Below are 288,358 nucleotides of genomic sequence, written 5' to 3'. Positions count from 1 at the left end.
AGACTATTATTTAAATGGGGAAAGAATTCAATGTTCGGAGATGCAATGGGACTTGGGAGTTCTCATGCAGGATACCCTTAAAGTTAACCTCCAGGTTGAGTCAGTAGTGAAGAAGGCGAATGCAATGTTGGCATTCATTTCTCGAGGAATAGAGTATAGGAGCAGGGATGTGATGTTGAGGCTCTATAAGGCGCTGGTGAGACCTCACTTGGAGTACTGTGGGAAGTTTTGGTCTCCTTATTTAAGAAAGGATATGCTGACGTTGGAGAGGGTACAGAGAAGATTCACTAGAATGATTCCGGGAATGAGAGGGTTAACATATGAGGAATGTTTGTCCGCTCTTGGACTGTATTCCTTGGAGTTTAGAAGAATGAGGGGTAACCTCATAGAAACATTTTGAATGTTGAAAGGCATGGACAGAGTGGATGTGGCAAAGTTGTTTCCCATGATGGGGGAGTCTAGTACGAGAGGGCATGACTTAAGGATTGAAGGGTGCCCATTCAGAACAGAAATATGAAGAAATTTTTTTAGTCAGAGGGTGGTGAATCTATGGAATTTGTTGCCACGGGCAGCAGTGGAGGTCAAGTCATTGGGTGTATTTAAGGCAGAGATTGATAGGTATCTGAGTAGCCAAGGCATCAAAGGTTATAGTGAGAAGGCAGGGGAGTGGGACTAAATAGGAGAATGGATCAGCTCATGATAAAATGGTGGAGCAGACTCGATGGGCCGAATGGCCGACTTCTGCTCCTTTGTCTTATGGTCTTATGGTCTTATATATCAGGGCATCCATTATACACATTTGAGTTCTGCAACTGCACATTCTGAATTGTCCAGCATAAACAGAAATTAAAAAGGCTTAAAGTGGAAAATTTTACCCTCTCAGTATCTCATGGATAGAGCTGTCTTTATCTTATGTACATCTGCCCACTCTCAAACATCTACCTATACATTGTGTTTTATAGGATTGCATTTTTAATATTTATTGTGTTTTAATGCTTATTGTGTTTTTTACATCAGATCCAGAGAAAAAAATAATTTTGTTCTCCTTTACACTCATTACTGAAGAATGACAATAAACAATAGAAACATAGAAACATAGAAAACCTATAGCGCAATACAGGCCCTTCGGCCCACAAAGCTGTGCTGAAAATGTACTTGCTTTAGAAATTACCAAGGGTTATCCATAGCCCTCTATATTTCTAAGTTCCATGCGCCTATCCAGGAGTCTCTTAAAAGACTCTATTGTATTCACCTCCACCATCATCACCGGCAGCCCATTCCACGCACTTACCGCTCTGCGTAAAAAACTTACTCCTGACATCCCCTCTGTACCTTAAACATGTGCCCTCTCATGTTAGCCATTTCAGCCCTGATAAAAAGCCTCTGACTGTCCACACAATCACTGCCTCTCATTATCTTATACACCTCTATCTGGTCACCTCTCATCCTCTCTCACTCGTAGGAGAAAAGGCCAAGTTCACTCAACCAATTGTCGTAAGGCATGCTCCCGAATCCAGGCAACATCCTTGTAAATTTCCTCTGCACCCTTTCTATAATTTCCACATCCTTCCTGTAGTAAGATGACCAGAACTGAGCACAGTACTCTAAGTGGGGTCTGGCTAGGGTCCTATGTAGCTGTAACATTACCTCTCGGCTCTTGAACTCAATCCCATGGTTGATGAAGGTTGATACACCATATGCCTTCTTAACCACAGAGTCAACCTGCGCAGCAGCTTTGAGTGCCCTATGAACACGGACCCCAAGTTTCCTCTGATCCTCCACACTGCCAAGAGTCTTACCATTAATACTATATTTTGCCATCATATTTGACCTACCAAAATGAATCACCTCACACTTATCTGGGTTGAACTCCAGCTGCCACTTTTCAGCCCAGTTTTGCACCTATCAATGTCCCACTGTAACCTCTGACAGCCCTCCACACTATCCACAACACCACCAACCTTTGTACTATCAGCAAATTTACTAACCTATCCCTCCACTTCCTCATCCAGGTCATTTATATAAATCACAAAGGGAAGGAGTCCCAGAACAGATCCCTGAGGCACACCACTGGTCACCAAACTCCATGCAGAATATGAACCATCTACAACCACTCTTTGCCTTCTGTGAGCAAGCCAATTCTGGATCCACAAAGCAAGGTCCCCTCGGATCCCATGCCTTCTTACTTTCTCAATAAGCCTTGCATGGAGTACCTTATCAAATGTCTTGCTGAAATCCATATACACTACATCTACTGCTCTACCTTCATCAATGTGTTTAGTCACATCCTCAAAAAATTCAATTAGGATCGTAAGGCACAATATGCCTTTGACAAAGCCATGCTGATATTATGCCCCTCCAAATATTCATAAATCCGGCCTCTCAGGACCTTCTCCATCAACTTACCAACCACTGAGGTAAGATTCACTGGTCTATAATTTCTTGGACTATCTCTACTCCCTTTCTTGAATATGGGAACAACATCTGCAACCCTCCAATCCTCCGGAACCTCTCCCATTCCCATTGATGATGCAAAGATCATCGCCAGAGGTTCAGCAATCTCCTCCCTTGCCTTCCACAGTAGCCTGGGGTAATCTCATCTGGTCCCGGTGACTTATCCAACTTGATGTTTTCCAAAAGCTCCAGCACATCTTCTTCCTTTTTTTTTTGGTGTGTGCCTGCGTGCGTGTGAGTCTGTGCGTCTGTGTCTGCGTCTACATCTGCATGTCCGTGCGTGCGTCCGTGTTGATGAATTTTTCATGGCTTTTTCCATGGCGCAGACTGAGAGAGAGAGACTGTGTAGCATGCCGCTCCTCACACAGACATATTCGCAGTATTTTCCCTTTTGTTTTATGAGGTCGAGTTGCGGTCTCAACCTCAACCCGGCACGGATGGAAAGCGTGCTCGGGGGCGGACCCGACTAGTTTCAAACCTAGGAACCTCCGCTCCAGGGTCCGGCGCCGATGTTGTTGCGCCACCAGTCGGCCCACATCATATCCTCTTTCTTAATGTCTATATGCTCAAGTTTTTCAATCCGTTGCAAGTCAAGGATTCGCCAAGGTCCTATTCCATAGTGATTACTGAAGCAAAGTATTCATTAAATACCTCCGCTATCTCCTTCAGTTCCACACACACTTTTCCATTGTCACACTTGATTGGTCCTATTCTCTCACACCTTATCCTCTTACTCTTCACAAACTTGCAGAATACCTTGGAGTTTTTATTAATTCTGCTCACCGAGGCCTTCTCATGGCGCCTTCTGGCTCTCCTAATTGCATTCATAAGTTCCTTCCTGCTGGTCTTATAACTTTCTAGATCTCTATCATTACCTAGTTTTTTGAACCTCTTGTAAGCTTTTCTTTTCTCCTTGACCAGATTGTCAACAGCATTTGTACACCATGGTTCCTGTACCCTACCATCCTTTCCCTGTCTCATTGGAATGTACCTATGTAGAATGCCACGTAAATATCTCCTGACCATTTGCCACAATTCTGCTGTACATTTCCCTGAGAACATCTCCTCCCGATTTATGCTTTCAAGTTCCTGTCTGATAGCTTCCTATTTCCCCTTACTCCAATTAGACGTTTTCCTAACTTGTCTGTTCCTATCCCTCTCAAATGCTGTGGTAAAGGAGATAGAATTGTGATCACTATCTCCAAAATGCTCTCCCACTGAGAGACCTGACACCTGACCAGGTTCATTTCCCAATACCAGATCAAGTACAACCTCTCCTCTTGTAGGTTTATCTACATATTGTGTCAGAAAACCTTCCTGATCACATCTAACAAACCTCACCACATCTAAACACTTTGCTTTATGGAGATGCCAATTAAAATTGGGGAAATTAAAATCTTCCATCATGACAACCCTGTTATTACTGCACCGTTCCGGAATCTGTCTCCCTATTTGCTCCTCTATGTCCCTGTTGCTTTTGGGTGGTCTATAAAAAACACCTAGTAGAGCTATTGACCCTTTCCTGTTTCTAACTTCCACCCACAGAGGCTCAGTAGACAATCCCTCCATGAATTCCTCCTTTTCTGCAACCGTGACACTATCTCTGATCAGCAGTGCCACACCCCCACCTCTTTTGCCACCCTCCTGTCCTTTCTGAAACATCTAAAGCCTGGCACTCTAAGTAGCCATTCCTGCCCCTGGGCCATCCAAGTCTCTGTAATGGCCACATCATAGCTCCAAGTTCTGATCCACACTCTAAGCTCATCCACTTTGTTCGTGATACTCCTTGTATTAAAATAGACACATCCCAAACCATCAATCTGAGCGCATCCCTTCTCTATCACCTGCCTATCCTCCCTTTCCCCGTCTACAAACTTTCTCGATTTGTGAACCAACCACCCCTTTCTATGCCTCTTCAATTTGGTTCCCACCACCCAGCAATTCTAGTTTAAACTCTCCCTAACAGCCTTAGCAAACCTCCCCACCAGGGTATAAGTTCCCCTCGGATTCAAGTGCAACCCATCCTTTTTGTACAGTTCACACCTGCCCCAAAAGAGGTCCCAATGATCTAGAAATCTGAATCCCTGCCCCCCCTGCTCCAATCCCTCAGCCACACATTTATCCTCCACCTCACTCTATTCCTATACTCACTGTCACGTGGCACAGGCAGTAATCCCGAGATTACTACTTTTGAGGTCCTGCTTTTCAACTTCCTTCTGAACGCCTTGTAGTCTGTTTTCAGGACCTCCTCCCTTTTCCTACCTATGTCATTGGTACCAATATGTACCATGACCTCTGGCTGTTCACCTTCCCACTTCAGGGTATTGTGGACATGATCAGAAACAGCCAGGACCCTGGCACCTGGGAGGCAAACTACCATTCGTGTTTCTTTCCTATGTCCACAGAATCGCCTGTCTGACCCCCTAACTATAGAGTCCCCTATTCGCTGCTGCCTTCTTCCTTTCCCTACCCTTCTGAGCCACAGGGCCGGACTCTGTACCAGTGATACGGCCACTGTTGCTTCCCCCAGATGGGCCGTTTCCCCCCCCCCAAACAGTATTCAAACAGGAGTACTTATTGTTAAGGGGGACAGCCACAGGGGTACTCTCTATTATCTGACTCTTGCCTTTCCCTCTCCTGACTGTTACTCACTTATCTGTCTCCCAAGGCCCTGTTGTGACTACCTGCCTATAGCTCCTCTCTATCACCTCCTCACTTTCCCTAACCAGACGAAGTTCATTAAACTGTATCTCCAGTTCTCTAACGAGCTGCAGCTCGACGCACCTGGTGCAGATGCGGCCGTCCCGAAGGCTAGGAGTCTCCTGGACATCCCGCATCTGGCACCCAGTACAGAACACTGGCCTCACTGACATAATTCCTGTTCCTATTTTTCACAAGTAGATCAATGAGAGGCATCGATCGTGTGGATATACAGAGGCTTTTTCCTAGGGCTGAAATGACTAGCACGAGAGGGCATAGTTTTAAGGTGCTTGGAAGTAGGTACAGAAGAGAAGTTTTTTACACAGGGTGTGTGGAGTGTGTGGAATGGGCTGCTGGCGGCATTGGTGGAGGCGGAAACGATAAGGTCTTTTAAGAGACTCCTGGATGGATACATGGAGTTTAGAAAAATAGAGGGCTCTGGGTAAGCCTAGGTAGTTCTAAGGTAAAGACATGTTCGGCACAGCTTTGTGGGCCGAAGGGCCTGTATTGTGCTGTAGGTTTTCTAAGTTTCTATATTTCTAAGTAACTTACCTTGCCTCGACCCTTTATTGCCGAAGCCTTGCCTGTTGAGCCAAAGCCCTCTATCCAACGTCCGTTCTATAAAGCTGTCTTCTTTGAAAATTCTTCCCGCTGGTCTAACTTGCTGACATCTATGCACCTGCGCAGTTGTGCTTTGATCAAACTGCTGAAGAAAAACTGTCCTCCTTTTAAATTCTTCCCACCAGTCTTACTTGCTGAGTTCTATGCTTCTTCTTGAATCTTCAATCTCTCCTAACTGTGATCGGTCGGTTGTTTGATTGCTAAGTTCTTGCTGATAATATCAGCAAGCTGGTTAAACCACGAATGTCAAGTGCATCTGAAACGATGTTCTCTGGTTTGTGGAGACCTTTGGCATCCATCGTTGTACTGGAGATCATACAGCACAGAAAGAATGGATTTGAGCCTTCACACCAGTGACAGTTCTTTGAAACTACAGTCCAATTAGTTCCAGTGTTCTGATCTTTCCTACAACACTGTATGTATTTTCTTCAAGTAAAAATCCAATTGTGGAGATAGGATATACCACAAATGCTATAATCTGAAGTAAAAAAAAACAAGCTGCTGAAGGAACTCAATGGGTCAGGCAAATGGATAGTTGCCACTTTCAGTTGAGACCCTGCAACAGGACTGAGGTCATAGAGGAGACGTAACCAGCTAACAGTATAGAGGTTAGAAGGAGGGGTGAAGCAGAGATCAGCAGACATTATGGATGATGAAGTCAGGTGTGTGAGAGGAGGGTTGGATTCCATAAGGAATAGAAGAAGAATTAAGCCATTTGGCCCATCAAATCTGTCTGTCATTCAATCATGTCTGATTTATTTTTGTCAGTCTTATTCTCCCAAGATAGCGCCACTAAGGGGCAATTGTTTGCATTGCAATGTACTGCTGTCAAAAAACAATAAATTTCATGACATGTGCCAGTGATATTAAACTTGATTCTGATTCTGATTCACCTACAACCCTGTACCCCTTTATCAATCAAAAACATACCAGTCTTTGTCTTAAGTATGTAAGGTGAATGAGGGTGACAATATTTCAGTATGTAACCCTTTTGCTGCAGGCTAGTAATGAGTCAGCTGTTAATGTGAATACAAGCTAACAGCAATATAACTCTACAATGCATGGGAATAATGATGAAAAGGCCATTTTCAATAAATAAATGTGTCTCAGATTGATATGAATTCAAACTATAAACGTTTGAATTTTTTTTCTGAAGGAAAATATGATAATTACCTGTATGAATACTGCCAAGCCCACGCAAATTTATTGTTCTCTAGGAAGCAATAATTTAGCTCACACCAGTATAAATTTAGATTGAAATTGTATTGACAAAATATTTTAAACTGTAATAAAAAAATAAAGAAAAAAGCCCATTGCATACTATATATATTAGCCTATTATGTGCATGTAATCATTGGAGCTCCTTGTTGCATTATTATTCCAGATTGCCTCATTTTGTTTACTCACAGTACCAAAATGGTTTTGCGCTAAAGAACCAGTCCAAGTAAAAAAAAACAAAAATATCAATGCAATGTTCAAGGAAAAACATGTTGAACTGTTTCCAACGCAAACACGAGGAAATTTGCAGATGCTGGAATTTCAAGCAGCACGGAAAAATATTGCTGGTGAATGCAGCAGGCCAGGCAGCATCTATAGGAAGAGGTACAGTCGACTGTACCTCTTCCTATAGATGCTGCCTAGCCTGCTGTGTACACCAGCAATTTTTATGTGTGTTGCTTGAACCTTTTCCAATATTGTATGCTAGCTGGCTAACTGAAAGTTATCCACAAATTCTCCATGAGACCACTGCCTGCATGAGGATTTCTTGACATTTGCATCTGTCCTTCTAAATTTATTTCTCTGTGTGTTTCACCATGTTCTTCCGCTATATTTGCTGTCCATTTCCATTCTCCATCTTTCTACTTCTTCTTCAATCATATGCGCCCTGTAGAAAATGGCTACCTCATTCTTTTCCCCAGTTCTTATCTGGGTATCTTATTTGCAAAATGTTCACAAAACAATTCTTAAAGATTAATTACAACAAGCCTAAATTAATCATCTGAACTTTTATTTTAAACAGCAAAAATGAAATATCTAATTGAAAAATGTAATTAAAGGATGACTTTCTTTTATATAGCTTTGCATTTTGAGAAAACCTGCAGAAAATAAAATGCCCAACAGCATAACTGTAAAGCATAGTCTTAAACCAGGGTATTGCAAGTATTTGATAGGTTTCAATGAGATCCCCCTCATCCTTTTGAACTCCATTGATTATAGGTCCAGAGTCATCAAAGGCTTCTCATATATTTAACCTTTCTTTCCTGGGATCATTCTTGTGAAACTTTTTGCACTGTCATCTAACCTAGTACATCCTTCCTTTGATATGGGGCTCAAAATAGCTCACAATATTCCAGATCTCGTATGACCTCTACCCTATAAAGCCTCAACACTGAATCTTTGCTGTTCTAGCCCTCTCAAAATTAATGCCGCCATTGCACATCCTTTCTCACTACTGACTCAAACCACAAAATAATTTTAAAGAAATCTTAAACCAGAACTCTCAAGTCCCCTAGCACCACTGATTTCTGAATTCTCTCCCCACTTAGAAAATAATCTATGCCTTTATTCTTCATACCAAAATGCACTGTCATACGCTTCCCTACACTGCATTCAATCTACCATTTTTTTGTCCACTCTACTAACCTTCCTATGTCCTTCTGCAAACTCCATGCCGCAGCAAAAATACCTGCTCCTCCACCTATCCTGATATAATCTGCACACCTGGCCACAGTATCATGAGCTTCTTCATCCAAATCATGGTGGTACAGTGATAGGATCATACAACATCAAACTGGCCCCTCAGCCCTAGTTGTCCATTCTGACCCATATTCCCATCTAATCTAGATCCATTTGCCCATATTTAGCCCATATTCCTCTAAATCAGGGGTTACCAACCTTTTTATGCCATGGACCAACACCATTAAGCAAGGGGTGCATGAACCCCAGATTGGGAACCACTGCTCTAAATCTTTTTTATCTATGTACCTGTCCAATAACATTTTAAGTGTTATTTTTATGTTCATGTCTCAACCACTTACTCTAGCAGCTCTTTCCATATACTGAGAGCTCCCTGTGAAAAAGTCACCCCTCCATACTAGCAAAACTAACAGCATGTCACAACCTTAATATCAGATGTTAACTTCTTCCTTTCAATGACGATGTTAGAGACGTAGAAAACATACAGCACAATACAGGCCCTTTGGCCCACAAAGCTGTGCCGAACATGTCCCTACCTTAGAACTACCTAGGCTTTACCCATAGCTCTTTATTTTTCTAAGCTCCATGTACCTATCCAGGAGTCTCTTAAAAGACCCTATTGTTTCCGCCTCCACCACTGCTGCCAGCAGCCCATTCCACACACTCACCACTCTCTGTGTAAAAAACTTACCCCTGACATCTCTTCTGTACCTACTTCCAAGCATTTTAAAACTATGCCCTCTTGTGCTAGCCATTTCAGCCCTGGGGAAAAGCCTCTGACTATCCATGCGATCAATGCCTCTCATTATCTTGTACAGCTCTGTCAAGTCACCTCTAATCTTCCATCGCTCCAAAGAGAAAAGGTCAAGTTCACTCAGCCTATTCTCATAAGGCACGTTCCCCAATCCAGACAACATCCTTGTAAATCTCCTCCGCACCTTCTCTATGGTTTCCACATCCTTCCTGTAGTGAGGCAACCAGAATTGAGCACAGTACTTCAAGTGGGGTCTAACCAGGGTCCTATATAGCTGCAACATTACCTCTTGACTCTTAACCTCAATCTTCACTGTAACACGCAAACACGAGGAAATGGCCAAATGCTGGAAATTCAAGCAACACACATCAACGTTGCTGGTGAACGCAGCAGGCCAGGCAGCATCTCTAGGAAGAGGTACAGTTGACGTTTCGGACCAAGACCCTTCGTCAGGACTAACTGAAAGAAGAGCTAGTAAGAGATTTGAAAGAGGGAGGCGGAGGGGGAGATCCAAAATGATAAGAGAAGACAGGAGGGGGAGGGATAGAGCCAAGAGCTGGACAGGTGATTGGCAAAAGGGATACGAGAGGATCATGGGACAGGAGGCCTAGGAAGAAAAAAAAAAACAGGGGGGGGGGAATCCAGGGGATTGGCAAGGGGTATAGTGAGAGGGACAGAAGGAGAAAAAGGAGAGAGAAAAAGAATGTGTGTATATAAATAAATAACGGATGGGGTATGAGGGGGAGGTGGGGCATTAGCAGAAGTTTGAGAAGTCAAGGTTCATGCCATCAGGTTGGAGGCTACCCAGATGGAATATAAGGTGCTGTTCCTCCAACCTGAGTGTGGTTTCATCTTTACCGTAGAGGAGACCGTGGATAGACATATCAGAATGGGAAAGGGACGTGGAAATAAAATGTGTGCCCACTGGGAGAGCCTGCTTTCTCTGGCAGACAGAGTGTAGGTGTTCAGCGAAATGATCTCCTAGTCTGCGTCGGGTCTCGCCAATATATAGAAGACCACGTCGGGAGCACCGGATGCAGTATATCACCCCAGCCGACTCACAGGTGAAGTGTCGCCTTACCTGGAAGGACAGTCTGGGGCCCTGAATGGTGATAAGGGAGGAAGTGTAAGGGCATGTGTAGCATTTGTTCCGAGACAGCTTATCTACTGATGTCTACTATAAGCCTACTGACTCTCACAGCTATCTGGACTATTCCTCTTCTCACCCTGTCTCTTGCAAAAATGCCATCCCCTTCTCGCAATTCCTCCGTCTCTGCCGCATCTGCTCTCAGGATGAGGCTTTTCATTCCAGGACGAGGGAGATGTCCTCCTTTTTTAAAGAAATGGGCTTCCCTTCCTCCACCATCAACTCTGCTCTCAAACGCATCTCCCCCATTTCATGCACATTTGCTCTCACTCCATCCTCCCGCCACCCCACTAGGAATAGGGCTCCCCTTGTCCTCACCACCCCACCAACCTCCGGGTCCAACATATTATTCTCCGTAACTTCCGCCACCTCCAACGGGATCCCACCACTAAGCACATCTTTCCCTCCCCCCCCCGGCTTTCCGCAGGGATCGCTCCCTACGCGGCTCCCTTGTCCATTCGTCCCTCCATCCCTCCCCACCGATCTCCCTCCTGGCACTTATCCTTGTAAGTGGAACAAGTGCTACACATGCCCTTACACTTCCTCCCTTACCCTCCTGTCTTCCCCTATCATTTTGGATCTCCCCCTCCTCCTCCCACTTTCAAATCTCTTACTGACTCTTCTTTTAGTTAGTCCTGACGAAGGGTCTCGGCCTGAAACGTCAACTGTACCTCTTCCTAGAGATGCTGCCTGGCCTGCTGCGTTCACCAGCAACGTTGATGTGTGTTGTTTCACTGTAACAGATTATCACTCTGTTACACTGCACCATTGGGAGTTTGCCGATGCTAGAAAAGCCCTTTCCAGCACAACGTTTTCTTTGTGTTGGCACAGTACCGCTAGAGGTATAAACTAAAGTTTTTACTTGCATTATCTTGAGAAATTTCTTCACTGAAATTCATTTCACTCTGAGAACTGGATGGTGTACTGTTTAAATTTTTAAAGACAAGGCTGGCAAGTTGCATTATGCGTGCCTTCATCTCTTGCACCCTGTGACTCATTGACCAATATGAAGTCGATGATCTCAGTTTTAGCACTGTCTCAACTGTGGACACTGTCATGGAGCCTGGCGGCTCTCATGGAAGGGCAGCTGAAAGACGATGACAATCATGCATGTGAGAATGCACACAATCCAGCCAATTAGAGTTTCTTTGTAGCTGGATTTAACTCCCATCCTTTTGTTCCAGTGCTGTAAAGTATTGATTGAAACACCGTGACAAAAGCGCTCCCACTTACCTCATACTATGTTCCAGGAAAGAAGATTAGTAATTTAGATTGATGCTGTTAGAAGAGGGGGAATAATTTAGTTTTACATTACTGCTTTTGAGCCAGAGTGACGGTGTTCGTTTTCAGTTAGTTTGAGAGCTTTAGTTAGCAGCCTTGTTAGCCCAGCATTTATTACTTACCTTTGTTCTGCACAGATCTGAGTGAACTGTTCATTCCGAGTCTGTGGCTCTCCCTCTCCCGCACTGCCCTTCAAGCCACTCTGCCCCAGCAGCCCCTGATAAACCTGCCACAGCTCTACACACCGTCCTTACACATCTGGAGAAGAAGGATGCTCATGTGAGAATGCTGTTCTTGGACTACAGTTCAGCATTCAACACCAAAACTCCATCAAGGCTTGAAAGGGAGCTCAGAGACCTCAGCCTTGACCCTGCCTTGTGTAGCTGGATTCTGGACTTCCTGTCAGATCGCCAGCAGCTGGTAAGAGTGGGATCCCTCACCTCTGCCTCTGCCCCTCTGATCCTCAACACAGGTGCTCCTCAGGACTGTGTACTAAGTCCCCTCCTTTACTCTCTGTATACCCATGACTCTGTCACCACCCACAGCTCCAATCTACTAATTAAATTTGCAGATGACACTACACTGATCAGCCTTATCTCAAACAATAATGAGGCAGCCTACAGAGAAGAACTCATCACCCTGACACGGTGGTGTCAAGAAAGCAACCTCTCCCTCAATGTCGCAAAAACAAAGGAGCTGGTTGTGGACTACAAGAGGAATGGAGACAGGCTAACCCCTATTGACATCAATGGATCTGGGGTTGAGAGGTTGGGCAGCTTTGAGTTTGTCATACATATCACTGAGGATCTCACATGGTCTGTAAATACTGGCTGTGTGGTGAAAAAGGCACAACAGTGTCCCTTCCACCTCAGACGATTGAGGAAGCTTGGTATGGGCCCCCAGATCCTAAGAACTTTCTATAAGGACACAATTGAGAGCATCCTAACTAGCTGCATCACTGCCTGGTATGGGAACTGTACTTCCCTCAATCGCAGGATTCTGCAAAGTTTGGTGCAGACAGCCCAGCACATCTGTAGATATAAGCTTCCCACTATTCAGGACATTTACAAAGACGAGTGTGTAAAAAAGGCTCAAAGGATCATTGGGGACCCGAGTCACCCCAACCACAATCTGTTCTAGTTGTTACATCCAGGAAATGGTACTGCAGCATAAAAGCCAGGACCAACAGGGTCCGGGATAGTTTCTTCCCACCAGGCCATCAGACTGACTAATTCATACAGACATAACTGTATTTCTATGTTATATTGACTGTTTATTATAAATTACTATAAATTGCACATTGCACATTTAGTTGGAGATGTAACGTAAAGATTTTTACTCCTCATGTATGTGAAGGATGTAAGAAATAAAGTCAATTCAATTCAAGTCTCACTTTCAAGGACTCAACAACTCTTGTTCTCAATATTATTTTTGCACAATTTGTCTTATTTTGCACATCGGTTGTTTGTTATTCTTTGTTTCTGTATAGTTTTTCATATATCCCACATATTTCTGTGTTTTTGCATCATGCCTTCAAGAGGGTGAACCCAAAAAAAACATCTGGCCTCGACGGGGTCCCTGGCCAAGTGCTAAAGACTTGTGCTGAATAACTAGCTGGAGATCTTTAGCCTCTCACTTCGGCAGTCTGAGCTGTCCACCGGCTTCAGGCAGGCTTCGATTACCCAAGTGCCTAAGAAGAATGTGGTGACCTGCCTCAATGATTATTGTCCAGTAACACTTACATTGACAGTGATGAATTGTCTTGACAGGTTTCTTGATGAAAGGCAGAGGAGGTGGAGTATGCTCTATGATCAACTCCTTGTGGTGTATGAACGTTGTGTGCTGTCCCAGTCTTGTTCACCCAACCTGGAATATCTCATGATGAAATGTCATCCATTTTATCTGCCACAGAAGTTTTCAGTCATTGGTCTCAGTAGTGGTGTACATCCCAGCTCAGGCCAGGTTAAAACAGGCTCCAAATGAACTGAGACATAAAAAAAACAGACATGTAACAGCCCATCCTGATACTTTCCCCATCATTTTGGGGGATTTTAACCAGGCCAGCTTGAAAAAAAAAATCTCTAAATGATTATTACCAATAAATCACTTGTAGTTCCAGAAGTACCAACACACTGGACCACTGTTACACCACCATCAAGAGCGCTTATCCTGCTATCCCACACCCACACTTTGGGAAGTCTGATCACCTGGCTGCACTTCTATTCCCTTAGTATAGGAACAGTCTGAAGACTGCAGCATCAGTAGTGAGGACCAAGAAGATATGGACAAGGGAAACACAGGAGTGCTTACAGGACTGGTTTGAATTGGTAGACTGGACTGTATTCAGGGATTCATCTTTGAGTCTGAATGAATACACTACAGCTCTCACTGACTTCATTAAAATCTGTGTGGATGAGGATGTGCCTAGGAAAACATACAGTACCCAAATCAAAAGCAATGGATAAACCAAGGAGTCTATAGTTTGTTGAGGGCATTCAAGTTTGATGACCCAGGACTCTACAAGAAAACCAGGTATGACTTACAGAAGGCGATCTCAAGACCAAAGGAACAATTCCAAATGAGATTGGAGGCAGAATCGAATGCACGTCAACTCTGGCAGGGTTTGCAGGCCATTACTTCCTACAAAGCTAAACCTAACATTATGAATGGAGGTGATGCTTCCTCACAGACGAAGAGTTCAATATGCTCACTTTGAAAGGGAGAATAAAACCACAGCCATAAAGATCCCTGCAGCAATGGTGACCCCGTGATCTCTGTCGCAGAGGCCAAAGTCAGTCTGTCTTTTCAGAGGGTGAACCCTCACAAGGAGACAGACCTCAATCAAATAGCTGGTAAGGCTCTGAAAATCTGTGGAGGTGTTCAAAGACATTTTCAATCTCTCACTGCTTCAGCTGGAAGTTTCTGCCGACTTCAAAAGGGCAAAAATTATACCAGTGCCCAATAACTTTGGAGGGGCAGAGTGAAATTATGATGGCACTAAATGGCGACTCATTTGTTTGCATCTTCAGAAAAGCTCTACTTCTATCTTTGATATTTCTTATTTTCCTTTTCAGGGTTCTTTTGAAGACCCTGACCTGGAATTACATTCTGACTTCAGTTCTTTGCAGGAATGGGACCTAGTCTCAAGGCCACATGACTGGCCGCTTTTTGATATCCTAAAGACGCAGTCTGGAATACCAGCGTGGCTTCAGGGTGCCGGATTTTCGTGGCTCTGGAGATGGGCTGATTCTAGGCCGGTGCCCCTGACTGAGGCAGTGTGAGAGAACACGGAAAATCAGGAGCAACGGGTTAGCTGCCATGAGCAGTGTGTCCAGAGACCTGAGCCTTTCTGGGGCCGACCCTCTGGGCGCAAAGAGCTCGGAAAAAGTGATGCAACAAACTTTTAACATCATAAATCAATGAGTTGTTTGTTATGTCTCCTCTCTCGCTGTGAAATGGACACATCTCTTTTCCCTTATTAGAGAGAGAGAGAGAACCTGTGGTAAGTCGAATTAGCAGGTGAACAAGTAGTCTTTGAGGTACAGTAAGTCTGTGTTTTTGTTAATGCTTTGTTGCATGCTTGAGTGCTCGGTGGGGGGTGCCGCTGCTTTTTTGCTAGTGGGGGGGGGGTCATTGCCTTGCTGCTGCTTGTGTGTGGGAGGGGGGAGCTGGGGATGCTTTGGGGGTTCTAATGTTTAATTGTCATTCATTCTTTGGGGCACTCTTCTGTTGTCAAGGATGTTTGTGAAGAAAAAGAATTTCAGGATATATGTATATTCTATACATTTCTTTGACATTAAATGTACCTATTGAAACCTATTGAAAAAGAGCTGGATGAGCTGCCTTAATGACTATTTTCCAGTACCATTCATGTCTACGATGACGAGGCTTTGGGAGATCGGTCATGTCTAGAATCAACTCCTACCTCAGCAAAGACCTGGACCCCCTGCAATTTGCCAATCGGTACAATAGGTTAGTGGCGGATGTGATCTCATTGGCTCTTCACGTGCCCTTGGATCACCTGGATAATGCTAATACCTATGTCAGTATGCTGTTTGTTGACTACAGCTTAGTGTTTAACACAATCATTCCTACAGCCCTGATTGAAAAGCTACAGAACCAAGGTCTCCGTACCTCCCTCTGCAACTGGATCATTGGCTTCCTAACTGGAAGACCACAATTTGTGGGGAGTGGAAATAATATCTCCATCTCACTGACAATCAATACTGGTGCAGCTCAGGAATGTGTGCTTAGCCCATTGCTTTACTCTTTCTACACCCATAACTAGGCACAGCTGAAATGCCATCTATAAATTCCCTCACTGTCTGTAAGGTGTTTGTATGTTCTCCCCATGACTGCATGGATTTCCTCCCAATACTCTGGTTTCCTCCCACAGTCCAAAGACATATCGGTTAGTGGGTTAATTGGTCATTGTAAATTGTCCCATGAAGAGGCTAGGTTTAAACTGGGAGATTGCTGGTCAGTGTGACTTGAAGGGCACCGCATCTCAATAAATAAATTTAAAAATTTGCTGATGACACAACTATTGTTGGCAGCATTTCATATGGAAGCAAGAAGGCGTACAGGAGTGAGGTATATCAGCTAAATGAGTGGTGGCACAGCAGCAACCTTCTGCTCTACGCCAGTAAAACCAAAGAACTGCTTGTGGACTTAAAGGGTAAGGCATACCAGTCCTCATAGAAGGATCAGAAGTGGAAAGGGTGAGCAATTTCAAGTTCCCAAATGTCAATATTTCTCAGGGCCTATACTGAGCCCAACCTATTAACCTTAATAAGCTGTAAAGAAGGTGTGACAGCGGCTATAATTCATTAGGAGTTTGAGGAAATTTGTTGTGTGGCCAAAGACACTTGCAAATTTCTACCGATGTATTGCGAAGAGCATCTTAACTGGCTGCAACACCATCTGGTATGGGGGTGGGGTGCAACTGCACAGGATCGAAATAAGCTGCCGGGACTCGTAAGCTTAGTCAGCTCCACCATGGGCAATAGCCTCGATAATATCCAGGACATCATGGAGAAGTGATGCCTTAAAAAAGGGGCAACCATCATTAAGGACCCCCATCACCCAGGACTTGCCTTTTTCTCATTGCGACCATCAGGAAGGAGGTAGAGGAGCCTGAAGGCTCACACTCAATGCTTCTGTTTCCCTCTGCCATCCAATTTCTGAATGGAAATTCAAACACTGAAAGCTATCTCATTACTTTTTTATTTTTATTTTGCACTACTTATTTCATTTAACTATTTAATCTAGATATACCTACCGCATTTCACGTTATTTTTTTCTATTATTTTGTATTGCATTGTTCTACTGCCAAAAAGACAACAAATTTCACAACGTGTGTTGGAGATAATAAACCTGATTCTGATTCTAATTCTGAAACATATGAATTCCTACCTGAGAAGCAACCTGGTTCTGTTCCAGTTTGCTTACCAGCACAACAGGTCCATTTCATTGGCTCTTCACTCAACCCTGGAACATCTGCACAGCAAAGATGCATACAGCAGTCTGCTCTTTATCAACTACAGATCAGCATTCAATACTATTATCCCCTTAAAACTAATCAATAAGCTTCTGGATCTTGGCCTCCATACTCCCTTGTGCAATTTGATCCTCTATGTCCTGAACTGCAGACCTCAGTCAGTTTGGACTGACAACAACGTCTCCTCCACAATCTCCATCTGCACGAGCACACCACAAGGCTGTGTACACAAGCCGCCTGCTCCCCTTGCTTTACACTCATGATTGTGTGGCTAAGCATAGACCCAATGCTATATACAATTTTTCTGATAACAACATTGCCATAGGCCAATCAAAGGTGGTGAAAAATCAGCACATAGGAGGGAGGTTGACAATCTGGCTGAATGGTGGCACAACAACGACCACTTACTTAATTTCAGCAAGACCAAGAAGCCGATTATTGACTTCAGGAGGAAGAAACAGGAGGTCTATGAGTCAGTTCTCATTGGGGAAATCAGAGTTGGAGAGGATCAGTAAATTTAAATTCCTTGGTGTTACCATTTCAAAGGATCTATCCTGGGTACAGCACGTAAGTGCGATTATGAAGAAAGTGCCTCTACTTTCTTAGGAGTTTGTGAAGATTCGGCATAACACAAAATCTTTGACAAACTTCTACAGATCTGTGGTGCCGAGTACACTGATTGGCTGCACCACAGCCTTGAATTGAAATACCAATACCCTTGAAAGGAAAATCCTATGAAAAATAATGGATGCGGCCCAGCACATTACAGATAAAGCCTTCCCCACCATTGAGCACACCTACACGGACTATTGTCGCGGGAAAGTGGTATCCATCGTCAGCGACCCCCACCACCCAGATCATGCTCTCTTTTTGCTGCTGCCATCAGGAAGATACAGGAGCCTCAGAACTCACACCACCAGTAGCAGTTATTATCTTTCAACCACCAGGCCCTTGAACCAAAGTGGGTAACTTTACTAACTTCACTTGTCCCATTATTGAACTGTTTCACAGCCAAAGTATTCCCTTTCAAGGATTCGCATGTTCTGGATATTTATCTCTTATTTATTTATTATTATTAGTTATTGTCTTTTGCATGTTGGTTGTCCACCCTTTTGGTGTGGCCTTTCATTCATTCTTTTACAGTATATTGGATTTACTGAACATGCCCTCAAGAAAATGCATAGGGTTTTATATGGTGACATAGCACTTTGGTAATAAATTTGCTTTAAATTTTGTAAATTAATCTCAAGGTAGTGAATGGTGACATATACATTCATAGTCTAAAGTAAATGTATTCCCAAAATATATATATGTCACTTTGTACCACCAAGAGATTCATTTTTGTGCAGACGTTCACAATAAAACAAAGAAATACAACTTTGTGATAATATAAAGATATACAAGCACGTACTTTAATAATAAATTTACTTTGACTCTGACTTTGAGAATGGTGATATCACTTTTTTTAATTTTGATAGGCAGTTTAGTAAAGCAAAGGGTGCAAATCTAGATTTTTTTAAAAAGAGAATCATGTTGGAGGAACTCAGAAAATCAGGCAGCATCTATGGAGAGGAATAAACAGTAGACATTTCAGGTTGAGACCCTTCATCAGGACTGTAAAGAAAGGAGGCAGAAGCCAAAATAAGTCGGTGAGGGAGGGGAAGGAGTACAAGCTAGAAGGTGATAGGTGAAAAAGGTAAAGGACCAAAGAAGAAGGATCTGCTAGGAAATGAGAGTGGACCATAGGATGAAGGGAAGAAGGAGGGGCACCAGGGCGAAATGATAAGCAGGTGAGAAGAGGTACCCAACATAGATAGGTGAACTGCTTTGTTGAGTACCTCCACTCCATCTGCAAAAAGCAGAATTTCTCAGTGGCCAATCACTTCAATTCCAATCTCTGTTCCCATCCCAACATTTCAGTCCATGGTCTCCTCTTCTGTCATGATGATGCCATTCTCAGGTTGGAGCAGCAGCTCCTCATTTTCTGCCCGGGTAGCCTCCAACTGATGGTATAAGCATTGATTTCTCTCATTTCTGCTGACTTCCCTCCTCCCTTCCCTCTTCTTCATTTCCTCACTTTGGCTTCTTACTACTTCTGATAGAAGTGCAATCTGATCGGAGAGGACAGTGGACCATGAGAGACAGGGCAGGAGGAACGGCAGCTGAGGGAGGTGACGGGCAGGCGAGAAGAGGAGAAGGGGTAAGAGAGTTGGCAGAAAAGGGAAGAGGAGGGAGAAAAGTTGCTGGAAGTTAGAGAAAATGATGTTGGAGGCTACCCAGAATGGAATATGAGGAGTTGCTCCTCCAACTTGAGAGTAGCACTATTGGTATGGTAGAGAAGGCCATGGACCAACATGTCAGAATGGAAATGGGAAGTTGAATTAAAATTGGTGGCCACTGTGAATTCCTACCTTTATGTGACAGACAGAGCAAAGATGATCGACAATTCAATATATCTTCTCTGTTCCTGCATTTAACTACCAATCTCAGTGTGAGTTAACTTCTAACACGCAGTTGTACAGAAGTAACTGGGTACAATCCACCTCATCGTTACACAGTTAATATTTGATCCTCAGAATGAAGCATCATGAAAGCGATTGTAAGAAAAAATTAGAGATGTGTTTCACCACCTCATGTGCAGGTTAATGATCTACTATTACTACTAGTACGTCGACTCAGGCCTAGGGGGCCGGCGTCGGGCACGATGACGGACTCTCCACTTCTCCCTCTCCCTCATCAGTGTGTTCAGTTCATCTACATTAGCCGTGCTGCTGTTAGTGATCTATCACACCCTTAACATGATGAAAGTGGAATCTCTTCCCCATATCTTTTATATGATAGAGAAATTCAAGAAAATTAAAGAACAATCCAATGGAAGGCAAGGGATACACACAAAAAGACCACATGTTTTCTTAGTGAGAACTGTGTAGGAAGTGAAATATGCTGTATACTCATTGGCCACTTTCTTAGGTACCTCCTGTATCAAATAAGGAGGCCCCTGAGTGTATGCTTGTGGCCTTCAGCTGATGTAGCCCTTTCACTTCAATGTTTGACAGAGCATTTCAGAAATGCTCTTCTGCACATCAATGTTGTAACAGATGATTATTTGAGTTACTGTTGCCTTCCTGTCAGCTTGAACCAGCCTGGCCATTCTTCTCTGACCTCTCTCATTAACAAGGCAGTTTCACCCTCAGAACTGTCACTCACCGGGTATTCTCATTTTTTCATTTTTCACGCCACTCCCTGTAAATTCTAGAGACTGCTGTGCGTGAAAATCCCAGGAGATCAGCTGTTTCTGAAATATTCAAGTCACCCTGTCTGCAACCAACAATCATTCCATGGTCAAAGTCAGTTTGATCACATGATCCCATTCTGATGTTTGATCTCAACAATAATTGAACCTCTTGACCGTGTTTGGATGCTTTTATGCATTGAGTTGCTGCCATATGATTGTCTGATTCGATATTTGCATTAATGAACTGGTATACCTAACAATGTGATCACTGAGTGTAGATATTTGAATTAGAGATGTACAAGAATTCCTTGATTTATGAATGTTCGGCTTACGAAAGATAGTGGAGTTGTGGAGAATGGGGAAGGCCTGAGAAGTGGCAGATGGAGTTCAGCCCAGAAAAGTGTGAGGTGATTCACTTTGGAAGTCATTTGATAAGATTCCTCATGATAGGCGCATTCAGAAAGCCAGGAGGCATGGAAACTTGGCTGTATGGATTCACAATTGACTTGCGGAAAGTGGTTGTAAATGGAGACTATTCTGCCTGGAGGTCGGTGACCAGTGGTATTCCACTTGGACCTGTTCTGGGACCCCCCTGCTCTTTGTGATTTTAATAAGTAACTTGGATGAGGAAGTGGAAGGGTGGGTTAGTATGTTGACAGACGACATGAAGGTTGGCAGAGGTCTGGATAGTGTCGTAGGTTGCAATGGGACATTGACATGATGCAGAGCTTGACTGAGAATCGGCAGATGGATTCAAACCAGAGAAGTACAAAGCAGTTCACTTGAAGGTCAAACCTGAAAGCAGAATACAGGATTAAAGGCAAGATTCTTAGCAGTTTGGAGGAACAGAGGGATCTTGGTGTCCATACCAAAGGTCCCTCAAAGTTGCCATGCAACTTATTTATTTATTTATTTATTTATTGAGATACAGCACAGAATAGGCCCTTCCAGCCCTTCGAGCTATGCTGCCAATAATGACACAATTTTACATGATGCAGTAAATGATAAAGTTTTGTTTAATGGAACTGTTTTTATATAGAAGTTAAAAGGCCAAGATAGAGTGGATGTGGAGAGGACATTTCCTCTAGTGGGGGTGTCTTGGACCAGAGGGCTCAGCCTCAGAGTACATGGACATCCATTTAGAATCAGAATCAGAATCAAGTTTAATATTACTGTATATGCCGTGAAATTTGTTGTCCTTGCAGCAGCAGTACAATACATGCATAATAATAGAGAGAAAAGAACGTGAACTACAGTAAATATATATATATATAAGTAGTTAACGGTTGTCCAAGGCTGTCAAGCCGAGGAATGGTAGTGGGGACAAGCTCCCACTACCTAAAAGTTCTCCTCACAGCATGCGCCTCAAATAGCTTCTGACAACCAAGTCCAAATCCTGGCCTTCTCGTGTGGCTTAGCCGAACTGTTTCTACTGACAGGAGAAGGGGCGATGGTGGGTCCTGGTGCCTTAAAACCAGTGCTTCGGGTAGATGGAGCTCGTCAGCCTGGGAAGGCAGTCCATCTAAGAAAGGGAAAACTCTGATTTCAAACCTCCACTGCCTTGCGGCCATACCCACTCATGGGAAAGGCTTTGGGAGTAAACCCTGAGGACAAATCCGGAGCTGGAGTCCCTAAGGCAGTCCGACGTTGCCTTCACCCTCATTCTGGCAACTCCTGCAACAACACTGGTGCCAAGCTGTATCGGCCCTTGCCCTTCCCTTGGACAACATCGGCGGCTTGGAGAGGGGAGACTTGCAGCATGGGCAACTGCCGGTCTTCCATACAACCTTGCCCAGGAACCGTGCCCTGGAGAGGACTTTCCAGGCGCAGATCCATGGTCTCGTGAGACTAACGGATGCCACCAAATAGTTAAATAAGTAGTGCAAAAATAAAAATTTTAAAAAGTAGTGAGGTAGTGTTCATTGTTTCACTGTCCATTCAGAAATTGTCAGTTAGATGTTTTGAACAGAGATGAAAAAGAATTTCTTTAGCCAGAGGGTTGTGAATCTGTGAAATCCATTGCCACAGATGGCTGTGGAGATCGTGTTGTTGTGTATATATCTAAGGCAGAGGTTGATAGGTTCATGTTTAGTCAAGGCATCAGAGGTTACAGGGTCAATGTAGGAAAATGGGGTTGAGAGGGATAGTAAATCAGCTATGATATAATGGTAGAGCACACTCGATGGGCCAAATGGCCTCGTTCTGCTCCTATATCTTATGGTCTTATGACCTAAAAAGAGTAAGTTAATCAGGATTTCGATGAGGTCTCAGGGTACAGGAGGCAAAGAGTGAGAATAAAGGAAGCTGCTTCTGGTTGGCTGCCAGTGATTAGTGGTTTTCCAGCAATTGGGGTCAGTATTGGGAACATTTCTTTTTACGTTATATGTCAATGATTTGGATGATGGAATTGATGGCTTTGTTGTAAGGTTTGCAGACAGTATGAAAATAGGTGGAGGGGCAGGTAGTTTTGAGGAAGTAGAGAGGCTACAGAAGGACAGGCAGAATAGGAGAATGGGCAAAGAAATGGCCAGTGGAATACAGCGTCAGGAAGTGTATAGCCATGCACTTTGGTAGAAGAAATGAAAGGGTTGATTATTTTCTAAATAAAGAGAGCATACAAAAAACTGAGTCACAAAGGGAATTAGGAGTTCTTGTGCAGTATTCTCTAAAGGTTAATTTGTAGGTTGAGTCTGTCATGAGGAAGGGAAATGCCATGTTAGCATTCATTTCAAGAGGACTAGAATATAAAAGCAAAGATGTAATGTTGAGACTTTATAAAGCACTGGTGAGGCCTCACTTGAGTATTTGGAGCAATCTTGGGCCCCTTATCTGAGAAAGGATGTTTTGAATTTGTAGAGAGTTCAAAGGAGGTTCAAGAAAATGAATTCAGAATTGAATGACTTGACGTATGAAGAGCATTTGATGGCTGTGTGCCTGTATTCACTAGAGTTCAAAAGAATGAGAGTGACCTCATTGAAACCTAGCGAATGGTGAAAGGCCTTGATAGAGTGAATGTAGAGTGGATGTAGAGAGGATGGTTCCTATGATGGGAGAGCCCAAGACCAGAGGGCACAGTCACAGAATAGAGGGATATCCTTTTAGAATAGAGATGAGGTGGAATTTCTTTAGCCAGAGAGTGGTGAATCTGTGGAATTCTCTGCCACAGGTGGCTGTGGAGGCCAATTCTTTGTCTATATTTAATCCAGAGTTTGATAGATTCTTGATTGGTCAGGGCATGAAGGGATATAGGCAAGAGACTGTGGCTGAGAGGAAAATTAGATCAGCCATGATGAAATGACAGAGCAGGCTCAATGGAACAAATGGCCTAATTCTGCTCCTATATCTGATGGTCTTATGATGTAATGGAGGACCAGATTCATTGGGCCGAATGGGCGAATTCTATGACTATGTCATCTAATTGTCCTTTAGATCCATAGTATGGTTATGAAATATAAACTTGCAGTTTGCAGAATGTGATTTATTTAAAAGCACGTTTAATATTTATTGGTGAACACAGCAGGCCAGGCAGCATCTCTAGGAAGAGGTACAGTCGACGTTTTGGGCCGAGACCCTTCGTCAGGACTAGGAGGGTCTTGGCCCGAAACGTCGATTGTACCTCTTCCTAGAGAGGCTGCCTGGCCTGCTGCGTTCACCAGCAACTTTGAAGTGTGTTGCTTGAATTTCCAGCATCTGCAGAATTCCTCGTGTTTACGTTTTTAAATCCACTACTGCGAAGCTTCTTCCGTGATGCCTACACTGAAGAAGTTTAAATCTTCCCTTCGACGGGAGTTCAGTGAATCCATCTCTCACTGCTCCCCATCTATAATTTCTTCGGCTCTTCAACTTTTCGACCATATTTTGACTCAGACTCACTATCACAGCCATATGTCCTTTCTTGGAACGTGCCTCCATCGCCAACTTACTCCAGTTGGCTTTAGGATTCATTTTCGAGCCTCCCAATTTGGACCTTCTGAGGATCCCAGGTACTCACATTTTATTGACTCTGCCTCTCGTCGCTTCTCCCGTCAAGCTCTGAAGGCGACCCTCTCCGCCATTTGGTGTCCCTATCCCGGACCCTTCCACACCTTTGAGACACTTTCTTCACCGTCTGTAATGGTCCTACCCATTATTTCATCCTCCGTCAGATCCATGCCTGCAATCGCCATTTTTTTGACTTTCTCATGTTAGGCAAAGATCACAAGGTCTTACATCTGCAGACCCCACAGCCTGCTGGCGCTGATGCTAGCAGGCATGAACTTCAGATTGCCTCTGCCATTGATCTCGCCGGCTCCAACACCTCAGGGCATATTCAAAACCCGGACTCCAGCAACAACCATGGAGACATTCAAAGCGATTGCACAACCACCAACTGCGACTCCAGCCTTGAACTCCAGTGTTAGTCCTGACGAAGGGTCTCAGCCCGAAACGTCAACTGTACCTCTTCCTAGAGATGCTGTCTGGCCTTCTGCGTTCATCAGCAACTTTGATGTGTGTCGCTTTAATATTTATTCCTGGGTTTTTGCCAAAAACAAAATGAAACTAAAGACATTCCTCAGGATTGTGTGATTGTACCTAAACCAGAACATGATAAGGTATGGTAGTTGTACGTTATATAAACTCGGCTTACATATTGGTTCAACAGGACATAAAACATAAAATAACATCAGAATTCAAATAGAACATGATATGGGCTGTTTAAAATTCAACTGTTTCTTTCAAGTCACTTTTTGGTGTGTTTTTGGTTGTAGCATCCTGCTACCCAGGAAGCGTGCAACAAATTTGCAATATTTATGTGATTGTTGTGTCTTTGAGGGTGTTTTAGCTCTATTTATTTATTTGATGCGTTTTTTTGTTTGCTTATTTATTTACTTATCGAGATATAAGCAAGAATAGGCCCTTCCGGCCCTTCAATCCATGCCACACCCAACAATCCCCGATTGACACCTAGCCTTATCATGAGGCAATTTACATTGACCATTTAATCTACCAACCAGTACGCCTTTGGACTATGGGAGGAAACCAGAGTATCAGAGGGAACCCACGTGGTCACGGGGAAAATATACAAACGTTTTACAGGCAGCAGAGGGAAATGAACCCAGACTGGATGTACTGTAAGGCATAGTGCTAACCACTAAGCTACCGTGCTTGATAATGGGGATATTTAATAAATGCAGAAAACCAAATCCTTACTGCCTGTGGTAAATGATCCATTATGGTTCAGAGCACTGGCTAATATACTGACGGCTCTGACCCTGAACTTGCTAGAGTTTAGAAGGATGAGAGGGAATCTCTATGGATTATTTAAGGACCTAGATAGAGTGGATGTGCAAAGAATGTTTCCTACAGTGTGAGAGACTCTAGGACCAGGGTACACATCCTCCGAATAGATGGAATGCCCATTTAGAACAGAGATGAGAAGAAGTTTCTTTAGGTAGTGAATCTGTGAGAATCATTGCCACAGACAGCTATAGAGGTCAAATCATTGGGTATATATAACACAGAAGTTGATAGGTACTTGATTAGTTAGGGTGTCAAAGGATATGGGGAGAAAGTAGGAGGATGAGGTTGAGAGGATAATAAATCAGCCATGATGGAATGGCAGAGCAGTGTCAATGGGACGAATGGCTTAATTCTGCTCCCATGTCTCATGATCTTACCATTTAAGGCCAATATATTCTGAAGAAACAGTCTGTAGATGATTTATATCACTGCTTGTTCATTTGCCTGTGTAAGTACCTCTTAGATGTTGCATTTGTACCTAGTCCCACCACCACCCCGGCAGAATTTTTCACACCTGCCACTCTATGTCAAAAGGCTTGCTTTGTATAATCTAATTTCCACCCCTCCCACCTCCCCAGTCATTGTAAGTTTATCCCTCTGATACTTGTCACTTCCACCTTGGGAAAATGGCTACCTGCCTTATATATGTGTCTCAACATTTTATACCCTAGATGGAGCCTTTCCTGCCACCTTTCACCTGGCTTCTCCTTCAATCTCATCCAACCGCATCCTTTAACATTCAAACACGAGGAAATCTGCAGATGCTGGAATTTCAGGCAACACACACAAAAGCTGACTGTTCCTCTTCCTGGAGATGCTGCCTGGCCTGCTGCGTTGACCTGCAACTTTTGTATGTGTCCCTTTAACATTCTATTGGTTTTGTTCTCTCTGCCCTTGCCACAGTCTCTGTGTCTTAAAATATTTTACCTCTTGCTTTCCCAAGGACTGAAGGAAATCCAAAACATTAGCCACTTCTCTCCAAAAAGGTGCTGCTTGATCTGAAAGTAATTTCTGTTTCATTAGAGATTTTATCAGAGTTTGTTATAAACGTGATCGATTCGCATGTTGCTAAAGAAACGTTCCATATAAGAAAATTGGTCTCACAATGGTCTTGCAGGGCCATTTATGTTTCAGAGAAATGCACACAAAATACTGGAGGAACTATCAGGACTCAGACAAATCAGGAGAATGGACAAAGATGTAAATAAGGTTGAAAGAGTATAGAGAAAATTTAATAGGATATTGCTGGGATTTGAAGACCTGAGTTATGAGGAAAGGTTGAGTTGGTTTGGACTTTATTCCCCAGAATGTAGAAGATTGAGAGATTTGATAGAGTTATTAAATGGTGGTTAGAATCACGGAGGAGACCTCTATTTTTTAAAGTGGAACATCACAAAGGTGCATACATCAGGATGCTCTTCATTGACTACAGTTTGGCATTCAATACGATAATCCTCTCAAAACTAATCAATAAGCTTCAGGACCTAGGCTTCAATAATTCCTTGTGCAATCAGATTCTCGACTTCCTCATGTGCGGACTGCAGTCAGTTCAGATTAACAACAACATCTTCTCCAACAATTTTCACAGCACATGTGCACCGTATGGTTGTGTGCTTAGCCCCCTGCTCTACACAATTTATACTTATGACTGTGAGGCTAAGCACAGCTCCAATGCCATATTTAAATTTGCTGATGACACTACTGTTGGTGGTCAAATCAAAGGTGGCGATGACTCAGCATATTGGAGGGAGATTGACAATCTACCTGAGTGATGTCACAACAGCAACCTCTCACTCAATGTAAGCAAAATTCAGGAACTGATTATCGATTTCAAGAGAAGGAAACCACAGCTCCATGAGACAGTTCTCAACAGGGGATTAAATGTGGCGAGATTTAGCAACTTTAAATTTTTCAGTGTTATCATTTCAGACGATTGTAACACTGGCTTCGCCAAGCGGCTTAACATAGGGGTGATTACCCCTGCCTGGCCAAACTTATGAAATCTCATTTGGGTGAATGCTGTGCGATGTGTCCCCTGTTACAAATCAGTACCCTAAGATAACAAACAGTACACAATATGTGATTAAATGATTAAGCTTTATAACTCTTACTTTGACTATATGGTTAGTAGAGAAACAAAATAGAAAAGAAAAAGGATCCAGATTGTAAGATTTAATAATAAACAGTCTGTGCACAAAGTTGGAGCTCACTCTGTTGTCCTTCTTCCACCCTCAGTCTCCTCAAGCGTCGCCGACCTTCGGACTCCTGCTCCGAGTCCACCCCGTCCGGCGATCTACCAAATCTCTCCATTCGCGTCTTCTCTCCTCATCTCTCACTCTCCCTCTGACAAAAGCCCACTAAGTCAACTGCTTCTAGAATCACAAAACAGGGCAACAAAATCCTGATTGGCTAACATGCATCCACAGTCCTGTTATCTCCAGCCATAACCCAAACATTGCTGCTACAGCGAAACCGTTACTTCAACAGTGAACATTACAAAAAAAGCTATTATATTAGCAGTGAACCCTTACAGTGTGTTACACTCTCCCCCCATCAAATTTAGTCATGTCCTCATGACATTGAGATAATTCGCTAACCCTTCCTGCAAAACAAAAAGCCCAATCCAGGTGCAAAAGGCAGTGACGTAGCTCCCCAAAACAGTAGAGATCACGTTCTGTTTCCCAGGTGCTACATAGGCCAACCTATCCGGTGGTCTCCTAACTCTCTGAGACCTCCGTACCTCCTCACCTAACTCTTCAGGCTCAGACACTACTGGGGATACTTCTGGCCTACTTGGCAAGTCCTCCCCCGATCTATCACTCGTGTCCCCCTGCAACTCAGAGCCCCCTGTCCTGTGTCCAGGCCCCACTTCCTCTCCTTCAGGGTCCTGCTGTAACCCAGGCTGCCCACAGATAGGCCCACCCCCATTTCACCTGACTCAGTAGGAGAAGGGCCAGGAGTCTCTGCCTCAATCAGTGGGGAGTTAGCGAAAGGCAGCATGTACCACACATCCAGATCATCACCCTCCGGATCAGTATCCCTCTCATGGGCGGGGCCCGGCCTAGCCTCTCCCACTGTGGGCCCTGCAGTCACCCCACGTTTTCGCAGAGTCCTCTTACAAGGTGTAGGCTCCAAGTCAGGTTCTAGATCTACCTGCACCTCTTGTCCCAGGGGGCAACAGGTGGTTCCGACGGAGAATCTTGACAGGCCCATTCCTCTCCTCTGGTTTCACCCAGAAAACTGGTAGATTTGGCATCTGACTCTCCACCACATAGGGTGTGGCCGCCCAGCAGTCAGCTAACTTGTGCTTTCCAGGCAGCCCCAAATTCCTTATGAGGACTCGGTCTCCTGGCAGGAGTTGGGAGAACCTCACTTTTTGATCATACCTTCTCTTATTTCCTCGATTCTGCTAGGCGGCTGCGACCTCAGCCAATTCATAAGCCCTTTTTAGCTCTCTCCTCAGATCAGACACTACTTCAGATAAGGCTTTGGTGGTAAGTCACCCTCGTCAGTCCCAAAACAAAGGTCAGTGGGCAACCTTGCCACATGCCAAAACATCAGATAATACGGCAAGTATCCAGTAGCTTCATTTCATGTACAGTTGTAACAACGAACCAGATGCCCAATGTGTTTACTCCATCTGCTTTTCTTGCTGATCTCCAGATGCCTTCTCCCGAGCTTGTCTAGTAAGGTCCGATTAAACCTCTCAGGCTGGAGATCGCCCTGCGGGTGATAGGGCATGGACCTCGACTTCTGCCCAGTAACTCATAGATGAGTCTGCTCTCGAAGTCCCGTCCCTGGTCACTATGTATCTGCCTGGGAAGGCCATAATAAATGAAATACTTCTCCCATAACATTTTTGCCACAGTAGTCACCCTCTGGTCCTTGGTAGCAAAAGACTGAGCATACCTGGTGTAGTGGTCCATGATGACTAAGACATTCGCTGTGTTGCTGGCATCGGGTTCTATAGACAGGAAATCCATACACACCAGGTCCAGGGGCCCTGCACTCTGCAAGTGGGACAAAGGAGCTGCCCACGTAGGCAGTGTCTTCCGCCGTATGCAGCGAATGCACGACTTGCAGTATTCTTCAACCTCTGACTTCATTCGGGGCTAGTAAAACTGGTCTCTGAGCAATCCATAGGTCTTTTCCACCCCCAAATGTCCAGAATCATCATGAAGTGACTTCAACGTATTCCTCTGATACTTCTCGGGCAGAATCAGCTGGCAACGCTGAGGTCGGTCTGGGGGTTACGTGACCCGGTATAAGATCTGGTTCTTCAACTCCAACCAAGGCCATTCTTTCAGTAATGGAGGCACCGAAGTGTGTTTTATCTTCTCCGCCTGAGCCATGTCTCGCTGAGCAGCTGCCGCTTCCCCAGAACTCAATTCCAGCAGCTGATTTGTCTTCAGAGCAGTCAGGTTACAGTAAACTTGGGGTATAGCGTCATCAGAAGTCCCCTATTGATCCAATGCTCGATCCAGCCTCTTCTTTTCTTCTGCCTTCATGGTGATGGCAAACTGACACATGGCCTTCACCCCAGGGGCAGGAACACTCTCTCACGCCTCGTCCCTGTCCAGTCCCGTCCCTCATGCACCCATCGGGACAAATCATCCGCATCAATGTTCCGGCTCCCCGGACGGTGCTTCTGGCTGAAATCATAGGCAGACAACACTGCCAACTACCAATGGCCTATGGCATCCAGTTTCGCCAAGGTCAGGATATAAGTTAGGGGTTTGTTGTCCGTCTTCACCTCAAACTTGGGCCTGTAGAGATAGTCACTCATCTTATCCACTACCGCCCATTTCAACACCAGGAATTCCAACTTGGTCGTGGGATAGTTTCACTCAGAGGGCGACAAACTCTGGCTGACAAACGCCATAGGTCTCAACCTGGTGCCATGATCCTGATACAGGACATCCCCTAAACCCTCTCGGCTGGCATCTGTGTGCAGTACATACAGCAATCGGGGGTCCGCAAAAGCCAGCACTGGCGCCAGGGTCAGCAGCTCCTTCAGTGACTGAAAGCATCCTCACATTTTACATCCCACCTCTGTCCTAAAGGCTCCAACGGGTTAAGATACTTTCCACCCTACTGTCTTTTTCCCCCTCCCTTTCTTCCTCAAGGGAGGGTAACCACACAGAAGCTGATTCAAGGGGTGACTCTCTTCACAAATCTCCGATAATAACCACAGAACCCAAGGAACAAGCACAGAGCGCTCACAGTCTGGGGCCTTGGCCAAGTGGTCACTGCTTCTATCTTAGCTGGGTCAGTAGCTACTCCATACTGTGAAACTATGTGCCCAACGTAGCTAACAGACGTTTGGCAGAACTGGCACTTGTCCAGGGAAAGTTTTAACCCTTCAGCTTTCAGGCAGCCGAGCACCTTCAGTAGCCTCGCTTCATGTTCTTCAGGTGGATCCAAACACTATGAGGTTATCCAAATACACCAACACCTCAAGCAAGTTCATATCCCCCACTGTCTTCTCCAGGACCTGCTGGAAGGTTGCTGGGGCTCCCGATATGCCCTGGGGCATCCTGTCGAACCAGAGGAATCCCAGGGGGCATATAAATGCTGTCTTCTCTTTGTCGGCCTCACTCATCGGGATCTGGTAATATCCACTCCTCAAATCCAGCACACTAAACCACTTCGCACAACTCAGACAGGCCAGCACATCTTCGACTCTCGGGACCGTATACTGGTCAGGGACAGTGCGCCTGTTCAGAGTCCTATAGTCCATACACATACGTACCATCCACTATTGGGGATGCATAGGGGCTTCTGGACTCAGTGATGATCCCAGTTTCCTTCAACTTACACAAATGCTGCCGTACGTTTTCCACATCTGCAGGGGCCAGCCGCCGCAACCTCTCTCTAAATGGGGTGTCCTCGGTCACCGAGATAGTGTGACGAATGCTCTTGGAACAACCCACATCAAACTCGCCAATGGAAAAGGCACCTTCCAATTTCAATATCTTCTCTACCAGCCTCCCTTTCCAACCCAGCGGCACTGGGGGATCCCCGAAGTTGAATGACTCAGCGGTCAACTTTCCCCCCGTTTCCAATAGTTTCTCCCCAGCGTGCCTCACGGGGACACTAGATATTACCGTCACTGGGAACAAATGTGCCAGGGGCATCCCTCCCTTGAAGGTGACCTCCCTCTTCATAGTGTTCCTGACGATCACAGCCATCCTTCTTGCCTGTACAATTGAGGGCTTCTGCAACTCGGGCCTCACCAGTACCCCAGCTGGAAATCCCAACTCCCCTCGTGGTCTTCCGGAGCATCCACTAAGAGGGCTTTGCTCCAGGAAATTTGGGGGTCCCCATCACTCTCGCTACTTCCCCGGGCTGTACCACCCTAGGCTTTGACTGGGTGATCCACACAGTCCCTCATTTAAATTCGGTATCCCGCCCACTGCTGCCACACACTTCCTCAAAAGCAGCTCAAAACACTGGGTGCACGGACAATGTTACCCAGAAAGGTCTCACCAGCCTTCTCCTTGCAGACCCCCATGAGCCTCCTCACAAGAGGGGTGTTGGTCCCTACCAGAATTGAAATACTGCCCGTCACAACAGGGTCCGGACAAACCAACTCTAATGTATCAAGAACCTCAGACACTCCCACATTGGCCTCTGAGAACTCCAGTTTCACTGACAAATAACCGTCGTGTGGATAATCACCAGACTGAGACCCCAAATCTCCAACGCATTGAATGGTGTCAAGGGTAAATGCTACAGATAACGGTTGTAAAACGAATGGTACAGTAACGTGACCTGTGACCCGGTGTCGAGTATGACTTTAACGTAAATACTCCCTATCTGTAGCGCCACACTGGAGCGTGGTCCCACTAAGCCTTCAGGAATAGAGTCTTTTGCTTTCGGGAGTTCCTTGGTACATTGCTGGGAATGTGTTCCCCCAGAGACACCAGGCCATTTCCTCACTGGGTCCCCTCTAAGTTTTCCCAGCGACTCTCCCTGCTGAGGTACCCGGGGGCTCACTCTCCTTCTGGCGTGACACCTGCTGCCAGCAGCCCTCCGCATTGTTCATCCCCTTGGCAATCTGCACCCCCCCCCCCATCAGCTCCATCATGTGCTGGGGGGTTGCACCCATTGATAACAGGTGACGTATCTCCGTTCTCAACTCTGCCGCAATCTCCTCTACCACTCCCCGAGGTAGGCTATCTGTGGTCACTTCACCGCAGGGGACTACTACTGAGGACTGTACACTGCTGACTGAGTCCTCCCGTGCATTCTTCTCTTCCCGTACCGCTCTGATCAGCTCAACAAAAGATGGAGGGGGGCGCGTCTTACGATACTGTCGGAGATTCCACGCAATCCAGTCATGGGACTGGGCGCCCCTGGTTATCTGGTCCACTCTGAACTGATCCACCTCAGCCGCCTGAATGACCCCCTCTGCGCTGCAAGCAATTTAGCTGCCTCTCTAGCCGAAAAATAAAAGCAGAAATCTTCTCCTCCATCTCCTGACGCATGCTTTGAAACCCCAGCAGGAGCTCCATTGGGCTTCAAGTCAGACCAAAAGTGTTTTCCAGTGCTTTCAGATCATTGACAGCTGTTGTTAACCCAACAGCTCTGACAATGTCAGCAGCCTGCACATTCAAACTTTCAACCAATCTCTGTCACTTTTCATCATCCGAGCACTGCCACTCATCTAACAACTGAGAGGTCCGTTCCGCCTACGTCTCAAACTCCTCCTCCCCTTTAGGGGTAGGCATTATTCCAGAGAATAGGCAGAGTCTGCCATAGCCAGGACTTTGAATCTGATTTTTCCTTTTATTTGCCAGAGAAATGAGGGTGGAGGATACAACCTCAGAATTCTCACTCTTCACCGGGAGATGTGGACTAAATAGACATTCCAAATCCGACCACTCTTTCCCCTCGCTCCTCAGAAATGATAGAACCCTGTCTTTGAAACCTCAGCGCTGGTCTGCATTAAAACGGGAGCTGCGCCCACCATCTTATCAAACCTCCGCTCACAATCGCAACTTTAACAGGACTTAACAGTGGAATTAACAATACATCCAGAGTACCACTGGTTCATTGCTCAGGGTAATCACTCAGTATCCAACGGAACCAATCCCGAACATAGCCCCCTCAGTTGTAATACTCGCTTCACCTAACGGCTTAATATAGGGGGTGATAACCCCCTGCCCAGCCAAACTTAAGAAATCTCATTTGGGTGGATGCTGTGCGATGTGTCCCCTGTTACAAATCAGTACCCCGAAATAACAAACAGTATACAATATGTGATTAAACGATTAAGCTTTATACCTCTTATTTTGACAATATGATTAGTGGAGAAACAAAATATAAAAGAAAAAGGGCCCAAATCATAAGATTTAGTAATAAACAGTCTGTGCACAAAGTTGGTGCTCACTCAGTTGTCCTTCCACCTATGGTCTCCTCCAAGCGTCGCCGATCTTTGGAGACCCGCTCCGAGTCCACCCCGTCCGGTGGTCTACCAGATCTCTCCATTCGTGTCTTCTCTCTTCATCTATTTCTTTCCCTCTGGCAAAAGCCTGCTAAATCAACTGCTTCCAGAATCACAAGACAGGGTAACAAAATCCTGATTCGCTAACATGCATCTACAGTCCTGTTATCTCCAGCCATAACCCAAATGTTGCTGCTACAGAGAAACTATTACTTCAACAGTGAACATTACAAAAAAAAAAAATTACATTAGCAGTGACCCCTTACAGCGCGTTACAGGATTAAATCATAGCGTAGAGGCAAGGCAGTGCCTCTACTTCCTTTTAAAGTGCAAAGATTCATCAGGTCGTCTAAAACTTTGACAAACTTCTATACATGTGCGATGGAGAGTATATATTGACTGGCTGCATCACAGCCTGCTATGGAAACACCAGCGTGGGTAAACTTCTCCCCACCATTGAGAACATCTACATGGAGCTCTGTCACATAAAAGCAGCATTCATCAGCAAGGTCTCCCAACATCTGGGCCATGCTCTCTTCTCATTGCTACCATCAAGTAGAAGAGACAGGAGCCTCAGGACCCACACCACCAGTATCAGGAACAGTTATTACCCCTCAGCCGTCAGGCTCTTGAACCAGAGGAGATAACTTCACTCATTCCATGACTGAACTATTCCCATAACCTATGGACTCATATAAAAGGACTCTTCATTTCATGTTCCTGGTATTTATTGCATATTTATTTATTTATTATTGTTGTTATTATTAATTTTTTCTCAGCTCAAGTTGGTATAAACTGAGGTACAGGCATAGTCAAGCATCTTCATTTGTCAATTGCTAGGAACTTTTGGACTGTTCTAGAGATGTTTAGCGTTGTGGCTTTCAGAAGGTTTACATAGATATTATTGATAGTCTTAAATGTTTAATTCTATTGTGTAGTGCTTTTGTGATGATATCAGTTGTAGATATTACTATTGGAACAATGTATACCTTGTACATGTTCCAAAGTCTTTCAATTTCCTCTTAAAATTCTGCTTATTTCTGGTGTTCTTTACTTATTGATTTCTGTAAGCTTTGGAATGGCTGTATCTATCAAATAAATTGTTCTTGCTTGTTTATCCTGTATTTTTATATCTAGACGGTTATTATGGATTGGCTTATCTGTAATAACCGATCAGTCATAATATAATCTGTGGTGTTCTGACTCTAAAACTGGATCAGGCTTGTACTTATAGTAAGGTGTGATTTCATTTATGAATTTGTATTTTAAAGCAAGATTTTGATGAATAATGTTTTCCACTTTGCTGTCTTATAAGATTATTAAGGGATTGGGCACGCTAGAGGCGGGAAACATGTTCCTGATGTTGGGGTAGTCCAGAACCAGAGGCCACAGTTTAAGAATAAGGGGTAGACCATTTAGAACGGAGTTGAGGAAACCCTTTTTCACACAGAAGGTTGTGGTTCTGTGGAATGCTCTGCCTCAGAAGGCAGTGGAGGCCAATTCTCTGGATTCTTTCAAGAAAGAGTTAGATAGAGCTCTTAAAGATAGTGGAGCCAAGGGATATGGGTAGAAGGCAGGAAAAGGGCGCTGATTGTGGATGGTCAGCCATGATCACAGTGAATGGCGTTGCTGATTCGAAGGGCTGAATGGCCTACTCCTACACCTATTGTCTATTGTCTGTTGTCCATTGTCTTTTGCACCTTGGTCTCGGCCTGAAACGTCGACTGCACCTCTTCCTACAGATGCTGCCTGGCCTGCTGCGTTCACCAGCAACTTTAATGTGTGTTGCTTGGTTTTGTGTCTGTCTTGTTTGGTGCAGTCTTTCATTCTTTCCTGTATTTACTATGAATTCCTGCAAGTAACTGAATCTCAGAGTTATATATGGTGACATAATGCACTTTGATTATGCATTTATTTTTAACTTTGAGCTACTTTCAATTTTGCAAAGCAAATGAAATGTTTGCATTTATGTAGTGCCCATCGCTACTTCATAACCTAGCATAACACATTACATCTAAAGAAACTCTGCCTGTTCTTCAGCCTCAGCACGTCAGCAAGTTACCTGATCATATGATCTTGTAAAATATTCCAACATTCTCTCATCAAAGAGCAATATTTTCCTCAGCAAGCTTTCTAAGACCTCTGGGAAAAAGCTCACATATACCATCCTGACACGCTTTTCAGCAAGTTAAAAAAATTAATCCCCAAACCCTCACAAAGTGATTATTAATTCACTGAACTAATTAAAGTCTGTCATTGACAACAGCAGGACAGTTGTATAGCTGCACCTGTTTTTTTCTAATTCCTTGATCATCCTGCTGAGCTATTACAGAGGTATTTCACCATGTTACCTACCACTGCACTGAACAGCAGAGAAAGCTGACAGATGGTGATAAGTTAATCTGAATCAGGCTTCCTCTTGACTCCCAAGGATTCCTTCTGTAATTAGAAGAGGGATGTCACTGTACAACTAACAAATTTCAAAGAAGGATATCAGATAGAAATTGGAAGGCAACTAGTCTTATCTTTTCAGAAAAATAAATAGACAGGTCCATTGATTTTCTTATTTGGTTCAGCTTACACAGCTAGTCAGACAGTTGACAGGCTTTGTCTGGCCTATCAGGTGTGCTTACTGCATTTACAGACAACTTTGGGCCTTGCATTCTCATTCCACAGGTCTACTGTTGATGTGAAACAGCTCTCGTGCTAAACTGGAATGTAAACAATTGAAAACACAAGAGATTCTGCAGATGTTGGAGATCCAGATTAAGACACACAAAATGCTGGAGGAACTCAGAACTGAAGAGCTGCAACCAGAGGTTGTGGATTAAGGGTGAAAGGTGAAAAGTTTAAGGGGAATGTGAGGGGAAACTTCTTCTCTCAGAGGATCGTGAGAGTGTGGAATGAGCTGCCAGCACACGGCGTATGCGAGTTCAACTTCAATGTTTAAGACAAGTTTGGACAGGTACCTGGATGGTAGGGATATGGAGGGCTATGTTGCTGGTGCAGGTCGATGGGAATAGGCAGTTTGAATGGTTCGGCATGGACTAGATGGGACAAAGGGCCTGCTTCTGTGCTGTACTTTTCTATGACTCAATGAAGAAGGTTCTCGGTCCAAAACGTCAACTGTTTATTCATTTCCGTTGATACTTCTGTTGTGATCTAAGTGAATCTATAAAAAAGTAAAAACTCTGAACAATTGAATCAGAATCAGATTCAATCTCACTGGCATATGGCGTGAAATTTGTTAGCTTTATAGCAACGGTACAATGAAATACATGATAAATAAATATAGAGAACAAAGCTGAGTTACATTAAGTGTATATATGTCTGTTAAATATTAAAGTTAAAATAAGTATTGCGAAAAAACAGAACTAAGAAAATAGTGTGATAATGTTCATGGGTTTGATGTCCATTTAGAAATTGGAAGACAGAGGGGAAGAAGCTGTTTCTGAATTGGTGAGTGTGTGCCTTCAGGCTTCTATAACTCCTTCCGGATGGTGATAGTGTGCAGGGGGAAGTCCTGGGTAGTGGTGATTCTTAATGGTGGACATTACCTTCCTAAGGCACCACTCCTTGTAGATGTCTTGGATACCATGGAGGCAGGTACTCATGATGGAATTCACTAATTTTACAAGTTTCTGCAACTTATTTCGATCTTCTGCAGTAGCCCCTTCATACCAGATGTTGATGCAAACAGTCAGAATGCGCTCCACGGTACATTTGTAGAAGTTTTCAAGTGTTTTAGGTGACATACCAAATCTCCTCCAACTCCTAATGAACTATAACAGTTGTCTTGCCTTCTTTATAGCTTCATTCATATGTTGGGACCAGCTTAGGTCCTCAAAAATATTGACACATGGGCACTTGAAATTGCTCACTCTCTCCACTTCCCTCGTCTTACCTTTCCTGAAGTCCACAATCAGCTCTTTCGTTTAACTGACATTGAGTGCAAGGTTGTTGCTGTGATACTACTCAACTCACTCCTGTACACTCTTTTGTCACCATCTGATATTCTGCCAACAATGGTAGGATCCTCGTCAAATTTATAGATGGCATTTGAGCTATGCCTAGTCATACAGTCATGGGTATAGTGAGAGTAGAGCAGTGGGCTAAGCACGCGTCCATCTGGTGCCCCAGTGTTGATTGTCAGCGAGGTGGAGATGTCATTTCCAATCCGCACAGACTGTGACCGTCTTGTTAGAAAGTCGAGGATTGGGTTGCAGAGAGAGGTACAGAGGCCTAGGTTCTGGAGCTTTTTGATCAGGGCTGCAGGAATGATGGTCTTAAATGTTGAACTATAGTCAATAAACAGCATCCTGACATAGATATTTGCATTGTCCAGGTGATCCAAGGCTGGATAAAGAGCCATTGAGAATACGTTTGCCGTAGACCTATTGTGGTGATAGGCAAATTGCTGTGGGTCTAGATGCTTGCTGAGCCAGGAGCTGATTCTAGCCATTACCAACCTCTCAAAGCATTTCATCACTGTCGATGTGAGTGCGAGGGAAAATTGTCTTTGACGCAACTCAAGCTGCTCTTCTTGGGCACTGCTATAATTGTCGCCCTTTTGAAACAAGTGGGAACTTCCATCCAAGGAGGTGAGAGATTGAAAGTGTCTTATTTGCTCATTTTTTTTTTGATATTTCTGATCACTCATACAGATATATTAATATGACTGAGCTTGCATTAGATTCATGAAAAAGAACTGATTCACTAGCGATCTTCCCAGATAAGTTAACTGAATAGAGGCCTGTCTCCAAAACGTTTATTGCCAATGGAATGAATTTCCGAAGCAAATTGCTATGTACTGACAATGTAGAGGAAATATTATTTGTTTTAACTGCCAGCTATAACATGAAGGATCCCACCAACCCTGCTTTTGGTGGGATACTTCATGATATAACTGTTTGTCCCACTCCCATCAAGGAAGAGGCTACATAGCATCTACACCAGGACCACCAGACTCAAAAGCGGTTACTTTCCCCAAGCCATCAACACCTGCACTTATTGAACCCAACCCACCACACTCCCACTTCCACTACTTTATCATTTCCTGTTGTTCTTATTGGTTGGCTATCATGCTGTTATTTGGTATAGTATGTTTGTTCTCTCCATGTGGGCTGTTGGGTCTTTAGATCTTGAGATGAGGGTTATGATAGTTGTGCTAGTTTTCTGACAGCCAACTGATCAAAATGACAAGTCAGACCAATATAAATTTGAGCACTTAGCGGAAACAACACTTATTGAGAAACTCAAGCTACCAATCTCCCCTCTCATTTCAGGGTCACCTTATGTATAGATACTCCTGTACTTAGCACCACTTTATTTACATACAGTCAGTTCATGTTTTTTCATTGTGTCCTTCATGCTTATTTTGCTTTTTTGTATGCTGCATCACATCCAGAGTAACAAGCATTTTGTTCTCCTTCACACTTGTGTACTGACAAATGACAATAAGCAAACTTGAATCGTGGTACATAATTCTTCATTTCAAAAAAAGGTACTTTTGTAAAATATAATTGTGTGAATTCTGAACTCCCAGATTAATCATTTGCTTGCATATTAAAAAATGAGTTTTTTGGAATAAATGGTGAAAAGACAATATGTTCAAAAACCTAAAAACACTTCTTGTATCCTCCAGCGAGTTGTGAGTATTGCTTTGACCCCAGCATCTGCAGATTATTTTGTGTTTACTTCTTGTATCTGGTTTAACAGAAATTATTGGAGTTCATCGAATGTTCAATTTAAACTGGATAATTAATATGGACGTCAAAACTGATGATAAAATACAAGCAGAATGACAGCAGGACAAAGTGAGGAACAAGGGCTGTTTTGCTGTTGTCACTTGGTATGCCCTGTTTTGTTATTTTATGTGTTGTTCTACCATGTTATGTTACCACCAGAATGTGTGGCAACACTTGCGTGCTGCCCCCAGAACATCCTTGGGGGTATTGGTTGTTTTCTCTCTCTCTGGCTATCCATCCCATAGGATGATGATGGTTCCTTTCAGTCAGTTAGTGGGGTAGACCCCACTCCTGAGGAAAGAACAGCATGTGAGTGAATGGATTTTAGGTGAGTAGGGGGTTGCACAGGTCCAGACCCACCCCCTCGACATCCCGTCCCGGATCCAGAGGCATGGTGGGGTCCAAGACGGCTGGGGGAAGTTCTGTTGCAGTGAATGGCCAGACCAAGCTTTGATGCAACGAATGCCCTTTCCGTGCTTTACGGCATGTGTTTGCTAGATGGCCGTTGACCCTACGAGGGGGTTCATCCGCCCTTTGACAGGTCTTGTTTTTCATCCTGCAGGGTGTCTAGCCACCTTCCTCAGCAGGCAAGCCTGGTGGGGGAGCCGGTTTAGTTGCCGACCACCTGACCATGCGACAGGTAGTACTGGGTTACATGATACCAGTTGCGCTCAGGCGAGTGACCTGACGCTGGTTGTTAATGCAAATGAAATTTGGCCCATTGAGTCTGCTCCACCATTTCATCAGGGCTGATTCATTTCCCTCTCAGCCCTAACTTCCTGCTTTCTCCCTGTAACTCTTTATGCCTTGCCTAAGCAAAAATCTATCACCCTCTGCTTAAAATATACCCAGCCACTTGGCCTCCACAGCCACCTGTGGCAATGAATTCCACAGATTCTCCACTCGCTGGCTAAAGCAATCCTTCCTCATTTCCATTCTGAATGGATGATCCTCTATTCCGCAGCTGTGTCCTCTTGTCTCAGACTCTCCCACTATTGGAAACATCTTCTCCACATCATGATAATGAACTGTGTAGCTGTTCAGGCAAAACTTGATCCTTTCATTTTTTAAGCTTGTTACACATGACATTTTTTATTAATTCTACCTGTCTTTCCACAAACCTGTCAATTGTGCATTGGAACATCTATTTATCCATGATCATTTTTAAGTCCTTTAGAATTCCTCAAGAAAGAATTTTATGTGATAAAAAAATAACAGAAAGCCATTGTCACATTTCACATCATAGATTCTTTTTCACAAAAAAAGAATGAAGATTCACTGTCAAGTGTGGAGTTCTTTCAATCAAGTGTTAGCGCATGTGGGTGGTCCCGAGGAGTTTAATAATACATTTTCAATCATCTCCACATCTTCACAATTGAGACATTCATTTTCTTTCCCCAGATAATGGAAACCCTTAGTTGAAATTAATTATTATATGGTTCATTTCTGCTTTGCCAGCACTGCATTAAAAATAATCAAATGAATAATCAGCAATCTCTTTTGATGCTCCAGGGAACTTGCTTTCTACTTTGACATTGACTTTGCAGATCTGGAAGTAAGATTTTTCTATGTGCGCTGCATACTGCAGCATTTTAGGTTTCCTATGGGTAAAGTTAGAAAATTGAATGTTTGCCAGTACCTGAGGGAAAGAGTGGATAAATACTGGGAGCTGGTTTCCCTGGTGAAAAATGTTATAGGATATCAGAGGACCATTTATATCCATCACACAGTCTCTTTGGTGACACCTGTGGGGGCAGGGGGTGGGGGGGTGCGCGATGATTTCACCATCAGGAAGGAGGTATCATAGCATTAGGACAACCATATAACAATTACAGCACGGAAATAGGCCATCTTGGCCCTTCTAGTCCGTGCCGAACTCCTACTCTCACCTAGTCCCACCGATCTGCACTCAGCCCATAACCCTCCATTCCTTTCCTGTCCATATATCTATCCAATTTAACTTTAAATAACAACATCGAACCTGCCTCAACCACTTCTGCTGGAAGCTCGTTCCACGCAGCTACCGTTCTCTAAGTAAAGATGTTCCCCCTCATGTTACTCCTAAACTTTTGCCCTTTAACTCTCAACTCATGTCCTCTTGTTTGAATCTCCCCCATTCTCAATGGAAAAAGCCTATCCACGTCAACTCTACCAATCCCCCTCATAATTTTAAACACCTCTATCAAATCCCCCTTCAACCTTCTACGTTCCAAAGAATAAAGTCCTAAGACAAGGACTGTTAGAATGGGAAGCAGCTTCTTCTTCTCCCTGGCCATGAGACTATTGAACTTCCTGCCACCATCCAGGTCTCAACACATGTGAAGTGCCAGCAGTGTTACAGTTTGCTTTTTAACTTGTGTCGTAAATGACCCTTCTGGTAAATTTCAATCTTCTGGAAGGTATTGTATTATTTGTTAATTTATCTGTTAGCTTATTTTATTTTATTCCCACAGTCCTAATTGAGAAGTTGCAGAACCTGGGCCTCTGTACCTCCCTCTGCAATTGGATCCTCGACATTAATCAGAAGACCACAGACTGTGCAGATTGGTGATAACATATCCTCTTCGCTGATGACCAACACTGGTGCACTTCAGGGGTGTGTGCTTAGCCCACTGCTCTACTCCCTGTATACACATGACTGTGTGGCTAGGCATAGCTCAAACACCAAATACAAATTTGCTGACGATACAACCATTGTTGGTAGAATCTCAGGTGGTGACGAGAGGGCATGCAGGAGTAAGATATGCCAGCTAGTGGAGTGGTGCCGCAGCAACCTGGCACTCAATGTCAGGAAGATGAAAGAGCTGATTGTGGACTTCAGGAAGGGTAAGATGAAGGAACACATACCAATCCTCATAGAGGGATCAGAAGTGGAGAGAGTGAGCAGCTTCAAGTTCCTGGTTGTCAAGATCTCTGAGGATCTAACCTGATCCCAACATATTAATATAGTCATAAAGAAGGCAAGACAGTGGCTATACTTTATTAGGAGTTTGAAGCGATTTGGCATGTCAACAAATATGCTCAAAAATTTCTATATTTGTACCGTGGAGAGCATTTGACAGGCTGTATCACTGTCTGGTATGGAGGGGCCACTGTACAGGACTGAAAGAAGCTGCAGAGGGTTGTAAATCTGGTCAGCTCCATCTTGGGCACTAGCCTATAAAGTACCCAGGACATCTGTAGGAAGCGATGTCTCAGAAAGGCAACGTCCATCACCCAGGGCATGAACTTTTCTCACTGTTACCATCAGGTAGCAGATACAGAAGCCTGAAGGCACACACTCAGCGATTCAGGAACAGCTTCTTCCCCTCTGCCATTCAATTCCTAAATGGACTTTCAAGCTTCGGACACTACCTCACTTTTTTAATATACAGTATTTCTGTTCTTGCACATTTTTTAATAATCTATTCAATATACATAATTGATTTACTTGTTTATCTATTTTGTTTTATTTTATTTATTATTATTATTTTTCTCTCTCTGCTAGATTATGTATTGCATTGAACTGCTGCTGTTAAGTTAACAAATTTCACATCACATGCCGGTGATAATAAACCTGATTCTGATATTTTATTTATTTATTGGGACATTGTGTGGAACAGGCCCTTCGACCCTTCAAGCCACGCTGCCGAGCATAATGCTGTGACAATTTACAATGACCAAATAACCTACCTACCAGTATGTCTTTGGACTGTGGGAGAAAACCAGAGAGCACCCAAAGGAAACCCACACAGTCACTGGGAGGATGAACTTATACGTAGTAAACCCATGTAGTCATGGGGAGAACATACATACAGGCAGCATGGGGAATGTTACGCAAACACAGGGAATTCTGCAGATGCTGGAAATTCAAGCAACACACATCAAAGTTGCTGGTGAATGCAGCAGGCCAGGCAGCATCTCTAGGAAACGGTACAGTGTCCTGACGAAGGGTCTCGGCCCGAAACGTCGACTGTACCTCTTCCTAGAGATGCTGCCTTGCCTGCTGCATTCACCAGCAACTTTGATTTGGGTTGATGGGGAATGTTAAGTTCCTCTGGGCAGTAAGGGGAAAAAAAATCAAGGGTGGACCACTGAATAATAACATTACAGTGGCTTAGGCAATAACCAGAGAAAAATCTGAGGCATGTTATCGTGGGAGACTTTAACTTGCACATAGATTGGGTGAATCAAGTTGGTTGAGGCAGTCTTGAAAAGGTATTCATAGAATGATGACCGTGATGGCTTTCTTGAACAGCATATTACTGTGCCTACAAAGGAACGTGCTATCTTAGATGTGGTCCTGTGCAATGAGACAGGTAAAATTAGTAATCTTGTAGTTAGGGATCCTCTTGGAAAGAGTGATAACAGTATGACTGAGTTTCCCATACAAATGAGGGATACAATAGTTGGAGTGAAAACCAGTGCATTATGCCTAAACAATGGAGACTACAATGGGACGAGGAAGGATTTGACAGTGCAGTGCTTGCAGTTCTGGTCTCCTTACTTGGAAGGATGTACTGGATTTGGAGATAGTGCAGAGGAGTTTCACTAGGTTGATTTCAGAGATGAGAGTGTTCAACTATGAGGAGAGATTGAGTTGCCTGGGACTGTACTCACTGGAATTCAGGAGAATGAGAGGAGATCTTATAAAAGCATATAAAATTATGAAGGGGATAGATAAGATAGAGGCAGGAAAGTTGTTTCCACTAATAGGTAAGACTAGAGCTAGGGGACATACTCTCAAAATTTGGGGGAGTAAATTTAGGACGGAGATGAGGAGGAACTGCTTTTCATAGAGGGTGGGGAATTTGTGGAATTCTCTGCCAAATGAAGCAGTGGAGGTTAGTTCAGTAAATGTATTTAAGACAAGGTTTGATAGATTTTTGCATAGTAGGGGAATTACGGGTTATGGGGAAAAGGCAGGTAGGTAGAGATGAGTCCATGGCCAGATCATCCATGATCTTATTGAATAGCGGTGCAGGCTCAATGGGATAGATGGTCTACTCCTGCTCCTATTTCTTATGTTCTTATGTTCTTATAAATTGAACTCGTGCCGCCTGTAGTGTGCTAACCACTTCGCTATGATGGTGTGTATGAGTTACATGTAACATGCTGTCCAATTTGGTGCGTTGTTTTATTTTGACAATATATACAGGGATATTGTTGAATGACAATAAACTTAAACTTGAATTTGAACTTTATCTTGACATTAGGTCAGAGTTATATTAGGAGAACCCCAATTGGAGTACTGTGCTCAGTTCTGGTCGCCTCACTACAGGAAAGATGTGGAAACCATAGAAAGGGTGCAGAGGAGATTTTCAAGGATATTGCCTGGATTGGGGAGCATGCCTTATAAGAATAGGTTGAGTGAGCTCGGCCTTTTCTCCTTGGAGCAACGGAGGATGAGAGGTGACCCGATACAGGTGTATAAGATGATGAGAGGCATTGATCGTGTGGATAGTCAGAGGCTTTTCCCCAGCACTGAAATGGCTGCCACGAGAGGGCACAGGTTTAAGGTGTTTGGAAGTAAGTACAGAGGAGATGTCAGGGGTAAGTTTTTTATGCAGAGTGGTGAGTGCGTGGAATGGGCTGCCCGCGACGGTGGTGGAGGTGGATACGATAAGGTCTTTTAAGAGACTCCTGGATAGGCACATGGAGCTTAGAAAAATAAAGGGATATAGATAACCCTAGGTAATTTCTAAGGTAAGGATATGTTCGGCACAGCTTTGTAGGACCAAAGGGCCTGTATTGTGCTGTAGGTTTTTTATGTTTCTATGAAAAAGAAGTAACATATGCTAAGTGCAGAGATATAAACTGGGGAATCCCGGCAAAGGAAAAGAGGGCATAAGGTATGAAGATTTCAAGGTATACAAAATATACATGTATACTAGGTATGCAAAATTATGAGGGGTAGAGATAGGGTAAATGCAAGCAAATATTGTGGTTGGGTAAGACTAGAATTTGAGGTTATGCGTTAAGGGTGAAAGGGGAAATTCTTAAGTGGAACGTGTGGAGGAATGTCTTCATGAATGTTGAATGACCTGCCGGGGAATTGGTGGTTACAGGTTCAATTGTGACGTTTAAGACAAATTGGGTAAGGTACATGGATGGGACAGGGTATGGAGGGCTATGGTCCAGGTGGGTGTCGATGTCAATGGAAATTGGTCGAATAGTAGTTTGGTATGGACTAAATGGGCCTAATGTCCTATTTCTGTGCGATAGTGCTCTATGACTCTATGTAAAGTTTAACTTAATATTCCACAACATTGGCAAAATATTCCACAACAGTGCATCAAAATAGATATCACTGGTTCAGTACAAAATAGATCATTTCAGTTTACCATGTCCAAGGTTGATAATGGCTTCTTCAAGGGGCATTATTGTCTTTAAATGATTTTTCTTAATCATCCATATACGCTACAACACCAAAACTGGAAACATTTATTTGCAGTAACCACTAAATGCTGGAGGAACTCAGCAGACCAGACAACATCCATGGAAAAGAGTACAGTTGAAGTTTTGGGCCCTTCTGCCTGGCCTGCTGAGGTCCTCCAGCATTTTGTGTGTGCTGCATGGATTTCCAGCATCTGCAGATTTTCTCTTGCTTGTTCATTTGCAGTTGCTGGTTTGTGTGTGTTTTTTTCTTTGAAATTTCTTTATTCTTCTCAGCTATTTTATCAAGGGAAATGAGTGTGGACACTAGAAGGCCCTCTAAAGTTCGAAGTTAAAAGTAAATTTTATTATCGAACTCGGAACTTTAGAAGGTCTTGCAGTGTCCACAGAGTCACTTTTCCTTGATGCAATGGCCGATACAATAAAGAAATTTCAAAGGAAAAAAAATCTGCTTTCACAGTTATAGGAAGTGCCTTCCTGATCGCAATCAGCTCTGTCATTTCATGATCAAACTGTTAATGTCATCTTATCTGTGAAGGACATGCCCTTTGTTCTTAGCTCTTTATTTAAATGTTTCTGGCTTTAGATGCCACTTTAAATCTTCTGAAACTCGAGTGGTGACATCTACTTATAATGTAGCAGAGCTCCTCATCTGCCATGTCAACATTTTAAATGATGGAGCTGCAGGAACGTGTTTAATTTCACAGACATTTGTTACGAGCAAGTTTCCCTTTCGGAGGAAAAGAATAATGTATAAAATCGCATACATTCAATAGATCCTGACTTCTGATAGCTGCAGAAAAGAAAGGTGCTGTGGGGGGCATCATCTACTGAGTCAGTGTGGGTGGAAGTCAGAAAGAGAAGGAGCAATCACTACTGGGAATATTATATCAGCAAGGTCACTGAGGAACAGACCAGCAGGCAGATCTTGGAAAGGTAAACAAATAATAAGGTTGAACATAGAACATAGAACATGGAAAATCTACAGCACATTACAGGCCCTTCGGCCCACAATGTTATGCCGAGCATGTAACCCTACTCTTGAAGCTGCCTAGAATTTCCCTACCACATAGCCCTCTATTTTTCTAAATTCCATGTACCTATCTAAGAGTCTCTTAAAGGACCCTATTGTATCTGCATCTATCACCTTCGCTGGCAGTGCATTCCATGCACCCACCACTCTCTAAGTGAAAAACTTACCTCTGACATCCCCTTTGTACCTACTTCCACGCACCTTAAAACAATGCCCCCTCCTGTTAGCCATTTCAGCCCTAGGAAAAAGCCTCTGGCTATCCACATGATCAATGCCTCTCATCAGCTTGTTCACCTCGATCAGATCACCTGTCATCCTCCGTCACTCCAAGGAGAACAGGCCAAGTTCACTCAACCTATTCCCATAAGGCATGCTCTCCAATCCAGGCAACGTCCTTGTAGATCTCCGCTGCACTCTCTCTATAGTATCCATTAAGTTCCTGCAATATCTCTTCCGACTCCATGCACATTTTTTCACCATCGGTCCTGATTGGTCCTATTCTCACATGACTCATCCTCCTGCTCTTCACATACTTGTAGAATGCTTTGGGATTTTCCTTAATCCTGCTCGCCAAGGCCTTTTCGCCAAGGGCTCGCCAAGCTCTACTTATTTTATTCTTGAGCTTCTTTTTGGCACCCTTGTAATTTCCTAGAGCTCTAACAGTGCCTATTTTTTAAAAAACTTTCATAGGCTTTTCTTTCCTTCTTATCTAGATTTTTTACATCCTTTGTACACCATGGTTCTTTTATCCTACCATCCTTTCACTGCCTCAATGGAATATACAGTACCTATGCAGAACACCAAGCAAATGTTTCCTGAACATTTGCCACATTCCTGTCGTGCATTTTCCTGAGAACATCTGCTCCCAGTTTACGCTCCCAAGTTCCTGCCTAATAGCATCATATTTCCCCAAACCCCATTTAAATGTTTTCCCATATTTTCTGCTCCTGTCCCTCTCCAGCGCTATAGAGTTGTGATCACTACCTCCAAAATACTCTCCCACTGAGAGACCTGACACTTGACCAGGTTCACTTCCCAATACCAGATCAAGGACAGCCTCTCCTCTCATTGGCTTATCTACATATTGTGTCAGGAAACCTTCCTGAAGCTGCCTAACAAACTCCACCCCATCTAAACCCCTTGCTTTAAGGAGATGCCAATCAATATTAGGAAAGTTAAAATCACCCATCACAACAACCCTATTATTATTATTGCACCATTCCAGAATCTACCTCCTTATCTCTGTTACTATTGGGATGTCTATAAAAAATAATCGGTAGAGTTATTGCCCCCTTCCTGTTTCTGACTTCCATCCACAGAGACTCAGTAGACAATCCCTCCATGACTTCCTCCTTTTCTGCAGCCGTGATACTATCCCTGATTAGCAGTGCCACGCCCCCACCTCTTTTGCCTTCCTCCCTGTCCTTTTTTAGACATCTGAAGCCTGGCACACTCAGCAGCCGTTCCTGCCCCTGAGTCGTCCAAGTCTCTGTAATGGCCACAACATCATAGTTCCACGTATTGATCCATGCTCTAAGTTCATCCACCTTGCTTATGATACTCCTTGCATTAAAATAGACACATCTCAAACCATCTGGCTGAGTGCTTCTTTGTTCTATCATCTGCCTATCCTTCCTCACAAACTCCCTACAAGCTGCCTCTACTTGTGTACCAACCGCCGCATCCTCTGTCTCTTCACATCGGTTCCCACCCTACTGCAGACTTAGTTTAAACCCTCCCCAGTAGCATTAGCAATCCTCTCTCCCAGCATATTGGTTCCTCTCCAGTTCAGGTGTAACCTGTCCCACTTGTACAGGTCACTCCTTCCCCAGAAAAGGTTCCAATGATCCAAGAACTTGAAACCTTGCCCCCTGCACTATCACCTCAGCCACTCATCCATCAGTGCTATCTTCCTGTTCTGACCTTCACTAGCTCATGGCACTGGAAGTGATCCAGAGATCAACACCTTGGAGGTCGTGTTCTTCAGCCTCCTCCCGAAACTTACTGCGCAGGACTTCTACCCCTCTCCTGCCTATGTCATTGGTACCAACATCTACCATGAACTCCAGCTGCTCATCCACCTGTTCAAGAATATTCTGCAACTGCTCAAGACCCTAGCACCCGGGAGGCAACACACTGTCTTGGTGTCTCTTTGGCTGCCACAAAATATCCTATCTATCCCCCTAACTATCGGGTCCCTTGTGACTATGGCTCCGCCTGATTTCACCCTTCCCTTCTGAAGCTCAGAACACTCCGCAGTGCTGTTGGTCTGGCTGCTGCTACCTTGCCCAGATAGGTCATCCCCCACAGTAGTATCCAAAGGGGTATGCCTGTTGCTGAGGGGAATGGTCACAGGGGGATCCTGCGTTGACTTCCTTCTTCCTTTACCTCTCTCAGTGTCACCCATCCACTCCCCGAATTCTGCACTCTAGGTGTAACCACCTGCTCAAAAGTCATATCTAACAATTGCTTTGCCTCCCAGATGATCTTAAGTTCATCCAGCTCCTGCTCCAGCTCCTTAATGAGGTCTTTCATGAGCTGGAGTTGGCTGCACTTCCCACAGTCATCAGGGAGAACATCAAGTTCCATAAATTCCCATATCCCACAGGAGGAGTGTTCCACTGCCATATCTGCCATCCTGCCTGCATTGTACAATGGGCAACCAAGGCCAAATCTTCTAACCTGTGTCTTTGGCCTCAGCCTCCTCCCGTCGAAGCCTCTTGAGTCAAAGCCTGACCCTCCTACTCTCACCGCTGGCCTACTCCCAACAACGGCTGCCAGGCTTGCCCCTTCTGTACTCTTATTTAATTCACAGTGCTCTGCTCCCGATGCTGATTGGTCTCTGGAATGCCCAAATGCCCGTGAAGCTCTCCATTTATACCAGCTTCGCCAACTTGCGAGTAAACTCTTCAAAGTGCTCTGCTCCCGACATTGACTGGGCCTCTGGAATGTTATCATGAATGACTTCAGCTTCCTTAATGTTGATTAGCACCTCCTTAGTTCAAGAAATTCAGATGGGACAGAATTTGTTAGGTGTGTCCAGGAATGATTCCAAGGATTTAAACTACATTCATTATCAAAGTATGTATGCAGTATACAACCTTGTGATTCATCTTCCCACAGACAGCCATGAAACAAAGAAAACCAAGATACATGTTCAAAGAAGAAAAAAATCAAATACTTGAAACAATATGTAGGCAAGCCAACGAAAGAAGAGTCTATACTAGATCTGGGCAAGCCAAAGAACCAGTTTAGGTGATGGATCCCTTGGTAGACAAGCATTTTGGAGACAGTAACCACAACTCCCTGATCTTTAGCATGGACAAGGGTAGGAGCTGACCGAATGAGAAAGTAATTTAATTGGGTGTGAGCTAATTATGATGCCATTGGGCCGGAGCTTGAGGGTATGAACTGGGAACGGCTGTACTCAGTGAAATGCACAATGGAAATGTGCCGATTGTTTCGGGAGCACTTGCATGAGGCTTTGGAAAAGTTTGTCCTATTGAGATAGGGAAAGGATGATGGGTTGAAGGAACCATGATTGACAAGAGAGATGGAACATTTGTTCAAGAGGTTGAAGGAAGCACACTCAAGGTTTAGGAAGCAAAGATCAGATAGGACACTTGGGAGTTATAAGGTAGCCATGAAGAACTTTAAGAAGAGGTTTCAGAAGGGGATATGAGAAGGCCTTTGTAAGTAGTATTAGGAAATAAAGCAAGATATTCAACATGCACATGAAGAACAGAAGGAAAGCTAGAGTGAGAGTAAGGTTGATTAGGGATATAAGAGGAAACATATACCTGGAGTTGGAGGAAGGAGGGGAAGTCCTTAATGAATGCTTTGCGTTATGGTCTTATGGAAGCTTTAGAGAGGGTGCCGAGGAGATTTACCAGGATGCCACCTGAATTAGAAGTCATGTTTTTTATGAGGAAAGATTGAAGAAGCTAGAGTTTTCATCTTTGGAGCGAGAAGGTTGAGTGACGTGATAGTGGTGTAGAGGAGTAGGTTAAAAGGTCAGCATAACATTTTCCCTGGAATAGGCTGTACTGTGGTGTACTGTTCCATGCTCCAGGCTCAAGCCGCAGTATGGTGCTCTCACATAATGGTGAGAGAAAAAGCTGGATTACTCCTCCAGAAGGTGTATTTGAAAAATAACTTTAACAAAGTGATTGTTCGCTTGTTTGTAGTGGAGTTGTGTAAGAATTATCCCCACATTAACGACGTTCTCTCTGAGCAGGCAATGAGAGAGTAAAGGAATAAATACCAGACAATAATTCATTTTGTTCAATGACTGTCACTACCATATACCTCCAGAAAAATTCTCTCCATACATTGCTATCTATGGGGTCCCCAGATGTCCGTGTTCAACTAACCAGCCAAAGGGAATGTACAGACGATGTGGACATCAAGGGAGGGATTGAAAGGTGATGATTGGCAGAGATTCTAGGATGCAAATACCTTCAAAGAATATTGGCCTTTGACATTGGAAACTGCTCCCTGTATTAGCTTGAAAGGAAAATGATTGCTGTTTTTTATAAGTTGCTCTGAAATCATATCTAACGCAAAAGCAGAAAACTAATTAGATATGAAGAACATACAGGAAACTTTATATCAAAATCAGACAGATTTCAGTCTCCCTCCTCAGCAATTAACTTAACAAAGTAATTAAGCAAGAGACTGCATGTTAGTGACCATTATTAATGCTTTTCTGCTGGAATCGTTTCACATTGACCTTTTCAATGCACAGTCTTTGACTACTCACAGTACTCTATTTTATGATCGTTAACTTTTTTATTCCTTTATATTCGGTGATAAAATACCTTTGAAAGTGTGGTTCAACTTTATGATGAAAACTTTATTTAACAACTTAGATACAGAATCAGGCATTCAAGCAAGGCAGAATAGATATCCTCTGAATGTTGCAACTGACTTACATAGGTGATAATTTCTTCCATCATCTGTAGTTTTCTTTGGGATGAAAAATATCAACTCCTGCCTGAAAAGGGACTTGAATCCACTCTAATTTACCTACTGGAGCAACCGGTCCACAGCAGATGCCATTTCATTGGCTCTTCACCCAACCCTGCAACATCTGGACAGCCATGATACATCAGGATGCTATTAATCGACTACAGCTCAGCATTCAGTTTCTTCATTCCCTCAAAGCAAATCAATAAGCTCCTAGATCTTGGCCTCAATAACTCCTTGTGCAATTGGGTACTCCAATTTCTCACTTGCAGACCCCAGTCAGTTCGAACTAGCAACAACATCTCCTCCACAATCTCCATCAGCACAGGTGCACTGCAGCGCTGTGTGCTTAGCACTCTGCTTTACTCGCTTCACGGTTATGACTGTGTGGCTAAGCCCCTGATATGGTTATTATTCTATTGATTTATTGAGTATGCCTGCAAGAAATTGAATTTGAGGACTGTATATGATAACATATATGTACTTCGATAATAAATTTCCTTTCAATTTTGAACGTCTCTTGTCTTTTGATAATCTATTACCAATTACTAGTCACTAAGATTAATATTTTTATTTATGAATTTATACATTATGTTATTACTATTAATTTTTTGTATTTGAACAGTTTGTCTTTTTCTTCTCACATTGATTGCTTGAGTGTTGTTTTTCACTTTGTTCTACTGCGAATGCCTGTAAGGAATTGAATCTCAGGGTAGCATATAGCAGACATCCCACCTCTCCCGTGAGATCCGGGAGTCTCCCACATATCGATAGCAGCTCCCTGATGCCCGCAAATTATATACAATATCCCGGAAATCTATTTTTTTAGTGAGGGAGAGGGAGAGGGAAATTTTTAAAAAAAGGAAAGAAAATGAATGAATCCTGCTTGATCTCTCTTTGTGCTAAGTAGACCTATCAGTTTTCTCTGTAGGCGGGCTTTACAGTCGACCTCTCTCTCTCCCTTCCATAGTCCATCAGTTCAGTTACTGCCGTCTGTAGTGACGCTGAAATCATCCGGACAACTGTCGTGATGAAGTGCAAAAGCCTGGCGAAGAAATTCCCAAGGCTGGCAGTGACAACCTGACTACGCGAGGCTGTTCTGTACGGGTGGGGCGCATTGGCCTCTTAAAGGGGATTAGAGCGGGGTTTAAATTGGAGCGAAATTCCAAAATCATCCGCTAAGACTTCTTTAAAAATGTGCTTGCAGCAAGCAAATTCTTCGTTTTTTTTCCCCCTGAAACGCTTCCACTTACAGATACATCAAAGCCCGCGATGGGCTGGGTTTAAGCGCAGCCGCTTTCAGAAGCAAAAACGATTTTAATAAATACCCGGCCCCCACCGAGGTCTCGTCATCAGGACAGTGAGCTGTTTACCTGTGTTGCGCACTTTATATGCAATTTGAATTACACTTTATTAAATAATATGGTAATATATTGTTTTATGTGGTGTGCGTGATGTATGTATTGTGGCTACACCATGGTCCAGACAGACCTTGTTTCGTTTGTGGACAATCAGCCAGATGACAATAAACTTGAACTTGAAGATACAGAACTTCTAAATCACTGATTTAAAATCCTCCATTTCGATTTAAAAAAGTAAGTTCTGATCCCGACTATTACAGTGTGTGTGTGTGTGTGAGAGAGAGAGAGAGGGAGAGAGAGGGAGAGACTACGAGTGTATATGCAATCGGGCGTTGTCCCAATGAACGTTAAGCGGCGCACACCTGTAATAAGGATACACTTTATGCTTCCATTTCTTTTAGGGACCACAACATATCAGGGAGGCTAGGCGCAGGGAAGGTTGCTCAAGTATTTCACAATGTAAACACGAGGAAATCTGCAGATGCCAGAATTTCAACCAACACAGATAAAAGTTGCTGGTGAATGCAGCAGGCCAGGCAGCATTTCTAGGAAGAGGTACAGTTCCGGATCAAGACACTTTGCCCGGGTCTCGGCCCAAAACGTCGACTATACCTCTTCCTAGAGATGCTGCCTGGCCTACTGCGTTCACCAGCAACTTTTATGTGTGTTGCCTCAAGTATTTCACAGGTCTTTTCAGCAGAAAACCAAAGTCTGACAGAGAAGGTCACTAGAGCTGAGGTGTACTTTACATCTTTCATCGTTGAGCATTACCTGCCATTCCAGGTGTGTAAGCACACAGGCAAGCTATTCAGGAAAATGTTTCCTGATTCAGAAATAGCAAAAAACTATGTCTGCTCATCAACCAAGACTGCAGCTATTGTGAACATGGCACATTAAGACAGAATTCAGAAGTCAGCTGTCTCACAGAACACTTGTGAATCTGATGTCTTACAAAATTAACAAATTCATTGACACAGACTGCCATGAGGTTGAGACTTCCGGTTGAGACCTCCCTGAAATGAGGTTGACACCTCTCTGAAATGAGTTTTTGCAGGGTGAGATGTCTGATATAGTGACAGAAATAAATTTACTTTGAAGGATTTAATAAATCTTTTGGTAACAAATGAATCACATACCACACAAACATGGAACAATTTTCCTCTTGTAGTAGGATTCTCCTTCACGATGTGCTCTTAAAGTGACAAAGTTGAAAATAAAATAATCAGATAAGTCAGAATATAAGAAGTGATTCAAGTCAAATCTATTCCTCCTGTTTGTGTACCTAAGGTAAGCAGTGTGCAGCAGTTTGTTCAATCAGGCATTTGAAGTAGGTTATAAATCCTGCAAAGTGTTTCTTCTGCTTCCAGTTTTCTTTTGTTATGCTTTCTTTCCTGGAGGCAATGTGTGGCTCTTACAGGTGTTTGATTTTAATGTTGAAGTTTTACAAAAAACAAAATCAACTTTTGTGTCTTTGTAGCTGACAAAGAGGAGCAGGAGTAGTTATTTGGTCCCTTGAGTCAGTTCTGCTGTTCAGTAAGGTCTGGCTGACCTTTAACCTCAATGTCATTTCTTGCAGTAACCTGTGCGGCTTGAGGGCTTCATATTTCTTAATCTGTGACTTGAAATAATCAGCAATGAGCCTCTACAGCTCTCTGTGGTAGAAAATTCAAAAGAGTTATAAACCTTTGGGCACAGAACTTTTTTTTCATCTCAGATTTAATAGCCAGTTGCTTGCTTTGAGACTGTGGCAGTTGTTTTCAGACAACCTGGCCAGAGGAAGCATCATTCCTTTCTCTATCCTGTCAAGCCTCAGAGGACTTCCCAAAATTTCAATGAATACTTCTCTAGAATGGAGGCTCAGTTTGCTCAAATCTCTGCTCCAGGGAAAACAACTCCTGTCCTAAATATCAACCTGGTGAACATTTATTGAACTTTTTCCTACATACGCAGTAATTCAGCTGCAATCTTAACAAGCTTTTGTTCAATTACAGCAATGTGTCTTTACTTCAAAGTAAATTTATTATGGAAGTACATATATGTTATCATATAGAACCATGAGAATCGTTTTCTTACAAGCATTCACAGTAAATCCAAGAAAAACAATAGAATCAATGAAAGACTGCACCTAGCAGGACGGACAAACAATCAATGTACAAAGGACAACAAACTGCAAATATGGAAGAGAAAATGAAAATAAACAACAACTAGAACATGAAATGAAGAGTCCATGAAAGTGATACCATGGCTCAGTGATGGGGTGAGTGAAGCTGAGTGAAATTATCTCCTCCAGTTCAAAAGCCTGATGGCTGAGGGTTAATAACTGTTCCTGGACTTTGTCGTGTGGGTCTTGAGGCTCCTGTACCTTTTTCCTAAAGGCAACAGTGAGAAGAGATCAATTCTTGGACAGGGAAATCCTTGATCTTTGCTGCAATAATGCTCCATGTAGATGTGCTTAATGGTGAGTAGAGCTTTACCCATGATGGACTGGGCAGTATTCATCACATTTTGTTACATTTTCTGTCCATGGGCATAGGTGTTTGCATACCAGGCTGTGAAGCAACCAGTCAATAAATTTCTAAGGAAATAGTTCCCTGTAATTACACTTACATGCGGGACACAGGACAGATCCTCTGAAATGATAGCACCATGGAATTTAAATGTGGTGACCCTCGCCAGCTCTCCACCTCTGATGCCCTAATGACTGGCTCATGGACCTCCAGTCTCCTCCTGAAATCAATAATTAGCACCTTGGTCTTGCTGACATTGAGTGAGAGGTTGTTGTGGCACCACTCAGCCAGATTTTCAATCTCCCTCCTATATGCTGATTTGTCACCACCTTTGGTTCAGTCTATGACAGTGCTGCCATCAGAAAACTTGAATATGGATTGGAGCTGTGCTTAGCCTCACAGTCATAGGTAAAATGCAATCAGAGCAGGGAATTATACACACAGCCTTGTGGTATACCTGTGCTGAGGGAGATTGTGGAGGAGATGTTGTTGCCAATTCAAACTGAGTGGGGTCTGCAGGTGAGGAAATCGAGTATTCAACTGCACAAGGAGGTATTGAGGGCAAAGTCTTGAAGCTTATTGTTTAGTCTTGAGGAGATGATAGTGTTAAATGTTGAGCTGTAGTCGATAAAGAGCATTCTGATGTATGCACCTTTGCTGTCCAGATGTTGCAAGGTCGAGTGAAGAGTCAATGAAATGGCATCTGCTAGGGATCCATGGTGCTGGTGGGCAAATTGGAGTAGATCCAAATCGCTTCTCAGACAGGAGTTGATATGTTTCCATCATCAACCTCTCAAAGCACTTCATCACAATGGATGCAAGGGCTATTGGATGTTATTCTGGTATTCAGATCCTCTTGCAATAAAGGATAACATGCCATCTGTCTTACCAATTGCTTGATGTACCTTCTCATTAACTTCTAGTGATTTGTGTACAAGGACTCTGAAATTACTCTGAACAGCAATAGTTTTCTGGAGGAACTCAACAGGCCAAGCAGCATCTATGGATACAAGTACAGTGTCTCCAAACAGTCCTTCCAGGTGAGGCAACACTTCACCTGTGAGTCTGTTGGATCCCAAACAGTCCTTCTAGGTGAGGCAACACTTCACCTGTGAGTCTTTGTGGTCATATACTGTGTCCAGTGCTCCCGGTGTCGCCTCCTGTATATTGGTGAGACCCAACGTAGATTGGGAGACCGTTTCGTCGAGCACCTACGGTCCGTCCACCAGAAGAAGCAGGATCTTCCAGTGGCCACTCATTTTAATTCCACTTCTCATTCTCATTACAATATGTCAATCCATAGCCTCCTCTACTGTCACGATGAGGAGGAACAACACCTGATATTCTGTACGGCAGCCTCCAACCTGATGGCGTGAACATCAATTTCTCAATCTTCTGATAATGGCCCCCTTTTCACCATTCCTCATCCCCTTTTCCTCTCTAATCCTATCTCCTTGCTGGCCCATCACCTCCCTCCAGTGCTCCTCTCCTTTTCTCTTTCTTCCATGGCCTTCTGTTCTTTCCTATCAGAGTCCCCCTTCTCCAGCCCTATCTCTCTCTCACCAATCAACTCCCCAGCTCTTTATTTCATTCCTCCCCCTCCTGGTTTCATCTATCATCTTTGCTCCCCCACCTTTTAAATCTACTCGTCATCTTTTTATTCTCCAGTACTGCCAAAGGGTCTCAGCCCAGAACGTTGAGTGTACTTTTTTCCATAGATGCTGCTTTTCCTGCTGAGTTCCTCCAGCATTTTGTGTGTGTTGCTTGGATTTCCAACATCTGCAGATTTTCTCTTGTTTGTGATTGGACTAGTAGTTTTCTAAAAAATTTCTGTTCTTTTTCTCTAATATTCCATCTGCAATGCCCTTGCCAAGGAGCTAATCTTCATATTCTGAAGAAATGTCCCTGCATTCTCTTCCCCATGCCCAGAATCAGCCTGTTTAGCATCATGAGCAAACTTGTTACTCATGGTCCTCACATCCTAATCCTTGATGTAGATTGTGACCAACCAACCCTGTGGGACCTCACCAGTCTTGGTCTCCCAATCAAAAAACTGTTGTTTTCATCGCTGTTCTCTGTGTTTCCTATTAAGCATTCCTGAATTCACACCAGTATAACTTCCAGACCCATGTGCCATAATTGTGATTAAAACTTCCTACATGACATTTTATTAAATGCAATCTGAATGTCCAAATAAACCTTATCCACTGGTATCTGATGCCATTTCATCTAGTGAAACCTAACACAAGATATCTCTCTGTCAATTCCTTACTTCCCATTTAATATTTCCTGTCATTGTCATTAACTGGATAACATTAATTTTTTACTTATTTTAGTAGCTTTTACAGTTTGTTTTAAAGTTCTGCATGCCATTACATAGACCATAGAACATAGAAATTTACAGCACATTACAGGCCCTTCGGCCCACAATGTTGTGCCGACCATGTAACCTACTCTAGAAACTGTCTAGAATATCATACTTGTGTATTATTTCCTATTTCCTCATCAACTTCTTGGTGAATTGGTTTGCTAAATACAGAAGTTTTCCTGGTATGCTTTATGGTAAGAATATAAACCTTTTGTTCACTCTCACATCACTTGTAACTTTTCCATGGCAGGATCGCTTTTCCTTCTGGGGCTTTCTGCTTTGAAGTGATATGCATTCAGTTGCTACTTTATTTGGTACACCTGTACGCACCGTTCTGCCACAAGAATGCCAGTCTCAGATTGGAGGTACAGCACTGATATTTTGCTGGGTGGTCTCCATTAATTTCCCCCATTCCCCCTTTCTTGCTTCCTTCATTCCACAGTTTGGCTCCCCTCTTATACCCTTCTCTTCTCCTCACCTGCCTGTCACCTACCTCTGGAGACCCTCCTCCTTCCCTGTCTCCCATGGTCCACTCTTCCTTCCTATCACATTACTTCCTCTTCAGCCCTTTACCTTTTCCACCCATCACCTTCCAGCTTTTCACTTCAGCCTCCTCTTTCATCCATCTACCTGCTGTCTCTCCCAGTTTCACCTATCACTTGTCAGCTTGTTCTACTTCCCTTCCCCACCCTCTTAATCTGGCTTCTCCCCCCTTCCATTCAGTCCTGATGAAGGTCTGAACACTTCCTCTCCATAGATGATGCCTGCGTTCATCCAGCATTTTGTGTTTATTGGCCTGGTAAATCTCCTCTTACCCCCCACAAAGTCACCTCTCATCCTCCTTCACTCCAAAGACAAAAACACAAGTCTATCCTCATAAGTCATTCTATCTATTCCAGACAGCATACTGGTAAATCTCCTCTGCACCTCCTCTAAAGTTTCCACATTTTTCCTATACTGAGGCATCTAGAACAGAATACGATACTCCAAGTGTAGTCTAACCGCAGTTTTATACAACTAGAGGTGCAATATTAGCTTATAGTTCTTGAACTCAATCTATCGACTAATGAAGGCCAACACACCGTACAAACTTCTTAACTACCTTATCAACCTGTTTGGCAACTTGAGGGATCAATGGATGTGTGCCTCCATATCCCTCTGTCCTCTCTACATTGTTATGAATCCTGCAATGAACCCTATACTCTGCCTTCAAGTTTGACCTTCCAAAGTGAATCACTTCACACTTTTCTAGAAGGAGCACTTTATGCCACTTCTCAGTCCAGCTTTATATCCCATCAATGTCCAAAGTTCAAAGTTCAAAGTAAATTTTACTATCAAAGCACATATAGTCTATAATTCATTTTCTTATGGGCATACTCAATAAATCAATAGATTAATAACCATAACAGAATCAATGAAAGACTGCAGAGTGCAGAAGGCGATGAAATGTACAAATACAAAAAGAGGAAATAATAATAATAATAATAATAAATAAATATGCAATAAATATCAAGAACAAGATGAAGAGTCCTTGAAAACAAATCCATTTGTTCTGGGAAAGTTTTGATAATAGGGCAAATAAAGTTGAATGAAGTGATCTCCTTTGGTACAAGAGCCTAATGGCTGAGGGGTAGTACCTGTTCCTGAACTTGGTGGTGTGAGTCCTGGGGCTCTTGTACCTCTTTCCTGTTGGCAGCAGCAAGAAGAGGGCATTTCCTGGGTGGTGAGGTCCCTATTGATGGATGCTGCTTTCCTGCGACAGCATTCATGTGCACGTGCTCGGTGGCTGGGAGGACTTTGCCCATGATGCACTGGGCTATATTCACTACTTACAAGCTACCCCAACCTTCTACAGTAACTACAGCGCCACCAAACTTCATGTCATCTGCAATAAATTAACTTAATTTACTTACTTAGTTCATTCAGTTATATAAAGATATAGCTACAACATTAATCTTAGTGGACCAAACACCTTTGTTCACCAGTACTGAAGTGTATCAGGAAGACGTGACTATATTTGGTAGGATTGCCAACACTGCTGTCTTAATGAAAATGACAATCAGTACATTCCTTAGAGAAATAGAGAAGGTAGGTATCAAGTGCCAAGTTGCTCACTTCACACAGATTAGGGGACCAACTTTGCTCCTTCTGCCACAAAAAGCAGGACCTCCCAATGGCCACCCATTTCAATTCTACTTCCCAGTCCCATTCCGGCATCGGTCCATGGCCTCTTCTACTGTCAGGATAAGGCCACTCTCAGGTTGAAGGAGAGCAACACCTTATATTCTGTCTGGGTAGTGTCCAACCTGATTGAATTCTCAAACATCCGGTTATGTCCCCCTCCCTCCTCTCCTTCACCATTCCCCATTCCTGTTTCCCTCTCTCACCTTGTCTCCTTATCTGCCCATCATTTTCCTCTGGTGTTCCTCCCCCTTCCCATGGCCTTCTTCTTCTCCTATCAGATTCTCTCTTCTCCAACCCTTTATCTCTTTCATCAATCGACTTCCTAGCTCTTTACTCCAGCACTCCCCCTCTCCCAGTTTCACCTATCACCTGCCACCTTGTACTTCTTCCTCCCCTCCCTCCATGTTCTTACTCTGACTCTTCCTTCTCAGTCCGGAAGAAGGGTCTCAGCCTGAGACATTGACTGATTATTCTTTCCCATAGACGCCGCCTGACCTGCTGAGTTCCTCTAGCATTTTGTGCTTTGGATTTCCAGCATCTGCAGATTTTCTCATGTTAAATCCATCCTTTTGCAGTTAGACACAAGATCAATCCCAAAACCTGACAAATAAGAGCTGGTATAAATCTGTTGACATTGACTGCTAGTGAACTGACAAAGGGAGGGAATAGTATGAGTCTCACTCACCTCTATCTGCCCTTTAGGGAAGAATCATGTCACTTACTGTTTGATAAATATTGACCTCACAGATGCAAATAGGATTAATTATACCAACTGCATAACCAAGATAAAAGGCTGAAACAAAATTAATGATAAGGTTAACTGAATGAAGAATAAGTTAAAATTAAATGAATATCATTTCTAAACCCTGAAGGATCACATACAAGAGACAATTTCAGACTCTGAATCTGTTTAAATTGTACATTCGGAACATTAATTCACAATGTGATATTTTCATTTCTCACAAGAGAACACAATCTGTGATGCCTGTAATTGCTCCTAGATGTTCATGATGGAGGTGTAACCACACATCTCATTACTGAGGGCAAATCGTTTCACAATTAAGTGCGCTTATCTCAATTCTTTGTTCATCTTTTATTTGCTCAATATCGGTTAAACCAATAGATAAGTGCAATACAAGTTAGGTTCTTCAAAGGGAAAACTTGCTAACAAGTGTACGTGTGCCATAGCTTATCCAGAGTTTCAGGAGGTCTGCTATGTCAATAAAGACACTCACAAATTTCTACAGATGTACTGCGATGAGCATTCTAACTGGTGTGACAAAAGACCAAGTTATCAGAAGATTGATGCTGATAAGAGAGACAAAGAGAGAAACATTCAAAATGCTAATATGAGAGACGAGAGAGATTAACGAAAAGAGACATAGTTCCGAGTATTGTCAGACCGGTTGCTTTGAACCTGAACTGTTTGAAGTTTGATGGACAGGCGATACCCCAGCAGGGGGATAAAAGGAACAGGTTTGCTGAGGCAAGCGACACACCACGACACCACGAGATAACGAGACCCTGGAAGTGTGTTGTGCCCCCCCACAAGTTGGTGGGAGTTTTGAAGGTCTAGTCGCGGGACCGACAGGTTGGAAAGGTATGATCGGCGGGAACCTGGTGTGTGTGTCCACCCTTGCCTGGGTGCTGGGTTCACTGCAGAAGAACAATTGTATCCGGAACGGAGGGGTCACAGTCAGTGACCTCAGTAGACATTACAAAGGGCTTGCCCAAAAGCTAACTGCGAGGAATATCAAAGGTTTGTTTGAATCCGATTTGAATATCATCATTCGCTCTCTCTCTCTCTCCCCAATGGCACAACAGTGATTACTGCGAACGGAACTAAACTGAACTGAACTCTGTGTCACTTGAGACTGATCATTTTACCCCTAGACTGCGATAAAGCTTGATTGATCCTATTATCCTAGTTCTGTGTACATGTGTGTTTTATCATTGCTAACCTGTTGCATTTATATCCTTACTATTAGAGTACTGTGTTACTTATTTCTTTAATAAAACTTTCTTAGTTCCAGTAATCCAGACTCCAACTAAGTGGTCCATTTCTGCTGATTTGGCAACCCAGTTACGGGGTACGTAACACTGGATGCACCACCATCTGGTATGATTGGTGGTGGGGGCACTGCATGGAATTGAAATAAGCTGCAGAAAATTGTCAACTCAGTTGGCTCCATCATGAGCACTAGCTTCCCTAACATCCAGGGCAACTTCAAGGAGTAATGCCTCAAAAAGGCGGCACCCAGCATTAAGGTCCCCATCACCCTCTTCTTCTTGCTCCCATTAGGAAAGAGGCACAGAAGCTTGAGAACTCACACACAATGATTCAGGGACATTTTCTTTCCCTCTGCCATCAGATTTCTGAATGGACATTGAACCCACAAACACTATTTCGTACTTTTCTCTCTCTTTTTGCAATGTTTATTTAACTTAACTTTTTAAATATATATATATATACTTACTGTAATTTACAGTTTTTATAATTCTGTATTGCATTGTGCAGCTGCCGCATAACAACAAATTTCACGGCATGTGCCAGTGATATTAAACCTGATTCCCACTCTGATTCTGAACAGAAAGGTTATAAAGGCACGTGAACGTAAAAAAAAATGATGCTGAAGGAAGTCAAAGAAATCCATCAGTTCATTCGGCTGATCCAGGCATCCTTTTCGCTTTCCTGTTTGCTTACATTTCCACACCCTAAAAGTACATCCATCCCACTCTTGCTACTACTATACTTATACTTTATACTTTATTGTCGCCAAACAATTGATAATAGAATGTACAATCATCACAGTGATATTTGACTCTGCGCTTCCCGCTCTCTGGATTACAAATTTTAAATATATGGCCCTTGTGGCTAGGGGGATCAGAGGGTATGGAGGGAAGGCTGGTGCAGGGTTCTGAGTTGGATGATCAGCCATGATCATAATAAATGGCGGTGCAGGCTCGAAGGGCCGAATGGCCTACTCCTGCACCTGTTTTCTATATTTTCTATTAAAAATATTAAACATAGTAGAATTAGTAAATATTAAAAATTTAAATTATAAATCATAAATAGAAAATAGAAAAATGGTCGTTATTCTTTTTATAACATTCGCACACTGTTAAATATTGTTTATACCCCCTCACAAAATGTTCCTGAGTGTGTTATCTCTTTAGATGCCGAGAAAGCTTTTGATAGAGTAGAGTGGCCTTACTTATTTAAGGTGCTTGAAATGTTTAATTTTAGCTCGAAATTTATATCCTGGATCAAACTATTATATCATTCTCCTGTGGCCTCGGTCCGTACTAACTCGTTAAGCTCACCTTTTTTCCCTCTTTTTCGAGGTACTGGATAAGGTTGTCCTCTTAGTCCTTTATTATTTGATATTGCATTAGAACCTCTTTCAATTGCCATTCGAGAATCTCCAAATATTACTGGGACAACTTGGGGCTTGAAATCCCATAAAATATCACTCTATGCTGATGACTTACTTTTATATATTTCTAATCCTCAAAAATCCATCCCTGCTGTTTTAGATTTATTAGCACAACTTAGTCTTTTTTCAGGTTATAAATTAAATCTTAGTAAGAGTGAACTTTTCCCGATTAATAAACAACTTCCCTTATATTATAACTTTCCGTTTAAATTGATTAATAATTATTTTTCATATCTTGGGATTAAAATTACTTGTAAACACAAAGATTTATTTAAGATTAATTTTTTACCCTTAATTGACCATATTATTCAACTTTCATCTAAATGGTTTCCATTATATTTAACTTTGATTGGTCATATTAATGCAGTTAAGATGTTTTTTCTGCCAAAATTTTTATATATATTTCAGGCATTACCGATTTTTGTTCCAAAATCTTTTTTTGATAAAGTTGACTCAAAAATTTCTTCTTTTATTTGGCAAAATAAAAACCCGAGATTGGGTAAAATACATTTACAGAAAGCTAAGAGAGATGGAGGTTTAGCATTACCTAACTTTAGATTCTATTATTGGACAATTAATATTCGACAAACGAAATTTTGGTTACTTGACCAGGATATACTATCCATTCCTAAATGGGTAGCAATGGAATTACAATCTGTTCAGGGCTATACACTTGGCTCTATTTTAGGTTCCTCTCTTCCTTTTGATTTGAAACACCTCAAACAGGTCTCTAACCCGATAGTTAAATATACTTTATGTATTTGGTTTCAATTCAGAAAATTTTTTGATCTTAACCAATTTGGGCTAGCGATTCCTATTTTAGGTAACATACTTTTTCCTCCCTCTTTTACAGATCGTGCTTTTCAAATTTGGAAGACTAAGGGTATTTCACGGTTTTTGGATTTATTTTTAGATGGTTCCCTTATGTCTCTTGAACAATTATCTAATAAATATAATTTATCAAGAATACATTTTTTTAGATATCTACAAGTTAGAAACTTCCTAAGTACTATACTTTCTTCCTTTCCAATGCTTCCTCCTACATATATTTTAGATACTATAATTAACCTTAATCCATGTCAGAAAGGTGCATCGGCTATGATTTATAATATTATCATGAAACTTAGGAAAGCTCCATTTGATAAGATTAGGGTAGATTGGGAACAGGAATTGGGTTCTATCATTTCCGTGGATGACTGGGGGCAGATTTTACAATTAGTCAATACTTCCTCTATCTGTGCTAAACATTCCCTAATTCAATTTAAAGTTGTTCATAGAGCACATATGTCCAAAGATAAATTAGCTCGCTTTTATTCTCATATTAATCCTTTTTGTGATAGATGTCCGGGGCAGATAGCCTCTTTAACTCATATGTTTTGGTCTTGTCCTACTCTGGAAACTTCTTGGAGAAACATTTTTAATATTATCTCAAAGGTATTGAATATAGATATCTCTCCTCACCCTATTACTGCTATCTTTGGTTTACCTAAAATTTCTAGTAATCTTTCTCCTTCAGCCCGTAGAATGATTGCATTTCTTACTTTAATGGCGAAAAGATGTATCTTACAACATTGGAAAGAGCTTAATGCTCTAGCTACCTTTTTTTGGTTTTCTCAGACGATATTATGCTTGAATTTGGAGAAAATTAGAAGCAATCTCTATGATTCCTCACTTAAATTTGAACAGACCTGGAGATCTTTTATTCAATATTTTCATTTAATGTAATTTTTTTTTCTTCTCTTTTTTGCTCCATATTTATATTCCCTTCTTGTTTTCTTTTACTGTTTTTAATGGAGGTCGGGTTTGAGGACGTGATTTTAAGTTCTTTAACTCTACTTGGTTCCAAGTTAGCCCATTGCTTTGCTTTGTTTTTAGTTTAGTTGCACGGTGGGTTTTTTGGGGGGGGTTTTTTTGTTTTTTTTTTCTTTTCTCTATTGATATATATATATAAAAATTAGTATACTATTATGTTACCTCATTATGTTACGTTTAAATTACATTGTATCATTTTTTTATCTGTATTAATATCCCCTGTAATTTTATTATATTCTAACAGTGTATTAGTGCCTATATGGGTTACCTTTTTGTATACTTATTCAATAAAAAGATTTAAAAAGAAAGAAAGAAAGAAAAATGGAAAGTAAGGTAGTGCAAAAAAACCGAGACGCAGGTCCGAATATTTGGAGGTTACGGCCCAGATCCGGGTCAGGATCCGTTCAGCAGTCTTATCACAGTTGGAAAGAAGCTGTTCCCAAATCTGGCTGTACGAATCTTCAAGCTCCTGAGCCTTCTCCTGGAGGGAAAAGGGATGAAAGGTGTGTTGGCCAGGTGGGTTGAGTCTTTGATTATCCTGGCAGCACTGCTTCGACAGTGTGAGGTGTAAAGTGAGTCCACAGGCGGAAGATTGGTTTGTGTGATGTGCTGCGCCGTGTTCACGATCTTCTGCAGCTTCTTTCAGTCCTCGACAGGACAACTTCCATACCAGGTTGTGATGCACCCCAGAAGTATGCTTTCTATGGTGAATCTATAAAAATTAGTGAGGGTTTTAGGGGACAGGCCAAATTTCTTTAGTTTTCTCAGGAAGTAAAGGCGCTGGTGGGCCTTCTTGGCAGTGAACTCTGCTTGGTTGGACCAAGTCAGGTCATTTGTGATATTGACCCCGTGGAACGTAAAGGTTTTGACCTGTTCCACTTGCACACCACTGATGTAAATTGGGTTGTGCAGTCCGCTACTCCTTCTGAAGTCAACAACCAATTCCTTCATCTTGCTGAGGTTGAGGGATAGGTTATTGTCTTCGCACCATGCCACCAGGTTCTTAATTTCCTCTCTGTACTCAAACTCAGCATTACCCGAGATACGGCCTACAATTGTTGGTCATCAGCAAACTTATATATTGAGTTCAATGGAAACTTGGCTACACAATCATGGGTGTACAGTGAGTACAACAAGGAACTGAGTACACAGCCTTGTGGGGCACCGGTGCTTAGAGTGATTGTAGAGCAGAGCTTGTCCTCTATTTTTACAGCCTGGGTCCAGTCTGTGAGGAAGTTGAAGATCCAGCTGCAGATCTGAGTGCTAAGGCCCAGGTTCCGGAGCTTAGGAATCAGTTTATTTGGAATAATGGTATGAAAGGCAGAGCTGAAGTCAATGAAAAGGACTACTACGTCGACTCAGGCCTAGGGGGCCGGCATCAGGCATGATGGTGGACTCTCCACTTCTCCCTCTCCCTCATCAGGGTGTTCAGTTCATTTACATTAGCCGCGTTGCTGACTTCTAGGAGCGTGTTGACCATAGTCTTGGGAGGGTGCCCAGGGTTCATCCTCCCATGCTTGGGCTCCCATATGGTGACTAGGCTGGCAGGTAGCTCGGGTTGGCGTAGACAGTGCTCCGCTAGTTGCAGTCTTCTCGCCTCAATTTTAGTAGAGAGCATCGGTAGGTTGTTATAGAGCTCGACATTTGTCATGTGCTGTTGCCAACTCACGTCAAGAGCCATCCGGAGCATTCGTGTATAGCAACCATCTAGAGACCTTCACATCGTCTTGGTGAGTGTCCATGTCTCGCATCCGTATGTGAGAATGGACTCTATAACTGCTATGAAAATCCTCTTTTTAAGCCGTCTGGTCAGATTCGACTTCCAGATTTCCTTCATGTCGTTCATAGCCCTCCACGCCAGCACTTTCCATATCTTTATGTCCTTCTCCGAACTCAATACATTGCTTCATAAGCTTTCCTTTGGACTACACCAGTGAGGCCAAGAGGGGGATCTTGACGACTGGGCATCCCAGGATCTCCATACCTTCCACCCAGGCTTATGCCCTGGAGAGGTCACTCCAGTGCTGGGATCCATTGTCCTTCAAGACAGATGGATGCCATCATCATCAGTCTGGACTTCCGGTGTCCGCAGAATTTCTTGCGTTTATTACTGACTATTTATTTTGACATATGTATATTTAACACACTGTTAATGTTCACATTGATTTGTGACCTTTTTTAGGGGACGAAACAGAATTCATATAACATGTGCATGTACCTTTAAAAGCTCTGTTTAGTATATGGTATGATTTTTAATAAATTGTCATGACAGTGACTACTTTTAGTTAAATGTTAATTACTTCCAATAAAGGATATTTTGTTAGTGACTTGCCTTGATAAAAGGTATCACAAAGGAGACCACCCACACTCCACATATCATCACTCGGTGCAGCTGAAACATCATGTACATCACCCATGTAATGATTCAGTTTTTTGGTGATTATATTCTACAATTAGCCCTTATGTAGTGTATTAGCACTTATATTACTCACTGAATTATAGGAAAGATGTCAATAAAATTGAGAGAGTACAGAGGAGGTTTACTAAAATTTTGCCTGGGCTTCATCTTCTAAGTTACAGAGAAAGGTTGAACAAGTTGGGTCTTTATTCTTTGGAGCGTAGAAGGTTCAGAGGGGACTTGATAGAGATATTTAAAATTATGAGGGGGATTGATAGAGCTGACGTAGATAGGCTTTTTTCCATTGAGAGTAAGGGAGATTCAAACAAGAGGACATGAGTTGAGAGTTAAAGGGCAAAAGTTTAGGGGCATCATGAGGGGGAACTTCTTTACTCAGAGAGTGGTAGCTGTGTGGAACGAGCTTCCAGCAGAAGTGGTTGAGGCAGGTTCGATGTTGTCGTTTAAAGTTAAATTGGACAGCTATATGGACAGGAAAGGAAGGCGGGGTTATGGGCTGAGTGCAGGATGGTGGGACTAGGTGAGAGTAAGAGTTCGGCACAGACTAGAAGGGCCAAGATGGCCTGTTCCTGTGCTGTAATTGTTATATGTTGATATGGTTATATGTAGAAATTGTATTCATTGCTATTAACATTAATGTAACAGGATGAAGTTGCATTAAAGTCGTAACAAAGTGCATGTCACTTCAGCGATTTGGAAAACACCTTTAACAAATCAAGTGAAATAAATAAATAAATATGTTTGCCGCCTATGGTTTATTTGTAAATTAAGTTGGGAAGATTATTGCCTGGACCTGAAGCATGTAATGCGTATGATAATTACGTTAATTTTCAACACTATTTTTATTTTATTGTGCACTTTAAGGCTTTCAGCAGCCTGAGCTAATAAAGCATTTCCTCTGAGAACCTTTATGTAAGGTGAGTTCCGAAAATTCATTTTTCTTCACTCAGAGGGTGGTGAGAGTGTGAAATGAGCTGCCAGCGGAAATGCAGGTTCAATTTCAACATTTAAGAGAAATTGTGGTCGGTATGTGGAGGGGAGGGTACGGAGGGCTATGGTCCCTATGCAGGTCAATGGTGCTAGGCAGATTAATAACTAGAAGGGCTGAGTGTTCTATGACTCTGTTGGTTCCTTGTTAATCAGAATCAGAATCAGGTTTATTATCACCAGCATGTGACGTCAAGTTTGTTAACTTAGTAGCTGCAGTTCAATGCAATACATAATATAGAAAAAAGCAAAATAATAATGTTAATAAATAAATAAGTTAAATCATGTTCAGTATACTTTATATAGTATACGTATATTGAATAGATTTAAAATCATGCAAAAAAACAGAAATACTATATATTAAAAAAGTGAGGTAGGGTCAAAGGGTTCAATGTCCATTTAGGAATCAGATGGCAGAGGGGAAGAAGCTGTTCCTGAATCGCTGAGTGTGTGCCTTCAGGTTTCTGTACCTCTTACCTGATGGTAACAGTGAGAAAAGGGCATACCCTGGGTGCTGGAGGTCCTTAATAATGGACGCTGTCTTTCTGAGACACCGCTCCTTGAAGATGTCCTGGGTACTTTGTAGGCTAGTACCCAAGATGGGACTGACTAAATTTACAACCTTCTGTAGCTTCTTTTGGTCCTGTGCAGTAGATCCCCGCATACCAGAGAGTGATGCAGCCTGTCAGAATACTCTCCATGGCACATCTATAGAAGTTTTTGAGTGTATTTGTTGACATAGCAAATCTCTTCAAACTCTGCATAAATATAGCCACTGTCTTGCCTTCTTTATAACTACATTGATATGTTGGGACCAGGTTAGATCCTCAGAGATCTTGACACCCAGGAACTTGAAGCTGTTCGGCATGGACTAGAAGGGCCAAGATGCCCTGTTTCTGTGCTGTAATTGTTATATGGTTATATAGTTTACTCTCTCCACTTTGATCCCTCTGTAAGGATTGCTATGTGCTCCTTTGTCTCACCCTTCCTGAAGTCCATAATTAGCTTTTTCGTCTTACTGACGTTGAGTGCCAGGTTGTTGCTGCGGCACCATTCCACTAGTTGGCATATCTCACTCCTGCACACCCTCTCATCACCACCTGAGATTCTACCAACAATGGTTGTATCGTCAGCAAATTTATAGATGGTATTTCAGCTATGCCTAGCCACATAGTCATGTGTATATAGAGAGTAGAGCAGTGGGATAAGCACACACCCCTGAGGTGCACCAGTGTTGATTGTCAGCGAGGAGGAGATGTTATTACCAATCCGCAGATTGTAGTCTTCCAGTTTGGAAGTTGAGGATCCAATTGCAGAGGGAGGTACAGAGGCCCAGGTTCTGTAACTTCTCAATCAGGATTGTGGGAATGATGGTATTAAATGCTGAGCTATAGTTGATGAACGGCATCCTGACGTAGGTGTTTGTGTTGTCCAGGTGGTCTAAAGCCACATGAAGAGCCATTGAGATTGCATCTGTCGTTGACCTACTGTGGCGATAGGCAAATTGCAGTGGGTCCAGGTCCTTGCTGAGGCAGGAGTTCAGTCTAGTCATGACCAACCTCTCAAAGCATTTCATCACTGTTGATGTGAGTGCTACCAGGCGATAGTCATTAAGGCATCTGCAGAATTCCTGTTGTTCATGTTATTCTTCTTAGGCACTGGTATACTTGTTGTCTTTTTGAAGCATGTGGGAACTTCTACTTGTAGCACTGAGAGGATGGAAATGTTCTTGAATACTCCCGCCAGTTGATTGGCACTGGTTTTCAGAGCCTTACCAGGTACTCCATCGGGACCTTCTGCCTTGCCAGGTTTACTCTCTTTAAAGACAGCCTAACATTACATTGACCTCTGAGACAGAGATCACTGGGTCATCAGGTGCAGCAGAGATCTTCTCCCTTTCAAAACGGACATAGAAGACGTTGAGTTCATCTGGTAGTGAAGCATCGCTGCCATTCATGTTATTGGATTTCACTTTGTAGGAAGTAATGTCTTGCAAACCCTGCCAGAGTTGTCGTGCATTTGATGTCGCCTCTAACCTCGTTCGAAATTGTCTCTTCGCACTTGAAATAGCCCTCCACAGACCATACCTGGTTTTCTAGTACAGGCCTAGATCGCCAGATTTGAATGCCATAGATCTAGCCTTCAGCAGATGACGTACCTCCTGGTTCACCCACAGCTTTTGGCTTGGAAATGTGCAGTAAGTCTTTGTAGGCACACACTCATCCACACAGCTTTTAATGAAGTCAGTAACAACTGCAGCATAGTCATCCAGGTTCAAAGATGAATCCCTGAATACAGTCCAATCCACCGATTCAAAACAGTTCTGTAGGCACTCCTGTGCTTCCCTTGTCCATACCTTCTTGGTTCTCACTAGTGGTGCTGCAGTATTCCGTCTCTGCCTATACTCAGTGAGTCAGCCAGGTGATCAGACTTCCCGAAGTGAGGGCGTGGAATAGCACGGTAGGCATTGCTGATGGTAGTGTAGCAATGGTCAAGTGTGCTGTTTCCTCTGTTATTGCAAGTGATCTGCTAACGGTAATTGCTTTGTGTTTTTTTTCAGACTGGCCTGATTAAAATCTCCTAAAACAATGGTGAAGGTGTTAGGGTGCGCTGTTTCATGCACGTTGATCCCATTGCTCAGATCATCTAAAGCCTGATTGACATTGGCCTGAGGTGGAATGTAAACTGCTACTAAAATGACCCCAGAGAACTCCTGTGGTAGGTAAAAAGGACAGTGCTTAACTGCTAGATATTCCAGGTCTGGTGAGCAGAATTGGGACAGCACTGATATATTTGTACACGAAGAAAGTTGATTATGAGGCAAACTCCTCCACCTCTGCTTTTGAGAGACTCTATAGATCTATCTTGATGGTGTATAGTAAACCCATCGATCTGAATCACTGCACCCGATATGGAAGGGGTTAACCAGGATTCCGTGAAACAAAGGACACACGTGGACCTAATGTCCCTCTGATTCAACACCCTAGCTCTGAGGTCATCGATTTTACTCACCAGAGACTGCGCGTTTGCCAGTAAGATAGTTGGTATTGGGAGTTTAAAACCCCGTTTCCTTATGCACACTTGTAACCCCGATCATTTAAACACATTAAGACATCTTTGTTTATTGTACTGACCTTGGGAGCAGTTGTACTTTTTAGCTGCATCAGGCTGGAATGAGAATAATCGTATCCTTTGAGAGTACTGCTGCTACTCGAGTCGCCCCCAAGGCGCCCTGGAATTGAACATGATGTATCTGTATAGTTTATCATAAACTGTATAGTATTACTTTGTTGTCTTGTAAATGCCTGCAAGAAAATGAATCTCAAGATAGTATATGGTAACGATATGAGCTTTGATAATAAATTTTACTTTGACTTTGACTGTAGAATTTAGAAAGTCATCGTCTCTGAACTTCGCTCACTGGAGACCTCACCAGGGTTTATGCTTTTCTCTGCGAGTTTTTTTCTTTCAATGTTATGTTGATCACTACATTAACTGCAGTAAATATCACACTCCTATTCTCTCTGTCACTCTAATGCAGTATTTCCTTCACTTGCAGCTCTACAGCAAAGCAAACATATGCACTCCTCTTTCTGTTAGACAGATAAATGGTTGGTACTGTTGGATCCTGGTGATTTTGTCATCCAAAGGTTCTTCAGATGTTATGAATGAGCATAAAACTTTATAGTTACAGCTGTTTATTAAGTGATATAAGAACGAAGAATGAACAAAGGAAAAGAAATAGCCAGTTTCAATGGCATTGTACCTGCTGCAGAGAAACTTCTGCAAAAAGTACAGAATCAGTTATAATACAATTTGTACTGAAAAAAAATCACTGAACAATTTCATATATGTAGGTGATTATATAAAAATATAAGCAAGTATTGAAAAATCAAACTACAAGAAAAATAACTGGTTACATGGTATTCCAACAGTACTGAAACTCATCACTTTCTAAAAAAAAATCTCCTACAATAAACCTAAAAGTTTTTGCAGATGCTGGAAATCTAGAGCAACAGACTCCATAGAGATCGTTAAAAGCACCAAATTTCTTGGTGTTCACCTGGCAGAGAATCTCACCTGGTCCCTCAACACCAGCTCCATAGCAACGAAAGCCCAGCAGTGTCCTTACTTTCTGTGAAGGCTGCGAAAATTCCATCTCCCACCCCCCATCCTCACCACATTCTACAGAGGTTGTACTGAGAGCATCCTGAGCAGCTGCATCACTGCCTGGTTCGGAAATTGCACCATCTCGGATCACAAGACTCTGCAGCGGATAGTGAGGTCAGCTGAGAAGATCATCAGGGTTCTCTTCCCGCCATTACAGATATTTACACCACACGCTGCATCCGTAAAGCAAACAGCATTATGATTTATCCCACATACCCCTCAAACAAACTCTTCTCCCTCCTGCCAGCTGGCAAAAGGCACTGAAGCATTCGGGCTCTCACGACCAGACTACGTAACGGTTTCTTACTGCCCTCTACTGTGCCTATTGTCTTGTTTATTATTTATTGTAATACCTGCACTGTTTTGTGCACTTTATGCGGTCCTCAGTAGGTCTGTAGTCTAATGTAGTTTTGTGTTATTTTTTTACATAGTTCAGTGTAGTTTTTGTATTGTTTCATGTAGCACCACGGTCCTGAAAAATGTTGTCTCATTTTTACTGTATACTGTACCAGCAATTATGGTCGAAATGACAATAAAAAGTGACTTGACTTGACAAAATACTGTAGGAACTCAACAAGTCATGCAGCACCTGTGGAAAAGAATAAACATCTGATGTTGTTGCCCAAGATTGGGTGAACCAAAGTGGTAAAGGTGCTAAGGAAGAGGATTTCTTGGAATGTATGCGAGATGGTTTTTTGAACCAACATGTCGAGGAACGAACTAGAGAGCAGGCTATTCTAGACTGGGTTTTGAGCAATGAGGAAGGGTTAATTAGCAATCTTGTCGTGAGAGGCCCCTTGGGTAAGAGTGACCATAATATGGTGGAATTCTTCATTAAGATGGAGAGTGACATAGTTAATTCAGAAACAAAGGTTCTGAACTTAAAGAAGGGTAACTTTGAAGGTATGAGACATGAATTAGCTAAGATAGACTGGCAAATGACACTTAAAGGATTGACGGTGGATATGCAATGGCAAGCATTTAAAGATCGCATGGATGAACTACAACAATTGTTCATCCCAGTTTGGCAAAAGAATGAATCAAGGAAGGTAGTGCACCCGTGGCTGACAACAGAAATTAGGGATAGTATCAATTCCAAAGAAGAAGCATACAAATTAGCCAGAAGAAGTGGCTCACCTGAGGACTGGGAGAAATTCAAGTTCAGCAGAGGAGGGCAAAGGGCTTAATTAGGAAGGGGAAAAAAGATTATGAGAGAAAACTGGCAGGGAACATAAAAACTGACTGTAAAAGCTTTTATAGATATGTGAAAAGAAAAAGATTGGTTAAGACAAACGTAGGTCCCCTACAGACAGAAACAGGTGAATTGATTATGGGGAGCAAGGACATGGCAGACCAATTGAATAATTACTTTGGGTCTGTCTTCACTAAGGAGGACATAAATAATCTTCCGGAAATAGTAGGGGACAGTGAGATGGAGGAACTGAGGGAAATACATGTTAGTAGGTAAGTGGTGTTAGGTAAATTGAAGGGATTAAAGGCAGATAAATCCCCAGGGCCACATGGTCTGCATCCCAGAGTGCTGAAGGAAGTAGCCCAAGAAATAGTGGATGCATTAGTGATAATTTTTCAAAACTCGTGAGATTCTGGACTAGTTCCTGAGGATTGGAGGGTGGTTAATGTAACCCCACTTTTTAAAAAAGGAAGGAGAGAGAAACCAGGGAATTATAGACCGGTTAGCCTAACATCGGTGGTGGGGAAACCGTTAGAGTCAGTTATCAAAGATGTGATAACAGCACATTTGGAAAGCGGTGAAATCATCGGACAAAGTCAGCATGGATTTGTGAAAGGAAAATCATGTCTGACGAATCTCATAGAATTTTTTGAGGATGTAACTAGTAGAGTGGATAGGGGAGAACCAGTGGATGTGTTATATTTGGATTTTCAGAAGGCTTTTGACAAGGTCCCACACAGGAGATTAGTGTGCAAACTTAAAGCACACAGTATTGGGGGTAAGGTATTGATGTGGATAGAGAATTGGTTGTTAGACAGGAAGCAAAGAGTGGGAATAAACGGGACCTTTTCAGAATGGCAGGCAGTGACTAGTGGGGTACCGCAAGGCTCAGTGCTGGGACCCCAGTTGTTTACAATATATATTAATGACTTGGATGAGGGAAATAAATGCAGCATCTCCAAGTTTGCGGATGACACGAAGCTGGGTGGCAGCGTTAGCTGTGAGGAGGATGCTAAGAGGATGCAGGGTGACTTGGATAGGTTAGGTGAGTGGGCAAATTCATGGCAGATGCAATTTAATGTGGATAAATGTGAAGTTATCCACTTCGGTGGCAAAAACAGGAAAACAGATTATTATCTGAATGGTGGCTGATTAGGAAAAGGGGAGGTGCAACGAGACCTGGGTGTCATTATACACCAGTCATTGAAAGTGGGCATGCAGGTACAGCAGGCGGTGAAAAAGGCGAATGGTATGCTGGCATTTATAGCAAGAGGATTCAAGTACAGGAGCAGGGAGGTACTATTGCAGTTGTACAAGGCCTAAGGCCTTGGTGAGACCACACCTGGAGTATTGTGTGCAGTTTTGGTCCCCTAATCTGAGGAAAGACATCCTTGCCATAGAGGGAGTACAAAGAAGGTTCACCAGATTGATTCCTGGGATAGCAGGACTTTCATATGATGAAAGACTGGATGAACTAGGCTTATACTCGTTGGAATTTAGAAGATTGAGAGGGGATCTGATTGAAACGTATAAAATCCTAAAGGGATTGGACAGGCTAGCGATGCAGGGAGATTGTTCCCTATGTTGGGGAAGTCCAGAACGAGGGGTCACAGTTTGAGGATAAAGGGGAAGCCTTTTAGGACCGAGATGAGGAAAAACTTCTTCACACAGGGAGTGGTGAATCTGTGGAATTCTCTGCCACAGGAAACAGTTGAGGCCAGTTCATTGGCTATATTTAAGAGGGAGTTAGATATGGCCCTTGTGGCTAAAGGGATCAGGGGGTATGGAGAGAAGGCTGGTACAGGGTTCTGAGTTGGATGATCAGCCATGATCATACTGAATGGCGGTGCAGGCTCGAAGGGCCGAATGGCCTACTCCTGCACCTATTTTCTATGTTTCTATGACTCTTCATTATGTCCCAATAAGTGAATACTTCAGTGATATTACCAGTTCAGTCTTCATCACCATAGCTCGATATAGCACCTTTTTAATCACTTCCATTCAATTTCACTCTTTGCTCAATTAAATGCAATATTTTCCTGAAATGTAGTGTGCCATCATTGCATGCACTAGGCCAACTTCTAGTTTATTTACTCCCAGAACTGTCTCAGTTTGCAGCTTAGCTACCTTTGACACTCAGAAATCACATTTCTCTTCTGACAGCTGTCATGAAACTCTGTTTGACAAAGCACCACCACATATACTTTAATCATAACACCTTCCGTTGTGAACAGAGCACCTTCTCACTATGCTTATTGAGGTCTATTTCACCAGCAAGGGAAACAGCTAGATATTAATCTCTCAATTACCACGACACACTTGAGCAGCAGGCAATGACACTGGTCTGAAAAATTTCAAAGTCTGAAGTTCAAAGTAAATTTATTATCAAACTGTGTTTATGTCACCATATACACATGAGATTCATTTTCTTATCGGCATACTCAAAAAGTCCATAATAGAATAATAGAATCAACAAAAGATTGCTCCAACTTGGGCATTAGATCACTGTGCAAAAGACAACAAAGTGTGCAAACACAAAAACAAAGAAAACACGAGAATAATAAATAAGCAACAGAGAACTGTGAAATACTATAGTCTCAATAAAAATACCCATAAAGACTGACATGTGCAAAAGACAAGCCATGCAAACACAGATAAATATAGAAATATAAACATACAAACATACACACTGAGAACATGAGTTGCAGAGTCCTTGAAAGTGAATCCGTAGGTTGTGGAATCAGTTCAGTGTTGAGGTGAGTGAAGTTAAACACACTAGTTCAGGAACATTATAACACTGTTCCTACACTTGGTGGTGTGGGATCTAAGGATTCCGTAATACTTCTCCAATGGCTGCAAATGTCACTGCCCATCACAGTGATTTTTTTGAGCAAGAATTCCTTCAGTGTGAGGGACTCAGCTTAAGCAATGGCAAAATTGCTGCTGCAGCTCTTTCACTCATAGCAGTGTAAGTTGAGCCAGCCAAACTCCCCAAAAGCCAGGAGAGTCATTCCTTCAGAGGTGAGCAAGAATAATAAAACCTGTCTAAGTAGAAACTGAGCTATTTTCATACCATAGCAGAACAACATGCAGCAATCTCAATGTGCATACCTTTTCTGACAATCTCAATTACTAAGCTTTCAATGAATAAAATGACTTGGAATATGATTTCACTGTCTTCTTCTTCGAGATGAAATTATCTCCATTCAGTAAACAAATACCCTTCCTTTCATCAGCCATGATCAGCAAGCTTGAGAAAACCTTATCGCTAACAAGAAAAAATTCTGCATATGCTGGAAATCCAAGCAACACACACACAAAATGCTGGAGGAAATCAACAGGTCAAGCAGCATCTATGGAAAAGAGTACAGGTGACATTTTGAGCCGAAACATCGACTGTACTCTTTTCCATAAATACTGTTTGGCCCGCTGAGATCTTTCAGCGTTTTGCATGCGTTGCTCAGATAAAATCCCTCTAGGACTGTTCCACACTCTTCACTTCATTGCATATGAGAAAAACAGGGACTGTCTTTACTGTATTCAGATTCTTCCAATATACCTCTTCCGGGCTATTATAGATATTAAATATAAGACCTTAAGACATAGGAGCAGACTTGGGCCATTTGGCCCATCAAGTCTGCTATGCCATTCTATCATGGCTGATCCTTTTCTCCCCTCCTCAACCCCATTTCCCAGCCTTGTCCCCATAACCTTTGATGGTGTATCCAATCTAGATAGAACCTATCAATTTCAGCCTTAAGTACACCCTGTGACCTGTCTTCCACAGCTGACCGTGGTAACAAATTCTCCAAATTCTCCAAATTCACCACTCTCTGGCTAAAGACGTTTCTCTGCATCTGTTTTAAATGGACGCTCCTCTTTCCTGAGGCTGTGTCCTCTTGTCCTAGACTTCCCAACCATGGGAAATATCATTTCTACATCTACTGGGTCCAGGACTTTCGACTTTTGAAAAATTACAATAAGATTCCTGCCCCCCCCCCCGACCCCAGCCTTCTAAATTCCAGTGAGTACAGGCCCAGAGCCATCAAACGTTCCTTGTGTGACAGTCCTTTCCTTTACGGAATCATCCTTGTGAACCTCCTCTGGACCCTCTCCAATGCCAACACATCTTTTCTAAGATGAGAGGCCCAAAACTGTTCACAATACTCAAGATAAGGTCTGACCAGTGCCTTATAAAGCCTCAGTATCACATTCTTACTCTTGAAATTAATGCTAACATTGCATTGGCCTTCCTCACCACCAACTCAACCTGCTAGTTTACCTTTAGGGTGTTCTGCACAAGGACTCCCAAGTCCCTTTGCATCTTAGATTTTGGATTTTCTCCCCCTTTAGAAAATAGTCTGCACATTTATTTCTACTACCAAAGTGCATGATCATACATTTTCCAACATTGTATTTCATATGTCACATTCTTGGCCATTCACCTAATCTGTTTAAGACCTTCTGCAGCCTATCTATTTCCTCAACACTACCTGCCCCACCAACCAATCTTTAAATCATCTTCAAACTTGGCAAAAAAAAACATCTATTCCATCATCTAAATCATTGATACACAGCATAAAAAGAAGTGGCCCCAACACTGACACCTGCGGAACACCACTAGTCACTGGCAGGTAACCAAAAAAGGATCTTTTTGTTCCCACTAGCTCTCTCCTACCAATCAGCCAATGCTCTAACCATGCTAGTGACTTGTTGTAATACCATGGGCTCTTAACTTGGTAAGCAGCCTCATGTATGCCACCTTGTCAAATGCCTTCTGAAACTCCAAATATACAACATTCACTGCATCTGCTTTATCTATCCTAACTGTAATCTCCTCAAAGAATTTCAACAGCATCGTCAGGCAAGATATTCCATTAAGGAAACCATGCTGACTTTTTTCCTGTCTTGTCCTGTGTCACCAATTACTCCATAACCTCATCCCTAACAATTGGCTCCAACATCTTCCAAACCATTGATCTCAACCGCTAAATGGTCTATAATCTCCTTTCTGCTGCCTTTCTCCTTTCTTAAAAAGTGGAGTGACATTTGAAATTTTTCAGTCCTCTGCACCATGCCAGGGACCAATGATTTTTGAAAAGACATTGCAAGTGCCTCCACAATCTCTACCGCTGCCTCTTTCGGAACCCTAGGGTGCAGTTCATCTGGTCCGGGTGACTTGTGTACTTTATTCCTTTCAGCTTTTAGATGAGATGAGATTAGATTATGAGGACATGCAGACCTCTTTTATTGTCCGTCCGAAAACTCCGAGCCTCTGACCAGCTCTCCGACACTGAGCAGCAACCATCATCTCTGCCAAGCGCTTCAACCCCGGACCCGGCAACAGGCAATAGGCAAAGCTGAGGATTTGGGGTCTTCCCCTCCGGAGATTCTTGATCGCACAGTTGCAGCGGCAGCGAAGCAGACATTTCAGAAGTTTCTCCAGATGTTCCTCCGTGCTTCTCACAGCTGTCTCCATCAAATCAGGATTGTGCACGGCCCCCTAGTTAACACATTCAATATCATTCGGAACAGCCGCGCGCGCTGCGTCGCACCCTTCACTTGTAAAAGTAACTGCACTCACTTCTCTTCCTTTTTTTCATTAAGTGCAATTGTGAACAATAGCCAGATCAGAAATGCTGATCAAGTCAACTAGTTCTCCAAAAAGAACTCTGATAGGCCAATCAGATGGTCACTGCTGCTCAGCGATAGAACACAAAAAAATCATATGTACAATTAAGAAACATTAAAAAATAGTAGAAATACTGGAGTCATGGCAATCATGATGAAGTCTTCTGGAGAGAGACATTTATACACATGCTGTCCTCCATAATTCAAAGAGATTGAAGGATAAGGTTGCAGGGTGACAAAACGCGGCAGGAGCACTTGGAACTAAAAACTAATCCGTACCGGGAGAAAACAGCACCTGTTCTTTCCACACTGTTCTCCAGCAGTTTAAGGACTAAGTCCAGCTGGAACATAACTCACAAGTGCTCTTGAAAGTCAGGAATTAACCCTACCTACCAACAACCAAGCATTGCCATCCTGGTCTTTTTCATGATAGCTTATGAAAAAGCATGTGACTTCCCTTTCAGAGATGACAGGTGTTTGTGCACTCGACTCTTGAAGACTTGGACCCCAATGTCGCAAATGTTTTCAACCACAGCATCTGGAAGGCTGTTCACACACTACAACATCTGGCATACTGCTAGTGTCTTCCACAGTGAAGACAGATGCAGAATACTCATTTAGTTCATCTGCAATCTCCTTACCCCCTCATTACAATTTCTCCAGCCTGATTTTCTAGCAGTCCTATACCCATGTTCATCTCTATTTTTTACATACTTGAAAAAGTTTTTAGTGTCCATTTTGATATTGTTTGCTAGTTTGCTTTCGTATTCATCTTTCTCCTCCTAATGATTTTTTTAGGTCCTCTCTGTAGGTTTTTAAAAGCTTTCCAATCCTCTATCTTCCTGCTAAGTTTTGCTTTGTTGTATGCCCTCGCTTTTGCTTTTACGTTAGCTTTGATTTCCCTTGTCAGTCACATTTGTACTATTTTGCCATTTGAGTATTTCTTTGTTTTTGTAACACACCTGTTATGCACTTTTCTCACTTTTCTCAGAAACTCACATCATTGCTGCTCTGCTGTCATCCTGCCAGCATCACCATCAAATTTACTTTGGCCAACTCTTCTTTCATACCACAGTAATTTCCATTACTCCACTGAAATACTGCTACATCAGACTTCACTTTTTCCTTATCAAATTTCAAGGTGAACCCAATCATGCTGTGATCACAGGTTCCTAAGGGCTCTTTTACCATCAACTCCCTAATTGCCTCTGGTTCATTACAGAATACCAAATCCAGTACAGCTGATCCCCTAGTAGGCTCAACGACAAACTGCTCTAAAAATCTATCTCAACAAACTCACTCTCTTGAGATCCAAGTCCATCCTGATTTTTCCAATCGACATGCATGTTGAAGTCTCCTATGACTATCATAACACGCCTTTTGACATGCCTTTCAATTTCCTGTTGTAACCTGTGGTCCACATTCCAGCTCCCATTGGGAGGTCTATATATAACTGCCAACAAGGTCTTTTACCCTTGTGATTTCTTAACTCAAACCACAAGGATTCAACATCTTCCGATCCTATGTAACATCTTTCTACTGATTTGATGTCATTCTTTACCAGCAGAGCCACGCCACCCCATCTATCTACTTTCCTATCCCTCAGGTACGACATTTAACCTTGAACATTCAACTTCCAACTACAACCATACTTCAGCCACGGATGATGACCGCAACATTATACTTGACAATCTGTAATTGTGCAGCAAGATTACCCACCTTATTTCTTATACCCCATTCATTGAGATATAACACTTTGAGTACTATATTTTCTACCCTTTTTGATTTTGCTAATCGGGATTTCCCTAATGCATTGATACTCACCCTGCTGGTGGCAATTTTGTCCTATCATCTGCCTGCCCTTCCTGACAGTATGACTGCACACTGTCTTTGCTTTTTTACCACCTGATTCCCTTCATTCCAGTTCCCAACCCCCTGCCAAATTAGTTTAAAACCTCCCCAACAGCTCTAACTAACCTGCCCACTAGAATATTGGTCATCCTCTGTGCAAACTATCCTTTTTGTACGGGTCATACCTCCTCCAGAAGAGATCCCAATGATCCAAGAACCTAAAGCCTTGTGGCCTGCACCAGCTTCTCAGCTACGCATTTATCTGCCAGATCATCTTGTTTCCACCTTCACTGGCGTGTGGCAAAGTTAGCATTCCAGAAATTACTATCCTGGAGATCCTGCTTCTCAACCTTCTGCCTGGCTCTCTAAATTCTCTCTTCGGACCTCATTGGTTTTCCTTCCTATGTCATTGGTACCAATATGTACCAAGAAATCTAGCTGCTCTCCCTCCCTCTCTAAAATACTGTGGACACGATCTGAGATGTACCTGACCCTGGCACCTGGGAGGCAACCACACCATCCGGGTGTCCCGTTCACATCCACAGAGTCTCCTGTCTATTCCTCTGACTATTGAATCCCTTATCAATACCACTCCCCGCTTCTCCCTCTTTACCTTCTGCACCACAGTCCCATCAGCAGAATGCAGTAGTCTGCCTGGCCTGCTGAGTCCCTCCAGCATTTTCTGTGTGATGCTTAGATTTCCAGCATCTGCAGATTTCCTCTTGTTTGTAATCAGCTAACAGCAATAGTTTATTCAACAATGTATGCATTCATTCCACATGGCACATACAATTACATTCAAGGTTCAAAATACAAAGTGAATTTGTTATCAAAGTACATATATGTCACTATATACGACCCTGAGAATAATTTTCTTGCAGGCATGTTCAATAAGTTTATTGAATAATATCTGTAACATAATCAATGAAAGACTGCACTAACTTGGGCATTCAACCAGAAAGCAGAAGACAACAAACTGTACTGTGCAAATACAAAAAGAGAGAAGTAATAATAATAAACAAATAAGCAATAAATATTGAGATCAAGAGATGAGGGGTCCTTGAAAGCGAGTCCATTGGGTGTAGGAGCATTTCAATGACGGGGCAAATGACATTGAGTGAAGTTATCCTCTTTGCTTCAAGAGCCTGATGGGTCAAGGGTAGTGACTGTTCCTGAAGCTGGTGGTGTGAGTCCTGAGACTGCTGTACTTTCCTCCTGATGGCAGAAGCAAGAAGGGAACATGTCCTGGGTGGTGGGAGTCCTTGATGATGGATGGTGTTTTCCTGTGGTAATGTTTAATGTAGATGTGCTCAGTGGTGGGGAGGGCATAACTTGTGATGGACTGGGCCATGTCCACCACTTGTTGTAGAATTTTCTGTTCAAGGGCATTAGATATTCGTATATGCTATGCTGTATATAAACGCGTTCAGCAAGGAAGCGTAAATCACGCTTCCTGATCTGATCAAAAACCTGATGAAAATTCTCACTCCATATTGTGATATGGAACACAAGAGATTCTGCAGATGCTGGAAATCCAGAGTAATGCATGCAAGTTGCTTGAGGGACTCAGCGGGTAAGACAGTGTGATGGGGAGTGCGCAGTAACCACACTCCATACACGTGCACATTTAAACACACACACATAACTTTGCAATTCTGCTTTCACTGTGCTGATCTGTTGATCTACGCACTTTAATGCCTTCCCTGGTATATTCTAATAATGGGTTGGCTTCGTGGTGCTTTCTCGCCATACATGGTGGAATATTCCATTTCTTTATCAATGGAGATTTTCTAGCCAAGGAAAGGACATGGAGGACATGCCATTACGAAGAGGACATGGACACAATCATCATGAGATACATTGGGATTGTGAAGAGAAGAGAGGCCAACTCCATCAACAAGACAGCACTTCAATGGACCCCTGAAGTGCAGAGGAAATGCAGGAGACCAAAGATAACTTGAAACTGTAAGGTTAAAGCTGAGATGAGGACCCTGAATCACACCTGGGACACAATAGAGAAGATGGCCAAGGGCAGACAGAGGTGGAAGGCCTTCATTGCTGCCCTAAACACCAGTGGTGTAACAGGCAGTAAATAACTAACTACTGTAACTCACTTATTAATGGGGATGTGTAAATGTGTATATATTTCTTTTATATGGTATTTCAGATAGATACTTCTGTTTATTGTAACTGCATTGTGGGGTGCATCATTTTCTAATTCATGTGTTGTCTTAATTGTCTTAATTAGTCTTCCTTGTCCTGTCCAAGACCGAAAGAAGCTGCAGAAGATCGTGAACACAGCGCAGCATATCACACAAACCAATCTTCCGTCCTTGGATCACTTTACACCGCACACTATCGGAGCAGTGCTGCCAGGATAATCAAGGACACGACCCACACAGCCAACACACTTTTCGTCCCTCTTCCCTCCGGGAGAAGGCTCAGGAGCTTGAAGACTCATACAGCTTCTTTCCAACTGTGATAAGACTGCTGAATGGATCCTGACCCGGATCTGGGCCGTAACCTCCAAATATCCGGACCTGCCCCGCGTTTTTTTTGCACTACCTTACTTTCTATTTTTCTATTTTCTTTTTATGATTTATAATTTGAATTTTTAATATTTACTGTTGATTTGTAATCCAGGGAGCGGGAAGCGCAGAATCAAATATCGCTATAATGATTGTACATTCTAGTATCAATTATTTGGCGACAATAAAATATAAAGTATAAAGTATAATTTAATTTTTGTGTAATGGAATTTGGTATGTCCTAGTGCCTGAAACAAAATGGGGTGGATTGCTCTGAGTAGGAAAGAAAGAAATTAGTACTGTCGTGAATTCACAATGGACATAGCATGCAGCTATAATTGTGTTCTCTGGTAGAAATCTTCTCATAAATATTAGCAGCTTTCCTTTTGCTATTTTTGCTAATTTTTGTAAGTTTGATTTTTAAAACGCCTAATAGCAAAAATAGCAAAAGGAAAGCTGCCAATATTTACGAGAAGATTGCTACCAGAGACCACAATTATAGCTGCATGCTTGTACAAAAGTGCTAAGTGATTCCAGCCATTTTTTTCCCTGTGGTCAAAACCCATGTAATGTAGCCAGCAGCATCTATGGAAAGCAATAAAGTGCCGTGACCTTGGGCTGAGACCCTTCATCAGGATAGATCCGCTATAGCGACTTTGCTGAAAAGTTGACCAATTTTTTTCAGAAACAGGTTTTATATCACCTGCGTATGTCATACAATTTGTTGACTTGTCAACAGAAGTACAATGCAATACATAACAATAGAAAAAGAACATGAATTACAGTTATTACTTATATATGTATACACACACACACACACACACACACACACACACACACATATATGTATATATATATAATGTACATATACCCAGCCTCTTCACCCTGCTTCAACAACACAGTCTCCTCTGGCTGGGCCACGTACCCCGCATGTCAGATGGGAGGATCCCGAAAGACCTGCTGTACAGGAAACTGGCTTCCGGCAAGAGAGCACAGGGGCAGCCCCATCTTCATTTCAAAGACGTTTGCAAGAGAGACATGAAGTCACTGAAAACGAACGTCGAGAGGTGGGAGGACATCGCAAGCGATTGCTCTCACTGGTGGTTGGAACTACGCAGAGGTCTAAAAAGAGGAGAAGAGAAGCTGAGGCTTGATGCTAAAGAAAAGCGCACTCATCAGAAAAACAGCACCAAGACAACACTGGAGGACAGCGCCTTCAAGTGCAGTCGCTGCAGCCGAGACTGTCACTTCCGTGTGGGCCTCCACAGCCACAACAGACGCTGCTCTAACACAGACTGAAGCAAGACTTTCCGTGCGCAGATCCATGGTCTCGCGAGACTACCGGATGCCACCACCACCACAATAAGTAGTGCCAGAATAGAAATTAAAAAGTAATAAGAAAATGTTCATGGATTTAATGTCCATTCAGAAATTGGATGGCAGAGGGGAAGAAGATGCTCTTGAATCATTGAATGTGTGCCTTCAGGCTCCTGTACCTTCTTCCTGATGGTAGCAATGAGAACAAGGCGTATCCTGGGTGATGGGGGTCCTTAATGATGGACCCCACCTTTTTGAGGCTCCGCTCCTTGAAGATGTCCTGGATGCTATGGAAGCTAGTGCCCGTGATGGAGCAGGGTTATTTACATGCTTATGGCTCAAGATATATGATACATTCTGATACCACATGTCCTGATACAGGTCCTGGCCTGAAGCATCAACAGTTCCTTCCACCCCACCACAAACCTCATGGATGCTGCTCAACCCATTGAATTCCTCCTGTGGCTTCATTTTGCTGTAGGATACTTCAAACAATTAAATAATTGACAACATATTACATGCAGAACTAAACCAAAGGCAAAAAATATGTAATTTATTCATAAACTAGTATTCATATTTACAAAAAATCCAATCTATAATTCAGTTGCTCCAAGTCTTATTCCTTAAAAGTATCAGTATTCATAAGGCAAAAGAAGACAATGTGTCATTTTGCAGTGTAGTCCTCCTATTGCAATCAATGGATAGATAGATAGATAGATAGATAGATAGATAGATAGATATATTTTATTGATCCTGAGGGAAATTGAGATATCTGCAATTCAAGCCAAGACACCAACATAATTTGAGTTTAATGAAGAGTATTTGGATAATTAAATCAGCGATGCAAATTGCGCACCTATAAAGTATGAATTTACGGAAGAATGTCTAATCTCATTTACATTGGATTTGATCATAAACAAGAGAAGATCTGAAGATGCTGGAAATACAAGCAACGCACACAAAATACCTGAGGAATTCAGCAGGCCAGGCAGCATCAATGGAAAAACGTACGGTCAACATTTCGGGACGACATACTTCAGCAGGACTGGAGAAAAAAAGATGAGGAGTCGAATTAAAAGGCAGGGGAGAGGGGAGGGAGAACCACAAGGTGATAGGTAAAGCCAAGAGGGCGAGGGCTGAGGTAAAGAGCTGGGAAATCGATTAGTGAAAGAAATACAGGGCTGGAGAAGGGGGAATCTGATAGGAAAGGACAGATGGCCATGGAAGAAAGAAAAGTGGGGGAAGAAGCACTAGAAGGGGGCAATGGGCAGGCAAGGAGAAAAGGTGAGAGAGAGAGAAAAGCAGATGGGGCATGGTGAAGGGTGGGGGGTGGTGGGCCTTACCAGAAGTTTGAAAAATCGATTTTCATGCTATCAGGTTGGAGGCTACCCAGACGGAATTTAAGATGTTTTCTTCCAACCTGAGTCTAGCCTCTTTGTGACAATAGAGGAGGGTATGGATTGACACATCAATGGATTTGATGATACTTTACAGTATGTCTTTAGTGCACCAGAAAGCCATGAAAATCCAAATATTTATTTTTTAATGAATAATAGATTTCCTCGTGCTTATTTTATTCCTTGAACATAAACTAGCACCTGGCCCAAGTATGAATGTGAACATCAGTACTGTTTGCCACATAAACGTTAACAATTTTCCGTGCAGCTGCAGTTAATTGCATCCTTACAGGCAATTAGTTTAATTGATGTTTTATTCACCAGCAATTCGATCGAGCCATCATCGAAATAAAGCATTAAGCACAGACGATAATTTTCTGCAAAACTATTAAAATCATTGACAAGTGAAACATAACTTTGCGTTTGCATGCAGTGATAACAATATTACAAATGTGGAGCTTGCAAAGTAATAGTGGTGAATTTCATAATGCCAGCAAGTTGGAGGAAGATGACGATAAAGAAATAATTTGGGCTGGAAAACAATCATTTCTATAGAGTTAAAATTAGACCCAGTCCCTCCTTTTTGAGACTCTTTGAATAAACAGTTGTGTTTGCAGTGGCCTTTCCATTTCTTGGTGGATAAGGTATATGAGAAGCAATGACTCAAATCTTGCAGGCTTCTGAATGGAAAAAAAAAGCAAGTTTCAGCCATTGCTCCTTAGGCTTTCCCCATGTGACCAAGTCTAGAAGTCAGAACTATCCTGAAAACAAGAGACCGACACGTCCAAAGCAACACACACAAAATGCTGGAGGAACTCAGTAGGTCAGGCAGCATCGATGGAAAAGAGTAAATAGTTGACCTTTGGGGCCAAGACCCTTCTGCAGAACTCTCTTCCATACATGCTGTCTGACCTGCTGAGATTTCCAGCATTTTGTCTGTGTTGCTTTGGATTTCTAGCATCTACATACTTTGTCATATGTATAAATATTTCTATATTAATTGTTTATGTGGCACTGTGCTTTTTTAAATCATGTTTTAACACTATTGTTTAATTATGTAATTACAACTTATTATTTTTTTATATGTCTAGCAAGACCAATCATTCATTTTAGGGAGTGGATCATGGAATTTGCTGCATAGACTGTGCCCAAAATACAGAATCCACTCCATCTTACTCAATGCATGTCAAGGTGGCAGCCACAATGGAAATTTAGAATTTCATCAAAGCTTTGCTGCAAATTTTAACACTGGATGAAGGAGCCACCCAATAGTTTCTCTGAAGCAGTGTTTCATAATGTCCATTGGGGACTAGCCCTGAAGAAAATACTTCAAATTGAATTTAACAAAAACAATTTCCCCCAAGGCCTTTCTGTTCAAGCCAACCCAGGTTTTTCCTGTCTTTAGTAGCACCATCTAGTTCGTGCTGTGGCCGTAGAGTAAGCAAGCAGTGAGCTACCATCAGCTTGCTCTTTCAACTTACCTTCTCTCTGAGTGTTACAGATGTGTTTGGATCATGTACATTGGGTACAAGATATGTCCTGTATTATGGTTGCTTAGATTGCCCAAATCATTTACCTTTCACAAGCGCTATCTTGACCGCAACTATACTGTTTTTTTAATTTATTGAGATACAGCGTGGAATAGGCCCTTCCAGGGGTGCTACCCCTTCCTGACGCCCCATGCAAGTCAATATGGGCAAATTCTCCATGCTTGTGACAACTTTGGACTCACCATCAACATCAAAAAGACCGAAGTCGTGCACCAGCCTGCCCCTCATGCACCGTACACAGAACCGAAAATCACAGTCAAAGGACAGAAACTACAGGCAGTGCACCAGTTTACTCACCTTGGCAGCACCCTCTCCCGAGCAGTGACTATTGATACAGAAGTTGACTGCAGAACAACGAAGGCAAATTCTGCTTTCGGTAGACTGCGCTCCTCTGTATGGGAACATCGAGGATTCAGTCCAGCAGCAAAACTGAAGGTCTACAGAGCCGTGGTACTCCCTACCCTCCTGTATGCCTGCGAAACGTGGACTGTGTATCAAAGGCATGCAAGACAGCTCAACCACTTCCACATGACTTGTCTTCGCAGAATATTAGGCATCAGATGGCAAGATAAAGTACCAGACACTGAAGTTCTCTCCAGAGCAAGTCTACCATCAGTCCACACACTGCTGGTGAGAGCACAGAACCTGGTGGGCAGGTCATGTCATCCACATGCCGGACGAGTGCATACCCAAGCAGCTCCTTTTTGGAGAACTCTCTGCTGGAAGACGCTCACATGGAGAGCAGAAGAAACATTTCAAAGGCATATTAAAAGCCTCCCTGAAGACATTTGACATAGACACGACTTCTTGGGAAATGCTGGCACAAAACCACCCTACCTGGCGTGGCCTCATCCGCAAGGACTGTCAAGCTTATGAGGCAAGGCACATTGCTGAAGCACAACATAAGCGCGAGCTGCGCAAGTCCAGAGCCACCAGCACAACAACTGCAGTGCCCACACATGTCTGCCCAACATGTGCCAGGACATTCCGTGCCCGAATTGGCCAGTCATCTTCGGACACACCGCATCCAGTCTCATAGTGACTGATGGTGTTGAGGTCTTCATCGACGACGATGGACGAACCACACAGTCCCTTCCAGCAGCTCAAGCTCACCACCCAGCAACTACCCCCTATTTAACACTAGCCTAATCATGGGACAATTTACAATGACCAATCAATCTACAAGTTGGTACACTTTTCGACAGAGGAAGGAACCAGAGCACCCGGGCGAAACCCATGTGGTCACAGAGAGAACATACAAACACCCTACTGCGGGAATTGAGCTCGAGTCACTGGTACTGCAAAGCGTTGTGGTAAGCACTATCCTACCATGTTGCGCCAAGACATGTTGATATGCTTTTTAAAAATTGACCACTAAACTAACCCCAAAAGTCCGAACTCGAACATAGCAGAATAAGCATCCTTAAGTTGACATTATAATTGTTACTGGAGTGTATGAGGTATCCAGGGAGGGGTAGAACATCTGGTGATAGGTCTTGTTGTGCCTATTCCAGGGCAGCTTGCTCACCTTTGGTCCCCAGCAGATGCTCAGCTCTCATCTTTGGCTCCAACTCGCTGTTTGCACGCAACAGTGGCCACACCGCTTCAACAGGTGGAATAAACCAGGTGAGGGTAGCCGGCAACCTCATACCCCAGTCAGTGGGGGACTTGAATGTCCTAGCATGCAAAGTCAATTCTGGCAGTCTGGGCGGATGAGATCTACAGTGAAATCCTACCGCCAGGAAGGCAGTATTGTTAAGCTCCATGGATAGTGAAGGTTGTGACAAGGTATGAAGACGTCATGGTCATTCACTGAAACCAAGAAAGACCCCAACTTCTGACACTTAGTCATACCACTGGACACAGACTTCTGAGGTCGAGAGAGTGCAACTGGCCCAGTGCAAGGGGTTTTCTACTTTAAAAACTCTCCCACACTGGTTTTCTTGTCATCATCAGACACAAAGGACAAATACCATAACTGACACACACAAAATGCTGGAGGGGCTCAGCAGGCCAGACGACATCTATGGAAAAAAGTAGTCGATGTTACGGGCTGAAACCATTCGGCAGAACTGGAGAAAAAAAGCTCCGCAGGTGACCCCGGTTCAATTCCTGCCAATGCCTGTAAGGAGTTTGAACGTTCTCCCTGTGACTGCTAAGGTTACCTCCGGGTGTTCTGGTTTCCTCCCACAGTCCAAAGACATACCAGTTGGTAGGCTAATTGCCATTGTAAATTTTCCCATGATTAAGCTAGGATTAAATCAGGGAGTTACTGGGCAGCATGGCTCGAAGGACCGGAAGGATCTATTCAGTACTGTATCATAAAGAGTAATAAAAATACTTTGAGCTTACTTAATTAAGTGGTATGAAGGTAATCCAAATAATAGGCCACACCACATGATACCCTTCTCGACCAAGCAACGGCATATGATTATTGTGTCATTTGAGACAACTATTTATTTTGCCTGAAATGATACTTAATTTAATCTATATTATGGAATTAATAAATAATTAGATTTAACTTATATGATTAATTTCTGGAGTTGTGAGACTTTACAGCGGCATTAAAATTAATGTAGACACTTAATAATAGATTATGGAATGTTAACACACTGTCTCAAAGGGAAATAGGAGCCATTACAATTTTATTTTCTCCACATGGCACATTAATCTTTAAGTCACCGAACAAATGTTCAAGTAACCTGAAACCTGATATTAGAACAGGTTTTCATTCCCCAGAAGGGAAATTCATCCAGCAAAGAATACCTGCACTATGTACTTTTACGATGTGTATGTTTCATTTGCAGTCATTGCTTTAATAGGCAATTTAGCTTTTAATTTACCTTTGGTCTTGTGTCCATTGCTGGCAAGTCCCAACTGTAATTACCCTCAAAAAAGTGGCAGAGTACCGCAGTACTGATCTATATTCTGATGCTCCTGATCCTGCCTCCTCTACGTGGGTGAGACCCATCGTAAATTGGCGCCGCTCTTTTGAGCACCTCTGCACCGTCCACTAAAACCAGAACTTCCTGGTGGCAGCCTCCCACCATGATTCCCTTGTCCATTCATCCCTTCCCACTGATCTCCCTCCCAGCATTTATCCCTGCAAGCAGCCGAAGTGCCGCACTTGCCCATTCACCTCCTCTATTCAGGGCTCCAAACAGTCCTTCCAGGTGAGGCAACAATTTTCTTGTGATTCTTTTGGGGTTGTCGCTTACGTCCAGTGCCCCCGATGCTGCCTTCTCTCCATTAGTGCGGCCCGTCGTAAATTGGGGGGGGGGGGGGCGCTTCATTGAACACCTCCACTCCTTCCGCTAAAAGCAGAACTTCCCGGTGGCCAATCATTTTAATTCCCATTCCAATTCTGACATGTCAGTCCATGGCTTCCTCCTGTGCCAAGATGAGATCACCTTCAAGATGAAGGAGAAACTCCTTATTTTTTGACAAGATAATCTCCAAACTGATGGCATGAATATCCAACTCCTCTTCCAGTAAAAAAATACCCTTGCCCACCTCTCTTATTCTATTCCCCACTCGGGCCTCTTACCTCCTCTCATGTGCCTATCACCTCCTCCTAGATCCCCTCCTCCTCCTTCCCTTTCCCCATGGTCAACTCTCCGCTCCTCTCCAATTCTTCCCTCTCAAGTCCTTTATCTTTCCTAACCATCTGGCTTCACCTATCACCTTCTAGCTATTCTCCTTCCATCCCCCCTATTTTTTTAACCTGGTGTCTTCCCCCTTCCTGTCCAGTCCTGAAGAAGGGTCTTGGCCCGATATGTCAATTGTTCACTCATTTCCATAGACGCTGCCTGAATTTTCCGAATTCCTTCGGCATTTTGTGTGTGTTGCCTCATGCTACTGGACTGCTGTAATTCTTCCAGTGGTACAAACAGATAAATCTATGACATATCTTCAGTTATGAATTGTTCTGATGCTGGGCCAGCTTAGCTTCTGTTAAGCTGTAATATATTAATATAATGGCAATTCAACAGTATTGAATTGGTAGGGGATTAATATAATGGCAATACTGTTGAATTACTTGCACTCATTACATAGAAGAAAGGTAATAGATCAGCCTTTTAATAGTGTTTACTCTATTCCACTGTTAGGTCACAGCATGGGCCAGTTCATGCATAGAATAATCAAATATATATATATAAAAAATAATTTCATTGATTTGGGAAATAGAACTGACTGAATCATTTTAAAGGCTAATACTGACCAGATGGGCTGAATGGACTTTTTCAGTTCTGCAATAATTATTGCTGCGATGATAACTCTTTTGAAGTAAAGGAAGAGGCCGAGATATGACCTCTAAGAGAAAGAAATCACTGCTAATAAATTAAAGAATCAATAATTTTTAAATAATTACATTAGACATGAAAATCATAGTGTTCATTCATCTATTTCATCCAAAATTAATTATTTTGTTAATGTGACATTAGCTATAGGGAATGCGCTAGAATCTACTAACAGGGAAGTTAGAACATTTTTAATATGCTTGGCCAGAATTGGCACAATTTCATCAAATAGAAATTATAGTTACAGATTTTTTTAGCCTTTTGTAATATAATAGCAGAATTCGTAAACGGGAACTAGTTGACATAGTATAATTGGAGTTTTATAAAGACATTCATTAATGTAGTGTAATCACTCATGGAGAGTATGATGTTCTCCTAAGGAGTTGCCTTTAATGGAGAACCCCCAAGCATGATTTTCTTTATCATGGAGTCTGCTACATGAGCAGCCACCTCACGGCCCTTGACAGATCAGTGTCAGGGGTCCAATGGCATGTGATGCAAGACAACTAGGGACCCCTCACTATTGCAGCTTTCATTTGCCTTCACTGCCATTGTGATATGTCCAGCTCCACTGCTAAAGTCTTGGTTAGTTTGTTCTTCACTCTTGACTTTACCACCATGGGTGACCCTAACAGGAGCTCCTTGCTCTTGGGATCACAAAATTTCACAATCCTCTCCATCATAACAAGGTGACGATCCTCAAAGAACATTCATTAAAGTTCCACTCCAGAGCCTGTTTCACAAAATTTGAGTTCATGTGATTGCAGATAATTTGGAATGAAATAAAATCCAGAATGTAGTGTAGAAGTTTTTTTTATGTTCATAGGTTGCAAGTGGTGAACTATTAATATATGGATTTAACCTTCTGATTTTTATAAACGACTAATTACTTGCACCAGCCAGATGATAGAATCTGTGAGGAAGGTGCCAAAGGAACTGCAAATGCAGATTAAGATGGAAAATCATGAAGAGGAATGTGATATCATCGAAGTAGGAAAAATAGAAGAAGAGTATTGTCTAAAAATTGAGATGCTGTTTAATGCATGGGCCAATGAACAGTTTCCACAAAAAATATTCTGCAGAACATTAAGTTCCAAGTCATATTCTGCCGAACAATCTCACAATCAGGGCAACCTGCACGTAATGAATGACATAGCACTGGATTGAACTGAACTGAATATGTCTGGACCCTCACATTTTTTCTTTTTGCTGTTTGTGTGAATTTTTTGTGTGGCGGGGTGGTTCATGTTTATGATGTTTTTCTTTGAACAGGTTCCAGGGTTTTCTTTGTTTCGTGGCTGGCTGTGTGAAGACAAATCTTGGGGATGTATACTGCTTACATGCATTGATAATAAATGTCCTTTGAACTTTGAAACGTGTTCCTCTACAGAACAGAAAGCGTGAAGTTAGCCACGACAAGCTGAAACATAAAAGCAGGGATAAGCCAGTGCCTGTTCCCCCATTCAACAAGATGACATCAGATCACTTATCTCAGTGTCATTTTCCTGCTTTGGGCCTATAACCACTTTATTTTCACAATACCAAAGTTTCCAGAGACCACTTGCATAGAGAATTCCAAATATTTTCCATCCTAATGAGCTTCACCAGCCAGCAACTTGACTATTTACCGCTAGCCTAGTCACTGGATGATTTACAAGGAACCAATTAACCTGATAACTGATACCTCTTTAGAATGTGGGAGGAAACCAGAGCACCAGTGACCTGGGTTCAGTTCCCACCACTGGCTGTGAGGAATTTGTACATTCTACCTGTGACCGCATGGGTTTCCCCCAGCTGTTCCGGTTTCTTCCCACGGTCCAAAGACGTACATACAGTTGGTAGGTTAATTGGTCATTGTAAATTGTCCCATGATGAGGCTCGGGACAAATCGGTGGGGGGGGGGGGGGCAGGGGTAGCAGAATGACCTATTCCGTGCTGTATCTCAATAAAAACCAATGTACAAAAGACAACTTTGCAAATACAAAAAGAAAAAGCAAACAAAGTAATAATAATAAATAAATAAGCAGTAAGTATTGAGAACATGAGGTTAAGTGAGTCTGTAGGTTATGGGAAGAGTTCAGTGTAAGGTGCACCTTCCCTCCACTGGCCTGCAGGTCACCCTTGGGAAAAGTGTAGCATCTCCTTAGCCAATACCACCGCCCCCCCCAACTGATCAGGATCATGTGAAGCTATGGGAGCCATATGAACAGCTGGTGCATAGCGCAAGTCCTGGTTATGCAACCACTGACACCAGGCAGACATTCTCTGAAGCGTGTTGATAATGGCTGGGGTCACCCATTTTGTAAAGACACTGTCCAGAAGAAGGCAATGGCAAACCACTTCTGTAGAAAAAATTTGCCAAGAACGATCAGGCTTATGGAAAGATGATCACCTACACCACACGACACAACACATAACGAAAGAACTACCCTGAGGGTCGTATTAATGCTAGCTAGTTGGATTCAGGCTGAATTTAGAAATGATAGCATTAAAAGGAAAGTGGAGTTGGCGGGGTGGGGGGGGTTGGTGGAGGAGGTCATGGGAAATAAATTGAGCCTGTAATTTCCAGAGTTCAGAGAACGAGATGGGATCTCGATGAAATATGTAATTTTTTTTACTACTTTGATAGGGCTGATGCTGAAAGACAGTTTTGTCTGTCTGGCAAACCCAAACACAATCTCAGGATTAAGGTGTTGACTTAATAGGATTGCAATGTGACAGAAATTGACCTCGATAGAGAGCTATTGTGCAAGGAATTTGGTAGAATTTTAGACATTAATGAAATCAAGGGATAAAGAGGTTGGGAAAGGAGGCTTTTAGTGTAATTAGAATTGCTGTTTAGTAAGAAGATTTGCTTCTAACAAAGTGCATTCTCAAATTGTTTGCCAAGATAAGAGTTTTGATTTTAGTTTTTTTAACAGAATTCTCCAGAATATTCTCAAGATAATGCACTTCAAACTACAATATAACCATATCTACGTATAATGGCAATAAACCAACAATTATCATTAACAGACTGAAATTATATGAGAATGTGGAACATATGCAGCCATTACACTCCAAAGCCTTGTTTTAACCATAATTGAAGATTGCACATTTCATTTTCCCTTGATGCTTTCAGCATCTGGCCGGAACATTTTCTTATCATTGGTGTGTTTCTTGCTAATAGCACCTTACAAAACCTTCCATTTTACTGAGTGTGGTTTAGCAATCCATAGCTGTGCTAATATTCATATTAACAGTCAAGTCATTAATATTTAACTTTGAAATTCTGTCCTATCTCTAATTGCATGGACGTTAGAGTGAAAGGAGGGAAGGGAAGGGTTGAGTAAATTAAGATGAGGGCGGTGTTCTGGTGTTTAGGAGTGAGAAGTGATCTCATTGAAATAAATAAAATTCCTAGTGTTCCTTGAAGGTTTGAAGCCAAACCCATTTTAAAATACATAACTCACTGGCTTTCTGCTTCAATCATTTCCTTTCCATGAGAAGGGGTTTAGTATTCTGGTTTAGTGTCCCCTGCCTACCCTCTGAACTGAGGCTGCACAGCTTTCTTTTCTGTAACACATCTGGCTGCTCTGCTCTGAGAGACATGCTGAACGATTTCACTGCAACAGTAGTAGGCTTTCCTGACAGAACTCTGACCGAAAAATATCCTCATAACAGGGAACAAGAAATCATGGGGAAATTAGTCAAGCTGACATTCAGTATAATATCCAAATCCACAGAACTAACCAGGAGAGGCATTCTGTCTGTGCTTACAGGTAGCTAAACTACAGCAAGAACAGGTGCTAGAGACCACAATGCAGGTCAAACAACTACTGACTGAACATTTAGCAAAAATATTGCTCTAGGGAAGAAGAAACAATAAAAAGGCAGAGTGAATGAAGCCTATGTTTTTTACCTTTAGCTTATCTGGAGGGTTGCTCCAAACTTTCTGTCCTTTAATGTAATGATTGGTGGTCCTACCACCTCATTATCCAATTGGTCAAGCTGAGGAAAGTTTCTGAAAGGTTACTGCAAAAGCAACTACCTCCATCAGCGATAAGGAACAGCCATGACTCTGCCCTGGTGGTCAGTGTTATGGAAGACCTTTGCAGCAGCCGACAAAATCAGTGAGGATCACACCAGCAAGGACTCCAACCAGGGTTGCAAGTATGGCAGCAGTACTCTCTGAGGAGGTCAGCAAGTTCCTAAAGGGACCCCTGGACTCCGGGAGCTCAGTGACTAGTCCCAGTATAAAATAATTGTGTTTGGGACTCAGACCGATAATTAGAGAGCTAACTGTCACAATGTGTGCAGGAGATGTCAGAACCCAAGTGCAGAAGAAAGGCAGACTCCAATGGAGAGACAGAGACCGAAGTTTATTCATAAGATTTCCAAATGAACACTTGTTGCTTGGCTGAGAGAGATGTAACATTCTCAAAGCTAGGACCCTGTGATTGGTGCTGATCAGGCACCTGCTTAAATAATACATGTAACGTGGAATCCCCAAACCTATCAAAATAAATTTAACAAATTTTAACAGAAAGCACCAGGAGACAAAGAGTAAATTGCTTGACTTAAAACCAGAATGAACTCTAAACAATTAATGACTCTCATTAAGCAACGATTAACCAATTCAGGTGCTCTGAAAACCTCAGAGCCCAATGGTCTCCGGCTCCTTGCATGAGCCTGAAGAGCTGATTATAGTTAAGTATTGCATGATTAACTCTATGTGTATATGTGTGTGAAAATAGAGTTACATATGCACTAGGATCTGACTTGAGTTCTTATGCTTGCTTCAAAGCTACAAAATACATGGGTAAAGCACACTTAAAGAGATATTAGTTGAAGTGCTCAGAAAACATACAAGTATCTCCTAATAGTAAACACAAGAAATTCTACAGATACTGGAAATCTGCTCCATCTGATGTACTGTGGAGAGCATTCTAACGTGTTGCACTACTGCAGAGGAGATTTACAAGGATGTTTCCTGGATTGGGGAGCATGGCTTATGAGAATAGGTTGAGTGAACTCGGCCTTTTCTCCTTGGAGTGACGGAGGATGAGAGGTAACCTGGCAGAGGTGTATAAGATGATGAGAGGCATTGATTGTGTGGATAGTCAGAGGCTTTTTCACAGGGCTGAAATGGCTAGCACAAGAGGTCATAGTTTTAAGGTGCTTGGAAGTAGGTACAGAGGAGATGTCAGGGGTAAGTTTTTACACAGAGAGTGGTTTGTGTGGAATGGGCACGCACACCACTCTCGGTGGCGGTGGTGGAGGCCGAAACAATAGTGTCTTTTAAGAGACTCCTGGATGGCTACATGGAGCTTAGAAAAATAGAGGGCTATGGGTAAAGCCTAGGTAGTTCTAAGGTAGGGACTCATTCGGCACAGCTTTGTTGGCCGAAGGGCCTGTATTGTGCTGTATGTTTTCTATGTTTCTATGCCTTGTATGAAGGGGCTAATGCACAGGATCAGAAATAACTGCAGAGGGATGTATTCTCAGCCAGTTCCATCATGGGCATTAGCCTCCCCTCCATCATAGAAAGCTTCAAAAGGCAATGCCTCAAAAAGGAAGCATCCATCATTAAAGACCCCCATCACCCAAGACCTGCCCTCTTTTCATTGCTACCATTGGGGAGGAGGTACAGGAGCCTGAAGATACACCATGTCTTAGAATCAAATTCTTCACGTCTTCCATCAGATTTCTGAATGGTCCGTGAATGCAGGAACTCTACTTCACAGTTTGCTTTCTTTTCACACTACTTATTTATTGTTTACATATTTCTGATTATAATTTATAGTATTTTTAATGAATTGCACTGAACTGCTGCTGCAAAACAACAAATTTGGCAACATTTGTCAGTAATAATAAACCTGATTCAGATTCTGAAATCTTGAGGAAAACACAAAGTGCTGGAGGAACTCGGCAGGTCAGGAAGCACCTATGAAAGACTGAAGAAGCGTCTCAGCTTGAAACAGCAACTGTTTATTCCTCTCCATAGGAGTGGGTCCACCATTTTAGATCATGTGCCCTTTCCATTGCTCCTGCTTCTGCCACTTTAACAAGTTAACACCAATGTGCTCTGCAGATAAAGCTCTTTGGCATTTTTAGACAGCACTTCCAGAGCAACTCTGGATGCCTTCCCAACTAGTAATTCTTGCACGTTTATAATTTGGACTGTATATGCTCATCCACCAGTTTACCTCCAGTTCACGAACAAGCCAAAGTTTCAGTGAAGGAAGTTATGACCAGGTATGTGCAAGTCCCAATGCCGCAACAGGTTATTTTTAGAATCAAGGTTTTAAAGTTTAAAGTTCAAAGTTTCTTTTTCCACTGAGGTTGGGTGGGATTACAACCAGCGGTCATGGGTTAGGATGAAAGGTGAAAAGTATCAGGGGAACATGAAGGGAAACTTCTTCACTCAGTGGGTGAGAGAGTAGAACAAGCCGCCAGTACAAGTGGTAAATGCAAGCTCGATTTCAATATTTAAGAGAAGTTTGGATTGGCACATGGATGGTAGAGGTACAGAGGGCGATAGTCCCAGTGCTGGAAGATGGGAGTAGGCTTGGCATGGACTAGAGAGGCTGAAGGGCCTGTTTCTGCGCTGTACTATGACCCTGTCAAAGTATGTGTAATTTCACCATATACTACACTGAGATTAATTTTCTTGCAGGCATTCACTGGAGTACAGATAAATAGAGTTACAAAATACACGTGGACTAAGATGTTAACTGTCCTGTGCTATCACCAGTGGGATCATCAGTTGATCTGCCACCTGTCTTCAGGAGTTTCGGCCCGCTTATGATCAAGACTCCCTCGAGGTGGTGGGCCAGCAGTGCTAAAGCACCACCTCCCACTGGTGAGATTAGAAACTTGGCATCTGCCTCTATCAGAATTGTTGGTCACTTCCATCCAACAGATAGTCTGCTCTTCATGTGTCTATGCAACTACTTGCAACTACTATACGAGATACGTTGTTGTTCGTCCATCGTTGACGTCGATGAGGACCTCGACACCATAATGATGGTGTCGAGACTAGTGCGTGATTTGGATTTAAGTGAGGGAGAGTTGCGCAGCGTCAGCCTCACTCTGTCTTCCCAATTCCCATCTGGGTCTAGTGGCAAGACAGAGTCTAGACGGCTGGAGATGGGACTAGGCGCAGTGGATGACCAGGACATCTTCTGTGTCTTGTCCTGCTCTACACGTTCCACGACGCTTGCAGAGACCACCTTCTTGACTGCTGGACCTTCCATTGGTCTCGTCCGCTCAATCCGCCGGAGTCTGTCTTCGCATGCTGGGATAGACAACTCCCTAACTCACCGAGGGTTTGAGACCTGTCGGCTACCCTCACCTGGTTTAGCCGGTTTGTCGAAGCCGTTGCCCGGGGTGTGGCCGCTGTCGCATGCAAACAGCTACGGGGAGCCACAGGTGAGAGCTGAGTGCCAGGTGGGGACCAAAGTTGGACTAACCGCCCTGAAAAGGACGCGACATGTTCCCCCACCTCAGCATATAATAGAATCAATGAAAATTAATACACAAAGACTAACAAATAACCAATGTGCAAAAGAAGACAATACATGCAAATACAGATAAATAAATAGATAGATAGATTGATAGAGAGACAGATAGATAACACTGAGAATCTGAATTACAGAGTCCGTGAAAGGGTATGCATATATTTTGGAATCATTTAACAAAGAAATAACTCACAATCCCCTCTGAATTCCACCAATAGGTTGCAAACTTAAAATACCCTACAGTCACAGACTATGTTAGATGGAAGTGGCTTTGCAGATTCACATAGATTCACAGAGTCATACAGCACACAAATAGTTTACTTGATCCTTCATTCCATTCTCAACATCAAGTACCCATCTGTGCTTTTCACATTTACTAGCACTTGCTCATTACCTGTATGCCTTGGCAGTTCAAAGTTCAAAGTAAATTTATTATAAGAGCACATATATGTCACCATATACAATCCTGAGATTTGTTTTAATATCATAAGACCATAAGATGTAGGAACAGCATTAGGCCATTTAGCCCATCGAGTCTGTTCTACCATTTCATCATGGCTGATCCATTTTCCCTCTATTCCTCAATTTTTTGTCTTCTCCCCATGTCCCTTCATGCCCTGACCAATCAAGAATCTATCAATATCTGCTTTACATATACACAATGACTTGATCTCCACAGCCACCTGTGGCAATGAATTCCACAAAAAACACTAACATTACATGCAAAAGATAAGCCCAAATCTAAAAAATGTCTACGCCCTTTAGTTTTAGAAATGACAGCTATGGGGGAGATTTTCCACATACCTACCCAGTCTAGGTCCCTCATAATTTTGTATATTTCCAAAATACCTCTCAAAACCTCCTCCACCCCAAGGAAAACATCCCAGCATATCCAATCTCTCCCTGCAACTGAAATAATGCATTCTAGGCAAAATCCTGCTGAACCTTCAGTGTAATCACATCCATCCTATAGTGAGGCCGATAGTGTGGTGATGAAGGCATGTGGATTACTTGCCTTTTTAGCCAGAGCATAGCATACAAGGCCATAAGACAATTGCACACAATACTCCAGCTGTGCCTTAACCTACATTTTATAAACTCATGGCATAGTTTTCCTGCCCTCAGAAGGATATCCCTTTAGAACAGAGATGAGGAGGAATTTCTTTAGCCAGAGGGTAGTGAATCTGTAGAATTCATTGTCATCCATTGAAATGTTCCCACAACCAATTATCTCACTTCAAGGTCCCTTTATCTAGTTATTTCGTGCTCCTATTATTTATATTTTCATTTGCACAGCTTGTTGTCTTCTGCATTCTGACTGATCTTTCATTGATTCTGTTGCAGTTACTATTCTATAGATTTGCTGAGTCTGCCTGCAGGAAAATGAATCTCAGGGTTGCATGTGGTGACGTATATATATATAATCCGATAATAAAATTTACTTTGAATTTTAAACTTTCAACACAGACATCTGTGAGTCCAAGTCATTGGGTATATTTAAAGCAGAGGTTGATAGGTTCTTCACTAGTAAGAACACCAAAGGTTAGAGTGAGAAGGGAGAAAATGGGGTTGAGAGAGATAATAAATCAAATATGATGGAACGGCAGAGCCCTCAATGGGCCAGATAGCCTAATTCTGCTCCTATGTCTTATGGTCATATTGTTTTACGGGCTTGTATGCTATGCTCTAGCTAAAAAGTCAAGTTCCGTATGCCTTCGTGACCACATCAATTACCTATCACCTTGTTAAGTGGAACAATGATTGCCTGGATTTTGAGAATGGCCTATAAACACCTGGCCTTCTTGCATTCCTGGTTTCACTCCAAACATTTTTCGCCTGCTTTCTATTTTAACTATGTTAATTGTCCTAAAATCAATCTCGCCCATTCTGTGTATGAATGGAAATGCTCATGTGCTTCAGATTTACCTAAAAATCCAAAATAATCAACCTGGCACTGGCTGCCATTTTGGACTCTTCCTCTGCACCAATGATAAAGCTTATCTTTCCATCTACAGCATCATTTGCAATTGGAAACCCTTCCATTCTATTCCCCAGAGCTTACACCTGCACCTTGGACTTCACATGACTCATGCAGTCACTCAAAACCTTCCACTACATTGCTATTTTTGATGATTGTGATTCCTTGTCACAACTTACATAAGAAAATGTGTGCTCAGAATATTTCCTTCAAAAATACTCACAAGACATTTTACACTTTACACCGGAAGAACCATCTACCTTACCTGTGGAAAAATAGGTTAGATGTTCAGAAACATTATGGCTTTATTAAATGTATTGTTCTTTGCAAGTGAATTAATTCACACTGATCAAATTCATAACTGATTTTGTTTATATATATTAATGGCTGGTTTATGGTTATATATTACAATTGTTTAAATGAAGAGAGAATGATTCTGGGAGTAGAGTGAATCCCATTGTCTGCATTAGATGTATATTTGTGAGTTTTTGACCTCTGGGAAAAGCTATTGCACAACATACTGACTGATCCATAAGAATACTGACAGCTGTGGTACGGCCTCTCCTCAAACTGCCTCTAGAACTTCCTACACTCTGCCCTGTAGCTGAAGGTTTGGCATGATCAAATCTAAAGAAATCTTAAAGCCATGATTATTCTTCATAATAACTCCAGCCATTCCTCAATCAATGAAAGGGTGCATTTCTAGAAAAGCAAAATTTTGTTTCTCTAGACTTCCCTTATTAATTTAAAAGCTAAAATTCATGATACTTTCCAGATCTTAAGAATCAAAGGGTACACCTTCACTCAACTTCACTTCACCATTGATATGTTCTCACAACCTATGGACTTACTTTCAAGGACTCTTCATCTCATGTTCTCAATACTTATTGTTTATTTATTTATCATTATTATTATCTTTTTCTTCTTGCGCAGTTTGTTCCTTTTCCACGCAGGTGAGTGCCCAGGTTGGTGTGGTCTATTACGTTCTGTAACTTCAAATGATCAAACTAATTCAAAGAAAGACACGTGGGTCTGAAAATGTGGGTTTAAATTGATCTTTTACTTTAAACAAGGCATGCAAATGAATCTCAGGATTGTATATGATGATATATATGTACTTCGACATTAAATTTACTTTGAACATTGAATTCATTCATGAAAGCATCTGAAATAATATGTTTCTGATTAGTAATTACACTTTAAATCATGTCAATATAAATAAAAATTTATTATTTCAGGACAAGCGGTTAAAGAACCAGCAGAAATGGAAAACACTTTGGTTTTTGGTATTGCTATTGACTAATACTATTTATTAGTAATTGCGCAATACAGTGATATAATTTCAGATATATTAAACAGGTTAGCAAAGATTATATGTATATAAGTGTGGAAATATATGAAAACCAAGCTTCTTCAAGCCTAGGGGTAAATAGGTACAGTCTTACGGTGATGAGTAAAGTTCAGTTCAGTTCGTGATATTGAGTGGAGTAGTGATGGAGAGAGAGAGAGGTGTTGTTGTTGTTGTTCGAGTAAGCTGATGCCGTCGATTCTTCCCATTGTCCTCCGAAATCCTTTAGAAGTCATCGAATGTGACCACAACAAGAGGACTGTTTTATGTAGTGGAATTATCAACCCAGGCGAAGGTTAGACACACAAACGACTCCCCACCGGTCACACCTTTTTCACACTGCGAGAGCCACTGATGGATTCTCCTGATCGATCCTCCAAAAACCCACCTTTCTGTGGGCACCTGGACAGGACAGTGGTAACTTCACCACACCCTTGTGCGTCTGCGTATCCCTTCCTGTGAAACAATCAATTACGCTGGTTTAAGTACTGTTGTGCTGAACACCAGCTGTCCATCAAGTAACTCCTCCCTTCTTTCTCTGTAGGAACTTAGAAGCTGCCAGTGTCCTTGCAGAAATTCCAAACAAACTGTGAGCAGTCTTCGCCTCTCTCTCTTAATAACAAAGTATTTGTGTTGAACAACTCTCTCTCTCTCTCTCTCTCTCTCTCTCTCTTTTCAAAAGCACAGTTCATAGGGATAATTCAGGATCCCGTCACAGTGCTCACTAAGTGATAATGGTGGCTTTGATGTTGATGGAGTAATGGGAAGGAAAAAGAGACATGATAGTAGGTCTATGCATGATGTAGTTCTTAGAACTACTATTCCTGAGTGACACACACAACGTGCTACAGGAACTCAGCAGGCCAAGCAGCATCAATGGAAAAAAGTAAACAGTCAAAGCTTTGGGCTTCATTAGGACTGAAGAAAAAAAAAGGTACCAAGTCAGAGTAAGAAGGTACGGGGAGAGGAGAAAGAAGTACAAGATAGTAGGTGATAGGTGAAACCGGGAGAGGGGGAAGAGTAAAGCAAAGGGCTAAGAACTGTGTGTTGCTTGGATCTCCAGCATCTGCAGATTTTCTCTTGCTTGTTTCTGAGTGAACAAAGTTTAAAAAAGACATTATTAGAAGTATGAACAGCTCTCTTCATTTGATAAATTCTTTCATAGTACAGCACAATATTTTCCCCTTGCATAGCTGCATAATACTTTGCTCCATACTGGGATCACAGTTTCCGAAGATGAACATCTTCAAAAGCCTCTCCATAGTTAGCTGTTTTCCAGCAAATGCAATATTCGTAACTTCCGTTGACCTCTGATGCTCAAGGCCTAACAGATCTACATTTATAAACTTTCCAGTAACTTTTCCATGTCATTACAGTCTAGTTCCTCAAACTTAAATTCAACTGCTTGCTTATAATGTCCTCCAAGAATTTTTTCCAGATTTGTTAAGCCACGGAGATTATTATTTCGACCATTTGTTCCGGTTAAGATGGTGCCAAGCTGTGGTCTCTGTCGAGGTTGTGGCTCACTTAGTTGCTTTTTAGGCTTGTAGGGATGTTTTTTTGGGACAGAGAGGGAAACTCGGATTCAGGTTAGGTTTTAGAGGCAAGGATTTGGGAGAAATGAAAAGGCAGGCTGCAGTCTATGCCTCCGCTCCACGTTAGAAGCACAGCACAGCGATAAGGATGTGGTTGAATGTTGGGCCAACAGACCATTTGAGGATGGTAGTTAGTGTAAACCCACCCCCCCAGATTAGTGAGTCATTGATGGGCATCAGCACCAGAATTCCATGCGGACAGGAGGAACAAGGGCTGGTGATCCTATAGTTATGTGAATCAGTGAGAGCGGCTTTCCAAGCCGAGTGTCTAGGATCCCATCACTGGCGAGCCTGGATCTCAAGGGTTAGTGTTCACACCCTCATCCAGGGAGCTTATTTATCATTATCAGCAAAACCTGGACCAATACCAAAGATCAAAGGTTGAATGGAATCCAGATTGAAACTTGAGTGAAAGGCTGATTGAAATCCAGGCCTGATAGCTGGATCCCTGAGCCTGTGAATCTCTGCAGGTCCCAATGTCTGTGAGCCAGCGAGTCTACTGGAATCTGGAGACCAAAGACAGACTGTCCTGGAGTTAGAAGAAAGTGTGGGTGGGTGGGAAGGAGGAAAGGGGCTTGTCGCTTGGTATGTTCTGTTTTCTTATGCTCTCTGTTGTTCTGCCGAGCATTGTAGATATGCTATGTAGGCACTGGAATGTGGGGCAACACTTGCAGGCTGCCCCCAGCACGTCCTGGGGTGTGTTTGCTGTTCATGTAACTGCTGCATTTCACTGTAGGTTTCAAGGTACATGTGACAAATAAATCTGATTCTGAATCCATATGTCATTCATTGGGGCATGGGTTATGCTTGGATACACTACAGAGGTCTTTTAAGAGACTCTTAGATAGGTACATGGAGCTTAGAAAAATAGAGGGCTATGCGGTAGGGTAATTCTAGGAAGCTTCTAGAGTAGGTTTCATGGTCGGCACAACATTGTGGGCCAAAGGGCCTGTAATGTGCTGTAGATATCTGTGTTTCTATGTTCTATCTTACCCCCAGTTGCCCTGATGTAGCTTATGTAACCTCAATAGAGCACCACTTCTAAATTTCCTCCAAAGTGGAAACATGCCTTTCTTGTAGCAATGATTTCAACTAATTTGAGAATGTTCCTAACAATAATGCTAAGTTAACTATGTGACACAGCTCTTGCAGTTATAGTGACCCTGCCAACCTTACACTGACATGTTCATGTAACACTTTATATCATGGTGCCTAATTAATAGGTCACATATTACAAACTGAGATAGGAGAGAGCTATCTATTCATAGAATTGTTCTCTGTTCATTTGAACAGTTGTAATATATATCTGTAAATCAGCTATAAGGACCTCATTTATGAATTGGGTGAACAGGAATTAGTTCACTTGCAAAGATCATTATTTGTGATATAACAATAATGCTTCTGAACTTCGCATCTATGTGTTTCCACAGAGAGGTACATAAGGTATGGGGGGTAAGGTATTGATGTGGATGGAGAATTGATTGGCAGACAGGAAGCAAAGAGTGGGAATAAACGGGACCTTTTCAGAATGGCAGGCAGTGGCTCGTGGGGTACCGCAAGGCTCAGTGCTGGGATCCCAGTTGTTTACAGTATATATTAATGACTTGGATGAGGGAATTAAATGCAACATCTCCAAGTTTGCGGATGATGCGAAGCTGGGCGGCAGTGTTAGCTGTGAGGAGGATGCTAAGAGGATGCAGGATGACTTGGATAGGTTAGGTCAGTGGGCAAATTCATGGCAGATGCAATTTAATGTGGATAAATGTGAGATTATCCACTTTGGTGGCAAAAACAGGAAAACAGATTATTATTTGAATGGTGGCCGATTAGGAAAAGGGGAGGTGCAACGAGACCTAGGTGTCATTATACACCTGTCATTGAAAGTGGGCATGCAGGTACAGCAGGCGGTGAAAAAGGCGAATGATATGCTGGCATTCATAGCAAGAGGATTCGAGTACAAGAGCGGGGAGGTACTACTGCAGTTGTACAAGGCCTTGGTGGGACCACACCTGGAGTATTGTGTGCAGTTTTGATCCACTAATCTGAGGAAAGACATCCTTGCCATAGAGGGAGTACAAAGAAGGTTCACCAGATTGATTCCTGGGATGGCAGGACTTTCATATGATGAAAGACTGGATTGACAAGGCTTAAACTCTCTGGAATTTAGAAGATTGAGGGGGGATCTTATTGAAACATATAAAAGCCTAGAAGGATTGGACAGGCTAGATGCAGGAAGATTGTTCCTGATGTTGGGGAAGTCCAGAATGAGGGGTCACATTTTGAGGATAAAGGGGAAGACTTTTAGGACCGAGATTAGGGAAAACTTCTTCACACAGAGAGTGGTGAATCTGTGGAATTCTCTGCCACAGGAAACAGTTGAGGCCAGTTCATTGGCTATATTAAGAGGGAGTTAGATATGGCCCTTGTGGCTAAAGGGATCAGGGGTATGGAGGGAAGGCTGGTACAGGGTTCTGAGTTGGATGATCAGCCATGATCATACTGAATGATGGTGCAGGCTCGAAGGGCCGAATGGCCTACTCCTTCACCTATTTTCTATGTTTCTATAACCCTTCTTGTGAGCTTTAAAAAACTAAGTATTCTGACCAGTTTTTTTTGTATGTTAAGCTGAATTTCCTTGCCACCTGATACCAAGCAATAAGAAACTATTGTACACTCGGTGTCCACGTTATTATGTACACATGTACACCTGCACAGCTGCCCTTTAATGCAAATATCTAATCAGCCAATCATGTGGGAGCGACTGAATGCATAAAAGCATGCAGACATGGTCAAGAGGTTCAATTGTTCAGACCAGAATGGGAAAGAAAAGATATCGATGTGAATGATTGCTGGTGCCGAATGGGATGGTTTGAGTACCTCAGAAATTTCTGATCTCTTGGGATTTTTGTGCACAACAGTCTCTAGAGTTTACAGAGAATGGTGCAACAAAAAAACCAAAAAATATCCAGTGAGCAGCAGTTTTGTGGGTGAAACGCCTTTTTAATCAGAAAGGTCAGAGGAGAATGGCCCGACTGGTTCAAGCTGATAGGGAGGCTAACACTAGTATGCAGAAGAGCATTTCTAAATGGAAAAAATGCAGCACTTTGAAGTGCTGGATAGGAAGGCCCCCATACCCTCCACCGAGGCGTAGACGTTCTGTCTGTCTGCAACTGATGTGTGGAAGACCCGAGCTAGGATCAACCTAAGAAAAGCTGTTGGGCCTGTTAACATACCTAGTCGTGTTCTGAGGAACTGTGTAGCCCAGTTAACTGAGGTTCTAACCAATGTCTTCAACATCTCTCTGGAACAATCCACTGTATCCTCAGGCTTTAAGGCATCCACCATTATCCCGGTGCCCAAAAGACAGTAATCCACCTTAGTGGCTACTGTACAGTGGCACTGACCTCAACAACTATGAAGTTCTTTGAGCATCTTCTTATGGATTGCATTAATTCATATCTTGCTGCTACAGTGGACCCTTTCCAGTTTGCTTATCGCTCAAATCGGTCCACAGATGATGTTATAGCCTCTGCTCTCCAGTCCTTCCTGTCCCATCTGGAAAATAGTGCCTCATATGCCTGAATGATATGTATTGACTTCAACTTGGTATCTAATAAGATCATCTGACAGAAGCTGGTGTGTAAACTGTTCTCACTGGGCCTCAGCATCTCTCTCTGTATCTGGATCCTGAACTACTTGACAAAAAGGCCACAGTCAGTGTGTGTTTGCAGAACTATCTCTAGTTCCACCATGCTGAGCACTGGCACTCCCCAGGGCTGCGTGCTCAGCTCACTGATGTTCATACGGCTGACGCATGACTGCACAATGATATCCTGTTCAAGCTGAATAACTAAGTTTGCTGAACGCATACAACAGGAATTCTGCAGATGCGGGAAATTCAAGCAACACACATAAAAGTTGCTGGTGAACGCAGCAGGCCAGGCAGCATCTCTAGGAAGAGGTGCAGTCGACGTTTCAGGCCGAGACCCTTCGTCAGGACGTCTCGGCCTGAAACGTCGACTGCACCTCTTCCTAGAGATGCTGCCTGGCCTGCTGCGTTCACCAGCAACTTTTATGTGTGTTGCTGAACGCATGATCGACAGCAGTGATGAGGCACAGTACAGAGAGGAGGTAGAATGGCTGGTGAGCACAATAACTTGAGTCTTGGCATGGACAAGACTAAAGAGATGACTGTGAACATTAGAAAGGCCAGGCTGACCACTCCTCACAGCACATAAGCAGCTTGGAGAGAAGCAGGAGCACCAAGTTCCTGGGAATACACATAATGGACAATCTCCCCTGATCCCTCAAAGCCAGCGCTTTTCTCAAGAAAGCACAGCAGCATCTCCATTTACTGAGCAGACTGAGGCAAGAGGAGCTACCATCTACCCCACCCTCATTGCAACCAATTTATATAGGAGAACCATCCAAGGTGTTTTGGACAGCCGCATCACCATTAGGTATGGAAATTGCAGGACATCTGATGCAAGTTCCTACAAAGGAATGCAAGGACTACTGAGAGGATCATCGAGGTCTTTCTTCCACCCTTTAGAGATGTCATCAGGAGCACAGCCTATGCAGAGCCCTTAGCATTGTCAATAATCCCTCCCTACAAACTATGAATCCCTATCATTTGGCAGTCGGTACCATAGCATCAGGACAAGAACTGTTAGGATACGAAACAGCTTCTTCCTCTAGGCTGTAAGACTACTGAACTCCCTGCCACCACCCAGTTCTCATCACATAAGAGGTGCCAGTAATGTTATACTGTTTTCTTTTTAAATTGTATATGCTGCTTATTATTTGTTAATTTATTTGTGGTAATATTACTTTATGTGTTGTATGTGTTGTGCAACCTGGTCTGGTTGTTTCATTTGGTGGTATATATGTGTATGGTTGAATGATAATAAAATGAACTTGAACTTGGTGGGCTACAGCAGCAGAAGTCCAGGGATTTACACTCAGTAATGATTGTACCAGGTGAAGAGTGTATCTAATAAAGTGCCCACTGAGTGTACTTTTCAATGGTTTGGAAATATGTCAAAATTTTTGCAGAGAAGTTGTTTCATTGTTACTGTTCTCCATGATGGTGGTGGGGTGTGGGGGTGGAATTGATAGTACAGGTCTCAAAGGAACTTTTATAATAGCAATTTATGTCAAAGCAAAAGAAACTCAAAATACGAACATAGAAATGAACAGGCACCAAAATGTTAGACAACTATCAAGCAGATCAAGGATATTGAGTGCTTCCAAGTGTCCATACCAGTTTCTTCCATTTAAATTATGTTCCCCCGCGGGCTAAGCAGATAGATTGTGTTACGAGCTGGGAAATTGCGGTAACTCTGGCTAGTTGTCAGATTTGAGAAATTACTGGTCAACCTCGGTCAGCAATCTCAGACTTCCAAGTCCGATCCTAAACTTGTTGGCACATATGTTGAGAAATGTCATCAGACTGGGGGAGTCCAGCGGCACTTTTCATCAAATGCATTATATGTTGGTACGATAACATCTCAGAGAAAGATTTTCAGGCAGGGCTATTTAAGTATAATAAGCTTCACGGATCAATAACAAGCTGCCAGCCTCATATGGTATTGTCTAGAAGTCCTGACACATAATAGGGGAATAGGCAAGGAGATGGTAGATGGAATAAAGTGTGGGGGGTGTATGGTCGTGCACTTTGATAGAAGGAATAGAGCTGTAAGTTATTTTCCAAACGGGCAGAAAATTCAAAAAGTCAGAGGTGCAGAGGGACTTGGGAGTCTTCATGCAGGATTCCCTAAAAGTTAATTTGCAGGTTGAGGCTGTGGTAAGGAACGCAAAGCAGTGACCGGGGTTCATTTCCTGCAGCTGTCTGTAAGGAGTTTGTATGTTCTCCCCGTGACCGTCTGTGTTTCCTCCAGGTGTTCTCATTTCCTCGCACAGTCCAAAGATGCACCATTTGGTAGGTTAATTGGTCATTGCAAATTGTTCTGTGATTAGACTAGGGTTAAATCAGGGGTTTTTAGATGATGCAACTCAAAGGGTAGGAAGCGCTCATTCCTCACTCTATTGCAATAAACAAACAAACAAATAAATATGTAAACAAAAATGCTAGAATTCATTTTAAGAGGACTAGAATATAAAAGTAAGGATGTAATTCTAGGGCTTCGTAAGGCATAAGTCAGACCACACTTGGAGTATTGTGAACAGTTTTGGGCTCCTTATCTAAAAAGGATGTGCTGGCTTTGGAGAGGGTACAAAGGAGGTTCATGAGAATAATACCAGAAATGAAAGGGTTAATGTATGAGGAGTGTTTGATGCCTCTGGGCATGTACTCGCTGGAACTCAGAAGGATGAGAGTGAGAGACGATCTCATTGAAACCTATTGAATATTGAAAGGCCTCAATAGAGCCGATGTGGAGAGGCTGTTTCCTTGGTGGGGTCATCTCGGACCACAGGGCACTCTCTGCCTCAGAATAGAAGGACATTCCTTTGGAACAGATCATGACGAATTTCTTTAGCCAGAGGGTAGTGAATCTGTGGAATTCACTGTCACAGACAGCAGTGGAGACAAATTCATTGGGTATGTAAGGCTCGCTTTGTCCAGTGGCATGATCTCGGGGTGGCTCCCCCTCCCTGACCAAACCTTCGCATTTTTGTTTGGGTGGATGCTGCGTATTGTGTCCCCTGTGTAACATCAGTGCCCCGAAATAACATTCAGTCCACAATGTGCGGTTAAATGATTAAGATTGTATATTTAAGTATGAGGAGCGCAAAGCCCAGAATCAAATATCGCTGTGACGATTGTACGTTCTAGTATCAATTGTTTGGTGACAATAAAGTATAAAGTATAAAGGTTAGTAGAGAAACAAAAGAAAAGGAAAACAAATAAAAGGTGCCAATAATCTCATAAACATGTCCAGTGCACAAACGTTGGAGCTCACGGATTCCCTTTCGCTGATCCTCCTCAATCATCATTGACCCCTGGGCTCCCACCCCGAGCCCAGGCCCAGCGGGTCCAGCAACCGTCTCCTCAAGCCACGTCTTCCCTCTTCATCCTCCTCGCGCCTTCTCCCCAAAGCCCGCGCAACTAACAGCTTTCACACAGACAGAAAGAATAACATCCATCCAAATTGGTTAACAAATGAATACGTCCCATTATCACTAATCATAATCCAAACATACTGTTATAGAGAACCACTGTCTCAGCAGTTAACAGTACAGAGGAGCCATTTTATTCACCTTAGCAGTAACATAAAAGAAGAAACCCTTACAGGTGCATTTAAAGCTGAGGCTGATATGTCCTTAAAATTATTTATTTATTGAGATACAGGGCAGAATAGCCCATTCCGGCCCTTTGATCTGCACCACCCAAACAATCCCCCGATTTAATCCTAACAATTTACAATGCTCAATCAACCTACTAACCAGTATCTGTTTGGACTATAGGGGAAATTGGAGAACCTGGAAGAAAGCTACGCAGTTATGGGGAGGATGTACAAACTCCTGACAGACAGCGACGGGAATTGAACTCGGGGTGCTCATACAGTGTAGTGTAGTGCTCACCGGTGCGCTATCATGCCGTCAAAGGTTACAGAGAAAAGGAAGGAGAATAGAGTTGAGGAGGATAATAAATCAGGTGTGATAGAATGACAGGTAGGCCTGATGGGCCAAATGGCCTAATTCTGCTCCAAGTCTTATGGTCTTAATATGTTCAAGGTTTTGTTTTGCAAAAATTTTGACAAATTGAAATTGAATAACCTCTGTCGGTGGTTTCCTGGTATCATTGTAGAATATTTTATACATTTTATATTATTCCTGGCATGAAGTATTATGAATCTAGCCAAAAAAATCAAATCTGAACCAACATTTCAGAAAGCCTCCCATCCTTTTTAATGGATATGTTTAATCTAAGAAGATTACTTTAGTGGTTATACATGCCATCTGGGAAAACCAAATTGCAATATTTAATTTATAGCACTCTTAACATCATTTTATGAAGTTACGTAATTAAAAGCTGTGCTTAATGGCTAAACCCTTAAATAAATTATTGTTGTTTTACAATGGCCGTTAAAGTAACTTAATTATATAGTAATATTTTCCCTTTGGTTTAGTTAATTCTGGACACAATTCTCTAAACGCCTTTAGAGAAGCTTGTTTTTAATTTTCCTTCTACAGCTTTTGCTAGCTCACACATAGCTTCAGCCACTACTGATTGTCAAACAATTCATTTTTAATCTGCTGGATTGAATTTATTCAGCAAGTAAACGATAATTAAGAATCTCTAGACAACCCAAATTTGGCTAACTTCTTTGCAAGTAATGAAAATATGGCCCATAAGATATGGTATCTAATATGAAAGCACACGCCAAAATGGCACACCATTTCAATTATCTTCTGAGACTGTGCAGGAGTGATTAACGTGAATGCAGCAACCAGATATGATTTCAGGAATTGTACATGATGTGGGAATTTGTATGGGAAATATTTTACCATCATTGTTTGCTCTAAGCTGTGGCCACACAGTCACTTAAATGCTTCCATGTTCACACCCTTTCATGCCTCACAGCTTGAGTCTTTTATGTAATGTTAATAGAACTTTGAAATAATAAACATGAGAAATTTTGAAATGTATGTTAATATAATTGTGAAATACCTTGTAATAATGAATTTATGTGTTAATGAATTTTCTAAGTAAGAAAAATACCACAAACTTTACTCTGAAACATTTAAAAGCTTCAATGTATTTACATTGTCAGTGTTACAATACTGGTACAAATTGTAGCAGAATGGACATCGGTAACTCATTGATAATAAACTGCTGGCCCGCTGAACACCGATGCCCTCAAGTCAAAACATTTTACTTTTGCCATTGTGCCTGCCAATTGTTTTGACTGCCTGAAGTCACTTACTTGTATTGAGAGCTGTGGTGTCTTTTTGCATGAGCATATTACAAAGCAAAACACTGTGAAATTTTCAGATTGTGTAAAAATTTCCTGCTTGGTCTATGTAAAAAAAAAATTAGGGGGGACGCTGTTTGCCATGGCAAATGCTTTTAAAGTGGTTCTCAAGTAGAACCAAACTGAAATTCAAGGTTCTAATACATCATCTCTCTGCTCTCTCCCGTAAGACAGAAGGTACAACAGCATTGGAAGCATGTACCACCAGGCTCAAGAGTAGCTTCTGTCCCACGGTATTTATGTATATTACACTGTTCTATGCATATGAACTAATTCCTGTATATATATAGTTTATTTTTACAACGTTCTCTATGTTTATTGCATTTTTTATGCTGTGTTGCATCTGGAATAACAGTCATTTCATCCTCCTTTACACTTGTGTACTGAAGAATGACAGTAACAATCTTGAATAATATCATTGAGAGTCCCTGAGACAATAAAGGTAATTTTTTCTATCCTCAGCCTACCTCAGTGTAGCTTTGCACCTTATTATCTGCTTAAACAGTACTTTCTCTGTATTGTTTTTCCAATTTAGACCATAAGACATAGCAGCAGAATTAGGACATCTGGCCCATCGAGTCCGCTTCGCCATTCATTCATGGCTGATCCTTTTTTCTATACCTCCTCCTCAACCCCAGTTCCCGGCCTTCTCCCCATAACCTTTGATGCCGTGCCCAATCAAAAACCTTATCAATCTCTGCCTTAAATACACCCAACAACCTGGCCTCCACAGCTACATGTGGCAACAAATTCCACAAATTCACCCCCCTTTGGCTAAAGATGTTTCTCCACATCTCTGTTTTGAAAGGGCGCCCCTCTATTCTGAGGCTGTGCCCGCTTGTCCTAGACTCTCTCACCATGGTAAACATCCTCTCCACATCCACTCTGGCTAGGCCTTTCAACATTCAAAAGGTTTCAATGAGATGCCCCCCTCATCCTTCTAAATTCCAGTGAGTACACACCCAGAACCATCAAACGTTCCTCGTATGATAATCCTTTCATTCCTGGAATCATCCTTATGAACCTCCTCTGGACCCTCTCCAATGCCACCACAACCTCTGTCAGCAGAGTGGATGCTCAGTTTGGAAGATTAGTACATAGCAGCTGCTCTGCAAAACATGAACAAAGACTCACCTGCAGAGTGTTGCCCATCAAAATTAGGCGTATTAGCACTGTCATATGTTATGAAATGTATTAATTTGTGGTAGCAGTATAGTGCAAGACATAAAAAATATCTGTTAAGTTACAATTTACAAAAACCTAGAACAACAGAGGAATAATGAGGTAGAGCTCATGGACCATTCAGAAATATAATGATGGAGGGGAAGAAGCTATTCTTAAAAGATTGAGTGTGGGTCTTCAGGCTCCTGTTACTCCACCTCAATAGTAGTGATGAGAAAAGGGCATCTCCTACATGATGAGAGCCCTGAATGATGATGCTGCCTTCTTGAGGTACAGTCTTTTTGCAGATGTCCTCACTGGTGCTAAATTTCATCATTGTCTTCTGTTGCGAATAACCGAAAACTGTGCCAGTGAGGGGAACCCCTGATCCTTTGCATTAAAATGTATTTGGTGAAGATCTAGTGCCTTATGTTTGAGTTTCATAAACAACACATTGAACATGAGTTGCCATACAGAAAAGGGAGAAAGATAGAGAGAATATTGATATTATTCTACTCTCCCCCCACCTGATGTGTTGCTGGTACAAGAATTGTCAAACAACGTAAGATATAGAAGCAGAATTAGGCCTTTTCTCCGCTATTTCATCATGGTTGATTTATTTTCCCTCTCAAACCCAATCTCCTACTTTCTGCCCATATCCCTTCATGCCATAGAACCATAGAACCATAGAAACTACAGCACAGAAACAGGCCTTTTGGCTCTTCTTAGCTGTGCCGAACCATTTTCTGCCTAGTCCCACTGACCTGCACATGGACCATATCCCTCCATACACCTCCCATCCATGTATCTGTCCAATTTCTTCTTAAATGTTAAAAAAGAACCTGCATTTACCACCTCGTCTGGCAGCTCATTCCATACTCCCACCACTCTCTGTGTGCAGAAGCCCCCCCTAATGTTCCCTTTAAACTTTTCCCTCCTCACCCTTAACCCATGTCCTCTGGTTTTTTTCTCCCCTTGCCTCAGTGGAAAAAGCCTGCTTGCATTCACTCTATCTATACCCATCATAATTTTATATACCGCTATCAAATCTCCCCTCATTCTTCTACGCTCCAGGGAATAAAGTCCCAACCTATTCAACCTTTGTCTGTAACTGAGTTTCTCAAGTCCCAGCAACATCCTTGTAAACCCTCTCTGCACTCTTTCAACCTTATTTATATCCTTCCTGTAATTTGGCGACCAAAACTGAACACAATACTCCAGATTCGGCCCCACCAATGCCTTATACAACCTCATCATAACATTCCAGCTTTTATACTCAATACTTTGATTAATAAAGGCCAATGTACCAAAAGCTCTCTTTACGACCCTATCTACCTGTGACGCCACCTTTAGGGAATTTTGTATCTGTATTCCCAGATCCCTCTGTTCCACTGCACTCCTCAGTGCCTTACCATTAACCCTACTTGGTTCTACCTTGGTTTGTCCTTCCAACGTGCAATACCTCACACTTGTCTGTATCAAACTCCATCTACCATTTTTCAGCCCATTTTTCCAGCTGGTCCAAATCCCTCTGCAGGCTCTGAAAACTTTCCTCACTGTCTACTACACCTCCAATCTTTGTATCATCAGCAAATTTGCTGATCCAATTTACCACATTATCATCCAGATCATTGATATAGATGACAAATAACAATGGACCCAGCACTGATCTCTATGGCACACCACTAATCACAGGCCTCCACTCGGAGAAACAATTCTCTACTACCACTCTTTGGCTTCTTCCATTGAGCCAATGTCTAATCCGATTTACCACTTCTCCATGTATACCTAGCGAATGAATTTTCCTAACTAACCTCCCATGCGGGACCTTGTCAAAGGCCTTACTGAAGTCCATGTAGACAATATCCACTGCCTTCCCTTCATCCACTTTCCTGGTAACCTCCTCGAAAAACTCCAACAGATAGGTCAAACATGATCTACCACGCACAAAGCCATGTTGACTCTCCCTAATAGGTCCCTGTCTATCCAAATGCTTGTAGATTCTGTCTCTTAGTACTCCCTCCAATAACTTACCTACTACCGACATTAAACTTACTGGCCTATAATTTCCCGGAACAACGGAACAACATGTGCCACTCTCCAATCCTCCGGCACCTCACCTGTAGACAGCGACATTTTAATTATTTCTGCCAGAGCCCCTGCAATTTCAACACTAGTCTCCTTCAAGGTCCGAGGGAACACCCTGTCAGGTCCCGGGGATTTATCCACTTTAATTTTCCTCAAGACAGCAAGGACCTCCTCCTTTTCGATCTGTATAGTTTCCATGATCTCACTACTTGTTTCCCATAATTCCATAGACTTTATGCCAGTTTCCTTAGTAAATACAGATGCAAAAAACCTATTTAAGATCTCCCCCATTTCCTTTGGTTCCGCACATAGCCGACCACTCTGATCTTCAAGAGGACCAATTTTATCCCTTACAATCCTTTTGCTCTTAATATACCTGTAAAAGCTCTTTGGATTACCCTTCACTTTGACTGCCAAGGCAACCTCATGTCTTCTTTTAGCCCTCCTGATTTCTTTCTTAAGTATTTTCTTGCACTTCTTATACTCCTCAAGCACCTTATTTACTCCCTGCTTCCTATACATGTCATACAACTCCCTCTTCTTCTTTATCAGAGTTGCAATATCCCTTGAGAACCAAGGTTCCTTATTCCTATTCACTTTGCCTTTAATCCTGACAGGAACATACAAATTCTGCACTCTCAAAATTTCTCCTTTGAAGGTTTCCCACCTACCGATCACATCCTTGCCAGAGAACAACCTATCCCTATCCACGCTTTTTAGATCCTTTCTCATTTCTTCAAATTTGGCCTTCTTCCAGTTAAGAACCTCAACCTTAGGACCAGATCTATCCTTGTCCATGATCAAGTTGAAACTAATGGTATTATGATCACTGGAACCAAAGTGCTCCCCTGCACAGACTTCTGTCACTTGTCCTAACTCGTTTCCTAACAGGAGATCCAATACTGCATCCCCTCTAGTTGATCCCTCTATATATTGATTTAGAAAACTTTCCTGAACACATTTTACAAACTCTAAACCATCTAGACCCCTAACAGTATGGGAGTCCCAATCAATATATGGAAAATTAAAATCCCCTACCACCACAACTTTATGTTTCCTGCAGTTGTCTGCTATCTCTCTGCAGATTTGCTCTTCCAATTCTCTTTGACTATTGGGTGGTCTGTAATACAATTCCACTAATGTGGCCATACCTTTCCTATTTCTCAGCTCCACCCATAAGGACTCAGTAGACAAGCCTTCTAATCTGTCCTGCCTGAGTACTGCTGTAATATTTTCCCTAACAAGCAATGCTACTCCCCCACCTTTCATTCCTCTGCCTCGATCACATCTGAAACATCGGAACCCTGGAATATTAAGCTGCCAGTCCTGCCCCTCCTGTAGCCAAGTTTCACTAATTGCTACAACGTCATAGTTCCACGTGTCAATCCACGCCCTCAACTCATCCGTCTTCCCCGCAACACTCCTAGCATTGAAATATATACACCGCAGAAGATTTTTACTACCACTCACAACCTTTCTATTAGCAGATTTGCTTGAACTTTTAACATCATTTATTTTCACCCCAGCCACACTGTCAGCTCTGGCACTCTGGTTCCCATCCCCCTGCAAATCTAGTTTAAAGCCTCCCCAATAGTACTAACAAACCTCCCTGAAAGGATATTGGTCCCCCTGTAGTTCAAGTGTAACTCGTCTCTCTTGTACAGGTCCCACCTGCCCCAGAAGGGGTCCCAATTATCCTGAAATCTGAAACCCTGCCCCCTACACCAGCTCCTCAGCCACTTGTTCATCCTCCAGAGCAACCTATTCCTACCCTCACTGGCATGTAGCACAGGTAGCAATCCTGAGATTACCACTCTCGAGGTCCTGCCCTGACAAAACAAGAATCTATCAACCCCTGCCTTAAATATACCCAATGACTTAGCTTCCACAGGCGCCTGTGGCAACAAATTCCACAAATTCATCACTCTCTGGCTGAAGAAATTCCTCCTCATCTCCATTCTAAAAGGACGCTCCTCTATTCTGAAGCTGTGTCCTCTGGTCTTAGACGCCACCGTTTCCTCTCTACATCCACTCTATCGAGGCTATTCAACATTTGAAAGGTTTCAATGAAATCACTCCTCAATCTACTGAATCCCAGTGAGTTGAAGCTCAGAACCATCAAACACTTCTCATATGGCAAGCCTTTCAATCCTGGGATCATTTTCGTGAACTTCCTTTGAATACTCACCAATGTCAGCACATCCTTTCTTGGATAAGGAGTACAAAACTGCTCACAATACTCCAAGCGAGGCTTCACCAGTGCTTTATAAAGCCTCAACATTACATCTTTGGTTTTATATTCGAGTCCTCTTGAAATTAATGCTAACATCACTTTTCCCGTACTCACCACCGATTCAACCTGCAAAGTAACATTTAGGAATTTCCAAGTGCCTTTGCACCACAGATTTTTGAACTTTCTCTCCACTTAGAAAATAATCTGCACTTTTATTTCTTTGACCAAAGTGTATGCATGACCATACACTTCTTGACATGATATCCCATCTGCCATGTCTTTCCCTATTCTGCTTATCTATCTAAATTTTTCTGTAGCCTCTCAACTTCCTCAAAACTACCTGCCCCTCCACTTATTTTCATATAATCAAACTTGGCAACGTAGTCATCAATTCTGTTATCCAAATCATTGACATATAAGTTAAAAAATAAATGGTCCCAACATGAACCCCTGTAGAACACCACTAGTCACCAGCAGCCAACCAGAAAAGCCATCCTTTATTCCCACTCTTTGCCTCCTGCCAATCAACCACTGCTTGCCCGTGCTAGAATCTTAGGCTCTTAGCTTGTTTAGCAGACTCATGAGTGGCACCTTGTCAAAGGACTTCTGAAAATCCAAGTGCACAACGTCCATAAATTTTCCTCTGTCTATCCTCCTTGTTATTACTCCAAAGAATTCCAACAAATTTCTCAGGCAAGATTTTCTCTTGAGGAAACCATGCTGACTCAGGCCTTTTTATCATGTGCCTCCAAGTACCCCGAAACCACATCCTTAACAATTGACTCCAACATCTTCCTGACCACTGCGGTCAGACTAATTGATCTATAATTTCCTTTCTTCTGCCTCTCTCCCTTCTTCAAGAGTTGAGAGACATTTGTTATTTTTCATTCCTGTGGAACCATAATGGAAACAATTGATTCTAGAAAGATCATTACTTTTCCAGTCTTTTTATTAATTTTCAAAATGATAAACATAACAATAACATTAATAAACAGAGAATGGGATTACATTCCTGATAGCTAACATTTGCAAATATAAAATTGCTGATAGTACAAGTATGTTAGATCTCCCCAACTCTAAATATAATTGAACATGGTAAAGGATAAATGGGAAAAAAAACTAAAAAAAAATCCAGACTAGAAAAGAAAAAAAAACACACTGTAGCGACCCACTTTCTAGCACACACGAACCGGCTCACGAAGCAGCGCGCGCCGGCAAAGAGGCCAGCGCCAGGCCATCTTCACCAGCAGGGGGAAAATCCCGTGTGCGGAAAAGGTCTGCAAACATGCGTTCCCCACAGCAGTCCTGCCCAGGGAAGGCTTTAAAGGAGGCCGCGAAGTTTGAATAAATCTTTTTTATCGCAACTCCAACTCACCGACTACGTGTTGTTATTCTAGCGCTGTGTGTAGCACACCGCTACAACACTAAATTAAGCTAAGCAAAACTAGACTAAATTAAGCAAAACTAAAACAAAGTCGGGCTAACATATTACATCAGATACGCTCATTAATGTCGTTAACTCCACTCCTCTATCCGTATATTTTTAGTTAAAAAAAAAGGACTCGAGAAAGGTCAAACTACGTCATAAGAAAATGTTGAATAAATGGCCTCCAAGTTTCTTCAAATTTAACCAAAGGATCAGAGGTGCTACTTCTGATTTTCTCTAAATTTTAACAAGATATAGTTTGAGAAAACCATTGAATGTAGTAGGAGGATTGACCTCTTTCCAATTCAATAAAATAGATCTTCTAGCCATTAATGTAAGGAATGCAAACATCCGGCAGGCTGAAGGGGATAGGTAACTATCTTCCATCATTGGTAACCCAAAAATTGCAGTAATAGGCTGAGGTTGTAAATCAATACACAAAACTGTAGAAATAACATCAAAAATATGACTCCCACCTTTCCCTTACGGAAAAAACACGCAAAATCTGGCTGGCAGGCTGAGAAGATTTTAGTCCAGCGTTGGAAACCTCACCATGATATTTCAAGTACTCACTGGCTTCAGAGCTTTTTGGACATTTCTTACCTGGAACTTTCATCAGCAAGAGTAAATGATGCATGACCAAACACAATCATAATGTGGACAAATTTGATATCTAAATTCAACGATCTTTTGTTAAAATAGGAATGTTATGTCTGTGTATGTACTACTATTCAGTTGATTGGTGGAGGGGAGAGGGATGGGGGAGAGAGGGGTGGAGGGGGGATGGTGATGAAGGTTGGGGGATGCCCGGGTTATACAGTCAAATTGTAATTGACAATTGGTTGTATTGAATGTAATTTGTTGGTGTTGCAATAAAAAATTAATAATAAAAAAAAATGGTTTTCCAATATTTATCCAAAAAAAGGGCAAGACCAGAACATATGAGTCAAGGAAGCAACTTCAGAATGACATCTATCACAAATAGGGCTTATATGAGAATAGAAACGAGCTAATTTATCTTTAGACATATGAGCCCTACGTACCACCTTAAATTGTATCAATGTCTGTTTAGCACATAAAGAGGACAGGTTAACTAATTGAAAATTTTTTCCCATTTTTCTGTAGGTAAATGAAGTTGAAGTTCCCTTTCCCAGATCATTATTAAAGCCTCCACAATTTCTTTCAGAACCATGGGGTGATACCATCTGGTCTGCTGTCATCCCTGACAGTGTCCTTTTCCAATTAATTTTGGCCATCTCCTCCGCTTCTGTAATTCTCTTTTTCTCAAAGTTTCCCTTGGATTGGGAGTATTATAGTGGATCATGCTAATAATTTTATTATCATTATCACTGCACATTTTGGACTTAATTTTGATTCAGATCATCCCCAATCATGGCAGGATTCCTTTTCTTTGTAAGCCAAAGTGTGGCTGCAGCAAGCAATCCACCCCGATGACCTCCCAAATGTTTGTCCACATGAATGGGCTGTGCATATGTTAGGTGTTCATAAACTGGGAGGGACATGTATCTGTGATTGACAAAAAAAAGACTGATGAATAGCAAATGGAATAAAATTGAGAGTTTTCTGCTTTTGTTCATGCCTTCTCTGGGTATGAAAATATTGGAACATGTTGGAAAACTGAGCATGTTGGGCCACTGCACAGAGTCAGGAAAAGCTTCAGATGGATGTTGCAAATTCAGTCAACTCAATCATGGGCACTAGCCTTTCCACCATGGAAGACATCTTCAAAAGATGATGTTTCAAGGAGTGACATCCATCATTAAAGACATCCACCACCCAAGACCTGCCCTAGTCTTAATGCTGCTATCAGAGAGGAAGTTAGGAACTCAAAGACACATACTCAACATTTCAGGAAGAGCTCCTGCCCCTCTGCCGTTAGATTTTGGAACAGACAATAAACTCATGCACACTATCTCCCTATTTTTGCTCATTTTGCTGCATGATTTATTTAATTATTATATATATATATATATATATATTTCTTATTAAAGTTTATACGTATTTTAAGTATCGCATTGTGAGATGAGGGCTTCCATCGGTCAGAGTTGATCATGAATATTGCATCCTAGCTGTTTAGATACGCAGGCCTGGGCAGTGTGATATGGGGACCAAGCTGTTGCCCATGTAGCAAGCACACCCCCCACCCCAAGCATCTGATGAACCCAAAGGATTGGCAGAGACCGATACAGTTTGGTACCAGCAGTGTTGCAGGAGTTACCAGTCATCATTGAACTCAATATAACACTCCGAGAGGGACTCCAGCTCTGGATTTTTCGTTCAGGGTTACTCCCGAAGCCTTCCCCGTGAGTGGGTGTAGCTACAAGGCAGTGGAGGTTTGAGATCAGAGTTTACCTTGTCCTAGCTGAACTGCCAACTTCAGCTGACGAACCCCATTGGCCCAACCTGTACTGTACTGCTGTTGCAAAACAACAACTTTCACAACATAAGTCAGTGATAGTGAAAATGATTCTGATTCATTCTTAGCACATGATTCCACTATTATTAATAGAGTTATTGACATGGGTAGCACAAGTGACAAGGTTCTGCATAGAGAGTTTAGGGAGTTATGTGCTAAGCCAGGGGTCCCCAACCATTTTTGCACTGCGGACCGGTTTAATATTGACAATACTCTTGCGGACCAGCCGACCGGGGGGGGTGGGGGAGTGGCGGGGTGGGTAGGGTTGCCAACGGACAAGAGTAGCAGTCAAATATGTTGTGTTTATCCAGAGAAAGACTACAATGACCATGAAGCCTTGCGCCGGCACCAGTGCGCATGCGTGTATGTGCTGATTTTTTCTCTCCATAAATCGTCTTTGGTGATTCTGTTCGGTGGGTGGGTTGGGGGGGAGTGTTAATCACAACCGGAATATAGGTGATAAGTGGCTAATACACTCAATTTTGTTTCTAAAAGGGTTTATCTAACAAATTTAATATTAAACACACTGCACATATTTTCCTTGCATGAATATAGTGATAAGTCAATTATCAGGGGAGGACGGGGAGCTTGAAGTAAATGTTGAACGAACTTCCAGTAGAACTGGTAGAGGCAGGTTCAATATTATCATTTAAAGAAAAATTGGATAGGTATATGGACAGGAAAATGGATGGTTATGGGCTGAGTGCAGGTCGGTGGGACTAGGTGAGAGTACTGTTCGGCACGGACTAGAAGGGCAGGGATGGCCTGTTTCCGTGCTGTAATTGTTATATGGTTATATAAGTCAATAGCATCATAACATTTTAAGTAATGTTTGGATATTAAACACACAGCACATATTTTCCCCGTATGAACATATAAAATCATTGCAACACACCAATATTGCTGAATCAGTGGGAGTCCTGGGTTTGTTTCCCTGCAACAAGACGGTCCTATTGAGGGGTGATGGGAGACAGCGATACTCGAAGGGGGTTCCTTATGTCCAGTCTATTCCACAATTTAGTTTTCGTTGCATTCATTGCAGAGATATGTTGGAAATGGAAGCAACGTTTTCAGTACTTTCGTGGCTATCTCAGGATATTTAGCCTTGACTTTGATCCAGAACTCCGGCAGAGATGTTATGTCAAACATACTTTTCAGCCCACTGTCATTTGCAAGCTCGAGGAGTTGATCTCCTTCCCGTGCTGACATGGATGATGCGTGGGTAATGACTTCGCGTGCGTTCAAGTTCCAACAGTGGGCGTGAGAGGGAATGAGGAAAGGTGCAACTGACTCCTATCGCCAAATCATATCGTTTCCTCGGAGCCAGGTAGCACATGCTTTGTGGTTGGGGACCGCTGTGCTAAGCTAAAGGGCAGGACTTCCAGGGTTGCCACCTGTGTCATAAGCAAGTGAGGCCAGAACGAGGAAAATTATACAGTTTAATATGTGGCCAAGGAGTTGGTGTAGGAGGAAGGGCATAAGATTTTTGGATCATTGGGCTCTTTCTGAGGGGAAGTGGGACCAGTAACAAAGGGACAGTTTGCACCTGAACTGGAGAGGGACAAATATCCTAGCAGGAAGGTTTTTTAATGTTGCACAGTGGGGTTTAAACTAAAGTTGCAGGAGGATAGGAACCAGAGTGCCAGAACAGTTAGTGGAGAGTTTGTGGAGGCAGATGCTGGTAAGACCTCTGACAAAGTTAGGAATCTAAAGGCTGAGCATAGTGTAACTAGTGTCCTGAGTTGCATATATTTTAACAGAAGAAGTATTGTAGGAAAGGTGGATAACAGTGCTGAAGATGAGGTAGCTGGTTTACAAACAGAAGGAATGTGTAGTGAGGGAAGGCTGCTGATAGGGCAAAATTGCAGTCAATAGGAAGAGTTGCAACGTAAATTTTGGACAAGATTGTAAATGGTGAATATAGGACAGCAGGTGCTATATATGAATGTGCAGAGAATACAGAGTAAGGTAGGTGAACTTGTAGCACAGTTGTAGAGAAGCAGGTATGATGTTGTAGACATCATTGAATTGTGGCTGAAAGAAGATTATAACGGGGAGCTTGACATCCAAGGGTACACAAGGCAGAAGGGGTGGCATTGTTCTGTTGGTAGAAAATGAAATCAAGTCACTAGAATGAGGTGACATGGGGAGCAAAGGTGTTGAATCATTGTGGATAGGGCTAAGGAACTGCAAGAGTAAAAAGACCCTGATAGGAGTTATATACAGACCCCCAAACAGTGGTAAGGATGTGGCCTACAAATTACAATGGCAGATAGAAAATACTTGCCAAAAAGGCAAGGTTACAATAGTCATGGGGGACTTCAATATGCAGGTAGATTGGGAAAATCAGGTTGGTGCTGGATTACAGGAAGGGGAATTTATAGAGTACCTATGAGAAGGCTTTTTAGAGTAGTTTGTGGCTTGAGCCTACTAGATAATCAGCTATTTTGGATTGGGTGTTTTGTAATAAAGCAGAATTGATTAGGGAGCTTAGTTGAATCATTGATTAAGGAGCTGGTGGTAGACCTGAGGAAAAGACTAAGGAGCTGGTGGTAGACCTGAGGAGAGCTAAGGTACTGGTGACCCCTGTTTCCATCCAGGGGGTCAGTGTGGACATGGTGGAGGATTACAAATACCTGGGGATACGAATTGACAATAAACTGGACTGGTCAAAGAACACTGAGGCTGTCTACAAGAAGAGTCAGAGCCGTCTCTATTTCCTGAGGAGACTGAGGTCCTTTAACATCTGTCGGACGATGCTGAGGATGTTCTATGAGTCTGTGGTGGCCAGTGCGATCATGTTTGCTGTTGTGTGCTGGGGCAGCAGGCTGAGGGTAGCAGACACCAACAGAATCAACAAGCTCATTCGTAAGGCCAGTGATATTGTGGGGATGGAACTGGACTCTCTGACGGTGGTGTCTGAAAAGAGGATGCTGTCTAAGTTGCATGCCATCTTGGTCAATGTCTCCCATCCACTACATAATGTACTGGCTGGGCACAGGAGTACATTCAGCCAGAGACTCATTCCACCGAGATGCAACACAGAGCGTCATAGGAAGTCATTCCTGCCTGTGGCCATCAAACTTTACAACTCCTCCCTTGGAGTGTCAGACACCCTGAGCCAATAGGCTGGTCCTGGACTTATTTCATAATTTTCTGGCATGATTTACATATTACTATTTAACTATTTTTGGTTCTATTACTATTTACTATTTATGGTGCAACTGTAACAAAAACCAATTTCCCCTGGGATCAATAATGTATGACTATGACTATGACTAAAAGAATCCTTGGGGCAAGTGATCATAATATGATCAAATTCACATTGAAATTTGAGAAGGAGCAGGAGTCAGATGTATCAGTATTACAGTGGAATAAAGGAAAGTACAGAGACATGAGAGAGGAATTGGCCAGTATTGATTGGAAAAGAACACTGGCAGGGATGACAGCAGAGCTGCAATGGCGGGCCTTTCTGGAGGCAATTCAGAAGACACAGGATATGTACATCTCAAAGTGGAAGAAGTATTGAAAGGAAAGATGACACAACCGTGTCTAACAAGAGAAGTCAAAACTAACATAAAAGTTAAGGAGGGCATATAATAGCGCAAATATTAGTGGGAAGTTAGAAGATTGGGAAGGTTTTAAAAACCAACAGAAGACAAATAAAAAAGTCATTAAGAAGGTGGAGATGGAACACTAAAGTAAGCTAACCAATAATATTAAAGAGGATACTAAAGTTTCTTCAGATACATAAAGAGTAAAAAGGAGGCAAAGGTGGAATTAGACTGCTGGAAAATGATGCTGGAGAGGTTGTAATGGTGGACAAGGAAATGGCAGACGAACAGAAGAAGTACTTTGCACCAATCTTCACTGTGGAAGATACCAGCAATATGGTGGAAGTTCCAGATGTCAGGGGTCACGAAGCGTGTGAAGTTTCCATTACTAGAGAGAAGGTTCCTGGAAAAATGAAATGTCTGAAGGTAGATAAGTCACCTGGACTGCTGTTTATAGACTTCGGTTCACCATTCAACACCGTCATACCCGAAAATCTGGTGGGGAATCTGTCCTCGCTGAGTCTCAACTTCTCCCTCTACAAATGGATACTGGACTTCTTAACAGCAAGGCTCAGTCAGTCCATGTGGGCAATAATGTTTCTAGCCCATTACACTGAGCACTTGTGCTCCCCAAGGCTGTGTTCAGCTCACTGCTGATGCATGACTGTGTTGCATGATCCAGCTCTAACCAGGTCATCAAGGATGCGGATGACACAAAAGTGGTTGGCCTCATCAAGAACGACGATGAGACAGAATATAGAGAGGAAGTGAAGCAGCTGGTGGATTGGTGTGAGAAGAATAACCTAAGCCTGAATGTGGAGAAGAAAAAGGAAATCACTGTGGACTTCAGGAAGGTGCAGATGAACCATGCTGCTCTTCGAATACATGGCCGCTCCATAGAGAAAGTTAAGTGCACCAATGTCACACCACCGAAGACCTCATCTAGTCTCTTAGTATCTGCCCCCTGAACAAGAAGCCTTAGCAATGCCTCCACTTCCTAAGATTGAGGCAAACAAGGCTCTGCCCTTCCCCCCACCATCTTAACTGCATTTTACTGGAGCACCATTGAGGGTGTCCTGACAAGTTGCATCTCCGTCTGGTGTGGGAGCAGTTGAGCTTTGGAACAGAAGTTGCTACAAAGGACTGTGAGAACACCTGAGAGGATCACAAGGGTCTCCCTACTGTGCATCAGGGACATTTATCAGGAGCACTACATACACAGGGCCCTTAGTATTATTAAGGATCCCACCCATCCACCCAGCATCCTCTTTGGCTTTCTACCATCAGGCAAGAGACTACAATGCATAAAAACAAGAACGGCCAGGATGAGACACAATTTCATCCCCCAGGTCATTAGGCTTCTAAACTCCCTGCCGCATCATATTCGAAGAGTCACTTGTTACTCTGTTCCAGTACAATATTTAACATTAATGCACTTCAGTTTGTTATCTATATGTGACTCATATGTAGATTTTGTCCTTACCTTCATATGTTATTGTGTGTAATTTGTGTTATATGTACAACTGTACTACAGTGTTTTACACCCTGGTTCAGAGAAACAATGTCTCATTTCTATATACTATACATTAAAAGGACATATACATTATATACATGTATATAGTTAAATGGCAATAAACTTGACTTGACTTGGATCAGATGGTGTACACCCCAGGACCCTGAAAGAGGTGATTCAAGAGATTGTGGAGGCATTAGTAAAGATCTTTCAAGAATCACTAGATTCATTAGATTGCCTGGGCAGGGCGAAAAGCTTTATCAGGGATGCATCTCACGCTAACCATGGACTTTTTACTCTCCTCCCATCCGGTAGGCACTACAGGAGCCTCCACCCCCGCACCAGCAGGCACAGGAAGAGCTTCTTCCCTGAGGCTGTGACGCTGCTGAACCTCTCATCACAGTGCTAAGCAGTACTGCATCCGTATTGTACTGTCTCAGTACTTTTATATTTGTGTGCTGTAGCACTTTTTTTATTCACAGTTATTTTGTAAATAACACTATTCTTTGCATTTCTGGTCAGATGCTAAATGAATTTCATTGGCTTTGTATCTGTACTCGGCACAATGACAATAAAGTTGAATCTAATCTAATCTAATTCTGGAAGACTGGAAAATAGCAAATGTCACTCCACTTCTTCAAAAAGGGAGAGAGGCAGAAAAGAGGAAACTATAAATGAGTAAGTCTGACCTCAGTGGCTGCGAAGCTGTTGGGGTTGATTATAAAGATATGATAGTCGATTGTGATGGATGTGGTTTCGGGGTACTTGGATACATATGATAAAATAGGCCATATATAGCATGGTTTACTCAAGGGAAAATGCTGCCTGACTAATCTGTTGGAATTCTTTGAAGAATTAACAAGCAGAATAGACAAAGGAGAATTGGTGATATTATGTTCTTGGACTTTTAAAAGGCCTTTGACATGGTGCCACAAATGAGCCTGCTTAACAAGATACCAGCCCATGGTATACAGAAAAAATTCGAATATGGATAAAGCAAAGGCTGATTGACAGGTTGCAAAGAGTGGGAATAAATTCCTGGTTGGCTGCCGGTAACTAAGAATCTGTGTTGGGACTGATGCTTTTAACATTATATGTCAATGATTTGGATGACAGAATTGATGGCTTTGTTGCAAAGTTTGCAGATAAGTGGAGGGGCAGGTAGTTTTGATGAAGTAGAGAGGCTACAGAATGACAGACAAATGAGGAGAATGGGTAAAGATGTGAAGGGTATTGGGAAGTGAATGCACTTTGGTAGAAAAAATGAAAAGATTGATTATTTTCTAAACGGACAGAAAATACAAAAAACTAGAGGTGCAAAGGCACAGGAGTCCTTGTAACACTCACCAAATGCTAGAAGAACTCAGAAGGCCAGGCAGCATCTGTGGAAAAGAGTAAACAGTTGACGTTTCAGGCCGAGACCCTTCATCGTATTGACTGTTTACTCTTTTCCATAGATGCTGCCTGGCCTGCTCAGTTCCTCTAGCACTTGCTGTGTGTTGCTTGGATTTCCAGCATCTATTGATTTTCTCTTGTTTGTGATTGGGAATCCTTGTGCAGGATTCTCTAAAGGTTAATTTTCAGGTTGAGTCTGTGGTTAGCAAGGCAAACGCGATGTTAACATTCATTTCAAGAAGACTGGAATATAAAAGCAAGGATGTAATGTTGAAACTTTATAAAGCACTGGCGAGGCCTCAATTGGAATATTGTGAGCTATTTTGGAAAGGTTGTACTGGAGAGAGTTCAAAGTAGCAAATAACTTCAGCAACCAGTTCTTTAGACCTGAACATGGATTGTAGATTAAATTTAAAATGCACGCTGGACCATAGTTAACCGAAAAACCAGACAATGCTGATTAACATTCATTTTGGGTGTCTGGAGTGGGGGTGTGAAGAAGAAATTGTGAAAATTATATGTAATTCAAAGGAAGCATTGTAGATACATTGTAAATATAGAATTGTCCTAAGATGATGCCCACCCCACCACCATGTTATGGTAATTTGGATTAAAATTTCCCCTTACTTAATTTACACGTTACAAGTCAAAATCTTGAGACAAAGAATGAAATTCACTCTGATAGGATTTTGAACATAGAATAGAACATAGAACAGTATAACACAGTATTGGTGCTTCATGTCCTCCTGTATTAACTATTTCAGCCCGGGAGGGGTTTAAGTCTCTGTCTGTTCACTATCTTTGCCCCTTATCAAGTCAGCTTTCATCTTCTTTCTCTCCAAAGAGAAAAGCCAAAGCTTGCTTTACCTTGCCTCATAAGGCATGCTTTCTAATCCAAGCAGTATCTTGATAAATATCCTCTGCACCTTCCGTAAAGTTTCCACATTCTTCCTATAATGAGGGGACCAGAACCTAACACGATGTTACGTTTGGTCTAACCAGAGTTTTATAGAGCTGCGACATTACCTCTCAACTCGTGAACTCAATCCCCTGACTAATGAAGACCAAGCATGCCTAATGAGGCCAGGTTAAGCAAGCTATGGCTTTTTCTCTTTGGCGAGAAAGAAGATGAGAGCTGACTTGATAGATAAGAGGCAAAGATAGAGTGGACAGACAGAGACTTTACGCCTTCTTAACCACCTTATCACCTTGCACTCTAACTTTGAGGGATTTTTTGATGCGAACTCCATGGCCCCTCTGTTCCTTCACACTATTAAGAACCCTGCCATTAACCATGTATTCTGTCTCCTTGTTCGACTTTCCCAAGTGAATCAGTTCACACTTTTCTGGATTGAACTTCATCCTCTCACATCGCAGCACAGCTCTGTATCCTATCAATGTCCTTTGATAACTGTACACACAACACCAACCTTCGTGTTATATACAAACCTACTTATGTCAAAAAATAAATTTATCAGATCAATTTATAAGTTAATTGGATTATTTTTTTCAACTGCCATTTCTTGACACGTACAATGACACAGCATCGCATTACAAAAAGTCACAATAAAGACTCTTTTCTAGGAATGCAACACCCTCTCCTCCACCCCACCCACCCTGTGGTAACGCAGGGAACACTTATACCTAAAAATGTTTTTCCTCATGTATAGCCATATATTTTTTGTTTTCTTAGTGTTCACTTTAAACCCAGTTTTGTCCTTGACTTGTTGACTTTGACAAAAACAAATCTTTCAACTTATTCAGTTCGAGCATTTCATGATTTTCTACATCTTCTCTACTGGGAGGGTTGCGTTATCATTCATTGAAGATGTTTTGAAGGGGCAACTTGTTGATTAACATAATCAGAGCATGCATTGGCTCATGGCAACTTAACTTGACTTGCAATTAAGGGGTAGTGTTGAAATTACTTACAATTAATTACAATCACGTTTTCTTTATCGTTGTGGGAAGGGATAGAAGCAAGGATAGTGTAGAGCAGTGCATATAAATTGTTCCTTGATGTATGCACAACAAAATTGCATAGTCCTGAAATAGAATTAAAATATGAGTTTTAAATGCTGAGTAGGTCAGGCAGCATCTTGAAGAATCAATATTTCAGGTTGATTAACTTTCACTAACTCTGGGAATAGAGAAAAGCAAGTTATATAATGCAGAGAAATGGGAAGGGAGTTAGAAACAGCAGAGTTGTGTGAGGGTCTTACAGACCTTCGTTCCAACTAACAAAAAAAAAACAAAAGCCTGTCTGGAAAACTGATTTGTTTCACAAATAGAACATTGTGCCAGTAAAGAATATCAATCAGCAGAATTTACATTTTCATTTATTTTGGTTTAAGCATATCACAGGTGGCATTCAAAATGCTTGTATAGATGAATAACCAGTCCAATATTTTAGAGGAATCCCTCAGTCAGACTGTGACAGTGCTGACAAAACTGGGGGAAGTGTAGATGGAGGGAGTCAAAAGATTGCATTAAAAAAGATGATAATTTTGCTGAAATTCTGGGAGCATTTTTTTTATATCACAAGTGATGGAAATCTGTGGAATCCTCAAAGAAAGATGAGTGACAACAGTAAAAATTATCCACTCGTGTTAGTTCTCCTGTGGTTTATGATGGCAAAGCATATCGTTCAAGGCCACTCCCTCTGTATGATGCAAGAACAATGGGAGACTGAAAACTTCCTGGAGTTCCCTCTCAATTATCTAAGATAATATTGACGAATAGGTCAGAGAAAGAGATTTTCTTGATTATATTTGAGTATTCTCCAGTTGAACTGACAGCAAATGAATGAAAGCAATTCCATATAAATTCATCAAAAATTGTGGCTAACAATAAATTTATGAAGAAATATGTGTGTAATATGCTTTTTATTGAAGACTTAAAGGAAATATTTTAAGGCATTTAGAATTCAAACCTGTTCAGAAGGTCAACAGAGAGGAATAATTTTCTCTTCTATAAGAACCCAGAAGAAGGGGTAAGGTTCTAAGTTTAAAGTTAAAGTTTCAATATGCATTGATGATATCCAGAAAACTACTTTACGGAAAAGGTTCAGAAATCTAATTCCGGACTCATGATAGTTGCGGCTGAACCTTGCTGGGTTTGTGCTAGACAATGTTTGAGGTGGCTCGGTGGAGTTAAGATACTGATGCACAATGTTGTAATTAAACTGTTGCGGATAAGTGACCTTCTCCCATTCTTTTCTAATCCCCAATCCCATTGAAGATCCCAATCTCAGGTGGTGGAGAATGCCACAAGGATAATTCGGAGAAGTGCGAGGGAATATGAGCAGACAAAGTGAATGTGCTGGGTCATGATAGATGGCATAAAATGCAGAAAAAAATTCATGAGGAAAAAAATGCACAGGCTGAATATTTTTTAATGTCAGAGATTAAAATGTATCAGTATTCAGAGGGATCAGGTGGGGTGGGGGGGGGTTATGTACTCCAATCACAGAAAGCTAATATGTAGGTTCTCCAGCTTATTCGGAAAACTGACTGTGTATTGGCCTTTATTGCAAGAGGGTTTCAGTATCAGAGAAGAGGGGTTTTGCTCTAACCCCACTGAGTACAACTAGAATAAGATTTACATACCAGCTGTGTGGTGAAAAAAGACACAACAGCGCCTTTTTGCACCTCAGATGGTTGAGGAAGTTTGGTATGGGCCCCTAAATCCTAAGAACTTTCTACAGGGGCACAACTGAGAGCATCTTGACTGGCTGCATCACTGCCTGGTATGGGAACTGTACTTCCCTCAATCGCAGGACTCTGCAGAGAGTGGTGCGGACAGCCCAGTGCATCTGTACGTGTGAACTTCCCACTATTCAGGACACTTACAGAGACAGGTATGTAAAAAGGGCCTGAAGGATCACTGGGGACCCGAGTCACTTCAACCACAAACTATTCCAGCTGCTACCATGCCGGAAACAGTACCGCAGCATAAAAGTCAGGACCAGCTGGTTCGGAGACAGCTTCTTCCACCAGGCCATCAGACTGATTAATTTATGCTGCTACAATTGTATTTCTATGTTATTTCGACTGTCCTGTTGTACATACTGTTCATTTATTATATATCACTGTAAATTGCATAATGTACATTTAGACGGAGATGTAACGTAAATATTTTTACTCATCATATATATGAAGGATGTAAGAAATAAAGTCAGTTCTATACAGATGCTAAGTACAGCTCCAATGTTACATTTAAGTTTGCTGCCAAACTACTACTGTTGGACAAATCAAAAGTGGTGACAAACTGGTGTATAGAAGGAAGATTAGCCATATGGTCAAGTGATACCACAACAACAACCTCTCACTCGATGTCAGCAAAATCAGAGCTCATTATTTATTAAAGGAGAAAGAAACCAGAGGTCCATGAGCCAGAACTCATTAGGGGATCAGAAGTGGAGGAGGTTAGTAGCTTTAAACTCCTTGGTGTTATCATATCGGAGGATCTGTCCCGGGACCGTCACAAAGATGGCATAGTAGTGCTGGAGCAGTACAGTAGCATAGCCGTTAGTGCGATTCTTTACAGTGCCAAGAATGATCGAAAGGGGTTCAATTCTGGCTGCTGTCTGTTAGAAGTTTGTACACGTGGGTTTCCTTTGACATTGCAAGAGATGTACAGGTTAGGCACAGGAATGTTGGCACAGGAAACTTGGCAATACTTGCAGGATGCCCCCAACACATTCTTGAACTGTGGTGTTGATGCAGCCAAAGAATTTCACTGTATGTTTCAATACACATGTGGCAATTAAAGCTGATCTTTAGAAGGCACAACAGTGCCTCTTTTTTTTTAGAAGTTTGTATAGATTCAGCATGTCACCAAAAGCTTTGATGAACTTTTATAGCTGCACAGTGGAGAGTATCCTAACTGGATGCATCACAGCCTGGTTGCAAAACACCAAAGCCAAGGAATGGAACAAGATTTGTAGAAACAGACCATTCCATCACAGGGAAAACACTCCCATTACTGAGCGCATTTACAAGGAGCGCTGTCACAAGAAAGCAGCATCCATCATCAAGAACCCTCTTCATCCAAGTCATGCTTTCTTCTCACTACTACTATTGGGCAGGCAATACAGAAGCCTTAGGTCCCACATCAACAGGTTCATGAACAGTTATTACCCTACAACCATCAGGCTCCATAACTGGTGTAGCTAATTTACTCACCAGAACGCTGCACTGATTCTACAACCTTTTGACTCTCTTTGAAGCACTCTTTGTGGCTCACGTTCTCCATAATTTTTTTCTAATTTGCACTGTTTGTCTTCGTCTGCATATTGATTGTTTGTCAATCTTTGTTCACGTATAGATTTTTGAAAATTACATTGTATTTCTTTATTTTCCTATAAATGCCTACAAGAAAATGAATCACAAAGGAGTACATTGTAACTTATACATACTTTGATAGTAGGTACGATTTGAATTTACTTTGAATTTAATCTCTATGGTGAAGGACAGAGGGAATGCAACACTAGCTCACCACATTGAACAAAAGAGAATGGGATGATAAGATATACAGAAGGAGCAGAATTAGGCCTTTTGGCCCATTGGGTTTTCTCTGCCATTTCATCATGGCTTATCCATTTCCCTCTCAGCCTCAACCTCCTACCTTGCTCTCCATATCCCATTAAGGTAATTAGGCCTATACTGTCATGAATTTAGAAGAATCTCATGGAAGCGTATAGAATCCTTCAAGGGGTTGACAGGGTGGATGCAGAATTGATGTTTCCTAGGATTAATGTGTATAGAACACATTACATTATTACCCCTCAACCATCAGGTTCTTGTACCAAAGGGGACAATTTCACTCAACTTACTTTCCCCATCATCGAAATGTTCCCACAATTTATGGACTCACTTTCAAATCAAGTTCTTTGATATTTATTGTTCATTTTTTTATTATTATTATTTCTTCCTTTTTGTTATGTGCACAGTCTTTTGCACATTAGTTGAATATCTAAGTCGGTGCAGTCTTTCATTGATTCTATAATAGTTATCATTCTATTATCAATTTATTGAGTATGCCTACAAGAAAATGAATCTCAGGTTTGTATATGGTGATGTACATGTATTTTCATAATAAGATTACTTTGAACTTTGAACCAATTATCTAGTCTCAAAATATGGCAGCGTAGCGGTTGACACAATGTTTTACAGTACCAGCGACCCGGATTCAATTCCCGCTTCTGCCAGTGGGGATTTGGTGCATCTCCCAGTCACCATGTATGTTTCCTTCAGATGCTCCGGTTTCCTCCCACAGTCCAAAGGTGTACCGGTTGGTAAGTTAATTGGTCATTGTAAATTGGCCCCTGATTAGGATAGGATTAAATTATGGGATTGCTGCGATTACTCTGTGTTGTATCTCAATTAAAAAAAATTAAAATATGAGGCTGGATGTCATATCCGGGACTGTTGTAAGAAAGATTTGCTACACCCAGATGGTGGTGAATCTTTAGAATTTATTGCTCGAAAGGGCTGTTGTAGCTCAGTCATGGAGTGCATTTAGGATAGTGTTCAAGTTTCGGCACGGACTAGAAGGGCCGAATGGCCTGTTTTCTGTGCTGTAGTGTTCTATGGTTCTAATAGATTTATAGATATTAAAGGAATCATGTGATTTGGAAGTAAAAGATCAGCCCTAATCTTGTTGAATGATGAAACAATCCCTCAATGCACAATAACCTACTCTTTTTTCTTTATAGAAAGGAATATGCACAGAAATGTTTTATTTTGAGAATCACTGCAGTAGAATCGACTTGCAGTTTTTTGATCTATGGCACGGGACTCTTGATGTGTGCTTCAGTGTAGGTTTCACATTGATTGTAGATTTATCTGAATAGCCAACCATCAGTTCCTCTCGGACACAGGGAAACGATGACGGTGATTCTGCAGTGGCAGCTTTAGTTATTGTTTCTCTGCTCTGGAGTGACAGTATTAATTTGCTGCTTAATGATTCTTGAGGTTTACTAAAGCTGAAGAATAATTATTCTGTTTGGACCTGATCAGTCTTGTTTTAATTATGTAGAAACAAGTACTGATAGGAAACATGGAGAGGTCACTGCTGATATTGGCATTATTATGTAAGCCAACTTGTCTTATACAGTCTAAGTTTGTTTTAAGTTGCTTTCCCAATAGTTGATGCAATGTGAGATTGTACTTGTTATGTGTGACCTTAATTAATGATGATTTTGGATGAAACTTTGTGTATCTCAGTAACGATAAATTGATTTGTTGGTGGTGCTAATTTTATTTTATGGATTCTGCACTAAGTAGTAAAATCTTGAGAGATGTTTGCTTTATTCTGTGAACACCATTGTGAGGATGATCATGAACTACTGCTGAAGTCTTAAACATAATGTCATGAAGATTGACATGGTGGTGTCAAGAAAATAACCTCTCCCTCAATGTCGCAAAAACAAAGGTGCTGGTTGTGGACCACAGGAGATATCGGGACAGGCTCACCCCTATTGACATCAATGGATCTGGGATTGAGAGGGTGAACAGCTTCAAGTTCCTTGGTATTCACATCACTGAGGACCTCACGGTCTGTACATACTGGTTCTGTGGTGAAAAAAGGACAACAGTGCCTCTGTCACCTCAGACCATTGAAGAAGTTCAGCATGGGTCCCCATATCCTAAGAATTTTCTACAGGGGCACAATTGTAAGCATCCTGACTGGCTGTCTCACTGTCTGGTATGGGAACTGTACTTACCTCAATTGCAGGACTCTGCAGAGAGTGGTGCAGACAGCCCAGCACATCTATGAGTGTGAACTTCCCACTGTTCATGACATTTACAGAGACAGGTGCATAAAAAGGACCTGAAGGATCATTGGGGACCCGAGTCAACCCAACCACAAACTGTTCCAGCTGCTACCATCTGGGAAAAGGTACCATAGCATAAAAGCCAAGACCAGCAGGCTCCAGGACAGCTTCTTCCACCAGGCCATCAGACTGATTAATTCACACTAACACAATTATATTTCTAAGCTATATAGACTGTTCTGTTGTATATCTTACTGCACATACTATTTATTACAAATTACTATAATTTGTACATTGCTTGTTCAGATGGGGACGTAATGCAAAGATTTGTACTCCTCATATTTGTGAAGGATGTAAGATATAAAGTCAATTTAATTCAATTCAATTCAAAATCAGTTAACATTACAAGACTTCCAGGAACCTATTGGTTTAATCTCAATGGTTAGTATTACTCATTGCTAACTTTTTCCTCACTTGATATTGATCATTTGTCTCACAGCAGCAATTTTATTTATTTATTTATCTATCTACCCTATCGGTTGTCCATTTATTTGTGCATTTATTTATCTATTTATTTGTTTACCTATCTATTTATTGAGTGATTTATTTATCTATCCATTTCTACTTATTTATTTATGTATGTATGTATTTATTGTTTTGTTTATTTGTTTGTTTATTGATTGATTGAGATAAAGCACTGAATAGGCTCTTTCGCCACTTCGAGCTATACAGCCCAGCATTCTCCCGATTTAATCTGAGCCTAACCACGGGACAGTTTACAATGACCAAATAACTTACCAACTGGCATGGCATTAGATTGTGGGAGGAAACCAGAGCTCCAGGAGGAAACCCACGTGGTCATGGGGAGAACGTACAAACATCTTACAGGCAGTAGCAGGAATTGAACCCGGGTCACCTGTACCATAAAGGGTTGTGCTAACCACTATGCTACCATGCTATCCCACGATACATCCTGTATTTAATTTTACACAAAACACTAGTCAATTATCTCAAATAATAATCACAAAAGACTGATAAAGCCTAGGACAGAATTTTATATATTTTACTGCCTGTTACGCCACTGACGTTTTGGGCAGCAATGAAAGTCCTCCATCTCTAGTGGTGGTCATGGTTTCCTTCATTGTGCCAGTAGATTCCTCTAGGTTTTCACTACTGTCAGTCATGCAAGTCTCGGTTGGAGACTCAGGAATTACATCAAACTCAAATGTAGAAGAATTCTTCATTGCTCTTTCCATAGCAATTCTATTTTACCAGTCAGGGTTGTTAGCCATGAGCTGAACCCCAGATCTGGAGGACCGGGGGACCACTCTCAGTCTGTCCTCTACCCTTTGTCCTATCTGGCATGGGTGACCCTATCAAGGGCCAAAGCATAAAGCCCTGACTCCAGCCAACATAGTTCTCTGTGTCATTGAGGCATGTAAGCCTCCAAATCACAACAAAATCAGAATCAGGTTTACCATCACCGGCATGTGCTGTGAAATTTGTTGTGGTCCTCTTGGTAGCTAACACAGAAACATTCATGAAAAATGTATGTAACTCCTGATTTGAGCTGCCTAATATAAACAGCATACATGTAGTAGTCTGGGTAACACTGAAAGTAGGCTTTTAAAGATACGAAGATGGTAGTCTTCTTTTGAATTAATAGCCCGATAGCACAAATGTATCACATCTAAAGGTTGTTGAAGTGTGCAAAAAATGTGGATTTTCTGCTTTTTTCCATTAAGGCCCATTTCTTACATGATTACATATGCATATGATTGTGCTACACAACACGAGAGCAGAAAATCCTGATGAGTTCATTGTCATATGCACTAGTAAATGTATGCAGATACACAGAGAAGCTTATCTGCAGCAACATACCACAGACATAATGCACGAGATAAGCAGCATTGACAAGAGAAAATAGGTTAAATTATGCACAATTTTTAAAAAACAATTGGAACAAAAATAAAGTCAATTTAGTGCAAAGTGCTCAAGGTGGTCATAGTGTTTTTATAACAAAGTGACTAAGGTTGTGGCGACTAGTTTAAGAAAAAAATGGTTGAAAGGAAGTAGCTGTTCTTGAAGCTGGTGATATAGGAATTCAGGTCTTTGTACCTCCTGCCCATTGGAAGCTGTGAGAAGATGACATGGCTCAAATGGTAGGGATCTCTGCTGATAGATGTTGCCTTCTTCAGATACTACCGATGGTCAGGTGGAAAGTGCCTGTGACATATTATGTTGAGTCCCTTACTCTCTGCAGCGTCTTGCTTTTCTGAACGTTCAAATGGCTGTACCAGATCATGATGCGAACAGTCAGCATGTTTTCTATGGTACATCTATTGAAGATTGTGAGAGCATTCGGTGACATGCTAAACCTCCTTAACCTTCTAAGAAAGTAAAGACACTGAAGTGTCTTTCTTGAGATTGCATCTACTGTATGTACACCCTGTATCAGAACTTCTATATCTGTTAATGCATCAATAATCACATTGAAGTGAAATATCCATGCATTTCTTCTCACTGAATGAATTATTATGATGTGTTGTGACAAAAGTGCTGGTTTATTATAATATGATTTTGATCTAATCAATATGTTAAAAGATGTTCTATAAAGCAATTAGCAATGATGGCCTGACAGACTGATCAACTGCAGTTTGTCCCATTAAAATCATCTCTAATTGCTCTACTACTTTTCTTGAAAACAGAAAATATATGTCTTCAGTAGCTCTTTGCATCATTCAGTCACAGTTCAAAAAACAATTCCATTCAGGTAAGCCACGGCACAGATAGTTGTCTAGAAAAATCATTCACATTCATTCTACTATTGGGGATTCCCAGTGACTTTGAACAGAAGAGTATATTCTCCGCTTTAACTCTATTGACACCACTCACAATCCCAGTGCAAAGCCTTTCATAGTCATGATCAACCAACTTCCTGTTACAGGACAAATACCTCCTGGCACATGACAGATTATCACAGGAATTACCTGCTAAACCTACTGTGAAATTAGTAACGGCAGCAATGTTTTTTTAAAACAATACACTGTAAATTGTACATATCATCAATTAATGGCATTCAAGTATAATATTCATGCATTCCTTCTCACATATGATTTGTCAGGAGAATGCCTGTAGTTGAGTAACTAGTGCAAGGAGCAGTGGTTCAGATTTATGGATCCTTGGGGTCTCTTCTGGGAAAGGTATGACCTGTACAAAAGGGATGGGTTACACCTGAGCCTGAGGGGGTCCAATATCGTTTCAGGCAGGTTGGCTAGAGTTGTTCGGGTGGATTGAAATTAATTTGGCAGGGGGATGGAACTGGAGCTGTAGTGCTGAAAGTGAGGTAGTTGGTTTACATACAGAGGCAATGTGTAGTGAGACTCCTAGCAAGGAGTGGGTGATGATAAGGCAAAATTGCAGTCAACAAAATGAGTTGCAACATAAGAGATGAACAAAATCAAAAAGGGTGAATACAAGACTGAAGGTGTTATATTTAAATACACACAGTATATGGGAGCTGAACTTGTAATACAGTTACAGATGGGCATGTATGATGTTGTAGGCATCAGCGAATCATGACTGAAAGAAGATTATAGTTGGGAGCTTAATGTCCAAGGATACGCATTGTATCAAATGGAAAGGCAGGAAGGCTGAGGGAGCGGCATTGCTCTGTTGGTAAAAATTGAAATCAAATCATTAGAAAGCAGTAACACAGGGTTGAAAGGTGTTGAATCATTGTGGAGAAAGCTAAGGGACTGCAAGGGTAAAATGCACTGAAGGGAGTTGTATATAGACCCTCAAACAGTAGTAAGGATGTGGCCTACAAATTACAAAGGAAGATAGAAAACACATGCCAAAAGCACATGACAAGGACATGTTACGATCGACATCAGGGATTTCAGTATGCAGGTACATTGGGAAAATTAAGCTGGTGCTGGATTCCAAGAGGGGGAATTTCTAGAATAGTTACAAGATGGGTTTTCAGAGCAGCTTGTGATTGAGCCCAATGGGGGAATCAGCTATTCTGGATTGGGTATTGGGCAATGAATTGGAATTAAGGTAAGATGTTAAGGTAAAAGAACCCTTAGGGGTTAGTGATCAGAATAATATGATCAAATTCACTCTGAAATTTGAAAAAGAGAAGCTAAAGTTAAATACATCAGTATTATAGTGGAGTAAGGGGAATTTCAGAGGCATGAGAGAGGAGTTAGCCTTGATAGAATGGATTTAGATAAGATGTTTCCTATGGTGGAGGAGTCTAGGACCAGAGGACCCAGCCTCAGCACAGAGAGATGTTCATTTAGATCGGTGGTGGGGAGGAGTTTCTTTGGCCGGAGGGTGGTGGATCTGGGGAGATCATTGTCGCGGACAGCTGTGGAGGCCAAGTTGTTGGGTGTATTTGGAGCAGAGGCTGGTGGGTTCTTGATTGGTCAGGCTGTCGGGGAGAAAGCAGGAGAATGGGGTGGAGAGGGATAGTGGATCGGTCATGATGGAATGGCGGAGCAGACTCGATGGGCCCAAAGACCTAATTCTTCTTCTCCAGAATGAGGGGTCACAGTTTGAGGATAAGGGGGAAGCCTTTTAGGACTGAGGTTAGGAAAAAACTTCTTCACACAGAGAGTGGTGAATCTGTGGAATTCTGTGCCACAGGAAACATAGAAACATAGAAAATAGGTGCAGGAGTAGGCCATTCAGCCCTTCGAGCCTGCACCACCATTTATTATGATCATAGCTGATCATCCAACTCAGAACCCCGCCCCAGCCTTCCCTCCATACCCCCTGAGCCCCGTAGCCACAAGGGCCATATCTAACTCCCTCTTAAATATAGCCAATGTACTGGCCTCAACTGCTTTCTGTGGCAGAGAATTCCACAGATTCACCACTCTCTGAGTGAAGAAGTTTTTCCTAATCTCGGTCCTAAAAAGCTTCCCCTTTATCCTCAAACTGTGACCCCTCGTTCTGGACTTCCCCAACATCGGGAACAATCTTCCTGCATCTAGCCTGTCCAATCCCTTTAGGATTTTATACGTTTCAATCAGATCCCCCCTCAATCTTCTAAATTCCAACAAGTACAAGCCCAGTTCATCCAGTCTTTCTTCCTATGAAAGTCCTGCCATCCCAGGAATCAATCTGGTGAACCTTCTTTGTATTCCCTCTATGGCCGTTGAGGCCAGTTCATTGGCTATATTTAAGAGAGAGTTAGATATGGCCCTTGTGGCTAAAGGGATCAGGGGGTATGGAGGGAAGGCTGGGGCGGGGTTCTGAGTTGGATGATCAGCCATGATCATAATAAATGGCGGTGCAGGCTCAAAGGGCCGAATGGCCTACTCCTGCACCTATTTTCTATGTTTCTATGTTTCTATGTCGTATTATCTTAAGATCACTGGTTCAGGATGAGTGGGAAGGGGCAAAAATTTTACACAAAATTATGACATCATTGCTTGATCTTATTTATCTTTCTCAAATCCAGCCCTACGGCTGGATGTTTTATGTTCTACATGGGTCGCAACTCTTGCACAAGACAGAGGATCCAAACTTTGAGAATCCCTACTATTTTCTCAATAATCTTTAGAGATTTAATTCACTCAACAGAGTCTGGATTTTAACCCGTCTTTTATGAGCAAAGGAAGTTTAAGGTGATAGTTTAATTAAAATAGAACATAGAATTTTGCAGAAAAGTACAGGTCCTTTTAACCTCCTACAAGATCAATCTACCTCTTCCTTCAAACATAGCCCTGTATTTTTCTATCATCCATGTGCCTGTCCAAGAGTCTCTTCAAGGTCTCTAATATAGACCTGCTAGACAGGTACAGTATTACGGAGGAATTTAAGGTGGGGAGTTAGATGGGAGGTAGGATTTAAGGGTCAACACAACATTGTGGGCCGAGGGGCCTGTACTGTGCTGTATTTTTCTATGTTCTAATCAAGCTTGAATGCAGGAACTACAGCAGAGCAGTAATATGTGGAATTTCTGGAAGCAATCTGGAAGGCACACGATATCTACATCCCAAAGAGGAAGAAGTATTCTAAAGGAAAAATGATGCAGCCATAGCTAACAAGAAAAGTCAAAGCCAACATAAAAGCCAAAGAGAGGGCATATACAGTAATAGAGCAAAAATTAGTGAAAAGTTAGGATTGGGATCCTTTCAAATACAAACAGAAAGCAACTAAAAAAGTCATTAAGAAGGTAAAGATGAGATACAAAGGTAAGCTAACCAATAGTATTAAAGAGGGTATCAACAGTTTCTTCACATGCATGAAGTGTAAAAGAGAGGCAAGAGTGGATATTGGCCTGCTGGAAGATGATGCTGGAGAGGTAGTAATGGGAGACAAGGTGAGATAAACTGAGTAATGGTGGACAAACTGAGTAAGTATTTTGCATCAGTCTTCACTGTGGGAGATACTAGCAGTATGGTGGAATCTCCAGCTGTCAGGGGGCATGCAGTGTTTGAAGTTACCATAACTAGAGAGAAGGTTCTTGAGAAACTGAAAGGTCTGAAGGTGGATAATTCACCTGGACCTCATTGTATACACACCAGAGCTCTGAAAGAGGTGGCTGAAAAGATTGTGGAGATATTAGTAATGATGGTTTAGGAATCACTACATTCTGGAATGGTTCTAGAAGACTTGAAAATTGTAAATGTCATTCCACTCTTCAAGAAGGGAAAGAGGCAGAAGAAAGAAAATTATAGGCCAGTTGGTCTGATTCAAATGCTACTTTCCAGGGACATTGGCTGTAGGTCCTGTATCTGGTCTTTAACACCTTTTTATTGGCTCTGCTCCAGGCCAGCATCAATTTATTGCCTTCTTCCCAGCAAGTGACAATTGGTAATTTATGGCTTTTTGTTCTCAGTCAGCAACCAGCTTGAATCACGCAGTGTAGGTACAGACCTCAACAGTAACAAAATTGCATGTTGCATCCAACCAAAGAACACCTCACATATAACTTCTTATTTGGAAATTATTCCTAGTTCATCAGATTACCTGAGGCATCGTGGTGTCTACTTTAAAACACTGATCAAGCCAAGTGACACAGAGTCTCTTCATAAAATGACTGCCTCCTTTTCCTCACTTATGGCAAGAACAAAGGCAATTTGTGTGTCTGCTTCTATAACCCTTAATTCATTTGAATTCACTAATTTGTAGACTGCAGTTCTTTCTGACCAACAGGAGGGATAGAAATGATTAGCATTTAGAAAACAATAGGAAGAGCCAGCATGACTTTGTGCAGAAGAAGTCATATCTTACTAGCAACACACACCAAAGTTGCTGGTGAACGCAACAGGCCAGGCAGCATCTCTAGGAAGAGGTGCAGTCGACGTTTCGGGCCAAGACCCTTTGTCAGGACTAACTGAAGGAAGAGTTAGTAAGAGATTTGAAAGTGGGAGGGGGAGGGGGAGATCCAAAATGATAGGAGAAGACAGGAGGGGGAGGGATGGAGCCAAGAGCTGGACAGGTGATTGGCAAAAGGGATATGAGAGGATCATGGGACAGGAGGCCCAGGGAGAAGGAAAAGGGGAGGAGGGGAAAAACAGAGGATGGACAAGGGGTATAATGAGAGGGAGAAAAAGGAGAGAGAGAGAAAGAATGTGTCTATATAAATAAATAACGGATGGGGTACGAGGGGGAGGTGGGGCATTAGCAGAAGTTTGAGAAGTCAATGTTCATGCCATCAGGTTGGAGGCTACCCAGACGGAATATAAGGTGTTGTTCCTCCAACCTAAGTGTGGCTTCATCTTGACTGCAGAGGAGGCCGTGGATAGACATATCAGAATGGGAATGGGATGTGGAATTAAAATGTGTGGCCGCTGGGAGATCCTGTTTTCTCTGCCGGACAGAGCATAGGTGTTCAGCAAAGCGGTCTCCTGGTCTGCGTCGGGTCTCGCCAATATATAGAAGGCCACATCGGGAGCACCGGACGCAGTATATCACCCCAGCCGACTCACAGGTGAAGTGTCGCCTCACTTGGAAGGACTGTCTGGGGCCCTGAATGGTGTCCCATGATCCTCTCATATCCCTTTTGCCAATCAACTATCCAGCTCTTGGCTCCATCCCTCCCCCTCCTGTCTTCTCCTATCATTTTGGATCTCCCCCTCACCCTCCCACTTTCAAATCTCTTACTAGCTCTTCCTTCAGTTAATCCTGACGAAGGGTCTCGGCCCGAAACGTCGACTGTACCTCTTCCTAGAGACGCTGCCTGGCCTGCTGCGTTCACCAGCAACTTTGATGTGTGTTGCTTGAATTTCCAGCATCTGCAGAATTCCTCGTGTTTGTCTCATATCTTACTAATTTGACTGAGTTTTTAGATAAGGTGACATAGGTAACAGGGAGTTAGATAGATTTTTACATAGTAGGAGAATTGAGGGTTATGGGGAAAAGGCAGGTAGATGGAGCTGAGGTTACAGACAGATCAGCCATGATCTTATTGAATGGCGAGGCAGGCTCGATGGGCCAGATAGCCTACTCATGCTCCCATTTCTTACCTTCTTATGTTCTTATGTTCTAGGTGATTGATAAAGGTGAAGCTGTGGATGTTGTATACATGAACTTCAGTCAAGCGTTTGAAAGGTCCTCCATGTGATCAATGGTGAATTAGTTAACAAATAAACTCTTCTCGGGCTTACAGTTGGGTACAGGTATATATGACGTTTCAATGACAAACTCTCCCATCTTCATTAGAGATGATGCCCAGGCATATCTAGTCCGGTGGTATTTATACCCCTCAAGTCTGTCCCTCCTGATTGGTTAGTCCTCATCCAATCAGGTTTCCATTCTCCCACCTTGCTTACAATTGAATTCCAGTTCTTACTTAGAATGAGACCTTCATCTATGTTAAAATTCTTTCCCTCTAGTTTTATTTCAATGACTTCCTTTACCAGGCAGTCCCAAAAACCATTGGCATGGCACAGCAGTTTTGTCCCTTCGAAGCCAATCCTATGGCCATTGTGAATGCAATGTTCTGCTACTGCTGATTTCTCTGGCTAATCCAAATGGATACACCTCCTGTGCTCCTTGATGTGGGTTTCCACAGTGCGTCCTGTCTGGCCGATATACGCTACTCCACATTCACAGGGAATCCTGTAAGCACCAGCTGACCTGAGTCCCAGTCCATTTGTGACCTGCTTAAGCTATGATTTGAGCTTTCTTGTGGGTTTGTGGATGGTATTAATCCAGTATTTCTTCAGAATCCTGCCGATCTTTCCAGAAATGATGGAAATATATGAGCAACAGGTAGTAGCGATGGGTTCCTCCCCATTGTTAGGTTTCCTGGTTTTTCCATCAGCCCTTTTAAGGGCCTGATTGACTTCCTTCACCTTGTAGCCATTATTTAGGAGCACCATGTGTAATTGTCTTATTTCTTCGGGGAAGCTCTCCAGGTCCGAAATAGTTTTCGCATAGTTAATAAAAGTAGAAAGAACCGCACTACATTGGGAGGCGTGATGGTGGCTGTTATTGTTGAGGTATAAGTGCTTGTGAGTGGGTTTCTGAGAGAAGCCATGTCTGAGGCTATGGTCCAGTTTCTGTCATATTAGAATGTTCAGGAATGGGAGGCAACTATTCTTCTCCATCTCCATCATAAATTAAATGTTTAGATTTATACTATTCAGATGGTCATGGAACTGTTGGAGTGCCTGGATTCGGCCGACAGGCTGGACAATATCTTTTTCCAAGGGTTGAAATGTCTAATACCAGAGGACATTCATTTAAGGTGAGAGAGGGTAATTTCAAAGGAGGGTGTGAGCAGTTTTTTTTTATATAAAAATAGTGGGTGCCTGGAATGTTCTTCCTGGGGTGGTGGTAGAGGCAGAAGTGTTAGAGACTTTTAAGAGACGTTTAGATAGACACGAGTATGAGGAAAATGGAAGGATATGGACATCATATAGTTAGAGGAGTTTAGTTTAGTAAGCAGCTTGATTACTAATTTAATTGTTTCAGCACTATATTGTGGGCTTAAGGGCCTATTTCTGTGCTGTACTTTTCTATATTCTGTTTTATGTTCTATCCACTTTCATTTGATTAACATTTGCACACATACTTTGTGTTCCAAAGCGTCTGTACTGTGCTGCCGTGCTCTATGTTCTATAAAGAAAGGCCATTGACCCTTGCTGTGCAACATTGTTTTCTGACAACAAGGATTCACAACAAGATACACTTTCTATTTGTTGGTGTGTGTAGACATCAATGAACCAGAATACCAGTACATACTTTGGCAATTGGAGGAAAAGAATACTTGAAGTGAATAATAAGTCAGCCTGGGCTATTAAAGTATGCATGTTTTAAATGTCCACCATATTTCCACTCAGTTGTTACTTCAACTATACTTTGAGGAAGAGATTGCCTTCATCATCTTTTTAAATAGTTCTCAGGGATCCTGGAAACTTGGTTCATTATATCTTTTCAAGAAGGAGTTGAGAACATCTTTTTTGCATTTTCTCCATCTCATGGTTTTCTCTTTCTGAAGTGGACCAAAGTTGAGTATGCCTAAATAACATAAAAATTGCTGGTGAACACAGCAGGCCAGGCAGCATCTATAGGAAGAGGTACAGTCGACGTTTCGGGCCGAGACCCTTCGTCAGGAATAATTGAAAGAAGAGTTAGTAAGAGATTTGAAAGTGGGAGGGTGAGGGGGAGATCCAAAATGATAGGAGAAGACAGGAGGGGGAGGGATGGAGCCAAGAGCTGGACAGGTGATTGGCAAAAGGGATATGAGAGGATCGTGGGACGGGAGGCCTAAGGAGAAAGAAAGGGGGAGGGGGGAAGCCCAGAGGATGGGCAAGGGGTATAGTGAGAGGGACAGAGGGAGAAAAAGGAGAGAGAGAAAAAAAATTAATAATAATAATAAATAAATAAATAACGGATGGGGTATGAAGGGGAGGTGGGGCATTAACGGAAGCTAGAGAAGTCAATGTTCATGCCATCAGGTTGGAGGCTACCCATACGGAATATAAGGTTTTGTTCCTCCAACCTGAGTGTGGCTTCATCTTGACTGCAGAGGAGGCCGTGGATAGACATATCAGAATGGGAATGGGATGTGGAATTAAAATGTGTGGCCACTGGGAGATCCTGCTTTCTCTGGTGGACAGAGCGTAGGTGTTCAGCGAAACGGTCTCCTAGCCTGCGTCGGGTCTCGCCAATATATAGAAGGCCACATCGGGAGCACCGGACGCAGTATATCTCCCCAGCCGACTCACAAGTGAAGAGTCGCCTCACCTGGAAGGACTGTCTGGGGCCTTGAATGGTGGTGAGGGAGGAAGTGTAAGGACATGTGTAGCACTTGTTCCGCTTACACGGATAAGTGCCAGGAGGGAGATCAGTGGGAAGGGATGGGGGGGGACGAATGAATAACGGAGTCGCGTAGGGAGCGATCCCTGCGGAAAGCAGAGAGAGGGGAGGAGGGAAAGATGTGCTTAGTGATGGGATCCCGTTGGAGGTGGCGGAAGTTACGGAGAATAATATGTTGGACCCGGAGGCTGGTGGGGTGGTAAGTGAGGACAAGGGGAACCCTATTCCTAGTGGGATGGCGGGAGGACGGAGTGAGAGCAGGTATGCATGAAATGGAAGAGTTGCGTTTGAGAGCAGATTATGCCTTGTGAGCCTGATAGGAGGCACATGAACAATGTGACCCAGTCATTGGAACTGACTGAGTGTAACTAGAATCTCCATGTTGGTGATAATAGTTCATTTATCCTACCAGTAAAATGGCAACTCGTTCGGTTGCAGCAGCTTCTATGGGGCTAACCAGAAGTGTTATTGTTCTTTTAATCACATGTTTTCTGATCACAAGAACTTGCTGGATATTATGAAATTAAATTGCTGCAAGTCTTCTTCATCAGTGAGTTGCTCGTTGGTGGAGAAACTGAAGGAGCTGGACGGAACAGATCGTGCTGCTGTCCTGCATTAGGGAGGCACTTCAGGAGTTGACGTGAAAAGGCCGTGTGACGTCTAACAGCAAGTCTCTTCTCTTGTGTCTGCAAGATCCCCTGTTGAACATTGTTAGTGTGGAATGCTGCAAGTCTGATCCACTGATACGTTGGTGAATGGCAGGAAAGTTGCATCGCCTTGTTTGTAGTGAGGACGAGGCCTTAAGCTCAAAATACTCTGCAGATGCTGGGCTCAAAGAAACACGCACAACACGCTGGAAGAACCCAGCAGGTCGGGCAGCAGCCGTGGAAACGAACAGTCAATGTTTCGGGCCGAAGGGTCTCGGCCGAAACGTTGACTATTTGTTTCCACAGATGCTGCCCAACCTGCGGAAGGCCTTAAGCTGCAGTGTCTGTCACCTGTTAACAGTTGCCCAGGAGAGAGGCGTTAGAGGTAGTGCGCTCCGCCAGAGTACTGGGTACAGTTTGGCGCACCATCCAAGCTGGAGTTGGTGCTGCCCCCAGTGTTCACTCTACAGAAGACAAGCCATATTGTGTTCAACTGCAGACCGCTGCAACATTCATGGACTCGGTCTTGAACTATATTTTTTTGTGCAACTATATTTTACTGATATTTTATATGTGCTTGCCATCTTATTTGTGCTATGTGTGCCTGGTGGTGTGTGTGTGACGGTTGGTACTGTGATTTGCACCTTGGCGTCTGAGTAATGCTGTTTCATCTGATCGCATTCATGAGTATTCATGTAAAGTTGAAGGACAAAGAAGTTTGAACTTGAACTGCCATTCACTTGGACTATTTGTAGAAATAATATTAGTGGTATCTTTCCAGTGTTTTTAAGTGTCTGTTCTAGGTAGACTTTGCATCCCCAAAACTTCCTGCTGGAGTGGAGTTAACTTAGGAGATAGATGAGAAACTGCTCAATCTACATTGGCTCAACTTTACTACCAATGTCACTCTGACTTAAGTCATTGAGGTATTGTACAATGAGATTCTGTGGCATGCATTCAGAGGATAAATTCCATGTCACTGAAGCTTTCGAGAGAATGGTCCTTATACTTTATAATAACTTTTGTCATCTAGTATAACTTTATCATCTTGTGACTTGATAGAGAAGTACAAGATGATAAGCGACATAGATCGAGTGAATAGCGAGAGACCTTTTTCAAGGGCAGAAACGGCTAATAGCAGGAGACATAATTTTAAGGGGATTGGAGAAAAATATAGGGGGGATGTTAGATTTAAGTTCTTTACACAGAGAGTAGTGGGTGCGTGGAACGACCTGTTAGGAGTGGCGGTAGAGGCTGATATATGAGGGTGATTTAAGAAGCTGTTAGATGGATACATGGATGACAGAAAAACAGAGGGCTATGTAGGAGTGAAGAATTAGATTGATCTCAGAGGGTGTTAAAAAATTGGCACAGCACTGTGGGCTGGAGATCCTGTACTGGACTGTAGTGTTCTATATTCTATGCCAGTAGCCCTTGCTGCATAACATAGCTTTCTAACAACAAAGATCCACAAGAAGAACCAGGGCCACTTTCTATGTGTTGGGGATGGTAGACATCAGTGATCAAGTACATCTCCAGCACAGACGCTGGCCATTTGAGAAAAGAAAACCTCAAAGCCAACACATCAGGCAGGGATCTCTGCCTTCCTGTGTTCTTCAGAAATGTGGAATGGTTTAGATGGACTGTACTGCTGTAGTGGCAGCTCAGACATGTCTAGAATAAACCTACTGAGACGTTCTAACACATTCAGTCTGTGGAAGCTTGAAACTTGAAACTTGAAATATCTTTATTGTCATTGCATAGTACAATTTGTCATGCACCAACACAGCGAAAATGAGTTTGCAACTCTCATAATCATAGCTATAAAACAACAAATAAAATAAATAAACAATAAATAAAATCAAGTAACCAGCCAGTACAAGCAATGTCCAGCAGTATAAAAGCACAACTCAGATGCATGACAACTTCGAAAGTGGCAGCAGTAAACCTTCATATTATATTTAAGGATCACGCATTGAACTGGAAGTGAGTTACTTAGAGCTTTGAGTGACTCCGTAGAGTTTATTCTGTCATCTTTTTTATGATTAAAGAGGATAGAAACTCATTATCAGTGCAGTGGCATGAAATGCTGTGTATCCCTGGGGTAATTATGACATTGCCATCTTTCAAAGTTCGTGAGAGCTATAAAGTAATTAAAATTGGCCTTGTTCACTGCGACAACATGAATTTTTATATACTTTTTTTTAATTCCAAAACACTTCTGATCTCCAGTGAGTCACTGAATTGCACTAAAAATATCAACACATATTCATGATTTTATTGCAGATGGTATCTTTCCACATGAAGAGTTCAGGCGAGCAACAAGCTCCCAATCCAAAACCAAAGAGATTTTAAGCACTTGGTCTCATTTAGTTCTATAGGTCTCAAACATTGAGGCAGATAGCACAAACTGATCACAGAACAGGAAGAGGAATAAGACCAGTGCTGGGCATCTTGGGAGCGATGCCTGGCAAAGTTCAAAGTTCATAGTTCAAAGTAAATTTATTATCAAAGTATATCCTGTATATGTCACGTCATGAATTTATGAAAAACAAAGACTGACAAATAATCAATGTGCAAAAGAAGACAAGTTGTGTAATTTATAGAAAGTATATAAATAATACTGAGAACATGAATTGTAGGGTCTTTGAAAGTGAGTCCTGATGAAGGGTCTTGGCCCGAAACGTGCACTGTACTCGTTTCCATCGAGTCTGCTCGAGGTCCTCATGAGCTTCAGGACTGAGTCCATCACAGTGATGGCAGACGACACTTGTGGCCATCCCCCTCAACAACACTTTGGATACTGTTGTGGGAGGGGTGGGGGGGGGATTGTCGAGTCTCGATGAAGGGTCTTGGCCCGAAACGTCGACTGTACTCGTTTCCATAGAGGCTGCCTGGCTTGCTGAGTTCCTCCAGCAATTTGTGTGTGTTGCTGTAAGGTTCTGTTCAGCATTGAGATGAACGAAGTTATCCATGCTGGTTCAGAGACTGATGGTTGTAGGGAAATAACTATTCCTGAACCTGATGATTTGAGACCTAAAGCTCCGGTACCTCGGAAAATTTGGAGAATGGGGTTGAGAGGGAAAGTAAATCAACCATGATCGAATGGCAGAGCAGACTTGTTGGGATGAATGGCTTAATTCTAATCATATGTTTTATGGTCTTAGGTCTACACCCTAAGTCAGGACTGAAACCTGATCTGTGGCACTGTGAGGCTGTGTCATAGAAAATAGTTAAAACTCTAAACAGTGAAAGTCAGAATCAGAAACAGTCAGGTCTATTGTCGCTGATTTAAATTGTCTATTGTTGTAGCAGTACAGTGCAGGCATAGCAAATTATTATAGGTTCAAAGTACATTTATTATCAAAGTGCATATAGTATATATCTCCATAAACCACGCTGAGATTTATTTTCTTGAAAGCATATTCAATAAATCTATAGAACGACAGCCATAACAGAATTAATGAAAGACCACACCAACCTGGACATTCAAACAGAGCGCAGCAGACAACAAACTGTACAAATATAAAAATAAATAATTAATAATAATAAATAAACAATAAATATCAAGAACATGAGATGAAGAGTCCTTGAAAGTGAGTCCATTGGTTGTGGAAAAATTTCAAAGATTGGGCAAATGAAGTTGAGTGAAGATATCCCCTTTGGTTCAAGAGCCTGATGTATGATGGATAGTAGCTATTCTTGAACCTGATACCGTGAGTCTTGAGGCTCCTGTACCTTATTCCTGATGGCAGCAGCAAGAAAAGAGCATGTCCTGGGTGGTGAAGGGTCTTTAATGATGGATATTTCTGTCTTGTGACAGTGTTTCATGTAGATGTGCCCAATGGTTGGGAGGGCTTTACCAGAGAAGGAGTGGGCCTTATCCACCCTAAGTTTGAATAAAAATGGATGAACAAATCATACAAAAGAAGAATAGCGAGTAGTGGTCATGGGTTGATGGACCATTCAGAAATCTGAAGGCAGATGGGAAGAAGCTGTTCCTAAAATGTTGAGTGTGTGGGCTCAGGTTCCTCCTTGATGGTAGTAATGAGAAATAGGATGGCAGTAACATGAAATGGAAGTCTTCACAAACCAAAAATTCCAAAAGACAACTTGCCACAAGAAGTTGGAGTCCTAAATTAATTGAAAATAGTCAGCAAGTTCTGCATCATTTTGTAAAATCTCTTTACCACACTACATGTCAGGGAATGAGATGTAAATATTGTGTTTTAATGAGTTCAGAATCAGAATCAGAATCAGGTCTATTATCACCGGCATGTGTCATGAAATTTGTTAACTTAGCAGCAGCAGCTCATTGCAATACATAATACAGAAGAAAAAAATAATAAATAAATCAGTAAATCAATTAAAGTACATGTATATTGAATAGATTAAAAATCATGCAAACAACAGAAATAACATATATTAAAAACATGAGGTAGTGTTGAAGGGTTCAATGTCCATTTAGGAATCGGATGGCAGAGGGGATGAAGCTGTTCCTGAATCACGGAGTGTGTGCCTTTGGGCTTCTGTACCTTCCCCCTGATGGTAACTGTGAGGAAAGGGCATGCCCTGAGTGTTGGAGGTCCTTAAAAACGGAATCTGCCTTTCTGAGACACCGCTCCTTGAAGATGTCCTGGGTCCTTTGCAGGCTAGTACCCACGATGGAGAAGGAAGTCTGAGAATCAGAGCGGGAGTGTGGCAGAAGCCATTTTGATTTTTTCTTTTTCTCATCAGAGGTAAGAGAGGCAGGACTGCGCAGGCGTGTGACGTCAGGCAGTGAAGCGCAGAGGATTTAAAAGGAAGACAGCTATATACGGCGGGCAGCGTCGTATTGCGGGCACCAGAGTGAGCCGGGAGTAGAGTGAAGGCTTAAGGGATTTGTCTCAACGGGCTTAGGCGGAAACGGGCGAGGCAAAGTCGTTTTAGTTTTCAATTTTTCTTGTCATTTGAGGTAAGGGGGAAGTATGAGTGTGAGGGCAGCTTGCTGTTCTCAGTGTCGGACGTGGGAGGTCCTGGAGTCTCCTAGCCTCCCGGACGTCCACATCTGCGTCAGATGCGCTGAGCTGCAGCACCTAAGTGACCGTATTAGGGAACTGGAGCTTCAGCTCGATGAACTTCCTCTGGTCAGGGAGAGTGAGGAGTTGATAGAGAGGAGTTACAGGCAGGTGGTCATACCGGGGCCACGGGAGACAGACAAGTGGGTCACGGTTAGGAGGGGGATGAGGAAGAATCACGTAATAGAGAGTACCTCAGTGGCTGTACCCCTTGACAATAAGTACTCCTGTTTGAGTACTGTTGTGGGGGACAGCCTACCTGGAGGAAGCAACAGTGGCCATGCCTCTGGCCCAGAGTCCGGCCCTGTAGCTCAGAAGGGTAGGGAAAAGAGGAGGAGGAGAGCAGTAGTAATAGGGGACTCGATAGTTAGGGGGTCAGATAGACGATTCTGTGGATGCAGTCAGGAGAGCTGGATGGTAGTTTGCCTCCCTGGTGCCAGGGTCTGGGATGTTTCTAATCATGTCCAAGATATCCTGAAGTGGGAGGGTGAGGAGCCAGAGGTCATGATACATATAGGTACCAATGACATAGATAGGAAAAGGGAAGAGGTCCTGAAAGGAGAATATAGGGAGTTAGGAAGGGTGTTGAGAAGAAGGACCGCAAAAGGTAGGAATCTTGGGATTACTGCCTGTGCCACGTGACAGTGAGAGTAGAAATGGAATGAGGTGGAGGATAAATGCGTTGATGAGGAATTGGAGCAGGGGGCAAGGATTCAAGTTTCTGGATCATTGGGACCTCTTTTGGGGCAGGTGTGACCTGTACAAAAGGACAGGTTGCACTTGAATCCTAGGGGGACCAATATCCTGGTCGGGAGACTTGCGAAGGCTACTGGGGAGACCTTAAGCTAGAATGGTTGGGGAGTGGGAATCAAATTGAAGAGACTAGGAGAGAGGAGGTTAGTTCACAGATAGAGAAAGCTAGTAGACAGTGTGTGAGGGAGGATAGGCAGGGGACAGAGAAGGGGAGCGCTCAGATCAAAGCTGTATGGGAGAAGGAAGAAAATGATAACAAAGTTGTTTGCACCATTAGGGATAAACAGAGAGTAAAAGGTGGGGAGTTTCTTAAGTGCATCTATTTTAATGCTAGGAGCATTGTAAGAAAGGTGGATGAGCTTAGAGCATGGATTGATACCTGGAAATATGATGTTATAGCTATTAGTGAAACATGGTTGCAGGAAGGTTGTCATTGGCAACTAAATATTCCTGGATTTCGTTGCTTCAGGTGTGATAGAATCGGAGGGGCAAGAGGGGGAGGTATTGCATTGCTTGTCAGAGAAAATATTACAGCGGTGCTTTGGCAGGATAGATTAGAGGACTTGTCTAGGGAGGCTATTTGAGAGGAATTGAGGAATGGGAAAGGTGTAGTGACGCTTATAATGGGGACGAAAATTGGAGGAGCAAATTTGTAAGGAGATAGCAGATATTTGTACTAAGCACAAGGTTGTAATTGTGGGAGATTTTAATTTTCCATACATAGACTTGGAAACCCATTCTTTAAAAGGGCTGAATGGTTTGAAGTTTGTAAAATGTGTGCAAGATGGTTTTTTGCAGCAATACATAGAGGTACCAACTAGAGAAGGGGCAGTGTTGGATCTCCTGTTAGGGAATGAGATAGGTTAGGTGACGGAGGTACGTGTTGGGGAGCACTTCGGATCCAGTGATCACAATGTCATTAGTTTCAATATAATTATGGAGAAGGATAGGACTGGACCCAGGGTTGAGATTTTTGATTGGAGAAAGGCTAACTTTGAGGAGATGCGAAAGGATTTAGGAGGAGTGGATTGGGACAATTTGTTTTATGGGAAGGATGTAATAGAGAAAAAGAGGTAATTTAAATGTGACATTTTGAGGGTAAAGAATCTTTATGTTCCTGTTAGGTTGAGAGGAAAGGTTAAAGGTTTGAGAGAGCTATGGTTTTCAAGGGATATTGGAAACTTGGTCCGGAAAAAGAGAGAGATCTACAATAAATATAGGCAGCTTGGAGTAAATGAGGTGCTCGAGGAATATAAAGAATGTAAAAAGAATCTTAAGAAGGAAATTAGAAAAGCTAGAAGAAGATATGAGGTTGCTTTGGCAAGTAAGATGAAAATAAATTCAAAGAGATTCTATAGTTATATTAATAGCAAAAGGATAGTGAGGGATAAAATTGGTCCCGTAGAGAATCAGAGTGGATGGCTATATGCAGAGCTAAAAGAGATGGGGGAGATTTTGAACAATTTCTTTTCTTCGGTATTCACTAAGGAGAAAGATACTGAATTGTGTAAAGTAAGGGAAACAAGTAAGGTAGTTATGGAAACTATGATGATTAAAGAAGAGGAAGTACTGGCGCTTTTAAGGAATATAAAAGCGGATAAGTCTTCAGGTCCTGACAGGATATTCCCTAGGACCTTGAGGGAAGTTAGTGTGGAAATAGCAGGGGCTCTGACAGAAATATTTCAAATGTCATTAGAAACGGGGTGGTGCTGGAGGATTGGCATATTACTCATGTTGTTCCATTGTTTAAAAAGGGATCTAAGAGTAAACCTAGCAATTATCGGCCTGTGAATTTGACATCAGTGGTGGGTAAATTGATGGAAAGTATTCTTAGAGATGGTATATATAATTAACTTGATAGACAGGGTCTGATTAGGAACAGTCAACATGGATTTGTGTGTGGAAGGTCATGTTTGACAAATCTTACTGAATTTTTTGAAGAGGTTACTAGGAAAGTTGACGAGGGTAAAGCGGTGGATGTTGTCTATATGGACTTCAGTAAGGCCTTTGACAAGGTTCCACACGGAAGGTTAGTTAGGAAGGTTCAATCATTAGGGATTAATATTGAAGTAGTAAAATGGATTCAGCAGTGGTTGGACAGGAGACACCAGAGAGTAGTGGTGGATAACTGTTTGTCAGATTGGAGGCCGGTGTCTAGTGGTGTGCCTCAGGGATCTGTACTAGGTCCAATGTTGTTTGTCATATATATTAATGATCTGGATGATGGGGTGGTAAATTGGATTAGTAAGTATGCAGATGATACTAAGATAGGTGGAGCTGTGGATAATGAAGTAGGTTTTCAAAGCTTGCAGAGAGGTTTAGGCCAGTTAGAAGAGTGGACTGAAAGATGGCAGATGGAGTTGAATGCTGATAAATGTGAGGTGCTACATTTTGGTAGGACTAATCAAAATAGGGCATACATGGTAAATGGTAGGGCATTGAAGAATGCAGTAGAACAGAGTGATCTAGGAATAATGGTGGAATCTCATGTGGATAGGGTGGTGAAGAAAGCTTTTGGCATGCAGGCCTTTATAAGTCAGAGCATTGAGTATAGGAGTTGGGATGCAATGTTGGAATTGTATAAGGCATTGGTGAGGCCAAATTTGGAGTATTGTGTACAATTCTGGTCACCGAATTATAGGAAAGATGTCAGTAAAATTGAGAGCGTACGGAGGGGATTTACTAAAATGTTACCTGGGTTTCATCTCCTAAGTTACAGAGAAAGGTTGAACAAGTTGGGTCTTTATTCTTTGGAACATAGAAGGTAGAGGGGGGACTTGACAGAGGTATTTAAAATTATGAGGGAGATAGATAGAGTTGACGTGGATAGTCTTTTTCTATTGAGAGTAGGGGAGATTCAAACAAGAGGACATGAGTTGAGAGTTAAAGGGCAAAAGTTTAGGGGTAACATGAGGGTGAAATTCTTTACACAGAGAGTGGTACTGAGTGGAATGAGCTTCCAGCAGAAGTGGTTGAGGCATGTTCGATGTTGTTATTTAAAGTTAAATTGGATAGGTATATGGACAGGAAAGGAATGGAGGGTTATGGGATGAGTGCAGGTCGGTGGGACTAGGTGAGAATAAGAGTTCGGCACAGACTAGGAGGGCTGAGATGGCCTGTTTCTGTGCTGTAATTGTTATATGGTTATATGTTATATGGTTATATGGAACTGACAAAATTTAAAACCTTCTGCAGCTTCTTTCAGTCCTGTGCAGTAGCCCCCTTCCCCCCACCCACTGTACCAGACAGTGATGCAGCCTGTCAGTATGCTCTCCGTGGTATATCTATAGAAGTTTTTGAGTGTGTTTGTTGACATGCCAAATCTCCTCAAACTCCTAATGAAGTATAGTTGCTGTCTTGCCTTCTTTGTGACTGCATTAATATGTTGGGACCAGGTTAGATCCTCAGAGATCTTTACACACAGGAACTTAAAGCTGCTCACTCTCTCCGCTTCTGATCCCTCTATGAGGATTGGTATGTGTTCCTGTGTCTTACCCTTCCCGAAGACCACAACCAGCTCTATCATCTTACTGACAGTGAGTGCCAGTTTGTTGCTGCGACACCACTCCACTAATTGGCATATCTCACTCCTGTACCCCCTCTTGTCACCATCTGAGATTCTACCAACAATGGTAGTATCATCAGCAAATTAATCAGTGGTATTTGAGCTATGCCTAGCCACACAGTCATGAGTACAGAGAGACTACAGCAGTGGGCTAAGCACACATACCTGAGGTGCACCAGTGTTGATCATCAGCGAGGAGGACATTTTATCACTAATCCGCACAGATTATGGTCTTCCGGTTAGGAAGTCAAGGATCCAATTGCAGAGGGAGGTACAGAGGCCAAAGTTCTATAACTTCTCAATCAGGATTGTGGGAATGATGGTATTAAATGCTGAGCTAAAGTCGATGAACAGCATCCTGACATAGGTGTTTTTTGTCCAGGTGGTCTGAAGCCGTAAGAAGTGTCATTGTGTTTGCACCTGCCATTGACCTATTGTGGTGATAGGTAATTTTCAATGGGTTTATTGATTTCCCAGATACTGGGCAAGTTCGATAGACTGAGTACATGTATGCCATTTTTTTTGTATTGCAATGAAACCTAGAATTTTACTGCGGACAAATTTAATGATCCAGGAGTCCCAGAGGGAGCTGTGTTTAACGAGATTGCGGGCCAGAGATTGAGCTACAGAGTTGTGGTGTTAATTCTCCATCTCATGCTCCTTGGATTGTGGCAGGAGGCTGCAGGCACAGGATAACTACATTTCAGACTCTTTTAATGGGTTTAGTCTGTTCCTCAATGAATCACAGCCTCTGCTTTTCATTCTCCTGAAGCATATCAGAATTGAGTGGTAGAGCGAATCTGATGTGTTTTGCAATATGTCAGAATCTCCTCACACTGGAGGCAGGCTGGTGTTCCTCAAGGATGATGAATATCATCTCTGCAAGTTCTGATGTAGTGATTTTTGTGATTAAATTGTAATATTTTGTCGTTCCTACAGTGATTCTTTAATAGAATCAGGGAAAACAAATTAACAAAAGAGTTCGGGGCAGTTTAGAGAACTGACCCGTGCCTAACCTGCTGGTTCGGAAATCTGAGGTCCAATCAGAGACCAAGATGGCGGAGAGTGGGGATGGGGTGAGGGGAATTTGATTGGAATTGAAATTGGAATTGGTTTATTATTGCTACCTTCACCAAGATAAAGTGTAAAGCATATTGTTCATGCAGACCAGATTGTTAGGGATATGGAGAGAAGGTAGGAGATTAGGGCTGAGAGGTAAATGGGTTAACCATGATAAAATATCTGAGCAGACTCGATGGGTTAAATGGCCTAATTTCTGCTCCTATATCTTATGGTCTTATAGTCTTATTACATGGTGCATTGAGCCAGAATAAGCTAAAGCAACAGCAATGCAGAATTAAGTGTAACAGGGTCAGAGGGAGTGGAGTGCAGGTAAACAGTAAGGCACAGGAACATAACAAGGTAGACTGTGAAGTTAAGATTCCAGTTTACCATATTAGGGAATGACTTAATAGTCTTAAAAATGCCCAATCCTTGGCTCAGGCTTGGGGCCTGAGCTGAGGTACATGGATATCAGCGACTAAAGAACAAGGTTTTGGGGAGGGAGTGAATTCCATAAAAGGTTTCAGTTAGTGACAAACCTTGCAGTAGACTGAGGTTTGGAACACATTATTCGGAAATCAAGGTCGGAAAGTTGAAGGATTTGGACAATGCAGGCAATTGGGCTAGATGAGACTGAAGGAGAATTTTGAAGTCAGGATCAGGGCCTGGGTGGATGGTGGGGGGTGGGGGGTGGTTGCATGAAATTAAGGAGTTTGGGGAGAGATGCTTGTAGCTCAAACAGTCAGTGAGGTTGAAATTTGGAGATAAGTTATGGGTCTTATGTTACTAACCACAAGGCATCATCTATCAGCAAACAACCTATTTGCATATCAGGGACCTTTAGGCTGAAATAGCATAAATAATTAAAATCTAATTGCCACGATTGTAGCTAAAAATGGATGATCCTGGAAAAATATGGACTAATCTTCCTGAGAATGTTCCAAGAGGAACTTTTCACAGTAGTTATCATCAGCCTGGGTGTCTCCAATGTAGAATATAAACAAGCTTGAAAGAGCGCAGGAAAAATGTATACATTTATCGCTGGGGCTTGAGGACCTGAGTTATAGGGAAAGTTTGAATAGGATAGTACTTTTTTTTCCCCTAGAACACATGAGAATGAGGGGAGATCTTACTGAGCTATTCAAAATTACGGATTATGCATGCAGGCTTTTCCTCTTCAGGTTGTGTGAGACTAGAGTCAGAGGTCATAGGTTCAGGGTGAAAGGGGTATCTGAGGGAAACCGTCACTCTGAGGGTAGTGTGAGGGTGGAACAGGGCTGCTGGCGGAAATGGTAGGTGTGGGTCCAATTGGTAAATGGATGAGAGAGATGGTCCAGGTGCAGGTAGGTGGGACTCAGCAGGAAACCAGGCTGGCATGGACTAGATGGGCAGATTGGCCTGATTCAGTGCTCTCTATTTGAACCCAGGAAAAGTCTATTTTCATTTGCATATTGCTGATATAAACAGTACTTCACAATTTAAATTTGAATGCAAAAAAATTATAAATAGATGTGTACTTTAATGCTTTGGTGTTTATCGTGCTTAACAATTAGGTTAAGTGTGCAGTTGTTGGTGTTTCTCTTTGGGAATGCTTGCATTTATATAGGCCTCCATTCGCTTGCCTTGGTCCTCATTGCCTACCCCTTCAATTGACCTTTGAATTCTATTGGCTCACATTTCTTTGGCTCTTAGCGGTTCATAGATGGTGTCTATATGAGGATTCTTCTTCTTTTCAGGCAGTCCCTTGGTATCATTTATGGCTGATTCCTCTGTGATGTTTCAGATGGCTAATGAGGCGAATGGGGAACTATATACTCACCCACAGATGGGATCGCTCATGGCTGGCAGGGCTAGTAAATGGTAGTCTGTGAAGTGCCTAACTCCTTTTACCCCTTACTCATGGCCTCTGTGTGTTCCCAATTCTTGGCCTTGAGCTTTTCAACCTTCTTTCAGTGGGCAATGGGCCAAAGATTCCCGAGTGTCAGTGGAGATGATGCGTTTCTTTAGGAAGGCTTTGAACATAATCTTGAAAGTTTTTTTTCCACTGTCCAACTAGTATTCCCTTCTCATGTTAGAGATCAGAATAGACTACCCATTTTTGGTGCAGCACACGATCTGCTGGTGGATCGATCAATGTCAATGGGAGAATGGAAATTGTTGACACAAGAGATTCTGCAGATGCTGGAGATCTTGAGCAACATACACAAAAGTGCTGGAAGAGCTCAGCAGGTCAAGCAGCATCCATGAGGAGAATAGACAACCCTTGAGTGTGTTGACTGTGAATGCAAGCAACACATTTCACTGTATTCATGACAAATAAACTTAAATCTTGAAGACAGTCAATGCTTTAGGCCAAGTTGAGGTGTCTTGATGAAAGGACTCAGCCCAAAACATTAACTGCTTGTTCCATTCCATGGATGCTGCCTGACCTTCTGAGTTTCTCCAGCATTTTGTGCGTGTTGTTGGAAATAAATTGTTGCCTTATTATATTACATGAGGTTTCAATTTCTACATCCTTATTTGTGATGGGTATATTACCTGCATCTGCATCCAACGGGCAGATAATCCATTCAAACCTTTCCACATCTCCAGTATCCTTCCACATTCCAAGAGATGTATGGGTTAGGGTTGGTAAGTTGTGAGCACGCTATGTTGGCACTGGAAGCACAGTGACACTGTAGGGCTGCCCACAGTGCATCCTCGAATGGTCATTGACACAAACTACAATTTTCACTGCATGTTTCTATGTATATGTGACAAATAAAGCTAATCTATCATCCTTTATTATGCCAGCTTATTGGTCTCACTATAGTCTTATTTCTCTATTTTTTTAAAGGCTGTATCTAACACTTTTAAAAAAAGTTGCTTATGGTTCTTGTTTCAACAAGCACGGTGTCATAGGTCCCATAGAGTGACCAAACACAAGAACTTGTTATCCAGATCTCTTACAGAACATCATTTGCAGCTTTATTATTTTAACATTGTATATCAATGATTTATAGGCTGTGGGCATCGCCAGCTAAGCCAGCACTTATCCCCCATTCCTAGTTGCCCTTGAGAAGGTGGTGATGAGCTGCCTTCTTGCAGGGGAGATTTTGCATCGTGGTAATTACCATTGGATCAGTAATCCAGAGACCCAGTTATACATGGGGAACATGAGTTCGAATCCCACTGTGGCACAGAAAATATCTGATGACCATGAAGCCATGTTGATTGGTGTAAAAACCCATTTGGTTTACTAATGTCCTTCACTTCTGGTCTACATGTGCCTCCACATCCACAGCAATCAGGCTGACTCTTAACTGTTCTCTGAAATGGCCCAGCAAGCCATTATTCAGTTGTATCCAACTGCTAGAAAGAAGAACTCAGTGATAAACAAAAAAAACAGTCAAGTTTTTCCAATAGTAATTAAGTAGAGAATCAATAACATATTGTTCAGAAACTCAAGTGATTCTGCAGAGGCTGGAAACCGAGAGTAACACAGGCAAAACACTGGAATGAAAAAACTCAGATGGTCATGTAACATCAATGGAAGGGAATAAATAGATGACTTTTTGGCTGAGACTCTTCATCAGGATATTGACTGTTTATTCCCGTCAATAGACACTGCCTAACTTGCTGAGTTCCTTTCGGATGTGGCACGTTGTCCAGTTAATGAAGCGAGTGGTCAGTTCAATTTGGAAGCTGGGATGAGAAATGGCAAAGTTAAACCCAATCACTGCAGATGGAAACATCAGGGAAAAGGAAGAAGCATTAACACCTGGAATCTCTGTGAGGTAGGACTACGCTGCAGGAAAAAATAATTTTGGTTTGCAGGAGAATAGATCATTGAAAGCGAAGATACATTGTGCAGCAACTACAAGGAGAGAAACAAATAGGACAGTTGCACGCAGAGTCACAGGAACAGAGGCTGAAGCCATAGAGAATTGGGAAATAAATGAAAAAAATTGAGAATAATCAATAGGTCAGGCAACATCTGTGGAGAGAGAAACAGATGATGGTTCTGGTTGCTAGCCTTTGTTAGAATTCATCAGCTTCCATACAAATCTGAAGACTTCTTACCTGAATTATTAAATTAAGTATTGAGTCCGAGAATTTTTATACAGTACTTAGGCACATATAAATAGCTTGGATGCATGAGACATATGTGAGTGATGATAAGTCTGATCCACTCTTGCGGAATGAGAGTGGGAAGGAGCATGGAGAGGGAATCGTGGTTGGGAAAATGGGAAGGGAGAGGGGAGGGAATAGGAAGCAAGAGAGAGACATTCTCTATGTAATGACCAATAAACCAATTGTTTGAAATCAAATGAACTTGCCTGGTGTCTCAGGGCTGGGTGTGTCTGTGTCCACGCCAGCCCCCACTTCTGGCACTCCTTCCCTGCCACATGCCCACACCCCTCCCATGGTGCTCCACCCTCGCCATTCCCAATATCCTACATTCCCCCCAGATTTACAAGCTCTCTCTCTATTCCACATTGACAAGTATAATATGTCAAGTCCAAAGATGAAATACTGCTGCATTTTTGGAAGAGTGTTAGACCATAAGACATAGGAGCAGAATTAGGACATTTGGTCCATCAAGTCTACCCGACAATTCCATCATGGCTGGTTTATTATCCCTCTTAACCGCATTCTCTTGCCTTCTCCCTATAACCTCACTGATCAAGATCATATCAACCTCTATTTTAAATATCCTCAATGATTTGCCTTCCACAGCCATCTGTGACAATAAATTCCTAAGATTCATCGCCCTCTGGCTCAAGAACTTCCTCCTCATCTCTGTTGTAAAGAGGCATCCGTCTATTCTCAGGCTGTGCCCTCTGGTCCTAGATTCACCCAATATAGGAAACATGCAGTCTATTTAAGCCTATGAAAATATTTAATGGGTTTCAGTGAGATACCTCCTCATTTTTCTAAACTCCAATAAGTACAGGCCCAGAGCCATCAAACGCTCCTCATACATTAACACTTACATTCCTAGGATCATGCTGATGAACCTCCTCAAGACACTGTCCAATGCTAGCACATCCTTTCTTAGGTAAGGGGCCTGAAACTACTGACAATACTCCAAGTGTGGTCTGACCAACACTTTATAAAGCATCAGCATTACATGCTTGTTTCTATATTCTTGCCCTCTCAGAATGAATACAGTAATAACATTGCATTTTCCTTACTAACAACCAACTCAATCAGTTAAACTTTAGGGAATCCTGTACAAGGACTCTCAAATCCCTTTGCATCTTTGATTTTGTTTTTTCTCTCCCCTTTTTAGAAAACAGTCTGTGCTTTTATTCTTTCTACCAAAGTGCATGACCATACAATTCCCTACTCTATATTTCACCTGCCACTTCTTTGTCCATGCTCCTAATTTGTCGAAGTCCTTCTGCAGACACCCCACTTCCTCATCACTAATTGCCCCTCCACCTCTCTTTGTATTGTCTGCAAACTTGGCCACAAAGCTATCAATTCCACAATCCAAATTTACTGACGTAAACATGAAAATAAGTGGTCCTAACACTGACTCCTGTAGAACACTACTAGTCACCGGCACTCAACCAGAAAAGGCCCCCTTTATTCTCACTCTGTGCCTCCTGCCAAACAGCCAATTCTCTATCCATGCTTGTATCTTACCATGAGCTCTTATCATTTAGCAGCATCATGTACGGCAATTTGTCAAATGCCCTCTGAAAGTCGCAGTAAATTGGTCACTTACATGCAAGGAAAGATATCAATAAGATTGAAAGAGCATAGAGAACATTTACCAGGATGTTTCTGGGACTTGATGACCTGAGTTACAGGGAAAGGTTGTATTGGTGAGGACTTTATTCCCTGGAGCATAGGAGAATGAGGGGAGATTTGATGGAAGTATACAAAATCTTAAGGGTAGAGCTAGGGTAATTGCAAGTAGGCTTTTTCCACTGAGGTTGGACAAGACTAGAACTAGAGGTGATAGGTTAAGGGTGAAAGGTGAATATTTAAGAGGAACCTGTGAGGAACTTCTTCATTCTGAGGGTGGAGTGTGCGCAGCATGAGATGCCAGCAGAAGTAGTGGGTGCAAGTTCAATCTCAGTATTTAAAAGACATCTGGGTAAGTACATAAATGGGAGGAGTATGGAAGGCTGCAGTGAGTGTATGGTGATGGCACTAGGCAGAATAACAGTTTGTCATGACTAGACAGGCCAAATAGTCTGGTTCTGTGTTCCAGTATGCTATGAATCTATGACATAGGTAGCATCTGTAGAGAGAGGAACAGGTGATGTTTCAGTGTGCTGAACTTTATCTGAATTCTCAGCTCCCATACAAAACTGATGACTTGTTATCTGAATTGTTGAATTGGGTGTTGAGTCCTAGAATTATTATATGTCAAGTCAGAAGATGAAATACTGCTGCATTTTTGGTTCCTGTTCTGGTGTTACTGTCTTTAGACTCCACTTTTGGAGTCTAAAGACAGTAACACCAGAACAGGAACCACCCCCCTCCCCTTTTTCTTTCTCTCCAGGCTTCCCATCCCATGATCCTTTCCCTTCTCCAGCTTCCCCCCCCCATCTGTCTTCTCCTATCATTTCAGATCTCCCCCTCCCCATCCCACTTTCAAATCTCTTACTATCTCTTCTTTCAGTTAGTCCTGACGAAGGGTCCCGGCCCGAAACGTCGACTGTACCTTTTCCTATAGATGCTGCCTGACCTGCTGTGTTCACCAGCACTTTTTGTATGTGTTGTATGAGAATTAAAGTGTCAGGAAGCTGGAATGATGGATCAAAGGTGCTCATTAAAGCAGAAACGTAATCTGCAGTTGATTTGCCCTGTGTTGGAGACACTTCACTGAAAGCAACAAATGCGAAAGGTTAAACTGGAAAAGATATATGTGAACATCTTGTGATAAGCACAGTTGGGGTTTGGCCCCATTTGAAGTATAAGACCAATCGATCACATGATATAGGAGCAGAATTAGGCCATTTGGCCCATCAAGTCTGCTCTGACATTTCATCAATGGTGATCCAATTTTCCTCTCAGCCTCAATCTCCTGTCTTCTCCATGTATCCCAACATGCCCTGACCAATCAAAAAAGTATCAACCTCGGCCTAAAATACACATAAAGAACTTGGCCTCCACAGCTATGTGTGGCAAAGAATTCCCCAGATGTGTGAGGCCCTGACGACTGAAATGGCATAATACTACCTAAGTTAAAAACTGAAGGATTTCCAGTATCTGCAGGATTTTCTCATGTTTGTTAAAAACTAAAGGTCATTTATCTCCCCATCTTATCTGAGATCAGGGAAATGAACTTCAAAGGTGGAATACGTAAGATGAGTTTGTTGGAATAAGTAAGAGGAGTTTGTTGGAATAAGTAAGAGGAGTTTGTTGGAATAAGTAAAAGACCAATAGGATACTTTACTGAGATCAGAATCAGAATGAAAATCAGGTTTATTATCACTGACACAAGAGAGTCTGCAGATGCTGGAAATGCAAAGCAACACACAGAAAATGCTAGAGAACTCAGCAGGTCAAGCAACATCTATTGAAATAGAGAAACAGTCGATGTTTCAGGCTGAGACCCTTCATCAGGAATCAAGGATAGATGCCTGACCTGCTTGATCTGCTGAGTTCCTCCAGCATTTTATGTGTGTTATTATCACTGACATATGTTATGAAGCTTTTTTGTCTTGTGGCAGCAGTACAGAGCAATACATAAAGACTAACTCTATTTTACAATAAGAAGTATATAAGAAGTAAATAAGTAGAGCAAAGAGAGAGAAAATTAGTGTTTATGGACCATTTAGAAATCTGATGGCAGAAACTCTTCCTAAAATGTTAACTATCGGTCTTCAGGCTCCAGTACTTCCATCCTAATTGTAGTAATGAGAAGAGGGCATGTCTGGATAGTGGAAGTCCTTAATGATGGATGCCATCTTCTAGAGGCACTGGTCCCTGAATATGTCCTCAACAGTGGGAGGCTAGTGGAGCTGGTTGAGCTTACAACCCTCTGAAGCCTCTTTCAATCCTATATGTTCAATCGTCCACGTCAGGTGGTGATGCAGCCAGCCAGACTGCTCAATACATTTGTAAAAATTTGCTGCAGACTTTGCTAACATACCAAATCTCTTCAAACTCCCAATGAAGCATACCCTTAAAATAGCAAGTAGAGCACTGAGCAATGATTTAATGCAGCCTATTGAACTGCATCCAGGGTTCATGGGATTTTATTCTGATGAGGGAAGGTGACTGGATAGATCAGGTATAATTATTTCAACAGAGAGGATGGCAAATATTTGTGCTAAAGTGCTCAAAAAGTCATCAAGGTTGATAGCATCAGTAATCTTAATGGGGAATTGGGCAAGCTATTAGCAAAAAAATCAGTTCAAGGATATATGCAGTGAACCAAATATATTCTGTTTTTGAACTCAGAACAGAAAAAAAATCGGCCTAACAGTTATTAGTCTTTTACATCAGTGTAATAGCAATCTAAGTCTGAGCAATAAGGAGGTTAGAGGGTGTTGGCTTGTTTAATCAAAACAGAAGGTTTTGGGAAGATATTAATCAAGTATTCAAGACATTAAGAATATGTGTAAATTGAAACCGATTGATCTCTACAAGAGATTCACAATACAGAATCTGGAGTCAGGGCTCAAGCCATTGGAAGGCGGGAGTTCAGAAGACAGAAAGGAAGGATGGAAAGATGTGTATTCGGATCACAGGGATACCACAGCCAATGATGTGGCTTTCAACAGTTGTCCTTGTACGTACGGTAGAGACTGCAAGAGGAAGAATGCTAAAAAAAGACAATCTTTTAGCTGCCCACCTAAAAGTTTGGAGAAAGATGGTTTGAAAACAAAAAGGTAGATGGGATATGAGTGACTGAAGAGAGTTGGTAAAGTGAGTAGTCGTCTCCACCACAGGCTTGGCAGCAGTCCTCAGGAACCCCCCTGGTCAGCTCTTAGAAAGAGCTGCCCATGACATCATTACATGGTGACCAGGATGAACATTGTGGAAATAATGGCTAAAGACACAAATGGGGACAATAGCCCATCCGTTACCTGCTTGGTCCTTGGGGTAAGTCAATGTCAGTTCTGGTCCTTAGGATAATCACAATGCCTTGGCTCATTTGATGCTGTTCTTCAGACCACAAACCACAATTAGCCTGGGACAAGGAACTAGATTGGCTCCACGACCAACAATTCAGCAAGACCTTGGACCAGAGATCCAGGGATGAGGGACCTAAGAACTCGAAGCATAGGAATCAGGATTGAACCTGGCCTGATCAATTGGGCTCACACAGATCTAAGTACATTTCCAGCTCTTGATAAAGTTATCTCACATTGGTGGACTTAGTGTTGTCACTACAGAATGTGATGAATCCATGGAATTCATTGCTATAGACAACTAAGGAGGCCAAGTCACCGGGTACATTTAAATTTGAAGCTTGAAAGGTTCTTGACCAGTTTGTTTGTTCATTATGTGCCATGTCATACAAAAGTGATTTGCCATGCCTTCTGGGCAGTGTCTTTAGTCGTAGTCATAGTCATAGTCATACTTTATTGATCCTGAGGGAAACTGGGTTTCGTTACAGTTGCACCAACCAAGAATAGAGTATAAATATAGCAAAATAAAAACATAAATAATTAAATAATTATATGTAAATTATGCCAGGAAATAAGTCCAGGGCCAGCCTATTGGCTCAGGGTGTCTGACCCTCCAAGGAAGGAGTTGTAAAATTTGATGGCCACAGGCAGGAATGACTTCCTATGACGCTCTGTGCTGCATCTCGGTGGAATGAGTCTCTGGCTGAATGTACTCCTGTACCCACCCAGTACATTATGTAGTGGATGGGAAACATTGTCCAAGATAGCATGCAACGTACACAGCATCCTCTTTTCAGACACCGCCGTCAGAGAGTCCAGTTCCATCCCCACAACATCACTGGCCTTACGAATGAGTTTGTTGATTCTGTTGGTGTCTGCTACCCTCAGCCTGCTGCCCCAGCACACAACAGCAAATATGATAGCACTGGCCGCCACAGACTCGTAGAACATCCTCAGCATCGTCCGACAGATGTTAAAGGACCTCAGTCTCCTCAAGAAATAGAGACGGCTCTGACCCTTCTTGTAGACAGCCTCGGTGTTCTTTGACCAGTCCAGTTTATTGTCAATTTGTACCCCCAGGTATTTGTAATCCTCCACCATGTCCACACTGACCCCCTGGATGGAAACAGGGGTCATCGGTGCCTTAGCCCTCCTCAGATCCACCACCAGCTCCTTAGTCTTTTTCATATTAAACTGCAGATAATTCTGCTCACACCATGTGACAAAATTTCCTACCGTAGCCCTGTACTCAGCCTCATCTCCCCTGCTGATGCACCCCAACTATGGCAAAGTCATCAGAAAACTTCTGAAGATGACAAGACTCCGTGCAGTAGTTGAAGTCCGAGGTGACCTCATCTTTACAAAATGGGTGACCCCAGCCATTATCAATACTCATCAGAGATTGACTGCCTGGTGCATAACCAGGACTTGTGATATGCACTAGCTGCTCATATGATCATCCGCCACCTGCTCCCATGGTTTCATGTGGCACTGATCATGAGGAGGTTAAGCAGGTGCTACATTTTGCCGGCTAGTAGCATCACTCTAGACTTCAAGTAAGATGGTCCTGAGTTCAAACCCAGCTGGACCCCAACCTGGGCAGCAGCAGTATCAGTGCGGAAGAAAGACCTGGCAATCTACTTCGATATCTTGCCATGAACACCCTATGGACCCTATGGTGCATGAGATTATTAAGAGTTGGACTCGACTAAAAGACTGAACAACAGCAAACACTTTGCCCAATTGTGACCTGAAGGGAAGGAGTGCCTTACTCCTCCTGTGGTAGAGTTGTATCTCCACCCATTGGTAAGAATAAGCATGATTAGTGTTAATCATTAGTGTTAAAGATTACAGGGAGCAGGCAGGAGAATAAGTTTGAGAGGGAAAATAAATCAGCAAATCAATTTTCTAATGGCGGAGCAAATTCATTGGGCCGGAAGGTCTAATTCTGCTCCCATGTCTTATGGTCTTAAAATAGGTGCATCACTTATGGGGACAGGTCTGGTAAAGTAGAAAGGAGCCCTGAAGATGTGGCAAGATTAAGGGGCAATGCATGAAGTAGCAAAGAGGCAGTGAGTTAGCATGAGAAGAGGCAATAGAGTAGCAGATAGAAGGTATTAGAGAGGCGGCAAGTGTAAAGGCAAGGATGCAGTTTATGGAGCAGGAAGAGAAATAGCATTTACAGTACTGTGCAAAAGTCTTAGGCACATATACAGTATATAACTAGGGTGCCTAAGACTTTTACACAGTGCTGTGTATTGCACTGTACTGCTGCCGGAAAAGCAAAACAAACTTCATGGCATATGTGAGTGATGATAAACCTGACTCTAATATGATTCTCTGTTGTGGACTGAGAGTGGGAAGGGGATAGGAAGAGGGGAATCATGGTTGGAAAAAGGGGAAGGGACAGGGGAGGGACCAGGAAGCATCAGAGAGACATTGTGTGATGATCAATAAACAAATTGTGTGGAATCAATTAACCTTTCCTGGTGTCTCAGGGCTGGGTGTGTCTGCACCTGCACCACCCCTCTCCCCTGGCACTCCTTCTCTGCCACCCATCCCAACCCCTCCCACAGTGCTCCATCCTCACTATTTCCAACATCCTTCACTCCCACCAGATTCACAAATTCAGTCTTTGCTCCTCGATTCATGAATTTATACATTTTCCATTCTTTTGTCTGTGTTCTCACTTTCTGATGGCTTCCATTCACTCATTGACTAGGCACCTGTTACAGCTGACTCATGTAGCCAGCCAGGCTCCCACCTCCTTGATCCACCCTTAAAATGACCTTTTCTTCACTCCTTCCCAGTTCAAGTCATAGAGCACTACGGCACTTAAACAAGCCTTTCAGCTCCTCCAGTTTGCACCATTCTATTACTCTGCCTAGTCTCATCGACCTGCACCCAGACCATAGCTCTCCACAGTCCTCCCATCCACCTACCTATCTAAATATTTTCATAAATGTTGAAACCGAACCCACATCCACCACAAACAAGAGAAAAATCTGCAGATGCTGGGAATCTGAGCAACGCACATGGAATGCTGGAGGAACTCAGCAGGCCAGGCAGAACCTTTGGAAAACAGTACAGTCATTGTTTTGGGCCGAGACCCTTCATCAGTCCTTAAAATGCATGCAGTATGGCAGGAACTGGCGGGAAGAGAGAGTGGGATCTGGTGGCGAAGGTTTTTAACCTATTCTGGAACACCATCCTAATGTACATCTACATGTGAGATGGAATGGGGTGCCCCTTGAGTTGATCTGCCTTGAGGAGATCTATAGTGGGGTGGGGAGTGGTTTATGGGGCTGTACATGAGTTCAAAGAAAACTACCTTCCCTACTTTGTGTGGTTTTCAGTGATCCCTTTTGTATCTAAGTAGGTAGGAGTCCCCAGTCTAGATTAAATTAACAATTCCCAATTGTTAACTATTCCCAATACTCTAATTTGATAGATCCAATAGGCCTAGTAATTAGGCTTACTTTCGACTATTTGGGGAGTAGGTGTTGTTTTCAGGCCTAATTCTTAGGCTTCATTTAGACCATTTATGGAGTAAGCTTGAAATGTTTCAATCCATTTCCTCTTTTTCTTTGAAGGTTTGACTAGTTGATGTAACTTTCCAAGACTAGGATCTCCAAAGACTGGATCCCATGCTGCTGAAAACGTCTGTGACAGGTCTGTTCTAGTCTTCCTTTGCAATGTTACTAGGTGCCCTGTGGATACTTCTGATCTGCCCTCCTATTTAAGTAATGCACATTCTAGGACTGTAGATTTGTAGAATATACTCTAACCAATTACACACTTCTGTGTATTATTCTTGTACGTTGTTCTTCATGGTCTCACCTTCTCTCACTTATGATTTCTGTCAATAATTATGTTTTTAAGTAGCCTTCATGCTGTTTCTAATAAGTTATTACTGATCTTTTATATCCGTGCTACTTCCCTACACTCATCCCACATCCTTTGATTATTTTAATATAGAAAATTCTACCTCAGAAAATAATCTCATAGAATTCTGGATTTTGTACCCCAAGGGATAGGATGCAAGAATAAAAACTAAGTTATAGTTGTGCAAATCCTGCTTTTCCCTCACACTGAGCATTGTAAACATTTATATGCATAAACACAAGAGATTCTGCAGATGCTGGAAATCCAGAGCAACACACAGAGGAACTCAGCAGGTCAGGTAGCATCGATGAAAATGAATAAACAGTCAATGCCTTGGGATGAGTCCCTTCTTCAAGACTGGAAAGGAAGGGAGAAAACACCAGGATAAAAACGCTGGGGGGCAGGGAAAAGAGGAGTAACTAGAGGAGACAGGTGGAGCCAAGTGGGTAGGAAAAGTAAAGAGCCTAGGAAGAATGAATCTGATAATACAGGAAAGTGGGCCATGGCAGAAAGGGAAGGAGGAGGGGTACCGGGGGAGGTGAGAGCCAGGTGAAGAGAAGAGGTAAGAGGCCAGGGTGGAGAAGAGAAGAAGATGGAAGGAGGATGAGTATTGGTATTTGGATTGCTTGGCTTAAATTAACAGCTGAAAATACACATTGGGGAAATAACACATTTCCGTTTTCCGAGTAAAAGGAGCGATTTGATTTTTTCCCTTCAAAATACAGGTGACCCCCCCGCTTTACGAAAGTTCGCTTTACGCCACTTCGCTTTTACAAAAGACCTACATTATTACCTGTTTTCGCTAACTGAAAGAAATCAAAGAGGATTTTCGCTTTTAGGAAAAAAGGCTCCCGCTTTAAACTTGTGTTTACCCTGAGAAAGACTACCATTACCGTGAAACCTTGCGCAGGCAGGTATGTGCACATGCGTGTATGAACTGATGTTTTCTACAAATCGGTTTTGGCTAAATCTTCCCAATTCTGATAAGTGAAACTACACTGTATATACATTATTCCTACTTTATATGGGCTGTGTATTTATCATATCATTCCTGCTTTTACTATATGTTAGTGTTATTTTAGGTTTTATGTGCTATTTGGTATGACTTGGTAGGTTTTTTTTGGTCTGGGAATGGTCAAAATTTTTTCCCATATAAATTAATGGTAATTGCTTCTTCGCTTTACAATAAGTTTCATAGGAACACTCTACTTTTGGATAGTGGAGGAAACCTGTAATAAGCATACTGAAAGTTAGATTTCTGTTTATTGTGGCATCTTGGATGAGAAGTCAAAGTTTTGAAGCACTTTTACACTTCTGTAAATGGCACTGAGGCTGAATAAGTCATTCTAAACTATAAAATTTACAATGGTTTTATTTTCATTAATCAAAGACACTAAAGAGTATGTTTACATAACAGGTAGGTATATAAGAACTTAAGAAATAGGAGCAGGAGTAGGCCTATATACAGTATATGAAGTTAGCTCCAGTTTGCCCCGAATTTAGAGAATACTTTTTTTTTACTTCAGCCCCGACGTTTAGGAAATATTGTTAAATCTTTACAGAAGATTTCAGTTTTAAGTACTTAGAGGTTTTTTGTTTCTTCCCCAGATGTTTTCTGCAACCCCTACTACGCTGTAATTACATAACATGAAAAATTACGTTTGACTTAGAACTCAGCATAATTCCATTGAACAGTAGAAATAGCTTGAGGGGCTTTTAGGCCCTTTCCGATTCCAATATTCCTAGTAAAAGGACAAACACCTGCATCTACGTTTATTCATGAGCTATACAGTACATGGGAGTGTTGGGCTTAGTATTAATTACATTTCCTGCATGGGATTGCTGCAGGCACGGGAAAGATAATTTGAAGGGATTCCAATGCACTTTTCTGAGAGGAAGTTAAAAACATTGATACATATATTTTTCTCCCTGATGTACTTAGGAACTTCTGTTAAACTAACTCTGTGAACTGAAACATTGATAATATTTTCTCAAACAAAAGCAGGAATTATACTGCTGAGATCTATCTCTGAACCTGTGAGAGAACAGGTGAAGGCTGCTGGATAAATTACTGACAGCAATAAGTATTTGTCTCTCGTGCAGAAGGAGTTGTGGTGAGAAAATCAAAAGAGGCCAACAAAGTATTAAATACATGTACTGTAGGGAATTATTTCAAGTCAGTAGATCCTATTGATGAGCTCAGTGCCAAAGCTGCCTTTCAACTTATCATAAAACAATTTTTTAAAAATCTTCCTGTAAAACAAATATTCCCCATAAAACAAAAAACAGTGGAATTACAACATGTTATTCACTGAAGATATACTTCATCTTAGCTTAAAGTGAGGGATTGACTCTCCTTCATCAACAGTGAAATATTGTCCACTGACACACTCCAATTTTCAGACAAGCTACACTCTCTTTAAGACGTCAATATCTCTTTAAAATGAATTTTTCCCCTGTCCATGGGCAATTAGTGAGATAGAAAAGTCCACTGGAAAGTTTCAATCAAGCCAATGCAAACTGCCTATCACAACTTCCCCTCTAAACAGGCCAGTAAGCAATTCAATTGCTCATAAGTGCTGGCATAGCCAGCAAAGTCTACATATACACATAGACTATATATATGTATACCATCAAACAAGACAACATTTCTCTGAATCAGGGTGTAAATCACAGTAGTGCACATAACGCACAATAACTTAGGAACGTAAGAGTTAAATCTACAAATGAATTATGCATGGATAAATAAAGTGCATAAATTAAATATTGTAGGGTACAGTATAAATTATCTGCTGACACTTCAAATGCGATGTGGCAGGGAACCCAGAAGCCAAATGGTCTGAGCTGTTTCCCATCCTGACTGTTATTGTCTTTAGGCATCAGAGTCTCCTGCCTAATGGTAGATAGTCAAAGAGGATGCTGAATGGATGGGTGGGATTCTTGATAACACTAAACACCCTGCATACTCAGCACTCCTGATAAATGTCTATGATGGATGGTAGGGAAACCCCTATGATCCTCTTGGCCGTTCTCACAGTCCTTTGAAGGGACTTCCAATCCGATGCTCTGATCCATGAATATAGAGGACATAGGGACTTTTAAAGGGAATTAGAAGGCTGTAGTGAAATCATCACAGAAAAGGTAAGAAGAATCCAAAATCATTCTATAAGTATATTATGTTTAAGTGTGAAGCCAGGAAAAAGGGTAACCTATATGTGTAACTAGAGAATATGGGAGAGGTTCTAAATGAATAGTTTTTATTTGAATTCATTAAATAGGAGATAGAGGATCGTGAGTTCAGGGAGGGATATATTGATAATCTGTGCCATTGCAGGTATTAAGTAAATGGAGTTGTTGGACGTCTTGGAACAAGTAAGGGTAGATACGGTACTGTGCAAGTCTTTGGCACATATGCAGTGTATACATAGAGTGCCCAAGACTTCTGCACCACAGTATCGTAGTAATTTTATATATTGCACTATACTGTTGCCGCAAAAAAAAAACAAATTTCGCAACATGTGGGAGATGATAAGTCTGATTCTGATATAGAACATAGAACATAGAAAAGTACAGCACAGTACAGGCCCTTTGGCTCACAATGTTGTACCGACCCTCAAACCCTGCATCCCATATGACCCCCCACCTTAAATTCCTCCATATACCTATCTAGTAGTCTCTTAAACTTCACTAGTGTATCTGCCTCCACCACTGACTCAGGCAGTGCATTCCACGCAACAACCACTCTCTGAGTAAAAGACCTTCCTTTATATCCCCCTTGAACTTCCCACACCTTACCGTAAAGCCATGTCCTCTTGTATTGAGCAGTGGTGCCCTGGGGAAGAGGCGCTGGCTATCCACTCTATCTGTTCCTCTTATTATCTTGTACGCCTCTATCATGTCTCCTCTCATCCTCCTTCTCTCCAAAGAGTAAAGCCCTAGCTCCCTTAATCCCTGATCATAATGCATACTTTCTAAACCAGACAGCATCCTGGTAAATCTCCTCTGTACCCTTTCCAATGCTTCCACATCCTTCCTATAGTAAGGCGACCAGAACTGGACACAGTACTCCAAGTGTGGCCTAACCAGAGTTTTATAGAGCTGCATCATTACATCGCGACTCTTAAACTCTATCCCTTGACTTATGAAAGCTAACACTCCATAAGCTTTCTTAACTACCCTATCCACCTGTGAGGCAACTTTCAGGGATCTGTGGGCATATACCCCCATAGCCCTCTGCTCCTCCACACTACCAAGTATCCTGCCATTTACTTTGTACTCTGCCTTGCATTTTGTCCCTCCAAAGTGTATCACCTCACACTTCTCCGGGTTGAACTCCATCTGCCACTTCTCAGCCCACTTCTGCATCCTATCAATATCTCTCTGCAATCTTCCACAATCCTCTACACTATCTACAACATCACCAACCTTTGTGTCGTCTGTAAACTTGCCAACCCACCCTTCTACCCCCACATCCAGGTCGTTAATAAAAATCATGAAAAGTAGAGGTCCCAGAACAGATCCTTGTGGGACACCACTAGTCACAATCCCCCAATCTGAATGTACTCCCTCCACCATGACCCTCTGCCTTCTGCAGGCAAGCCAATTCTGAATCCACCTGGCCAAACTTCCCTGGATCCCATGCCTTCTGACTTTCTGAATAAGCCTACCGTGTGGAACCTTGTCAAATGCCTTACTAGAATCCATGTAGATCACATCCACTGCACTACCCTCATCTATATGCCTGGTCACCTCCTCAAATAACTTTATCAGGCTTGTTAAACACGATCTGCCCTTCACAAAGCCATGTTGACTGTCCCTGATCAGACCATGATTCTCTTAATGCCCATAGATACTATTTCTAAGAATCTTTTCCAACAGCTTTCCCACCACAGATGTAAGGCTCACTGGTCTATAATTACCCGGACAATCCCTACCACCTTTTTGGAACAAGGGGACAACATTCGCCTCCCTCCAATCCTCCGGTACCATTCCCATGGACAACGAGGACATAAAGATCCTAGCCAGAGGCTCAGTAATCTCTTCCCTCGCCTCGTGGAGCAGCCTGGGCAATATTCCATCAGGTCCCGGGAACTTATCCATCCTAATGTATTTTAACAACTCCAACACCTCCTCTCCCTCTGTTGGGCCTCTTTTCTGGACTGAGAATGAGAAGGGGGCAGGGAGAGCAGAATCATGGTTGGAATAAGGGGAAGGGTGGGGGAGGGAGCAGAAAGCACCAGAGAGACATTCTGTAATGGTCAGTAATCCAATTGTTTGGAATCAAATGACCGCACCTGACGTCTCTAGGCAGGGTGTCTCTGCACCCGTGGCACTCGTTCACTGCTACCTGTCCCACACCCCTTCCACTGCACTTCACCCTTGCCATGTCCAACATCCTTTACTCCGCCAAATTTACAAACTGCTCTCTATTTCACATTGTCAGATACAGTACTGTGCAAAAGTCTTAGGCACCCTAGTTATGCTTAAGACTTTTGACAGAACTGTAAATATCCAGGGTCTGATGAGATCTCTCTGAGAATGCTATGAGAAACAAGGGAGGTAATAAATGGGCCCTGCTGGAGATTTTGCATTTTTTGTTAGCCACAGATGATTTATCAGAAGACTGCAAGGTAGCTCAGGTCACTCGTCTGAGTGCTACTGGTATCATGTCACCCAGTACTACCTGTCGCATGGTCGGGTGGTCAGCGACTAAACTGGCTCCCCCACCAGGCTTGCCTGGTGAGGAGGGTGGCTAGACACCCCGCAGGACGAAAAACAAGACCTGTCAAAGGGCGGATGAACACTCTCGTAGGGTCAATGGCCATCTAGCAAACACGTGCCATAAAGCGCGGAAAGGGCATCCCTTGCATCAAAGCTTGTTCTGGCCACTCACTGCAACAGAACTTCGCCCAGCCGTCTTGGACCCCACCATGCCACTGGATCTGGGAGGGGATGTCAAGAGGGTGGGTCTGGACCTGCGCAACCCCCTACTCACCTAAAATCCACTCACGCACACGCTGTTCCTTTTGAGAGGAACCATCGTCATCCTATGGAATGGATAGCCAGAGAGAGGGAGCAAGGTAGCTCGTGTTCGTGGGATAGCTAATGTTTTTTTTTAATTTATTTAAGAAGTGCCCAGAGAAAAAGACAGGAAACAACAGGTCAATGAGCCTTATGTCATTGAAGAGTAAATTACTGGAAAAAAATTCCAAGGGACATGATTTATGTTAATTTGAAAAGACAGGATGGTAGATGTTGTCTTAGAGGACTTTAGTAAAGTACTTGACAAGGTCGCACATGGTAGACTGGCCTAGAGGGAAATGAAACATAGGATCCAAAGCAAGTTGCCTAATTAGATCCAAAATAAGCCTGGAGATAGAGGAAGAGATTATTTATTTATTGAGATACAACACAGGAAAGGTTCACCCAGCCCTTTGAGTCAACAGCTCAGGAAATCCCGATTTAACTCTAGCCTAATCACAGGACAACTTACAATGGCCAATTAACCAACCAACTGGTACAACTTTGGACTATGGGAGGAAACTGGAGCTCCCAGAGGAAACCCACATGATCACGGGGAGAATGTACAGGCAGTGGCGGGAATTGAACCTGGTTCACTTGTATTAAAAGTATTGTGCGAACCACTGTGCTATCGTGCCACCCCAAGTGGTGGAGGATGTTTTGCTGATTGGAAACTAATGTTATTGTGGATAGTGAGGAAGGTCATCCAAGACTAGAGCAGGACATAGATCTGATGGAAAGTTGGACAGAGAGGTGGTAGACGGAATTAAATAACAACACCTTTGAGGTGTTATATATTAAGAAGTCAGCTAGGGTGGGATGCATACACCAAATAGTAGGACACAAAGGAATGTTGATGAAAAGAAAAAGTTAGATATCCAAGTCCATAGTTCCCAGAAAGTGGCAACATAGGTGAGGTGGTGAAGAAGGTATACGTATAGCTTGCTTGCCTTTGAAGGTCTGAAGGTTTATAAGAGTTGGGACATTCTTTTGCAACCTCATAGAACACTGGTTAAAGCTACATTTGGCAGATTGTGTGCATTTCTGGTCAGCACACTAGAGGAAGGGTATGAATGTGCAGGTGCCTAACAACACACTTCCCAACATACAGTATAGAGTTCGGGAATGAGAATTGAGCAGGTGGGCAAATATGAACTTGTAGAATAAGTTAGATAGTTGTCAATTCAAATCATGGTCCTGAAGGTCAATCCTGAAAATTAGGACTGATGTACTGTGTTGTTAATAAATGTTGAAAGTTAAATGATGCATGTTAAAATGAACTCTGTCATAAAAGACAATAATGCAATGTATGGAAAAATAAATCAATACTTTTGATATGATAACTGATTGCAAAATATCCCACTGAATTTCAATAAACTTAATATTTTACTGTGTAAGCATAGCGGCCATTCTGTATCACCAACTCGAAGGGTTATGAGATATGTAAATTGCTTTTATGAGCCATGCTGAACAAAGTGCTTTGGCTTTAACATCAGAAGAACTCCCAATGAATACCATATCCCATAGATCAATATTGAAGACTCCACAGTGCTATTCAAAAAATAAAAGATCGATTGTCCTGACTGATGCATATTCCGTAGCTTCATTACAACAAATGATATCGTATCTGTTAAATAGGGGCCGTGGACAATTCTGATTTGATGGAGAATGGACGTGAAAGCACAGAGGAACATCTGGAGAAATTTCTGAAACGCTCGTTCGCTGCTGTCATTACTGCGTGGTCGGGAGGTAGGCCTCAAAATCCCTGACCTTGCCTGCTTTTGGCGACCGAGAAGGAGGTTGAATCGTTCAGACAGAGATGGCGCTCAGTACTCGGTGTCGGAGAGCTGATCAGAGCTCGAAGTTTTCGGAATGCTCAGATTGTGGTCAGCATGGCAGGGAGAGTTTTTCTTCCTTCTCCCGTCTGCATGAGATGTGGGACATTTGAGAGACTTTGAACTTTACTGTGCTCATGGACTTCTTCATCAAGTTATGGTATTGTTGCACTGTTGTAACTATGTGTTATAATTATGAGGTTTTGTCAGTTTTTTCAGTCTTGGTCTGTCCTGCTTGTTGTGATATCACACCGGAGGAAATATTGAATCATTTCTCAATGCATGCATTACTAAATGACAATAAAAGGGGACTACATGTCTTCATAATCTAAACTATCTGCCCTTATCACATTACTTGTTGTGGGATTTGTTGCCAAAGTATGAGTTGAATAAGAGCAATGATCAAAATTAAATTGGGGATTCGAAGGACTGAGTTATGAAGAAAGGTTGGGCAGGCTAGGACTATATATTGGAGCACAGGAGAATGTTTGGCAACCCTCTGTCTTGAAGGACAATGGGTGATGACCATCATCATCACAAGCCTGGGGGGAAGGTATGGAGATCCTGAGATGCCCAGTTGTCAAGATGCCCCTCTAGGCCTCACCAGTATAGTCCAAAGGAAAGCTCATGATGCAATACGCTTGGCTGCAGGAGCTGCCGGAAGGATGTTCAATGACGTACAGTTGCCATAGGGTCTCCACTCCGGATTTGCTATCTGGGTTTACTCCCGCAGCCTTCATCTCTCCCGAGGCTGCCCACAAGGCAGTGGGGCTATCTACCCATAGCGAGGGATCTGATTCACGAGCACCAATGCGTGTCCACACACTGGTGGGCCTGCGTGCTACGTGAGCAGGGGCCAGACTTCATCCCCATCGTCTGCACTTCTGCTTGAGTCCAAAAAGGGTTCAGTTTCCATGTGTTGCCAGCAAGGAGACACTATATGAGACTTGCTGTTGAAGAGGCTATGTACTGGCAGGGAGAGACTTACACATTCAGCTTTCCTTTTCGCAAGACTGCTAGCCAGTGGTGGAAGCTGAAAGTGAGAGTGACAAGCACAACCCACTACACTACCACACTGGACTCATCACTGCAACCATTTTGATACCATAGGAGAATAATAGGTGATATTATAGAGGTGTATAAAAATAATGAGAAACATAGATAGGATGAATGTGCACAGTCGTTTTCCAACAGCTTGGGAGTTAAGAACTAGAAGACATAGGATTAGTGTGAAAGTGCAAAGATTTAATAGAAACCTATTTGAACCAGAGAGTATGTGGAACACATTGCCAGTGGAAGTTGTTAAGGCAGTTAGACGCACAGCATTAAAAGACTCCTGAACTCATGGATAGAAGAGTTTCAGAGGGAAATGGACCATACACAAGCAAATGGGAGCAGCTTAGGTTGGAATCCTGGCCAGCACAGACCGAAAGGCTTGTTCCTTTTCTGTATGTCTCTATCACATTAAGCTGCAAAGTATTTAGGAAATTTTTAAGAAGGAAACCAGAGCTCCACGGGCCAGTCCTCATTGGAGAATCAGAGATGGAGAGGGTCAGCAACTTTAAATTTCTCGATGTTATTATTTTAGAGGACCTATATTGGGCCCAGCACGTAAGTGCATTTCTTGTATCTGGACTGCACCTTAACCATATTTCATTGACTATAGTTGTCAAAGCATGCATATACGGCACAAGTGTAGGGAGAGAGATACTGAAGCAGGGCAACAGTTCACTGACATTAATGACAACTGTTGCAGAATTTAAAGGAAAAGGAAAATAAGAAATGCTAGGCCAACAGGGCCATTAACTGAAACTCTCAAACTAAAAGTTAATGCCAACACTGCAGCTAGAAGCAATAACTAAATATTAAGTGAATACTGCTCCTTCGTAGCATCAATCAAAATGGCAGTCCTCGTTTCCCAGGTAAGCAGGGAGCGTAAAGTCTGCTGTGCATTTGCTCACTTCAACAAGACTAGAATGAAATGGTGGGAGTTAAATAGCACCATAATGAAACACTAATTAGCTGGAATGTGCGTATTCACATGCACGATTGCCAAACCTGCTCTGCAGCCTGCCTGTGCGGGTGTGCAAATCCCACAGCAAAGTCCGTGGTTGTGACAAAGGTGCCCTTTTTAATGCAGTGTTAAAATTTCTTGAGCATTAACAATCTCACTTTTCTGGTGAATGATAAAGGAGTTCCCTCCCGAACCCTGAGTAATCTTTATTCTCCCCACCCCCAATAACATGAATAAAAGAGGGAACTATGGGCGTTATCATATTGCTCTTTGGGACATATCTAGGTATAAATTATGCACTGCAGTGGCAACTTTCAAAGCACCACGTTGGCTTATAAGACACATGAGGGCTATGAGGTTAATTTTATTGCAGGCTTCTAGAATGGGGAAGAAAATTAATGTGGACCAGCCTGATGTAACATAGTAGGTATATAGCATTGGGGATTGAAAACCTGGCTCAATAGTGCCACAACAACAACCTCTTACTCAACAAAACCAAGGAGCTGATTATTGACTATAGGAGTCCATAAGCCAGTCCTCATTTGGGAATCGGAAGAGGAAAGGGTCGCTAACATTAAAGTCTTTGGCACTATCATATCATTGGATCTGTCCTGGGACCAGCGCATGAATACCATTACAAAGAAGGCATGACAGTGCCTCTACGTTCTTCGAAGATTGCGCAGCTTTGGCGTGTCATCTAAAACTTTGACAAATTTCTATAGATAGAAAGTGGAGAGTCTCTTAACTGCATCACAGCCTGGTATGGAAACACCAAAGCCCATAAACAGAAAAGCCTACAAAAAGTGCTGGACAAAGCCCAGTCCATCACAGGCAAAGCACTCAACAGGAATTCTGCAGATGCTGGAAATTCAAGCAACACACATCAAAGTTGCTGGTGAACGCAGCAGGCCAGGCAGCATCTCTAGGAAGTCCTGACGAAGGGTCTCGGCCTGAAACGTCGACTGTACCTCTTCCTAGAGATGCTGCCTGGCCTGCTGCGTTCACCAGCAACTTTGATGTGTGTTACAGGCAAAGCACTGTTGAGTGCATCTACAAGGAAGGCTGCCACAAGAAAGCAGAATCCATCATCAAGGACCACCCAGGCCCTGCTCTCTTCTCTTATCCTCCTTAATTTATAATAAAAGGAAATCTGAACATTATTTCATTGCTTTATGGGAGATAATTATGTACAAATCATGCATAATGATGGTAACTTCCCTTCAAAACATCACATTGACTTGTGAGACATGTTAGGGCTTTCTAAAGTTATGAAAAGTGGAATTTTTGTTTTATTTTATTGCAGGCTTCTAGATTGGAGCAGAAAGCTAATGGTGCTCAGGGCCAGGCTGATGCAGCTCAGGAGTAAAAATTTCCCATAATCATGCTTAGGAGACTTAATTATTTTGCAACAAAGGGGAACAAAAATAATTTTGTCAGTCCTGAAGAAGGGCTTGGTGCAAAATGTCCACCATTTATTCCCCTCCACAGATTTTATTTATTTATTGAGATACAACACGGAATAGACCCTCCCAGTCCTTTGAGCACGCTGCCCAGCAATCCCTAAATTTTAATCACTGGACAATTTACAATGACCAATTAACCTACCAACCAGTCCTCTTTGGGCTGTGGGAGGAAACCGGAGCATCTGGAGGAAACCCACATGGTCCTGTTGAGAACATACAGGCAGTGGCAGGATTTGAACCTGGGCTAGCTGTACTGTAAAGCGTTGAGCTAACCGCTACGCTACCGTATGTCCACCTGCTGAGTTCCTCCAGCAGTTTGTGCTTTGTTACTCCGGATTTCCAGCAACTGTAGGATCCCTTGTGTTTAAAACTATTTCTCCTAAAGTATTTGGTCCTCCCAGCATCTCCTCTTCTATATGATGCTGTCAGAACATAATAAAGCTCATGTTCTTAAAAGGTTTGATATGAAATGAATCTTACTTCTAGAATATATTGTATAATTTATTTGAAAAGCGAATGGCAAGTCAATATATTGAGAAAGATCGGAAAATATTTCTATCATCAATGATCATATAAAATACCACATTATAGATAGAACAGTCTCGTTGGCATCAGTCCCAATCAATTATGGCTCACAGATAGATGTTGATATTGAAAGGCTGTCCTTAGAGACTGATTAACAAAGACTACAATGATCAAAAATTATAGCCTTTTACAAACACTATTCCAATTTTAAAGTGCAAGAAACAAATGCTTTTGCAGGCAACTGTGAAAAATATTCAGATATAACAATTAACATTATCTGGGGTTGAGCCATGTCAAACTGGCGTGAGAGAGAACTAAAATGCCTTTTGTCATGTATGTGACAAGTAAAATATTAAAATACTTTATATCGATCTGCTGTAGCATTATTGCAAAGGTGACATTATTAGTTAGATAGGCAGAACGTGTAAATTTCAAAAAAGAACTACTTAGAAAAACTATCAAAATGGGAACAGCATAATACAGTGAAAGCTTGTTTATCATTCCCTTCATTAACTGGCACTCTGAGGGAGGGCTTGTAGATGTATTGACCAATGTCAATACATCTACAAGGAGCACTGTCACAAGAAAGCAGCATCCATCATCAAAGATCCCCACCATATAAGCAATACTGCCTTCTCACTGCTGCAATCAGGATGGATGTACAGAAGCCTTAGGTTACAAACCACCATGTTCAGGAGCAGTTATTACCCTTCAACTAGGAGGCTCCTGAACCAGCGTAGATAACTTCACTCACCTTACTCTGAACTGATTCCACAACCCATGGACTAAAGGACTCTACAGATCGTGTTCTCAGTATGATCTATTAATCAAATTATCTCTCTATGTATTTATTTATCATGATTATTACACTATTTGCATAGATTATTTTCTATTGCACATTGATTATCAGTGTGTATAGTTTTTCACTGATTCTATTATATCTCTTTGTTCTACTATGAATGCCTCCAGGAAGATGAATCTCTAAGTAGTATATCAGGATATATATGTATTTTGATGATCGATTTAATTTGTACTTTGAGTATAGTGTGGAAGGAATAGCTAATCCAATATCAAGAGAGCTGTGCTGTGTCAACAGCTGGACAGTTTGCAGTGGACCCCCCCAGTCCAACAGCTGGACAGCTCGCAGTGGACCCCCCCCAGTCCAACAGCTGGACAGTTCTCAGTGGACCCTCAGTCCAACAGTTGGACAGTTCGCAGTGGGCCCTCAGTCCAACAGCTGGACAGGTCTTAGTGGACCCCCCAGTCCAACAGCTGGACAGTTCTCAGTGGTGCCCCCAGTCCAACAGCTGGACAGTCCTCAGTGGACCCTCAGTCCAACAGCTGGACAGTTCTCAGTGGAACCCCAGTCCAACAGCTGGACAATTCTCAGTGGACCCTCAGTCCAACAGCTGGATAGTTCTCAGTGGACCCTCAGTCCAACAGCTGGACAGTTCTCTGTGGATCCCTCAATCCAACAGCTGGACAGTTCTCAGTGGACCCACCAGTACAACAGCTGGACAGTTCTCAGTGGTGCCCCCAGTCCAACAGCTGGACAGTTCTCAGTGGACCCTCAGTCCAACAGCTGGCCAGTTCTCAGTGGACCCCCCAGTCCAACAGCTGGACAATTCTCAGTGGACCCTCAGTCCAACAGCTGGACAGTTCTCAGTGGACCCTCAGTCCAACAGCTGGACAGTTCTCTGTGGATCCCTCAATCCAACAGCTGGACAGTTCTCAGTGGACCCACCAGTACAACAGCTGGACAGTTCTCAGTGGTGCCCCCAGTCCAACAGCTGGACAGTTCTCAGTGGACCCTCAGTCCAACAGCTGGCCAGTTCTCAGTGGACCCCCCAGTCCAACAGCTGGACAATTCTCAGTGGACCCTCAGTCCAACAGCTGGACAGTTCTCAGTGGACCCTCAGTCCAACAGCTGGACAGTTCTCTGTGGACCCCCCAATCCAACAGCTGGACAGTTCTCAGTGGACCCACCAGTCCAACAGCTGGACAGTTCTCTGTGGACCCCCCAATCCAACAGCTGGACAGTTCTCAGTGGACCCACCAGTACAACAGCTGGACAGTTCTCAGTGGTGCCCCCAGTCCAACAGCTGGACAGTTCTCAGTGGACTCTCAGTCCAACAGCTGGCCAGTTCTCAGTGGACCCCCCAGTCCAACAGCTGGACAATTCTCAGTGGACCCTCAGTCCAACAGCTGGACAGTTCTCAGTGGACCCTCAGTCCAACAGCTGGACAGTTCTCTGTGGACCCCCCAATCCAACAGCTGGACAGTTCTCAGTGGACCCACCAGTCCAACAGCTGGACAGTTCTCTGTGGACCCCCCAATCCAACAGCTGGACAGTTCTCAGTGGACCCACCAGTACAACAGCTGGACAGTTCTCAGTGGTGCCCCCAGTCCAACAGCTGGACAGTTCTCAGTGGACTCTCAGTCCAACAGCTGGACAGTTTGCAGTGGACCACCCAGTCCAACAGCTGGACAGTTCGCAGTGGACCCTCAGTCCAACAGCTAGACAGTTCACAGTGTACCCTCAGGCCAACAGCTGGACAGTTCTCAGTGGACCACCCAGTCCAACTGCTGGACAGTTTGCAGTCGATACCTGGGTTGGTAGAGCTACAACAGGAAGGAAAGTTGGATAGAATGAACCCACGTACACTCAGCAACCATGTTAGTTAGTACACCTGCTTGTTTAAAAAGTGAACTTCACGGGCATTCGGTGTCATTCCAGTGGCCCAGTCAGAGAGGGGAGCAGCACACAGCGAGGAGGTTACTCGCAGGTGGGCAGCACTTGTTTAAAAGGAGGGCTTTGCGGATGTTCGGTGTCATTCCAGTGGCCCAATCAGCGGCGGGAGCAGTGCAGAGAGGAGTAACTAAGAGTACTGAAGGGCCAAGCAGAGTTGCCATTGTTGGGAGTGGGCCAATGGTGAGAGCAGGAGTCCCAGTCTTTGGCTGAAAGGAGGCTTCGGCTCAAAAGGGGGTACGTTTATGTACTTAGAGTAGTTTAAATGGTTATTATATGTTCTTCATGCCAGATACTGGAGTCCTGGGAGATCCAGAATCTCCAGAGGAACTACATCTGCTTCCAGCTACTGCTTCAAGAAAACTATGTTAGGGATATGGAGCAGTAGCTGGATGAACTTCAGCTTGTACGGGCAAGGGAGGAGTTACAGGGAAGTAACTACCCCTAAGTTGCAGGAGGCAGGTAGTTTGGTGACTGTCAGGAGAAGAAATGAGAAGGTAAATAGGCAGTTAGCACAGAGCACCCTGTGGCCATTCCCATCAAATATAAGAATACTGTTTTGGATAGTGTTGTGGGGATGACTTCCAGGGAAATGCCATGGAGACCAGGTCACTGGCACTGAGCATGGGTCCGTTGTGAAGAGGGGAAAGAGGGAGAAGAGGGGAGTGGTAGTGATAGGGGACTCAATAGTCGCAGAAACAGACTGGAGATTCTGTGAAAGTGAACAGGACACCCGGATGGTATGTTGCCTCCCAGGTGCCAGGGCCAGGGACGTCTCGGATCATATCCACAGCATTTTGGAGAGAGAAGGAGAGCAGCATATGTCTTGGTACATATTGGTACCAAAAGCATAGGAAGGAAAAGCAAAGAATTCCTGAAGAGAGAATTTAGAGAGCTAGGCAGAAAACTGAGAAGCAGGACCTCCACGACAGCAATTTTTGGATTGTTACCTGTGCCATGCACCAGTAACAGTGGAAACAGGATGATTTGGCAGATTAATCCCATCAAAACCCCCTGTCTGAATCCCTTCTCTGCCCCTTCCTCCTAAAGCCTTGCCCTGCAATATGTGTCTTGAGCCTTGCCCTGCAACCTGTATCTGGAACCGTCTCTTATGTCCATGGCTTCGCTAGGTAGGTCCAGCCATTAGCCACTACCTAGTGTTACGAACCCTCTCGTCATGTTCAGCATTCTGTGTATGAGTCCTGGCCCTATGTCCTGTTCCCAAGGAGGGGTCCCGACTCTGTGTCCCATGTTCCTGTCACTCAAGTCCAAGGCTCCTTGTTCCCGTGCTGAAGACCAAGGCTCTGCATTCCTGTTCTCCCTTGACCAAGGCTCTGCGTTCCTGTCTCCCTCGACCAAGTCAAGGCTTTGTGTTCTCGTCCTGTGCAGGAGTTCCACATCCTGTCCTTGCCAAGATCCTTGTCCCGAGTCCTAGCCTAGACCCGAGTTCCAGTTCCGAGTCTAAGACCCAGGTTCTGGGTCCTTGTCCAGGTTCTGGTTCCAGAGTTACATGTCACTAGTCCAGGCTCCTTGTTCCTAGTTCCTTGTCCGGGTTCTGTGTTTCTTGACCATGTCCTTGCCCAGGCCCTGCATCCTAGTCTCATCCAGGGCCTGTGTCAATGTCCAGCTTCCTTTCTTCCCCACTTCCCTTGCTTGCTTAACTCTAGTCCTAGTCCTGTTCCTAGTACCTCAGTGTCTGTGTCTTGCACTTGGGTCCGCTCCCAGCGCCCCCCGTTATGACAAATGCATGGCTGAGAAACTGGTGCAGGGGGTAGGGCTTCAGGCTCTTGGATCATTGGTGTCACTTCAGGAGGAGAAATGACCTGTACAAAAGGAACGGATTGCACCTGAACTCAAGGGGGATCAATATCCTCATGGGGAGCTTTGTTAGAGCTGTTGGGGAGGGTTTAAACTAATTTGACAGAGGCATGCGAAATGGAATGAAGGGACTCAGGATAGGATGGATAGTAAAAAAGTAAAAATAGCATGCAATCAGATGGTCAAGAAGGGCAGGCAGATGATAGAACAAAATTTCAACCAGCAGGCTGACTCTCACTGCATTAAGAATGCAGAATCAAAAAAGTTAGCAAATACAGAACTCAAACTACAGAACTCAACGTGTTATATCTCAATGTATGGAGTACAAGAAATAAGGTGGATGATATTATTGCACTTTTCAGAACTGCACACTAGGGTTCTGAAAGAGGTAGCAGTAGAGATTGTGGTGGCATTAGAAATGATCTTTGAAGAATCATTGGACTTTGGCATGGTTCTGGAGGACTGGGAAATTGCAAATGTCACTCCACTCTTTAAAAAAGGAGGGAGCAGAAGGAAGGATATTATAGACCAGTTTACTGACCTCTGTAGTTGGGAAGATATTGGAGTCAATTGCTAATGATGAGGTTATGAAGTACTTGGTGACCCAGGACAAGATAGAACTAAGTCAGCATAGTTTCCTTAAGGGAAAATCTTGCCTGACAAACATGCTGGAATTCTTTGAAGAGATTACAAGTAGGATAGATAAACAGGATGCAGTGGATGATGCATATTTGGATTTTCAGAAGGTATTACAGGAAAAGTTATGAGCATGCTTAGAGCATTGGCTGATTGGTAGAAGGCAGTGAGCGGGAATAAAAGGACGCTTTTCTGTTTGACTGCCAGTGAATTGTGGTGTTCCGCTGGGATCAGTGTTGGGACTGCTTCTTTTTATGCTGTGTATAAATGATTGAGATGATGGAACAGATGGCTTTGTTGCAAGTTTGCAGAGGATACGAAGATTGGTGTAGGGACAAGTAATGTTGAGGGAACAGGAAGGCTGCAGAAGGACAGAAGAAGATTAGGGGAATGAGCAAGAAAGCGATAAATAAAATTTAATATTGGAAAATGCATGGTCATGCATTTTGGTAGAAGAAATAAATATGCAGACAATTTTCTAAATGTGGAGAATACCCAAAGATTTGAGAAGCAAAGCTACTTGGGATTCATTGTGCAGAATACCCTCAAGGTGTCATAGTCCGGTCCGTGAAGTCCGTATTCTGGTTCACAGTCCGGTGCATCAACCCTTGCTCCAGGTTTTCCTATCTACCCTGTTTCTATTCTTGTTGAGCTAATTGATGCAGCTGATGCTCCTTGGGGCTGGCTGCATAAATATCTTCAGAGACGCAGGCATGGCTGCTGGATTGCTCTTGTCCTTACTCCTTGTATCCCTTCTCTGGCCTACTGTTTCCTCACCTGAAGCCCTGCCTTGTCTAGCTAGTAACTCTTGCCTCGCCTGAAGTTCTTGTCTTGCCTTGCTTTGCCAGTAGTCTTGCATTGTCTTGCTGTCTGGTCCTAGAGCCACCCTGTACCTAGCTCCCTTCCTGTTCCTTGCCTCCACCCATGTAAGCCAGGCCATCTTGCTGTTATCTGGGGTTGGTTCTGTCCCTTCCTGTCCCAAGTCTCTAGCCTCTAGCTTCTTGCCAAGTCTCTAGCCTCTAGCCTCAACCTTCAAGCCTATAGATTCCTGCCTCATCCTGCCTGCCAAGCCTCGTCCTTACCTAGTTCTGGGGTCCGAGCCAGAGGCAAGACCCAGGTACTGGGTCCTTGTCCAGTCTCTGGCTCGGAGTCCAAGCCTGGGCTCCTAGCTCTCTTGTCCAGTCCTGTTCCAGGTTCCTGGTTTTCCTGTCCATGTCCTTGCCATCGCCCTGTATCCTAATCCTGTCCCTAGTACTTCAGTGTCTGTCTCTTGTACTTGGGTCCGTTCCCAGCCATGCCTTATGACACAAGGTTATCTTGCAGGTTGAGTCAGTGAGGAAGGCAAATGCAATGTTAGCATTCATTTCAAGAGGTCTTGAATACAAGAGCAGGGAAGTGATGCTGAGGCTTTATAAGGTACTGGCTGAGGCTTCACCTTGCCTCAAGTATTGTGAACAATTTTGGGCTCATTATCTAAGAAAGGACGTGCTGACGTTGGAGAGGGCTCAGAGGAGGTTTATAAGGATGATTCTTGGAATAAAATGGGTATCATATGAGGAATGTTTGATGGCTCTGGACCTGTACTCACTGGAATTTTGAAGGATGGGGGGGGTATCTCATTGAAACTTTTCAAAAGTTGAAAGGCTGAGACAGAGTAGATGTGGAAAGGATGTTTTCCATGGTGTGGGAGTCTAGGACAAGAGAGCATGTCCTCAGGATAGAGGGACATCCATTTAAAACAGAAATGCGGAGGAATTTCTTTAGCCAGAGGGTGGTGAATTTGTTACCATATGCGACTGTGGAGGCCAGATCGTTGGGTGTTAGACCCTTGGCATCAAATGTTATGGGGAGAAAGTCAGGGAGTGGGTCTGAGGAGGGGAAAGAAAAAGGATCAGCCATGGTTGAATGGCAGAGCAGACTTGAGGGGCCAAATGGCCTGATTCTGCTCCTATGTCTTATGGTCTTAATGCAAATATCTAATCAGCCTATCATGTGGCAACAATTCAATACCAGAAACATGGAGACATGGTGAAGAGGTTCAGCTGTTGTTCAGACCAAACATCAGACAGGGAAGAAATGTAACCTAAATGACTTTGAAAGTGGAGTGATTGTTTGTGCCAGATGAGGTGGTTTGAGTAGCTCACAAACTGCTGATCGCCTGAGATTTTGGTGCATGACAGTCTCTAAAACTTACAGAGGATGGTGCAAAAAACAAAAAAAGAAATCCAGTGAGTGGGTGAAAATTTGTTGATGAGAGACATCAGAGGAGAAAAGTGACTGGAATTCAAATGACCACACATTATAACATTGGGTGTTGAAGAGCATTTTTAAATACACAACATGTCGACCCGTGCAGTGGATGGGATTCAGCAGCAGAAGACCACACCAAGGTCTTCTCCTGTACATAACAAAGTGGCCACTAAGTGTATATGATGAACAGGAACCTGTCAAATCCAGTGTGTGGCAAATAACAGAACTTTGCTGTATTTAACTCGCATTTTCAAGCTGCTGTTCAAATAGAGAATTCGATTAAACAATGCTGATGGTTTTTTCAGAAAGCAAAGCTGTTGAAGGACAGTTATGCCAGTCTCTAAGCACCTTCAGCTGTTTCGATAATCTTGCTTTCATCATAATTTCAGAAGTGGGGCTGTTAGATGGTAATCGTGGAAGCCCCAGCAATTGAAGTAGCTAATATTGAACGCAGCAAAATCCTGACAGCATTCAGAAATGAGAGGATTAGTGACAAGAACGTGGATGATATGTGATGGAATGCAGTTGAATGATGTGTCGGCAGACCAGTAAGGACATTTGCTGATGGCATCAGCAGATTCTGGGATCGGATTTCCACATGGGCAGGAGGAACGAGGGCTGATGAACCCTCAGGTGAGTGATTGTTGAGAACGGAGGTTGAGGCTGGATCATCGGCAAGTCTGAGGTTCGAGCCCTGGACTCAAAATCCTCATCCAGGGTCCTCATTAATCGTGGTCAACACCAAAGATCGAAGCCCGAGGCCTGGGTCTGCAAGTCTCTGCGAATCTTCTGAGTAAATCGTAGCCCAATGTCAGCAAACTCACGAGCCTACTGGAGGCTGGAGGCCAGAAACCATCTGCCCTGGGATTGGAAGTAGATTTTTGGAACAGGATTAGCTTTGCTGCTGTTGTTTTACTGCTTGTTGTGTTCTGTTTCGTTGTGCTCAATGTTGCTCTGCTGAGCAATGTGGGCATGCTACGTTGGGGCTGCAATACTTGGAGATAGTTGCCGGTTGCCCCCAGCACATCCTTTGGTGTGTTGGTTGTTAGCACAAATGACGCATTTCACACTATGCTTCAATGTGCATGTAATAAATCAATGTGCATGGGAATCTATTGAATGTCATCCCTCAAAAATACCAGGCAATGACCACCTTCAACGAAAGACAGCTGCGAGCAGTAATAGAGCTTTGACCAGTGGCCAACCCGGATTTCAGAATTTCCGAGAGGAGGGGACGACTGTCAGATCCACTGCCTGATGATAGAAAGCAGGAGCGGTCACGACAGCATAATAGAGCTTTGTACAGTGGTCACTCAGCAGTTGGGATTGATTAGTAAAAGTAAATTAAAGGAAGGCGGGGCAAGTGCAGCAGCCGTCAACATAGACAGAGTGGTTATCTTAAGGCTTTGTGGGCACATGGCCAAGTGGTTAAGGCATTCGACTAGCGATCTGAAGGTTGTGAGTTTGAGCCCCAGCCGAGGCAATGTGTTGTGTTTTTAAGCAAGGCACTTAATCACACAGTGCACTGCGACGACACTGTGTGCCAAGCTGTATGGGTCCTAATGCCCTTCCCTTGGACAACATCAGTGTCGTGGAGAGGGGAGACTTGCAGAATGGGCAACTGCCGGTCTTCCATACAACCTTGTCCAGGCCTGCGCCCTGGAGAGTGAAGACTTTCCAGGAGCAGATCCATGGTCTCACAAGACTAATGGATGCCTTAGCTCTATAAGGCTTCCACGAAGAGAGGCTTCACTCAGAGAAAGCAAAGGAAGAAAAGCTTTTCCTTCTCTTCCTTATATCTGCTCAGCTAAGTCAGTGGAGATGTCATGCAGGATAGTGCAATGTTCCTCTTGCAGGATGTGGGAAGGCAAGGAGAGCCCCTGTGTCCATGAACACTAAAACTGTGAGAGATGCATCCAGCTGCAGCTTCTAATAAACTGCGTTAAAGGGTTGGAGCTGGAGCTGGGTTCAGCTCCAGATCATTCGGGAGGCAGAAGGGGTGATAGATCAGACATGTAGAGAGGAAGCTACATCCAAGCTGCAGGACACAGGAAACTGGGTGACAGTCAGGAAGGGGAAAGGGGTTAAGGGGCCAGTGGTCATCATCCTCAACAACAAGTATATCATTTTGGATACTGTCAGGGAGGGGAATGACCTAACAGAAGAAAGGACTCTGGCACAGAGTCTTCCTTTGGACTCAGAAGGGAAGTGGGGGGGGGGGGGGGGGAGAAGAGGAATGTCCTGGTGATGGGGGATTTCGCAGTTAGGGAAATGGACAGAACGTTCTGTGGGCAGGAATGAGATTCCCAGATGGTATGTTACCTCCCGAGTGCAAGGGTCTGGGATATCTGCGATCGAGTTCTCAGCATTCTTAGGTGAGAGGATAAACAGTCAGAAGTCGTGGTCCATGTAGGTATGGGTAAGATGAGGGGCAAGGTTCTGCATAGGGAGCTCAGTGAGTTAGGTGCTAAGTTAAAGGGTTGTGACCTCAGGATTGCTACCTGTGCTACCTGCTAGAGCTGGGAAGGTTATACAGTTTAATACGTGGCTAAGGAGTTCATGTAGGAAAGAGGGCAAAAGATTTTTGAATCATTGGGTGCTTTTCCAGGGAAGGTGGGACCTGTACAGAAGGGATGGTTTGGAGTGGGATTATTATCCAAGTGGGAATGTCTGTTAATGCTGCACAGTGAGGTTTAAATTAGAGTTGCAGAGGGATGAGAATCAGAGTGCCAGAACAGTTAGTGGAGAGGTTGTGGAGGCAGATGTTAGTAAGGCCTCAGGCAAAGTCAGGTATCAAAAGGTTGAGCATGGTGTGCTAAAATTGAAAGGGGTGAATACAGGACTGAAGGTTTTGTATCTGAATGCATGCAGTATATGAAATAAGGGAGGTGAATTTGTAGCACAGTTGTGGATTAGCAAGTATGATGTTGTAGGCATCACTGAATCACGACTGAAAGATTATAGCTAGGAACTAAATGTCCAAAGATACACATTGTATCGAAAGGATAGGCAGGAAGACAAAGGAAGTGGCATTGCTCTGTTGGTAAAGAAAAATGAAATCAACTTTTTAGAAAGAGGTGACATAGGGATGGAAGCTGTTGAATCATTGTCGATAGAGCTAAGGAACTGCAAGGGTATAAGGACCCCAATGGGAGCTGCGTACAGATGCTCAAACAGTAGTAAGGATGTGGCCTACAAATTACAATGGGAGATAGAAAATGCTTGCCAAAAGGGCAATGTTACAATAGTCATAGAAGACATCAATATGCAGATAAATTTGGAAAATCAGGTTGGTACTGGATTACAGGAGGGAATTTATAGAGTACCTACAAGAAGGTTCCTTAGACGAGCCCGTGGTTGAGCCCATTAGAGGATCATGGCAGGACTTTCATATGATGAAAGACTGGATTGGCTAGGCTTGTACTTGTTGGAATTTAGAAGATTGAGGGGGGATCTGATTGAAACGTATAAAATCCTAAACGGATTGGACAGGCTAGATGTAGGAAGATTGTTCCCGATGTTGGGGAAGTCCAGAAGGAGGGGTCACAGTTTGAGGATAAAGGGGAAGCCTTTTAGGACCGAGATTAGCAAAAACTTCTTCACACAGAGAGTGGTGAATCTGTGAATTTCTCTGCCACAGGAAACAGTTGAGGCCAGTTCATTGGCTATATTTAAGAGGGAGTTAGATATGGCCCTTGTGGCTAAAGGGATCAGGGGGTATGGAGAGAAGGCAGGTGCAGGGTTCTGAGTTGGATGATCAGCCATGATCATACTCAATGGCGGTGCAGGCTCGAAGGGCCGAATGGCCTACTCCTGCACCTATTTTCTATTTTCTATGTTTCTGTTTCTATCAGTTATTCTGGATTGGGTGTTGTGCAATGAACCAGAATTGATTAGAGAGCTTAAGGTAAAAGAACCTTAAGGATAAGTGATCATAATATGTTCGAATTTACCCTGAATTTTGAGGTGGAGAAGATAAAGTCAGATGTATCAGTATTCCAATAGAGTAAAGGGAATTATAGAGGCATGAGAAAGGAGTGGGCCAAAATTGATTGAAAAAGAACACTGGCAGGAATGGCAGCAGAGATTGCTGGAATTTCTGGAAGCAATTCGGGAGGCACAGGATATATACATCCAAAGAAGAAGTATACAAAAGAAAAGATGACACAACCGCAGCTAACAAGAGAAGTCAAGACCAACATAAAAGCGAAAGAGAGGCCATATAATACAGCAAAAATTAGTAGGAAGTTAGAGGATTGGGAAGCTTTTAAAAATGAACAGAAGGCAACTAACAAAGTCATTAAGGTAAAGATGGAATACAAAAGTAAGCTAGCCAATAATATTAAAGAGGGTACCAAAAGTTTCTTCAAATGCATTAAAGTGTAAAAGAGGCGAAAGTGGATATTGGACTACTGGAAAATGATGCTAGAGAGATAGTAATGGGGGCCAATGACATGTCAGATGAACTGAATAAATATTTTGCATTAGTCTTCACTGTGGAAGACATTAGCAGTATGGTGGAAGTTCCAGATGTCAGGGGGCATGAAGTGTATGAAGTTACCATAACTAGACAGATGGTTCTTGGGAAACTGAAAGGTCTGAAGTTGAAAAATCACCTGGACCAGATGGTGTACACTGCAGAGTTCTGAAATAAGTAGCTGAAGAGATTATGGAGACATTCGTAATGATCTTTCATGAATTACAAGATTCTGAAATGGTTCTGGAAAACTGGAAAATTGCAAATGTCACTCCATTCTTGAAGAAGGGAGAGAGGTAGAAGAAAGGAAACTATAGGCCAGTTAGTTTGACCTCAATGGTTGGGAAGATGTTGGAGTCGATTATTAAGGATGTGGTTTCAGGGTACTTGGAGGCACATGATAAAATAAGGCAAGGGAAAATCTTGCCTAAGAAATCTGCTAGAATTCTTTGAAACAGTAACAAATGGGATAGACATAGAAGAATGTCTTGATGTTGTGTACTTGGATTTTCAGAAGGCTTTTGACAAGGTGCAGCACATGAGGCTGCTTAACAAGCTATTAACCATGGTATTAAAGGAAGGATCATGGACAAGCTGTGGCAGATTGGCAGGAGGCAACGAATGGGATGAATGGAGCCTTTTCTGGTTGACCGCCCATGTCTTGTGGTGTCCCACAGGTATCTGTGTTGGGACCAATTCTTTTTAGGTTATATGCCAATGATTTAGATGATGGAATTGATGGCTTTGTTGCAAAGTTTGCAGACGATATGAAGAAGCTGGAGCAGTAGGTAGTTTTGAGAAAGTAGACTACAGAAGAACAGACAGATTAGGAGAATGGGCAAAGAGATAGCAGATGGAATACACTGCTGGGAAGTGCATGGTCTGGTTATGCACTTTCATAGAAGAAATGAAAGGGTTGACTACTTTCTAAATGGAGAGAAAATACAAAAATCTGAGGTGCAGAGGAGTCCCTGTGCAGGATTCCCTAAAGGTTAATTTGCGGATTGAGTCTGTGGTGAAGAAGACAAATGCAATGTTAGTATTAATTTCAAGAAGACTAGAATATAAAAGCAAGGATGTAATGTTAGGAATTTATAAAGCACTAGTGAGGCCGCATTTGGAGTATTGTGAGTAGGTTTGGGACCCTTACCTTAGAAAGCATGTGCTGAAACTGGAGAGTGTTCGAAGGAGGTTCATGAAGAGGATTCTAGGATTGAATGGTTTTCCATATGAAGAGAGTTTAATGACTCTGGGCCTGTATTCACTAGAATACAAAAGAATGAGGGGTGAGCTAATTGAAACCTATCGAATGGTGCCTTGATAGAGTGGATGGGGAGAAGGTGTTTCCTATGGTGGGATAGTCTCAGACCAGAGGACACAGACTCAGAATAAAGGAGTGTCCTTTAGAATGGCAAAATGGAGGAATTTATTTAGCCAGAGAGTGGTGAATCTTTAGAATTCTTTGCCACAGGCAGCCGTGGAGACCAAGTGTTTATGTATATTTAAGGCAGAGGTTCATAGATTCTTGACTGATCAGGGCATGAAGGGGTATGGGGAGAAGTCAGGAGATTGGGGCTGAGAGCAAAATTGGATAAGCCATGATGAAATGGTGAAGCAGACTGGATGGTCCAAATGGCCTAATTCTGCTTCTATATCTTACAGTCTTAATGCTGCTCAGTGACTGTAGTCTTTATCAACAAAATATACATTGCAAAATTAATGTGTAATGTAGGTGCAAGATGAGGCAAGTTGAGTTTTTTTATATTTGTTATTCTAACACATATTGCTTTTTATGATTATATCTTTCACTTCCACAAAACAACATACAGGTGTCCTCCGCTTTTCGAAAGTTTCCTTTACAAATCCTCACTGTTACGAAAGACCTACATTAGTTCCCTGTTTTCGCTAACAGAAGGTGTTTTCGCTGTTACGAAAAAAGGCAGCGCGCGAAAAAAACCAGCGCGCGCCCCGAGCAGCCGCTCTCCCCCGGATTCAGAACTGCATTCTAACTGGCATTGCTTAAACACGTGCCTCTGAGCATCCATTTTCAAGATGAGTTCTAAGGTATCGGAAAAGCCTAAAAGAGCTCGTAAGGGTGTTACACTTAGTGTAAAACTAGACATAATTAAGCGTTTGGATCATTGTGAACGAAGTAAGGACAAAGTGAGTTTGGCTTGTGGAAGTTGACGAAGATGATGTTAAAGAGGTTTTGGCATCCCATGACCAAGAACTGATAGAGAAAGAGCTGATGCAATTGGAAGAGGAAAGGATAACAATCAAAACCAAATGCAGTAGCGAATGGACTGAAGGTGACTGCGTGAGATTTTCGCTGCAATGATAAAGTACGACTTTAATTTTGAAAGAGTACGTCGGTTTAGGGCATACTTGCAAGATGGTTTGAGTGCTTACAAAGAACTGTATGATAGGAAAATGCGCGAGGCTCAGCAGTCAAGCATACTGTCGTTTTTCAAGTCTCCCACATCAGCCACAGCAGATGACGAACCTGAACCTTCAACATCGAGGCGGGCAGTCATGGGAGAAGATGAGCTGCCTGCCCTAAAGGAAACAGACAACGATGAGATGACATCCCAGTGTCCCACCACCCCAACCTCCAGGCCGCGGACAGATACCGATTTGTGGAGAATGCAGTGGTAGCCAGGAGACACACAGCACATCTTTAAGAAAAAAAGCCAAAATAAACATGCTAATTAATTAGGTGCCAGCCAGCACGTAAATGTCAGCCCAGATCATAGGCGACGCAATCGGTAATCGCCTCTGGTCTGGGTCGACAATTACGTGCCGGGTGGCACCTAATTAATTAGCATGTTTATTTCGACTTTTTTCTTGAAGATGTATTGGATACCTCCCGGCTACTGCTGTACCCCTGCATGCTTCACGGATCGGTATCGGTTCGCTGCTCAGAGGGTGGGGGCCACTGCACCACCCCAGTCTCCGACAACTCAGCCTAATACACCATCATCCGTGTGCTCTGCGCTGTCTTCCCGATTCCCGTAAGTGATACTACACTGTACATACATTATTTCTAGTTTATATAGGCTGTGTATTTTTACGTGTTTTTTGGTATGAATTGGCAGCTTCATAGCTTAAAAGTTGCTGGAGAGAGTGTTTTTGCCAACAGCGCTTGCGTGAGATTTTCTGCCAAGAGCGCTTGCGCCGTGTTTTTGTCGACGGCGCTTGCGTGAGATTTTCGCTACGGTGGACAGTGCAGGCAATGATTGTGGAAAAGTATTTCTACTTTATAAAGGCTGTGTATTTATCATATCATTCCTGCTTTTACTATATGTTAAACTGTTATTTTAGGTTTTGTGTTATTTGGCAAGATTTGGTAGGTTATTTTTGGATCTGCGAACGCTCACAAAATTTTCCCATATAAATAAATGGCAATTGTTTCTTCGCTTTACGACATTCCGGCTTACGAACTGTTTCATAGGAACGCTCTACCTTTGGGTGGCAGGGGAAACCTGTATTTCAATGATAATAAACCTGATTCTGATGCGGTTTCTGAGTTAAATATTTCAAAGTAAATTTATTATCGAAGTGCATATATGTTACCATATCAGACCATAAGATATTATGTAGTACATTTATTGTCAAAGTATGTATGTAGTTTATAACCCTGAGATCAGTCTTCTCCACAGACAGCCAAGAAACAAAGGAAACCATGGAACCTGTTCAAAGAAAAACATCAGGCCTCTCCCTCACGCAAGAAGTAAATGTGAAAATGGCAACAAGAACATCAATATGCCCCCCCAGACAAAAATCAAACCATGCGATGGCAACAAGAAACAATCAAAAAACCATAAGACAGTAAGATATAGGAGCAGTATTAGGCTATTTGGCCCATCGAGTCTGCTCTATCATTTCGTCACGGCTGATCCATTTTACTCTCGGCCTCAATCTCCTGTCTAATCCCATTGAGATGCCTTTTTTTGCAGGCATTTACAGAAAAAAGGAAATACAATCGAATTTCGCAAAAGTAAGATGTACATAAACATTTGCTTCCTGCTCTGAATCAATTTATCTTTGACATGGCAACATTGCCGAGTTGCAGTTTATTCTTCATCAGTCAGGATGAGTTTCTACAGATGGTAGAGGAGTTCAAGCCATAAGTGTGTACGCTGTTTGTTTGCTGTTGAAGAGGAAATAACATTATTGGCAAGAAACCCTATTCTCACATTGCAACTTCTAATATGGGATTGAAACAGCACCAAATGTGACTTGGCAAATACCATATCACTAAAAACAAGTCTTTGTCCAGAAGTGATGAAGTAAATGATAATAATTTATGGAACGTAACTTTCCTCTTTCTGATCCATTGATAATATTGCTTTTCATATCATAGCCATTATGCATCTGATCTCTTGGTGTCACAAGGAAGGCTTGACGGTATCAAACAGAACCATATCTCCATATCTCAATCTTTAACAAAAGGATTTGGCAAATTTTTAGGTAATTTGGTAACATTCCATCTTCCTCGGAACATACTGGTGCAATTCTACACTGTCACCATAGAGAACATCCGCACATCAGCCACTACTGTCTGGCTTGGTGTAGCATCTTCTCACAATATATGAAAACTACAACAAATACCAGGTCAGCAGTGGTCATTGGCTACAGTCTACCATCACCGCAGAACTTGTAGGGGTCCAGGACAATGAAGCAGGCAGGAAAAAATCATTGTGGACACAACCCACCCAGCAAACTGCCTTTTCCAGTATCTTCCTTCTGGAAGGTACAATTATTAAAACAAAAACTGCACAACACCTTACTGTGGTAAACCATATACATGTTGTAACTCGGTTACCTGTCTGGACACGCCCCTCTGCTGACTGCCCCTGTGGCTCCTCCCACAGAATCCTGAATAAAGGTGCTTTGCCTTGCCCCTCCCCCTCAGTCCGGGGGGCAGACATTCAGCATGGAGGTTGTATTGTACAGCGAATAAGAGCCTTTCAGTATTTACCCAACTTCAGCCTTCTGCAGTCATTGAAGGTGCTTCACTTACCCTAGGCAGTTAATTTAATCTTTTCAGAATGGCAGGCGGTGACTAGTGGGGTACCGCAAGGCTCAGTGCTGGGAACCCAGTTGTTTACAATATATATTAATGACTTGGATGAGGGAATTAAATGCAGCATCTCCAAGTTTGTGGATGACACGAAGCTGGGCGGCAGTGTTAGCTGTGAGGAGGATGCTAAGAGGATGCAGGGTGACTTGGATAGGTTGGGTGAGTGGGCAAATTCATGGCAGATGCAATTTAATGTGGATAAATGTGAAGTTATCCACTTTGGTGGCAAAAATAGGAAAACAGATTATTATCTGAATGGTGGCCGATTAGGAAAAGGGGAGGTGCAACGAGACCTGGGTGTCATTATACACCAGTCATTGAAAGTGGGCATGCAGGTACAGCAGGCGGTGAAAAAGGCGAATGGTATGCTGGCATTTATAGCGAGAGGATTTGAGTACAGGAGCAGGGAGGTATTACTGCAATTGTACAAGGCCTTGGTGAGACCACACCTGGAGTATTGTGTGCACTTTTGGTCCCCTAATCTGAGGAAAGACATCCTTGCCATAGAAGGAGTACAGAGAAGGTTCACCAGATTGATTCCTGGGATGGCAGGACTTTTATATGAAGAAAGAATGGATGAACTGGGCTTGTACTCGTTGAAATTTAGAAGATTGATGGGGGGATCTGATTGAAACGTATAAGATCCTAAAGGGATTGGACAGGCTAGATGCAGGAAGATTGTTCCCGATGTTGGGGAAGTCCAGAACGAGGGGTCACAGTTTGAGGATAGAGGGGAAGCCTTTTAGGACCGAGATTAGGAAAAACTTCTTCACACAGAGAGTGGTGAATCTGTGGAATTCTCTGCCACAGGAAACAGTTGAGGCCAGTTCATTGGCTATATTTAAGAGGGAGTTAGATATGGCCCTTGTGGCTACGGGGGTCAGGGGGTATGGAGGGAAGGCTGGGGCGGTGTTCTGAGTTGGATGATCAGCCATGATCATAATAAATGGCGGTGCAGGCTCGAAGGGCCGAATGGCCTACTCCTGCACCTATTTTCTATGTTTCTATGTTAACCATTCTAGTTACCAGCTGCACCCCCTCTGTCTATTTCCTCAGTCACTGCACTGCACTGTAAACACTTCAAACCACTTTTTAGAAACCTGTGGCTTGAGGCCTCATCCTCACTACTGCCCATGCCATAGAGCTCCCCTGCTGTCTGTCACGCCAATAAACAAGGGAAATAGACCTGTGGCATCTTATGTTATCTGTATCCAACAGATCCTTATGATTACAGGAGAAATGTCCAAGACAATCACCCACCATTACACAGCACGCCACCTTCACACATCAACTCCAATGCCTTTGATGCCTTATTGTAGCATCCAGCAACAAGTCCATCTCCTCCAGTTCCTCCGCCAATGAGCAGCTCGCCGATGGGTTAGACCTGCAGAACCCAAAGTTTAAGAAGTCCAGTTTTGTCCTGCAATCATAAAAAAAATGTTTAAAAAAAAGTCTGGTTTTGTTTTTGTGTATATCTTTGCGTATAATTGTTGAATGTTGTTATTTTGTTGCATGTCGCAACAAAAATCCACAGCATATTTCTAACATATGTAAACCTACAGTAAAGGATGAATAAGGTTGATCTTTGATCCTCGGTCGGAAACATTTACCAGAATTCAACTTCAAATTCAATTGAGATATTATTGTTTTCTGCCGATCTTCAGTTATGTTGGAGGAGCAATGCACATCTAAGGATGTTCTAACTGAGTACTTAACCATAGAACCACAGAACACTACAACACATAAAACAGGCCATTTGGCCCTTCTACTCTGTGCCAAAACATTATTCCGCTAGTCCCATTGACCTGCATCCAGTCCATAATCCTCCAGACCTTTCCCATCCATGTACCTATCCAATTTGTTCTTAAAACTTAAGAGTGAGCCTGCATTTACCACATCAGATGGCAGCTCGTTCCACACTCCCACTACTCTCTGAGTGAAGAAGTTCCGCCTAATGTTCCCCCTAAACCTTTCCCCTTTCATCCTAAAGCCATGTCCTCTCATATTTATCTCTCCTAATCTAAGTGGAAAGAGCCTATTCACATTTACTCTGTCTATACCCCTCATAATTTTGTAAACCTCTATCAAATCTCCCCTCATTCTTCTACGCTCCAAGGAATAAAGTCCTAACCTGTTCAATCTTTCCCTGTAACTCAACTCCTGAAGACCCAGCAACATCCTAGTAAATCTTCTCGGCACTCTTTCAATCTTACTGATATCCTTCATATAGTTAGGTGACCAGAACTGTACACAATACTCCAAATTTGGCCTCACCAATGTCTTATACAACTTCCCCATAACATCCCAACTTCTATATTCAATACTTTGATTTATGAGTGCCAGGATGCCAAAAGCCTTCTTTACAACCCTGTCTACCTGTGACACCACTTTCAGGGAATTATGTATCTGAACTCCCAGATCTCTTTGTTCCTCTGCACTCCTCAAAGAAAGGTGTCAGATACCATGCAGATCTATTCCACTGGCCTTAAGCAACACTTCAAAAGGTGTTTATTTTGTGAAGCCACCTGAATTTTTACAACTGCCTCCTGCATTTTCAATTCAAGGAAAATAATTCAGACCCATGTGGTATTTTTCCCACATTCTTCGAATGATCAAAAGTCCTTCACAATCAATGAAGTGCTTCTGATGTGGAGAAGGGAAATATTGCAGTTTAGCCTACACATAAACAACACCTCACATAAAAGCATGAGATAAAATGAATGAATATTTTGTTGTCCTGCTAAAGGCTGACAGAAGAAGGTTGGCAGACATTCATTTCCAAACAATATCACCAATCCCTTATGTCCACGAGAGGCCAAGCAACAATTTTGTTTAATTTCTTACCTCACAGAAAACAGGGTTAAATTGAACATCATCCTGAAAAGAGGGTGCGGAGGTCGCAGTGCTTGATTAACCAGATTCTGTGCGCTGACTGTAATGTAGGCACCATGCCAAAACTTGCTGCTGCATGCTCACCATAAAATTCTCTCAGAGTGGCTGTTTCATTGGGTGCATGTAGCAACAGAAAGCCAACTGTTGTCACTTAAAGAAAGCTGAGAACTCAGTGATTCAAAGTTCAAAAGTTCAAGTTTCAAAGTAAATTTATTATCAAAGTCCATGCATATTTCACCATATACAGTCCTAAAATTCATTTTCTTGTGTGTGTTTACAGGAATTACAAAGAAATGCAATAGATTCATTGAAAAACTGCACACAAAGAAGACTGACAACCAATGTGCAAAATATAACTTGTGCAAATACAATAAAGGTAAATACAATACAATAACAGTAATGATAATAATAATAATAGTCTATAATAACGAGCTTGAAAATTTACAAAGAAAAATAAGAAATGAAATGACAAATTTTAGAAAACACTGTACACTCAAAAGTACTTAGATTAATGCTACAAAGGACAGGAAGAGGAAAAGGAGTAACAAACATAAAAAAAATTACACACAGTCAGATAAAACTTCTAAGCATATATTTCATCAACAAAAAAAAGATTCAGTACTCCATGCAAGCATATGCATTTCACGCCAAACTTAAATGAAAGCACAACACAGGAAAATGAAGGTATTATCACTGCAGAAGAAAAGTTAAAGATTAAACCAATGAAAGAATATGGAATATATATGAAATATATCCCCACAATCTGAGCAAACTGTATGTTAACAAGGAAGTATTGAACACCTGGCTCAGATTTGGAGACCTCTTCCCAGAAACAGAAGTGGTCCTTTTTATAATACAGGACCAGCTGGTTAACACAAAAAGGTCAAAAATACATGATAAAGATCAACAAACTCAAGACAATTAATGCAGAAAATCCCAAAAGAAACCAGAAGCAATTCAACCCACTACATTACTCTTTGTGATGTTTATAAATGACCTGGATGAGGAAGTGAAGGGATGGGTTAGTAAATTTGTTGATGACACAAAGGTTGGGGATGTTGTGGATAGTGTGGAGGGCTGTCAGAGGTTACAGCAGGACATTGATAGGATGCAAAACTGGGCTGAGAAGTGGCAGATGGAGTTCAACCCAGCTAAGTGTGAGGTGGTTCATTTTGGTAGGTCAAATATGATGGCAGAATATAGTATTAATGGTAAGATTCTTGACAGTGTGGAGGATCAGAGGGATCTTGGAGTCCGAGTCCATAGGACACTCAAAGATGCTGCGCATGTTGTGGGGTTAAGAAGGCCTGTGGTGCATTGGCCTTTATCAATCATGGGATTGAGTATAAGAGCCGAGATGTAATGTTACAGCCACATAGGACCCTAGTCAGACCCCACTTGGAGTACTGTGCTCAGTTCTGATCGCCTCACTACAGGAAGGATGTGGAAACCATAGAAAGGGTGCAGAGAGATTTACGAGGATGTTCCCTGGATTGGGGAACATGACTTATGAGAATAGGTTCAGTGATCTCGGCCTTTTCTCCTTGGAGCAACAGAGGATGAGGGGTGACCTGATAGAGGTGTACAAGATGATGAGGGGCATTGATCGTGTGGATAATCAGAGGCTTTTCCGCAGGGCTGAAATGGCTAGCACAAGAGGGCACAGTTTTAATGTGCTTGGAAGTAGGTACAGAGTAGATGTCAGGGGTAAGTTTTTTAGTGCATGGAATGGACTGCCAGCGACGGAGGTGGAGGCAGATACAATAGGGTCTTTTAAGAGACTCCTGGATAGGTACATGGAGCTTAGAAAAATAGAGGGCTATGAGTAACCCTAGGTAATTTCTCAGGTAAGAACATGTTCGGCACAGCTTTGTGGGCCGAACAGCCTGTATTGTGCTGTAGGTTTTCTATGTTTCTATGTTTCTATGATCCTGCAACAGTTTAACTCAAACTGATTACTTACACAAGCAAAGTCAAGTAGCAAATGTCATTCACCAAAATATTGCTTTAAAATATAAACTCATAAAAGACGCAATACGTAACGTCTGATGAAGTCTGATGAAGGTTGAAGGTTGATGGTTAAGGGGTTAAGGGGTGTGGGCAGTTGTGAGCAATTCTGTCAGTGAATCTGATCTGGGAAGGAGTTATAAACAGATGACCAGAGGAAGCTTGGTAATGAGATTTCTAGATACTTCGTTCATTTAATAGTTCATAGGACGTGGTCATCACTGACACTACCAGCATAAATCGTTCATCTTCAGTTGTCCTTGACTCAGGAGACAGTTAAGAGTCAATAGTACTGTTGTGTCCGAAGGTAACACTTGCATCAGAGCGGGCAAGGTTCCGTATTTGTGAACCATTCAATGACTTACATACACTTTATTATTATTTCAATTAATTCTTTCTCAGCTCAAGCTGGTAAAACCTGAGGTATGGGCAGAGCCAAGCACACTCATTTGTCAATGGCTAGGAACTTTCAGACTATTCTAGTGATGTTTAGTATTCTGGCTTTCTGAAGAAATACAGAGCTATTGTTGTGTAGCTCTAATTGTTTAATGCTATTGTGTAGTGCCTTTAGGATGACACCAGTTGTAGATATTACTCTTGGGACAATGGAAAACTTATTCATGTTCCAAGGTCTTTCAATTTCCTCTCTTCGTTCAGTGTATTTTTTATCACATTGATTTCTATAATGTTTGGAATGGTTATATCTATTAAATAAGTTGTTCTTGTTTGTTTATATGGTATTATTATAACTGGGCAGTTATTATGGATTGTCCTATCTGTAATAACTGATCAGTCATAATATAATTTGTAGTATTCTGACTCTAAAACCAATCAAGCTTATACTTATGGTAAGGTGTGATTTCATTTATGAGTTTGTAGTTAAAGCAAGATTTTAAAGAATGATGTTTGCAACTTGATTGAACCTGTGTAAGTAATCAGATTGTGTTAAACTGCTACAGGATCCTGTCATGTGTTGGATTGTTTCTGTTTTTTTTTTCTTCAGCCTTTTCTACATTTATCATCATAAACTTGTTGGTCTATTATTATTTTTTTTTTGTGATGACACGACCATGGTGAGTGTCATCAGCAAGAAGGATGAATCAGCATATAGAGAGGAGGTGCAGCTGCTAACGGACTGGTGCAGAGCCAACAGCCTGTCTCTGAATGTGAACAAAACAAAAGAGATGGTTGTTGACTTCAGGAGGACACGGAGTGATCACTCTCCGCTGAACATCAACGACTCCTCCGCAGAGATTGTAAAGAGCACCAAATTTCTTGGTGTTCATCTGGCAGAGAATCTCACCTTGTCCCTCAACACCAGCTCCATAGCAAAGAAAGCCCAGAAGCATCTCTAATTTCTGCGAAGGTTGAGAAAAGTCCATCTCCCACCCCCCCGATCCTCACCACGTTCTACAGAGGTTGTATTGAGAGCATCCTGAGCAGCTGCATCACCGCCTGGTTCAGAAATTGCACCATCTCGGATCTCAAAACCCTGCAGCGGATAGTGAGGTCAGCTGAGAAGATCATCGGGGTCTCTCCTCCCGCCATCACAGACAGTTACGCCACACACTGCATCTGTAAAGCAAACAGCATTATGAAGGACTCCATGCACCCCTCATACAAACTCTTCTCCCTCCTGCCAACTGGCAAAAGGCACCAAAACATTCCGGCTCTCACAACCAGACTATGTAACAGTTTCTTCCCCCAAGCCATCAGACTCCTCAATACCCAGAGCCTGGACTGACACCAACCTACTGCCCTCTACTGTGCCTATTGTCTTGTTCATTATTTATTGTAATGCCTGCACTGTTTTGTGCACTTTATGCAGTCCTGGGTAGGTCTGTTTCATGTAGTACCATGGTCCTGAAAAACAATGTCTCATTTTTACTGTGTACTGTACCAGCAGTTATGGTTGAAATGACAATAAAAAGTGACTTGGCTTGACCTAACTTGACTTAACCACCTGATCCTGCATTGCCACAAGGAAACCTTGTTTCTGGGAAGAGCCAGGTGTTCAACACTTCCTTGACAACATCTAGTCTGCTCAAGTTGTGGGGCTGTCTTCCATGGAGGGTCATGCTCTTCCATTGGTTAACTTATTCTTCAATAATGATAATGTCTTCATTGTTCTGTGTGGCGCTCTCATTTAAGTTTAGTGGTGTATACTTCTTATCGGAATTGTATATGCTTGCGTCGAGTGTTGATGAAAGTATATCCTTAGAAGTTTTATCTTACTGTTGTGCAGAGTTTTTAATGTCTTTTATTCTTTTTCCCTATTCTGTCCTAGGTAGTGTTAATTTAAGTACATTCACATATGCATAATGCAGGCTCGAAGGGCCAAATGGCCTACTCCTGCACCTATTTTCTATGTTTCTATGTTTCTATGTTTTCTGAAAGTCGTTATTTCAGTTCTTATTTTTCTTTGTAAGTTTTCCAGATCAGTTGTGGACCAAAATATTTTGCCAAAAGAATACATTAATAACATAGATATAGCGAAAGTGTTCATTGTTTTTGTTATATTTTTACTGTTGAGCTTTGTACGGCAGATTTTCTTAAGCCTTGAAATAAATTCATCATAAGTTTTTCCTTTATTGCGCTATGATCTATTTTCTTTCCTTCTAGATATCCCTGATACTTAATGTTTCATATTTATCTATCAGTTGTAATGTATCCCGCTGCTCTGGTTTGTGTTCTATTAGCTCTATTACGGCTTTCTTTATGTTTAATAATGTTCTGCACTTGTCCAGTCCAAAGTTCTTGTTTATATCTTTTGAAAATAGTTCTACTATTTGAATTAATTGCTTTAGCTTAACTGATGAAGGAGTGTATAATTTCAAATCATCCTATGTATAAGAGCTGTGTTCAGGCATAGTTCATTTCATTGTTGCTGATTTGATTCCCAATTTTCGTCCAATTCAGTAAATTAGAGAGCGCTTTTATAGTGAGACAGAACCATAGTGGACTTAGAGAGTCACCTTGGAAAATGCCTCAGTTGATTTTGATAACATTTGTTGGTCTTCTTTGGTTGTTAATAGATAGGGTGATTACAGTACATCAATGCTGTTGCAGGTATTTCACAAGTATTGGGCCTAGTTTATATATACTGTATTAAGAACTTCTATTAACAATGAGTGTGGGACGGAGTCAAATGCCTTTTGGTAGTCAATATAGCAATTTGGAAGATTTTTACTTTTCTGCCAGGCTTGGTTTGGAATTATGAAATCTATTGTCAATTGTTCTTTATATCCTTTCATATTCTGACAGCGTCCTTTCTGCTCTTCTGTAAGTATATTGTGGTTATCTAAGTCAGTGATGACCAGCTGCGAGATACATGATGTTACAATTTTATATATAGTTTGTAATCAAGTTATAGGATAATATTTTGATGGATCTTCTGTGATTCGCCTTTAGGTAAAAGGTATGTTTTACATTCTGTCAAAAATTCAGGCACTTTTTCAGGATTTTTAAGAAACCCGTTGATATGCATTAATAGGTATGGATGAAGGCGAGTTAATTTATTATACCAATAATTATGAATATTATCTCTTCCAGTACTTTTCTAGCTGTAGATTTTTTTTACACCCTCTTTCAGCATATCCATTGTAACTTCAGGTATTTGCATTTTATCAATCGTGTGTGGGCGCTCTTTGTCCTCCTTAATCCAACTTGCTTCTTGATTGTGCGTCACCTTGTTTGACCAGATATTAGACCAGTTCATTATCTCTGTGTTTGTTGGTAATTCTGTGCTGAGATTGGTGATACTTTGGTGCGTCAAATTTAGCTTCAATGACCTATATAAATCTTTTTCTTGGATGCTGACCAGATAATTCGGTTTTCTTCATCTGTTGCATTTCAAGTATCAACTTCATCTTGATTTGTATGCACCAAGCTTTTGTTTTAGTGTATCTATAGACTCTACCACGCTTTTTGTTCAGCTAATCACATCTTTATTTCCTTAGCTTTTCTTTTAACTTTCTTGCTCAAGTTATCATTTTTATACTCCAGTAAGCAGGCTATTTCTTCTCTTAAGTTTTCAATTTTGTTTTTTAATCTCTTCTACCACTTCGACGTTCTCATTTCATTACTCAATTTTGAGTTTCTATTAATGGGCGCCTCCATTTTGGAACCATTTTACTGCACTGCTGTTAATACTGCACAGTATGTTATTGTGTGTAGTATTTCAACTGTTTCAAGTTTTCCTAAATGTAGTGGTAATATAATATTGTTGAGAGTAAACAATTTTTGCAAATTTTGATGATGTATTTTGTTTTGGTATGTCGGGTCTTTTTGCTGGGTCAATGCCCATATGTTTTGATAGTGTGGTGTTAAATATTAGGATAATTTTGTCCGTGAGATCAGTTTCATCATCAGCATTTTGCAGAGGCTCTGGATCTGTGTTGTTGCTGTTACCATCCATTGTGAAGCATTTGGAATAATTGTATTTTCATCAATGCTTCACTGAGTTGCATCTTCATTATTTTCTTGCTTAGAATTGCTGTGGTCTTTAGGTTGATTTCTTTCCCGTTCTTGAGCATTTTTATGTTTTATTTGATTTAGCATGTCTACAGGGATTCAGTTATTTTGTACTTTCACTCTATATTGAGCTGCTATTCATTGTGCATGTACTTGCATGAAGGGATATTGAGCTATAAACTGTTGATGAAATTTGTCCCTGTATGCCGTTATATCCGTCTAAAGTTTGGTTACTCAATAACATATATATATTATAAATGTGTTTACTTCAAATGACCAGTTCATGTGTATCTTTCTTCTCTTAATTGCTTGAGAGGTTTCACTGGTAAGTATTATTATTGTCCTTATTATTATTACTATTACTACTACTCCTAATACGTAACTGTATCATTTACTTCCTGTCCCTAATAAAGTGATCACTGAATGCGTGTGCATAATCTTCTGCTACTCTAGCTCATCCACTTAATGTTTGATGTGTTTAAAGATGCTCTTCTGCACACCACCCTTGTAATGCTTGGTTATTTGTGTTACTATTGCGTTCCCGACAACTTGAACCACTCTTGCCCTTCTCCATTGACCTAGAAACATAGAAACATAGAAAATCTACAGCACAATACAGCCCCTTTGACCCTCAAAGCTGTGCCAAACACGTCCCGACCTTAGAAATTACTAGGCTTACTCATAACCCTCTATTTTTCTAAGCTCCATGTACCTATCCAAAAGTCTCTTAAAAGACCCCATCGTATCCGCCTCCACCACCGTTGTCGGCAGCCCATTCCTCGCACTTACCACTCTCTGTGTAAAAAACTTACCCCTGATATCTCCACTGTACCTACCCCCCAGCACCTTAAACCTGTATCCTCTTGTGGCAACCATTCCAGCCTTGGGAAAAAGCCTCTGACTATCTGCGCGATCATTGCCTCTCATCATCTCATACACCTCTATCAGGTCACCTCTCATTCTCCGTCACTCCAAGGAGAAAAGGCCGAGTTCACTCAACCTGTTTTCATAAGGCATGCTCCCCAATCCACAACATCCTTGTAAATCTCCTCTGCACCCTTTCTATGGCTTCCACATCCTTCCTGTAGTGAAGAGACCAGAACTGAGCACAGTACTCCAAGTGGGATCTGACCAGGGTCCTATATAACTGCAACATTACCTCTTGGTTCCTAAATTCAGTTCCACGATTCATGAAGGCCAGGTTCATTTCCCAATACCAAATCAAGTACAGCTTCTCTTCTTGTAGGCTTATCTACATATTATGTCAAGAAACCTTCCTGAACACACCTACGAAACTCCACCCCATCTAAACCCCTTGCTCTAGGGGGATGCCAATCAATATTTGGGAAATTAAAATCTCCCATCACGACAACTCTGTTATTATTACACCTTTCCAGGATCTGTTTCCCTATCTGCTCCTCGATATCCCTGTTACTCTTGGGCAGCCTATAAAAAACACCCAGGAAAGTTATTGACCCCTTCCTGTTCCTAACCTCCACCTACAGAGACTCCGTAGACAATCCCTCCATGACATCTACCTTTTCTGCAGCCGTGACACTATATCTGACCAACAATGCCATGTCCCCACCTCTTTTGCCTCCCTCCCTGTCCTTTCTGAAACAACTAAAACCCGGCACTTGAAGTAGCCATTCCTGTCCCTGAGCCATCCAAGTCTCTGTAACAGCCACCACATCATAGCTCCATGTACTAATCCTCACTCTAAACTCATCTGTTTTGTTCACAATACTCCTTGCGTTAAAATAGACATATCTTAAACCATCCATCTGAGCGCTTCCCTTCTCTATCACCTGCCTATCCTCCCTCACACACTGTTTCCAAGTTTACTCTATTTGTGAGCCAATCGCCTCTTCCCCAGTCTCTTCAGTTCGGTTCCCACCCCCCAACAATTCTAGTTTAAACTCTCCCCAGTAGCCTTAGCAAAACTCCCCGCCAGGATATTAGTCCCCCTGGGATTCAAGTGCAACCCGCACTTTTTGTACAGGTCAACTTGCCCCAAAATTGGTCTCAATGATCCAGAAATCTGAATCCCTACCCCCTACTCCAATTCCTCAGCCACCCATTTATCCTCCACCTCATTCTATTCCTACTCTCACTGTCGCGTAGCACAGGCAGCAATCCTGAGATTACTACCTTTGTGGTCCTGCTTCTCAACTTCCTTCCTAACTCCCTGTAGTCTGTTTTCAGAACCTCTTCCCTTTTCCTACCTGTACATACCAATATGTACCAAAACCCCTGGATGTTCTATCTCCCACTGCAGGATATCTTGGATGCAGTCTGAAACATCCCAGACCCTGGCACCTGGGAGGCAAACTACCATCCGAGCTTCTTTCCTGCGTCCACAGAAACGCCTGTCTGATCCCTTAACTATAGAGTCTGCTATCACAACTGCCTTCCTCTTCCTTTCCCTACCCTTCTGAGCCACAGGGCTGGACTCTGTGCCAGAGGCACAGCCACTGTTGCTTCCCCCAGGTAGGCTGTTCCCCCCTCCCCCCCAGCAGTACTCAAACAGGAGTGCTTATTGTCAAGGGGTACAGCCACAGGAGTACTCTCTAGTACCTGACTCTTCCCCTTCCCTCTCCTGACTGTTACCCACTTGTCCGTCTCCCATGGCTCCGGTGTGACCACCTGCTTATAACTCCTTTCTATCACCTCCTCGCTGTCCCTGCAGCTTGACACATCGGGTGCTGATATGGCCGTCCGGGAGGCTGGGAGACTCCAGGTCTTTCTACCTCTCACACCGAGAACAGAACACCGGCCTCACAGACATACTACTTCCTTTCTGCAATTAACACAGGTAGACCTACCTCACCTTGTTACCACCTAAGCCCTTTGAAACAAAGCCCTCTCACTCCACTGCCCGCACCGAACACTGCCCACTGGATATGGTGGTCTTCTTTTTAAACTTTTCCCGCTCTACTGGCAGACGTCACGCACCTGCACAATCTTGCCTCTCTTTCCCCCTGAGTAGTAAAACAGCCTTTGCTCCAGAAATCCTCAGTTGTTCACCTGCAGCCTTATAACCATATAACCGTATAACAATTACAGCGCCGAAACAGGCCATCTCGGTCCTTCTGGTCCGTGCCGACCTCTTACTCACACCTAGTCCCACCGACCTGCACTCAGCCCTTAACCCTCCATTCCTTTCCTGTCCATATAGCTGTCCAATTTAACTTTAAACAACAACATTGAACCTGCCTCAACCACTTCTGCAGGAAGCTCGTTCCACACAGCTACCACTCTCTGAGTAAAGAAGTTCCCCCTCATGTTACCCCTAAACTTTTGCCCTTTAACTCTCAACTCATGTCCTCTTGTTTGAATCTCCCCTACTCTCAGTGGAAAAAGCCTATCCAAGTCAACTCTATCTATCCCCGTCATAATTTTAAGTACCTCTATCGTCCCACTCTCAACCCTCTACGTTCCAAAGAATAAAGACCCAACTTTTTCAACCTATCTCTGTAACTTTGGTGATGAAACACAGGCAACATTCTAGTAAATCTTCTCTGCACTCTCTCAATTTTGTTGATATCTTTCCTATAATTCGGTGACCAAAACTGTACACAATACTCCAAATTTGGCCTCACCAATGCCTTATACAATTTCAACATTACATCCCAACGCCTATACTCAATGCTCTGATTAATAAAGGCCAGCATACCAAAAGCTTTCTTCATCACCCTATCCACATGAGATTCCACCTTCAGGGAACTATGCACCATTATTCCTAGATCCCTCTGTTCTAAAGCATTCTTCAATGCCCTACCATTTACCATGTATGTCCTATTTTGATTGGTCCTACCAAAATGTAGCACCTCACATTTATCAGCATTAAACTCCATCTGCCATCTTTCAGCCCACTCTTTTAACTGGCCTAAATCTCTCTGCAAGCTTTGAAAACCTACTTCATTATCCACAACTCCACCTATCTTAGTATCAAATGTATACTTACTCATACAATTTACCACCCTATCATCCAGATCATTAATGTATATGACAAATAACATTGGGCCCAGTACAGATCCCTGAGGCGCACCACTAGATACCGGCCTCCAACCTGACAAACAGTAACCCACCACTACTCTCTGGCATCGTCCATCCAGCCACTACTGAATCCATTTTACTACTTCAATATTTATTCTAAAGAATGAACCTTCCTAACTAACCTTCTGTGTGGAACTTTGTCAAAGGCCTTACTGAAGTCCATATAGACAGCATCCATCACTTTACCCTTGTCAACATTCCTAGTAACCTCTTCAAAAATTTCAATAAGATTTGTCAAACATGACCTTCCCCGCACAAATGCATGTTGACTGTTCCTAATCAGACCCCGCCTATCCAGATAATTATATATACCATCTCTAAGAATACTTTCCATCAACTTACCCACCACTGACGTCAAACTCACAGGCCGATAATTCCTAGGTTTACTCTTAGACCCCTTTTTAAACAATGGAACAACATGAGCAGTATGCCAATCCTCTGGCACCATCCCCGTTTCTAATGACATTTGAAATATTTCTGTCAGAGCCCCTGCTATTCCAAATTAACTTCCCTCAAGGTCCTAGGGAATATCCTGTCAGGACCTGGAGACTTATTCACTTTTATATTCCTTCAAAGCTCCAGTAATTCCTCTTCTTTAATCATCATAATTTCCATAAATTCCCTACCTGTTTCCCTTTTTTTACATAATTAAATATCCTTCTGCTTAGTGAGTATCGAAGAGAAGAAATTGTTCAGAATCTCTTTTGGCTCCACACATAGCTGTCCACTCTGATTCTCTAAGGGACCAATTTTATCCCTCACTATCCTTTTTGTCATTAACAAAATGCCTTCTTGTCATTAACAAAGTGTTTTCAATCACAGGAGATCAAAAGTTGCTAAAATATTCAAAACACTCTTTCTGGCACCAGCTACCATTCCAAGGTCAAAGTCAATTAGACCAAATTTCTTCTTCATTCTAATGTTTGGCCTGAAAAACAAAGGAACTTCTTGACCACATCTGCATGCTTTTATCCACTGAGTTGCTGTCATATGATTGGCTGATTAGATATTTGCATTATTGCGCAAGTGTGCAGGTAACCTTAGCAAAGAAGCAACTGAGTGTAAGTCAGAGCAAGAGAAGTTCCTTGTGTGTGAACCAATCAAGTTTTCACAGAAATCTAGGAGTTACATGTTTATAGTAACTTAAGATATTTTTAAAATCAAGATTTATCTAATTTCTTGAATTTAAATTCCCTAACAACCATGGTGAGAATCAAATTCTTGCATCTGGATTAATGGTCGGATCTCTAGCTGCTTGTCCACAAATTTCACCATAACGTCGCAGGGGGGATGAGTCAGACGAGAGGTAAAGGTAAAGAAATATCAATGGAACTTGTAGCAATGATGACAAGGCAGTGTCTTTGCAAGATGGGTAATCAATATTCTACAGAGATTGTCTGCCTGGCAACAGTGGTTGCATAACCAGGACTTGTGGTGTGCACCAGCTGCTCATACGACCATCCACCACCTGCTTCCATGGCCCTGATCAGGGGCTAAGCAGGTGGTACACCTTGCCCAAGGGTGACCTGCAAGCTAGCGGAGGGAAGGAGCCCTTTGCACCTTCTTTAGTAGAGACATATCCCCATCCTGCCACCCAAAATCTTTATACCCCTCATAAATATGCATACCTCTAGCAAATCTCAATGTTTTGGTTACAGAACTGAACTTTTATGCAATAGTGTGTGGCACTGTTGGGATAAATCTAATGTGTCACCGTCTCTTTATTTTACGAAATTACTAGTCAGAGAAAATTATCAATGAGAGAAATATGAACGTTCTTTCAATCTCTACATCTAAGTGACAAGAGGAAATTTTATTCAAGCTATAAAAATAAGAAATAAGCATTCTAAGATATAGTCATTGTGGAACCTCCTTCCAAGATTATCTTCTGAATTCTGTCCAATTTCGATTCTCATTTCTGAAATCAAAGTAAGTTATTGGTAGACCTTCCTCAGGAGCAGAACAGCAGAGATGATTCATTGGTGAGCGATAACTTTAGTGAGAGACTGCAGAATAACAAGCCACAAAGGGCCACTTTGGAAGAAAGAACAGAAACTAAACATAACAGGCAACATGGTAAACAAGGCAGGAAGCATGAAAGCTAGGAGCAACTGGTTGAGGACGGCAGGTTCAATAAGTGAACAAGGGCTGTGGATGAGAACCAAGGTTAAATAGGCTCCAGGTGATGAGTCTGGGGCAAACAGCATATGAATCCTATTAGCTGGGAAGAGACTGAGAAGTGGCGTTAAGTGGCATTAATAAAATTGTCTTCAATTTTATTATGTACAAATTTAAGGCATCCGTTAGTCTTGAGAGACCATGGATCTGCGCCAGGGCTTCACTCTCCAGGACGCGGTCCTGGGCAAGGTTGGCAATTGCCCATGCTGCAAGTCTCCCCTCTCCATGATACCGATGTTGTCCAAGGGAAGGGCAAGGGCCGATACAGCTTGGCACCAGTATCGTCGCAGAGCACTGTGTGGTTAAGTGCCTTGCTCAAGGGAAAACACGCTGCCTCGGCTTGGGCTCGAACTCACGACCTTCAGGTCACTAGTCAAATGCCTTAAGCACTTGGCCACGTGCCCACATGTGCATAATTATACACCAATTGTGTTTTTATGTGCAATGTTCTGATTGAAAATGGACAGAGGTGAACAAAACGTTTGGATTTGAGAACTTTTTTTCCTTAAAGTGGTATAGTTTGGGAGGGGGGAACAGAAAAGTAACAAAATGATTAATAAAAACTTATCATCACTATTTGGAAAACTAGATCAGCAAGGAAATATCATGAGACCTCTAGGTTAAAGATATTTAAATAAAAAAGTGTGTACAGCAATCAAAAGAGATGAGACCAAATTGCCTGACAAGAAAATCCAAGCAATGATATCTCCATTACTTTGACAGAAAGCAAGCTAAAAGTACTGACAAATAAGGAAGGCAGCTAATGAGCTGTGACATTTGAAGTTTGAGTTTACATATCATTATCTTTTTTAAAAGTTCATCTATGTATGTAAATACAGCCTAACTACAGCAAGACTGATTCTTATGTGTGCCAAGGTTTCATTCCTCACTGTAAAAGTCATAATTAGAATTTGATTTAATATCACCGGTATATATTGTGAAATTTGTTGGCTTTGCAGCAGCAATACACTGCAATTCATAACAATAGAAAATAGAGTGTGAATGACAGTAAATAGATATATTACAAGCAAGAGAAAATCTGCAGATGCTGGAAATCTAAGCAACGCGCACAAAATGCTGAAGGATCTCAGCAGGCCAGGCAGCATTTATGGAAAAGAGCCCAGTCGAAGATTTGGGCCAAGACCTTTCACCAAGATTGGAGAAGAAAAGATGAGCAGTCGGGGTAAGAAGGTGGAGGGAAGGAAGTTAAAAACACATGGTGATATGTGAAACCAGAAGGGGAAATGGGTGAAGTAAAGAGCTGGGAAGTTGATTGGTGAAAGAGATTCAGGGCTGGAGATGAGGGAATCTGAGAGAAGAGGACAGAAGACCATGGAAGAAAGAAAAGGGAGAGGAGAACCAGAGGGAGGTGATGGGCAGGTAAGGAGATAAGATGAGAGGGGGAAATGGGAGTGGGGAATGGTGAAAGGGGTGGGGGGGGGGCATTACCTGAAATTGATGTTCATGCCATCAAGTTGGAGGTTACCCAGACAGAATATAAGGTGTTGCTCCTCCAACCTGAGTGTGGCCTCGTCGCAACAGTAGAGGAGACCATGGACTGACATGTCAGAATTGGAATGGGAATAGGAATTAAAATGGATGGACACTGGGAGATCCCACTTCTTCTGGCGGATGGAGCGTAGGTGCTTGGCGAAGCGTTCTTCCAATCCGCGTTGAGTCCTACTGATGTACAAGAGGCCATGCAGGGAGCCGAGGATACAGTAGATGACCCCAACAGACTCACAGGTGAAGTGTCACCTCACCTGGAAGGACTTTTTGGGGCCCTGAATGGTAATGAGGGAGGAGATGTAGGAGCAGATGTAGCACTTGTTCTGGTTGCAAGGATAAGTGCCAGGAGAGAGATCAGTGGGGTGGGATGAATGGACAAGGGAATCATGCAGGGAGTGATCCCTGCGCAAAGCAGAAAGTTGGGGGGGGGTGATGAGGGAAAGATGTGCTTGGTGGTGCAATCCCATTGGAGATGGTGGACCTTATGGAGAATGATGAGCTGGACATGAGGGTTGGTGGGATGGTAGGTGAGGTCAAGGGGAACAATACCCCTGGTGGGGTGGTGCAAGGTTAGGATGAGGGCAGATGTGCACAAAATAGAGGGGATGCGGTTGAGGGCAATGTTGATGGTGGAGAAAGAGAAGATCCTTGCTTTGAAGAAGGAGGACATCTTAGTTCTGGAATTTCTGGAATGAAAAGCCTCATCCTCAGAGCAGATATGGCAGAGACAGAGGAATTAAGAGGGTGGAAGGGATGGCTTTTTAACAAGTAACAGGTGGGAAGAGGTATAGTCCAGGTAGCTGTGAGAGCCAGGTCTGTTTGTAATAGACATCAATGGATAAACTGTCTCCAGAGAGAGAGAGGCAGAGAGATTGAGAAAGGGGGAGGGAGGTGTCAGAAATGGACCAAGTAAATTTGAGGGTATGGTGAAAGTTGGAGGCAAAGTTGATGAAGTTGATGAGCTCAACATTGAAGCAGGAAGCACCAGCAATGCAATTGTTGATGTAGCATAGGAAAATTTGGGGAGTGATACCAGTGTAGGTATAAAACATAGACTCTTCCACATAGCCGACAAAAAGGCAGGCATAGCTGGGACCCATATGAGCGCCCATGGCTACACCTTTTGTTGAAGAAAATAGGAGGAGCCGAAGGAGAAATTATGAGGACAAGTTTTGCTGGACGGAGGAGAGTGATGGTGCAGGGGAACTGGTTGGGTCTGGGTCCAGAAGGAAACAGGGTGTTTTGAGGCCTTCCTGTTGGGGATGGGATGCATAGGGACTGGACATCCATAATGAAAATAACATGATCGGGGCTGAGGAACTTGGAATCATTCAAAAGGTCAAGAGCATGGGAAGTGTCACTGATGTGGATAGAAGGGAATGGACTGAACCGGTGGGGAGGGGGGAGGTGGGAGGGGGATAAAACTGAATTAAGGTATGCAGATGTAAGTTCAGTGAGGCAGGAACAAGCAGAAACAAAGGGTCTACTTGGACAGGCAGATTAGTGGATATTGGGTAGGAGGTAGAAACAGATTGAGGGAACTATGAAGTTAGTGGCAGTGGATGGGAGATCCCAGGAGTTAATATGTTTGGTGATGGTGTGGGAGACAATAGCCTGGTGTTCCTTATTAGGATCCTGTTGGAGGGCTAAGTAAGAGGAGGTGTCAGGCCTCAGCAAGGTACAGGTCAGTCTGCCAGACTACTACTCCACCCTTATCTGCCGGCTTAATGGTGAGGCGGATTGGTGTGAAGAGAGTGGAGAGCAGTGTGTTCGGAAGGGGTAAGGCTGGAATTAGAGAGAGGAATGGTGAAATTGAGATAGTTGATATCCTGTCATCAGCTGGCAATGAGAAGATCCAGAGCAGGCCGAAGACCAGAGCGAGGTGCCCTGGAAGGTGAAGAGGGTCGGGAAAGAAATAGGTATAGAAACAGAGACAGTGGAAGAAGAGCTTAGCATCATGGTGAATGTGGAGCTCACTGAGGTGTGGGTGAAGAGGGACAGAGATGAGGCCCTTACTGACGACAGAAAGCTCAGAAGGGATGGTGAAGACCCAGCACGGATGAGAGCTGGGATCAGAGTGGGGAGGGGTTGGTAGTGTCAGAGGAGGGTGTTCAGGGAAGGTGGTGTGAGAGGAAGATGGAGTCTCCAAGGGCCCAAGAGCTGGAGGTAGGACCTGAGAGACCCCATCACCTCCTTCTGGTGCTCCTCTCCCTTTTCTTTCTTCCATGGCCTTCTGTCTTCTACTATCAGATTCCCCCTTATCCATTCCCTGTAACTCTTTAACCAAACAACTTTGAAGCTCTTTACTTCACCTGTTCCCCCCCACTTCGGTTTCACCTATTAGCTTGTGCTTTTTCCTCCCCTTCCCCCAGCTTCTTACCCTGACTCCTCATCCTTTTATTCTCCAGTCCTGATGAAGGGTCTCTGCTCAAAACATCAACTGTACTCTTTTCCAAGTGTGTTTATATATATAATAGTTAACTGCTGGTCTTCCATCCAACCTTGCCCAGGCCTGCGCCCTGGAGAGTGAAGACTTTCCAGGCACAGATCCATGGTCTCGCAAGACTAACGGATGTCTTTCTCATATAATAGTTAAGTTAAATAAATAGTGAAAAAATAGAATTAAAAAAGTATGAGCACAAAATATTCTGCAGATGCTGGGGTCAAAGCAACACTCACAACAAGCTGGAGGAACTCAGGAGGTCGGGCAGCATCGGTGGAAATGATCAGTCAACGTTTCGGGCCGGAACCCTTCATCAGGACTGAAGAGGGAAGGGGCAGAGGCCCTATAAAGAAGGTGGGGGGAGGATGGGAAGGAGAAGGCTGGAAGGTTCCAGGTGAAAAACCAGTAAGGGGAAGTATAAGGTAGTGATCATGGCTTCAGTGTCCTTTCAGAAATTGAATGCCAGAGCGGAAGAAGCTGTTGCTGAATCACTCAGTGTGTGCCTTCATGCTTCGGTAGCTCCTACCTGATGGTAGCAAAGAGAACAAGGCATGACCTGTGGGATGGGGGTCCTTACTGATGGACGCCGTCTTTTGAGGTATAGCTCCTTGGAGATGTCCTGGATGCCACGGATTCTAGAGTCCATGATGGAGCTGACTGAGTTCACAACTCTCTATAGCTTATTTCCATCCTGTGAAGTAGACCCTCCCATACCAGACAGCGATACAGCCTGTCAAAATGCTCTCTACTGTACATCTGTAGAAATTTGCAAGTGTTTTTGCTGACATACCAAACCTCCTCAAACTCCGAATGAGATATATGTAGCTACTGTGATGCTTTCTTTGTAGCTGCATTGATATGTTGGGTCCAGGCTAGATCCTCAGAGGTATTGACACGTAGGAACTTGAAATTGCTCAGCCTTTCCACTTCTGATCCCTTATGAGGACTGGTGTGTGTGCTTTAATCTTACCCTTTCTGAAGTGCACAGTCCATTTCTTCACATCCTGTAGTCTGGCACCACACATAACAAGAAACATTTATGATGGCCAGTGGAGGCAGACATGCACCGGAACATTAACTACCTAGTATGATACATTTTGAGCCCCTTATCTCAGAAAGGATGTGCTGATACTGGAGCGGGTTCAAAGGAGTTTCACAAAAATGATCCCAGGATTGAACAGCTTTTCATAGGAAGAGTGTTTGGTAGCTCTGGGCCTATATTCATTGCAATTCCGACCTGATTCTGGACTTCAGAAAGGGTAAGATGAAAGAACACACACCAGTTCTTGCAGAGTATTTTTCCTGTGGTGAGAGAATCCAGGACCAACGGACACAGCCTCAGAATAAGGGGGTGTCTTTTACAACAGAGATGAGAAAGAATTCCTTCAGCCAGAGAGTGGTGAGTCTGTGAAATTCATTACCACGGTTGCCTGTGGAGGTTAGGTCTTTACATATACTTAAGGCAGAGGTTAATAGATTCTTGATTAATCAGGGCATGAAGGGATACAAGGAGAAGGCATAAGTTTGGGGCTGAGAGGAAAAATGGATCAGCCGTGATAAAATAGCAAAGCAGATTTGATGGGCCAAATAGACTATAAATTATGGGCTTATAACCTTAAACCTACATTACAATCAAACTGGGAGATCAGCTCCAGTTTTATATTTACCAAAGAAAAAGAAAACAGAAGAGTTGCCACCATGCAAAGACCAGGGATGGGAGCAACAGATTGAAGCTACTAAAGAGAAATATGTGTTTGCGAAATACCTGGTGACAGAGATGTGTAATTCTACATTCAATGGTCATGGCCAAGCCACACTGACGAAGCATATCTAGTTGAAAATGGTGGCAGATAATTAAGCAATGAATGGGAGCGTGCAGGCAGCTCACTAACCGTCACAGCTTTCGCTGATGACAAAGCCCAGTATTGAGTTCAAGCTAAAAGGTTCCCTAAAATCTTTAGCCCAAAGTTGACTGTACTCCCAGGATTCTTGTCATATGTTGAACAGTCAATCAGTTTTGTTCATTCAGTATAAAGTTACAAAGCTATGAAGCTGATGGATTTAAGACTTGAAAAAGCTAACCAAAAAACACTGATCATTTACATACCAATTTGATAATCTTGTTTAAAGATCTTTTGTGTTACTTTCCCATAGGGCTCTTGACTCATGAACATCTACTTTCCTTGCACTAAAAGGAAATAATCTACAGCCATTAGAACTAAACTCAAGGTCAAGAAAGATAATTTAGAAGGTTGATCTCATTACAGATATTTTAAGTTTGAATGAAAAAAAAGATTTGATGCTGTAACTTCATGATTTTTTGATGGCTTGATGACCTTCACAAATCTAAGTATTGAGTCCACAAGTTAAGATGATATGTTGAACTTGCAGAGTGTTCGATTGGCCCAAGCTCAACTGGGTTCTGTGGAGGTTCTATGTAAGTTTTTAAGAAGTTTTTTTTCTCTTTCTTTGTCTATTAATACCGAGATAGTGCACTGAGAATGGGCCCAGAGTTAATTTGCATGTTCTTTGTGTGACATGTGGGAAACGAAGCCTACACTGCGGCTGAAAAAGAAAATCTAAACATTAAGCGAATACCGCTTGTCTTCAGAATCAGTTGACTCGAAAGTCCAATTTCTCAGGGAAAACCAAAAGCAAACAGGCAACGAAGCATTCCTGTGCTCTGTCCAAGTCTTGACAAGCACTACGACGGCAAGTATGGAGTTAAATACTATCACGATTAAATAATTATTAGCTGACACATGAAAATTCACAAGCGCAATTGCCATATCTACTGCACTGCTGAATCCGTGGTTGTGACAATAGTGCTCTATAGCTGTTGCAATGATGGTATTAGTGGCTCCTTTTAGGAAAAAAATCACTCTTGCGACCACTTAAATTGATTGAGTACTTACAGAGCCTAATATGACAGAAGAGGATTGCTAAAGAACGTAAGTAACAATATTAATATACTCCCAAATAATAATAGATTTTCTGTTGAGCTTTTAGCCAGAATTTAACACCCAACTTAGTTGAACCTAAAACAGCAGATGTTGAATCTCCTTCAGGAACCATGGCAGTCCTTGTACTGATGGTATTTCCACAGTAGAGAGACAACTATTTGGACCCAGTGACACTGAAGGAACATTAATATATGAACACCCAAGTCTTCATGACTTGAAGAGAAACCACTTTTTTTTTTGTGGCAGCTTGGAACAGTAATTTTTGAGAGACTATAATCATGCATTGGCTGAGTGGACAAGGCTGGAGGTTTTATTCTTGAAAACACATCAGTGAACTAGTGCAATCTTTGCAACAATCCAATATGCAAATATGATCATTTCAACTTATACAAATCTGCTTATTTCCATAAGTTGTATTTATTTGCTTTATTTAATTATATGATTTAATAGTATTACCTGTCCCATGAGTATCTCGTGAATATGATGTAATTGTCTTATACTACTGGAATGATGTAATGGTTTTGTGCCATTGGAATGATGTAATTGTCTTGCGGTAGTGGGGTGATGTGATGTCATGTGATGGCATGTTCCAACTGGCATATAAGGGGAAACCGCAGTTGTTGCATAGTTCATTTTGTTGGGAGTCCACCATTGGTAGTTACGCCATTGGAGAAGAAGAAAGAGTGAGAGTGAAGAATCCCCAACTCCGAACAAACCCCAAAAGGATTGAGGTTAACCAGTGACATTCAGCGCATTACAGGTGTGACTGACATTTGGAACCGTCCGTACGTGGCATACGCGTTTTGTTAACCCTGACACAGTTTGGGCTGTGTGATGATCACTTTGTTGAAAGGTCAGTTACTTTGAGAAATCGTATTCTGCGTCATAACTTCGGATAAGGCATTTCGGCTGGGAGCTGCGTCAGCAGTGACATCTTTACTTCGGGGACTGTTCCAAAGCTGGTTTGAGAAGTCTCTCCTCTCGAATACTTCAGGAATCATTTGATCTTATTAAGTTACCTCGAAGACAGAAATGGGTGAATTTATTGTGGGGAACAAGGAAATGGCAGACGAGTTGAACAGGTACTTTGGATCTGTCTTCACTAGGGAAGACACAAACAATCTCCCAGATATAATAGTGACCAAAGGACCTAGGGTAATAGATGAACTGAAGGAAATTTATATTAGGCAGGAAACGGTGTTGGATAGACTGCTGGGTCTGAAGGCTAATAAGTCCACAAGACCTGATCGTCTGCATCCCAGGGTACTTAAGGAGGTGGCTTTAGAAATCGTGGATGCATTGGTAATCATTTTCCAATGTTCTATAGATTCAGGATCAGTTTCTGTGGATTGGAGGGTGGCTAATTTTGTCCCTCTCTTCAAGAAAGGAGGAAGAGAGAAAACAGGGAAGTATAGACCGGTTAACCTGATGTCGGTGGTGGGAAAGATGTTGGAGTCAATTATAAAAGATGAAATGACGACACATCTGGATAGCAGTAACAGGATCGGTCTGAGTCAGCATGGATTTACGAAGGGGAAATCGTGCTCAACTAATCTTCTGGAATTTTTTGAGGATGTAACTGTGAAAATGGACAAGGGAAAGCCAGTGGATGTAGTGTACCTGGACTTTCAGAAAGCCTTTGATAAAGTCCCACATAGGAGATTAGTGGGCAAAATTAGGGCACATGGTATTGGGGGCAGAGTACTGACATGGATTGAAAATTGGCTGGCTGACAGAAAACAAAGAGTAGCGATTAACGGGTCCCTTTCGGAATGGCAGGCGGTGACGAGTGGGGTACCGTAGGGTTCAGTGCTGGGACCGCAGCTGTTTACAATATATATTAATGATTTAGATGAGGGAATTAAAAGTAACATTAGCAAATTTGCCGATGACACAAAGCTGGGTGGCAGTGTGAAATGTGAGGAGGATGTTATGAGAATGCAGGGTGATTTGGACAGGCTGGGTGAGTGGGCAGATGCATGGCAGATGCAGTTTAATGTGGATAAATGTGAGGGTTATCCACTTTGGTGGTAAGAACAGGAAGGCAAATTATTAGCTAAATGGAGTCAAGTTAGGAAAAGGGGAAGCACAACGTGATCTAGGTGTTCTTGTCACTGAAAGCAAGCATGCAAGTACAGCAGGCAGTGAAGAAAGCTAATGGCATGCTGGCCTTCATAACAAGGGGAATTGAGTATAAGAGCAAAGAGGTCCTTCTGCAGCTGCACAGGGCCCTGGTGAGGCCACACCTGGAGTACTGTGTGCAGTTTTGGTCTCCAGATTTGAGGAAGGACATTCTTGCTATTGAAGGAGTGCAGCGTAGATTCACAGAGTTAATTCCCGGGATGGCGGGGCTGTCCTATGTCGAAAGATTGGAGCAACTGGACTTGTATACTCTGGAATTTAAATTCAAATTCAAATTCAAAAAACTTTATTGTCATTTATCGTACATCAGCTCTGCAGGGCAGAATGAGACAGCGTTTCCCAGGAGCAGTGCAATCATAACATAACAAACGCAACACTAAATAATAAACATAACAATATGTATGGGGCCTTTCTTTTTTGTATGTTAAATTTAAAATGGCTTCTTTGTTATGTTATACTTGGGAATGCTTCTTTGTTATGTTAAATGCTGAGCAAGTCTCTAGCTAGACATTTGCTTGGGTTAATACAGATATCAGAGCGCTATTAGCCAATGGGTATTCATGTTATCATTTTTTTCGGATGATAATGCTGTCTCATATGACGGTGGACGGGGTTTTTGGCGGGGAGTCGGAGGAGCGACGGAGAGGATGGCAGACGTGCGGAAAGGCTCTGGTCGATCACTTCGGGCGGTCCCGAGCCGTGAGTCGACAGGATCCGGGTGGTCGTCAGGAATTGATTGAGCTCCAATGGTTGTGCACAAAGAACTTGGACTTTAGTAAGTCTGGCGCCTCTTTTTTTTCCATTACTTCCTTTTCTGTATCGAATTTATATGAATTTCATAGACTTAGTAATATCCATAAAGTGTACTTGGTAAAACGTACCGGGTGTGCTGGCTGATGATTGATGTTTGGGATTGATTCGGGCGGCAACTGACTCCGTGGGAAGCGTTGAGGTGGGTGCTGGGTGGGATTTCCCCTAGACATATACGAGCCAATATAACTGAGTGTTACAAATAAATAGTAAAGCACAACAGCCACATGTCAGTTAAAATCAAGTTATAAGTGTCCAGTGTAAGTTAAAAGTGTCCAAAGCAGAGTCAGGTAGAGCAGCTATTTAGCAGTCTGACTGCCTGTGGGAGGAAGCTGTTTAGTAGCCTTGTGGTTTTAGTTTTGATGCTCCTGTAACGTTTGCCTGATGGCAGAAGAACAAACAGTTCATGGAGAGGGTGTGAGGGGTCTTTAATGATGTACCGTGTCTTCTGGAGGCATCGACTCTGAAAGACGTCTTAGACAGAAGGTAGGGAGATCCCAATAACCTTCTCTGCTCCCCTAACCACCCTCTACAAGGCTTTTTTGTCGACAGCACTGCAACTGGAGTACCAGGTTGTGATGCTAAAGGTCAGCACATTCTCAACCATGCCTCTGTAGAAGGTAGTTAAGATGTTAGTGGGGAGTGATGCTTGTTTAAGCTTCCTCAGAAAGTGCAATCTCTGCTGAGCCCGTTTCACAATCCCAGTGGTGTTCCTGGACCAGGTGAGATTGTCCGAGATTTGAACCCCAAGGAACGATGTTTTCCACTCTCTCCACTGTGGAGCCGCTGATGCTGAGAGGTGTGTGCTCAGGCTGAGATCGTCTGAAATTGACGATCATCTCCTTGGTTTTGGTGACATTAAGCATCAAGTTGTTATCACTGCACCAGCTCTCTAGGTGTTTGACCTCCTCCCCGTACATTATTTCATCATTTTTGCTGATGTACCCCACCACTATGGTATCATCAGCAAATTTAATGATCAGGTTCTCCTTGAATCTGGCTGCACAGTCATGTGTTAGCAGTGTAAACAGCAATGGGCTAAGCACACAGCCTTAGAAGGCTGAGAAGGGATTTTATTGAAACATATCAGATTATTAAGGAATTGGACACGCTGGAGGCAGGAAGCATGTTCCCGCTGATGGGTGAGTTCAGAACCAGAGGCCACAGTTTAAGAATAAGGGGTAGGCCATTTAGAATGGAGTTGAGGAAAAACTTTTTCACCCAGAGAGTGGTGGATATATGGAATGCTCTGCCCCAGAAGGCTGTGGAGGCCAAATCTCTGGATGCTTTCAAGAAAGAGATGGATAGAGATCTTAAAGATAGCAGGATCAAAGGTTATGGGGATAAGGCAGGAACTGGATACTGATTGTGGATGATCAGCCATGATCACAGTGAATGGTGGTGCTGGCTCAAGGGGCCGAACGGCCTACTCCTGCACTTATTGTCTATTGTCTATTAAGGCTGTGGTAAAATAACATCTGTTAAGAATTATCTCTAAGTTCGACTGTTTGATAACTATAGAGCATACCACTGTTAACATCCGTTTGAGTTAATCGATTGTTTACTGTTCCATGTTTATTTGAGTAGAGGTTAATAAATGTCATTGTTTATTTTATAAAAGCTCAATTCAAATTCATCTCTGTTGCTGCTGGTTTATAACAATAGATCTGATAACTCTCTTTTGCGCTTCTTACTCTGTGATTTCTTTTGAAAAGGAGCACTGGCAATGACACCTGTAAAAAAATAATTTGAGATATTAATTTATCATTCATCATCTGAAAACTTCCAATTTCTATTTAGCTCTAGGTTAAATCTGTTAAAGTTATCAAAAATGTTCTTGGAAATATTCATTGATTGATAACCATGACAGATATATAAAGGAATCAAGAGGCAAATATTTATTTGCAAACCTTTTATTTTGTTTGAATCTGTTTGAAGATACAAACATATATACGTACAAATGTTCCTGAATCTGAAGCTGTTCCTGAATCATGGGTGTGTGCCTTTAGGTTTCTGTACCTCCTCCCTGATGGTAGCAATGAGAACACTGCATGACCTGGGCGATGGGGGTCCTTAATGATGGATGCTGCCATTTTGAGACATCGCACCTTGAAGATGCTTTGGATACTTCAAGATACCCATGATTGAGCTGACTTACAACACTCTGCAGCTTATTTTGATCCTGTGAAGTAGCCTCCCCCATACCAGATGGTTTAGGGAGAGCAGAATTAACATCTCCGACAAGTACATTAGGATAGTAAGGCTGCATCATAGTTTACACTGAAAATACTCCAAGCTATGATTTGTTTCTGCTTTATGGATTGTTTCTGTTTTTGTTTTTTTTTACTATTACTTAGACAGAAATATCATGTTGATTGTGATCTTAGTTCTGTCAGATATTTAGAACTGTAATGTTAGCTCAAATATGGTACGTTGCTTTGAGGACATATTAAACTGAGCAAAAGCAAGATAACCTAAGTGCCAGGAGTTTGATGTGAAGACAGGAAATTTAGGAAATACTGAAAATGGTTCATTGAAATGCTATACTTTGGACATCCATTCACTGATGCTGCCTGAGCATCTGAATATCTTGTTCTCTTTGTTTCCAGTTGAAATAGACTATTTTTCAGCTGCAGCCTTTATTTCCCCATTTAAAATTAATTCATGAGACTTAGGTCTCACTCCATCATGTTCAGGAAGCCCTCATTAGCCCTCAATCATCAGGCTTCTGAACAAGTGAGGACAACTTCATCCAACTCACTGAACTGAACACAACCTGTGGACTCACTTTCAAGGACTCTACAATTCATGTTCTCAGCAGTATTTGTTTATTTATTTATTTACTTACCTACTTATTATTATTTGTGTTTCTTTTTGTATTTGCGGTTGTTCTTCTTTTCATATTCGTTGCCTGTCAGCTTATGAAGTTTTTTTTTTATTGATTCTATTATATTTCTTTGTTCTATTATGAATTACTTACAGTCTGTTACACCTGCTGGCACTTAGGGCATCAATGAAGGTTTTCCATCTCTCTCTACCTTGGCCATCGTATCATCGCACGCAAATGTAGAGGGATTCTTCATAGCTGTTTCCGTAACTGTTTTGTTTGACCAGTCAGGGTTGTTAGTCCTAAATTGAACCCCCTGAACCTGGAGGACTGGTGGAGCACTCTCAGTCTGGCCTCTACCCTTTAACCTGCTTGGCATAGGTGATCCTACCAAGAGTCAAAGTATAATGCCCCATCTCCAGCTAGCATAGCTCTCTGGGTCATTGAGGCGAGCCTCCAACCATGTGGTCCTCTTGGAGTTTCTACTGTGACTGTCTAAAAGAAAATGAATCTCAGGGTACGGTGACACACATGTACATTGATAATAAATTTATTTTGAACATTGAAGTCATACTTTAGAAAACATTCCCTGTCCATTTCTCAAATTTCACTGTAGCAATTAGTTTTCTACCAAAACAGCGACCTTCAGAATAGAAAGAAAATCATTCTCTCTGGATTAGTACAAATACAACAACAGTTCCAGTTCAATGAACACATCACCGAAGTAAGCTCAGTCAAGCTGAAAGCAACTAAACAGAGCATTGCACAGCTGACATTTCACAGCTTGCCAGTGCATGTCCAGAAGTTTTATTTTCACCAAACTAATTTGTTCACATTATTTTCTTCTAACAAAAAAAGCATGAATAAAGATATGGTTTATTTGCTGGGCTTACTTAATTCAAACTTTAATCCTGTCACTGGGAGGAGAGAGCCAGGAGTTAATCTGGATGCCTACTCTAATTTTTAATTATCCTAATATTGGTTCTTTATGTCAATGATACAAAATTATTGAACTCAGTTGTTAAACCATCTCTAGTCAGAAATGCATCTACAGCTGCAGAAATAGATTCAGTGTTGAACTTTGTTAGGTACCTTCTCTAGCTAATAAAGTGGCCACGTAGTGTATGTTCATGGTCTCTTGTTGCTATATTTACAACAGGGTTCAATGTGTTGTGCATTCAGAGATGCCCTTCTGCACACTGCACACAATGTGTGATTACTTGAGTTACTGTCACCTTCCTGTCAGCTTGAAAATAATCCGGTCATTCTCCTCTGACCACTCTCATTAACAAGGCATTTTCGCCTACTGAAATGCTGCTAGCAGAATGTTTTTTTTTGTGGGAGGCGCGATTTCACACCATTCGCTGTAAACTCTAGACTGTTGTGTGTGAAAATCCAGGGAAGCCAGCAGTTTTTGAAATGCTCAAACCACCCCATCTGGCACTAACAATCATTCCATGGTCAACGTCACTTAGATCACATTTCTTCCTCATTCTGATGTCTGAACTGAACAATAGCTGAACCTCTTGACCATGTCTATATGCTTTTAGGTATTGAATTGCTGCCACATGATTGGCTGATTAATTTTTAACATTACCAAACAGGTTTACCGGTATCCCTAATAAAGAGGCAACTGAGTCTACATCCTTATGGTTCCCATTTAAACCAAAGACACTTGGAAACACATTATCTGAATACATTTGTGGAATATATTTATGTAAATGCAAAGCCCAGAAGAAAAAGACAGTGGGGAATTAAGCAACAGGAGATTACTTCAAATTGGCTTTTCTTCTTTTACATGCAGCCACCAGTTCAATGGATGAACTGAAGGGACAATTTCCTGGGAGCAGGCTGGAGTAATTCACCGACAGGCATTTAAGGATTTTATAGAATTAAGTGGTCGGTGGATTATGAAGAGATTTCCAGTTGTGACGAGAATACACATAAATTAAGATGTTTGCTGGCCTGGGCTAGCATCAGTGGCATCAGCAGTTGGTCTGTCACCTGTCCTCAGGGGAAGGAGAGATAAGGAACAATGAAGCAGCATCTGGAGATGTGTAATGAAGGGACGGGAGAGAGAGCTGTCTAGAGCGGCTCCCCCTTTGAACCCTGAACTGTTTGAAGTGATGGACAGGCGATACCCCAGCAGGGGGATAAAAAGGGACAGGTTCGCTAAGGCAACACACACGACACCCGAGGTAACGAGACCCTGGAAGCGGTGCGCCTCTCACAAGTCGGTGGGAAGCTCTTGGACGGCTGATCGGGCAATCAGCCTTAAACGCACAGGGTGGAAAGGTACGATCAGCGGTAACCTGGTGTGTGTCCACCCTCGCTTGGGTGCCGGGTTCACTGCAGAGGATCGACCGCATCTGGAGGAGGGGTCACAGTCAGTGACCTCAGGTGACATCACAAAGGACCCGCCCGAAAGCTGCTTGTGAGCAATGTCGCCGGTCTGTGAGTGGAAGCCGTTCTGAATGATCAGTCGTTCTCATTCTCTCTCTCCCTCCCCCCCACGTTGTCCATCGCCATGGCAACGATTACTGCGAACTGAACTAAATTGGACTGAACTTTGTGTCACTTTGAAATTGGTCATTTACCCCTAGACAACGATAGAGCTTGATTGATGCTATCTTAATTCTGTGCACATGTGTGTTTATCATTGCTGAACTGTTGCATTTATTATCCTTTCGATTACTGTGTTGCTTGTTTCTTTAATAAAACTTTCTTAGTTCTAGTAATCCAGACTCCAACTGAGTGATCCATTTCTGCTGGTTTGGCAACCCAGTTACGGGGTACGTAACACAGTTAAAACTCATCAACCACTGTGACAGGTCTACAGCAGATGCAATCTGACTGGCTCTCTTTTCTGCCTTTGAGTACCCAGACAACAGCAAACTTTACGTCAGGTTGCTGTCTGCCAATTGCAGCCCACCCTTCAATACCATTATCTCCTTAATATTGATCAACAATAACCTTGTACAATAACCTGCATTGTAACAATAACCTTGCACTCAACATTTACAAGGCCAATGAATTATTTATTTATTTGTTTGTTTATTAAGATACAGCACAAATAGGTCTTTCTGGCCCTTCTAGCCACAAAGCCCAATAATTCCCTGATTTAATCTTAGCCTAATTACGGGATAATTTACAATGACCAATTAACCTATCAACCAGTCTTTACGTTTTTAGATCATGGGAGTAAACTGGAGCACCCGAAGGAAACACATGCAGTCATTGGGAGAATGTACAAACTCCTTACAGTTAGCACTGGGAACTAGGCCCAAGTCACTGGCACCATAAAGCATTGTGCTAACCACAACACTATTGTGTCGCCCTGGTTGTGGACTCCAGGAAACTGAAGTCCAGAAAACATGCACCAGTCCTCATTGAGAGTTTTGCTGGAAAGCATAAGCAGCTTAAAGTTCCCAGGTGTCAACATCTTGAAGGGTCACACTGGGCTTGAATATCAATGTGATCATCAAGAAGGCACATCAGCAGCTCTGCTTCATCAGGAATTTGAGATTTGGTATCTCACCAAAGACTCCTGCAAATTTCTACAGAATTGAATTGAATTGACTTTATTTCTTACATCCTTCACATACTTGAGGAGTAAAAATCTTTATGTTACATCTCCATCTAAATGTGCCATGTGTAATCATAGTAATTTATAATAATTTGTAATAAATAGAACAGTCAATGTAATATACAGTACACTCAAGTCAGTGCGAGGTAATCAGTCTGATGCCCTGCTGGAAGAAGATGTCCTGAAGCCTGTTGGTCCTGGCTTTTATGTTGCAGTACCGCTTCCCAGATGGTAGCAGCTGGAATAGATTGTGGTTGGGATGGCTTGGGTCCCCAGTGATCCTACAGGCCCTTTTTACACACCCATCCTTGTAAGTGTCCTGAATTATGGGAAGTTCACAACTACAGATGCACTGGGCTGTCTGCACCACTCTCTGCAGAGTCCTGCGATTAAGGGAGGTACAGTTCCCATACCAGGCAGTGATGCAGGCAGTCAGGATGCTCACAATTGTGCCCCTGTAGAAAGTTCTTAGGATCTGGGGGCTCATACCAAACTTCCTTAACCGTCCGAGGTTTCAATGTCCATTTAGGAATCAGATGGCAGAAGGGAAGAAGTTGTCCCTGAATCACTGAGTGTGTGCCTTCAGGCTTCTGTACCTCCTATCTGATGGTAACAGTGAGAAAAGGGCATGCCCTGGGTGCTGGAGATCCATAATAATGGATGCTGCCTTTCTGAAACACTGCTCTCTGAAGATATCCTGGGTATTTTGTAGGCTAGTACCAAAGATGGAGCTGACAAGATTTACAACCTTCTGCAGCTTCTTTCGGTCCTGTGCAGTAGACCCTCCTATATCAGACATTTGATGCAGCCTGTCAGGATGCTCTCCACAGTGCATCTATAGAAGTTTTTGAGTGTATTTGGTGACATGCCAATTCTGTTCAAACTCCGAATGAAGTACAGCCGCTGTCTTGCCTTCTTTATAACTACATTGGTATGTTGGGACCTGGTTAGATCCTCAGAGATCTTGACACCCAGGAACTTGAAACTGCTCACTTTCTCCACTTCTGATCCCTCTATGAGGATTGGTATGTGTTCCATCATCTTACCCTTCCTTTCATCTTACTGACGCTGAGTGCCAGGTTGTTGCTGCGACACCACTCCACTAGTTGGCATATCTCACACCTGTATGCCCTCTCATCACCACCTGAGATTCTACCAACAATGGTTGTATCATCAGCAAATTTATAGATAGTATTTGAGCTATGCCTTGCCACACACTCATGTGTATATAGAGAGTAGAGCAAAGGGCTAAGCACACACCCCTGAGATGCGCCAGTGTTGATCGTCAGCAAGTAGGATATGTTATCACCATTTTGCACAGATGGTGGTCATCCGGTTAGAAAGACCTTTCTTTTGTTACCAAGTTCAACTTTATAAACACAAGATCTGGCACTTCTGGAGATCAAAAGTGTGTTTTGAGTAAGTTAAACTACCAAATAATTTTCTTGGTTTAGCTTATTGTTGTTCCATTCTGAATGTAAAGGGCAAGGAATAATCAGTCTGAAGTTAAAAGGACAGCCTTGCAAATAGCACTATCTATCGAGCAAAGTACTGGCCCACAGCACCTGGGCTAATTTTTCAGGAGATATGGTGAATGACAATGGTGTTATTTTAATTGGGCTTGCATCAAACCAGACAATGCTGACTAAGTTATTTAGTTCAAGGAAGCTTGCAGACAAGAATGATATTATCACTTAGCACATCAAATAGCTGATCTTTCAATAAGTTGGAAGGTTTGTGAACTCAAAAATTCAGCTTCATAGCATTAAATGTGGGTATCAGGAAATCTCTGTTCCCAGAAGCTTTTAGACCATCTGTGTGAATAGGTATCTGAAAAGAATATTACATGTGTGTGACATCAATCAAATGACACAGAAACAGTATAAATGTAGAGAACCATCAAGCTTATTAGGAATGGTCCAGGTATATCAAGAAGAATGACAGAAAGATCAGATGACCTACAATCCTTTTGTCTGCCTTTGATTTCTGCGACGAATGATTCACTTGTCTGCAACTCATTGGTATGTCCTTTTAGCTTATTGGAATTGCACCTGTTTTAGAAATAATTTGCAATTTGGAAATGTTTTATATGATAGAAAATTTCAATGAGGTTTAAAAGCGTCTTAAGAATTTTACCTGGATTAAGATGTTTTTCGCTAAAAATAAATGAACGGTACTTAAACTGCTTTGTAAGCTGTAACTATTTCCTCTTTCATAGGGAGTGGACCCACTGAGTAAATAGTGCATATTGGCAGCTACACTCACAGTGGAGGATAGACAAGAAAGTGAACTAGTCTTAGAAGATTACATGGTTACAGTATAACCTCCCTTTATTGAGGTCAACCATGGCAATTTACAATATATTGAAAAGGGTTTAAGATCTCCTTCTGAGTTTAGAACTTCCTGGTCAACTAACCCTATACCTTCACGCATGCACATCGAAACCTACAGTGAAATATATCATTTGCATCAAATCACATCAGCAAGAATTGTGCGGGGAACAGCTCTCAGGTACTGCCACAATTCCAGCAGCAACACAGCATGCCCACAACTTACTCATCCTAACCCATACATCTTTGGAATGTGGGGGAAACTGGCAGTACCCAGAAACCCACACAGTCACAGTGAGCATGTAGATATTGTGCTGGAACTTTTGTAAACCATCAAGTTGGATAAGTCGACAGGAGCAGATGAGATGTACACCAAGCTACTGTGGGAGGCGAGGAAGGAGACTGCTGAGCCTCTGGCAATGATCTTTGCATCATCAATGGAGACGGGAGAGGTTCCGGAGGATTAGAAGGTTGCGGATGTTGTTCCCTTATTCAAAAAAGGGTGTAGAGATAGCCCAGGAAATTATAGACCAGTGAGTCTTACCTCAGTGGTTGGTAAGTTGATGGAAAAAATCCTGACAGGCAGGATTTATGAACATTTGGAGAGGTATAATATAATTAGGAATAGTCAGCGTGGCTTTGTCAAGGGCAGGTCGTGCCTTACGAGCCTGATTGACTTTTTTGAGGATGTGACTAAACACATTGATGAAGGAAGAGCAGTAGATGTAGTGTATATAGATTTCAGCAAGGCATTTGATAAGGTACCCCATGGCAGGCTTATTGAGAAAGTAAGGAGGCATGGGATCCAAGGGGACATTGTTTTGTGGATCCAGAACTGGCTTGCCTGCAGAAGGCAAAGAGTGGTTGTAGATGGGTCATATTCTGCATGGAGGTCGATCACCAGTGCAGTGCTTCAGGGATCTGTTCTGGGACCATTACTCTTTGTGATTTTTATAAATGACCTGGATGAGGAAGTTGAGGGATGGGTTAGTAAATTTGCTGATGACAGAAAGGTTAGGGGTGTTGTGGATAGTGTGGAAGGCTGTCAGAGGTTACAGCGGGACATTGATAGGATGCAAAACAGGGCTGAGAAGTGGCAGATGGCGTTCAACCCAGTTAAGTGTGAAGTGGTTCTTTTTGGTAGGTCAAATATGATGGCAGAATATAGTATTAATGGTAAGACTCTTGGCAGTGTGGAAGATTAGAGGGAACTTGGAGTCTGAGTCCATAGGACGCTCAAAGCAGCTGCGCAGGTTGACTCTATGGTTAAGGAGGCTTATGGTGTATTGGCCTTCATCAATCTTGGAATTGAATTTAGGAGCCGAGATGTAATGTTGCAGCTATATAGGACCCTGGTCAGACCCCACTTGGAGTACTGTGCTCAGTTCTGGTCACCTCACTACAGCAAGGATGAGGAAGCCATAGAAAAGGTGCAGAGGAGATTTACAAGGTTGTTGCCTGGATTGGAGAGCACGCCTTATGGGAATAGGTTGAGTGAACTCGGCCTTTTCTCCTTTGAGTGACGGAGGATGAGAAGTGATCTGATAGGAATATAAGATGATGAGAGTTATTGATCGTGTGGATAGTCAAAGGCTTTTTCCCAGGGCTGAAATGGTTGCCACAAGAGGACACAGGTTTAAGGTGCTGGGGAGTAGGTACAGAGGAGATGTCAGGGGTAAGTTTTTTACTCAGAGAGTGATGAGTGTGTGGAATGGGCTGCTGGCAGCAGTGGTAGAGACAGATATGATAGGGTCTTTTAAGAGACTTTTGGATAGGTACATGAAGTTTAGAAAAATAGAGGGCTATGGGTAAGCCTAGTAATTTCTAAGGTAGGGACATGTTGGCACAACTTTGTTGGCCGAAGAGCCTGTATTGTGCTGTAGGTTTTCTATGTTTCTATGTTTCTTTAACACACAAACTCCTTACAGAGATTAACAGGAATTGAACACTGATCTTCAATTCTGCGAACCACAACAGTTTAATAACAAATCTGTCATTCATCCGTGGTATTGACAGTTTTTGCGTTCCAAACTTTAGCAAAAATTAAAGAAGCTGTACCTCAAGTGCAATCTGGTGAATATTGGTGAAGCTCCAATTTCAATCACATTTTACTTTTCTCTTTTTCCAGCTATAAATACCAATACAGTATAACTAAAAATAACATGGAATGCATGAATAACACTCCAAAATTTCTCCACGTTGCCAAAAGGTATTTTAATCTGCAAACTTTTTTTTGCATAGAATATGATTTTACATTATAATCAGTGCTGATCTTCCTTTATTAACCTTCTAGCAGAATTTATATAATTGCATCTGAGAATCTTTTGTAGCTCTATGTCAGATATTTGATTACTGGAGATTGCAAATTCCAGCTTCATGAATTCAGTACGTTCAGATAAACTTCTGTTCCCTTAGTGCCAAGTGCAATTACATTTAAGGATCTTTATTTTTTTGAGGAAGAACTTTTTTCTTTTGATGATTAACCATCGTGAATCATTACTTGACTTGTCCCAGTTCTTACAACCCTGAACTGAATCCTCGAAGCTAGAGGACCAGTGGACCACTCTTAGTCAGTCCTCTAACCTTTGACCTGATGGGCATGGGTGACCCTACCAAAAGCCAAACCATAAAACTCTGACTCCAGCCAGCATAGCTCTCCAAGTCCTTGAGGCACACAGGCCTCCAAACCACAACAAGCTTGCGGTGCTCTTGGAAGATTTCCCTAATTCCGTCTCTCTAAAATATCAATAAAAATTTTTAATCTCATGTCATTTATTCTCTTTTCCAACTATCCTGTAAAAATACAACAGAACTAAAAATTACAGAATGCACAGATTATTTTCCACAATTTCCCCACTTCTGCAAAAGGAATTTTAACCAGCAAACTTAAATAATTTTTGTCTAGAGAGTGAATAAACATTATAATCAATGTTGAGCTTTCTTTATTTCTAGATGAATTTATATAATTGCATCTGAGAAACTTGTAAGATTCTCTTTTGTGTTATTTTCAGGTGCATTTAATTTCTAATCAGAGAAACAAAAAGAATAAATGATTGAATTCAATACATGTTAATGTATAAAACATCTAAATAATTGAATGCTAAATGCTAAAATTGTATGTATTGTATATGTAATTTTGTAATTACAATATGGTTCATGTTATGTGCCAATTTAGTGTGTGTGTTTGTGTGTGTGTGTGTGTGTGTGTGTGTGCGTGTGTGTGCACGCGTGCGCACATGCGTGCGCCCTTAACTCCTGGTGCAGTCATCGGGGCGCCATCATGACAAGTTTTTTTTTTATGCTCATCGTACGGTGTGCCTTGGGCATCTGAAACCTGGCGGAGCCCATCCCTCTGCAGGATTTTTTTATGAGGTCGAGTTGTTAGCTCAACACTCAACCCGGACACGGATGGAAAGTATGCAAGGGAGCCGACCGGGTTTGAACTCGGGACCTCCCGCCCCAACATCCAGCGCTGATGTCACTACGCCACCAGCCGACAATTTAGTACATCTATAATAATTGAATGCTAGATACATGAAATGCCAATTGACATCTATAGCTTTGTAAATCTTGACATTCATTCTCTATCAAACTGAAGTTTCCAATTAAGTCTAGTAGAATACCTCATATATGTGATTGGATTTAAGAGCTTAATGGGTTATCACAGTACGTTCCAATTCTCTGCAGTTGAAACCAGATGGAATATGAAATGTTACCTGCCAAAACTTAATGTTCACTAATGCAATTTGTTCAAAATACATCACAAAACATGATTACATCTCATCAAAATTTCTTTCAAGTATTCAGAAACAAATGTTCTCAGAGTGATTAATTCATTCTCATACCTCAGATCCACCAGCATCCTTCCCTATTTGCCCAACAAGACAGGAAATAATCAATTGTTGTTTACAATTAGGCTGAATAATAGGAGAAAGCTTTGATAGGAGCACAAAAATCTGAGCATGTAGATGAAAGGAGCCAGATGGTATTGGTTCTTCAGGATAGTTAATGCCAGCACAGATACATGTAACTGCAGATGTTAGCCTTTGAGAGCAGATGGCTTATTACCACAGTACCATAGGAGTTCACTATTGTTTTATAATAAAGCACTTTAACATGCATAGCAACATATAATTTGATGACCATCAGAGAATTGAATGGTATTAGTATTACAGAAAGCTAATTTGATTACAGATGTGCTAACACAAATATTCTTCAGAGAAAGTGTTCCAAAGTCAAATCTTGCTAACAGAGTGCACATCACAATGATCACTGATATAAAATCATGGACTTTCTTTTGTACAATGAATTCTTTTGCATGTTGGTTATTTGTCAATCTTAGTCTATTTATGTATAGTTTTTCATAAATTATATTGTATTTCTTATTTTTCCTGTAAACTCCTCAAGAAAATGGTATGAGGTGTATCGATATTTCAGTGGAACAAAGGATATTCCCGTGGTATGAGAGAGGAACTGGCCCAAGTCGATTGGAAAAGTAAGCTAGATGGAGGGATGGTGGAGCAGAGTTGGATGAAATTCCTACAAGAAATAAGGGAAGTGCAGGAAAAATATATTCCAAGAAAAAAGAAAATCATGAATGGAAGAATGGCACAAATGTGGCTAACGAGAGAGGTTAAGGCTAAAATAAAAGCAAAAGAGACAGGGTACAAGGAAGCAAAAATTAGTGGGAAAACTGAGGACTGGTTGACTTTTAAAAACTTACAGAAGGAAACTAAGAAAGCCATTAGGAAAGAAAAGATGAATTATGAATGGAAGTTGGCAATTAATATAAAAAAGGATACTAAGAGTTTTTTTAAAAATATATGAAGAGTAAAAGAGTGACACGGGTAGATATAGGACCCATTAAAAATGATGCTGGAGAAATTATAATGGGTAACAAAGAGATGGCAGAGGAACTAAATGAGTATTTTGCTTCAGTCTTCATAGTGGAAGACGTAGCAATCATACCTGATAGCCAGAGGTCTCAGGGAAAAGAATTAGGTACAGTCAAGATTACTAGAAAGAAAGTGCTTGGGAAGCTAAATGGACTAAGAATAGGTAAGTCTCCCGGACCGGATGAGGTGCACCCACAGGTTCTGAAGGAGGTGGCTTTGGAGATTGTGGAGGCATTGGAAATGATCTTTCAGGAATCAATAGAATCTGGCATAGTTCTGGACGACTGGAAGATCACAAATGTAGTTCCTCCATTTAAGAAAGGAGGGAGGCCGCAAAAAGAAAATTACTGACCTATTAGTCTGACATCCGTAGTTGGAAAGTTATTGGAGTCGATTCTCAAGGACGAGGTTATGAAATACCTTGAGGTTCATGACAAGATAGGCCCAAGCCAGCATGGTTTCATGAAGGGAAGATCCTGCCTCACCAACCTATTGGAATTTTTTGAGGTAATCTCAAATGAGATTGATAAGGGAGAGGCTGTGGATGTTTTGTATTTGGATTTTCAAAAGGCCTTCAATAAGGTGCCGCATAAGAGGCTGCTTAATAAGATGAGAGCCCATTGAATTACAGGAAAGATATTAGAATGGGTGGAGCATTGGCTGATAGACAAAAAGCAAAGGGTGGGAATAAAGGGATCCTATTCCGATTGGTTGCTGGTTACTAGTGGTGTTCTGCAGGGGTTGGTGTAGGGGCTGCTTCTTTTTACAATGTATATCAATGACTTAGATTATGGATTAAATGGTTTTGTGGCTAAGTTTGTGGATGACACCAAGATAGGTGGAGGAGCAGGAAGTGTTGAAGAAACGGAAAGGTTGCAGAGAGACTTGGTCAGTTTAGGAGAGCGGGCAAAGAAATGGCAGATGAGATACAATGTTGAGAAATGTACCGGTTGTACATTTTTGAAGATGAAATAATTGGGCAGATTATATTTAGATGGGGAGAAAATTCAAAAATCAGAAGTGCAAAGGGACTTGGGGGTCCTCGTGTAGGATACCCTAAAGGTTAACCACCAGGTTAGATCGGCAGTAAGGAAAGCAAATGCTATGTTGGCATTCATTTCAAGAGGAATAGTGTATAAGAGTGAGGAGGTGTTGATGAGGCTCTATGGGGCACTGGTGAGACCTCATTTGGAATACTGTGTGCAGTTTTGGGTCCCCTATCTTAGAAGGGATGTACTGATGTTGGAAAGAGTTCAGAGAAGATTTACGAGGATGATTCCTGAAACACAGGGGCCAACATATGAGGAGCGCTTGTCGGCTCTTGGACTGTATTCATTAAAGTATAGAAGAATGAGAGGGCATCTCATAGAAACATTTCGAATGTTGAAAAGATTGGACAGAGTAGATGTGGAAAGGCTGTTTCCCTTGGTGCGTGAGTCCAGGACAAGAGGGTCTTAGAATTAGAGGGTACCCAGTTAAAACAGAGATGAGGAGAAGGTTTTTAGCCAGAGGATTGTGGACTTATGGAATTCATTTCAGCTGTGGAGGCCCAAACATTGAGGGTGTTTAAGGAGGAGATTGATAGATATCTAATTAGTTGGGGTATCAGGGGATATGGGGAAAAAGCAGGAAACTGGAACTAGATGGGAGCATAGTTTAGCTCATGGTGGAGTGGCGAAGCAGACTTGATGGGCCGAAAGGCCTATTTATGCTCCTTTGTCTTGCGAAAATGAACCTCAAGGTAGTATAGGTACTTTGATAATAAATTTAGTTTGAACAAGAAGTCAAAGGTTGTTATTTCCAATATCATGGCCCAGTCAGTGTTTCAGTTTTCTAGCAAACAGCAATCAGAATCAGGTTTAATATCACTGGCATGTCGTTGAATTTGTTGACTTTGCAGCAGCAGTACAATGCAATACATAATAATAGAGAAAAAATTGTGAATTACTGTAAGTGTGTGTATATAGACTCGTGAGACCATGGGTTTGCACTTGGAAGGTTTCCAGGGTGCAGCGCTGGGCAAGGTTGTATGGAAGACCGGCAGTTGTCCATGCTGTAAGTCGCCCCTCTCCACGCCACCGATCTTAACAAGGGAAGGGCATTAGGCCCCACACAGCTTGCCACCAGTGTCGTCGCAGAGCAATATGTGGTTAAGTGCCTTGCTCAAGGACACATGCGCTGCCTCAGCCAAGGCTCGAACTAGCGACCTTCAGATCACTAGACGAACGCCTTAACCACTTGGCCATACGCCAACATAATAAATATACATATATATTTTTTAAAAATAGTTAAGTTAATTAAATAGTACAAAAATAAAAATAATAAAAGTAGTGAGGTAGCGTTCATAGGTTCAATGTCGGTTTAGAAATCTGATGGCGGAGGGGGTGAAGCTCTTCCTGAATCACTGAGTGTGCACTTTTAGGCTTTTGTACCTCCTTCCTGGAAGCAGCAATGAGAACAAGGCATGACATGAGCGAAGGGGGTCCTTAATAAGGGACATCGCCTTTTTGAGGCATCACTCCTTCAAGGTGTCCTGGATACTAGAGAGGCTAGAGCTATCTGCAGCTTTTTTTGATCCTCTGCAGTAACACCCCCCGTCCCAATACCAGACAAAGATGCAGCCAGTTAGATTGCTGTCCATGGTACATCAGGAGAAACTTTCAAGTGTTTTTGGTTAGATACCAAATCTTCTCAAAGTCCTAAAAAAATATAGCCTCTGTCATGCCTTCTTTGTAGCTGCATCAATATATTGGGTCCAGGTTAGATCCTCAGAGATATAGACACCCAGGAATTTGAAAATGCTCGCTCTTTCCACTTGCCTCTCAAATCTCGAACAATCTCTATTCTTCTAACATCCAATTGCCAGTAAATAGCTATAAATAATTTATATTCTTTGAATTTAAATAACTAATCTTTTCTCATCTAAGTAATGGATTTAATCTCCATAGCTATATTTTTGCATTAAAATATTTATTATGTGGTTGGATAAAAAGTAATTAGTCTTTTATTTATTAACAATATGCCTTTCCATCAGCATGTGAATTGTATGGACATGTCCATGCTTGTACAATTACAATGACCATGAGTTTATTTTACCAGAATTTAACTCCAAGTGCAGATTCTAATCATCAGTCTAAGTCTATTGGAGTTCTTAAGAGCTCCCTGTGTAAAGTAGCTTCTCATCAAAGAAATGTGATAACATTGCAACAAAAGAATTACAAATGCTAGAAACTTGAAATGAAAACAGAAAATTGTAAAAATGCTCAGCAGATTAGTCAGTGACTGTGGAGAAAAAGGAACCATTAATATTTCAGTCTGATGACCTTGTGACGAAGGTGGGAAAAGTTAAAAAGAAGCATGTTTTACAATACTGTGCAAAAGTCTTATGCACCCTAGCTATATATTTCAGCTCCATCTTGGGTACTCGCCTCTGTAGTATCCTGGATATCTTCAAGGAGTGGTTTTTCAGAAAGACAGCATCCATTACTAAGGACCCTCAACACCCAGGACATGCCCTTTTCTTATTGTTACCATCAGGAAGGAGGTATCGAAGCCTGAAGGCACACACTCAGTGATTCAGGAACAACTTCTTCCCCTCTGCCATCTGATTCCTGAATGGACATTGAACCCATGAACACTACCTTCCTTTTTTAAATATTATTTGTTTTTGCACTATTTAAAAAGTAAGTAATTAATATAGAACATAGAATAGTACAGCACAGTACAGGCCCTTCAGCCCACAATGTGGTGCTGATCCTCAAACCCTGCCTCCCATATAAGCCCCCACCTTCAATTCCTCCATATACCTGTCTAGTAGGCTCTTAAACTTCACTAGTGTATCTGCCTCCACCACTGACTCAGGCAGTGCATTCCACGGACCAACCACTCTCTGAGTAAAAAACCTTCCTCTAATATCCCCCTTGAACTTCCCACCCTTTACCTTAAAGCCATGTCCTCTTGTATTGAACAGTGGTGCCCTGGGGAAGAGGCGCTGGCTATCCACTCTATCTATTCCTCTTATTATCTTATACACCTCTATCATGTCTCCTCTCATCCTCCTTCTCTCCAAAGAGTAAAGCCCTAGCTCCCTTAATCTCTGATCATAATGCATACTCTCTAAACCAGGCAGCATCCTGGTAAATCTCCTCTGTACCCTTTCCAATGCTTCCACATCCTTCCTATAGTGAGGCGACCAAAACTGGACACAGTACTCCAAGTGTGGCCTAACCAGAGTTTTACAGAGCTGCATCATTACATCGTGACTCTTAAACTCTATTCCTCGACTTATGAAAGCTAACACCCCATAAGCTTTCTTAACTACCCTATCTACCTGTGAGGCAACTTTCAGGGATCTGTGGACATGTACACCCAGACCCTCTGCTCCTCCACACTACCAAGTATCTTGCCATTTACTTTGTACTCTGCCTTGGAGTTTGTCCTTCCAAAGTGTGCATATGTATACTTACTATAATTGAGTTATTTTTTTTTCTATATTGTCATGTATTGCATTGTACTGCTGTCGCTAAGTTAACAAAATTAACAACATAATCCAATGATATTAAACCTGATTTTGATTCTAATATCCCTAAGACATTAGCAAAATACTATACATTGCTCTGCACATTTCACTGCCACTTAAAACATGTTTGCTATATAATATTTCCTATTGTACACTTGATGTAAGGTCATTAAAATAGGTCTGATGAAGGATCTCAGGTCCGAAACACTGGCTTCTTATCTTTCTCTAAACATGTGTAGCCCCCCGAGCCAGCCTCAGGGCCGCTCGGGTCGCTCAGCTCGCTGTCGTCTAGGGAGACAGCCCTCGGCCCCGCCAAACTGGATAATTGTGTGGATGCTGTGTGATGTACCCCACCCCGCCCAAATAATGGACAATACACCAGATACAATTAAATGATTTACAGTTTATAGATATTACTGGAACTATATAATTAATAGAGAATAAAATATAAAAGGAAAATCAAAGGTGCCACACTTACCAAAGTTCAATCTCTTTGTGCACAAACAGTTGGAGCGCAGGACCCTTCTTCTTCACCCTGCGACCCCTCCGACCACCTCGACCGACCACCTGGGACCAACAACAGTGGTCGACCAGACTCTCCACACGAGTCCATCTCCGTCTCCTCTCCTCGCCGAACGTCCCGCTCAGGGTCCGACCCAGTTAGCGGACTCACAGCACCTGGTCCATCCTCCGTTTCTCTCTCCCGCCTTCCCCCCCAAAACCCCACGCATACAATATCTTCAAATACACCAAAAACATAACAACTATCCCAATTGGTTTGTTACATATTCTTTTCACACTATAACCCAAAACAAGCTGCTAGCGCAAGAACTTTCTCAGCGTTTAACATAACAAAGAAGCCATTTTAATTAGCCTACGCAGTAACATAAAAGACGAAACCCCCTTACACATGCATCCTGACTTGCTAATTTCCTCCAGCATTTTGTGTGTGTTAAAATAGAACTTCCTTTCTCCATGGATGACAACTGACAGCTGACTATTTCCAGCACATGTTGTTTACAAGGATGAATTATCTTGGTATTAGAGTAGAGAATCATTGGGACTCTTTATGCAACACACACAAAATGCTGGAGGAACTCAGCAGGCCAGGCAGCTTCTATGGAAAAAAGTACAGTTGATGTTTTGGGCTGTAACCCTTCAGCAGGACTCTCTTGTTTGGGACTATTTACGTGTTTGAGTTCCAGTTTGCTAAGATCCAACATTAGAAGTGTCACCATATGAATTGTGGTGTAGAAGCTACTTATCAAATGCTTTCATAAACAGCTCTTCAGAAATTACCTGACCAAAGTAAACCACTCCATATTATACAGGGAAATTTGCCTCCAAAGCTAAAATATCACAAACAAGATAAAACAAAGAAACACGTTCACGATAGAGTATCTGTTATGTCTCCTTTGTGCTTTGGGCTATACTCACTCCCGTGGAAGGTTTTGGGAGTAAACCCCGAGGGAAAACACTGGAGGGGGAGTTCCTAAGGCAGTCCTAGTGCTTTACTGGTAACTCCTGCGACACCACTGGTGCCATATTGCATTGGTCTCTGCAGTTTCTTTGGATTCATCAGCTGCATGTAGAGGGCGAGCCTGCTGCATGGGCAACAGCTTTCTCTCCATATCATTCTACTCTGGCTTGTGTATCATGTACAAAACATCCATGGTCAACCTCAACCAACGGAAGGCCTCACTTGCGATGTTACAAAGTAATCTGTAGCCAGATAAATACTTTTTAGCAATGCAAAAAAGATAATGATAAAGATACTCAAAGCGTAGTCCCAAACAGCAAGAAGAAAATGACAAGATCATCTATTTTACAAATGTAGGTTGAGGGGTAATTCCCAGGTTCTTCTTCAAAAATGGTGCCATTCTGTTTTGAAACACAGAATAGTATAGCACAGGAATTGAACCTTTGGTCATGTCTGTGTTGAGTACAACACAAATTAAATGAAATTTCTACCTCTACATGTTCCATATTCCTCCATTCCCTGCATCTTCATGTGTCTGTCTAAAAGCTTCTTAAATGCCACTATAGTGCCTTTACCACCACTACCATTGGCAGCTTGTTCCAGCCGTCTACCACTCTGTGTTAAAGAAATACCCCACACATCTTTTTTTTAAACTCATTCACTTTCATTCAATGCATGTATTGTGATATTTGACATTTCTACATTGGGATAAAGATTCTTACTGCCTACTCTATTACTTATTGCCATTGCCCCACGTATGTTTAGGGCAACAATGAAGGTCCTCCATCTCTGGTGGTGTTCAGGGCTGCCTTCACTGAGCCAGTAGCTTCCTATCAGTTTTCTCTACAGTCAGTCAAGCAAGTCTCAGGTGGAGACTCCGGAATACAATCGCACTCAGATGTTGAACGATTATTCATTGTTGTTTCTGTAGCAGTTTTGTTTTCCCAGTCAGGTTTTTGAGCGCTGAGCTGAACTCCCAAACCCGGAGGACTGGTGGACTGCTCTTAGCCTGGCCTCTACCCTCTGACCTGTTTGGCATGGGTGACCCGACCAAGAGCCAAAGCATAAAGCCCTGACCCCAGCCAACATAGCTCTGCCGGTCATTGAAGCACGCAAGTATCCAAACCATGACAAGGTTGTGGTCCTCCTGAAGATGCTCTATCTATATTTGTAATAATACTATAAATTCCTATCAGGTCTCCCTTCAGCTGTCAGCCCTCCAGAGAAAACAAGCTTGTCCAAATTCTGCTCATATCTCATACCCTCTAATCCAAACATCATCCTGATAAACCTCTTCTATACCTACTTCCAAAGAATACATATAATTCCACTAATGAGACAAACAAAATTATGCACAAAATTATACTCATTATACTTTTCAGCAGCCTCATTAAAGTTTTAAACACGAGAAATTCTGCAGATGCTGGAAATCCAAAGTGACACATACAAGATACAAGAGCAGATCGGGCAGCAAATATGGAAGTAAATAAACAGCCATTGTTTTAGGATGAGACCCTTCTTCAGGACTGGCAATGAAGGGGGAAGTTGCCAGAATGAATAGAATAAAGTTTCATATAGCTGCAGTATGACTTCCTTACTCTTATACTCAATGTCCCTACCAATGAAGGCAAGAATGTCATATGTCTCCTTCACCACCCCATCGTCTTACACAGCCACTCTCAGGGAGATATGGATTTGAATTCCAAGATCTTTCTGTACATCAGTGCTGTTAAGGATCCTACCATTAACTGCTCACTCTCCCCTTACATTTCACCTCCTGAAGTGCAAAACCTTAAACGTGTCTGTATTAAACTCCTTCATACTGTATGCTCCCCCTCAAAGAGAAGATTCTCATTTTAAAGTTCGATTCATTGGTTTGGTGATTAAGGAAATCAACAGTGCAGTCACTATTGTTCAGTAGAAAAAGAATGTTTATTTTACAATAATCTGTCAGATTAACAATGACACCATTTTTTCACAGCTACCATTGGGCAGGAGTTAAAGAAGCCTGAAGTCCCATACACCAGCTTCAAGAACAACTCCTTCCCTTCAACCATTCAGTTTTTGCACCAACCAGCAAAACCCTAATCACCACCACAGTTTAGCAACAACATAACCACTCTGATTACTTGGCACATTTTTGGACATTTTTGTGCTAGTTACATTACTTTCTCATCAAAATTGTGTATAGTTTAAGTTAAACTTATGATTGCTGCTCATATGATGCAAGATGACTGTGATGCTACTGCAGGTACGTTTCTCAGTCTGAAAAAGATTCACTGCACAAATGTCAGGGGGATGAGAGATTTGTCCTATCAAGAGAGATTTCCCTTAAAATTAAATCAGATTGTGAGTGTTGATGACTTTTCCCACTGTATAGTCAGGGCGTTTTAGCAATATATATATCATTTGAGTCCTACAGTTGGTCAGTGTCGACCATGTGTCCCAGCTGTCTACATGATATGCAAGCCAAGGTGTAAGCTTGCAGGGCAGTATGATATGGAGAGCAAGTTGTTGCCCATTCAGCAGGCTCTATCCCTCCACACAGCTGATGAATCTAAAGTAATGGCAGATACTGATACAATTCAGACCAGCAGCATTACAGCAGTCAATGTTGAACTCAATGTAGGACTACTTTAGGGACTCAACCTTCAGACTTTTCCCTCGGGATTTACTCCTGAAGCCTTCTCCACAAGTGCGTATAGCTGCAAGGCATAGGAGGTGTGGTAAACCATGTATATATGTTGTAACTGGGTTAACTATCTGGACACACCCCTCTGCTGACTGCCTCTGTGGCTCCTCCCACACATTCCGGTATAAAGGTGTTTCGCCTTGCCCCTCCTCCTCAGTTCGGGGGCAGACACTCACCATGGAGGTCGTATTGTACAGCGAATAAAAGCTTTTTGGTATTTTACCTAACCTCAGTCTTTTGGAGTTATTGAAGGTGCTTCAATTTTATTCACTGTACATTTTAAAGCATGGAACACGCACTGAGACCAGACAAATTAGACCTCGATCAGCAAACACCTGAAGCTGGAAACGCTTTCGAACTTTGGCTTGCTTGCTTCGAAACATACCTAGAGGAGATTAAAGCGACCGACCCCACAGCGAAGCGCAGGGTTCTACTCTCCAGGGTCAGTCCATGGGTCTATTCGCTGATCAGAGACCAGCCGAGCTACGATGGCGCGATGAGCGCCCTCAAAAGACAATACCTGCGGCCGATAAACGCTATCTATGCGCGGCACCGGTTAGCGACTCGGCACCAGCGGCCTGGGGAATCGAGTGTCGAGTTTGTCCAGGCCCTACAGACACTCGTGCGGGTCTGCAATTGCCCGGAGCTGACGGCAGCGCAGCATGCAGAGCTCCTAGTGAGGGACGCCTTTGTCACGGGAACCAGGTCAGTGTACGTGCGCCAGCGGGCTATTGGAAAAAGCCGATCTTACCTTAAGTTCGACGATCGAGCTGGCCGACACGTTAGAGGCAGCTGGGCATAACTCCAAGGCTCTCCAGGCACACGATCCCTCGATGGCCTCGTGGGTGCCGCAGACCCCGCAACCCGCCGGCGAATCGACCTCGGCTGCCGCCAGTCGCAAGACCCCACAACCCGCTGGTGAATTGACCTCAGCTGCCACCAGTCGCAAGTCCCCGCAACCCGCCGGCAAATCGACCATGGCTGCTGCCAGTCGCAAGTCCCCGCAAGCTGCCGGCGGTTCGACCTCGGCTGCTGCCAGTTGCGAGTCCGCCAAGTGATACTTCTGCGGACTGGAGAAGCACCCCTGGAAACGCTGTGCGGCCCGACAAGCTACCTGCTCCAGCTGCGGAAAGAAGGGCCACTTCGCGAAGGTCTGTAAGTCAAATCTGCGAGCGGGATCGAGCAGCACCGCGTGCAAAACGTGGGGGTCGCCATCTTGCCTGCCGCCATCTTCCCTGCACGCCACCACCATGTGCAAGACATGGGGGCGGCCATCCTGGTCAGCGCCACCTCCCACCGCCTACGACCAACGGGTGCTCACGGGGCACCCCACCGCGCCGGACCAAGACAGCGACCCAACCCTGGCTTCCGTGACCCTCGACTAAAGTGCTCCCCACCAGCTCGCAAGGTCAGTGATGGACATCCTGGTGGAGGAGCACAGGACAAGCTGCCTGTTTGACACAGGCAGCACAGAGAGTTTTATCCACCCGGCCACAGTGCAGCATTGCCGACTCATGATACGGCCGGTAAGTCGGAGGGCCACCATGGCCTCCAGGTCGCATACAACAGACATCCGGGGGGGTTATGTAGCGACACTAGTGGTGCAGGGCACAGAATATCAAGACTTTACGTTACTGGTCTTGCCTCAACTGTGTGCCCCTGTGCTGTTGGGGTTGGACTTCCAGAGCCACCTGAAAAGCGTGACGATGAAGTATGATGGGCCCCTCCCACCAATTACTGTCATAAATCCCCTGTTTTGTAGAGATATGTCACGTACCCTGCTACTGACCACACACACACACCGACCCGCACATCCCACCCAACATCATGCCAACTGCCACACTACCGACACCACTTGCGGCCTCTCCACCCTCAGGATCCCTCCCCCACCGCTGTTCGCCAATCTGACCCCCGACTGTAAACCTGTGGCAACTAAAAGCAGGAGGTACAGCGCGGGGGACAGAGCTTTCATTAAGTCGGAGGTGCAGTGGCTGCTCAGGGAGGGGGTCATTGAGGCAAGCACAAGTCCTTGGAGGGTGCAGGTGGTCGTTGTTCGGAACGGGGAGAAAAATAGGATCGTCATGGACTATAGCCAGACCATCAATAGGTTCACGCAGCTCAACGCGTATCCTCTACCCCGCATCGCGGATATGGTCAATCAGATAGTGCAGTACAAGGTGTACTCGACCATAGACCTAAAATCCACTTACCATCAGCTCCCCATCCGCCGAGAGGACTGCCCTTACACCGCCTTCGAGGCGGACGGCAGACTTTATCAATTCCTGCGCGTCCCCTTTGGTGTCACGAATGGTGTATCTGTCTTCCAGAGGGTGATGGACCAGATGGTGGACTAGTGCCAACTGAAGGCCACGTTCCCATATCTGGATAACATCACCATCTGCGGTCACGACCGGCAGGATCACGACAACAACCTTCAAAATTTTCTGCAAGCGGCCAAAGCTTTCAATCTCACCTATAACAAGGACAAGTGTGTATTCGGGACCACCCGACTTGCTATCCTTGGGTGTGTCGTGGAGAATGGAGTCTTTGGCCCTGACCCCGACTGTATGCGCCCAATGTTGGAACTCCCTCTTCCCAATACCCTCAGAGCCCTCAAAAGGTGCCTGGGCTTCTTTTCATTTTACGCCCAATGGGTCTCTAACTACGCAGACAAGGTCCAGCCCCTGGTCAAGTCCACCACATTCCCCCTCTCTGCCGAGGCCCGCGCAGCCTTCAGCTGCATTAAAGGGGACATTGCCAAAGCAGCAATGCATGCGGTGGATGAGTCCATCTCCTTCCAAGTGGAGAGTGACGCCTCTGACTTTGCACTGTCTGCTACCCTCAACCAGGCGGGAAGACCAGTGGCGTTCTTCTCCCCTACCCTTCAAGGCCCTGAACTTCAGCACACTGCAGTAGAGAAAGAGGCCCAGACCATAGTGGAAGCTATTAGGCACTGGAGGCACTATCTCACCGGCAAAAGGTTCACCTTGCTAACTGACCAGCGCTCAGTCGCATTCATGTTTAATAACCAACGGCAGGGCAAAATCAAAAACGATAAAATTCTGAGGTTTAGAATCAAACTCTCCACCTACAACTATGACATCGTGTACTGGCCTGGGAAGCTCAACGAGCCCTCTGATGCCCTATCCCGGGGAACGTGCGCCAGAGCGCAGATCAACCGGCTATAAGCCCTACATGTAGATCTTTGCCACCCGGAGGTCACCCAGCTTTTCCACTTCGTGAAAGCCTGGAACCTGCCTTACTCCCTTGAGGAAATCAGGACGATGACCAGGGACTGCCAAGTCTGCACAGAGTGCAAACCGCACTTCTACCGACCCGAAAAGGCACAACTCATCAAGGCGGTCGCTTTAATCTCCTCTAATTATGCTTCGAAGCAAGCCCGCCGGAGTTCGAAAGTGTTTCCAGCTTCAGGTGTTTGCGGATCGAGGTCTAACTTGTCGGGTCTCAGTGATTGTTCCATTCTTTAAAATGTACAGCGAATAAAATTGAAGCACCTTCAATAACTCCAAAAGACTGAGGTTAGGTAAAATACCAAAAGGCTTTTGGAGTTATTGAAGGTGCTTCAGGAGGTTTGAGATCAGAGTTTTCCTTCTCCAAGGCTGATGAGCCCCAGCTGCCTGTAGAAACAGTTCCAATGGGCTTAGTAGCTAAGACACATGTGAAGACCAGGAGCTCGACTTGGTTGTCAGAGACTATTTGAGATGGACGCCATTGGGACTATTTAATAAGTAGTGGGATCTTATCCCGCTACCAGCCCCGGCTATAACAACCATAAGGAATCTCAGCAACATATATTCCTTTTCTGTTGAATGCCAATTTACTCTTGCCAGGATAAACTTCAGCTCTGAAATGTAGAAAGATCAAGTAAAGCAAGGGAATTATCCCCAGTGACTTGACAGATATTTGTTCACTTATCTAACAGTAGGAGCTAAAGCAAATTTGCTAGTCATCAGTGTTTGTAAAAAAAAATGTACTGTATCCAAATTACCTGCTTTCTTTAGCCTACCAAAGTGATTGTACTTGCAAAAGAATCTCACTGGCTGTAAAGTGGTTAAGTTGTGAGAAGTGATACATAAATGTAAATCTTTTGTTAAGGACTCAGAGTTACCAGTAATGATGACAGTAAGTTTTCTTTCCTGAAGTTTGTATGTTAATAAAATCTTTATTTCCAGGTTTTCTACATGTTTGAGATTCACAGTTAATTCCCGAGAACTGCAGTAGTATGAATTTGTAACTCTGGATCAACAGTTACTTAGTGTTTAATATCACAATGCGACCATGTCACCTTGAACTGCAGGTGCATTCTTGTATTAAGCTGAAGCCAACATAGAATTGACAGCCTGACTTTGAACTTATCCCTATTGTGTGTTTGAAGACATTTCACTATTGTCAAAGAGCAGTGCTGTGGCACTGTGCGACCTCATCCTGGCCAGGTTCTCTGTAGCTGCAAACAGTTGAGTGCCAGTTTATGACTCTGACTAGGAGATCATTTCCAAATGGCTGACACTACTCTTGTTTGAAACAGCAATATAGCCAGCAGCACTAAGTTAATAAATAAATTTCTGGTGCATCGTGGAAAGTGAATAAATGATTAGATTAGAGCTGGTGATCCCAAGGGTAATTACATCCTCTTTCTGCAGTTTCGCTTCAAAGTAAATTTATTATCCAAGTAATGCATACGTCACCATATATTACCTCGAGATTCATTTTCTTGCAGGCATTCACAGTAGAACATATACAATACAATCAATTAAAACTGCATACAAACACTGACTAAGAGCCAATGTTCAAAAGATAGACAGACAGGTGGAGACTTTGAAAATGACTCCATGGGGTGTGGAATCAGTTCAGTGTTGAGGTGAGTGACGTTAACCACTCTGGTTCAGGAACCGGCTGGCTGAACAATAATAACTTTTCCTGAAAGAGTCGCGATGTAATGATGCAGCTCTATAAAACTCTGGTTAGGCCACACTTGGAGTACTGTGTCCAGTTCTGGTCACCTCACTACAGGAAGGATGTGGAAGCATTGGAAAGGGTACAGAGGAGATTTACCAGGATGCTGCCTGGTTTAGAAAGTATGCATTATGATCAGAGATTAAGGGAGCTAGGGCTTTACTCTTTGGAGAGAAGGAGGATGAGAGGAGACATGATAGAGGTGTACAAGGTAATAAGAGGAATAGATGGAGTGGATAGCCAGCACCTCTTCCTCAGGGCACCACTGCTCAATACAAGAGGACATGGCTTTAAGGTAAGGGGTGGGAAGTTCAAGGGGGATATTAGAAGAAGATTTTTTACTCAGAGTGCTTGGTGCGTGGAATGCACTGCCTGAGTCAGTGGTGGAGGCAGATACACTAGTGAAAGTTAAGAGACTACTAGACAGGTATATGGAGGAATTGAAGGTGGGAGCTTATATGGGAGGCAGGGTTTGAGGGTCGGCACAACATTGTGGGCCGAAGGACCTGTACTGTGCTGTACTATTCTATGTCCTATGTTCTATGTTCTATGTTCTATGAACCTGGTGCTCTGGGTTCTGGGGCTCTTGTACCTCCATGCCAATGGCAGCAGCAAGAAGTGAGCATGGCCTGGAGGGTGGGGTGCCTTGAAGACGGATGCTGCTTTCTTGAGGCAAAGCTACCTTGTAAATGTCCTTAATGGTGCAGAGGGTTTTGCCTGTGATCCAACAGTTTTTGTAGACATTTCCAATCTGGGCAATGGCGTTTCCATACCAAGCTGTGAGCAGGTGACATTGCTATTTGTTGGGATGTGTGTTCAGGTGGAAGATGGTGAACAGTACTAAGGTTAAGATGAGGAAGAATTGAAATTTATTTATTTAGAAATACAGCACAAAATAAGTCCTTCCAGCCATTCAAAACATGCCGCCCAGCAACTTCTGACAGCTCTAATTTAAACATTGGCCTAATCACAGGACAAGTTACAATGACCAATTAACCGACTACCCAGGATGTGTTTTGACTGTGGAAGCAAACCAAAGTAGCCAAAGAAAACACACATATTCCATGGGGAGGATGTACAAACACCTTAACGAGAAAGCTGGGATTAAACTCCGATGTCCCAAGCTGTAAATGTTGTGCTAACCTCTACGATACTGTGGCGACCCAGTTTCTGTACGTCCAGATAACAGCAGAGCTGCAAAAAAAGCTGGAACTTAGAGGAGCGGGTGTAGGCAGCTACGAAGTTGGAACATAAGAAGCCACGGCTGCAACTTTGACCATGGGCTGCTGAAATCACATTTGAAGCCCACACATTTCAGTCAGCCCACTCTAAATGGAATTACAGGCTTACATAGGCAATATTCCCACTACTTCATTTCAACAAGCAAATTATTATACACCCACGGCAGATTTATAAATTTTAAATCAAAGACATTATGGTATAACTCTTATTTGTGATTCTGACACTGTAATCACTGCAATGATTTGTTTTATAAATTGTTATTCAGGACTATTTTTATCAGTAAGAAAACTAAAATGTAACTACTTTTCGATTTAGCAACTTTCAGCCCTTTAAACCAGATGTTGCTTCGTGATAGTTGAAAGTTCAAAGTAAATTTATTATTGAAGTACTTATATCACCATATACAACCCTGAGATTTATTTTCTTGAGGGCATACTCAGTAATCAATGAAAGACCTCACCAACTCGGGCATTCAAGCAGAGCGCAGAACAGAACAGATACAAAAAGAAATAACAATAATAAATAAATAATATATATTATTTATTACCTATTTTCAATTATTTATTGTTATTTGCATTTTAGCTTTCTTGATCGAACAAGTATCCAGCTTGTACAGAAAAAAAACCTGTTACACTTAATTCAAAATCAAGAAACTCAGAAGTAGTAACAAAACAGTCATGGAAGAATAATTATATTAATAGTTAAGAATTAAGCTGTGGACTAGAAAGAACCACAATTTGGATAACTTCAAGTGTTTGTTGGAATACAGCTGGAATTTAATTAATTCAAACAATATGAAGTGCCCTTCAGAAATTTGTTTCAAATCTTCAACATGCATGTCATATTTAAGCTTGTTGGTGCCTCCTACTTGCACATGCACATAATGTTGGCATATTCTGTGTTAACCATGAGCTTGAATATCAAACTTCTGCTCCTATCTGTCTTATGGTCTAAAGCAAAATGTGGCAGATGCTGAAAATCTGAACTGAAAACAGAAGATACAGGGGAAAAGCTCAGCAGGTCAGATAGCATCTGTGGAGAGAGAAACAGTGCCAGTTAATTCAGATCTGGAATTCTTCAAAGAGGCTGAGTTTGCTTAGCATTTTCTGTTTTAATTAAAGACTTGGTTTGTTTTTGGTTAGGTAAAGGGACCCCAACCTTACTTATGCTACTGCTGCAGGATTTGTGATATCATAAGACCATAAAACATAGGAGCAGAATTAGGTCAATGGAGTCTGCTCCACCATTTCATTACTGCTGATCCACTTCCCTCTCAACCCCAGTCTCTTGCATTCTACTCATAATCTTCTACACCCTGACTAATCAAGTACCTATCAACCTCTGCCATAAATGCAGCCAATGACAGCTACAAATTCCACAGATTCATCACCCACTGGCTAAAAAATTCCTCATCTCTATTCTAAATAGACATCTGTCTTTTCTGAGGTTGTGCCCTCTGGATCTCAGCTGCCCCACTATAGAAAACATCCTCTCCATATCCACTCTATCTAGTCCTTTCCACACTTAATAGGTTTCAATGAGATCTCCCCTCATTCTTCGAAATTCCAGCAAGTACAGGCCCAGAGACATCAAACCCTTCTCATATGATAAGACTTTCATTCCTGGAATCATTTTCATGAATCTCCTTACATTGAACACTCTCCAATGTAATTAGACCTAATTCAATCCTGACCTGAATCTTCTCTGAATCGGGATTTGATTTCTTTCACTGTCTGATAGGGATTTTGTACACTTTCTGCATTATCATGTGGGTCTCCTCCAGGTGCTCCAGTTTCCTCCCACATTCTAAAGTCATACAATTAGAGTTAGGTTTAGTGAGTTTTGAGTGTGGAAGTGCAGTGACACTTGAGGTCATCTCCAGCATAGTCCCGGAACTCTATGGGTTATTGACACAAATGATGCGCTTCATTGCACGCTTTAATTAGTATGAATAAAGTTAACTCTTAATCTGTCCACACATGGGGTTTCTCCATGTAGTCCAGTTCTCCTCCATATCTCAAAGACAGTAGAACAGGAAATGGTTTAGAATATGGTGGCAATAGATGAGAATATGAGAAATTAAATATGAGATTAACATAAATGAGTGTTTGATAGCCAACACAAATTTAGGGCTTGTTTCTATGCTGCATTTCCCTGAATATGAAAAGTGACTGTTTGACGAGGTTGATAAGACAACACCTCTTCCATCAGGCACAGCAACATGAAGTGTGAGGGTAATACCGTACGGTGTCAGTATGCAAATTGAGCATCCCATCCAGCATCATTCTGCTTGCTCTTGTAACAACACAGAGGGAAATTTTCCACACCGGATCATTTACCGAAAACAAAACAAAATATGCTTCTGAAATGATATTGTTGCACCTGCCTCAACCACGACCTCTTGCAGATCACTCCATATACTCACCACACTTTGCACCCTGATGTCCCATACAAATTATCTTGCCTCACCCTAAATCTATGCCCTCTAGTTTTGGACTCCACTGTTCTGTGGGGAAAGAATTCACCAATAACCTCATCTATACCTCTCAGAATTTTAAACATTTCTATAAAGGTGCCTGTCATTCTCCTACATTCCAGCATGTCAAGACAAAGTTCAGCCATTTTCCCGCTATATCTCATAATGTGTAAGCAACATCCCTTGTAAACCTTTTCTGTATGCTTTCCAGTTTAGCTGTGTCTTTCCAATGACAGGATGACAAAACTCCACATGGTACTCCAAGCCCAGCCTCACCAACAACTTGCACAAGTGCAACATAGTGTCCCAACTCCTATACTCATTGCCTGGACTGATGAAGGTCAGCATGCTAAAAGCCTTTTACACCACCCTGTCTACCTGTGACATGGCTTTCAATGAACTGTACTCTTCTACTCCCAAGTTTTTTGTTCCACTACACTCCCTAGAACACCACCATTCACGGTACATATTCTACAATAGTTTTACTTTTAGAAGTGCACCTCACACATATTTGTATTGAAATCCATTTACCACTCCTGCACCCACTTTCTTAGCTGTTTTGGACACCCCCTAAGTAATCAATGATAGCCGACTTCACTATCAACAACACCTCCCAATTCTGAGTTATCCACAAACTTGCTGATAAAGTCTTGTGCATTTGTATCCAAATCACTTACATAACTGACTAATTTCAAGGTTCCTATCACTAAACCCCGTGGCACATCACTAATCACCAGCCTCCATTCTGAAAAACAACCTTCAGCCACCACCCTCTGCTTCCTACCACTGAGCCAACATTGAATCCACCAACTTGCTCTTCCTGGATTCCATCGGACTTAACCTTCCAGACCAGGCAACTACATAGGATCTTCTTAAAGGCCTTGCATGTGTCCAAGTAGGTAACATCTACTGCCCTACCCCCACCTCGTCTTTTAGTTACCTCTTTAAAAAAATATATAAATGTTTGATCAAGCATGATCCATCATCAGGGACCCGCCCACCCAGGACATGCCCTGATATCACTGCTGCCATCAGGAAGATGGAACAAGAACCTCAGGACTCACACCACCAGGTTCAGGAACAATTATTACCCTTCAATCATCAGGCTCTTGGACAAAAGGGAATTACTTCACTCAGACACGAGGAAATCTGCAGATGCTGGAAATTCAAGCAACACACATCAAAGTTGCTGGTGAACACAGCAGGCCAGGCAGCATCTCTAGGAAGAGGTACAGTCGACATTTCGGGCTGAGACCCTTCGTCAGGAAACCCTGACTGTACTTCTTCCTAGAGATGCTGCCTGGCCTGCTGCGTTCACCAGCAACTTTGATGTGTGTTACTTCACTCAACTTCACTTGCTCCATCATTGAAATGTTCCCACAACCAATAGACTCATTTTCAGGGACTCCTTATCTCAAGTTCTCAATATTTATTTCTTATTTATTTATTATTATTTTCTTTTTGTATTAGCACAGTTTATTGTCTTTGGCACACTGGTTGAAGCCTAAGATGGTGTGGTCTTTCATTAATTAATTCTGTTATGGATTTATAAAGTATGCCAACAAGAAAATTAAATTAATCCCAGAGTTTTACATGTTGATTGATATATATTATATATATATATATATATACACACATACACATATACATACACACTGTGATAATTAATTTATGTTGAACTTTGATTTTTCCATGCACAAAATCATACAGATTCCTCCTAATCAGACTTTGTCTATCTAAATGGTGGTAGGTCCCATCCCTCAGAATTCCCTCCCGTAACTTCCCCACTGCAGATGTAAAACAGACCAGCCTATAGTCCCCTGGCTTGTTCTTGCTGCCCTTCTGAAACAACTCAATGACATTATTCATTTTCAGGTCTTCAGGAGCCTCACCATTGGATAATGATGAAGAAGAGCACTGCATCAAATTGGAAAGGTCAAGCACGGGCTGAATCGAGATGGTGTATCTTGGGCCAGAGAAGGTTTTGATACAGCAGGGCCATGATCAGAGAGTGAGGAATGTCTGGTTAATTTAAGCGCTGGGCCAGATTGAAAAGATCGGGGTGTCAGGGCCGGAGACAACACACATTCTAAAGTCATGCAGTTCAGGTTAGATTTAGTGAGTTTTGAGCATGTTACGTTGGCCCTAGAAGCACAGTAATACTTGAGGTTGCCCCCAGCCAAGTCCTTAGACTGTGTGGATCATTGACACAAATGACGCTTTCACTCTAGGCTTTAATGTACAAATACAGTTAATCTTTAATCTGTGACCACATGGGTTTCCTCTGGATGGTCCAGTTTTCATCCACATCCCAAAGACATTGGAATTGGGATTGTTATAGAACCTGGTGGCATTAGTGGTCAGCCTGCTGCTCTGCAAGGTTTATTTGCAGACATCCCACCCTACAAAAACTCATTTCAGGGAGGTAGCACTATCAATTTGTGGGGGACTCCCGGGAGAGGTGAGATGTCTGCAATAGAGTAGCTCCTTAGCAGTTAACCAGCTAGTTTAAATAACGTTAGCTATGCTAATGAACGATTGACACCTGTTAAACTCACTTCAACATGTCTTTTACAGTCATCTGGGCAATAGAAAAGTCACTATTGCAAACAGTGCAGTGAGCAGCACTCATTATTTTTGACCCCTATTAGGCAGGGGTAAACTTTAGGGTAGTCTGGGGTGATGTACATTTTATATTTTCTTTTTCTGGAACTCTCTCTCACACTCACTTTCTCTCACAAAAAAATTGATTTCCGGGACATTTTATATAATTTGCGGGCATCAGAGAGCCGCTATTAATATGCGGGAGACTCATAGAAACATAGAAAATAGGTGCAGGAGTAGGCCATTCGACCCTTCGAGCCTGCACCGCCATTCAGTATGATCATGGCTGATCATCCAACTCAGAACCCCGCCCCAGCCTTCCCTCCATACCCCCTGATTCCTTTAGCCACAAGGGCCATAACTAACTCCCTCTTAAATATAGCCAATGAACTGGCCTCAACTGTTTCCTGTGGCAGAGAATTCCACAGATTCACCACTCTCTGTGTGAAGAAGTTTTTCCTAATCTCGGTCCTAAAAGGCTTCCCCTTTATCCTCAAACTGTGACCCATCGTTCTGGAATTCCCCAACATCGGGAACAATCTTCCTGCATCTAGCCTGTCCAATCCCTTTAGGGTTTTATATGTTTCAATAAGATCCCCCCTCAATCTTCTAAATTCCAATGAGTATAAGCCTACTTGATCCAGTCTTTCATCATATGAAAGTCCTGCCATCCCAGGAATCAATCTAGTGAACCTTCTTTGTACTCCCTCTATGGCAAGAATGTCTTTCCTCAGATTAGGGGACCAAAACTGAACACAATACTCCAGGTGTGGTCTCACAAAGGCCTTGTACAACTGCAGTAGTACCTCCCTGCTCCTGTACTCGAATCCTCTCGCTATAAATGCCAGCATACCATTCGCCTTTTTCACCGCCTGCTGTACCTGCATGCCCACTTTCAATGACTGGTGTATAATGACACCCAAGTCTTGTTGCACCTCCCCTTTTCCTAATCGGCCACCATTCAGATAATAATCTGTTTTCCTGTTTTTGCCACCAAAGTGGATAACGTCACATTTATCCACATTAAATTGCATCTGCCATGAATTTGCCCACTCACCTAACCTATCCAAGTCACCCTGCATCCTCTTAGCATCCTCCTCACAGCTGACACTGCCGCCCAGCTTTGTGTCATCCGCAAACTTGGAGATGCTGCATTTAATTCCCTCATCTAAGTCATTAATATATGTTGTAAACAACTGGGGTCCCAACACTGAGCCTTGCAGTACCCCACTAATCACTGCCTGCCATTCTGAAAAGGTCCCGTTTATTTGTAAGCGGGAGTAAGCGAGTCAAAGAACTATTGGAGCAGAGGAGTTCTGGAGCCCATCCACCTAAACCAAGAGTGAGGTAGGATCAATCTAAGCACTGCACCGATTTGGAAAGGTCGGGTAAGGACGGAATTTGGTGGTGGAGTCCAGGCCCAGATCATATCGACACAGCGGGCCCTAGGTCCTAGTGCTGGGGATGATCTGATGTTTGGACAATTTGAACACTAGGCCAAATGGACTGAAAAGACAGGGTGTCTGGACCGGAGGCAAGTGTCAGGCTCGTCACTGCTCCGCAACGTTTACTCTGCTCTTCTCGGCATTGAGGCTGAGGCTGTTTCCTGCTCCAGGCTTTAAGTCTATGGACTCACTTTCTTGCCAAATGTTGTTATTTGCTTTTATTATTTAGACCTTAAGACCATAAGATGTAGGAGTAGAAGTAGGCCATTCAGAACATTGAGTCTGGGTTTATCCAATTCTTCCAGTCATCCCCACTCCTCTGCCTTCTCCTCGTACCCTTTGATGCCCTGGCTAATCAAGAACCTATCTATCTCTGCCTTAAATGCACCCAATGACTTGGCTTCCACAGCCGTTCATGGCAACAAATTCCACAAATTTATCACCCACTGACTAAAGTAATTTCTCCACATCTCTGCTCTAAATGAAAGTCCTTCAATCCTGAAGTCGTGCCCTCTTGTCCTGGTCTCCCCTATCATGGGAAATAACTTCGCCATTTCTAATCTGCTCAGGCCTTTTAACATTTAAAATGTTTCTGAGATTCCCCCCCCCCCGCCCCCCCGCCACATTCTCCTGAACTCCAGGGAATATAGCCCAAGAGCTGCCAGACGTTCCTCATACAGTAAACCTCTCATTCCTGGAATCTTTCTGGTGAATCTTCTCTGAATCCTTTCAATGTCAGTATATCCTTTCTAAAATAAAGAGCCCAAAACTGCACACAATACTCCAAGTGTGGTCTCACAAGTGCCTTATAGAGCCTCAACATCACATCCCTGCTCTTATATTCTATACCTCTAGAAATGAATGCCAACATTGCATTCACCTTGTTCACCACCGACTCAACCTGAAGGTTAACCTTTAGGGTATCCTGCACAAGGACTCCCAAGTTCCTTTGCATCTCTGTATTTTGAATTCTTTCCCCATGTAAATAACAGCCTGCCGGCTTATTTCTTCCACCAAAGTGCATGACCATACACTTTCCAACATTGTATTTTATTTGCCACCTCTTTGCCCATTCCCCTAAACCATCTAAGTCTCTCTGCAGGCTGTTACCAGCTCCTCTACCTATCTTTCCATCATCAGCGAATTTAGCCACAAATCCATTAATCCCATAGTCCAAATCATTGACATACATCGTAAAAAGCAGCAGTCTCAACACCGACCCTTGTGGAACTCCACTGGTAACTGGCAGCCAGCCAGAATAGGATCCCTTTATTCCCACTCTCTGTTTTCTGCCAACCAGCCAATGCTCCATCCATGCTAGTAACTCTCCTGTAATTCCATGGGCTCTTATCTTGCTAAGCAACCTCACTTGCGGCACCTTGTTTGCATGATTTGTGTTCCCTGCACCCACTGTAGCGCATTGAGGTTGGCCTTCTGTTTAAGTTGGGTTATTTTGGGTTTCTTTGTTTTTGTCTGCCTAGAGGCAGATGAATCTCAAGGTTGTATAACTTATACATACTACGAACTCTCCCCAAGCAATTGAATATTGAATATCATTAGCTTTTTTTGGTGCATTTAAAAAGAAACTCCCCAGGAGTCACAAATTAGTTAAAATCTTGCCCTGATCCTAGCTCTCACCTGTTGTGCCATATTAATCTAGTCAATGCAATCAAGGGTATTTTCATTTGTTCAGGAAAGGCACAGAATGTGTGACAGATGATGGATGCATGAAGAAGGGATGAATTGGCCTGAGACTTCTCGTGTTTTTGAGATGAGAGACCATCACCAACCAGATAAGCAGAGTCAAAGCAGACACATTTTGCTACCCAGTGGGAGAACTAAAGGCCATCTGAGAAACCAGGTGAAGGTTCTGACTTCAAACCTTAGCTTTATCTTGCTGCCATCAGCAAGATATAAAAATATGTGCTTTCTTGGTTAAAAAATATATAATAGAACTATAACTATTTAAGAAGAGCTGACTCAGCTTCAGTGATAGTTTTGGGCAGAATACTTCAGGATGAGTTCAATACTCTATACAATTCATACAATCCTAGTCATTATTCATCTAAAAAGGTAACTCAGAAGATAAACTGCTGAGAGGTTAAACTACTGCTGCCGGTTAAATTGGTTGAAAGTTACCTGCAGACAAAGAGCAAGAGGGAGAGAACAAGTATGGCCATCTCCAGAGTCTCTCTCTCTCACACACACACACACACACACACACACACACACACACACACACACACAGTGCTGGAGGAAATTCAGGTTGAGTCTGTGGTAAAGAAGTCAAATGCAATATTGGCATTTATTTCAACAGGAATAGAATATGAAGGCAAGGAGATAATGCTGACGCTTTATAAGACACTAGTCAGGACGGACTTGGAGTATTCTCGACAGTTTTGGACCCTATATCCCAGAAAGGATGTATTATCATTGGAAAGAGTTCAAAGGAGGTTCAGAAGGATGATTCCAGGAATAAAAGGTTTAAACATATGAGGAGGGTTTGGCAGCCTTGGGCCTGTACTCACTGGAATTTAGAAGAGTGCATGGGGATCTCATTGAAACCTACCGTATGTTAAAAGGAACACACATCAAAGTTGCTGGTGAACGCAGCAGGCCAGGCAGCATCTCTATGAAGAGGTACAGTCGACGTTTCAGGCTGAGACCCTTCACCAGGACTAATGAAGTCCTGACGAAGTGTCTCGGCCTGAAACGTTGACTGTACCTCTTCCTAGAGATGCTGCCTGACCTGCTGCGTTCACCAGCATCTTTGATGTGTGTTGCCTGAATTTCCAGCATCTGTAGAATTCCTCTTGTTTGTGTATGTTAAAAGGACTAGATAGGGTGGATGTGGGGAGGATGTTTCCTGTGGTGGGGGTATCCAAAACTAGAGGGCACAATTTCAATATTGAGAGGTAAGGAGGAATTTTTTTAGCCAGAGAGTAGTAAATCTGTGGAATGCTCTGCCACAGACAGCAGTGGAGGCCAAGTCCATGGGTATATTTAAGACAGAAGTTGATTGTTTCCTAATTGGTCATGGCATCAAAGGATATAACAAGAAGGCAGGTGTATGGGGTTGAGTGGGATCCGGGATCAGCCATGATGGAATGGTGGAGCAGACTCGATGGGCTAAATGGCCTAATTCTGCTCCTGTGTCTGGTGGTCTAACTCAGCAGGTCAGGCAGCATCTATGGAGAAGAATAAACAGTCAACGATTCAGGCAGTGAAACTTCTTCAGGATTGGGAAGGGATGGGGGAAGATGCTCAAATAAAAAGGTGTAGGGGAGGGGAAAACGTACAAGCTGGAAAGTGATAGATGAAGACAGATGAAGGAGAAGGTAGGTGGGTGGGAGAGGGGTGATAAGTTGAGAAGCTGGGAAGTGATAGGCGGAAAAGGTAAAGAGCTGAAGGAGAAGGAATCTCATTGGAGAAGCAGACCATGGGAGAAAGCATAGAGGGAGGAATAGTATGGGGAAGTGATAGAAACATAGAAAACCTACAGCACAACACAGGTCCTTCGGCCCACAAAGCTGTGCCGAACATGTCCTTACTTTAGAAATTACTTAAGGTTACCCATAGCCCTCTATTTTTCAGAGCTCCATGTACCTCTTCAGGAATCTCTTAAAAGACCCTATCAAATCCACCTCCACCACCATCGCCGGCAGCCCATTCCACACACTCACCACTCTGCGTAAAAAGCTTACCCGTCATCTCTCTGTACCTACTTCCAATCACCATAAAATTGTGTCCTCTTGTGCTAGCCATTTCGGCCCTTGGAAAAAGAATCTGACTATCCAAATGATCAATGTCTCTCATCATCTTATACACCTCTATCAGGTCACCTCTCATCCTCCGTCGCTCCAGGAAAAAAAGGCTGAGTTCACTCAAACTATTCTCATAAGGCATGCTCCCCAATCTGGGCAACATCCATGTAAATCTCCTCTGCACCCTTTCTATGATTTCCACATCCTTCCTGTAGTGAGGCGACCAGAACTGAGCACAGTACTCCAAGTGGGGTCTGAGTGGGGTCTGACCAGGGTCCTATATAGCTGCAACATTACCTCTTGGCTTCGAAACTCAGTCCCACAACTGATGAAGGCCGATGCACCATATGCTTTCTTAACCACAGAGTCAAGAGTCATCCTGCGCAGCAACCTTGAGTGTCCTATGGACTTGGACCCCAAGATCCCTCCGATCCTCCACACTGTCAAGAGTCTTACCATTAATACAATATTCTGTCATCATATTTGACCTACCAAAATGAACCACCTCACAATTATCTGGGTTGAACTCTATCTGTCATGTCTCAGCCCTATCGATGTGCCACTGTAACCTCTGACAGCCCTCCACACTATCCACAACACCTCCAACCTTTGTGTCACCAGCAAATTTACTAACCCATCCACCCACTTCTTTGTCCAGGTCATTTATAAATATCATGAAGAGTAGGGGTCTCAGAACAGATCCCTGAGGCACACCACTGGTGATTGACATCCATGCAGAATATGACCTGTCTACAACCACTCTTTGCCTTCTGTGGGCAAGCCAGTTCTGGATCCACAAAGCAATGTCCCCTTGGATTCCATGCCTCCTTACTTTCTCAATAAGCCTTCCATGGGGCATCTTGTCAAATGCCTTGCTGAATTGCATGTACACTACATCTACTGCTCTACCTTCATCAATGTGTTTAGTCATATCCTCAAAAAATTCAGTCTGGCTCGTAAGGCACAACCTGCCTTTCACAAAACATTCCTAACCATATTATGCCTCTCCAAATATTCATAAATCCTGCCACTCATTGGAGTGTAGAAGAATGAGGAGAGATTTGATAGAGGTTTACAAAATTATTAAGGGTATAGACAGAGTAAATGTGAATAGGCTCTTTCCACTTTGATTAGGAGAGATAAATATGAGGGGACATGGCTTTAGAGTGAAAGGGAAAAGGTTTAGGGGGAACTTCTTCACTCAGAGAGTGGTGGGAGTGTGGAACGAGCTAGTAGTAGTAGTCATACTTTATTGATCCCGGGGGAAATTGGTTTTTGTTACAGTTGCACCATAAATAATAATACTAATAGAACCATAAATAGTTAAATAGTAATATGTAAATTATGCCAGTAAATTATGAAATAAGTCCAGGACCAGCCTATTGGCTCAGGGTGTCTGACCCTCCAAGGGAGGAGTTGTAAAGTTTGATGGCCACAGGCAGGAATGACTTCCTATGACGCTTTGTGCTGCATCTCGGTGGAATGAGTCTCTGGCTGAACGTACTCCTGTGCCCACCCATTACATTATGTAGTGGATGGGTGACATTGACCAAGATGGCATGCAACTTGGTCAAGCTGCCATCTGACATGGTAAATGTGGGCTCACTCTTAAGTTTTAAGAATAAATTAGATAGATACATTGATGGGAGAGGTCTGGAGGGTTATGGACTGGGTGCAGGTCAATGTGACGAGCGGAATAAAGTTTCGGCACAGACTATAAAAGCCGAATTGGCCTGTTTTCTGTGCTGTAGTGTTCTATGGCTCTCAGGATCTTCTCTGTCAACTAACGAACAATTGAAGTAAGACTCACTGGTCGATAAATTCCTGGGCTATCTCTACTCCCTTTCTTGAAAAATGGAACAACATACGCAACCCTCCAATCCTCCAGAACTTCTCCCATCCTCATTGATGATGCAAAGATCATTGCCAGAGGCTCAGCAATTTGCTCCCTCACTTCCCACAGTAGCCTAGGATACATCTTGTCTGGTCCTGGTGACTAATCCAACTTGATGCTTTCCAAAACTCCAGCAAATCCTCTTTCTTAATATCTACATGCTCAAGTTTTTCAGTCCGCTGTAAGCCATCCCTACAATCACCAAGATCCTTTTCTGTCGTGAATACGGAAGCAAAGTACTCATTAAGTATCTTTGCTATCTCCTCTGGTTCCATGCACACATTTCCACTGTCACAGTTGATTGGTCCTATTCTCTCACGTCTTATCCTTTTGCTCTTCACATATTTGTAGAATGCCTTGGGGTTTTCCTTGATCCTGTCCATCAAGGCCATCTCATGGCCCCTTCTGGCTCTCCTAATTTCATTCTTAAACTCCTTCCTGCTAGCCTTATAATCTTCTAGATCTCTATTATTACCTAGTTTTTTGAACCTTTCACTATCTCTTGTTTTCTTCTTGACTAGATCTACAACAGCCTTTGTACACCACGGTTCCTGTACCCTACCATCCTTTCCCTGTCTCGTTGAAATATACCTATGCAGAATTCCATGTAAATATCCCCTGAACATTTGCCACATTTCTTCCGTACGTTTCCCTGAGAGCACCTGTTCCCAATTTATGCTTCCAAGTTCCTGCCTGATAGCCTCATATTTCCCCTTACTCCAATTAAACACTTTCCTAACTTGTCTGTTCCTATCTCTCTCCAATGCGATGGTAACGGAGATAGAATTATGATCACTGTCCCCAAAATGCTCTCCCACTGAGAGATCTGACACGTGATCAGGTTCATTTCCCAATACAAGATCAAGTACAGCCTTTCCTCTTGTAGGCTTATCTACATATTGTGTCAAGAAACCTTGAACATACCTAACAAACTCTACCCCATCTAAACCCCTCGTTCTAGAGACATGCTAATCGATATTTGGGAAAGTAAAATCTCCCACCACGGTAACCCTGTTATTATTAAACCTTTCCAGAATCTGCCTCCCTATCTGCTTCTCGAAGTCCCTGTTACTATTGGGTGGTCCTCAAAAAACACCCAGCAGAGTTATTGATTCTTCCTGTTCCTAACTTCCACCCATAGAAACTCTGTAGACAATCCCTCCATGTCTTCCTTCTTTTCTGCAGCTGTGACACCATCTCTGATCAGCAGTGCTATGCCCCCACCTCTTTTGCCTCCCTCTCTGCCCTTTATGAAACACCTAAAGCCTGGCACGTTAAGTAACCATTCCTGCCTCTGAACCATCCAGGTCTCTGTAATGGCTACAACATCATAGCTCCAAGTACTATTCCATGCTCTAAGCTCATCTACTTTGTTCATAATACTCCTTGCATTAAAAGAGACAAATCTCAAACCATCAGACTGAGTGCGTCCCTTCCTTACCATCTGCCTATCCTCCCTCTTGCACTGTCTCCAAGCTTTCTCTATTTCTGAGCCAACTGCCTCTTCCTCTGTCTCTTCAGTTTGGTTCCCACTTCCCAGCAATCCTAGTTTAAAGTCTCCCCAGTAGCCTTAGCAAACCTCCCCACTAGGATATTGGTCCCCCTGGGATTCCAGTGATCGGCAAGTGAGGAGAAGAGAAGAGGTATGAAGGAAGCCAGAGTGGGGAATGGAATAAGAGGGAAGCAGATATTGACAGCTCATGCAGTGACTGATGGAGATTTAGCCTTCCCTTCAGAAAAGTAACTAAAATAGGCTATGCCGTGTTCTTTGCAGATCTGACATTTGAAGAGGCCTATATTATTCAATTCCAGATGGTGACTTATCCATTGAACATCTGGCTACTACACTAGGAAGCCATAGGGCTGAGAATGCCACTTGATTTTATGGTTCCAAGGTTTATAATCTGTCTTCAGTTTACTATATAAACCTTTTGATAAAAAGTATAGAGAAGGCCGTTGCTTGCTCCATTGGCAATGTTCTCAAAAAGCTGAAAGACCAAAAGGTAGATAAGTCACCCCGACCAGAGGAACTGCACCTAGGGTTCTGAAAGAGGTAGTGTTAGAAATTCTGGTGGCATTTAAAATGATCTTTCAAAAATCATTGGACTCTGGCATGGTGCCAGAGGGATGGAAAACTGCAAATGTTTCTCCACTCTAAGAAAGGAGGAAGGTAGCAGAAAGGAAATTATAAACCAGTTAGCCTGACCTCAGTGGTTGGAAAGATGTTGGAGTCAATTGTTAAGGATGAAGTGATGGAGTACTTGGTGACACAGGACAAGATAGGAAAATGTCAGCATGGCTTCCTTCAGAGAAAATCCTGGCTGACGAACCTGTTGGAATTCTTTGAGGAGATTACAAGTAGGATAGATAAAGGGGATGCAGTGGATACTTTATATTTGGACTTTCAGAAGGCCTTTGATAAGGTGCCACACATGAGGCTGCTTACCAAGTTAAGAGCCCATGGTATTACAGGATAGTTACTAACATGGTTAGAGCATTGGTAGGAGGCAGTGAGTGGGAATAAAAAGATTCTTTTCTGGTTGGCTGCCAGTGACTAGTGGTGTTCCACAGGGGTCGGTGTTGGGACCACTTCTTTTTATGCTGTATATAATTGATTTAGATGATGGAATAGATGGCTTTGTTGCCAAGTGTACAGATGATGCGAAGCTTGATGGAGGGGCAGGTAGTGTTGAGGAAATAGATAGGATGCAGAATGACAGACAGATTAGGAGAATGGGCAAGAAAGTGGCAAATGAAATACTTTGTACTATGTTGGAAAACACATGGCCATGCAATTTGGTAGTAGAAATAAATGTGTGAACTATTTTCTAAATGGGAAGAAAACCCAGGAATCTGAAATGTAGAGGGACCTAGGAGTCCTTGTGCAGAACACCCTGAAAGTTAACTTGCAGTTTGAGGCAGTGGTGAGGAAGGAAAATGTCATGTTAGCATTCATTTTAAGAGGTCAAGAATAGAAGAGCAAGGATGTGATGCTGAGGCTTTATAAGGCATTGGTGAGGCCTCACCTTGAGTATTGTGAACAGTTTTGGGCCCCTCATCTTAGAAAAAGTATGTTGGCATTGGAGACCATCCAGCGGAGGTTCAAAAGGATGAAAGGTTTACCATACAAGGAACGTTTGACGGCTCTGGGTCTGTACTCGCTGGAATTCAGAAGGATGGGGGGGATCTCATTGAAACTTTTTGAATGTTGAAAGGCCTGGACAGAGTAGATTTGGAAAGGATGTTTTCCATGGTTGGAGAGTCTAGGTCAGGAGGGCACAGTGTCAGGATAGAGGGGCGCCCTTTCAAAACAGATGTGGAGAAATTTCTTTAGCCAAAGGGCGGTAGATTTCTGGAATTTGTTGCCACATGCAGCTGTGGAGGCCAGGAGATTGGGTGTATTCAAGGCAGAGATTGATAGGGTCTTGACGTGGCATCAAAGGTTATGGGGAGAAGGCCAGGAACTGGGGTTGAGGAGGAGATAGAAAAGAAGGAAAAGAAGGATTAGCATGATTGAATGGCAGAGCAGATTCGATGGGATAGATGGCCTAGTTCTTCTCCTTTGTCTTATGGTCTTGTGGTCTCTATAGGAAAACAATGAAATACAATAGAATTTCTGAAAAACTATACCTTCAAAGGCTGACAATGAATGTGCAAAAGACAAATCATGCAAACAATCTGCTCCTCGGCCCTTCGTATAACAGCAGAAGTACTGTCTTAATCCAACCATGCAGAAAGCTAAAGACACTAAATCATTAATTCAACAGATGTGCTAGTAGCATGAGCCAAGAAATTAGCATGTTGTATTATTGCTGTGGTTGTCATGACAGCATTATTTATAAGAAAACTTTGTTCACGAATTGATGCATGACCATTAAGAGTTGCAGAAGTTAGCTATCACCAGTTGAGTGCATTAGTAAAAGCTCTTGAAAGGCCTGAGTCTCTTGAAAATAACTACTGTAACTTAACTTGTTCTGATTAATTTGGATTATTTGTTTAAACTCATGAGTAAGTGGAGGGGAGGGAGTAAAGGTGAAGGGTCTTGTATTCTGGCAATGTCTCGGACCCCTCGATCACCAATGGCTTTTGATGGTAGACAATAATCTCTACAGGCAACTTGGGCAAAAAAAATCATTACAATGCTCTATTCAGCCAGCACCAGCATCCATAAAGTGGAGTGAACTTCTTGATCAGATTCTCCGCGGAGAGAATTGCCATTCAGAATTCAATGAACAGTTCTATAAAATGCCAATTCCATTATGGGAAGTAGCCATCCCACTAAGAAAGCATAAGGGCCTATCATCTGATTTAGCTGGTATTCTGGGAAATTGACAATATTTTTTTTTCTTCTATTTTCCATTGGCTAATGCAATAACTTCTATCTCATAGAATGTGTTTCTGTTCAGAACATTTCAGCTAAGTGTGCATTACCAGCTTTCATTCAGATGTTTAGCATGCTTCAGCACACGACCTCCACAAACATACGAATATATAAATCAACTATTAATTAGTTTAATGCTGATCTGATTAGAACTTCAACTCTCTCTTCCCATGTCCCTTCAGTAGCCAGAGCCAACGTTAGAAAAAAAACTAATTGTACAAAGTAATAAAATTCAAGGCTTTTAACGCCAAAAAGTGAAATGATCCTTTCTATTTATGCTTTATTTCATATTCATTTATTTCTTCTGTCTAATTTTTCATCAACATATTTGTTTCTCAACAAATTAATGTGGCATTGACTAAAATAATTATAGGATTTAATCTTCAGACATCTGGCTTCAGACAGAGGAAACCCAGCTTTCCTCTTATGTACTGGAATGTGGTTTCCAGTGCACAAGATAAAAACTGGGTTTAAATCATAGAACAATACAGCACTGTTCAGGCCCCTTGGCCCACAATGTTGTGTCAACCCTTTAACCTTATTCAAGATCAATCTAAGCCTATCCTCCTGCATAGTCTCCATTTTTCTTTCATCCACATGCCTATCTAAGAGCTTCTTAAATGTCCCTAATGTATCTGCCTCTACCACCACCCCTGGCAGCAAATTCCATACACGTACAAGACTCTGTGTAATAAACATACCTCTAACACCACTCATTAACTAACACACACACACACACACACACACACACACACACACACACACACACACACACACACACACACACGCAACTTTCCTCCAAACTTCTTAAGGTTATTCCCCTTGTATTAGCCATTTCTCCCTCTGTAAATGGTGCTGGCTGTCTGCTCTTTCGAAGTCTCTTCTGATCTTGTATACCTCATAACCATTTTCACATGCAGATTGCAACATTATCTCTTCTTCATTGATATACAAACTCAAGGATGAAGTGAAATTACCACTAAAATTCAAACTTTAGACTAAACTCTGCAATTCTTTTATTATAAGCCAGAGTCTCAACATACATAAGCAGGTTATATGCGTTAGTATGATTTACAAGTGAGACATATTAAGTTCAGTGTTCACCATGAGATCAGAGGAAGAAAAGAAATCTCAGTCCTATAAAACATGTATGAAGAGCATAGAGAGAAAGGGTGGATATTGCTCAGATTCACTGAAAGATAATTACTGGAAAATTGAATCCTCATCCTACAAGGAGAATTACTTAAGCAGGAGATGAGGAGAATGAAAAGGATAATGGTGTTAATGAATGGAAAAAACTGTTCCAACAGTTCTAAGTATGAAGGATATTTGTTGTGGGTTAAAATTAGGTTAAATATCTCTTCTACACTGATTATGGCACCTGACATTAAACAAGTAAAGTGTACCCTAGAAAGTGAACTAGACCATAAGACCATAAGATATAGGAGCAGAATTAGGCCATTTGGCCCATCAAGTCTTCTCCACCAATTCATCATGGCTGATCCATTTTTCCTCTCAGCCCCAATCTCCTGACTTCATGCCCTAACTAATCAAGAATTTATCAACCCCTGCCTTAAAAATACCCAATGATTTAGCATCCACAGCCAGGGTATGTCAATGAATTCCACAGATCCGCCACTCTCTGGCTGAAGAAATTCTTCCTCATCTCTATTCTAAAAAGACATACCTCTATTCTGTGGCTGGTCTTAGACTCACCCACCTTAGGAAAACAACTGTCGAGGCCTTTCAACATTCATTAGGTTTCGATGGGATCTCCCCTCATTCTTATGAATTCCAGTGAGTACAGGCTCAAAGCCATCTTACACTCTTCATATAACAAGCCGTTCAATCCTGGGATCATTTCTGTAAGCCTCATTTGAACCCTCTCCAGTGTCAACACATCCTTTCTAAGATAAGGGATCCAGACTTCTCATTATACTCCAAGTGAGACCTCCCCAGTGCTCAACATTACATCCTTGTTTTTATGTAGCCCTATTTTGCAGGAGTAAAACAAACACTTAATAATTCCAAAATGATAAATACATTTTCACATTCAATTCCTACTGGAGTTCACTGCCTTTCGTATTCATCATAAAATAGAGTCTTTATGGTATCTCACTCACTGAAGTCTTTTCAGTCAGGCTTTAACACCACTGGCAGTCTGCCAACACCCTCCATCGTGATTAGCTGAGTTTGAAGATCAACCAATGAAGTTATACATTCCACACTAATTAGTGCTTAACTAGCAGATGACAAAATAAAGATTGCATGTTAGGGCTAATGTGTATTGGAAGTATTGATTCTCAGGAGTGAATTTACAGGCATTCTCAAAACTTAGCACCTGCCCAATTAATAGTAAAATACTTTTCCCTAAGGCAGCCACTAACACTAAAACACTGGGTAGTTTAAGTAACCCTGATGTTTTATGGCATGATTGTTCTCTTCATATTTGTACCACAAATCTAATCAGTATAGTTATTGAAGGACGCTGAAGAACCACCAGGAACCAATTTCCCCCAGGATCCATAAAGTATGACTATGACTATGACTATGTTAAGGAACAGTTATTACTTTACATCCATCAGCCTCCTGAATCAGGAGACTAACTTCATCTAAACCTACTCTCAACTGATTCTGAGATACAGGCTCTCTTTCAAGGACTCATTCCAACTCTAGTCTCAGTATTTTTTTAAGTTCAATGTTCAAAGTAAATTTATTATCAAAGTGTATATTTTTTCACCAAATACTACCCTGAGATTTATTTTCTTGTTGGCATTCACAGTAGAACAAAAAAATACAATGGAATCAATGAAAAACTACACTCTAAGGCTGACAAGCAAACAAAGTGCAAAAGAAAACAAACTGTAAATACAGAAAAAAACAATAATAATAAATACAGTATGTAAATAAATAACTCTGAGGACATGAGTTGTAAAGTTCTTGAAAGTGAGACCATAGGTTGTGGAACCAGTTTAGTGTGGTGAGTGATGTTTCCACACTGGTTCAGCAAAACTGATCATTGTTCCTAAACCTTGTGGTGTGGAACCTAAGACTCCTGTACCTCCTACCCAACAGTAGCAGTGAGAAGACAGCAATGCCCAGATGTTGAGGGGCCTCGATAATGGACGTTGCTTTCTTATGCAGTTCTTCTTCTAGTGTGCTCAATGGTTGGGACATCTATTTATTTGCACAGGTTGTCTTCTTCTGCACAATCGTTGTTTATCAAATCTTTGCCTTTGTATAGATTTTCATGAAAATCTATTGTATTTCATGTTCTTCCTGCAAAAAAAATCTTCATGTATTATATGGCAACAGATACATTGTCTGATAATAAATTTACTTTAAACTTAGAGAATCATCATTCCAACTATAATGCAAATTATTCCTTGCAAACATTGATACTACTCTAGGAGAAACCATAGAGTTCCTGTTATGCCATTGGCACTTGGGCAACAATGAAGGTCCTCAAACTCTGGCGGTATTCAGAGCTTCTTTCATCATGTCAGCAGCTTCCTCTCAGTTTTCACTACTGTCAGTCATGTAACTCCCGGGTGGAGACCCAGGAATACTGCCACACTCAAATGTAGAAGGCTTCTTCATTGTTGTTTCATAGTAGTTTTGGTTTAACAGTCAAGATTGTTAGCACTGAGCTGAACTCCTGAACCTGGAGGAACAATGGACCACACTTAGTCTGGCCTTTATCCTTTGACCTGTTTGGCATGGGTGATCCTGCCAACAGCCAAAGCATTAAACCTTGGCTCCAGCCAGCATAGCTCTCTGGATCATTGAGACACACAAGCTTGCAAGCCACAATGAGTTTGTGATCCTCTTGAAGGATCTATAATGAAACTAAATTCCTAATGCTATTCTGTATTCCCTTTACAGCTTCTTCAATCAATTTAATACATCAAACATAAATTCTAGAAAACAAAACTCACATAATAAGACAACATCTGAATATACCTACTGAATTTTCCTGGCTTCTGCATGTTTGTCAATTTTTTTTATTCCTTCTCAACATAGAACATAGAATAGTACAGCACAGTACTATTGTGCCACAATGTTGTGCCGACCCTCAAACCCTGCCTCCCATATAAACCTCCACCTTAAATTCCTCCATATACTTGTCCAGTAGTCTCTTAAGTTTCATTAGTGTATCTGCCTCCACCACTGACTCAGGCAGTGCATTCCACACACCAACAACTCTCTGAGTAAAAAACCTTCCTTTAATATCCCCCTTGAACTTCCCACCCCTTACCTTAAAGCCATGTCCTCTTGTATTGAGCAGTGGTATCCTGGGGAAGAGGCGCTGGCTATCCACTCTATCTATTCCTCTTATTATCTTGTACACCTCTATCATGTCTCCTCTCATCCTCCTTCTCTCCAAAGAGTAAAGCCCTAGCTCCCTTAATCTATGATCATAATACATACTCTCTAAACCAGGCAGCATCCTGGTAAATCTCCTCTGTACCCTTTCCAATGCTTCCACATCCTTCCTATAGTGAGGTGACCAGAACTGGACACAGTACTCCAAGTGTGGCCTAACCAGAGTTTTATAGAGCTGCATCATTACCTCGTGACTCTTAAACTTTATCCCTGGACTTATGAAAGCTAACACCCTACCTTAACTACCTGAGAGGCAACTTTCAGGGATCTGTGGACATGTACCCCGAGATCCCTCTGCTCCTCCACACTACCAAGTATCCTGCCATTTACTTTGTACTCTGCCTTGGAGTTTCACCTTCCAAAGCGTACCACCTCACACTTCTCCGGGTTGAACTCCATCTGCCACTTCTCAGCCCAATTCGGCATCCTATCAATGTCCCTCTGCAATCTTCCACAATCCTCCACACAATCTACACCACCACCAACCTTTGTGTCGTCTGCAAACTTGCCAACCCACCCTTCTACCCCCAAATCCAGGTCGTTAATAAAAATCATGAAAAGTAGAGGTCCCAGAACCGATCCTTGTGGGACATCACTAGTCACAACCCTCCAATCCGAATGTACTCCCTCCACCATCACCCTCTGCCTTCTGCAGGCAAGCCAATTCTGAATCAACCTGGCCAAACTTCCCTGGATTAAATGTCTTCTGACTTTCTGAATAAGCCTACCATGTGGAACTTTGTCAAATGCCTTACTAAAATCCATGTAGATCACACCCACTGCACTACCCCCATCTATATGCCTGGTCACCTCCTCAAAAAACTCTATCAGGCTTGTTGGACATAATCGGTCCTTCACAAGGCTATCCTGACTGTCCCTGATCAGACCATGATTCTCCAAATGCCCATAGATCCTATCTCTAAGAATCTTTTCCAACAGCTTTCCCACTACAGACGTAAGGCTCACTGGTCTATAATTACCCAGACTATCCCAGCTACCTTTTTTGAACAAGGGGGCAACATTTGCCTCCCTCCAATCCTATGGTACCATTTCCATAGATGAGGACATAAAGATCCTAGCCAGAGGCTCAGCAATCTCTTCCCTCGCCTCGTGGAGCACCCTTGGGAATATTCCATCAGACCCCGAGGATTTATCCACCCTCATGTATTTTAACAAATCCAAAACCTCCTCTCCCTTAATATCAACATGCTCCAGAAGATCAACCTCACTCATATTGTCCTCACCATCATCAAGTTCCCTCTCATTGGTGAATATTGAAGAAAAATATTCATTGAGGACCTCGCTCACTTCTGCAGCCTCCAGGCACATCCTCCCAACTTTATCTCTAATTGGTCCTACCTTCACTCCTGTCATCCTTTTGTTTTTCACATAATTGAAGAATGCCTTGAGGTTTTCCTTTACCCGACTCGCCAAGGCCTTCTCATGCCCCCTTCTTGCTCTTCTCAGCCCCTTCTTAAAATCCTTTCTTGCTACCCAATATTTCTCAATAGACCCATCTGATCCTTGCTTCCTAAACCGCATGTATGCTGCCTTCTTCCACCCGACTAGATTTTCCACCTCACTTGTCACCCATGGTTCCTTCACCCTACCATTCTTTATCTTCCTCACCGGGACAAATTTATCCCTAACATCCTGCAAGAGATCCCTAAATATCGACCACATGTCCATAGTATATTTCCCTGCAAAAACATCATCCCAATTCACACCAACAAGTTCTAGCCTTATAGCCTCATAATTTGCCCTTCCCCAATTAAAAATTTTCCTGTCCTCTCTGATTCTTTCCTTTTCCATGATAATGGTAATGCTAAAGGCCAGGGAGCGGTGGTCACTGTCCCACAGATGCTCACCCACTGAGAGATCTGTGACCTGACCCGGTTCATTACCTAGTACTAGATCTAGTATGGCGTTCCTCCTAGTCAGCCTGTCAACATACTAAACCATAGAACCATAGAAACTACAGCACAGAAACAGGACTTTTGGCCCTTCTTGGCTGTGCCGAACCATTTTCTGCCTAGTCCCACTGACCTGCACACAGACCATATCCCTCCATACACCTCCCATCCATGTATCTGTCCAATTTATTCTGAAGTGTTAAAAAAGAACCCACATTTACCACCTCGTCTGGCAGCTCATTCCATACTCCCACCACTCTCTCTGTGAAGAAGCCTCCCCTAATGTTCCCTTTAAACTTTTCCCCCCTCACCCTTAACCCATGTCCTCTGTTTTTTTTCTCCCCTTGCCTCAGTGGAAAAAGCCTGCTTGCATTCACTCTATCTATACCCATCATAATTTTATATACCTCTGTCAAATCTCCCCTCATTCCTCTATGCTCCAGGGAATAAAGTCCTAACCTATTCAACATTTCTCTGTAACTGAGTTTCTCAAGTCCCGGCAACATCCTTGTAAACCTTCTCTGCACTCTTTCAACCTTATTTATATCCTTCCTGTAATTTGGTGACCAAAACTGAACACAATACTCCAGATTCGGCCTCACCAATGCCTTATACAACCTCATCACAACATTCCAGCTCTTATACTCAATACTTTGATTAATAAAGGCCAATGTACCAAAAGCTCTCTTTACGACCCTATCTACCTGTGACGCCACTTTTAGGGAATTTTGTATCTGTCTTCCCAGATCCCTCTGTTCCACTGCACTCCTCAGTGCCTTACCATTAACCCTGTATGTTCTACCTTGGTTTGTCCTTCCAACGTGCAATACCTCATACTTGTCTGTATTAAACTCCATCTGCCATTTTCAGCTCATTTCTCCAGCTGGTCCAAGTCCCCCTGCAGGCTCTGAAAACCTTCCTCACTGTCGACTACACCTCCAATCTTTGTATCATCAGCAAATTTGCTGATCCAATTAACCACATTATCATCCAGATCATTGATATAGATGACAAACAACAATGGACCCAGCACTGATCCCTGTGGCACACCACTAGTCACAGGCCTCCACTCGGAGAAGCAATTCTCTACTACCACTCTTTGGCTTCTTTCATTGAACCAATGTCTAATCCAATTTACCACCTCTCCACGTATACCTAGCGACTGAATTTTCCTAACTAACCTCCCATGCGGGACCTTGTCAAAGGCCTTACTGAAGTCCATGTAGACAATATCCACTGCCTTCCCTTCATCCACTTTCCTGGTAACCTCCTCGAAAAACTCCAATAGATTGGTCAAACATGACCTACCACGCACAAAGCCATGTTGACTCTCCCTAATAAGTCCCTGTCTATCCAAATGCTTGTAGATTCTGTCTCTTAGTACTCCCTCCTCCCTACTACCCACGTTAAACTTACTGGCCTACAATTTCCCAGATTACTTTTCGATCCTTTTTTAAACAATGGAACAACATGAACCACTCTCCAATCCTCCGGCACCTCAGCTGTAGACAGCGACATTTTAAATATTTCTGCCAGGGCCCCTGCAATTTCAACACTAGACTCCTTCAAAGTCCGAGTGAAACACCCTGTCAGGTCCCAGGGATTTATCCACTTTAATTTTCCTCAAGACAGCAAGGACCTCCTCCTTTTCGATCTGTACAGTTTCCATGATCTCACTACTTGTTTCCCCTAATTCCATAGACTCAAAAGAGGATCGAGCTATATTACCCACCCTTTCCGTAGCTGTAATAGTATCCCTGACCAGTAATGCCACCCCTCCTCCCCTTTCCCCCCCACTCTATCTCTTTTAAAGCACTGAAATCCAGGAATATTGAGAATCCATTCCTGCCCTGGTGCCAGCCAAGTCTCTGTAATGGCCACTACATCATAATTCTATGTATGTATCCAAGCTCTCAGTTCATCACCTTTGTTCCTGATGCTTCTTGCATTGAAGTACACACACTTCACAGACACACAGGATGGAACTTCTGTTAAGACTGATTAAACACACGTTTTCCCCTGTGGATTGGTCATCATTAGACATCTCTTTAGTGTGCCAAAGATTTCAAGTTCAGAAGAACAAGCTTGAAATGAGAGACACTTAATTTTTTGGTTCATTTTAAATGTGTTCATGTTTTCCATCTTGCCTGATGCCAGCCTGAAAATACTTACGTTATCATTAAAACATATATTTGTATATTGTACCTCATCACACATTAATTAAGCATATGGTTATATTGACACCACAAGGATTTGTTAGCACAGTAATCTTGATGACTAAATCAAATAATAACACATGACTTCAAATCTCATCATGGTTGTTAGGAAATTAAATTTCCGTTAATTAATTAAAATAATTATTTAGAACAAAAAACTATGAGAGACAACCTGCCAACCAAGTCTGGCAATTATTTGAATCTTGAACCATAGGAACATGCTTGACTTATGAACACTATATGAAATAACCAAGCAAGCTAGTGGCACCTAAAATCTTGGAAAGAGTTAACAAAATGTCCCTCATTGAAATAAGACAATTCTGTATGTTCCTTGGGATGTACGCTTAGTGGCCACTTTATTAGATACACGTGCTTATTAGTCAAGTCACCGTTTATTGTCATTTCGACCATAGCTGCTGGTACAATACACAGTAAAAACGAGACAATGTTTTTCAGGACCATGGTGCTACATGAACAATACAAAAACTACACTGAATTATGTAATACAACACAAAAACTACACTAGACTACAGACCTACCCAGGACTGCATAAAGTGCACAAAACAGTGCAGGCATTACAATAAATAATAAACAAGACTATAGGGCACAGTAGAGGGCAGTAGGTTGTTGTCAGTCCAGGCTCTGGGCATTGAGGAGTCTGATGACTTGGGGGAAGAAAGTGTTGCATAGTTTGGTTGTGAGAGCCTGAATGCTTCGGTGCCTTTTGCCAGATGGCAGGAGGGAGAAGAGCTTGTATGAGGGGTGCATTGGGTCCTTCATAATGTTGTTTGCTTTACGGATGCAGCGTGTGGTGTAAATGTCTGTGATGGCGGGAAGAGAGACCCTGATGATCTTCTCAGCTGAACTCACTATACGCTACAGGGTCTTGCGATCCAAGATGGTGTAATTTCCGAACCAAACAGTGATGCAGCTGCTCAGGATGCTCTCAATACAACCTTTGGAATGTGGTGAGGATGGGGGGTGGGAGATGGACTTTTCTCAGCCTTTGCAGAAAGTAGAGACACTGCTGGGCTTTCTTTGCTATGGATCTGGTGTTGAGGGACCAGGTGAGATTCTCCGCCAGGTGAACATCAAGAAATTTGGTGCTCTTAACGATCTCTACGGAGGAGTCATCGATGTTCAGCGGAGAGTGGCTGCTCCATGTCCACCTGAAGTCAACAACCATCTCTTTTGTTTTGTCCACATTCAGAGACAGGTTGTTGGCTCTGCACCAGTCCGTTAGCAGCTGGTCCTCCTCTCTGTATGCTGACTCATCGGTCTTGCTGATGAGACCCACCACGGTCGTGTCATTGGCAAACTTGATGATGTGATTCGAGCTGTGTGTTGCAGCACAGTCGTGGGTCAGCAGAGTGAACAGCAGTGGAATGAGCACAGGGGACCCCCCGTGCCCAGTGTGATGGTGTTTGGAGATGTTGCTTCTGATCTGGACTGACTGGGGTCTCCCATGTCAGGAAGTCTAGGATCCAGTTGCGGAGGGAGGTGTTCAGGTCCAGTAGGCTCAGCTTTCCAATCAGTTTCTGAGGAATGATTGTGTTGAATGCTGAACTGAAGTCTATGAACAGGATTCCAACATACGTGTCTTTTTTGTCCAGGAGGGTTAGGGCCAGGTAGAGGGTGATGGCAATGGTGCCATCGGTTGAACAGTTGGGACGGTACATGAACTGCAGGGGGTCCAGAGAAGGGGGCATCAGGGTCTTAATGTGCCTCATGACAAGCCTCTTGAAACACCTCATGATGATGGATGTGAGTGCGACGGGACGGTAGTTGTTGAGGCAGGACACTGAAGACTTCTTTGGCACGGGGACGATGGTGGTAGCCTTGAAGCACATAGGAACGACGGCGCTGCTCAGGGAGATGTTGAAGATGTCAGTGAGAATCTCTGCTAGCTGGTCTACACATCCTCTAAACACTCTGCCAGGAATATTGTCTGGTCCAGCAGCCTTCCGTGGGTTGACCCTGCACAAGGTTCTCCTCACATCGGCCACGGTAAGATACCACAGCACCTGGTCGTTTGGAGGAGGGGTGGTCTTCCTCACCGCCATGTCGTTTTCCGCCTCAAATATCGATTCAACCAATCATTTGGCAGCAACTCAATGTATAAAAACATGCAGACATGGTCAAGAGGTTCCATTCTTGTTCAGACCAAACATCAGAATGGGGGAAAGAAATATGATCTAAGTGATTATAACTATTTTTGTCGCCAAGTGGGCAGGTTTGAGTATCTCAGAAACTACTAATCTCCTGGGATTTTCATGCACACATCTCTGGAGTTAACAGAGAATGGTGTGAAAAACAAAAAACAGTACAGTGGCTGACATTTCTATGAGTGAAAATGCCTTGTTGATGAAAATGGTCAGAGGAGAATTGCCAGACATGTTCAAGCTGATAGGAAGGTGATGATAACTCAAATAACCATACGTTATCACAGTGGCATGCAGAAGAGCAGCTCTGTATGCACAACACATCAAAATTTGAAGTGGATGGGCTACTGCAGCAGAAGACCACAAACATACACTCAATGACCACTTTATTATGTGCAGGGTGTACCAAGTAAAGTGGCCACTGAGTGTATGCATAAGAAAACAGTTTCATTTACTGAAACCAATGAAGTAGTCTGATGATTTTCCCAGTCGGCACAAATCCCTGTCAGATCTCCATGCTTGCTGACTTTGCTTCATTATGAGAGATCAATTTATTTAAAGATTTCCAAGTTACTGCTAGCACATTGTGCATCATGCTTTGGTGTTTCTCCAAATACACTCTGTGGATTTGATGGATGCTCAGTGAAATGCTGAAGATGTTGCTGTAAACGGGATCATTTTAGCCAGTTTTCACCAAAAATAAGCCCCACTGAAATTCAGATGAAATCCAGGATTTCAATGGACATAACAAACCCACAATATCACAAAAGAAGTAAAGCTCGCTGTGCATTTTATGTCACTGACATAGAACCATTGAGTCATCGGGAGATACAGCACAGAAGCATTGTCACGGCCTTTTGACCTACCAACTGTGTGCTGGCAATGTCAGAACCCAAGTGCAGAGGTAAGTCAGACTCTCATGTAGATGCCGAGTTGCTTATTCATAAGATTTCTGACAGAACGTTGGTGGTTTGGCCAAGCGACACCACGAGCTGTAACATTCTCAAAACTAGGACCCCGAGATTAGTGCTAATCAGGCGTCCGCTTACATAATACAAGTAACACAGAATCCCTGACAGACTATCAAAATAAACTCAACACGTTTAAGCAGAAAGCACCAGGAGACTGCGTTACATGGAGTGAGTCACTCGAGAGAAAATACAGGGAAATCTGAGCGATTAATGACACTCGTTAAACAACATTTAACCATACCAGGTGCTCTGAAAACCTCAGAACCCAACGCCCTCCAGCTAACTGCACAGGCCCAAAGAGTTCATTACATCAAGTCTCCGTCAGCCTTGAACTGTCTGTTTGCACTGGTTCTGCATAATCCCATGTTTATTCACATTCTTGTCGATACCCTGCTCTCTTCCACAGATTCTACCTCACACCTGCATGGGGTGGCCATCCTGTGTGTCTTTTCTGCGTGAATGGAATCCAGTGCACCCATGAGATCTCTGCTAGAACTGTGCAAAATCCATGCAGACAGGGTTTAAGATAAAAATTGAATCCGATGCACCAAGTGCACCTCCTCTTCAAGATAAAATATTTAAAAATCATTTAAATATTTAAATATAACATTTCTTTAAAACTGCATGAAGTTAATGCTAATTAAATCTATAAATATGCAGAGAAGTTAAGAAACAAATAAAACTTAGCACAAGAAGAAAAGACGAGTAGTGACAGAAGAAATGAATCTAGACCCTCAATTGAATCAGTGAAGTCATGCTCGTTGACATTCGATGACTTACTCAGCATTTTTTAAAGGTGTAAACAACTAGCAAAGCACACCAAGCCAATACTGCCGGTTTTCCCTTTTGGTAAAAATATCTCTTCTCAGATGATCTTTTCTCAAATGTGCTGCCACTCCACTAGTCTACTGATGATGTAGCTTTTGAAGGTTGTAGTCGCAAGAGTTCCAGAGAAGGAACGCTGGCAGAGTGGGGGGAATCTCTCTGCCTTTGAAACAATTGCTGATACTCATGCTGCTGTCCCCTGTTTCCAGTAGAAAATAACAATAGGTGACTTTCATGGCGACAGTTTGGCTGTGTGTTAAAATCTTCTGGACCTCCATGCCTGCAGATGGTACTGTGGAGGTATGAAAAGCACTGCAAGGTCAATTGTCAGTGCCCTTGGCATCACCTTTCAAGCAGAGATTTATCACTGTGTCCAGGAGCATTCTATAATTTATTGGGGTGGCATGGTAGCATAGTGCATAATGCTTTACAGTACCAGTGACTTGGGTTCAATTCCCAATGCTGCATGTAAAGAGTTTAGTGAGTTCTCCCTGTGACTACGTAGGTGTCCTCCAAGTGCTTCGGTTTCCTCCCACAGTCCAAAGATGTTTTGGCTGGAAGGTTAATTGGTCATTTTCTTTATTACTTATTCATTTATAGAATGTGGGCGTCACCAGCTACCAGCATTTATTGCCCATCCCTAGTTGCCCTCGCGAAGGTGGTGATGAGCTGCCTTCTCGAATGGCTGCGGTCCCTGAGGTGTAGGTACACCCACAGTGCTGTTAGGGAGGGAATTTCATGATTTTGACCCAGCAACAATGAAGGAACGGTGATATGTTTCCAAGTCAGAATAGTGAGCGACTTGTAAGTTGTCCTGTGATTCGGTTGCGGTTAAATTGAGAGATTGCTGGACAGTCTGGCTTGAAGTGCCTATTCCATGCTGCTTCTCAATAAATAGATAAATAAATAAATAATTCAGCTGAGGAATTGGATACATTTGTCAATTCAACTTTTGCCCTTGCGGTCAGTATTACAGTTTCTTAATTTTACTGCATGTTTATCATTTTTATTTACTCTGATTTAACGCAGTTCAAAATAAGTGTCACACGCAAAATACCAGAGGAACTCAACAGGCCAGGCAGCATCTATGGAAAAGAGTAAACAGTCCATGTTTTGAGCCGAGACTCTTTATCAGGACTCAGCCTGTAAAGTTCCTCCAGCATTTTGTGTGTTGCCTTGGATTTCCAGCAGCTGCAGATTTTAAAATAAATGTCATATTCTTTGGTTAATATTTTTAAACTGAATATTTCAACTAATTATAGCTACTTTAAATGTTTCTGATTATCAGAGATATTTATGAAGAATGAAAGTGACTGTAGACAGAATCAGTGTCAAGTTTATTTTTACTGACTTGCGTATTTTGTGAAATTTGGTGTTTCATGGCAGCAGTACAGAACAAGATATCAAAATTATTCTAAGTTGGACTTCCGGGTCATCAAGGGAAAGGCGGCGTAAGGAAAAGGTCTCTCGACAAAAAAGAAGGTAAACTGCCCCAAAATCGAATTTAGACAAATACTTAATATTGCATAACTATATTAATAAAAGGGGCAAGGATGATGTCTAAGAACAAGATTAAAAAGTCCGCTCCGAAGGCTGATAAGCATAAAGAGACGCAGCAAGGCGACGGGCCTAGCTGCCCCACGGCAAGCCTGGACGGAGATAATGAGGGGAAATCGGTGACTCTGTCTTTGATTCTCGGAGAGATTCGCGAGTTCCGACAAGATAACTGCAAACAGCTGGAAGATATTAAAGGAGAAATAGTAAAAACTAACTTGCGGATAGATGAAGCCGAAGCGAGGATTGTTGGAATTGAAGAGAAGCTACAAAACACAGAGGAGGTGATAGCAGAAATGCTGAAGCTACAAGACCAGCTCCAATGGAAACTAATAGATCAAGAAGGCCGCTCGAGAAGGGAAAATGTGAGGATCTACGGAGTTCCCGAAGGAACTGAAGGTAAACCCGGATTGATGATTCCCTTCGTGGAGAAGCTACTTAGAGAGAACCTTGATATACCGGCCGCAAAAGACCTACAGATAGAAAGAGCTCACCGCGTGTTGGCACCACAGCCTCCGGCAGGCGCCCAGCCCAGATCGATTCTGGTCAGATTTCTCAGTTACAGAACGAAGGAAGAGGTGTTTAAAAGGGCATGGCAAAAGAAAGGCTTCATGTGGAACAACTGTAAAATCAGTTTAGACCACGGCTACGCACCGGGGATTCTTGCCAGACGGAAGGAATATACGGAAACACGGAGAGTCCTGAAGGAAAACAACATCAGATTCCAGACCCTGTATCCAGCTCGGCTGAGAGTCTTTTACGACGAAGGGACAAAAACTTACGCTACGGTGGAGGAGGCAACGTCGGACCTGGCGGACCGGGGACTACCTATTAAAGTTATCACCCAACCGGAGTCGCTACTGGAGAGGATTCAGCAGAATTCGTGGCAGTTAGTGGGGCGAGGATGCTCCACACGAACCAGAGTGTCAAACTACAAGGAAATGCTGCAAATATTCAGACGCAAATATACAGAGAACACAGATTAATTAAGAGAAATGACTGAAAAGAGTAAATTGGACTTAAAGGTAAAATGAAAACTGGTAACTGAAAATAATCTAGGCGGAATAACTTGAATGATAGCAATATGGTCGAGACATAAATAGGAGAAAATTCTCTATGATTATTCAAACTGCTGAGGGCCCTCTAACACAGGGTGAAGTTAGAGGTTATCCCTCTGAACTGAGGCGGGTCGGTGCTCAGGCCTCACTGTGGGAAGTCGGGAAAAATTTTCAAATGTTACACATTCAAAAATGTCTAGGGTGTGGTTATATGTCTTGGTTTACTGTTGAGAATGGATTGCTTATTGTTTGGTTAGAAAAGGAGAGTTTTTTTTTCTAC

The sequence above is a fragment of the Mobula birostris genome, chromosome 1, assembly GCF_030028105.1.
Source record: "Mobula birostris isolate sMobBir1 chromosome 1, sMobBir1.hap1, whole genome shotgun sequence".
NCBI classification, from domain to species: domain Eukaryota; kingdom Metazoa; phylum Chordata; class Chondrichthyes; order Myliobatiformes; family Myliobatidae; genus Mobula; species Mobula birostris.
The sequence above is the reverse complement of the archived record's forward strand: the minus strand, read 5'-3'. Positions refer to the sequence as shown.